The 204758-nt window shown below is 43.0% G+C and overlaps 6 protein-coding genes and 1 long non-coding RNA gene across 13 annotated transcripts; 2 read left to right on the top strand and 5 right to left on the bottom strand.

Moving 5' to 3' along the window:
- Positions 1–17477: 17477 nt before the first annotated feature.
- SNX4 (sorting nexin 4) lies at positions 17478–51903 on the bottom strand. The gene is given in 15 exon segments (XM_065070457.1): positions 17478–19393; positions 19706–19820; positions 21168–21313; positions 22102–22201; positions 23443–23532; positions 27615–27680; positions 29160–29221; positions 30747–30819; positions 35360–35415; positions 39244–39291; positions 40399–40548; positions 40626–40764; positions 50505–50620; positions 51623–51748; positions 51750–51903. Coding segments are annotated over 15 exon segments (1383 nt in total). The 5' UTR covers positions 51798–51903; the 3' UTR covers positions 17478–19345.
- A 1562-nt stretch (positions 51904–53465) lies between these two features.
- LOC110360649 (uncharacterized) lies at positions 53466–59365 on the bottom strand. Its single transcript, XR_010473989.1, has 3 exons — positions 59239–59365; positions 57405–58352; positions 53466–54324 (listed from the first exon to the last, which is right to left on the bottom strand). It is a non-coding gene; the product is annotated as an uncharacterized LOC110360649 (long non-coding RNA).
- On the top strand, positions 59260–94278 carry LOC102091992 (TGF-beta receptor type-2). The gene is made up of 7 exons (XM_021291202.2): positions 59260–59737; positions 79614–79764; positions 82488–82690; positions 85501–86309; positions 86411–86552; positions 87768–87895; positions 92728–94278. Exons 1-7 carry the CDS (start codon positions 59686–59688, stop codon positions 92938–92940), a joined length of 1698 nt encoding a protein of 565 aa, XP_021146877.2. The 5' UTR covers positions 59260–59685; the 3' UTR covers positions 92941–94278.
- A 1847-nt stretch (positions 94279–96125) lies between these two features.
- Positions 96126–134451, bottom strand: OSBPL11 (oxysterol binding protein like 11). 3 transcript variants are annotated; one of them, XM_065070451.1, is made up of 13 exons: positions 134085–134451; positions 118492–118560; positions 117183–117358; positions 116322–116401; positions 115736–115918; positions 112483–112684; positions 108466–108611; positions 106369–106509; positions 105355–105853; positions 103822–104008; positions 100229–100411; positions 99441–99594; positions 96126–98070 (listed from the first exon to the last, which is right to left on the bottom strand). In XM_065070451.1, the coding sequence occupies exons 1-13, from the start codon at positions 134219–134221 to the stop codon at positions 97993–97995; spliced, it is 2235 nt and encodes a 744-aa protein (XP_064926523.1). In that variant the 5' UTR covers positions 134222–134451; the 3' UTR covers positions 96126–97992. The 3 variants fall into 3 exon arrangements, with proteins under 3 accessions (XP_064926523.1, XP_064926522.1, XP_064926521.1); XM_065070450.1 differs by lacking the exon at positions 134085–134451 and adding an exon at positions 129315–129339; XM_065070449.1 differs by lacking the exon at positions 134085–134451 and adding an exon at positions 122662–122684.
- An 11101-nt stretch (positions 134452–145552) lies between these two features.
- On the top strand, positions 145553–161821 carry LOC102092172 (glycerol-3-phosphate dehydrogenase [NAD(+)], cytoplasmic). Of its 3 annotated transcripts, none has more exons than XM_065070459.1 (8): positions 145553–145711; positions 150802–150979; positions 153281–153421; positions 154641–154779; positions 156279–156391; positions 157917–158150; positions 158308–158414; positions 159738–161821. In XM_065070459.1, the coding sequence occupies exons 1-8, from the start codon at positions 145671–145673 to the stop codon at positions 159832–159834; spliced, it is 1050 nt and encodes a 349-aa protein (XP_064926531.1). In that variant the 5' UTR covers positions 145553–145670; the 3' UTR covers positions 159835–161821. The 3 variants fall into 3 exon arrangements, with proteins under 3 accessions (XP_064926531.1, XP_064926533.1, XP_064926532.1); XM_065070461.1 differs by lacking the exon at positions 159738–161821 and adding an exon at positions 159369–159708 and having other exon boundaries at positions 145562–145711; XM_065070460.1 differs by lacking the exon at positions 145553–145711 and adding an exon at positions 147721–147740.
- A 56-nt stretch (positions 161822–161877) lies between these two features.
- On the bottom strand, positions 161878–179601 carry LMLN (leishmanolysin like peptidase). The gene is made up of 17 exons (XM_021291220.2): positions 179412–179601; positions 179046–179143; positions 178921–178951; positions 178339–178421; positions 177760–177877; positions 176723–176901; positions 175975–176080; positions 175627–175721; positions 174682–174799; positions 173280–173387; positions 171537–171613; positions 170811–170921; positions 169968–170100; positions 169244–169403; positions 168155–168285; positions 167228–167438; positions 161878–166033 (listed from the first exon to the last, which is right to left on the bottom strand). The coding sequence occupies exons 1-17, from the start codon at positions 179580–179582 to the stop codon at positions 165939–165941; spliced, it is 2025 nt and encodes a 674-aa protein (XP_021146895.2). The 5' UTR covers positions 179583–179601; the 3' UTR covers positions 161878–165938.
- A 1931-nt stretch (positions 179602–181532) lies between these two features.
- Positions 181533–204150, bottom strand: PARP14 (poly(ADP-ribose) polymerase family member 14). 3 transcript variants are annotated; one of them, XM_065070401.1, is made up of 17 exons: positions 203697–204150; positions 202405–202544; positions 202280–202313; positions 199841–200101; positions 199012–199248; positions 195677–197970; positions 193889–194125; positions 193425–193646; positions 192920–192983; positions 191724–191873; positions 190957–191019; positions 189430–189597; positions 187959–188165; positions 187266–187874; positions 186642–186775; positions 184329–184503; positions 181533–182727 (listed from the first exon to the last, which is right to left on the bottom strand). In XM_065070401.1, exons 1-17 carry the CDS (start codon positions 204133–204135, stop codon positions 182438–182440), a joined length of 5724 nt encoding a protein of 1907 aa, XP_064926473.1. In that variant the 5' UTR covers positions 204136–204150; the 3' UTR covers positions 181533–182437. The 3 variants fall into 3 exon arrangements, with proteins under 3 accessions (XP_064926473.1, XP_064926475.1, XP_064926474.1); XM_065070402.1 differs by lacking the exons at positions 181533–182727; positions 184329–184503 and adding an exon at positions 186172–186561; XM_065070403.1 differs by lacking the exons at positions 187959–188165; positions 189430–189597; positions 190957–191019; positions 191724–191873.
- Positions 204151–204758: the final 608 nt, after the last annotated feature.

Here is a 204758-nt window from a genome sequence, read left to right as displayed (position 1 = left end):
AGATTAGTTTCTAATGCTACAAATATACCTGACTTGACTCGTTCACTTATTTTACAATAACACAGCAGCTTGAAGTGCTTTAAAACTTGAGCTGAAGTCATTGCAAAAACCCCAGAGAAAATGAAAAGTAATGGTTTGATGAGAGATATACCTGTCTGAAAAAAGAAAGACAGTAAGTCAGTGTCAGTCAGGATGGTTTTGTGTAGATGCGAGATATTCAGATCTCTGTAATGTGTTTGACTTGGTCCCACATGGCATTCCTGTAATACTGGCATTATAAATCTCCAGATTAAAATGAAAGAGTATGTTTAATGTCCCATGCTGAGATGCCTAATAGGCAGAAAAAGCAACAACAATTATTATACTCTGCCTAACATAAATTGTCAAATGACACAATGAGGCAGAATTTAGAGAACCATTTCTCTGCCTTAAAACACAAGTTATAAGCAGAGCAGAAAACCATCCACTCTTAGATCCACTGTCTACCTAAGACATTTAAGTTGAATTAACTGCAGATGGGAAATTAAGAGGGCCTTAAACCCCAGCACGAGCGTTTTAGAATTCAGCCTTTCAGAATTAAATGTAAAGTAAAACAGGGATATTTCCTCTGTAAAAGAGAGAGCACCCATCCAGGGATTTGGTGGGCTTCAACTAGTGCAATTTACTGTCACACCTTTACTTAATTCATCTTAATCTTTCCCAAGTGTCCCACTGTAGCCGAGTTCTTTAGTTTGGAGCATTACAGTGGATCTAATTTGAAAGATGGCATTAGCTGAACCATGAGCGAAAGGCTTGTCCGCATGGGGAGGTTACTCAGTGCAGAGTCACCAGCTACTTCATATCTACTCTGTGTCGATACTCTTGGTTTACATTAAAATGTTGTAGGCTGCATCACATCACCTGACATGCGCTGAGCATTTGTGCAAAGCAACTACTGCATTTAAAATTCAGATTCGTATCTCTTCATGAGTTTAACATTTACTTGATTAAAAGCGAGACTGAAAGCTTTGAAGAGCAGGTAGGATACCAGGCTGCGACACCAAGGAATCGTTTCTGTTCAGTCTACATAGCGATGTTACGATTTCAGCTAGAAGTATTGAGCCGTGTTTGGGAATACACGGTTCAGTCAAAGAGGACAGTGGGAATTACGAGATCTACAAAACGTGACCAAAAAGGCCGAACTGAACAGCACTTGTTCCTGAGGTGAATGCTAACGGGGAAACATGATGAGAGGCTTCAAATATGCAAGAGGCCATTGCACAGATGAGTGGAAAAAGCTGTTTTCCCTGCCCATGTGATGTATAAGATGTAAATTGCAGCAAGGAAGCTTTAGGCTTGGTATTTTTCAGCTTTTCTAATAGCAACAATAGGATGAAGAACAATAAAAAGAATGCGTGGACATAGGTCTGTGGTAAAACTTCAAGCAGACTGCTGTGGTCCAGCCATCTCCAAGACACCGAGAACTTCAGAGGATTCAAAGAAGAGCAACAAGTAGGATGAAGGTCATGGCACTTCATGAAAGATTGAGAAGATTGGGATTATTATGTTCAGAGAAAAACACGGGAGACCGAGTAAAAGTACATGAAGTAATGTCTGGTACAGACTGATCAGGAACTTCTGTTCTTCCTGTCTCATTCTGTAGAATTAAGGAACCTTATCTGAACTATCAAACTAATATTAAAAATCTTTTTAAAAAGAACAACAACAACAAAAAAAAAAAAAAAAAAAAAAAAAGAAAAAGAAAACCAAACAACAACAACAGCAAACACTACAGGAAAAACAAACAAAACCACCAAACAAATGAACTTTTTTAAAAAAATAAAATAAAATAAAATAAAAAGTAATTGGACAACACAAGATTAAAATGGAGAACTCTGCTGTGGTATATCCAAAGTATTGACACTAAAACCAAAACGGTTGAGAAAGAAAATGGCTTACCAACATAGCTATATGAGACACCTTAAAAATCTGTGAAGAAATGTTGTCTTCTGTTTGCCTGCCATCAGCCCTTTGCACCACTCTGTGCTGTCCCTCCTGGGCCCTTCATGCCTGTGCTCCGTCCCTTCAGAGTTCTCCCTTATCAAGCAAGAGGAGTCGCTGAAGGAAGGACACACAGACTTCTGCTACCAGCCCTGGTGCTCCCACCAGCCCGAGGACCGAGGCAAGAGCCACCAAACCCACCCCAGCCAGCAGCCCCCTGAACCACAGAATAAAATGGGGGAAAGCAGCCAAAAAGCTTAAGTTTCAGACACTGCTCTTTTAAAAGACCAAAAAGGAGGACTATCTGTTTTTAGAGGACACTTCATCCCAGTAGGCTGAGGACTGGCTGGTTATACTTGTACATCACTGTAAGAACAGAGAACAGGTCTGATCCAAGCGCTTTCTGCCTGAGATACGTGATGTGTCCTGGACCAGAAAGACTGTTTTGCCCCAAAGCAGTAACTTTGCAAAGTTGTGGCCTTGTTATCATGCTAAGAAAACTGAGTGTATGTATCAAGGAGGCGTATCTAGCTGTTTCTGTGTGTCTGGTTTATCCAATAACAAATAAACATTGACAAATGATCTCCAACCTGGATGACAGCATCAGCAGCACTTATAAAAAGGAAGAGCAAAGGCCTTAATTGCAAAGTCTTACCCAAAGTTAACTTAACAAACCTATTTATTACTGAATAACTCCAACCATTAAATTTTCAATTATTTGTACATCTTGGCTGGTGCCTGTGAAGAACTGAGCTTGAAATGGGTAAGTTTAAGGCCACATTTCAGAGATGTAATAGAAATTTTGCCAGAAATTTGTTTAGAATAGAAAACAGACATCGAGACAGCAATTTCTAGGAAGGAACATGGTGCTGTGTGTGGGCATTAAGAAAAATGGGACCTATTTAATGCTGATACATCACAGTATTTTACATAGGAAAAGAGGTCCCTCCTCAGCTTCTCTCCTTGGGTCCACTTTGGTTAAAGCAGCGATGCTGCACATAAACCAGTCTCTCCATAGGTGGTCTCATTAGTGGCAGCAGTTGTTTTTTAACATTAGAGCTGGTGATGTTGCAACACCAAATTACTTCAAGTTAACAGCACCGATGTGGTTTTCAAAACATACACAGTAGCTTGATGGAAAAGCACCATCTCTCCTGGTTTCCTAGAGCTCACAAGCTCCAGAGCATCACAGCTGGCATGGTGTTTTTAAGCCCTAGCTCAAGCCTCTAGAAGGCTTTGGCAAAGAACAAGGAGAACAACCTGTGTCCTGGAGGTGAGACCCTGGAGAAGGACAGCACACCATCAAATTTGATGCCCTGAAAGCCTCAGAGGTCTGTCAGGAAGCTGAGACATATAATGCCAGCTCAAAAAGCCTCCAGAATACCAATTACCGCCCACCTGGGAAATCCAGGGAGCCTGGTTGAGCCTTAGGAATGACATAAAATGAAAGTGGCCAGAAGAACATCAAAACAGTTTGGACGTGGGCTGGGGATATACCAGACAATAAAAGCTGTTTGCTAAGTGCTGCCTTCCATCTGCAAAGCAGATGAGGGTTCAATGCTGAGGATAATTTAGAAGTCAAATAAATGTTTTAAAATGGCTTTTAATAAATAAAACCATGTTTGTTTGTAAACTGCACTGGCCTCGTTTGCTGGCTGGATGTGTGTGGGTGAAGAAAAACCGGTCCCTGGGTGGAAGGAGGGACCACTGCCCGGCCTGAGAGGAGCAGCGGTATATGGTGGAAGAAAATGTCCCATCACTGCTTCAAAGGGCAGGTGGAAAAGGAGCTGGTGAGGGAATGAAAGCACGTAACTGGAGAGAACAAATATTGCCAGTAAATTGTGATGGACTGGATTTTTTTTCTAACCTGGGTTCAAGCTGTGTGGAGAACCCTTGTCCCAAGAGCAAAGGCAGCCTTGCCTTGCCTTGCCTTGCCTTGCCTTTCCCCTTTCCTTTCCTCCACAGCCCCATCTGACAAATGTTGCAAAGCTGCTGGCAGTTGTGCAGTTGGTCCAAACTGCCAGACAAAGTTAACTCCCAATTTTTGGAATCCAGAGGCACAGAGAAAAATACACCCTGATGAAATATCTAGCTGATAACCTTGCAAAATTGAAAAAAATAAGGGGGGAGCAGGAGCTTCTGAGCCACTCATTGAATACCAAAGGGCAAAAACAACAAGGTGACCCCAAAACCCATACAACTTGAGAGGGGGAAAATAGCTTTATCTTTAAAAATCAGCATATTATCTAAGACTCTTAATCAACACCAGTAGATGCAAGCTGACAGGCTGAAATCAGTGACACCTATTGGAATATGAAAGCATGATAGAAAGCTATGTTTTAATTTGGAAAAAAAAAAAGTATATTTAGATATAGATCAAGGATACTTTCATTTTGTTAGCTTGGCCATTTGTGATCCACTCACTTAGCATATTTAATATATGGTAGTCAATCTCGTTCCTTATTCCATGCAGAGTGGAAATATTTTGTAGATCGGTTTCTGCTTGGGAAATGTGTCTGTTTGTAGTACAGCCCACTTATGTACTAAAATGGCTGCTTTTTCTCCACAGTTTACAGAGAAGTTTACAAAGCTGGAGCTGTCAAAAAATAAAACATCCTGTGCTGTAACTGTGCATACTAATGAGTAGTCCTAATGCTGGTGAATTTTTCATGTAGAAATTAGTAAGTCAGTGTCCTTAAAAAGGAAGAAAACCAGGTTTTACTTAGTGCCAAAGCAGAGAAATAAAATCATTTGGGGGGGAAGATAGTGAAAAAACACAATGCAAGCTCAAAACATCGCTTTTCTTTTAAATAGAATCTGTTATCGAAATAATTATGTTAGTAATACATAAGTGATCTGAATCACAAATAAAAGAACTAGCAGAGTAAGGTGTAGCATAGGGTGAGAGATAAAATACTGAATGCAAAAATAGCAAATGGGGTGGGTTAAAACAGAAAGTGGATGTCGTGTCTTCAGCACAAAAATGCTGATCACAGGCATATAAAATGGTTAATGTTGCAGCTTCAAAGTTTAGTCTAGGGAAAGATGGTTTTCATAATACTTTAGAGCTCTAAGAAAGTATTCTTTGAAACTAAAATAGAAAAAGACAAAGGTATAATAATCTCACTTGGCTTTGCAGGAGCAGTAACCTGAAGCCAATGACAAACACCAGCTGCTCCCAGTTACACCAGATCCAAATTCTTACAGGTAGAGGCTCAGGGTGGTACAAACAACAAAGAGCAAAAAAAACCACAGGTGCTGTTTACTTTTGGAAATGGTTGATAGTCTCAACCTGTCAAATCTTTTAATACATCAAATCATTCCTGACTAATTGGTGTTGTGGTACTACCTGAGAGGTCCTGCTAGAACTGAAGACCTGCCCGCACTGGACACTACCATCAAACTAAAGAGGTCTGTCCATCCTCAAGTTATAGCACATAAAGGCATGACCACCAACAGGAATATAATGTACGCGATCTCTTGTTGCTGAATTTGCACATCCTCTTACCATTCCCTCTAAGATGTCTATATTTATAGCTACAACTAAATTAACAAGTAAAGGAACCTTAGATCACCCACTGCAGCTGGGGAATCTGAGGAGGAGAGAGGCAGAGCGGGGAGTTGCCATGGTCCTCCCCACGATGTGCCTGACCCCGGCCAGCAGCTGCTGGTAAAAGCACCACCTTGCACGGTCAGGCCGCCCCTTTGTGCTTGCAGAGTTTCTCGTGAGGGTCATGGCTCCTGTGTCCAGGAAAATAAACTTCTTTGCACGGTGGAAGTTTTTTCAGATCTAGAGAAAAGTCTGTAGTAGCAAAACAGCAGCAACACAGAGCACACAACCTAAATAAAGTAGCAAGTTTTTGTGGTTTGTCTTAGAGGAATCGTTCCCTTTTCCTAGGGTAGATCTTAAGTTTAAAGAAACTTGCATCAGAGTGTGAAAAAGAAATCTCAATCACCCTCTAGAAAATGAGATACCGGTCATTAAACATTGCACTTCATTTAATTGTCATCACATTGTAAGAGCAATCACGCTGGCACAAATTGCAGTTTAATTGTTCACAAAACACTCAGACTACACAACATGCCCCGTTTGATCCTAGAGCCACTGATGCAGCAGCCAAGCCTCAAAACGTGCTCACAAGCCCTGTTTGAGGAGTGAAACCCCTGGAGCCAGCTTTGAAACGCCCTGTACACTGCTGACTGCGCTGTGCCCAGGTCCTGCATAGCCCACGTCGTGTCCCCGCTCCCACAGCTCCCCAGCAGATGGGAACTGGTCTCCTACGATGCTTCACTCCTCTGCAGCTCCTCACAGACGGACACACTGCAGTGCAGATGGCTGCAGGTCCATCCTGTCCCCAGCCTTCCCCCCAACGCCCTCAAATCACTCTTTAAACTGCTTCCTCCCACAGGGACATTTCAGGCCACATCACAGCCCACCAGCAGCTACCAGCAACCCAGATTTATTCCCCTAGGGACCTTTTCCAACCAGGGAAAGGTGGGATAAGACACTGTCCGCTGTCACACCACTACGCGCACTAACTTGTAGCTGGATTTTATTCCAGACCCTTGATTTTGCACTTACCAAAGAATACGCATAGCCAGGGTACAGCAAACATGGCACTATAGAATCACAGAACATCCTGAGTTGGAAGGGAGTCACAAGGGTCATCAAGTCCAACTATTACCCCTGCATGTGACAACCCCACAGCTCACACCACGTGTCTGAGGGTGTTGTCCCGTCTCTTCTTGAACACTGTCGGGCTTGGCTGCAGCACCCGCTTTGTGGATGAAATAAAGGGTTGCTGAAGGTGGGCATGAAGAGGAGGCTGCAGCCAGGAGCTGTTTGTGGAGGAGCATGTCACAAGGAACAAGTGGATGAATAATCAAATAATTGGATGGGAAAAATAATAAAAAAAGAGGGCTTGACTGCAGCTGATGTTATGCAAGAAGAGGAGGGGAAGAAGCATCTCCCACTGGGCTGGAAGAAGGCAGCACAGAAGAAAGCTGCAGAAGAGAGGGGCATCTTAACTACGTGCTCTCCACCCTGGGATGTTTCGTTTGGTTTGCTGGGGTTTTTTTCTAAACAGAAGGTACAAGTCCAGACTCTGCTCTTGAAGTTCCTGTCAAGAGATGGTCCCCAGCCAAGCAGGAGATCCAAAAGGCGTCTCAGAGCAGCTGGAATGAAGTTTTGCATCTGGAGCCACATACAACAGAAAAGCTGAAATCTGTCTGCTCCGAAAGTTGAGGAAGTTTGGATGGGGCTGGAAGCATCATGGCCAAGATCTGCGTCTCCTCTGACAGGTTAGCCACAAGCAAAGGAGTTATTCCTGTAATTTTAACTCTCCAGGCCCAGAAATGGAAATGGTTTCTCTCACAGACACTGTCCAGTAGGAAAAATTTGAGTTGAAAGATTTTGTTCTCATGGTTATAGCAAAGACAATATATCAGCTTGCAAGGCAAAGCCAACAGTAAGTGTGCATTAGATGGCTTTTCTCGGGGTTTAGACGACTTTTTCTTTTTTTAGAGGACTTGGAGTGGGGAGCGTGTGTTGTTGCTGTTTTACCTCTCTTTCACAAACCAGTCTGCCTGGCGGGCACCTCTTCCCCGTGAGTGCCGGTGAGGGGCAGAGGCGGCTGTTCCTGCCCTGCGTTCCCCACCACACCGATGGCAATGGAACAGCTGCCGTTTGAAAATGCTCACCCAGCAAGAGCGGCTGCTGCGCACTGGGGCAAGGTCCTTCGGTGTATTTAAATTCCCCAAATTCATGACAAGTAGTCTGATTTTCAGAGAAAAGCTAAGGGCTAGCTAAGAAAGACAAAGAAGAAACCCAGAAACAACCATTCACCTTGTGGAAAACACGCCTTAAACCTCTCTCCTTTTTTTTTTTTTTTTTGCTTTGTTTAGTCTAGTTTTGGATTTCTCTTCTGAAGCGTGTTGGATGAAAAGGCACTTGTTTGAACACGGTGTGCAGCGTGGGTTTGCTCCACATGCTCCCTGGCTGCCCACGTGCGTTGTCACCAGAGCCGTCCTGGGGGCTCATCCACCCTGGGAGCGGCACAGGGGTGTGACAGCAGCATCAATCAGCGTTTGTGCTAAAATGCTGAGATCTGAGAGGATTCACAAATACGCTTGTGAACACCTGGGAGACAAAGAAACGGTGACGCGGCTCTGAATTACACGTTTGCAAAGACAGCTGGAAAGCAGCGATGAGCAAACCGTGCTGCGGACGCGATGGGGCAGGTAAGCGAGCGCTGTCGGACGCGTGAGCAGAGAGACATCACACTGCAAAACCCCAAATGTGTCGCTTTATCCTGGTGCCTTCACATGCTGGCACTGACCCCCCGGCTGCACCCACTTGCACAAGAGCCTCCGACACAAGGCATGACGTTGACTTGGGACCAGGCAAGAAACGTGGCTAATGCTGCAACTTGGCTCTGGAGCAAACGAGCACAGGTATGGACAAGAATTTATTTTTCTTGTTGGAACACATTTGTCTGCGGATTAACAGCTGCTCTGCACACACTGACTCCAGATACCGACAGATAACTCTTCTTGCCAGCCTGCAGCCATCCCACTGGGCAAAACACCTACACAGCAGCAGCAGCAGCCAGCTCTCCTGCCAGCATCTGCTGCCTCGGGGATTAGTGCCCTACACATCAGGCACATAAATCCAGGCACCAGAGGCATACTGACCTCCAATTATTTATTTATCTATTTATTTATTTATTATTTTGGAGGGAGAGAGAAAGAAACATCTCTAAGAGATTCCCTTTCCTACCAAACAGCAAAGCTGGTGTTTCTGGCCCAAACCCAAGAAGGATCCGTAAAATTCCCAGTTTCTAATTTTTACAGAGAAAAAGGCCAAAAATCTTCAAAAGCAAATACACAGCAATCCACTACAGCTTCTATTCCTTATTTAGGGTAGACCACATCTGAAATCTAATTATCTTTCTGCAACTCCCTGTGCAGTCGAGGCAGACAGAAAAGGATCTCCAGGGACCAATTCCTTAACCTACCTTAAACACCTACCTTGGGACGTGACTGATTCCTCACGCCCAGCATCCAGGGATGCTACACAGAAGTAACTCCAGATCCTATCTTCTGCAACACATGGGTCAGACCGCCCCTTTACACATTGCAGAACAGCTTATCCTTCCAAATATTAGCCACTGCAGACACTTGGAGCTGAAGAAATATCTTTGGCGTATGTTGACCCAAGGGACCAGCAGCAACGGTGAGATCAGTCAGTGAGAGGAGGCAATTTCATGGTTTGTGCTTCGTTTTCCTCCTCCTTCCCCCAGATTATGGCAATCTAATAACTGGATTTAGTGTTCCCATACAGCCATGCAACAGTCTGCTTTTCCATTCACTGGATCCAGAAATGTCCCCTGTTGAGGGACAGGTGCCAGGACACAAAGAGAACAGGACACACTCCTGACAGCCAGCCGGGGAAGCGCAGCTCTCATCTGCTGCAGTGTCCACATCTTCCACCTGCAGCTGAGGTGGTTTCCTCTCTGATAAATGGACACTGGTCACTGTACTTCAAGAAAATCGGTGGCTTGGAAGGCAAATGTTGACTCAGCAACTGGAGAATTCTTGGACAATCCAGCTGGAGAGGCCTTGACACCCGCGCTGTAAGAATGACAGGGAAAAAGTGTCTGCAAGGGTCATGGCTCATGTCAAAGCTAAGCAGGAGTCAGTTTTAACCACTAGACAAAAGGACAAAGCACTGTGGGCTGAAGACAGAAGAGGAAAGGGCAGAAAGACAAACTGTGAGTGGAAACGCACTACTGAACACGGCTGTTCAACCCAACCTGAGAGGCAATGCATTCTGCCAACAGAGAAAGCTCTTTAGCCACTGCAAAAACATTTCTTTCTGGATAACAGAAGAACAGCCTCCAAGGGGTACGGTTCCTGCCTCTCTAGAGCCAATACTTATGTAATTAAGATTAAACTTCCCAGGACACTTGGTTATGGAGCCACCTGTAGAGCAGCAGTGCTGACAATGCCAATGTACATCCCAGGAGACTGGGTGTGCTGGTGAGGACTTTACAGGACTCTGCACCACATGAAGAAGCAGGTATCTCAGACGGGTTTCTTGAGACCCTCTTTATCCTTAATCAACGAAGCTGCATTGTAAAGTGAGAGATGAGAAGGTTTTGGCACACTGCTCCAATGGGATGGGAGGCTGTATATCCTGCATGAGCACCACATCAGGAGAAGCCACCCCAATTTTCTGAGCAGCAGCCTCAGGCAGACTAAACAACTTGAAAGGTGTTGAACTGGTGTAAAGGGAGGTTGGAAGGGAGCAGCCATTGAGCCAGGCTGTTCAGAACAAAAACAATGAAGGAAACAGGCCAGTTGCTGACACAGCAGTGCCACAGCACAGGCAACACACAAAAATCAGTTGTTGTGACACATTTGCAGGCACAGACTTGGCATAGCGGCATTACCAACGCCTAGCGGAAAGAGTCACATGCCAGAGCATTGACACCAATGGAAGGCACAAAGGGGGGCTCCATCCCTCTGATCATTAGGGCCACAAAAATGGTCAGAGGGTGGGAACAGTTCTGCTGTGGGGACAGGCTGAGAGAGTTGGGGTTGTTCAGCCTGGAAAAAGAAGGGCTCTTGGGAGACCTTATTGTGGCCTTTCAGTACTTAAAATGGGCCTGTAAGAGAGATGGGGAGAGACTTTTTAGCAGGGCATGTTGTGATGGGGCAAGGGGTAGTGGTTTTAAACTAAAGGAGTGGAGATTGAGGCTAGACATTAAGAAGAAACTTTTTACAGTGCGGGTGGTGAAACACTGGCCCAGGTTGCCCAGAGAGGTGGTCGATGCTCCATCCCTGGAGACATCCCATGCCAGGCTGGACGGGGCCTTGAGCAACCTGATCTGGGTGAAGATGTCCCTGCATGTTGCAAGGGGTTGGACTAGATGAGCTTTGAAGGTCCCTTCCAACCCAAACTGTCCTATGATGCTGAGAGAGGAAGAGAAGCTACACCCTCTGGTAAAAAGGATAGGAACCACTTTTGAACCAAAAATTGTGTCTACCCAGGCAGCTCAGTCTGCCCAGGACACCAAAACATGCCCTCTCACCCCACACAGGCCGCTCTCACCTGAGGTGCCAGACCCCGCTCTGTCTCTCAGAACCAGGGCACCTGCATCCCGTGTGTCGCTCCTTGAATGAAAAAAATAACCCCAACTCAGCTCTTGAGCCATCTAACTATGGCATGTTCGTGTGCAAGTCAGTCCTGGAAGCCAAATCTATAAATAAACTCTTCCACCTGCTCAGCCTGTGTTTGCCAAACCCAGCCTTACCCAAACCTCCAGCTGGGCTTGCAGAGCTCTGTGGTTTCTTTCCCCATGCTTACCTCCAGACCTACTCCCTTTAAACAGCTCAATTCCCCTCTACATCCTTATCTGACTGCCCACAGTGGGATCTTGCAAGACAGAGGTTCTCAGCTCCTGAAGCCACCTCCCCTCAGCTGGGTGCCACCACCCTCCACTTGCATGAGACCGGACAAATATCTCACCAACACCCCCAAACAGCAACCTGGTGCCCTGTGACCCTCCAGGCGCATCTTCCTTAGACCCAGCTCCCTGATTCTTGTGTTTGCTGGGAATATCCAGTAGCACAGCACAAAAAACACCCCGCTCTGGTAGTGGGGCATAGGGAGGAAGGAGAAGCTCCACCTGAATCAAGTCAAAAGCTCTCCAGGACAATCTGCTGAGGACCTTCACGGCGGTGTCTGTCCTGCACACACAGGTTTGCTGGCAATAGGGCCCTGAATCCCTACTTACCATCTTTTTATTTAACTCCAGCACAGGAAGCTCTATAGTGGACATTAACATGAGAAAGAGGAAATGTTTTCAAATTTAAAAGTAACATGAAACCAAGCAACCACTAAATTGCCTCATAATCGCAATCATTGTATTTGTTGGAAGGAAACAGAAAAAGACCCAGCTAAGCACTATGTATTTAGGTTTTTAAAGCTATAAATAGCAGTGACTACATCAGCAGGGAGGAGTTTGAACAGAAAGCAAATGATCGCCAACAATTATTTCAGAATATTTTAAGTAAGTGCCCTGGAACTGAAAAAGGCAACACATGTTAAAACCCTTAACCTGGCAAAACAGAAACAGGTAAAGTGTTAGGGAGGAAGGGTAAAGCTAATCATAAAGAGAAGTTAGAGCTTAGGAAAAAATTATCTATAAGGAAGCAAGATGTACTTAGAGGAGATTTAACGCTGAGAAGGATTTTAGATTTTGAAGGTAGGATTCCTCATCTCCTCTAATAGTTCAGCCTCCCAGAGCAAATGGTATCTTCTGGTCCACAAATGAAACCCTTCTGCCAGCAAATATTCCTAACACTTTACATGGCTCAAAGGTTAATTCAGCACTTGGGTTTTGAGGTGTCTGAAAGCTTGGTCAAACTTCAGCAGCAGCATAGAGTTATAATGCAATAACATGTTAAACTACATAAGGATATTATTTTCACTTCATTGAGGAGCATGCTAAAACCAAATCATACTCTGTGTGTGCTCGTCGCCAACCACAGCTGTGCGTTAGCTCCATCATGAGGAGGTGATTTCTCCTGAGTCCCACCCAGGGTGCAGCACTAAAAATCAGCTTCCTAAATTCCCCGTATCTGTGGATCCATACAGCTTCTTCTCAAGCTTACGGAAGTCCCAACATACAAGACCTCTGAACCACAGACACTGATTTTTCAACAAGTCCTGAATTTCAGGAGAAATTCCACAAGGGTAGAAGAAGGCTAACATTTTGCCTATTTATAATAATGTGTAATTAGCAACATTGGGTTATTATAGGCCTGTCTCAGATGGAAAGATATCCCTGGGAAAACAATAGTTGATAAAGAATTAAAATAAATTAATGCCAATGAACATGTTCGTGGAAAACAGATCTTGTCAAATTGATTCTCATTTTAATACACTACTGTTTTCTTGATAGAGCAATATTATTCATGCAGCAATCCAACTTACTGCAGCTTTCCTCACTCAGGTTAGGCCAGTTCTGCTCTGAATAAGAAAGCAGAGAGCCAGGCTAGTAAACCAAAATCTGGCCAAAGGCTTCAGGATGTAACTGGAAATGGGAGCTCTTTGGGGCAGTGGGTCCCGCTAGAGTCTCACCTTGGTTCTGTGCTGCTTGCTGCATCTTTACTAACAGTTGCAGTCAGAGTGTCACACAGGTGATGGAGATGAAGAGATGAAAGAGTCACTAGTGGAGAGAGGGGAACATGTGGCCCCGGAGGGATCGTGCCAACAAGAGGCAAGAGATGCCCCCCGAGCACCTCAGGAGCCTAAGGCACCCTTAGCTTGGAAGATAAAGCAGACAATCAAGACTGGAATTAAAGTCTATGCTTTTAGCCTCTGGAACAACCATCACGAAATTCAGCCTCTCTGTCACCAGAGAGTTTCAAAGCTGGGATCAGAGAGGACATGCTTCAGAAGAACTGAATTCAAAGCAGCTCTGGGCAAAGGTGAATTTCCCATCTCTGATACCAGAGTGCAGCTTACATGGTCACAGAGCGCTCCTTCTGACCACACAGCCAGTACTGCTTCCACACCGTTATTTAAGGAAAAAATAATACTACTAGCTCAGAAACCTTCTAAGTCCAACTCGCAGCAGCTGTGAAAGCTGCCCAAGGAACCTGCACACAAACTGCAAATCACAGCGTAACATCAGCATTAGCAACCTACAGCAAGACACGAATTCATCACCAAATCCTGCATGGATTTCTGTTCCAGGATAACCATCCCTTTGTATTTAAGCATCCATCACACCACAGCTGTTGCCATGGCCCTTACACCTCTGAGCAGCAGGAGGGGAGTAGGTGGCATTTGCCTCCCTCCTGCTGCAGACTTTTATCCTGGCCCCTGCGAGCCCGGGCTGGAGACCCACAAGAGGGCGGTCGGGGTTGCATTTTCCATTCAACTACATGATTTTCCACGTTAGCATCCCGGGGAGGCTCACCACAGAGTCGCTTTTCATCTTCAGAGAGTAGCTGTAAGTGGCCACAGAAGAGAACGCAATTAGTGTTATCATATGCCACAATATATACAGATAAAAGAAAACGTATACTGCAGATGAAGAAGCTAGTTATTAATCGTAGTCCCTGGGATGTTTGTGGTATGTGGGGCAACCTGTTTTTAGGGCTGCATCAGCCCACAGGCCTCCAGATTGCATGGCTGATCATGCTGGTGTTCATAGGATCAGGGTGTCTGCAACAATTATGCTGTGTTTTGATGACTGAACTTTCTTCTCCTACTTCATTTATCCAAAAAATTCAAATTCATCATATTAAAAATAAATACAAAATATTAGACAAATTAAATCTCTTCTTCTGAGCTCAAGAGAAACATTACAACATCAGTGTTGAACTTGGCTTTAGGACCACAGTCATCGTCACATGCTTCATTCAGACCTAGATACTATCATTAGTATCATATACTCATGTCTTTGATAGCTCTTGAATTTTCACTATCTCTTGTTTCCACCTCCCTCCCTTCTCTGAAATGAGGGCCATGCAGTGCTGCTTTTCCCTTCTCCTGCACAGCACAGCCTGCAGGTCCAGCACCTTTCCGTCTCTCACATAGATATATAGAACGGTTGGGGTTGGAAGGGACCTCTGGAGATGACCTGGTCCAACCCACCTGCTACAGCAGGTTCACCCAGAGTAGACCTTCTCCAGAGGAGGAGACTCCACAGCCTCTCTGGGCAGCCTGTTCCAGGGCTCTGGCACCCTCAAAGTGAAGAAGTTTTTCCTTGCATTCAGATGGGCCCTCCCATGTTTCAGGCTGTGCCCGTTGCCCCTCACCCTATCACTGGGCACCACTGAAAGGAGTCTGGTCCACCCCCTTGACATCCACCCTTGAGACATTTATAAACGCTGATGAGATGCCCTCTCTCTCCAGGCTGTTTTCCACTCCAGCTCCTCCACCCACCCATCTCTCCCTCCTGCCTCTTCACTCCTCCTTACCTCCTCACCCTCTTGTGCATCTCCCCTCAAAACCCCATCCTCCCTCACATGTATACAGCTTCCCCCCGTGCCTCTCCCAGCATGGTGCCATCTCCCCTTACCTCCAAATACTCTGCGCTTTCACCGTCTGGAGTTGTTTTCCTCCAAATCCACCCAAGATTCTTTCCAATTTGGCTTTGTTCTGTGTTTTAGATACCTTCCACAACCAGTCAAAGCAAAAATATTTTTTTGGAAAGGAAATAAAGCAATGGGAAGGCCAGTTTATGGAACCCATTCAAAAGCGACTAAAAGGCAGCAAAAAATAAAATGGTTTCTCCTCTGCATTTGACCCTGCAGAAGCCACAAATGCAAAATCCTTTTGATAACTCTGTATCATACCAAGAAGCATCAGAAAACAGCAGCTAAAGAGTCACAGCCCTTTGCTTATGCAGGAACTCATAGAATCATAGAATAGTTTGGGTTGGAAGGGACCTTCAAAGGTCATCTAGTCCAACTCCCAACTCAAGGCTCTGTGTTCTGCCCGAGGCAGAAGGATGCTCTCACCACAGCGGGTATGGACATAAAAACCTCCTTATTTCAGCTGGGGGACACTGAAACCTCTGCCCTTTAAAGAAAGACATTTCTCTGGCCACCACAGCTGCAGAGAACATCCTGCCCACGCTGGTCACCACCCACTAGAGGGAAGCAGCTCACACAAGTTGTTCTGCAGTGCCAAGGTGTGGACAGGAGCTGTTTCAGCAGTGAGCATCCTCTGCAAGACACCCCTGCCCGGAGAAACCCCAGCTCTGCTGGGAAGCAGGAGTGAACCCGCCGGCCAGGAGCGCTCAGGGCTCAGAGCAGACACCAGCTCTGCAGCACGGGGCCAGCTGACAACAGCAGCTGCCTTTGCGGGTGATACACAGGTGTGTGTACTCAGATCTGGCTCTGAAGCCTGTGCCCCCATTTCACAAGCTCTCACCCTGCTTTGCCCAGCCAAGCATGAGGATTTTCCTTACAGAGGCCACATCTCCCCACAGAGCTCTAGGAGCAAATGCAAGTCACAGGCAGCAGGGATGAACTGAACAGACAGACATACAGAAACAGAATCACAGAGTGTCCTGCGTTGAAAGGGACCCACAACTATAATCGAGTCCAACTCCTGTCCCTCCACAGGACAACCCCAGAATTCATGAATGATACCCCTAGCCTTCCCATTGCATGGCAGGTATAGGCATGCACAGGAATGGAGACAACCTCCTTCCCTGTAACCCTCAAAAGGACATCAAAGTATTTCTCATTTCAACATAATTTTGGTGGTAAGGAGAGTTATACAGAACAATAAAGTCTCTCACACACAGCCCTGCCAGGACCTCAGCCCCACTCCACTGGCGCTGCTGCGAGTTTGGCTTCAGCCGCCGTGTCCCTCTGGCGCACCTGCTCGACCAGAGCTCCTCAGCCTGGGCCCAAGCCCCAGGATCTGCTCTGCGCTTGCCAAGGTGGTCCCTGCTCACAGCCCTGAGATTAACTCTGCTGTGGCTGACAGGCCAGTTACTGAAATAATACAACATTCTTTAAAAATGGGGTTAATAAAAATACTTCATCTTTCCATTTCAGCTGGCTCCCTTACCCTAGCTACATTTCAGGAGCAGACAACAGCAGCAACTAAAATGTACTGACAAGTCAAGGTCCTGCTGGAAATGGGTAAGGTCAGCATAAACAGTGATGATCCACCCAGGAAAGCTGCCTGGGGCAGATGTGACAGCTCCATCAACAGATCTCATCATCCATGTAGGTAAACTCTTGCACATATGTGCATTTTATCAAGTCAAAACAGTCTGCCCACTTGCTATTATTCTCAAGGCCTTCCACCAATTTTTGACGTTCACTAGGTAACTGAAGGCAGCACATTGAGGCAAAGCAGGCTGAGTTATAGAAGTTAAATCTGCACCATAGCTGGAGAAATACACGCTTCACAAGTGTGCTTTTGTCATCTGGACTCCATTAACCACAAGGAAACAGCCATTAACTAGATGATTTCCCCTTAAAAAGATAAAAAGCTAAAACAGGGGGAGAAACCTTCTCTGTTTCTTAAAATCCACAAGGACACAGATGAGATGCAATGCTTTTCTGCAAACAGCAGAAGAAATAAACTTATTGCAAATTATCCTGAACCCACCTTTCACCTCTTTTCTGTCAAGCAACACAAAACCTTTTCAAATGCATCTTCTCTCACCTAGATGAAGACACATGTGAAATTCAGCCAGCCAGTTCTGTTTGGGCAAAAACAAAGCAGGGATCAAAGCTGGTTTGTAACAAGCATCTGAGTTTGGCCTTAACACACTGTTCTTCACCTAAGAGGCAAATAAGCTGGTTGTGGGCAATTCACTTGAATTTTAAACCCCAGGTTGGAGGCCATTTGAGAGCCAAGATGGACAAGAACCAATTTCAAGAAACTGAACAGCTGTTGTCATAATTGAGAAGGGAACACTTTTACAAAAAATACCCCAACATAACAAAGATATCAAAGAGCAATTTTATTTAGCTTATTTGGCACAAAACTTACAAGAACTGTTCTGTTCCCTTCTTAAATTTAGTACAACTAGCAAGGAAAAAGGCATACTAATACATTTAATAAGCTGTACAGCAAGTGAAATGTGGAAAGAGGCACCAGAAAGATCTACCAAAAATCAAAGTGCATGAAAAATACCTACTCTGAGCGCCTCACGGTATTGTATTAAGGCACCACTCCTTTAGAAGGTTTGCTGAATACATCGAGTGTGCAACTTCTTGGTTTGGAATGTAAGAGTCCTTCAGCCTGTGTCAGAACTGGATACCGCAACCTCTGAACAGAACGGCACTTCTTGTAAATCTCATATGGAGAAACCTCTGTCTGCCCAACATCATCTCAGCCAGGAGAGTCACTGTCACATAGTTTGAACAAGGTAACATACATTATCAGAGCAACCAGCATTTAACTTCAGAGTTTTAAGCTGTAGTGTACACCAGGCCTATGAATTCTTTACAATGGTTTTATAGAAAAGAAATGCTGCAGAGACAAAAGTAACATGGGGCATACCAGTAACAAAATTGTTGATTATTTATCAAAAGAACTTTCAAGGACTTCCTGGAGTATCTCTTAAAAATCAAAATCTGAGTAGCGTTACAATCCAGAATAATTAAATACACTTTAAGAGAATATTACAAAGCTTCCTCTAGGACTAGCAATCAAGTCTGACAAATTCCACAAGACTTTCAGAAACTTTTAAGTACGTAGAAAAAGCCCATTATTAGCCAGTGGTGTTTTTCATAACTGGAAATATTTAATGCAAGTACCTGTAACTGCAAATCATGTTATATTGGTGTGTGTGTACATATACACACATACACACAGAAACATCATTACAAGAGCCAGACACCTTGGTTCATTGTGGATTCTGCACATCACTGCTTTTAAGTATGACAGAAGTTGCACCAGGTGTTTGGGCTTTTTTTTCAGCATCTTCATTGATAACTTCTCTTTTAAGAACCAAACCACTTCAATTACAAGAGGAGGTACCACAGGCCAGATTCACATCTAGTGTAAACAGGTTCCAAACAACCAAACAGAAGTTGCATCCGCTTCTTACCAGCTTTGACTTTGGTTTTGCTGCTCAGCTGGATCACCAGTCTCCTTTACTTGCAGGAAGAAGTTTGATAAGAAATCAATGCCCATATCAAAACTGAAGTGAGAACCAGTAAATGCAGAATATCGTATCAAACCATCATACAACACCTCTACTGTAGAGAGTTTCAAACATCTCAGGAGCTTGAGACTGCTTAACCTGAACTCTGTAGAAGCACATTTCTCTATGGACATGCAAAGGCATTTAAATATGAACCCTAGGTGTTACAATATTTCATTTTTTGCCCTCTTACAGTGTAGACCTCAAGAACACAACCCTGTGTCCCATTAAAAAAAACAAAGCACCCTTTAGCATTACAAATTCTAAACAGCAAGGGCTGAAAAGAAGGGCATCTGGAAGTGATCTACACATTACAGAGCACAGCATTTCACAAGTCTCAGAACAGTTTGGTTCATACTTTCTGGGATAACTTTCCCTCTACCTTTGCCCCAATACAGAGTTGCAGTTTTCAGTAACTCTTTTACCCCTGAATTATTTGCTACCACATATAAAACATGCCACAGAAGTGGCAGTCAGGGCTTAACATTTAATGACATGTCCTTTTTGTCCTTTATTAACAATTACAATCAGCAGAAAGAAAAACTATTCACTCAACTCATTTATTTCATGATTTATATGTAAGTCATGTAGCAACTTAACGTTGGTGTTAATACATTTGTGCTTCCGTTCTCTGGCACTTGGAGGAGGAATTCGTTTCCAGATAATCACATCTTGCTGAAGCATTCCTTTGCGTTTGTCCAAACTTGAATTCCCTTTAAAAAAAGTTAAAAATCAATAGGAGGAAATATACTTTGCAAACCTCATCAACAGACCTTCTTTCACAGAATACTCTGCAAAAAAAGTCACACAGAATATGTCCCACAAGAATAAGTCAGAGGCCACAGTGGAATTGGACCACGCTGCCTATAATACATCAACATTAACACAGGACTGAGTTAGAGTGGGACAGAATACGTGAGAGGTTTCACGCTAGTGACTTCCAACCTTCTGTGACCGCAGTGTTCCTAGTTATTGATCCCCTGCCGATACGATATATACACTAGCCTGGCCGTTCACAAACATACCTTTTTGCACATGCTAATCTGCATAACAGCATAGTTTATAAGCGCCTCCTTCAAATCATGATTCTTTTGTTCTTTAAACCGTTCAATGTCAGCCCAGGCACTTTTCACAAAGTCTCTGCAATTAAAAGCAATATTTCTGTTAGTAACTCGTTTACATTTTCCATCCTTCCTCTGAACCCTCAGCGGAGAAGCCATGTGTGACAAAGCACTCCATCTTTCAGTCAGTAAACCAAGTTCTGTAGTTATTATGCATCCCACAGTGTCCTCATTTTATAACTAACATCTTCTTTAGGTTTGTTATCTAGAGAGTAAATCTCACATGTTTGGTTTTTAGTTCTGGGGATTTTTTTCCAGTAAGCATCACTGCCCTAGAACCAGCATAATTTATAATACACTTTTCTCCTTAGATGCTGTTTGGGTAACTAAGATCTTTATGCTGACATTCAGCACACAACACCGCACATTTCTTTGTCAATTGTCAAGTCAGAATCTTGGTCTTTTCAACCTGAAAACTCACTTGTCATCAGCATTTGAGACATTCAAGTACAAACATTTACAATGCAAATTTGACTTGAACAATTCACATGCAGAATTAATTGTGTTGGTTTGCTTGATGTGCCTTCAGGTCTCCTTAACTAAAACAGAGGTGGACTTCTGTAACCCATAGTTTTCATTTGTGCTGGACTATACATACAAGGCAAGTATTCACTTGAAAATTGCTTCCAGAGCTACAAAAGCAGATCTCCACCAGTACTTCTGTCAAAATGATTAAGAAACTGCATTTACTGAGCGTTTTGTTGTTTTGAACTATTCATGAACTAGTCTTATCTTTCCAGCTCTAATCCCAACATATTAGGAGATACCACGTTTAACCCTTGTGTTATATGATGAACATGTTCTGACACCATCACGTGGCTTTAGGAATGTTAGCTCCTATTTTTCACATTTGGCTTCCTGAAGAAAATTAGGGCACCGAGAAGCAGTTACTCAAACACAACTCATCAGAACTTCTAACATCTTTCAAACAGGAGTTAGTTGTCCCCCATATGAGAAGTTGCAGAATATGAGCTCAGGACCCATACACATAAACCAAACTAAATACTGTATTTGAATCGAATCAGCATTTGAGTCTTACGCTATTCAGCTGCAGACCTACAAGGCCACCTGCTAAACATATTACTAGCTGAACATAAAAGCAAGCAAGTCAGCCATTAGAGTGGGCTCAGTCACTGGGAAAGTCATCAGGTTTTACATAAGCCATGCACTCAGACCAGAAGCTAACTGCATGTACTGCACTTTATTTCACAGCTTGCAGCTGACAGGAGCTTTTATAGACAGCTCATAAACACCAAGAATATATTAAAAACACTTATAAAACGCAAACACCTTCAAGAGCATCCAGTCAAAGACTTCTGCTAAGACAAGCCCTGTGTTTTCTTTGAAAAAAGTCAAGCCCATTTACCTGCCCTCCAGATTTTTAGACTTAAGTTGTTCCTCTCCTTCCTGTATCTGCTCTTCCAGAACCTTTATCTTGGCTTCCCTCTGCTCTGGGGTTTCCTGCCCGAAGAGCTTGCTGGTCATCCCTTTCAGCGAGAAAGTTCTCACAGTCTACAAAAAGCAAAGACACTTCAGGTTTGGGATTCTTGAGCACAGCCACAAGTCATTATTTTTGCCAATGTTTGGGCTTATTCTTATAATTCAGCTGATTTTTGGCTTTAACTTCCATTTCATGAATGTCCCATTGATAAGCAACTATAGAGGTACAGTGGCTCACATTAGACTGAGCAAAGTAGGGAGGAAGTAATTTCACATTCAAACTCTTAAGACTGGTCTGTGGATTAGACCATAAGTGAGTCATTCCACTGACACAGGTAACCTTTCAGAGCAATGTTCTTGCTCAAGTAGGAAAGAACCCAAGTCTTGTGTTCTGTGTTAGAAAGAAAGTAGTTGCATATAGAGCATCAACAGATCCAACAGCAATATTAAGACTTCTAAACTCTTTTGAAGTTACCACTTTAAGATAAATTTTTAAGTAACATTATCATCCCTATAAAAGGGACTACGCACATATCAATAATATCCACCTTTGAAAAGGGAGTGGAAGCCTATCAGAATTTTCATTTTTAGGATAGAGTTGTTTGTATTATACTGCTCAGGTCATATTTCCTGCAACCCTTTACTTGCTCAGTATTCAATAAAATAAATTTAGTACAAACAGCTTGTGTCACAAAGAACCAAGTTACTTTAAACCTCAGATGCCTACAGCTCATATGATACTGCTTCTCATAAGCAGCAGCCAGCATGTCAGTGCCACTTAAATGTCATTCTAAGTAAGCTGGCTTAAATAAAAAATAATTTTGAAAAGGCATCTTGGAAAAGAAAGTGGAAAGACTCACTCCTGTTGCCAGCTCCTCACACTGCTGTTTCTTAGATGTCAGGTCCTGTGCAGCCATTTCCAAGTCATATTGCATTAGTTCATGTTTCCTGCAAACTGCCCTGAAAAGTAAGCAATGAAAGACCTGTCACGTAATACTTTGTTTTGCTACGCTTCCCTCCATTTAAGCTTTACAAATGACACCATGCTTTTTCTTTGGCAGGCAGCACATTCAGTTATTTATCTAGCTTGAATTCAACAGCCTTATCACAAAACACATAACTTCAAATGCTGTAGTTAAGCAAGCTTGGATCAAAGTATCAAGAAAGTTCTTAGCACAGCAGCACTCTGCTCTTCTGCTGCTCTTTTTAAACTCATTCCCAGACACTCTCAGCAATCCCAGTCCTACCATCTACTGAACACCACCACCATAAAATAGTTCTATTAATAATATATTACAGAAAAATGATAACTATGACAAAAGGTACCTAAAGATGGTATTCATCACAGCAGCAATGTATCAGTCAAAGTTATTAACATTTTTTTTAAACAATGAAACAAGAAACTGTGCTCCTAGATTCATATAGTGCCTTTCATCTGGAAAGAGAGGAACATTTCCTCTGACCACCTGCAGTAAGTCCCAGTCCTGTGTGGGCTGAGGATGCTACATCCGTACTCTGCTGCCGGATGCACATTCACCTCCCAGGAGAGGCTACTCGTGCTCCGGGTTCCCACACAGCAGCCGTCACACTCGCCAACCCAATTCTCTGCTGCACTACTGAACCTCTCCAAGAGGTTCAGAGCCAGCCCATGGAGAGTACAACAGCTTCAGGTACAATCTTACAGCATTAAGCAAGTTGCTTTTGCATCCACACTTATAAGGACTGCCCTATGAAGGCTAATGTTATAAAAAAATTAAAAACCCTCAGTATTTAGATGCACAACACTGTACAGCAGATGAAAGTTGTACAAGGCACTTTGAAACTTGCTGGAATTTGTAAGCGGTGTGACAGCTCTGTTTGGCCTATCTCATATGAAACTGAAGCTTTCAGTACATTGGGGCACTATTTTGCAGAAGCCAAAGAAATAGTGTAATCAGGGGAATAAACAGCATTACCTTTCATAGTATACACACTTAACATTTGTTGCTTCACTGCTGATCAGCTCAGTTCTAATTTTTATTGCCACCCACATGGCAATCAAACACAAGCAAGCGGTGAGAACATGCAGATTCTGATTCTACAACACTGACATTCCTCCTTCTCAGAGAACAGAAGAGGATACCAAATGAAATTCTGTATCAACCCAATGTACAGAGAAAAGGAGTACAGCTTCCATTTGAGCTATACACTTCTATACATACCGTAGTGCCTCTGCATAGAAGAGATATTCCTTCAGCTGATCTGCATAATGTTCCTCTTCTTCCAGTATGTCATCAATAGAAGCTGCATATCTGGTGAAAACCAGCAACGGTTAAATACAAAGCCCCTTAAGTTAACCTATAAAGGACTAAGCATACAGCAGGAAAGGAAGACACCTGAAACACCGGTCACAAAGTAAAGCAGTGAAAGGCACTTCCAAAAGCAGTTTTTCCTTTGTTTTTAATTTAACTCTGAATCAGCTATATAAACACTTCTGTTTCTTTGGTTGTTACTATATCAAATCTTCTGACTACAACAAGATCTACCATAAGTTTCCTGCTGAAGACAAGACAGTTTTTATTAAAGGAAAGGAAAACAATTTATTCCATTTCTTCAGTGAACTGTCAATAGGCAGCACCAAGACAGAAGAGACATAGTGCAGAAGAAACCCTGCAAGGCCTAAAGCATTAAGGCACAGGAACACAAGCACTGTACCCTCTGAAAAGCAAAGAGGTAGTATTTAAAAGGTTGCTTCCACTGCTCATTATTCAGCCTGAGTAAAACAGAACTCACAGTGGTGCTCTGAACACCATGACATTAAGTCCTTCAGCTCCTTGATAGTGCATTGCTTTGTCTGCTATGTAAGTCAGGCATATCAATTCAGAGCAACAAGAAGTTTAAACCTGCCTTTTAGGGAGAAATCTGAAGTACAAGGGCTTGGACCAACTCTGCAGCTCTTGCATTCAGTAAGAGTTTCGTCACTTAAGTTGACATCTCCTAAAAATGGAAAAAAGCACTTCCTTTTTCTAGTTAATATTGCTTATAGGACAGTATTTAATAAGGTCTCACTAACTGAGATGACTGTGCTTGGACACAATTGCAGACACAGGCCTACAGCTAAGAGGGAACAGCACATCTCACTTGGCACAGTGACAGAAACAGAACAGGCCACTTTAGCTGGCAATACAGGGCACGTGCCACTGGCGATAAAAGAGAATCAATGAGATCCCATGACAAACTCCATCTATTCTGCCAGCTCAGTCTGGATTCTCAAGTATGTGGCAATCCCCTGCAGAGCTGCAGGCGCTCTGAAGAGAGCACATGCCCATGCTTGTCTGGTGACCAGCACACTGTAACTCAAATGTTCATTACAACATCTCTTGGCTTGAAAGATTTTGCAAGGTCTGAATTTCCCCCTTTCCTCCTGTGCCTCTCCAGTAACTGGCTCTACAGAAGAAGAAGGCAGAGTCTCAAGCTGAAAGGGAACTGGTAATATGACCTGGGCTGGAACAAGAAATCCCTCTCGCTAGCTCTAAAAGGAACAACAATATCACTTAGACTCCTGGGCAACTAAGGGAGATGCTCCTGAAAGTTGTTATTACCACTCTCAGGGCTGCTCAGGATGGTGTGCAGACTATGGCTCTTCAAAGAGCCAGTGGCTGCTTCCAGAGTAACTGGAAGAACGTGAAGCCTGAGGAAGAGTTGTAGACATGCCCATCTCTTCAGGTATGAATTAAGTTTGGAAGCAAGATGAGTTGTTTTGAATCTCTGCAAAATCAAAGACATGGCACACCCAGGAAAAGCCCTACTAGGGCTACTGGTGACAAATAAGCATAACAGATGAAGTGACCAGCAACAGCAGACCAGTTTAGGTAGAGATAAAACAGGCAGAATGCAAATTCACATTAATAAAGTAAAGAAGAAGTACAAACTATTGAAAAATATACTCGGTCTGAAAAAATCCTGCAGCCACACAGGTCATAAGTGGCTTACCCTCTCTATTTTTAAGTTCTTAAGTGCATTAATTTTAGTATAGTGGTTAGATTTCTCAAAGCAGCAGATGGGACATTTCAGTTTCAACTAATTTCTAAGTTTAGAGCAGTGCTAGAGCTCATCTGTGGCAGAACAACTCTCCAAAAAACAAACAAAAAACCCACCAAACAAAACCCCACCTTATCTAGACAGGGTTTTCATAATGACACTAAAGTTTGATTTGAGGAAAAAAATAGTAAGACAAGCTATATTTTGGGCTGCCTAAGCTGAAGTTTAAATACTGGTTTGTCCTAAGCAGGGAGGCAAACCAAGGAAAATCTTAAGGAGAAACACTACAGTGAAGGTACCCAATATGTTTCCACTCTTCATGGGAATAATCAACTAAACCCCTGTTTTAGTTTAGACTGCTTCCACCTGTCACGACAGCCTAATTGATACAGAGATAAAGGACAACTCATTAATAGCACGAAGAACAAAAGTCAAGGGTCTGGTATATTTTTCTTTCATCTTTTAAATGACAGAGTTATAGCCATTCACTCAAGCTTTCTCAGCATAATCATTTTCTATTACTTTAGCAAGCCTCATCCTGTCATACAACACACACCCAGAGGTACTTGGGATGCCTTCTCCAAATACTAAGCAGTTTTAGATCATACTAAACAACAACAACTCAAAAGTTTAAATAAACATCTAGTAATAACCACAGCATATGGAATAGATAGAGAATAATTAAATTAGCCTTGAAGTTTCACATCTATATTAGGCAACCTTTGTGAAATAGCTTTCTGTTGCAATAAACTCCTGTCTAATGTTATGGGAATGGTAACTGGGCTGGTAAGTTGTACCTTCAAGAGAGCCCAGATATGATTCCTACTGGTGGGAGACAGCACGGGTCACTGACCGAGTTTCTGAATCTCACGGCTGCTGCTTCTTGCTTGATCGTCACTAAGAGATTGTTGTACAGAGTGCCAGAGCAGAAGAGACAACAGACAAGGAAAGCTACCTCAGACCCCATGCAGCAATTACAGTTACCCAGAAACTCACTGTCATTGCTCTGGATCTTTAACCCTGACTGTGTCACTGACAGAAACATTAGATATCTCAGGTGTCTGGAGGGGGTTCAGCCCCCTGACTGAGAAGTAAGACCTACTTCTTTCAGCTGGTTACATGTTTGACATCTCAGTGTGGTGTATCTGAACTACTGAAAACCTACTTGTGCTGCCTTAACTCCTCTATATTATACCATGTTTTTGTAATTTAATGTCTGCATACTGTAGTAGTTGCTTATCATTGTATTCCACTTCCACTTCAATTTTCTTCTGAAAGCAGAACACATTCTCCATTTCTTTGTTCTCACCAGAGCCCTCTGTCTGAAAACTATTACAGCATTTTTTGGGTGCAAACCACCATGTCAGCCAAAACACACAAGTGTGAATAAATTATTCAGAGGGGTTTGAATTCTTACAGATGTCATTAAAACATAATTATTCTGAAAAAGATGAGGGCAGAGTTCGGCATGTCTCTTCATACCCTTCCAGTTGACAAGGCATAACACCAAGTACAAGCAGGCAGTAGTACATACATAAATCTGCACTGTAAACTACAGTGGTAACTTCAACAGAAATTACACTATCAGTAAGAAGGCTCCATGAAGACGTGAACAGCTTCCATCTCTTGACAGAGTTGTTACTTATGTGTACTGTGCAATTACAGAAGAGGAATCAGAGCAATGGGAAGTTACACTGTTTCACTTACTATGTATGACTATCTGAAAAGCAGAAAGCACAAGCCCAGAGTACCACTTCTGCGAGCCCTCTGAAGTGCTAGACTCTTATTTTGAAGGCTCTGTTTTGTATACTCTGCCAACTGACTCTAAAGATGCAAGGAGGGAGGATTTTCTACTTTATTACATCCAGTCAGTATTTATTTCAAGACTCTAACATTAGCGTTTCGGTGCTGATTAATTACATTTCTTAACTTTCTGTAATTAAGTCCAAATCTATCTACCATCTACTGCATGGTACAAAACGCTGCTATCAAAACCAAATGGATCTCATCAGGTCTGCAGTACATTAAAGTTGTATTCCACCAGTTTCTGGCATAGTAGCTTAGAAGAAAAACTGGAAGAATTCCAAACACTTCTACAATTTCAAAATAATAATAAAAAAAGAAATCCCTCTGGTTCTCCAGAGACCTTTTGAGCTACTTAATACAGTACATAGATGCTAAAATTGTGCCTGTATCTAAGTCACAGAAACACCCTAAACCTAAAAACAACGCGCCCCCAACTTTCATGGTACTCTACTCATTATGTACTTTGGGATTGAGGGAAAAGAGAGGAAAGAAGCAGAGTTCTACATCTGGCTTACATCAAACTATCAGATATTCAGTCAGTACTCACACATCCATGTGGTGGCCAGCACTCTGCAAACCATCCCCCATCTCCTTTTCTATTGCGCTCCACTCACTGTAGGAAAAACAAACGAGAAACAACATCACACATGAAGGGTAAGGAAGTTAATAAGCTGCATCCTGTATATAGTTTCTTTCCAGGTGACACCTGAATAGAAATTGCCTCAAAGCCTGGCTTAGCCAACCTCTTTTCTTCCTCTTAAGCAGCAACAGTGACAATGCGGCAAGGAGATTTTCAACACAATTGTCCCTGCCACCTAAACTCATCCTCACAAATATACTGATTTTTTGGGATTGGTTTGGACCAGAAGAGTCATTTAAATAGATACAATTCAATTTAAAAACAAAAACACACACATAAAACCAACACAACACTAACATTAAACAGGGAAAGAAAAAGAGGGAACTTTCTAAACCAGAATTTGGTCTAACATGCTCAACAAGAAGAAACTAAGCTTTCCAGACTCACAACACATCAGATAGAAGCCTTTCATTCCGAAAACCAGAAGGTGAGATTTGACATTTGCAAGCATTTTACTGCTCCTGAAACTCTTTCCTGTATGTCATTTTCTATTTTCATAGTAAATTGCTGTTGAGTTCTTATTCATTAAAAAATAACTTGCAATCCTCTCATTACTGCAACTACCTATTCACATTAGGGAGATCATTTAGATAGAGACGGAAACAGAACTGCAATAAAGATCGCAAGAGCCTTGTTCTGGCCATCAAGTATGTACACGGCAATTTTAATGGTGTTCTCAGCTTTGTGAAACCTTATGAGATGTCTTAGTTACCAGAATTACGCCCACCACTCTTTTTACAAGAAAAAAGGGACAAGTCCCCTTATATTTCACATAATTTATGTCTAATGCATCTATTCCGTCGTTCACTTTTTCATAAACATTCCACTCCGCTGATGTTGACATTTGTTTGTCTTTGTGTTATTACAGAACTACACCTAATTTCACTTTAAAACCCCCAACAAGAAAGACATCTGCAATCCATTAACCCTGAGAATTAAATTTAGCACTTGAACAGTGTGTAGAAGCAGGAGGTTTCCCTTAACCAGAAGTTTAGATTCTTTAATTCTCCAGTGAGATGGAAAACTGGAGCACGCAATTCACTCATAAATCAAAAAAACATTGGCAAATTCACTTTAAAAATAACAGATATAGTTGTTGATTTTTAATCCTTAAAAGTACCTAGAAGCTTTTCAGAGACAACTGCATGAAAATAGGCAGCAAGTTACTCTCTGAAGATACAGAATGCCAATGTAAGACCAAAAGCCCCAAGGGTCTGAAACACAAAACAAAAAGCTAAAATCTTCCACTTGAAACTAAGCTCGGCAGATCTGGAGATCGCTGTATCCGACACAGAAAACTCATTTGAACTGCAACGTGAAGTTTTTCAAGGCAGGCATTTAAATGTTTCGGATATACTTTTCAAAAGCATAACAACATAACCAACAAATCCCCTACTCTATATACACACATCTCTCCTATGTACATATTTAAAAAAATGGATTAACTCTTACCTGAATACTCTTCCATAGTTGCCATGGACTTTATAGACACCATAGAGCCGGTCTGCTACCCTCTAAAAACAGAGTCAATTTTTGGTCATCAATTTTAAGTGCAATTCCTTTGTGAAAACCATATACAAACTTCAAGATAAAGCCTTAATGTTTTTATACAGATAAACAAGGTTAAGCCTAAATCTAATCTAAGCCACTACTGAAGGAAAAAATCAACAGCATTAAGTCTTTGAAGACTGAAGACACAGTCAATGCTATATTGAAAAGTAACATTTCACATATTTCTTTGGAGGTGCCCATGTATAAGATACATCTATGAAGATCACAAATCATCAAGTTACCTTCAGTTTTTGAAAACCAGATGTAAGGCACACTCTCCTTCACCCAAATAATGCCAAATTTATATACACACTTGCTTATTTAACATAAAGATAGCAAAACAAAAGTCCATCCTGACACCAAGAATGTAGGGAAAGCTTCAGCAAAACTGTAACAAGTGACTTGATTTTTCCATCCAGCTCAGTAAAACAAAGGAAATAAGCTATATCCATTGCAGAACTTACTGCTCAAGCTAGATATGTCATTTCAGCTGTTTGGAGAGTCAGTGCCCGCTGCAGCCAGTGCTACAACACTGGCAACATCCTCAGAAGAAGGGACCACATGTACACTCTGAAGAGTGACTTGTAATCCAGATAATGCCCTTGTAACTGTGACGTACCAATGAATGAGACTGAAGCTCGGTAAGCGTTACCATTATTGGTCTGTCAAAGCAGTAAAAAGGAAACAAATTGCCCAACAGATCTCATGCACATATTGCCCTGAGTAAAAGTCACTGTCAGGACAACACCAGTGATTAATCCTCTCAAGAACCTCAGCTCAACAGAGCAATCAGTTACTGTCCTCTACGCCGCACAGTTTCCATCAAAAATTAAATCCCTGTTGAACATACTAAAAAGCAGGATCATGCTCCTCATTATTGGAATTGTAATTTCCCATTTCCTTTTTGTGGCTTTAAAAAAACCAACAACTTCCATTCTCAACCCATAGAATATCTTGACGCATGACATAATTGTTCTCGTAGTTAGAAAGAACATTATTCACTACAGAGCAAAGAACAAGCCAAAGAAAGAAAAAGCATGCTGGGAAGCACACACGATTCATACTACAAGCTGTGGAAAACTAAGTATTATATGTCTGACCAGAAAACAGTGTTTTGGGGCCCTTCCCAGCCCAGACATGCAGCAAAAGCAACTTGTCTGCTGAGCAGAGAAAAGCAGCTATCTTGATTCACTTTAAAACACCTTCCTCCAATATGTGACCATCAGGGGAGCGGGCAGATTAGCAACATGTATATGTTTGCTCCTCTGATGACTGTCAAACTTGACCATAACATTGGGAATTCTTCCCCTCCCCAAATCTGTACTAAATCAACACCTCCTCCTCGCCACCTCCTGCTCCAGAGCCAGACTCCTCAGGCAAAACTGCCCTTACTCTAGAGCAGATACACCAGTTCTCTTGACTGAACAAGAAATACTGCCTCGGAAATGAATTATACTGTTTGTCACGACACACATGGGAAATACTTACAGCTCTCACTCGCAGAAGGTGTGATATGACAGACTGCAGTTCATCGCTATAGTGTTTTAGTTCAGTAAATCTCCTGGGAGCAGGAAACAGATAGTACATCATTAGGCATCATGAAAGCAAGTGTGACAGAACGTCAGATAGAGCCACAATGCCACAGCCAGCGAGACACAGCATGAATTATGCTGAGGTGGAATTATCTGAAGACTCCTAAAAGAGTGACTGCAGAGTTTAATTTCCCTAAAGTGAACAACCCAACACTTGCATAACATTTTTTATGTAAATGGAAGTTTAGAACTGTCATTTAAGGAATTTAAGAGATACATTTGTATGAACTACAAGTAGTTAACTGAAATTATTACATAATTGTATCAGCTTTTTTAAAAAATAGGATTTACAAAAGCAAGCGTGAGTCAACAGGAAAGAATAGGAAAGCTTCAAATAAGTACAAAGCTAAAGTCTGCTGAAGCATACATATTTCTTAACAAAAATGTATTAATATTTCTGTCCTGACAAAGCTACTTCACTTTCAAGCTGCCAGCCAGCCAGTTTTTAATACAGCCTTTCAGAAGTTCACAGAATCACTCACAATTACCACAGTTCCCCTAAGGCTAAGCCTTACGGTAACTGGAACTAGTTACACACAAAACCCCACACAGACCTGTACCTGCACAAGAGCCACACAAGGCTAAAAGCGACCAAGTTACTCCAGCTTAGTGAAGCACCAGTCACCTCTGCAAGGGACACACAGGCTGCTGGCCTGCCACTGCTGAAGGAAAGAGGCCTTTTATCCACCACCCTAGTTAAGCCTTGGTGGTAGTTTAAGTCAATATATTTAGCTCGTGCTCATGACAAGGCTGGATCGGTTGCCACAGCTTTGCTAGTGACAGGTAACCAACTAAGCCACTGCAACAGCCTCTTCCATACACACAAACCCTCCCTGCTACACACAAGTCTGACTGGTGACCTACTTCAGTGCACAGCAATGTTGTATTTCATCCAGAGGGGAAGCCACAAACAGCTTTACCTAAATTACTGAACAATGATCTGAAAATAAACAGACACAGAAGAACACACCTCAAATTAAGGAACGGGAGAATGAGATTAGCCTTCCAGGTTGATGTCCAAGCATTAAAACCTTCAGCCCTCCCTTCCACAGCAGGCACACAGTCAGGCTTTGTGTTTCAGAACAGTTTTACCTGAAAGGTCTTACTGAAACAAGTCAGGTCACTTGTTCTGTGTGACCAAGTACAAAATTCCAGGGTTTTTCATTTAACACCTCTTCTTCCCCTGCCAGGAAGTCTTCCCCTAAAATATCCTCCTCCTCACATTCAGGAAGAAGGAGCTTTATTACCATTTCTAATATTTTTGATCTCCAAGGAGCATCTTTTATAAGATTATGACACACACCGGGTTAAAGTACATGAAAAGATTTAAAAGCCAGTAGAGAAAGTGTATGGGATAAAACCAGTCATTGAGCTGCACAGTGGGGTTTAGCGAGCAATCATTTCAGTTTACACTTTATAAAATATGCACTCGGGCTGCATGTTGGACAGCTGCAGACATGCACAGTGAAGATATTTGAAATAATTGAACTAAAAACAAAAGATTAAAGAGCATGCCTTCAGCTCGGGAAGACTCCTCTTTCCACTCCAGAAATTCATAATGAAAAGTTTTATTTATCCTGTTTTGAGGCAAGAAAACATCCAGGAATGCCGTACTCCCCAAAGGCAAGAGTCAGGAACCTAAGAGAACTTCCAGTATCCTGGACCCCGGCAGCAATACATCTTCTCCTGTGCCAGTTCCTCCTCCATATAATAATAATTAATAATTTTGTTAATTATAATAATTAACAAAGTCACCACTTCAGAACCAAGCTGTCTTTATTGTCTCAGAAAAACAAACCAAAGTGATGCTATTTTTTGCCTGATCTTTCATGAAGATTCAAAATTTTACAAATATAATCTTTCAGAAAAAAGGGGTTTTAAGAAACTAGTGGTGTTGCAGATCAAAGGTTTATTTCTCAAGTATTTGCTTAAGTCCTACTCATTGCTCACATACAGAAATTACATAATTAAAGTAATTTCAAAGTGAGTTTGGTGAGGCACACCAAGGGTTGTTTATTTCCTAGTGGATCATAACAACTAAAGTGTGAAACGAGACAGTTTTTATACCCAGTAACTGAAGCAAGCCCAGTGCTTTTCCATTGGTTTTACTGATTCTGCAACATTGCCAGTCTAAAGATTTAATTGAGCTGTTTAACTGTCTTCAGACAAATGAAGAACTGATCAGGTCACATTTCTGTAGGAACATCACTACGTTTCTTCTCAAAAATCTCTTTTATGGTAACAGCAAAGAAAAGGTTATTTCTAGGAGACAGTATTTCAGTATCAGTTATCTACTTTGTGCGTTTTGCTCAGCAGAACTCCTTCCTACACCAGGAAGGGCAGCACCATTGTCCTGTTTTGTGAAGGAAGGTATCAACACTACAAGAAAGGAAGAGTTTACTAAAGAACAAGCCACTTGACAACCAACCAGACAAATAAACAAAAACAAAAAACACAAGCCAAAGTTACTCTTGTTTAAATTCTGGCTTAGGAAAGGATTTAGTGTCTTCTAGAGAAACTTTTCACCAAGAAGAAAGCTACTGGTCTGATTACAGCACAGAAGGAGCACAACAGGATGGGCATCATGAGGCTGAATTAGAGAGGGCTGCAGTAGATACAAATTTACCTCTGAGTATCAGAATATCACATTTTTATCACTATATAAAATACCATCATTAATTGCTTCCCATAAGAGAAGGTTTAGTTTCCAGTCTATATTGAAATATTAGCAGCATTGTTTCAGCTGTTTAAAGCCCCTCAGGCTGCTCTAAGCTGACAGGTGCAGCTCCACAGCACTGCAAGGCAATCTGGACAGGGAGCTGCAGCTCTTCTTCACCTGAACCCTTCCTGGTCCAGCAACTTGAAAGCCTACACTCCCCACAGCGGTCACATCTCTGGTTTCAGCAAGGTGAGCTTGCTCAACACACTTTACCAGCCAGTCACACAAGCACCAAAGGTAACTGACAGGTAAAGTGTCAGATTCCAGGCAGCTTGAGCATTAAGCATGCTGGGCAGAGCAGGGCACTATCCTGCCTGTTAGAGCTGCACACACCATACTAAATGCTCTCCAGGAATTAAAAAAAGTTATGCTCATCAGTTATTTATTAAACAACTTGTATGCAAAAGTTCAATTTGGAAGCTATGTAGCTGGCAGAATACAATAGAAAGCATGTGCCAGATCTCTTCAGTGCTGTGAAATCTCTATTGAGAGACAGATACTCAGGGACTGGTTTGGTTACAAGCCCTTCCTCATGTTTTCCTTGTATTAACTCTTTTCCTGCTTTTTACCAAGCCACTTCTCACAACAGGTTTGCTTTCCAAAACATTAAGTTAACTCAAAAGATAACAGTATATTCCTCACCTCAGCCTTAACCAGTCTTGCCCACCTATGCCTACAGGCAGAGGCCTAGCTAAGTCTCCCTGCTGTGAAAGCAGAAAAGGCTTAAGTCCAAGCTACAGATGAAGACTGAGGATGAAGCATTCAAATAAGGGACCAATTTCACCTGTAGCTACTGAGAGAATTGCTGTCTTTTGATATCACTGGTGACTGTTATCTCATATTAAACCCCAGCTAAAAGCTTCCTTGCTGCCACAGAAGGCTGCAAAAGCAAACAATAAAAAAAGAGGGAGTGCACCAATTTACAGATAAGAGGTACAGAAAGGTATGTACCCTCTCACATCCTTAATACAATACCCATAAAGGCTAGAGAAGTACAAAGGGAGCAGGCAAGAGAAAGCACTCAGGTCATTCCCTAAACAGCATCTCCTATTGCCACTGTGGGACAGCAGATGAACCCCAAAGGGCATTTCATACAGGTCTCTATGGCTTATAGTTGGCAAACCGCAACATCTCTTCACCCTCTTCCTGCACACTGATGTTTCTAACTATCACAGAAGTAGAAACTCTAATTTTACCCTTCTCACATCACCTAGGGTGTGATGAATGTTCCACTACGTACCCTGACAACTCTGATCATCTTTTTGATCTAGCCAGTTGCTCTAGTGCCTGTCCCAGAGCTTCTTAAACTGCAATAGGGCTGAACTGACCTCCGGGATTCCAAAAGCACCTGTGAAGAATGGCACCTTGAAGAGAACTCTGAACCGAAACATCAGGGTGCATCATCCAGAATTGCACACTAGTCGATTTTGGGAAGACCTACTATATATCTGTACTCTGTTCACACTTGCAAAGATTTCTTTACAAACAAATATTAAGAGGTTCTTCTTCAGAGTCAGTTTTCATGTAACCCTTCCTTTTAATCCAGCTAAAATGGAAGACCCATTTTGCATAAAGCTATGGCATTTTTCTGAATGTTTCCTACTCCTAGGCACAGGATTTATCAGATCTTTTCACACTACCTCCTTATTGGGATTCTTTTAACATCTGAAGTGCAGGGAGATAATTTTTCTTTTCTGAACTTACTCTAAAGATATAGAATATTCTGTCATCTGAAGTTACGGTTTTAAGTGAAAAAGGGAAAACACAGGAAGAAGGATGTAGAATCTTACTTGTCTGGGTTTTTCACTCTGAACGTCGCATTAAGAGCTTTTAATCTGGAATCTGCCTGAAAAAAGGGGAAAAAACACATTTCGTTAATTTAATGCAATTAAATTTCAGTGACAAAAATCTCAGCCTTCTGGCAACACCATTAGAAAAAAGTTCTGCCTACCTGGCATATTTAATCCTTCAAGCATCGAACAAGTAGCTGCCCTGCATGTCTGAATTTTTTTCATTAAAAAGTAAAAAAAAAAGCCCACTAAGCTATTTTTGTGAACTAGGGTGTAAACAGTATCAACTAAATTAAGCTGGTATAATCCAAATCCCACAAAAATAGTCCCTTCCTAAAACGTTACACAAATCACAGAGTTAAGATACACAACCCTACATTCCTTTTAGATGAAGCAATTGGGTAACATAAGACCACATGGACAAACTATTTTATATTTTTCAAACCAAAATAAAACTAGTGGCAGAGTGACCTCTATATGCTCTTTATTACCAGGAACATTTCCCCAGTGAAATCAAAATCTTATATGTGGTGTTCTCTTTATTTTATGACTTGCTTTACAGAAAATATGTAATTTGTATATCAGAATAGAGGCATTCTTAATGCAATGTTATTTTCTATAACAGAGCATATATAAGTCTCTAAAGTTCAATACCTAATTAAAAAGGTAGTTGGCTACTTTGAGATGCTGGTTTACCAATGACTGCAACAGCAGTATGGAACCTCTCTAAGGAGGTGGGTTTGGTTTAATTGAACATTAAACTGCCCAATGGGTATTGACTCCAACACAGATTAGATATCCCAGCCTCACGCACAGAGGACCTGTATCACCACAACTTCTAATTTCTGTATGGCATTTTCCACACAGCTCACTTCGGGCTCATGTATACTGCATGAAAACTCCAACCCCAGGGAAATGGCTGGAGCTTACTTATGATGAAAACATCCCTCTTTTCAGGGAAAGAAAAATAAACACATCTTGTGGGGTGTATAGATTTCCTACAGTGTTCTCTTTGAGCCAGACTGTGCCACAACTGCTGGCAGCCAGTTACTTCACCATATTTGTTAGTGCTGGTGTATGACACAGGAATATTTTGTGCATTGTTACAACCAACTCTGAGCCTGAAGAGCTATTTTGAATTTGACACTAAGGGAAACACAGTGTTTTCCCAAACTAAGACCAGAGTCCTTCCTTTAGGACCCTTGCAATAGCTTCTGCAGATGCGACAGGCACAGTTTGAGACTGTTTCACCTCCCATGGCATTGGGGCTGAGCAGAAGATCCCATATTTGAGTATCACTGCAAGTTCCTTTCACCTCCATATCTGGAGGACACTTAGGAAAGCATTTAAATTGACAGAAAAGCAGCTTTTGTCTTGCAACTAGGATGAGAGGTACTGATGGAAATCTTGCTAACTTTAGCTGTCCTCTAATCACTAAACCACCAACACAAAACAATCTATAAACCCAATGTAAGTGAATGAAACCTGCAAGACTGACTGATATTGGAAAAAAACAGGTGCATTGTCACTGCCCCACACAGCGCTCCTTCAGGAATATTTTGCAAAGGGAAGACATGGGGAAGCGTGTCTAGGACAGCACAAGGAACACAAAACACTGCAGTAACCACAAGTCCCAGCCTTTAGGATAATTCAGAGTGCTCCATGGGTTTATATGGCCTTAGACCTCCACTGCTACAGTCCAACAAGTCATTACACAAGCCAGGTTGATTCCAAGCCGTGCAGACACACCTACATGTACTCCTCACACATTTCTCACAGTACAAACAGCACCTGGGTATACTGACTTTAAATCAGAGTCCTTCCCTTTAAGTAGCTATTTCACAAAATACTGTACTTATATTCAAACAGCAGGCAGCAAAGCCATTTGAGTTTGTTGGGACAGCACACACATTCAAGAGGTTACACTTGAAAAGGATCACTTCCTACATTACATTTCCAGGGCAAGTTTCTGCCTTTTGTTACAGACACACATAGTGCTCTGAAGGAAGAGTTCAGCAGTACACAAGCACTCTCAGGCAGGAACCAAGATTCTGCCAATGCTCAGCTATCTAAGTAGAGTTATTTCCTTCTTGCCATTAACAGCACAGTAACTCCCACACATCACTTTCGAGCATTTGCACCAGAGTTACACTGCTAGGAAAACAGTTGTCCAGTCTTAAACTTGATTTAAGGGTAATACACACAAGCATTTTAGAGATGAACTCCCCATCAAATGATGTACAGCCGAGGAGTTTTCAGACAACTAACTCCTACTATGATCCTACAATCATTTAAGTAGACTAAAGATGGGAATTTTCTCCTTCCTAAACAAAGGGCTAAAATCCCAAGCAAAAAAATCCCTTAAAAAACAAAATTAAGTGCTGGAGGCAGAAGGGAGGAGAGGCATGATTTAATCATACAGTTGGCAGAGTAAACAAAGTCTCCAACATCAACATTCAACTATAACATGCTACACTGCATTAATGCCTAATTTAAAGTTTAGTTAGCCGGGTTCAAGCCCTTTGGGACAAAAGACACATCCTGCTTTAATGCATTAGCAGCAGCATGTAAACCAGTGGTCTGGTTCTAGTCTAAAACATGTAGTGAACAGGGGTTTGTTCTCCTATGTAGTGCTAAGTAACCTTCAATCTTGAGGGGTTTATACTTCAGATGTTGAATAAAGAGAAGATGTCCTTTCCTTTTACAAAAAGTTATTTTTCTCTACTAAGAAAACAGGAACTGTTGAAACGAAACTACACATGTGATCAAATCTAGAAGGAAAACAGGACTTGCTCATCTCTCATTTAATCTACTATATGGTTTCAGGTAGGCAAATATTCTCAGCATTCTGCTATGAGTTTTATTTTATGCACACGTCACTGTGTGCACTCCTGAACATACCCTGCCAGTAAAAACCTTCTGAACTCTTACAGAGTAAGTTGAAATAAAGATGTGTTGACTAGGAAAATACAGCTTGAGAGCTTTACATTTTTTATATTATGAATACTAGCAATATACAAGCCCTAGCACGATGAAAGAGAATTACTGTCAACTTAAGTTACCAACATCAAGTGTCAGTATCAAAGCCCCTTGGACACTGAGGATCAGAACACCAGTGATTTTCTTTAGCTCTTACTATTCAAAATAATTCTTCATAATCGACCTAGTTTTCAGTTGTGATTTCATGAGAGTTGACCACATTACAATGAAACAAAAGCTCAGTGTTTGTCCCCAGTGTTCTCCAGACACAGCCCAGCAATCTATCAGCTTCTCACAGATTCCTGTCCTGTACAGACACACAACCTTTGATGATTTATTCCTGCAAGTGTTCCATCAGTTTACCCAGCCACAGCCTCACTGATGTCAATGGGGATAGTACAAGACACATTCTGTTACAAAGCTAAGGGGCACCAAATCCAACTGCCTTGGTCCCTTTCAGTAACTTATCCTTGGAGATAAGTCCTACAATTCAGACCCCTTTGCTTGCCTTTTTTTCTTTTGACATCTTGTACCTTTTACCAGGCTAAATTTGGCATCCATCTTTAAAACAATGCTAATATAAATTGACAACATACAAAAGCACTACTATGGGCTCAAGTTCATTAAAGCTTAAAGCATCACAATTCTACATTACTGCCAGAATTACAAGGTTGAGCATCAAACATAGGTACATATTAACAAGCCTCCTAGAGAACTTCACAACTGAAGCCTTCCCTATTACATGCTACGGACACCACTGTTTTTTTGTAGTTACAAGTATACATAAAGCAATGCCTCTAACTCATTCTAACAGCAAACAGCCCTTCAAAATAATAGCCTAAAACACATTTGCTGGAGTATTTCTGTGTCACAGCAGTCTTGAGACAAACAATTACAGTAATTACCTTTAACTGAAATCCAGTCTCATTCACCATTTCTTTCCATCCACCTTCCTAAAAACACAGGAAAAGAACGTTGAGTAAGAGTTACTTAAGAGTGCCACAGCTTTTGCAAGCCCCTGTATCAGTCCCTACATCACAAGACCTTCTCCAGTAAGCCTGGTTTCTGCCTCGGCTACCTTCTCCACAACTTTCCAAAAATCTGGGTTAAAAATAGCATGTCATTATGTTGTGTTTGCATACTAACCTCCCCCCAAAAAACTGTCTCTGCACTACTCAATTACCTCATTCTATCAACTGGGGGCAGGAGCCACACAGCTTTGTCTGAAGAAGGAGCTCAGCTCTTTAGGAATAAGAGTAGTAACCATCTATTGCCTATTAGATCAGCAGCAGCTCCAAGGACCTTTGCAGGCTGAGGCAGAAAGCACACAGAAAACACACAGGTCGCAGCTGTTTACAGTGCACATGCAGTCACCTCGCTCACGTGTAGTTGGTTGTCCCCTGTTGCCAGTTCCCATACACTGGTTCATCTACATGCTATACTGTGTGGCAGTAAACATACCTGCAGAGGCCACTACTTGGGAATCTCTCAAAGCACAGAAAAAAAGACATCCAACATCTCCTGAAGTTCAAAACCACAGAATGCAATACTTTAGCTGACAATTGGATCACAACTTTCGTGACAACATACTGTAGTGGTTTTGGACCACGACACATACAAATGGATCACGAGTCAAACCGCAAAGCTAAAGAAACCATGGATATTCAAAAAGTGAATTGGAAGCCAGTACTGTCTCTACAGCCAGCGGTACAGCATACTAACTATTATATTTCAGCTTTAGTCCTAGGGAAGCTTTCCCAACCAATACACATTAAGTTCCCAATATGCTGTTCCAAAGAGGTGGAAATTCTCTCTTCGGAACCTTAGAACTAGACTGGAAAAATGCCATAAGGTACTTCAGAAGCCCTGTTGTACAACCGCAGTGGGCTGTTAAAGTCTTCAGATGGACTTGTCCACCTGAAGTTCACTCACATTGTCTATCCTTCTTCTAGACACAGAACAAGCTGTGGGTCAATGGCAGGGAAGAGGAGTAAAAAGACATCATCTTAAATAAATAATTGCTAATGAATGTATTTAGAAAGCACAACATTTTACTATACCTGTGTCAAAAATGAATAAAAGATTTTGTCTTGGCAAAGAACAGGATGCGAAGCCACACGTAACAAGAAGTTTTCCAAACCAATTCTTCTTCTTTCCACAAAGTCTGGATCCATATTATCTGCTGATAGCTTATGCCAAACAAAGTCAGCCTATTTAAACAGAAGAGTGTTAATAGCAAATAAATAGCAAACAAGACAAAGCAAGCTGCAGCCTCAGCTTTCCTTACCCTTTTTTCTGGCAAAGGGGGGACAACAATATGTGGATAGGTGACCGACAAATAATTCCTCAGTAACTCAAATTCACTGTAACGTCGCCACAGGGAGTCCACTGGGGCACACTGTCCCTCACTCTGGGGCTCAACAGCTCTGAAACATGAAACAGCAAATTCAAGCATTAGTAAGCTATCAACTCCTTCCTCATACCATCAGTACAATTATAGCAGAGGTCCTGAAAATAGTTACCCAGTAATGATTACCGCATAACTTGCCTATAATCTAAAGTAACCTTAATTAATTTCACATCCATATATTCATTTAAAAAATATTTCTGATTTCTGCCTGATAGCATGCTTTATTTTTTTCAGAAACACAAGCAAAGTCAACACATTTTCATCACACCACAAACAAGCAGGTAGATCACAGTCAAGTAAAGAGCCACACAAGTGACTTAGCTCATGACACTACAGAATTAGACATATTTGTCTTGGAACAATATCAGGTTTCAAGCTAGCAGAATTTCCTAAGGCAGCTGAAGGATACAGAGTATTACAAGAAAGAATTTACTATTCAATGGGAAAGTCTTCACTTCAGAGGATAAAATTTGTCTTGTCTGCAACAGCTAGAATAGTTTAAAATCTACACTTTAATATTTAGAAATTCTAAAGGATGTTTTCACAAATTTCAAAGCATCTCCAGTTTTCTGGGTTCAAAGTGATATCTTTGAATAGTTAAGGACTACAGACATAGTTTAACAAACTAGCTAAAGATAGAGTAAGCAGGTACAAAACTGATGCATCTGAAAAAGTTATTGAAAACTTAAAGCAAACATCACCAAGCAACGTGATCTCTCTCAGCGCCTCCCTGAACACCAGATACTCCAAGCTCATCATCACCTTCATGGCCCTTCACTAGACTTGCTTTTCTATGTCTACTTGTACTGCGGAACCCAGAACTACAAGTACTTAACTCATATGGTACTCAGAATAGAGTACTAAATTATTTCTTCCAGCAGAAACCAGGCTACGCAGTTTTTGAGTTCATAAGAACTTCCTGGAGTAAAGTTTTTAAAACATGTAAATAGCACATTTTTTTAAGCTATTCTTAACCTTCAAGGTTGGATTTCTAATGACCTTACCGAAAAAACAAACAGTCCCACTCCAGGGCAACCTCAATTATTCCATACAGTTAAATAAAACACAAGAAGCCTTTGTCATCCATTTCTGAACTCTCATTAGAAAAAAACAGCCTTGCTATACCCTCTTGTTTAAAAGCATCATTACATCTTGATGTTAAAGTAATTTAATACAGAATTATGCAAAAGGAATCTTTTTTAAATGAGTAAGGCCGAGCATTTTCTGTTTATCTATCCCTGCCTTGTGGAAAGGACATTTATTCCAGGTGACTGAATCTGGAGGAAAAAGAAAGGATGTATTCATAAGCATTCAACACAAACTGCTGCAGAATAAAACTGTTTGAGACTGACTTAGAAAAAGAGGTGAGCACACTGCTGACAGCCACTAAATTGTCCTGCCAATATCCCATAGAATTCCCCCCTATTAAGAGTATTTCAACTCAAAGCTGCAACTTGCAAACAGAGTTTTGAAAAGGGTAAGCTGAGCTTAGTGCTGCAATGACAAGCTGTGCAGCATTCCTCCCTACACAAACACTACACAATTTAAACATTTCAAGAACACCTCAGCTAAAAGCAGGTATCTAGTGTTTGTACTATTGCTGAGCTGGAGGTAAGTTTAGATAGATAAAGAATTAAGCTACTATGCCCTGGAAGTTCAGTTGTTGTGTTGAAAACTGAAGGCACAAACCTCACTTTCCTAGAAGACAAACTCCCAGAGTTTGGTAAACAATCTGGCCCCTGAAGATGCTCACATGAAAATACTTCAGAATTACAGACCCTTCTACTCTCCAGCCTCAGCAGCTATCAACCAGCTGCACTGACTTACACCACAGGTTTCAAGAGCACTACTTCTGCACAGGCTATTATCAAGACTGCTACCATCAATGCATCAGATTATGTGGGTGCTGTCTGAGAAGATACTGCACATGCAAACATTAACAGGGATACAAGAAACAGAGGGGCCAGGATTGCCCTGAGAACCCAGCCACATGCCATCTGTGCTGCAGATACAGATGTTGCTGCACCAGCAGGAAGACACTGCAGACTCACACGGAGGTACAGAGCAAGGCAGACTGCCGCCACCCTTGCTCTAAAGGCAGCAAGATTACAGATCCACATCTCAGACCTAGAACATGGAGTTCTCCATAATATAATGCATGTTCTATCAGACAAAGAGAAGAAGAAAAAAAAAAAAGCCTGGAGGATGTACTTGGCCCACTGCTAGTAAGTGTCTGTCACTCCAACACTGAACCATCTCCTGGATACAGCAAATGCAACCCTGGGACTGGCTCAGGAGTCGTGTTTAACTAATTCTTCCTTCCAGTTTTCATTTTTCTGTAATAGAAGAGTTCCATTACTCATCTTCTTTTAAATTTAACTGAAGTTTAAGACTGACTGCATCACCTCGTAACTAGAGGCAGGCTGGGTGTGTGCATACCACTGACAGGTTATGGCAGCCTACCACATTTCAGGCAGACAGTAAAGTTAGAGAGGCTTAAGAACTTCCACTAAAGGGAAACTGCAAGAAGAACATTTACCTTTATTTTTTAAATATCATTCTTATTTTTCTTGTCAATATGAGCCCCTAAGGAAAAGTACTGCTAGCCACAATTATTTTTCTTCTCCACTTATTCTATGGGCTTACACTGACACAGGCAACTTCAAACCTAAAGTTTTCCACCTCCTGAACACGAAGTAATTAGAAAAGTTCCTTTAGCTATTCCATTTCACCACAGTGTGTACTTAATTGCTGTCTTCTGCCTCTAACCCAATCCAGCTCAAGTCTAATCTTATATTTACCACTTTCTGAATAACCCATAATGTCAACAAGGTAAGTACAGGGAAGAATGAAAAGTTTATCTTTCAAGGAAGTTTCTGGTCAAGACATTCCTACTCTGTTTTCAAGTGCAATTCGGTAGAAATACAACTTCACAAGATGTTAGAAAATTATCCCAAATGTTGGTAAGTGGCATTTGTAAGTGGCCTCAATATGGCACCAACGTATCAAACACAATTGCAGTAATACACATTAGTGGTATAAAGTCAGGTAGCTTGTCTTCCTTCTATAGTTGATCTGCCTTAACTCATCCTACTCTGGCTTGTCATTCCTCCACACACCCATTTTTGCCAAGTCAGTTTTACCATGAAAAAGTTAATCTGTGTTTTTCTTAGAACTCCCAATTCCTACATTTAGGAGAGTCACATTGTTTTAGATGTTTCAAGAGTTTTAACACCACAAGTGTGAGAAAACTAAAGAATAGTGCTCTGCTATAAACTAACAGGAAAAAATAAATGAAATCAAGAATGTCTTTAGAAATGTAAAAGTGGCTTCACAGATTCAAGTCTGTTTGGACTATATATACTCTCCTTCCATAGTACGGATTACAGGTTAGAAGAGGATGCACTTACATGTCACATTCCTATCCTATAAACAGCAAAGGGAGGGAAATGCACCAATAGAATCATCACATATTTTAATAGTGCAGTGGTTTATTTACCATTTGTAAGGGTTCAGGTCAACACATCATCAGCAAGCTGTCATTGTAAGAGATCACAGCCTTCTGACAAGAGAATGTTCCATTGTAAATTATGCTCTTAAAGCTTCATGACTGTTTTGCAGAGTTAATTATAAAGTAGAAGCAGCAACGACCACGTGGAGCCTTAACTGTGCAAAAAATATCTCAACATGTCTGCTATATCAGCTTTGTATTTGTCAGAATTAACAAGAACACATGGGTTATTTAAAATATTTTTTAAAACCCCACAATAATTGGAATACTAACATCTCAGTCCACACACACAACTATCAAGCTGAAAATTAAACAGGAACCAAAAACTTGTAAAATAGCTAGGAGGGTGCACTTCAGCAGGGAAGGACCACAGCTTTATAGAGAAGTCAAGTCCTATATCAGGACAAACCACTGCCACCCCACAACAGAGATGCAGGTACCCTGTTACTTCAAGTTCTGTGTCCACGAGGGTCCTCAAGAACTCAAGGAGGAAGGCAGCAACTGCCAGAGCAGATCATGCCGTTCACCACATCTTCCCTCCTCACACTCAAACTAAGGAAGTTTACTACATTGTCAATTTATTCTGACAAAACAGACTTCCCTAAGTCTAAGTTAATGAAGCTTTACAACCCTTATGAGGGACACACGAGCCTCACATTAGACCTTAAAGAAAAAGGTTAAATTACTACCAGAGAACCTTGAAGGTCAAACCTGCCTGCACAGTTTATTCTTTAACTAGGCAGAACCTGACGCAGCTTCCTCAACATAGTCTGTGTTAAGCAGCCTGGTGTTATTTCTCTTCTCAGATCATAGCTACTTCCTTTATTCTTACATGTATTTATTCTCACTGTCTTAGCAGTGAGAATGCTGCCTTTTCTGGTTGTAGTTGTTGTTTCTATCTTTACATAACATAGTTCTTGCTTGGAGTGAAAAGCAGTTCAGAGACAACAGGTAAAGCAAGCAAATGTGACAGCAAAACAGGTAGACAGACACTTGCCCAGAGAAATGTCTGGATGTTTTTCTTTGCCCAACATCCTCTTGCAAAAAGCTGCACCCTAACCGCTGGGCCTCAGCAGGAACCTGCCACCACACTTTCCCATCTCTGCAGGACAGACGGACATCCCTGCTGCCTCTGCCACCAGCATCACCCACTCCAGCAGTCTTGGCTGGGGTGTTGTGTGGTTTGTTTGTTTCGGTTTTGTTTTGTCTGTGTTTGGGGACTTTGCTTGTTTGTGTTTTTCTCTCCAACACGCTGTAAAATGTCAGTTTAGCGACTTTTAGTGACTGGAGGGGGAACACAACATTTCAGGAGGGCAGCCAAGTAGCTCCCAGCAAAGAATCAATGACTTCTAGTTAACCCATTTTAATAAATTTTAAACATATTTTGAAGTTACTAACAGTAATTTAAGATCCCCTTTCCACCCAGGCTTTGATATAGTAAAAGCAGCTGGATTCCTCTCTCTAGAGAGAACAAAGCTGCAGTGGGAAAGTGCTGTACAGCCCTCAGTTACAAGCCTGCATCCACACCACTGCCTTTCAAACCAGGTAATAAGTGTTTGAAGCTGCATGGATGGATTTGGGACAGGCAAGTAAGATGAGAGAAATTTTTTTTTAATCACACCAAAAATGTCTCCACCTGGTTACATATGAGACCATAAAATATCACCAATTACAAGAGCATTTCTCCCCAAGAACCCCGTTCCAGAAAGGAAGTAGAAATCCACAAAGGTACTCATTACACTTAATACCTTCATTACCATCTAATTTTTTAGACCACATTATGAACTCCACCATTAAATGCAAGTACTGCAGACCAGTTTCAATTAAGATTATAATCACTTGTTGACATTCAGTCAAACTTCTCAATTTGTTTTGATTTTAAAAACACAATATAATACTTGTACAGTCTTCAGGCAGGAAAACCATATGTTTCCCCTCCAAGAACAGTTTTAACAATGCACGTTATTCACTGAATGAACCAATCTGCCTGAAAAAAAATTAAAAGACAAAATTGAAACCTTCAGCTTTTGCATTCATGACTGATGTTATCATATGTGATTGGAAGATTACATTACTCCAAAAGTCACATTCATTTGCTTTAATTCAAAGTGCCAATGTGAGAACTTGAGTCCATCTAATTAACTTCTTCCCATTTCCCATTTAAAACTAATTATCTTAAACAAGCCATTAAACAATTCTGAATGAAATAAAAATGAGGAATGGCTGCAAAATATTAAATCAGACAAGGAGGAAATACATCAGTTATTTCCTTGTAAAAGCAATCACCTCTTCAATCGTAGAAGCGGTAACTTTGCTTTCAGCCTCTGACCTTCCAGCGTACAAGAAGTGACACTTCAGTCCCCTACAGCAGACAAGGCTCACTCTCTGTAGAGGAATAACACTGCAGAGGGCTCAGCAGCTTTTTCCATTAGCTATTTAGAAACTGTCTCTATTCAGGCCTCTAAACAGACAGAAGAGCGATCATTACAGATCAGCTACAGATTTTGTAAACCACCAAAAGTTATCTAGCAAGTTGTCTTGTCAGAAGATTTTCACAGCCAGGTGGGTTTTGTTTGGTTGCTTAGTTGGTTTTGGTGGTGTTTTGGTTGGTTGGTTTTTTATACCGTCACCTAAACAGTTTTCTCTATTTAACTAAATTATACATCCACTAGTCAGGTTTATGATTCATAGTATCAATTAAGTATAAAGCAGCAGTAAACTTCTGTTCCTCCACCTTCTTTCATCTCTTGATGCTGCCGTTTAAAGCCCATGCTGAATTCAGACTTTCTTCCTTTTTACCTAATACCTCCTTTGGAGGGAACAGACCAGTCTTCCTGACCCTCAGTGACCAAAATCTGCATTTTGTTGTTTTATGAGAAGACAGGAGACCTCTACAAGCATTCACCGTGTGCCTGTCCTCCTGAAATACATGCCTGGGCTCTTTGCTGAGACCAATGTGGAGCAGAAGACTTTGGGAAAGTAACTTAAAACATAACAAAGCAAAAACTCCTGAAGACCCATGGTGGAGCATTGCTAACACTGAACTGGCTACTCATTTACAATAGAAGTTCATTTCTCTCACAGAAACTGTCATTAGAAGCCCTTACACTACAGATGCACAATCCAACATCTTATGGGATAAGGAGGTATCACTCATGTCACAATTTAACTGATGGAAAACTTTCAAAATACTGAAAGCAGAAATATGAATAACTCCCCCAGCCATACTGTGGGAGTAACAAGCAAATATAGTGAGCCACCCTTTCAAATTATATCAAAAGGAACGTAAGTGTAGTAGGGCTGGAAACCAGGGATCCCGCTATTAAGTAGTCAGCTACCATGCTGCACAAAGTTTGTTACTTTTTCCTAAAGCCACATTGACAAAAAACAAAACAAAAAAGAAACAAGCAAAAAACCAACAGACAAAACCTAAACCACACAAACACAAAAACCTCTAGTCATCAAGTTTCATGACCAGGAGGACCAGGCCAGAGACCTGAAAGTCAGCAGGGAGGGAAACAAAGTTATCTAAATAGCTAAATGGAAGCGTCTTACAACTACAAAATAAATTGTTTACTTTGAAGGAGAACAGGAAAAAAAGGCATCCCTGTAGGTACTGTGATTAAAAGCCCATCACCACAGAGCACTTAGAGGTTCTCTGCATTCTAGTCAACTTTCAGCTCTGTCATGGAAAACAAAGAGCACAAGACCACGAGTGAAATTCTGGGTTTTATACTGTCTCCATTCTTGAAGTTTCACACCGACTCTGGTATAAGACAAAACTTCTAAAAAGCAAGAAAATCTGAATTTAAGTGAGGTCCTGGATATTTTGGTTTCCTTTATAAAAAACACATTATATGCTGAGCACCTACATCTCATGAAGGAATATTTAGTTACACACTTTAAGAATTTGTATTTGCCTTACTGCCATTTCCCACAAAGAGGTGGAAGTGTTCATCTGTTTGCACAGGAAGAATACAAAAACTAAGCTATTTTTAAATAACTGTTTCACAGCTTCCATTAAACTATACAAACTGACTTCAAGACTAATTGAACGGAAATGGCTCACCACAAAAATCTACTTAGCTAATGCAGAAAGGTGTAAACCAAGAATAAAGGAGATGCTTTCAGGAAGCACGACCCTCGGAATTTGCTGAGGCTCTGCAGTCTAGAGCAGCAGAGTTTGTTTTGTCTCAAAGAAAGAGATCTATGTGGAGGTGTAATATCACTTAAACACCCAAAACACACAAAAGTCACATGAAAACGTGAGAGTAGTTATTTTCATTTTGAAAAGAAAAAGGAAGCAACACCATCACTTGCATTTTGAAAACAGTTTCATCAGCACCAGTGAAACTAACGTGTTAAAAAGTTTAGGTGCTCAGCTCCTGTTCTGTAACAAATGTACAGTGGTTGTAATTGCATCCATCTTGTGTCCCTTATTCACCCAGATGCACGCAATTCGTATTGAAATTAAATCCTAGATAGCAGTAACAGTGGAACCCCAGTTCACATAAACATAATACAACTATTATTAAGTGGTCTTCCTTTTATAGTACTATAAACTGAGTTTTATTCTTCTGCTACAAAATATCCTATTACCCACAGACAAATTGCTGTGAAGCCCACCTACAGCTCCAGGCTCAGCAGGAAGCACATTTAATAGCCAGCAATTATATTTATGCAAGAAATTTTGCCTTCTCAGCAAAAGGAATAGAGAACCTATTTTATTAGAGATGTGACAAACCCACATTTTCAATAGTTCTGTGACAAACATATAATTGGTCTTGGTATTTGCTGACCACAGAATAAATCTTAATGAAAGCATGCAATCTGGGCAGCAAAATACAGGTTTGCTACTGAAAGAACCACTGGGAAAGACCAGCAGGAGTGAGTCTAAAGTAACATAAGGATGACTGGGAAAGGAGATGCTGCAGTCAGTGTGTTCCAGAGCTGTGTAAAGATGCCCCCAGAGTACACTTCACAACACAGACACCAATTATTCTGATTTTCTTCTCTTTTCCTTCAGAAATACAATGAAAAGAAAAACAACATTACCTATGCGAGAATATGCGATCTTTAATACCAATAAACTGTAGAAGTATTTTTTTAAACATCTGAGCAACTGCCAAAGAGGTACGATATTTGAAAAATACAATGTATGCCATGCATGTCTATTTTGGATTTTATTCTGAAAGCTTAGTAATGTATAGTAAATGTACCCCAGTAGGTCTGCAGTTAGCATAACTGGTGTGTCCCTTCATCTGTTAAGCAAGTTAAGAAGCCTTTTAACTAGTAACTACAAGACTTACATGATAATATTACAATGTGAACTCTTTGCCTTTGCAAAATGCAACTGCTTTGTTTCAGAAGGTTTTATCTGTACAGCAGATCACTCCTGAGGCAAGGCCCAAAGGTTAAAACTGTTAATATAAAGAAGAGAGAGACAAAACTCCTAATAAAATCTGATTTTGAAATTCTTGCTTCAGCTGAGTAACATGATCCTGCATAATAGGAGTCATCTGTGGCTGTTTGGCAAGTAACTATAAGTTAGAAGAGATTTTAAAGCTTTGTTCACTACACAGTGCTTAAAATCCCAAGCTGTCTTTGTGGTAAAAGGAGTGTTTATTTGTATTTTTGATCTTACTAACACAAGAAGATCGAAAGCAGTAAGCTCTCCAGTGAAAGTTTAAGCTAATATGAAGGAAGGAAGCAGTTAATTAATCCTAACCCTTAGAGCATCTACAAGGAGTATGTGGTGATCAGATCAAGCAAATCATTTCAAATATTAGTGGAGCACTAAATTTTGACCACATGACATAAGTCATGAGCCTTCCTTTATTTTCTTGTGATCCCAAACAAGCCTAACCATTACTTTAGACCATGATGCACAACCTCTCTCACATACAACCTCATACATATGTATAAAAATTTATGCAAACCATGTCTAAGAAATAACCAAGCAGTTGCTGACACCATATTAAAGCAGCATCTTTCAAGCACACATTTTTTCCACCTAGCTAAATGAAAAATTACAGTATAGAGTTACACAACACCAGCATTAATACTGGAGATCAGATGCCAAGTTTTCATGGGGAAAGTTCCTCTGGAGTAGGTTGATAATCACATAACAAATCATAAACAAACTAAACCCTCTCATCAACTGTGCCTTAATATTTTTGGGGAAAGGGACATGGCCGGTTTAGAATGGCACATCCGTGCACTCAGAGTGAGTTCTCATCACCTACCTCGTCTCAATGAGGTAAGCAGTGTATGTTTCTTGCATGTTCATGGCATTCCTCCCAGTCCGTTTTTCAGCTTCTGAAACAGTGATTTCCATTTTTTTTGCCAAACAGTCTTCCATCTTTTTAGAGGAGGAAAATAAAGATTCATGTAACGTTAGCCACACAAGGCAAAGGCTACTAACCCTGCCTCCCCTTCTCTCACAGCACATTCGTTCAAATAAGACAGGTCTCTACAGGATAAAGGCTTTGGCAGGTCTTTGTTTTATACCTTTGTTCTGTATCACATTTGCAAATGAAAACAGAAAGCCTACTTTTGGAGAAAAAAAAAAATCAAAGCCGACAAATAGATAGCTTTGGATACCAAAAGTCATCACGATCCAGTAAGATAGAGAAGAACTAATATTCTTCTGTACAGGTAACAAAGTAACCTTTTTTAAAAACAAACAAACCCCTGCACTTTCTACCCAAACACTTCCCAACTACCGGTGAATTCCTCCTCAAGACACCTGGGACACACGTAACCAGCTCTCCCGTTTCACAGGAAACACAACACATCCGGACTGAGATGTTTTTCTTTTAATCTCCCGGAGGAGGATCGTTATCTTTCACACACTGGCAGGCAGAGCCGGCCAGGACCGCACGCCCACCCTGGAAAGGCAGAGAGAGCTCCAGGAACCTCCAGCTGAATTCAGCAGGGAGGTGGATCTACTTGTGAAACTGGGGGGTGGGGGCAAAAATGTTGAGAAATAAAAATAACAATAGGGCACGAGGGATGAGGGCAGACGGCACAAAAATACCTCTAACAACAGCCAGAGAGAGACTGGAAGGAGAAGAACCCCACTGCTCGGAGGGACGGGGTGCACAGCTCAGCCCCAGCCAGGGGCTCGGCCCCGGGCACGCAGCGTGAGAGCTCATCCCACCTGCAGCCCCTTCCCGCTACCGCCCGGCCCCGGCCTCTCCGCGCCGGCCGAGCCCCGCACCCCTCCCCAGGCTAGCGGCGCGGCGGCCGGGCAGCGCGCTCAGGAAAGCCCGGTGCTCGGCCCGGGCGGAGTAGGCCGCGCAGAGGCCGGCGGCCCGCGGGAAGGACGCCGCCCCGCCGCCGCCTCCCCCCGCACCCTCACCGTGGCCGCCGCGGCTACGGGCTGCTCTGGAGGCGGGAGGCCGCTGCAGGGCGCGGCGCCGTCCTCCTCCGGGCGGCTATCGCTGGGTTCGGCTTCGGTGCTCTCCATGGCTATAAGGCGCTCGGCCACCTTCCTCCGCGCAGGCGCTGAGGCCGGCTCCGGCGGGCAAACTCATCGCAGGTCCTAGAGAGAGCGGCCGGCGGGGGTAGTGCCCGCCCGGGGGGTGTGTGTGCCCGCCCGGGGGGTGTGTGTGCCGCCCGGGGTTTGTGTGTGCCGCCCGGGGGTTGTGTGTGCCCGCCCGAGGGTTGTGCCCGCCCGGGGGGGTGTGTGCCGCCCGGGGGTTGTGTGTGCCGCCCGGAGGGTGTGTGTGCCCGCCCGGGGGGTGTGTGTGCCCGCCCGGGGCCGGCGCTAAGGCGAGGCGAACCCCGCCGGCCCGCGGCCTTCCGCGGCCGATGCTCATCGATTGCCTTGATCGAAGCCCTCTCGGGGCTGTTGGCGTCCTACCCACCTTTCTGCCAGAAAAAGTGCCTCGTTATGTCCCCGGGGGGTGGGCACCTCTTCGTGAACACGGGGGTGAAGGCACCTCTCGTTATTAAGAGGAGCCAGGCAGCGTGAGCTCCTGTCCAGGCGAGGAACAGACCTTCTGCCATCCCTCGGGTGCTCATCCTCACTTAAACACTTACAAATGTTTATTTCTAAGATTTATTTTTGCTCATGCTCCTCTCTTAGCTCTCAGGTCACCGAAGAGTTTCTGATGCACCCATGCTGTGTCTTATTTTCCCTTCTTAGGAGGACAATGTGTCATTTTGCTTTACAGAGCCTCTCCCAGCAGCTATTAACTTTCCCGCTGGATGTTGTTAACATTATGCAGCTCGGGTTATTTTTATTTTTAAAGCCCACCAGTCCGTTATTTCTCTGCTCTCACCCCTTTGCAGGCAGCAAAGGACTCGGTCGCGCTGTGTTCCCTTTACTCGCCCTCAAGCCCACGCTGCCTCCTCCACCGGCCCCGTCCGGGCAGCCATGGGACACCCAGAGCTGTGTTCTGCCCGCCAGCTCTCCGGCTCACACCGAAGCGTGTCCCACCCCGCCACGCTGCCCCAGGGGGTACCCGAGGAGTTAAAATTCCCCAGGTTCAGCTCGGGGGAAGCCTCTGTTGTTTATTTTTCCTTGTATGCCAAACGTCACTTTGGACAATCGGGAGCACACCCATCGTTCTCTGGTTTACATATCACTCCCTTGAGAGTTCCCATTTTTGCACCAGATTCATGTCTTTTGATTCAGGGACTACATATTTTATATTCTCATGTAGCTTTTTTTGCTTTTCCTGTCCTTTTGAAACCCAGGTTACAGGCCACCTTGGGGGATTAAAGGGTTGATATTGTAGGTTTCTTTGCTTTGCTTTTTTTCTGTGTTGAGTAGGAAATGGTTTTTCTAGTGTTGACCAGAGCTTTATTTGCATACATTTTTCATCCAAAAATTAATCTTTTTCTTTCAACAACAATTAAAATAAATCTCAAAATCCCTTTTGAAGACCCCATGAATTAATATTTGGCGTCTGGTTTCTATTCTGTTGTCTTCAATGTTTATTCAACTTTTTCCTCAGATTGTTTGAACTGATACCTCAATCCCTCCTTTCCCACCCCTCCACCACTGTAGCTGGATGGAGTTTCCCAAGGTTTTTCATAAAAGACTTTCCTAGAACAAAAGTTTTTTTACAAATATGTGAACTGTGATTTGTCCTTTGAATAGGACTGATTTAAGATTTGTTTTCTAAACCCAAAGCCCAGTTTAGATGTAAAGGCATGATTGCACATCGTAAGACAAAGTCTGTTTTCCATTAGGGTATGGTTTTCTTATGTTTACTCAAGATGTACATTACGATACATACCTTGTATCAATTACACTTGCATTTGCAGGATGTGCGTACTGAAATTTTTCTGATCCGTATCAGTGATATAATGGAAGTATTTATGTGAAGCTCATACAGGATATCATACTTTGTACCAAATGTTTTTATCATAGAAAAAACACTATCAATAAAGTACAGTCATATTTTGCAGGTCTAACATTCAGTCATTTCAAAAACTATTTTCAGCTTTGAATTTTCTTAACACTTCTAAGAGATATGGAGAAGAGTTAAAACACTGTATGTACACGGATAATGATAGAAGTGGTAATGATAGATAGATAGACAGATAGATAGATAGATAGATAGATTTGTGGAGCAACGCAGCTGGAGCTGAGGAGCCACCATCCACACCACATGTATTTTAGGCATTTTTTTAGGGTGCTTCTGGCCCGCTGCTGGGGACAGACCACCCTTCATACCTTTCAGTTTAGCTGCTGCTCTTAGGACTGCCTTGCAGCACAAGTCAAAGCAAGATGGCTAGGAGTTTCCCTTTGAAAGCACCTTCCTCATCCGTGGTTCAGGTTCCTGGATCCTATAATAACTTCACTACTAGTAATAATAATAGAACACAAAGATCATGAGTCGGGCTGTCAAACTGTTCATGCTTCCCTCTACAGGCTGATTCCTCCAGACCAGAAGGTTCTTGCTAACCGGGGGTGACTGGCGGCCCAAGTGATGCCAGCTTGTGCTTTTGGTCTTCTAAGGCTGATCCTCACTGAAGACCCTGGCATCTCTTGCATCTGATGTCATTGGTAGGATGGATGGAGCAGAAAACAGCACTTGCTGAGGTTCCCTAAGAAAACACAATGGATGAAACAATGTCAAGGAACTGTCAGTAGAATGCATGAGTAGCTGCTTCAGCATGGAATAGACCAAGGGGCAAAATAGGTTCAAAAAGAAGCAATGGGAAATCCTCTCCTCATGTAAGTCTGGGCTCCTGATAGACATATTTCCATCATCTAAATGGCTGTGTGAAATGGCCAATAAGCAGTGGAAAAATCAACATTTTGTTAATTACTCAGGGAAAAAAAACCTCAGGGAAAGGTAAGTGGAGACTGAAAAAGTGACCTGGGTGTCTTTCATGGGGAAAAGAAAGCATCCGATCCTATTCCAACTGAAATTGGTAGTGATGGTTTCCATCCCTTTCAGCAACAGCAGAACTGGATCCATGCATATGAACTAGAAAACCAAAACTAATCCACATTTTTGAAAGAATCTGTACAAGCACATCAATAGTATGAATGAAAGTTTACTGAAAGTGGCCTCAAAAGCAGCAAAAAGAGAGCAGTGAGAAAAGCTCAGAACTCCATGGGTAGAATGCAAGAAGATTCAGGACAGTACTGAACAGGGGGGAAAATACCCCTCAATAAACACTGCAAAAGGTAGAGATGAGCAAACTATAATAGACTTTTACTTAATCTTGATGCAGTTTTGGTCAAGGAACCTGTTGTATGCAGTCTGAGGGTAGTTAGAATTTAAGCCAGTGTTTCTGGACTACAGAAAGACTCCAGTAAAAGTCTGGCATCAATTAGAAAATGCCTTTATCCTGTGTGGCTACCAAAATAAGCATTAGCTGAGATGCAGAAACACAGATAAGTTGGCAGGGCTAAAGAGAAGTCGTTGTGGCAATGCAGACAAGGCCACCTGCGCCCAGGGGAGCTGTAGCTGTGGCCTTCAGGATGCATTGCTGGCTTTGATTGCACTTGTCATGCTATCTGGTCATCAAAGGTCACCACGCCATGCCTAAGACAAGCTGCAGGGAGAGAACAGAAAATGCCAAAGGTCGAGTCACGATATTTTCCCTCAGGTGATAGCAGGGAAGACGAACCATACCACCACGTATGTGAGCTCAAACACCAAAACACTGTCAAACTGTGGCAGCAAGAAGGTAACGAGAGCTTTTACCAGAGAGTGATGGGCACCTACAGTGTCCACTAGGCAATGGCATTTGAGTTTATTCAGCCCTAGCAGGACTGGAGCCCGTGTCCTTGTGAACGCAGGATGGAGATGCCGGCTGGATCAGATCCACAGCACAGGATGCACATCCTTCTCAGAAAACCAATGCTGAAGGTGCAGTGAAACCAAGGCCATGCTTATAAGATGCAGAAGTGATGACACTGAAATTTTTGGGCTTTAATTAACTGCCAGGGCAACTTGGGAGTAGTTTGATACAAGCACACAATATGTGCACATAAATTAAGAGTATGGATTTCTGCTCACTAATATGCACTAAGTCTGTGATCCTGTCAGGTAGGCATTTTCCTCAGACCTGCCTTTTAAAACTGTGAAGTATAAGGCAAATTCTCTTCACAACAGAAACACTCATGAGCCTTATCCAAAGCCCAACATCACTACTGATATCAACAGATTAAAAGGAACAAAGCAGATGCAACAGATAATAATCCAGTTGTGTAATGTGCAAGCAATCCAGATGGCCAAGGGAACATGTTCTGATGTAGAAGTGAACCCCACACCTCACACATCATTTGAAACCCAATGCCCCCGCTACGTTCTCTGGGGCATGGAGGAGGCCCACGGAAGCTCAGGAGCTTTGGTCCTTCTGTTAGCACTGTCTGGGACATGGCTACATGGTTCCCTTATTCCCCTTCTCTCCTTTCATGTCCCCTGTCACATGAAGGTCATCTTTGCCTCTGGAAAGAGTAAGAGGTTTGACTTGCCTGAGTCTGGCAGATGTCCATCACGATGTTACCCTGCACAAGGGTGTTTGGTGCTTATGTTGGGAGCTTCAAATCTATTGATTGATTGCAGAGCCTTGCCTATCAGAGTGGAAACCCAGGCTGTTTGAAACCTTCTCTTAAATATATGCTATATTGTTTCAGGTGGCCAATGTTTTATTTTATTTCTCTAGCAAATATCTTCCAGCTCCTAAACGAGAACTTGGGGAAAACTGCTCCTACAATGCAACTTAAAAATCACCCTGCGGAGACTTTCCATTCCTCAGCCTAAATCCAGCTTTCAGTGTGTCTTGAATTATGAGGTTGTCCAGATCACTAATAGAGGAGCAGGAGAATTTACACCAAAAGGCATAAACAAGCCAACAATAAAAATAACCATTTATCTCTTCTTCCTCCCCAGTGCCTTAGTCCAAAGGTCACTCTGTTCTCTTGTGGAAGAAAAGCTCTATAATGTGAGTTTAGACACTCCAGGCTAAATCCCAGAGTTCTTACTTTTCCTCAAGTAACTTTGGTGGATTTTTAGTTTCCATTTTTCCTTGGATAAGGTCTGAGAAATAAGCAGGGTCTCCAGAACAGAGCTGTTGGTTAGAGAAAAGCCCAGGTCAGTGAGGCACATGCTGCCTGGCTCTCTGCTCAACCCAGGGTCATTCACACTATAACGTTAGGAGAGGAACAAGCTCTAAGTCTCACACTCTTTCTATTTTGCAAACGAGGCTTGCAGTAGCCTCAGCTCAGTGGACCAAAAATGCAGATTATGGGAGGATACATCTAGCTCTGTGCAATCTTACATGCAGCAAGGGCTGAGCAGTTTCCCTCACCGCAGAAAGCAGCCTGCAGAGCCCAGAGGCTGTGAAAGCAAACCCTCACCCATGTCACCACGACACCACGTTTTACCAAGTAGCAGGTCTAACACCATCTAGAAATAAGTACAGCTGTTTAGGAAGAGCGGGATGAACATTGCTCCCCAAAAGCTTCCCCTTGCAGAGCTTCCTGTAGAAACTCAACTGCCTTGTAAAGATGCCATTGCATGGAACAACTACTGCCATTCCTCTCATTTCAGTGAGCTCTGGCCCAAAATCTCTCCCTAAGATTATTCTACAGACAGGATGAAGCATTCTACATGGCTTGGTTTGGCCCAAAAGTTGTTTGGGATTGCCTAGGCTTTTGGAAAACATACCTCCTGTGGCTCGGGGTGCCTGGCTGCAGGGACGTTGTGCAGGCTTCCTGCTGCTTTCCCAGGTCCTGCCACTAAAAAAACAATATCCCTTGCCTCCCTTGCACTTCCAAATCATACAGCGTGTTTTGTCAATGTCCACTGTTGTTTAAAGCCCCTCCGGGCTCCTGCTGGGGACATTATTTCTCTCCGAGTTTTGCTAGGCAGCGGGGGATTCTTCCTGCTTTTAAAGAGAGCTCCCATAGATCATGAATAATCTGTGGCGTTCCTAGCGTGAGCCTTATCCAGCTGCCTTGTAACATGCAGAAGAGCTCACGTCTGCAAATCCAACCAGCAGTCTGAGGGATCTGCGGGCATCTTGAAATGCTCTGGATCAGAAAGAGGAGAGTTGGCAGGTCACCCGAAGATAGCACTGTGCACTCAGCAGTTTCAACACGCTAATTGGAAAATAACGTCTTTCTGAAAGCTTGCTAAACGTTTGCTTGTCCTTAGTCTGCAAAGGCCATACTTCAGCTGTTGTAACTCAGACCAACCCATCTCTTCTAGATTAGTACGACACAGCACATAGAAAGATGCCCGTTTTGATGTGAAGACAGCCAAGGGAGGGAGAGCAATGTTGTATCTCTCCTTAGACTCAAGCTGATGTTCTCCAGGGATCCCTGGGTCAGGCAAGTTTCTGGGCTCGTTCTTCCAGATGGATATTCTCTGTGCACCCTAAGTGCTGTCTTCCCTCAGTGCATCCACATAGCTTTCTGCTCTGTTGTCCCAGGGACATGTGGCCATTTCTCTATGGAGGACAGGCCAAGCTGGCTGGCATCTGGGTGCCCTGAAACAAGTGGGAGCAGACCAAGCAGCTCTCTGCAGACGCATGCTGGTGTAGCCACGGCGTTAAGAGAGACGCTTTGTATGTATCAGCTGTGTCTGTACCTCATCTAACACCTCGCCTTGTTCCTTTTTAAATACAGAAGGGAAAAGACATGTCATCATCTAACTCCATAACAGAATGATTTATGTAGTTTACAAAATAAGCAGGTGTGGTTTGTTGGAAAGATTCATACAAATAAAGGATCTTCCTGTCCAGCGGGGCAAAACGCTCACGAGTAATGATCACACATACACATAAGCATATGCAGGTACACCATGTATCCACCACATACTGATGAATGAAGTAAAAGATTAATTGTAAAATAGGTGAATAAAAAGCTGGAGACTCATTGAATTAGAATGCTGGGTATGCATTAAAAAAGTGATAGGTGTATTTATCAATAGCTATAAAAAATTAGCCTTACCTTAGGGCAGGCATTTTGGCTGCAAAAACTCAATAACAACATCTCTTTCTCTCTGCCGCACTTGACTACATTGATCATTATTTTAATACATTCTGAAGGGTTGGGGTAGATCACAGGACAAGAGTCTGAGGATTTTGCTCGTCCTTTTGCAACTGATTGATTAACAACCAAGGTAAGTCAGATTTCTGCTATGTTTCACAGTTTCCCTTTTGTAAGTGGGGATAATATTTCTTACAAGTTTTTGTAAAGCAGTTTGAGATCTTGGGGAGAAAGCAGCTATTTAAATGCTCTATGTTATTATTTTAGGCCCTGATTCAGGAAAACATATAAGTATATGTTTAAAACCTGCTGCTTTAATGGGTCAAAAGCGCGTACTTTAGGCTAAGTTCGTATTGATGTGGTTATTTTGAAAAAGCTGCCCTAAACTTTCCAATTACCCCTATTAAATATATAACCCACTGAAGCTTACTTTAAAAGATAGAGTTAATTTCTAAAAGCGGGGGGGAAAAGTAGCAAATTAGTGGCAGCTCAACATATTGAAGTGTTACCTTCCATGTTTTATTCAGATGAAAGAGGCACGCAGGAGCACCCATGCCTTTCTGATTAGATGCATGCAGTAGGCATTAGGTCCCCTTCAAAGATCCTTGGGCCGTGCGGAGCAGCTCCGTGTTGTCATAGGGGGAAAAATGAAGAATCAAACTCTTTTTCTTGGAGCCAGGCTTCTTCCCCCTGGCTCCCCCCTCCCATATTTGTATATATTATTTCGAGAGGAGGGTCAGGCTTGGTTTGTTCATAAACTGCAGTTCCTGGGCGGACCCCACACACAGCTGGGCTTTAGCAGCTGGATCCGCCTTCCCGGCAAGCCGAGTTGGGAGCCTCGCAAAGCCGGGGCTCCGGGCTTGACAGCAGAGTCGCAGGAGGCTGGCTGCACCGAGGGAAGATGAACTGGCCAACGCCGTGAAGCCGGGCTTCTGGTCACTGGTGGGATCCAGAAAATGGGTTACTGGAGGAGACCGGGTCTGCTTTCCTTACTGCTGCTCTCCTTCTGTGAGTAGAAAAATGTTTCTGGTTAGACAACGTTAAGCAACATGCTCCGAGAGGTCGTTTATTTTTCCATCCTCCAGCAAAATAGCTGATCTTTGATTTCTCCCCTGACAGCAATTAGCCAGAGGATTGGAAATAGCGGAGAGTTTAGCAGAATATGCTGCTATGACTGCATCAGCTGTGTCTTTCTCTTACAGCAAAGGGCGAGCGTTTGCCTTGGTGGAAAGTGCTGTGTGCTCGCTTGGAGCAGCTCGCAGATGTCAGTGTTTACAGTGCAAAACTATATATAGGTCAGCATTACTTGTTGGAAGTTTTTATTTTATTGAGGGAGCTTAAAAGCAACTGAAGTGCACCGCTGAATGATCTGGCCTCGACAGTGTCCAGATGTGGGGAAGTTTGCAGCTTAGAACTTTTATCTGCCCTGGTTTATGTGCAGAATTAATCGAACTATGAAAGAAGGAAAGAAATGGGGAGAGGGGGAGGAGAAGTGTCTTTGCAACAACATCTGGTTATTCGGCAAACCTTTCCAGCACTTACGTAAAGATTTCTTTGTAATAAGTGCCCTGTTTAGGTTTTGATAGCACTTCTTCAATACTGTAGATAAAACCCTCCAGCAGCACTTGAAAATGCGCCCATCCATGATTTAACTTCTCTTGTTTATATCTTGATGATTGTTTCATAACAGGGAATAGATTTGTATATAAGTGAGTGTTATATACACATCCCCTAAGTATGTGTGTGTGTCTTTCTGTATATACAGTGCCTGTGTATATGTATACACATATATATCCCTATATAGTATATATTTAACTGCACAGACAATGGCAGCTTTTGCAGTGAGCTCTTTTACAAACACAGACCCAGTCACCACCCTACAGAAAACTTGATGCAATAAAAATTGCCTCTTGCTCAAAGCGGTTAAGTAGGAGGATTATAACTCCAGTACTTTTGCATCCAAATGAAATAACTGGGGGTAGGGATCTGTATCTGCATTCACTTTACATGGGTCCCCCTATCTACAAGAATGGAGAATGAAATAATATGATCAGTTGGTAATTTGTATGTAGGCAACTTGGTGCAACTGTTGAAGTAGAGAGACCCAGATGGGGGGATTTAGGACATAAGATCTGGTTGATTTTTCAAAATGCTGTGGAGATATATAGTATTCATTATTGTAGATAATACACTAAAATATGGTTTAAAATGTAAAATGTTATACTGATAACATTCTGCTAAATTAGTCGCATTTGGAACAGAACTGAAGGAATAACTACAAGGTATTATTTAAAGCACAGTCTTGGGTTGTTTTTGGTAAGAAAGAAGACCACTAATTATCCTTCAGAAATACCTAATTTTGGAGTTATTTAACTTATGGTTTCCTTTTTCTGAAAGGCAAGGTTTTAATCTGAAAGAAGCCAAACCAAAACATATCATGATTACTAAGTTCATCTGAAAGGTTACGTGAGTGATATGATGACAAAATTTGCCTCTGTATAGGAGAAAAAATAATAAACCAAGGCTCGCTCGCTCTGATTCAGCTCAACAATGGTATATGTTTTTTGGGGCTACATCCACTTCCCTTACCTATTAAGATCAACCATACAGCCATTCTGAGACAGTAAAAATTCCCTGGGAGCCCACTTCACACCGACATTAAGAGAGAAGGGAACAGCAAATGCCCCAAAATGACAGAAAATACACGTTCAGTTATTCTTCAAGCAACAAATCCCACGGCTCATCCAACCTCTTTAAAGAGTGACAGCGCTGGCTTGCTGACAGCAGCAAAGTCTCTCCTCTTAGCACAGAGGTTTAAAACTTGCCATAGAGGACACGGTCTAACTTGCATCTTGGGTATCGCAGAGTAACTCCCTCCAGGCAAGCTGAGCATCTTCAGGGACTTTGCTGCTCTTCCTAGGAGTTTACACCGGGGCAGCAGAGACTATAGTCTGACACACAGCTGAAATTTCAGCTACTGGATTTTCTAGTTCTCCCTGGTCAGCCCTAGCAAAGGCTTCAGAATATCTACCCTTAAACTTCTCCCCAGTGGCAGTAGCTGCTGGAGGGCAGCACTCTTACACGGCTTTCTCAGCAGAAGGCGCAGACAGAAGCTGTAGCTGCACCACTGCTAATGCAAAAGCTCACACAGGGGAGCAGGGCAGAGAGTTGGCACAGTTCTGGATTTACCTAGCCCGGGACAAAAAAAAATACAAGGATCATTCAGGACTGGAAAACCTGTCTTAGAGTTGGGGGGGGGTGCAGGCTTTCAGTGTCTTTTGTTTGGCCAGGAGAGAGCTGGGAGGTGAGCTCGTCGTAATCTCTAACCTGGTTCCAGAGAGATGCTTTCTGGCAGAGGGCTTCCTCTTCTAGGGCACAGAGGAAAAACAAGATTTACATGCTGGAAGCTGAAACCAGCTGCTTTTGTGTTAGTGCGCAACACAGTGAAGTTGTTCCAGCAGGTAATTACTCAGGCTCAGGATGTGGTGGATTTTTGTTGCTCAAAAGCCTTCAATGACTGCGAGAGTATCTGCTCAGTAGACTATAACCTAGAAGTTACAGACATGATATAGAGATTACTGTATTGTGCACATGGAAACATTCTGGCCTCAAAGTTAATAATCAGGAGTTTTCCTGCCCTGTTTTGCATCAGAATCAGGAAGGTCTCCCTTGTGCTGTCTGTCAGGAATAGGGCTCAGGTCAGGCCGTGCAGGCACAGGGCTGAGCAAAGTCTCTTCTCACAGAGAGGAGAGAAAAGCACCACATCTCTGAGCCGTTGAGACAACCTCAAGAATGTGAGCTAAGTATCACTGCTGTGACAACAGCTCTCAGAGGATGGAGAGCCCCTGGAGCCTGGCAAGGAGCTTTTGGGCACCCAGCCTTCAAGAGAGGACATGAAACTCAAAATCTGCCAGGGCATGTAGCACTTAGCAAGGGAGAGCTGTACCTCATGGGATCTGCTGAAGCTCCAAAGATAGAGAAAAATTATTTGTGAAACGAGGGAACGTTGCAGGTGTGCTTGCCCATAACTTGGTCTCCCATTAAAATGCTGGCCCACTAAAATACCCTGATATTTTTTGCTGTGATTCTCCTGGGCTCCCCTTTGCCACAGTCCCTCAAAGCACTTTGATGGTCTGCAGAGAACGTTCAAGGGGGTGTCTCTTGGTAGATGGTGGCCCTCTGAAGCCATGTGCTCTTTCCTGCTTGCACAAACCAGCCCTGTTCCCCCAGTAAGCCTCTTCAGCTAAACATATAGAGCCTATATAATTCATAAATCATTACAGGGAGCTCCAGGGCTGTCAGAAAAACATCTCTGGCTTTTGATCTGCTCTTGAAATCTCTGACCTATCCCAGGCTCCTCCAGCAGCTCATTGAAGAAGTCAGACTCTTATTTCCAAGGTCACCAGATCTAAAATCAGGGGTTGTTGTACTGCCACCAAACCACCAGCCCGCTCCTTGGGCAGGGCAGCTATGGGGATTGCACCCTGGCACCAATGCACAATTTAGGAACATAGAGGAAAACCTCAGATGGTGAAAGGACAGGGGAAGGAAGAAGACAAAGGAAGAGTCACCCTTCACAGACAAATATATCTGTCTGCAGAAAGGTGCTTTGCAAGGTCCAAGGCTGAGCTGGGGCAACAGGACAGACCTCCTCTACCACCCTGGAATACATGGCTGCAGGGTTGGTTACAACAATCTTTCTCAAGTAGCACCATATTTTGCTTTGGTGGTGTTTTAAGACAGCCAAAGCACCAAGGAATAAGTTATCACCCTCAAAACAAAGAGGCTGCAAGGGCCCCACATTGGTTGGGTGCATGTAGGTGGGTTGGGAGCAGGCACAGCATCCCACTGCCTCAAGGAGAAACGTGTGCATCCTACCATTAGGCTAAATAAGAACAAAGTTGCAACAAATTCTCCAGTTGAGAAATGGAAGAAGAAAGTACAAGAAAAAACCCTGACAATGCAAAACTGGAGTCCTCTGCAGTGTTGTGAGCGGCATGAGACTCAGCAAGGCAAGTGATGGATTATTTCAAATTCACCTTTACACTTCTCCAAACCTGATACTACAGTTTCAGCCCTTGGTGTAAGTTGGACTAACTGAAGGCTAGGAAAGCTGGCAGTGTACAGCTATGTCAGATTTATAAAAGCAGGCATTTCCTCTCCCCTTGCACCTCCAGCTTTGCTCAGACTTGAGACAGACTGGTCATCATTAAAGCTGCTCTAATCTGTATTGTATCGGGGGGCTTTGTGGAGGAAAGTCCTTTTTGAAATATAATTCCATGAAGCTTGAAATGAAAATACACTGCTTTCCTTTTCTTTTTTTCTTTAGTTTTCCTTTTTTTTTTTAAAAAAAAAAAAAAAAGCTGATTTTTACTGGTGCTATCACTATTTAATGCTAGTCACAAAGACATTTTTGTGTACTAGTAGTAAAAGAGTTCAGCCAGCTGCAATCATGATACTTGTTACTCCCATTAGAGATGGAGTCCTGAACAGATGTATCCCACATATTCACTGAATTTGCAGAAAGAAAACATTGGTATTAAAAACAGGTGACTGGGGGCTTTTATTCTGAGAAAGTATTTAACTCTACAGCCTGTCCTCCACAGCTTTATATTGTTCCATGTTTTGCTCTGCCGAGTTTATTTCCTCAGGACATTATTTTCCTCTCCCCTTAGCGATAACTCTTTGCAATAACATTTGCTTTCAGCCAGGCTCCACAGCGTTGCAACTTGCCGTAAACTAATGAACTCTCCCATAGACTGTCATGTTTTCAAGGAAGAGCAACATCTGATCTTTTTATTAAAAATAAATAAATTTAAAAAAAAACAGTCCCACCAAGGAGACACAATCAGCAGCTCCCACACACTTTGCTCTTTTCACATCAGCGCTGTGTGCCAAGTGAAAGCCTTGCGCGGGAAGGGGCCTCCTCGTAGAGGGGAGATAACACCACTGATGGCTGCCTGCCTTATCAAAACTGGGGATTACAGCTACATTATCTCCGTGCCGGACCCCAACTGTGGGATAACATTTCCTTAGGGACCCACAGCGGGAAGTGAAGGGGTGGCTGAAAGCTGTCCTGCTCGCATGCACATCCCTGAATTCACAGGCGACCGCCGTGATCCTGCCTCTGGAAAGGATCTGTAAGGTCCATCAGAGTCATATTTCTTCTTTGCCGGTTGGTTCATCTTTTTGTTACAGCCCATGAAGGGGTTCTGGCAGCTGTCAAGTTTTTAGGAGAAGTGGGAGAGCCTGGTTACCGTGCAGTCCCCTCTGCAGCCTATGCTCCCACCAGTTATACCACTCCAGGACTTACCCTTCATGGAGCGGCTCCATTGCAGTGTTTTGCTTCCCACTGATAAGCCAGGAACAAGCCTGACAAGTGACAGCTGATTTACACTACAGCAAATGCATTTCAGCATTGGGGCAATTAGCACGTCCAGCTGTACACCCCAGCCTGCCAGCCTGCGCTGGACAAAGGGCTATCAGCCACATGGATTCTAGCAGCTCTGAGGATATTCCTCAGCCTAAGTGTTGCCCTTAACTAGACAGGATTATTTACAGCTGGTCTCAAGATTAAAATAATATTTTTTTTAAATACATTTTCAACATTTCTGCTGTGCAGCTTGTAGCTATCAGCAGGCGCAATGGGGAGCTGATGTGAGAATCGAGTGATGGCAGCTGCTAGGCATCACTTTGCAAAGTCCCACACTCCAGGTCAACCCACACCTTGGCCGCGGCTCTGGAAGGGGTTGAAGCAGCTTTGTGCTGGACACTATCTGCCTTGGCCTGTGGCAACACTTCTCACCTTGCCATGCTCGGGATGGAGATGTTCCCTATAGCTCCATGTCATTTAGTCTCCATCAGGTCAAAAACTCCAGCTCTTCTGGGTAAGCAGAGCTCCAAAGAAAGCCATGGCCAGCAGCTTCCACCCCAGCTCCAGAGTCTGTGGTGATGAGGACTGAAGGTGTTTGAAGGAAATACCTTCCCGTCTTCACTTGGCCTGCAAAGAGCTATTGTCCTCCCCTTGCAACAAATGATGGCAAGTCCTCTGAGCATGCCTAGGAGCTGAAGAGTCCCTGCCTCCAGGACCATCACACCCCAACACATGCCCTGCATGCACAGCGCTGCTCATGAGCTTGTGCCACCACACATGGCAGGCAGCAGGCAGGGCTGGCTTATTGCCCTGGTCCAGGGTCCAGATGGGGCTAAGCCATGACACAGGCACCTGAAGTGACACCAACTGATGTGATCTGATCATTGATGAGGCATCTCCTTGCCCCAATATCTGAGCACCTCCTAATTTTTTCAGTTCCGCCAACACGCCTGTGGAGATGTTCCCTTTGGAAACAACATACTTGTCTTGTATCTTTGCTTCTGAGAGGCTCAGAGGCACCTGCTGAAGTTCCTGCCTTGCTGGTTCTTACACCACTAAGAGGGGCCTTTTTCTTTTTTGACGATGCAAACCCCTGATATTTTGATAGGGCTCCTTTCTCACCTCAGCCATTCCAAACCACAGAGCTAGACTGTGTCCTGCATTGCTTTGGCACACTGTGCATCCCATCAGAAAAATGATACTGCCAACGTGAGTTCATAATGCACCTGGCACTGGAAATCCAGATAAGGATTTCTTCTCTTTTCCTGCAAAGTCAGGAAATCAGACCCCTTCCTGGGAACACTTCTTTGAAGTGCCGTGACTGCAAGTCCTTCTGGGGTCTTTACAACTATTACAGGTATACATATTTCTTTAAAAAGATCCATTGCTGTTTTCAGGTGGATCATTTAATAAAATGCCACTTGTGCAGAATGAATTTCTGTGTCATCTGACAAGTGTTTGACAGAGCAAGTCACCAGCCAATACAACTGGGACACGATGAGGAACATCTGTCTGATGTTGCTTGATAAAACTTCCTGCCTGGGAGACTCTGAGCACCAGAATCCAGCATGGAAGAAACTGAATCAGCCACTGTCTTGCTGCGTAAAGCATTTTTTCCATGCTAGATCTATCCCAAAATTAGCCCAAACCAGTCCACGACAGCAAACAGGACCCTTCGTACAATGGGAAGTGACACACAGAGCCATAAGCAACGAGCAGTTAAATGAATCATCCATCTTCAAATAGACCCAGGGTACAAGTGTCCACAGAAATAAGACCAATGGGTCCCCCGAGAGCTCAGTTCCTGCCATGTCTTTAATATGGCAAAGGCACTCGGTGGTGGTAGAACATGGTCGCAGATGTTCCCACCAGAGGGACAGAATGTGTGCTTGAGGGTGAGATCTCCCCAGCACATGTTCACTCTCATTTTGTATATTTGCCCTGTGCTCACCTGTTTGCAAAAGAGCTGCACAAGCAGCGTAAGCTTTTTTTTTTCGCCCTCACTAGGGCTCTTACCTCTGCAACAGGCTGTGGCTTGGAAGGCAGCTCTTGGGCAGAGGGATTGCTCAGCAATACTCAGACCGTGACACGTTTCAGGAGGTACCTTGGGGCAGGACACCGAGTTGAAAAGGCAAAGTGGTACTGCTGAATGATGAGACGTCAGAGTGGGAGGTGGTGAATGGAGAACCTTCCTCCTCTTTGCCCGTTCCTCTGTGCTGGAGGAGCAGCTTTGTCCCCTGCACTGTGTCCCCTCTGGCTGCCGGGGCTCCCTGGAGCTGTAGTGAGCGCTGCCCAGGGGCTGGGACCTGCGGAACCTTCTTCTCCTGCAAGGAGGGTCTCTGGAGAGGCACCATGCAAACACGCAAGATCCTGTTGCTTTCCTGTGGGCAGAAAAAGCCCTTTCGGGCCTTGTCAACAGGACTCTTGGTCTCATTCCTGCAACAATTCCTTTCTAGAAGCCTGTTCCCTCTGCCCTTCTGCCATAGCTCACTTCTGCTTCAGCAAAATGGAAAATATTCAGGTTGAATTCAACCCTATTGGGCAGTGCTTTTTGATAGGTTGACAACAATAGATCCTTGAACGATATATTTTAAGAGATCAAGAAAGAAATTAAATAGAAGAACACACCATCTATTTACACACTAAACGTGGGACACTTTAGGAAAAGCAAGAAAGTTTTGAGAGCCTGTAATACAGGCTAGCCTCAAGTTCAGGCTCCCTCTGACATCACAAATTATTTAATTACTGTTAGATGAGGGCAAAACTTGACTCCACATAATAATTTTAACAGATGTAAGCAATAGGCAGTGCTGGAACAACTTGATGACAGCACATTGACGGAGAATTAACAGAGTATCTCTGCCCCAGCAGCTCATCACGCAGTCCCTTGCAAGCCTTGTTTCTCCTCAGGAATCAAAAGAATACAAATGCGAAAAAAGACAGACTCGTCAATCACAAAAGTCCACATGAGATATGAAGAGCAGCTCCAGTCTTTGTGGGCTCATCAAAGTCCTTCCAGCAGATGGTAAACCGAACATGTGCCAGGAATTTCAAACACTCCTCAGGAAGTTCATCTAAATCATCAGTAAACCATTTGCACTTAAAACAGAGCAAACCCTGTTGCCCAAATGTGACCCAGATAATGTTTCTAACATGTTTACCTATTTGGATGATGTCTTTAAACTTCACTTCCATCACTTCACAGAGATTCAGGATTCCTGCAGAGCCTGAAAAAGATATGTGAAGTTGACTTCCAGAGTATAATATGATAACAGTAAAAAACAAAAACAAAAACAAAACAAAAAAAAAAAAAAACCAAACAACATAAAAACCAACACAACTGCTGTGTAGCAGTTTTACTTGGATTGCAGTAGTTAAGAGAGAGCAACGTCTGTGATCAGCTTGCAGCTCGGTTGCTTTTGCTGTTAGGTTGGTTGCTGTGGCTTTTTCTGCATAGAGAGAGGGACTCATCTCTGTTGTATCTGCCTGAGAATGAGATACAGAAGCTGCAGTTAAATAAACCAGATACAGGAGATACTGTTGGTGGCTCTGGAGAAACAAGACCAACAAAAATGATGGCAACGACATTATGGGGTTGGTTGACTCTTACATCCTTCTGTTCAGCTCCCAGACCTGCAAGTGCTGTTAAATTCTCAGCAATTTCTGCTACGACTTGAGACAAGATAAGCTCAAACCACCTGTGCATGGCCAAGCTGTGACTCCTTCTCCCAAGCAGCAGGGGAGATGTGAAGAAGGGACTCATTTTTGAGACCAGCATTTAGTCAAAACTGGATCACTGCAAAGCGCTCTTCAAAGGGCTGAAACGTCAGAGCCCTCTGAAAACACAGTGTGCCAACCCCCATTCATTAGAAGACACTTCCCACGGAGGACATGCGGAGGTAAACCCTACCACCAGCCTATACACACTATGCCATGGCATACGCTAATGCAATGCCCCAAATAAGCAGGGGTGCCAGCAGAGCTGCTCAGATCATTTATGAACATGGCTGTCAGCAGTTTTCCTGCTCCTCAGAGCAGTAAGTTGCTGTGCTTTCCATCTGCATGTTCTCCTCACACACCCTCTGGGCTGGCGGGATTTGCTGTGGCAATGGGGCCGTGGTGTGTTTTTCCCTTGGGCTGACCTGCAGCTGGCGGGGGGTTTCCCTCCCAGCCCCCAGATGTGTTGTCCGTCTGCACTGTTGACTTAGCCTGTTCTCTCAGAGCTTCTCCAGTGCCACGTGTGGGTGGGAAGGACGGCAAAAGATACAAAAGAGAAAGGAACAGGGGCAATAGGTGCAATGAAAGGGACTTGTTGCCAGCTGAGATCTTGTGTTGCCTCTTCAGACACAGGAGAGCCACGAGCCTTTTGTTTCCATTGTAGCTCCTCATGTCCAACTTTCATAGCCCAGTACTTACCCAGTGGCTGCTGAATGCCTAATGGGACAAGCACAGTTATTGCCGGGCAAAATCATAACTGCTGTTGTCTACCAGGGCAGTTTTTACCTGGCATGGTAGCAACCCTGGAGGTACCGGCCATAATAACACAGCAACCCACATTAGCCAGCACAAACTTAGGGAGGAAAAAAACCCCATGTTAAGCTGCTGTCCTGTGTGACCTGAGGGACTCCTGTGCTAACCTTCAACACTCCTTCAGGCCACCTTTTCAATAAGGGTTGTAGGGCACCAAGCACTCCTGCAGACCATGTCCCTACTCATCTCCCAAGGGGACAAGCGAGCTTCTGGATGGTGGACAAACCCCAAACTTGTGGGTTCCCTCCTGGTTTTAGGACAACTTGTGCCAACTCGCTAGATGAGCAAAGGCAAGGTGCGGTGTTGACAACCACGTGGAGCTGTGAACTTGCCCACCAGCATTGCCTACAGGGCTGTCCTGTCCTGTCCATCCACAGCCCATTGCCTGCTCCTGAGATCATGGCTTGGTGCCACCTTTATGTTCAAATTGCAGCCCAGCAAGTGGCAAACACTGTTACATGATCCAGCAGCCCATCGAGGCTGAATTCAGCAGTTCAGGTTAACTTGAAATTAGCTATTTATCTGGGTGAAGCAGGGGCTTGGGTGCCTTAGGGTCTCACTGAAAAATAATGCAAACAACATGCAAACAGGCATCCCCCAGCCACCAGCTTCACTGATGTTGCAATGAAGGTTAAGTGCATCAGTGAAATGGATTCAGAAATACAACATTTTCAGACATTGCTGGGTGTTTCAAAGACACTGAGGAAAACAAAACAAAACAAAACAAAAGGTACAGGACCTCTAGGTCTGTGTTTTTCTCATTCCATGTTCCTCTATCCTCAGCTCAATGCTCAGGGCACAGACTGGTGTTAGTGGGAAGGACACTGTCCATAATACCAGCAAGAAGAGCACTACTGAAAGAGCCTGAGTTCAGAGTCTACTGGGGGTATAGTTTTTGCCTCACCTGGTACTTAGAGTCCTTCAAAGCTGAGAAAGGGCAGAGGATCCTCCCTATCGCACTGGGTTGCATTCTGTTGGGCTTCAGGACCTTGGCACTGCAGGGCTGGCTCAGTTTGTCTTTCAAACTTTAATGCCAAACTTTCTTTGGTGATTAATTTTCACGTTTGAAGGAGTCCTCCAGCTAAAAGGCAAAAAGTATGCAAACGCCACGTTTCAAGAAGCAGCAGAAATCCACAAGGATGCTTAAAAATAATTAAGTAAAATAAACTTTATCAGAATAGTTTAATGCAGGAAGTAAATAGAGGATTTTCTTGTTATATCCTGTTGTATACAACACGCAATTTTTCCATAACTCTTTTCTGATGGGTTGCATGAGAGCTTGGATGCAAAGCAGCCATGTGGAGATGAGGAAGATCCTCCAGGAATTGCTTTGCATGTGGAAATGAATTTCACTTCAACCACTTCAGAACATTTTTTTTGTTTTCTTTCCACTGACATGAAATCAGCCGCGATCGCATCGCATGCGGGATTGGTTAGCCGGTTACATAATGCTTAATAAATCCAAGAGAAATAATATAAAACACATCACCCAGTCTGGGAAGAGTAACAATATCTCAGCCAGTGTCACTAACGCACCCGGGCCAGGCACCAGCGAAGCATCTGAACCGATGCAGGGGGGGATACAGGGCTGTGCCGCTGCATGATAGATGCGATTAGGAAAAATGCTTGTGGTGTGTTTGTAAGCCTTGAAGACAGACAAATTGCCCGGACAGACTGTGTGCAATGGTAAGGGTATATAAAAAAGCAGAGCTCACACTCCGGCAGGGAGGGCAGCTCATCCCATCCCACAGGCACGTGCTGGGCACCCAGCTCCAGCTGCTTCTGCTGCTCGTGACAGGTATTATGAATACTTCACCGTATTAATTTTCCTCTGCATACTTCATAAAACCATAACGGGCCTGTAAACAGAAAGAGCAAGACTTGGTGATGAATTTATTTACTACAGATTATTTCCGCAGTGGCGGTGGGGAGCTAAGAGGACATTGGTCTGAGATGTCAGTGCTGTTGGCCCCAGGGGAGCAAGAAGGAAAGGAGACTAAGCACAGAAACTGAATTGCTCATGAAAAAGTGGGGTGTGCAAGAAGAGTTCGGGTACCTCTGGTTTTGCAGTGCCAGTGCCCTGGTTCTCCCTGCAGAGCTGTGCAACCCACAGGTGCATAACCCCAAGCACCCTCCTCTGCTTTGCACGGACCAGCCCTTCTCCATTCACACGTGTCCCTGCCTGCTCTGTCCCCCGCTTCACTGCCAGTCTCAGGAAAGACCTGCTGCCGCCTTCACCCACACTGTGGTTAAATACCAACAGAGGAAAAGCTGGTGATGAAGGGGTTAATTATTACAGGCTCAACACAAGCCAAGTCTGTAAGTGACTCCCTATTGCTATTTCGAAAAGAGGCTGCTTGGAAAGGGAAAGGGGAAAAAAAAAAGGTTTACTTTACAACCATCATTATTTCATCTGCAGAGTTTATACAATGGAAAATAAAAGCCAGGGTACGCAAAGTCAAATCATTTCTGTTTCATTAATGGTATGGAAATTGCTTTGTTTTTATAGGGGAAAAACAAATGTGAACTTGATGTGTGTGTGTGCGCGCACACACACATGTAACTCCCTTCATTGCAAAGGGCAGAGCAGTGAAATCCAGAAATAAAAAATGACTCAGAGGCCGTAGGATCTATGAGTCAGTTGAGCTGTTTTTGTTTTTAAACACAAGCGAGAGCACAATATGGCAGATAATTGCCCCTGCAGCCCTCCCATTGCAGGCGTCCCCTCCGGCCCAGCCATCCTGAGCAGCACCCCTGTACCCTGCCAGCCCGACACAAGGGCACCCAGAGCTCTGGGACACAAACAAGGGCCCAGAGGGATGGAGCATGGGTTGTCCAGGCAGGAGCAGCTTTAGGGGACAGAAAGTGAAATCTGGGGCAGGAAACTTGAGATCTGAAGGAGAAGCATTTTGCTGTGGGTGAAGGAGGACGGTCTCTGGTGTTGCCTGATTTTGGTGCCTTGGGCATGAGCAAGATGGGCTGTTGCGGTGGATGGAGGAGATGAGCGGCTCCAGGGGCAGACAGAGGATCATTGGGTGGGGTGTGCTCCCCATCCTCACCCACAGGCACGGACATCAACTGACCAAACCCAAAGAGAATCCACTCCAGCCAAATCCTCCCCATGGAGCACTGGGCATCACCCCACTGGCCCCCGTGCTCCAGCTCACCTGGGTGGAGCCAGCTTTGGTGGGCACGACCCTGGGAAACCTCTGCATGAGCTATCCCAATGCAAAGCAGAGTCATTGCACTGATGCACAGACAACCTGAAAAAGGAACCCAAAAAATACTGGAGATTACCAAAGCAGAAGGATGGACAACATTCTTCAGAGCTCATCTCTCCCCAGGGTGAAGTTAGATCATGATGTAATTCAAGCATCTGAAAGAGATTGGAGAAGTCTGCTAGTATGATCCATACCCAATTTGCTTTGTAATGGGACTAAGCAGTATTTGCTAAACACTTAATTTAAAGGGATATTTTCACAAAGGAAAAATAAGTGGTGGAATAAGTCAGTTACCAGCCTGTTTGAAGAGGGTCCAGCAAACCAGAAATGTATACTGCATGTCTTTCTGGCACCAGGAAGCACTGGTGTCTAATACAATCAAAATCAGTCTTTTTTTATTCACCAGGAAACACTACTGGCTCGTTCCTTGCTCCATACTCTGCCAAGCACAGTATTTATTATGCAGCACAACGTGGGACCACATACCTGAGGACAGAGCCTGGTCCCCTGAAGCAAATGCAGCATGAGTGCTGCTGGGTGTCCTGTGGGAGCTGGGAGCTTGTGCCTTGCAGGGACAAAAAGTGGGATAATGAGCTTTTTCAGCTCCATTTGATCAGCTCAACCTCTCCTACAGAGATGAAGATACAGTGTTTGTAGAACACATCGATGGAGAACAGTGGCGTGATACTAAAAAGCTCTTTGGTTCAACAGTGGAAAGTAGCACCAGATCCCACCACTGGAGAACAGAACTGAGCCAAATGAAGCCAAGCTCCATCCAAAATAAAAGTACAACAGCTGACATCTCATTCTGTGGTGATCCTGCAGAAATGTGGGATGCCACAGTGAAACTGGGCACTTTCCGACAAATCAGATCTAGCTCAAGCCAGAGCTGACTGCGGGAAATCTGGGACCTCTGTTACACAGGTCACGCTGGACAGATGCAACAGGGACTTCTGACCCTGCAGAGGATCTCCTGGAAATTAGGGACACAGGAGATACCTTGACATAGCCCATCCATGGCACTGACAGTTGTTTCGTGGAGGAGGCAGCTCAGGAGTAACCTGCCAATGGGGAACACCAACCAATGGTGTTCTCACATGGGTCAGCAAGAGAGCAGAGCCCACCATCCCTGCTGTTGGTTTAATCTTAAAAACAAGTACTATATATAATAGGGAAAGAATTTGTTTGTTCTCATAATAATTTTATGAGAGGCTCTGTTACTGTGTAGTCATGTCATTAGCCATGGATGAAAGCCCAAGGCAAAGCCTAATCCTGAACTTGGCAGTGGACAAAGGACTTGCCGCTAAGCCCAGGCTCACCCAGGTGGGAAAGAGAGTCTCAGCACAGAATCACAGAATGTCAGGGATTGGAAAGGACCTTGGAAGATCATCCAGTCCAGTCCCCCCACCAGAGCAGGGACACCCAGATGAGGTTACACAGGAATGTGTCCAGCGGGGTTTTGAATGTCTGCAGATAAGGAGACTGCACAACCCCCCTGGGCAGCCTGTTCCAGGCTCTGTCACCCTCACTGTGAAGAAGTTTATTCTCATATTTAAGTGGAACTTCCTGTGTTCCACTTTGTACGCATTGCCCCTTGTTTTACCATTGGTTGTCACTGAGAAGAGCCTGGTCCTGTCCTCATGACATTCACCCTTTACATATTTATAAACATTAATGAGGTCACCCCTCAATCTCCTCCAAGCTAAAGACACCCAGCTCCCTCAGCCTTTCCTCCTAAGGGAGATGCTCCACTCAGTCATCTTCTTGGCTCTAAATGGGTTGGAATTCCATCAGGGCACCTACCTGGGGGGTATCCAGGAGCAACAAGTCTGCAGGGTTAAGATACAGGTGCTCCCCCATCCTGCATTTAAGCATGCTGCTGGTTACAGAAAAACTCCAGGCATGGCAGCTGATCTCCCAGGCCTTGATCTCTCAAAGTGCAAAGCCTGGGGATTACAGGTTGACTGACGTGCATGGAAGACCTGATGCAGAGAGGTCTTGGAGCTGCTGTAGTGATGGCAAGCTGGGAAGCCCCCTGCAACTGCTGAGCATCAGCCCCACCCCGGGCTGCTTAGGGATACACAGATGAGAGAGGGTAGACCTCACTGTAAAGCATTTATGACCTAAAAATGATCAGGTTTTCTTTTTTCTTGGAGAATAAAAGCTGAGTTGCAGGGCAAATTGCACTTAAATTATGGAAGGTCTCCTTCCACCTTGGGAGGAAGAGAGATGGAGGGGTGCAAGTGCCTTAGTGTCTCACACCGAGCACTTTTCCTTAAGCCCATCTGATGTTTAGTTGTCACAAATGAGCATGCCAGGGACAATATGTGAGAACTCAAACTGCTCGTTCTGCTCCGCAGCAAAAATGAATTGCCCGCAGATGCCATCGCTTTGGCTACGAAGCGCTTTCTCCTTCCCTCTAATGAGGGCACCATGTCCCCCCCTCCCCCACCCCAGGCTTGCTCCTTACTGGTTCATCCTCCCTGGGACGGCAGCATGCAGAAAACCAGAGCCAAAGTGTGGTGGTAGGTGACCTACCTGCTACCTGGGCTGCATTGATAGAGGCAAGAAAATTAGAGCCCTATTTATCCCACTGGGTTCTTACAGCTGCAGTCATCATTGGCAGCTGAGCACCTGGCAAGCGAGTAAAACTCATCTGTTGGGAGCTGACTGCTTCCGTGGCCGTGGTGATGGGACTGGCGTGAAATTCTCTTGGAGAGCTGTTTTAGATTATTCTTCTATGGGGGAAAAGGGCGGGTTTCTGACTGCGGCAGTGGTGCTTCGATGGGCCTTGCATGCGGCCTCGCAGAGAACGTGGATGCTTTGTGGGCGATGAGAGGCTGAAGAGCTGCCCCAACATGTATGAAAAATTATTCCGATGTCCTTGTGCGGTGGTATCACCCCTGCTGCTCTTGCGGGAGAGACTCAGGCACTTTTGGTGTATTTTTTTCCTTTATTCCTCTGCTTGAAAATCATCTTATATTCTCTCAGTAACCTCCCTGAGGTCCTGGTTATAGATACCAGAAGACTTGATCTTGTTCTCTTGCACAAGAGAACAAGCCTTCCTATTGATAGGAAGCCAAGCTCACTGTGAGCCTACCTATCGGTGACTTCAAACCATCTTTACAACAGTCATTCCACAATAACTTTGACTAACTGTACTATTTATTGGCTCACATCACATCCTTATGGCTTCAATTTATTTTTGGAAAACTCAACCCACGTTTAATTAGTTTATAGTTTGTTCCAAGTTTTGCTTATCCAGCTTTTATTCCCCGCCCCCCTTTTTTTTTTTTTGAAGTTTGTATTTTGATGTTTAGCATTTGCCTTGGCAACATCTGGAACCCCTTTATGGAAGTGTATTGTTACTTTTACTGCTCGTGCAGCTTTATTAAATCATCCAAGCATTAATATTGAAAGTGTTCATCTGGGTCTAATCAAGGCCAAGATGAGTGATGTGGCAGTTAAATTGTACCTACAAGCTAATGGTTCAAGGACACGAAGTCCTGAAGAAACTTGCAGTGGGCTTTGTGATCTACTTTTCGACTTCCTAGGAGAAGGAGGAGGGGGGAGAACAAGAAAAAAAGCCAACAGAGATATTCTTTCTCTGACCTTTCTTGCAGAGCAGATAACAGAATCGCAGCCTGAGCTAGTTTAGAACAATTTGTCTCCAAAGAATTTTGTCCAGTTACTGCTATATTTCTGGATCTTGTTTCCATATTTAACTCTTTCATCTGCCCTGGCTTCTCCGCTCCACAGCGCAAACAACTGCCAAGTCAAGATCCCCACCACATGTGCCAGTACAAAACTGCTGGGGCTGACATTTTACTCTGAGACCCTTGATATAAGTAAACAACACACTTGGTTGGTATAAATACATAAATAGCAAACCCCATCGCTCTTCTGCATCAGCAACATCTACAACCCGAATCTGTCCATTTGCTTCTCCTCTACAGGGGCCCCCAAATATCCCTGGGATGATGGTGCTGAGCCCACGGTCCCGTACAGGCATGCTGTGAGCACTGCACGAGCCAGGCCATAGATGGGTTGAGCTGAAAGGGTAAAAGAAGAAACAGTGGTAGTGACACCACCAGAGCACAGCCCCAGGGTCTGGTAGGAGTGGGTTTTGGGGAAAACAAACAAAGCAAACAAACAAACAAAACCTAAAACCAAACCACAAGAAAACCCCAAACCTTACCATTCTCTGTTCCTGCATAATAACACCAATGGACTTTGTAGAGCGTGGTGGCTGATGCTGTAGACTGAGAGCCTCACACAGAGGCTGGGCTTAATTTTTGATCCACCTCCAAAACTCTTGTCTTTGAGAGGAGTTTTGCCCAGGGTCCTGCAGGTCCTGCACTGGCAGAGCAAGGCAGGGTGGCGAGGGTGGCTCGTGGTGGCTGCGGTTGCTTCAAATCCCAGTTGAAGTCATGATATTCATAGCTAACCCGTGGATGGATGCAGGGTTTGGGGTCTGTTGTGGTCACCCACAAGAGCCCCAGGTGCTTCTAAGGGCCAGAGCAGACTCACGGATGGAGATGATGTATGGAGATGATGAAAAGGTTGTGGGCAGCATCCTCTGCCCCCAGCTCCCCCACTGCCTTGCACCACACCGTCCCTGCTGAGACACGTTTTAAGCCTCTCATGGGTCATTTAAACCAAAATTTCCTCCTTCCGACATCCAGATGCAACAGGCCAGGTTTCCCCTCTGCCATTAACATTAGCCCTACATACAAGGCCACAGGAGCTGGTAAAGGGTTTATTTCTGTGTGGGAGCTTCCCAGCAGCTCTTTTACAGCTGTCTCATGACGGGAGGTCTGGGCTGGTCTGGCACGCAAGAAGATGCCATCAGAGCTGGCTGCACGCCCCAGATTTGGGAAGCAGAGGAGTTAAGATCCCTTTTTGTTGTTGGGTCAGTACATGCATTAAAAAGGAGACGGACCACAGGCTTGGCCATGGCAGGTCGCAGACACAAGCATCAAGGATGCAGGAGGTCTTGCAGAGTACCCACAGACCCAGGGCACTCCTGTATCTGCAGGACCTTGCTTGCAGGGGCTGAGGCTTCCCAAGCCATGGTCAGGGATTTTGCAATTTGTTTCTTGTTGTACGTAACAGCTGGTGATGGAAAACCCCTGTGGCGGCTGTGGCAGAGCAGGGAGCCACCACTGCCCTTTCCGCTGGGTGCTAGGAGTATCCAGCACTGCTGGGCAGCCCTTGGAAATGGCAGCTGGAGAAGCACAGATGACCCAAAGCTTTGAAAAATTAGCTGCTGTGATTCAGGTTCCTACCTGAACACACTTGAGTGTATTTATTTAAGTAAAAAAATATAAATATATATTTCTACACAAGTCATTTAGTGGCTTATTAAAGAAAAAAAAGAAAAAGAAAAAAAAAAGAAAAAAAGAGATACATTTAGCAGCCTTAAAACAGGAAGTTTAAATTTAGCTGGGATTTATCCCTTAACTGAGCATAGTTCATTCACCCGCTATATAAAAATAGAGATAATTTTATGCCCGTGAGATACACACAGAGCAGCTTCACATGGGCAGCAATTATTCCTGCTGCTGTGGCTGGATCCAGCGCTCCAGGGGCAGGAGAGCTTGGGGCAGCAGAGCCAGGGCAGGAGCAGCCCCTGTCGCTTCAGAGCTCGGAAAGCCTCAGCCCACCATTTTTTGCCACACACACAGATTACCAGGAAGAGGGTGGCAAACACATTCCCCAGTTCAGGCTCATTGCACTGGCAGAGGGAGGATGAGGAGGCAGCAGGAGAGGAGAAAGTTGCCCCAGCTTGGTCATGCATCCCCCTCCAGAACCTTTTATTACCCCCAGGGAGAGGGGCAGAGACCCAGAGATGTCCCTTTTCAGACACTGCATGCACTCAGGATGAAGGGCGATGATGCTTTGAGCTGAGACTGTAGAAGAAGAAATAAACTTCCCCTTGATGATAAATGGTACGGGAAACACGGAGGGAAAATGTGGTTCCTTGTGGCTCCCAGGCTCTGCAAAGCTCTTATCTAGCAGGACCTGCCACTGCACACCAGCATCCCTTCATCTCCTCTAGGCTTGGGCTTTCTGGAGTACTGTGTGCAGTTCTGGGCTCCCTAGTTTAAGGAGGACAAGGAATTACTGGAGGGAGTCCAGCAGGGAGCTACAAAGACGATTAGGGGACTGGAGCATCTTTCTCATGAGGAGAGATTGAGAGAGCTGGGTTTGTTCAGCCTGAAGAAGAGAAGCTGAGAGGGGACCTCATAAACATTTATAAATATCTCAAGGGTGAGTGTCAAGGGGATGGGACCAGGCTCTTCTCGGTGGTGCCCAGCGATAGGATGAGGGGCAATGCGCACAAACTGAAGCACAGGAGGTTCCATCTGAATATGAATATGAGGAGAAACTTCTTTGAGGGTTCCAGAGGCCTGGAACAGGCTGCCCAGAGAGGTTGTGGAGTCTCCTTCTCTGGAGACATTCAAACCCACCTGGACACCTTCCTGTGTGATCTGCTCTGGTGAACCTGCTTTAGCAGGTGGGTTGGACTGGATGATCTCCAGAGGTCCCTTCCAACTCCAACTGTTCTGTGATAATCTAAAGCACATTTGTACAAGCGATGGAGCAAAATGAAATCTATAAATAAATGCATACAGAAATAGGGACAATTCATGCTCCTTCTCCACTGTTTGTGCAAACTGCTGAAAACGGTGGTTATTTTTCCCTACTCGGGGCACGCACGGCCACGCTCACCCTCCGCCACCCCTCTGCCCCACAGCCTGCAGTGCCGGCGCCCGCCGCAGCCTCAAGACCAACCTGTGCAAGTGGTGCGACTCCACACCGCCCGCCTGCGAGGAGAAGGTGTGCTACAGCAACTGCAACCTCAATTCTTACTGCGAGGACCCCTACGAGATCTGCGTGGCCATATGGTAAGTGGCAATCCCCTTGTCAAGGGGGCACATGGGGAGAAAAAAGGAGTTTGCAGGGTGACAGCTCATGGGAACACACAGGTATGCACCTCTGCACTTGAATTATTACCCATTAAAATAATTCAAGGCTTTCTCTTCCTTCCCATTTGACTCAATTAAAATCAAAGTTACAATTCACAGTAAAAAAACTGTTTGGTCTGCCCTATAATTAGCAGCAGTTTATTTTCTAAATAAGTTGTGCATGTAAATACCCAACACAAAGTGTGGCAAGTTTGCTGCAGGATACCTAAACCCAATAAACTCCTGAATTTAACTTTATAGGCTGAACCCACCGGGCAACACCAGCAGCCCTGACCCCAAACCCATGATGTCCTCCTGCATCAGGCTGCTGATGGTGGTGATGCAGGGGTGCAGCTGAGGTCCATCCCCACCTGGTGCGTGAATGTCTGAGCTGGTACCAAACTGGGGTTCAGCCCACTGGGTTTAACCCAACTCTTCCCCATCCTCTCGGAAAAGCCCTTTCCTGCTTCTGCACGAGATGACTGGAAGGAAAACACACTCTTGCATTTCAGGCCAAGCGTATGTCTCATCATTTGCCCGGAAGAGTGCCTCCCCCAGCTTTTTGGTCCCCATGAGCAAAACTAAAAAAAACAATCCATCCATTTTGGGTCTGCCCAGAGTGATTTTCCTCCTCTTTCCCTTTTAATTTGGCTGCCAATGTGAAAGCCAGCCAAGCACTTATCGCTAGGCTTTATCTCAACCTGCTAATTAGCATGAATGCTGCACACCCCACTTTCAGTAGGAGTTTGCCTCAACATAATTGTTGCATTATGGACATAAAAGAAAAAAAAAAAAAACAACACACAAAGAAACAAACAAAATCCAATCCACCCCCTGACCCAAGTTCTCCTGTGTGCCTATGGAAAATTCACCTTAAATCATGGGTAGGCAATCCAGCATCTTGCTGGGTTTTCCCATTGACATGCTACATGTCCAGAAAAAAGCAAGACCCCTGCAGCATAAATCCGCAGGCCAGGAAAGCAAAATCACAGGATGGGATGGGGCTGCAACCTCACCCCTTGTATCGGATGGGTTTGGGTCAAGGCAGCTGTAGTGTCACAGATAACCTGCCACCATCCTCCCAGCACCTCCCAACCCATCCTAAAACCCATCCTGAGATTAAGATCCTTGCAAACATGGCTTACCTCCAAGTGAGCCTCGCTGCCCGTCACTCATTTGCAGAGGCATATTTGGATCATTTGAACTTGTCCTGCGTGGATGCTGCAGTCACAGCAGCAGCTTTGGCCCCACGTTCATGAGCAACATGGTCACGTCCTCCAGTGTGCCGAGCCTGGGATTGCACCCTCCTGGGACTCTTCAGCTGGAAGCTCCTCTGACAAATTACCTGGGAACCCAAGGAAAACGTGGAGTCCACTGAAACAGGGGGACTTCCCACCACTTTTATGTCTGATTTCCCAGCTAACCTTGAAGGCATTGTGAAACCCCTCCATACCTTCGCCCTCACACTTCACACCGCTAGGTCAAGAAGCAGAGGCTGCCCCTGGAAAAGTAATTAATAGTTGTAATCTCCTTCAAACGTCCCCTGGAGTATCTGCAATGCTCACCAGCTGCCTGTAGCCCATGTGGGGCTGATCAACCCCTGTCACTTGTCGTCTCCCCAGGGCTGCCCTGCAAACCCAACTGGTGCTGGGTTATCCTACCTCCTCTGGGGAAGTCTCCAGAAACAAGGGTCAAACCCTGCCTCTTAATTATCCACTGGCTTTACAAGACAGGTGTTGATCCTCCCTGTAGGAGAAGGGACCATCTCTGACATGGGGGGTGTTACATGTCTCCAGGTGACCCAGCAGGTTTCATCCATAGTTGCTCAGTGTCTGTAGCCATGGTATAAACACAAACGCAGCCCCATGGTCTGGGAGTCACATCACCTTCATGTTATAATTTGGCAACTCCAAAGGTCAAGCCATTTCTAGAAATAGCCCTGAGCAGCAACGGAAGGGCTCTACTGCTGCAGGTCACCCGAGTCGGGAGCAAATGGTCCTGCAAGGACAGGATGTGACAGCCAGCCCTCAGCCCAGAGGGGGCAAGACAGCGCTTGTGGGCTCCATCTGTAAAGGAGCAGGAGGGAAGGACAAGCCAAGCAGTTGCTGGAAAGTGGTCACCATGTCTCGCGCTTCTCAGCTTTTCACCCTGCACAGGTGAAATTTGGGCAGCAGAGACTCCAGCCCCTGCCGAGACAGACACGATATGACTTGTGTTGCAGCGAAGGTGACAGTGAGGTGAGAAGTTCATTTTGGAGAGTTTCCTTAGGACCGTACAGCCCCCAAACCTGCTGGCCTAGCAGCTGGTGTTGGTAAAAGAGGGATTTTGCTCCAAACCCTGCGCAGGGCACTCAGCCTTGGGGTTGGCACTACCTGATCATTAACCGGTCACTTATCTAATGGAAACAACCAGAGTCTCTGTTTCACATCGTACTGTTGGCATGTGCTGAACATTTATCTTTTCACCATTTGGAAGAGATAAAGGACTTCACCAGAGACTCTCCAAAGCATGTATAATTAAAATTATATCAGAGCCAGTGAAAACAAGCCATTCCCTACACAGCTCAAAACTAATGATCATAAAACCAGGTTTAAGATGACATGCAGGTGACATGAAGGCTGAGTTGCTAGACCAACGCTTTATCATTTTTGTGGCACGCACAGGAGACAGGACAACGAGAGCATCAGGATCAGCACACTCTGCCACAACCCCCATCGCCCCATTGAAAACCTCATGGTCCCCAACTACAACACCTCGCGCTGCATCATGACCCACCAGCCCAGCGAGGACGGGATCATCTACATCTGTGGCTGCGTGGATGAGCAGGAGTGCAACGATAAACTCATCTTTGAAAACCACACGAACGGTGAGTGCTTTTGTTAATGTGATTTATGGGGGGAGAAGCATCCAATGGTAATGACAAATAACTTGTATTTCCAGTAGACATCCAATGCCAGGAGTTCTTTCTGCATATTCTTTGACCTTCCTATGTAAAAGCTGGGTAAAATTTGTACCCCATTACTGAGCTCAGTACTTTACCTGTGGCTAAACCATCCCTCCCAAAAATGCCTCCAGCCTCAGTCTGGAGACATCAGGAGATGGAAAATCCACCGTATCTCTTGGTGGGCTGTGCCCTTCAGCGCAGGGCAAATCAACCAGGGAACCCAGAAGCTGATGGAACCCAGCACGAGTCAGTACTCTGGAAGCAAATCCTGCCCCGACACACCCAGGGGAACTGCTGGTGTCCACTACGGCTGCATCCCAGAAAGGTGCTGGTGCTGGGGCTCGACACCACAGTGCCTCCCCTACCACTCTTCTGGGACTTCTGCATTAGCATCTCCCCTGGGCAGGGGTGGCCAGGGTCGCCTCGGTGCCGTATGTGAGCGTGAGCTCAGCTGGGCACACCTGCGGATGCTTCTGCAGATGGCTGGAGATCCAACAGGAGATGAAAATTCACAGGAGGGAAAGAGACAGCTAATTCTGTACTTCGGGAGGGTCATATGATTTGGAAATGCTTCCAGCTAGATCCTGAACCTTTGGGGGCTTGTCCAAGCCTCCCTAACTCTAAATGGGCCAGGTTTATCCAAACGCCTAATACGAATATGACCCGTAACAAAAATCAAAGCAAAACCCCTCTGATTTTCCATAATTATAAAGCAACGAAATGCTGCAAATAAGCCTAAGCATAACCTGCAAGTCAGTGGAACAACTTCTGCAATGAAAATAAAAATATTAAAAAAATAGAATGCAAATTCTCGGAACAAACAAGCCGCTTTTAACGAAGGCAAATTATGCTGAATTTGGCAGTTCTTTGCTGCTTCCCAAGCCAAACATAACAGGTACACACACTTCTAGGGAGAGATAGTCAAATCCCAAAGCTGATGCTGAGATATGTAATTTCACACAAAAATGACAACTGGCTCATTGGAAATGCCACCCCCACCAAAGGCTTCCACAAACAGCCTCCTCCTGCCAGCCGGCATGGAAAGTGCTGGAATGCTGTGTGAGAGCAGTGACGGCCTTCAACAATTATCCCCTCCTTGACTGGGTTTGTGGAACCAGCTTGGGAAGCCCGACTCAGAGACCCCATTGTTATACTCCTTTTCTTCTGCTTTAAGGGGTTGTTAGCATTTTAAATGTTGACTTCTGGTCATCTTTGACAGTATAGATAAACATTGAGAAGAAAAATACCTGGTATAGATGAGCACTTCTCCAATGGTTGAAGCAGGCAGGTTTTTTTCCCCATTTCTTGATTTCTTAAGCCCTGGCAGGGATGGAAAGACCCCCACAGTGATGCTCAGCCAGGCCTGGGTTTACAGACCCATGGTTATCACCAGAGCAGCTGCGTTTGCTCTTTGGGCAAGGGGTCTAAGCCACACTGCAATCCCTCTGTGTCCAAGGGTTTGCATCAGAATGGGGCATCCTCACAAAGGAATTTGCTGAAGCTGTGTTACCTCCCCCTTTGCAGGACTCACACATGCAACTCCCTTAAAAATATCTTCTCTTCCTTCAGTGCTTCAAGGATGGGACCTTAAACACCAGGTAAATCCATTAAAGCAGTAGGTGATATCCAGGCCTAACGCTTTCCAAAATAAACGTATTCCTGAGTTAGTTATTGATTTATATCAGTTTAGGTTGATCTTGTGGTTTGAACCTGATGCCTATTTTAGAAACGCTTTCACGGCCTTGCAGAAATTAGCTGCAGCACATTTTTTTGAAATTTGCCAAAGAAAATAGCGAAACGCTCTGTTTTCCAGAACCTGAATTATGATTTGCACACACTGAGGTCAAGCAGTGAGAGTTTTGCTTATGGAATGATTCTTATCCCTCTTCCCCTGGGTTATTATACTTGGCAGAAAAACCTCTGAGTAAGATTTTACTTGAATATCTCTACTGAAGTCAGCATGTTTATTCCAGGAATCGCGAACATCAAAGGATAAGACAATTATATGTTGTGCGAGGGTTAGGGCTTTTTGTGTGCTCCCCCCGCCCCGATGATCTGAAAGCTGACGGAGGATTTAAAAGAAATAACACAAAAGCAGCCATGCCTGGGCGGTTGCTGAGGGCCAGTGTTGTAGCGGGACAAAGGAGGAGATGCCAACGCTGGCAGACAGCACTGAAATTATGCTCATTTACACTAATTATTGTGCAAAGCATCTCGGTGCTCCCCCAGGATGCACAGTCCTGCACGCTGCTTACCACCCCCCCAGCATCTCTTCTGGCTCTTCAGCAAAGCCCCAGCCACAAACCCCCTCAGAGATTTGCTCCGTTTGGGCCTTGCCTCAGCTTTATCAATGTTATTTCTGTCCCAGTTCCCCTTACCGTGAGCACAAGCAGCGCTTGGGGGCCACCAAAGGGCAGCCGAGCCTTTCTGGTGGCAGCAACAGGGTCTTACATGCTGCATTGGCCCAATTAACACAGGCTGGCATCCTGATAAATCATTAAACAATGAAAAAAAAATAATAATGATAAATACATTGATAAATGGAGCTAAATTTGAGCAGCCCCCTTAACAACTGCCCACATCTGGATTCTTTGCTGGGCCGGGGTTTGCGCTCAGCGTGCATTGCAGCTCCGCAAAGGGCTGCGCTTCATTAGCAGCTTTGCATATTTTCCTCCTCTGTGTGATAGAAACAAGCTGTTGCAGCACCCTCACCTCTGCTTTTCTCCCCACAGGCTACTCCATGCTGCAGAGCAAAGAGGTCATCCCGGTGGCCGCCATCAGCCTCCTGCCCCCGCTGCTGGTGGCCGTGATGATCACTGTGATCTTCTACCTCTGCCGCACGCAGAAGCGACGCAAGAGAGCCAAGGCGTGGGGAGGGAAACCGAGGCAGCCCCCGGCACTGCCGGAGCCGGGGAGGTCCGCTGAGAAGGAGGAAAAGTTGTCCGTGCTGATGGACGAGAGCCCGGCCGCCACCAGCCCCGTCTGTGCCAGCAACCGCCCCGCCGAGCTGCTCCCCATCGAGCTGGACGAGATGGTGGGCAAAGGGCAGTTTGCGGAGGTGTGGAGGGCCAAGCTGAGCCACAGCCGCTCGGGGCAGTACGAGACGGTGGCTGTGAAGATCTTCCCCTGCGAGGAGTACTCCTCCTGGAAGAACGAGAGCCAGATCTTCACCGACGCCAGCCTGAAGCACGACAGCGTCCTGCGGTTCCTCACCGCCGAGGACCGGGGCACGGGGCCCCGCCGGGAGTACTGGCTCATCACCGCCTACCACAGCCGGGGCAACCTCAAGGACTACCTCTCCCGCCATGTCCTGAGCTGGATGGACCTGCAGAAGATGGCAGGCTCCCTGGTGAGCGGGGTGGCCCACCTCCACAGTGACTACACTGCCTGCGGCAGGCCAAAAATCCCCATCGCCCACCGGGACATCAAAAGCACCAACGTCCTGGTGAAGAACGAGCAGGAGTGCGTGCTCTGTGACTTCGGCATTGCCATACGCCTCGACCCTTCCCTGACAGTGGACGACTTTGCCAACAGCGGTCAGGCAAGTATAACCCAGCAGACCCTTTCTGAACCACCCCTGGTCACCCCACAGCCAAAGTCCTCACCCACCCCTGCTAACGCCTCTCTCCTCTTTGTGGGCAGGTGGGCACTGCCAGGTACATGGCCCCAGAGGTCCTGGAGTCTAGGGTGAACCTGGAAGACCTGGAGTCTTTCAAGCAGATGGATGTCTACTCCATGGCCCTCGTTTTGTGGGAAATGGCCTCCAGATGTGAAGTGGTAGGAGGTAGGAGAATCACACTGGGGTTGCCATGCTCCATTTTGCTGCCTTCATCCCCATACACGGACGTGGCTCACTCTCATGTGCCCAGCACTCCCATGGGACCTGATTTGGGGAGGCCTGGGCCTCTGCAGGGGTGCTAAGACCTGGCAGCAGATCCTGCCCCACGGCTGCCTGCCCTGGGTGCTGCAGCTCGAGGGGACCAGCTCAGTGGCAGAGGAGCACGACAGGACCTCAGGTTGTCACTTGGTCCAGCCCTCGCCCCAAGCTGGCCCCAGCCGCCAAGTCACATCCCGGCCACTGCTGGCGATGCAAAGCAAGCCAAGCAGCAAGAGCCAAAGCTGTGTCCCCCTCCCTGGCCACAAGCACTTTTTTATTTTTTCAGACAATGCCAGAGAGTTTATGTTTAAAGGGGACTCTCAAACTCCAGCCTCCAACAGAGCCACATCCTGGCATTTGAAATTGCATGTAGCAAACATTTAATTAACTGCCCTGCTGTTCGCCCCTGCCTGCCCTGCTGCCCTCTCTTCCCTTTTTAGCTCCCTCTGGTTCCTTTCCTATCCCACGTACTTGCACTATAAGCCCATGGATCTGCAAGAAGCTCCAACCCTCATCAGGAAAGCTGCCCCAAGTGCCCTGTGTGTCCCACACCCAGCGCTGGGAGGCCCTTGCCTGGTTCAGGTGCCCCATCCAGCCTTTGCTCCTGAACCAGCATCCCAGGCCATCCTTCCCCACTCATACTTTACCTGTGTTTGTGTCCAGGCAGGAGCTGGCAGAAACAAGGGTGGCCTCTCACCCCTGCAACAGGCTTTTTCTCCACGAGATGGGGTTGTTCCTCTGGAATGGCCATTTCTCCTCTGACCCGATCCCTGCCCGCAGCAGGAATCTGGATGCTGGTCCACAATCACCTCTCCCACCTATCACCAGCATAACACATTTTACATGCTAAAAATACGTCTCACCCAAACACACACCAAGTCCTTTGTAGCACATCTCTTGGGTTCAGGAAGGTGGCCAGATGGTTCCTTGGTCATGTCTCTGAAAATAACCTCTACATGAAAACTCACTACTACATTTCTACGTTCAAATTCTAAATTGTTTCCAGATTCAATTATTTTTGCAGTCTGATAAATAAATTTATCCTCATCCGGTGAACCATACCAAAGCAAAACACCAAATGCATGAAAAACACCCTGTAATGCTGCTGTTGCTTCCTCACAGAGGTAAAGAATTACGAGCTGCCCTTTGGGTCAAAAGTCCAGGAGCAGCCCTGCGTGGACACCATGAGGGACATCGTGCTGCACGGCAGAGGACGCCCCGAGATCCCGAGCAGCTGGCTGGTGCATCAGGTAAGCTGGGAGTAACTGCTCCAGTAAAGAGCAACCCACGTTGTGCCACTTCATTCACCCAGCATAAAAAAAATCATCACAGCTGTAATCAAAGCAACAGCAGGCAGAACTCCTGGGCCCTGCTTACAGCTCCTTCCTGGCTGGCTGAGCCCACGTAAGCCCCACAATACCCAGCTCCCCAATGTTTAGAAGCCACCAGCCAGGGGCACGGCAAAATATAATGATGAATAAATTGCTCTGATCAGGAAGCATTATAAATGCCAAGCGATTGTACTCTGTTACCTTGTGGATAACAGCAAAACGGAGCATTTCGGTGCAAGCTATTCTTGTGAGACAAGTACATGGTTTGGGTCCACCCCATTTCTCCCACAACCACCATACGCAGAAAGCTTTAGTTAGGGAACACACAGCCCCTCACACAGCAGGGACAGAGGGGAGGAAGATGCACCCAGCCTCCTGTCTGTCTGGTCGTGGAGATTTCAAGCTCAAAATTACCTCTAACATGAGAAATCATGACTTGGCACATAAGAAGGACTTCTGCAAGGAAAACCAAAATGAGAAGCGTCTCCTGCAAGTGAAACAAGTGGGAAATGCATGTGAAGCTGAGAGCAGGGAACCTGCCAAGGAGAAGTCTTTGAGCAGCCTTCAGCTTGGAGGGTCTGAAAGCACCATGTTTCAGCACACAAAGCACAATGCAGCTCTCCAGAATAGAAATACTTCAGCAATGATGAGATTTGCTCTGTAAACACCATCCTCCAGCACATGCAGACCAACCAGCACCAGAAACAGTTACCTCCTGGCCATGAGATGTCCCTTTCCCCCAGGTCCAGTACTTCCATGTATTGAAGACAGAAGGGGTAATGGGCACATTGACTGTGATTTTCAAACCTTGTCTGACTTTGGCACTACTTAAATTTCACGTGTCTTGTAGAAAAACACCATCCACTGATCGATAATTCAGTTAATCCAAAAAACAAACAGAACCATTGAGCCCACAGGCTCAGAGCCTTGTGGTGTTCAGTGCATCATTTTGCAGTATCCACCCATAAAACACACTGCTACTGCTTCCACTCTGCCTGGATGGCATATAAAGCCAGGCTTTTCAAGAGGAAAGATTTAATTTCATGATACAAGAAGACCATGTTTTCCCTACAACACCTCTAAAAACCATGTTTGTCCAAAGACTCAGAACTGACCTGACTGACCAAAGCCCATCAAATTAATGTGTAGTTTCTGCTGGATCATCGGTGAGTTTATCAGTCGGCAAGCCCATTTCTGAAGTTCCTTTTTCCTCGATGAAGGCAAATACAGGAACTTCAATCAGCACTGTTACACATTGAAAGCCTTTGAACATTCATCTTGGACATTCACCTCCCAGGGTCTCTGATAAACTTTGAAACCACAGGAGAAGTGTACACAGGCTTGGGCTGTGAAAAATCACACTATGATAGAGTCTGACCATAACTGCACTGTTTGCTGAGCTGAAGAAGGGCCGACTGCGATCACCTCCAATTAATAATGTTGCTGCAGTTGGGTTGGTCCAGCATGTAAACAGAGCAAGGCTTACAAGGCAATAACTTTTATTAGACCCCTTGATATTCACCAGGGAAGAGGAACAGAAAAGCCACGTTGTGTTGCTGAAAGTTTGCCTCCGACTAATCTTAGCCGATCTAACAAGCATCTCCTCACAAGCCTGGCTTTAGATGATTTTTCCGGGTATTTTACAAGCGGTCTCCCCGGGATGCAGCACAGGGCAGCACCATCTGCTGGGAAGCAGCAGAAAACCACCGGCTTGGGCCACTCCTGGGCTCAGGGGCTTCCTGAGGGAGGAAGTGACCCCAAGAATCACAGAGTGGTTGGGGTTGGAAGGGCCCTCTGGAGATCATCAGTCCAACCCACCTGCTAAAGCAGGTTCACCAGAGCAGATCACACAGGATTGTGTCCAGGTGGGTTTGAATGTCTCCAGAGAAGGAGACTCCACAGCCTCTCTGGGCAGCCTGTTCCAGGGCTCTGGCACCTCAAAGTAAAGAAGCTGCTCCTTACATTCAGATGGAACCTCCTGTGCTTCAGCCTGTGCTCATTGCCCCTCATCCTATTGTTGGGCACCACTGAAAGGAGTCTGGTCCCATCCCCTTGACACCCACCCTGGAGATATTTATAAATGTTTATGAGATCTCCTCTCAGCTTCTCTTCTCCAGGGCTCAACAGACCCAGCTCCCTCAGTCTCTCCTCAAAAGAAAGATGCTCCAGAAGAAGAAAAGAAAGGGTGGCAAAAAAAGTAGAAGGAAGGGTGACAAATTACTCACCTGAATGGGAAGCACCCGTAGATGTTCCCACCAACAAAAATCAGCTTGATGCAAAGCTCCAAACTCTACTTCCACGTTTCAGCCATCAGGATCCCTATCAGTCAAGTGAAGACCTACCTTGTTCCACGGTTTCAGGTTTTCAGCACACATAGGCAATACTTGTCCTGACAGAGCTGGCTCACCCAGCCTGCTGCCCACCAGCAGCTCCAGGACAACCGTTTGCAAGGCTGCACAATAAAGCCCACTGAAGAAATTTATCCCCAAAGTCTCCAAGATAACTTACAAACACCTTAAGCCCATGCTTCCTCCTCACTTCACACCACACCACATTTAAATGAAGAAAAATAATAAAGTGGTTATTTAAGCCAGGTAAATTCCTGGACCTGGTTCATGAAGCAGCTGAACAGACTGTTGCACTGACACAACCAATGGGCTGGTGCAGGACAGGACCAGTGGGAGCTTAAGTCAATATTGCCACTAAAATACACTTGTAAAACTCAGCATCTTCTGGAAATCTGGTATCAAACGTAAAACCCAAATTAAGTCCATGTTGTGAGTGTAACGAGGTGTTCTGACTGTACCATTCAAAAGAGGATCGTTGTTATTTACAAGGCAAACTGCTTATAAATATCATTATTTCAGGGCTAAGTAAGCACAGAAAATCTAATTACTAAACCACATGACAGTGCCATGTTCTGTTTGAGAAAAGGCTTTTTTTAAAAGCTTCAGCTAAGCCACTTTGGTTTTGCATGTTAATCAATTATCCTCAAATCGTTTCCACTAAGCTAATAAATGAGTGATATAAGAGGTACCGAAACACACCATCTGTCACTTCTACTGCACAATCCTGTTCTAATCTGTGTCCATTATGGAAGATTTAGTACAAGCGAGTTCAGAGAAAGGTGCAGAAGGGCGGATGACACAGAGTACATCTCTGTAGGACTTGCATTTTCCTGTTTTGTTGGTCCATGTGAGAATTTTGGTTTCTCTTAACTGCAAATTAAGAAATACAGATAAACTACTGAAAAACACGAAGCTTTACTTAGAATACGGATTTTTCCACTGTGCTGCAACCTTGGTTGACAATAACACATGATAGGAATTATATCGGCAAAGAAAAGTTCCACGTAGCTTCTGGTGCTGGCTGTGTTACTAGCTTCAGAGTGGGAAAAATACCATCTGAATGCTGCCATCTTGGTTTTAAGCCCAAAAATATTTGGACTCTTTTCAGAGCACCACACAATTGGCAAAAAATGATATATAGATATATAGGTATCTCACTTTGAGAAATAACCATTGCAACTGAAAGAAACTGAATGTATTCTGGAGCACACTGAGAAGTACCCAGTCCCACCTAAAGCAAGACACTATTTTGTGGTGAAAAAATAAGAGCTCAGCTGCACACCGCAATGACTATTTGGCACCATGGATCCTTTCAGAAAGCTGCTAACACAAGAAGTCAGATTTAAGATGTTGAAGCCCAAACTTGCCTTTGAGTCTCCTCTCCACCCAGGTGGCACAGCCCTGAAATGCAGAGACCCCACACACAGCCAACCTGAAGGTCACCATCAAATCATTTTGGTTGGAAGAGACCCTTAAGAACATTGAGTCCAACCATAATCTCAGTGTAGCACTAAACCATGTCCCTGAGAACCTAATCTACACGTCTTTTAAACACCTCCAGGGATGGTGACTCCACCACCTCCCTGGGCAGCCTGTTCCAGTGCCTGACAGCCCTTTTCATGAATAAATGTTTCCTAATATCCAATCTAAACCTCCCCTGGCACAACTTGAGGTCATTTCTTCTTGTCCTATCACTTGTTACTTGGGAGAAGAGACCAACACCCTCCATGCTACAACCTCCTTTCAGGTAGTTGTAGAAGGAGACAAGGTCTCCCCTCAGCCTCCTTTTCTCCAGGCTAAACAGCCCCAGTTCCCTCAGCCGCTCCTCATCAGACTTGTGCTCCAGACCCTTCACCAGCTCCATTTTCTTCTCTGAACATTCCCCAGCACCTCAATGTCTTTCCTGTAGTGAGGGGCCCAAAACTGAACACAAGATTCGAGGTGCAGCCTCACCAGTGCCAAGGAGAGGGGGGACAATCACCGCCCTGGTCCTGCTGGACACACAGTTCTGGACCTCTCCTCTCCCTCCCAATTTTAGGATGCTCTGAACAGGCAAGGCTGATAGGAGATAATGGAGGGCCTCTTCCCTTCCAGCCCCTATTTAAGTCCCACAGTCAACACAACCCGACTTCCAGGGAGCGCGGAAAATCCTTGGGACCAGATCCCAGGTGAGCTGCTCCGACACAAGCGCTGCCGGTGGTGGTGCAAACGCTGGCACTTGCCACAGCTTCCCAAGGCTGTTTTCCTTCTGTGCTTAGGTTTAGCCAACAAATAAATTAAAACAAAAAAGGCATTTCTGCAGGAAGCTGTCAAGAATATGGTAAAACTGTGATTGCTTTAGATCAGCTTCCAGCTGCTCTTCGTTTTGCTTTCTGATCCTAATTTCGGCCCTTCTGCCCGCAGGGGATGCGCTTTCTGTGCGACACCATCACGGAGTGCTGGGACCACGACCCCGAGGCCCGGCTCACCGCCCACTGCGTGGCCGAGCGCTTCAACCTGATGGCGCAGATGGATTGTGACGACATCCTCAACAACAACATGGACAACGAGGCCAGCAAAACAGCTTCTCCCGGCGGGGAGCACCAGGACAGTGACGGGAGCAGAAATACGCAGTGACACAGCAGGCAAAAAGCCTCATCGTGAGAAACGAGAGGATAAGCGAGAAGCATTTAGCTCATGGGGAAAATAAAACCCTCGCTCCATTTTTTAGAATGAAACTAAGATCTAGCACATAACTTATATAAATAAGGTCTGTTTTCTCCCACAGATACAGTGAACTGTGGAATCAATACTTTGGTTAAAGTGCAACATTATATATGAACTGATTTTGTACTTACTTTAAATGTATAATGATGCAAAGCATCCCTTTTATTATTTTTTAAAATAATAATGTTTAATCTTTTATTAATAAGTATCTGAATTCCATGTCTATCTTTCGAAGTCCTTCCATATTACTATCACAAGTTTCTCTTCTAACTGCTTATTTCGCAGAGATCAGGACAACTTTTTGTTTTCCTTTTTTAATGGCCTCCACACAGACAAAAATCCATTGTAGCAGCAGAAAAAAATAACCTTGAGATGTAACACACTGTTAGTGGAAGAAATGTTAGCACCCGAGAAAACTATTCATTGATCAGACAGTCCCCAATACATTGTAAAGATACCCGATAATCCAGTTTGGAAAAGTCTGATTTGCTGCAACTCCAACACACCTTTTTTCACTGGGAAATTCCTGGGTGCACTTGACAGTTCAGGTGGGTGCATGACGTTTCTTCATTAGAAAAGGAAGTTGCCCATGCAGATGCTGCTGTTTCACCCTAAGAAGTCTCCACATGGGGTACACAGACAACTCTGTCCCCACGTCAGCCCAGGTTCCTGTCACCTCTAGGTGATGCATTTGTGCCACAGTAATACCGTCAACACAAACGTGTTGGCTCATTCTTCTTGCAACTCTTTCCCACTTGTCTGCTGCTACTCGACCTGAGGAAACGTGATCAGGCAGAACCAGGGACCTTTGCTCCCATCACCACCAGACCAAGCCAGGCTGCCTGGGCAGCAGAAAGGCAAGTTACACCTCACCCTGAACCCTCGACACTGTGCAGACCTTAACCCCTCCACCCGTGGGAGCAAAAGGTAACAAAAACCCTTTGCTGTCTAAGGTTTTCCTGACGCTCCCCCACGCAGAGGTGTGTTTTCAGGACAGCTGGGAGGAACACGTTGCTCGCCAGCACACGGCTGCAAGGGTCAGCCCCTACAAGAGGGAAGGGAGAAAACCACACAACAGCCTCGAGCTTTCCGCAGCCGAGGCTCTATTGCTCCCACCTTTTGGACTGTTTCTACAGCTAAATTAAAAGCCTAGAATAAAATTGTCTCTAATCCCTTTGGAGAAGGACAGAAGGGGAATGAATTAGGTTGCATCCAATCTAAATAATAAAAACTAACTTCAGCTACCAAGTGTAAGTCTCCACCTGCAACTGTGATCTTACCATTTCTCCAAGCTAACCCCCTTTCTCCTGCAGCATATTCTCCCCAGTTCACCAAAAACCCTTTCCATCCACGTCAGTTCAGTCTCATTCCTCTAATGCATTGACCACTGTTCTACTGTATTTATGCCCAAGAGGAACAGAGAGCATGTGGCAGCTTTCCTGACATGGAGATAAGAAATTACAGAAACACACCAGGCTATTCAATCCTTACTTCCCATAATACTCAGCGCAAAATTTCCCCTACCAAGTTCTGCACCGAGTTGTTTGGATATGTCACTGATGAATATGTTTACTTGTTCTTCCAAGTTCGGCTCAAGAGGCTTTAAAAGCCACTTCTGCCCTGTTCCCCTCACGGGTGACTGGGACACGGGGGCATCGGCCCATGGCAACGAGACACTGAAGACATTGCTGACTCTGATGGCTGGAATGCAAATTAACCTGGGGGGTCAGAGACTTAATCCTGGGCTTGACAGTTTACAGTGTAAATACACTGAAAAACTACTCAGTCTATTCCCCTCCCCATGCCTAAAAACTTGAACTCTCTGATTTACACAATGCATTTTTTTTCCCATTAAAGGCAAGCCAGAATCAAGCTTTCATGATTATACGCTTGAATGCCCATGTTAAATAAAAGTGACTTGTCACATTCTGAGTTTTCCACAAGCAGCAGGGTACACAGCACCTCTGAAGAGAAACACTGATTTAAGCTCCAAGATCCGTTTATAACTCAGGGATCCCACAAATAAAATATCACCGAGATCAACAGGAATTTTGCTCTTAACTTCAGCGAAGCTCAATCAAGCCAAAAATGACAGAAGGGAATACAAACCCAAATCCTACATTCTGCCATGCTCCCTGTTGAACGTGCTGTGGTTTTAGCAAACATCTGCACAGGCCGCAGTGGTGAGCCCTTCCCTGTTCCAGAAGGTACAAGATGGAAACAACAGCAGTTACGCAAGATAATCAGATCTGGTCAGAGTTAAAAATACACACGTTAGTCCATAGGGTGCTTGCAACTCCCAGAAGAATCACATAAACGTCTTCCAATTTAAGCTGGATATTCAGTGGCTAGAATTCTTTTAAACTGTTTTCAACTCTGTCCTTTGTTTCTAGAAGAAATTTGCATCGTAACTAAATCTATATCAGGAAGCCATTCCCGTTCTTGTGATCACCTGAGCAAAGGAAGGCTTTACCACCTTTTTTTTCTAACTCACCCCCATGTTAAAAGAAACGGTTTCATGTATTTTAGAAGACTGTTTCTTCAGTGTTGGTCTATTTTTACGCAACAAAATTAGTAACAGCTTTCTCAGTGTGAAACCACAAGCATACCAGATGAGAGTGGAAAAGACTTTACTGATAATATTATATAAGGAACACAAAAGGGTTTATGGTCAACATGGGAGCTTTCCAGTCTGCTTTACAGCCATCACCTTGACAAATGCACAAATCAAAACTTCAAGCAGAGCTCAGTGACTGAGTCACAGGTCTATATTTTAATAAGCACAAGTTTGATCCTCAGAGTACACTCAGCTGATAAAGGTTTTCCGCTCTGACCACTGCAATATTAAAAGCTGGACCTTGCACCACGGCCCTTGATGTTTGTTAAAAGCGAATCCGCTATATGACATGGATAAAACAACTATGAAGCATATACATATGTTTGTTTTCTGTCCCCCTACCGCCCCTAGTTTGGTGCAGGTACTGATGAACAATGGCAGTTCAGGCGTTGCCACCACAACCCCAAACCCTGGAACTGGCCAAGGAGCACACCCCAAATGTGCCGCGGACCCAGAAACAAGGAGGAACTAATCCCACTGTTTTCATTTTTATTTTTATTCCTGGTTAAACATGAAAATGCCCAATGGATATCCAGAACTAACACAACAGGATGGTTCTATAGAATATCACAAATGAGATGGCAGGGCCTACAACATTCTTCTGCCGGAGAATATCGTTACTACTCAAGTGCACAGTGCCAAAACATCCCACTTCCAGGGCCAAGGAAAGCCCAGACAGACAGACTGCCAGCATAAAAATTAACAACCACCTAACTCTTCCTTGTCACCTGATCCCTAGGAAAGGAGACAGAACAAATGAATCATTTTGTAGTTTTATTATTCCCACCCCCACTTCTCGCAAACAGACTATGACTCGCATTGAGATCTCAGTGCATTTCACAGCAAAAAAAAAAAAAAGTACAAGAGGATCAAAACAGTTGTGCATAAACCTAACTCTCTTTTTTTCCCTCCACAATTTGCAGTTTGTATTGAAAGTTAATATGGTTATTTAAACCTTCTGATGCATTCTTACACTTGGATCTTCTCCACAGAAAACATCTTACCAGGTCACACAATTGTGAGTTCTCATGATGCTGGATCAGGTGCCGCCACTGCCATGGCTGGGAAGCGGCAGATAATGTTATATACACTGTCTGGAAGACTACATCAGAAGAAAAAGCAGATTAAGGCACCACTGTCGGAAAAATTAAGGTAGCTTGTAGTTACACCAATAACGAAAGCCATAATAAGTACTATTCTTAATTGCCAGCAATTCTTAGACTTCAATAAAACAGTTATAAAAAAAAACAAAACAAAAAGTATGTTTGTACCTGAATACAGTTTCCTGATTTCTGATTGTGTTTCAAATCAATACCCAGTCCTCAGCATAATCAGCTTGTTTTTTATGGTAAGATGAAAAACCAGGACCCACAGTCCATGTATTCACAGGTCACATTTCACTGCTTTGTTCTGAGTAACACCACAGGAGAAAAACCAAAACAATCCAAAGGAGAGTTTGTAACACTGATACTTCACCTCTGAGATGATTAGATGGGCAGAGAAATTTAAATACAAAATTGTTTGTTTTCTGATCATTTTGAAAGCTTTAGTCCTTGGGAAAGGAGAGTGGAAGAGGAAAAAAAAAGGCCAAACCTCATCACACTATAACATGAGAAAAATGAAAGTCACTCAAAGAGATTTAATAAAATTAGGAGCTGAAAAGTTTTCAAATTACTTTTCCAATTCAAGTCAATTATTTCAAGTATATTAAAACGCTTCAGAGGAAAAAATTCTCCATGGTTACAATTCTAATTGCTTTTATAAATCCATAAAAAAGAAACGTAGTCTCTACATGTATCCCATATTCCTCCGATGCATGCACGCGTTCTCTCCGACGGAAAAAGTCAACACGATCCAATTGTTTCTTAACACTGATTTCAGGCACCACTTCCAAACATCCCTCCAGTTGTTGCCAAAAGGGTTAATCACTGGGCATAAAAGCAGCAGGTTTTGTTGCTGTTGTCTACATGGGTACTGAGCAGGTTTCAGTTCTTAAAGAGCTTGATGCAGATTCTCAAAGTTCCCATGTCACTCCAAAATCCAACGATTCCTTCTTCTCTTAGGCAGCTTTTGCAATCAGATCTACTTAGAAGAATCTTACACAATTCAGATAAAATCTCTTGGATCATACAAAAAAAACAAGTTGGTTGAACGTACCTGGCAAGTTTGTCTCTACAACTTTTGATTTTTTTAATAGCTTTAAAGTGCCCTAGTTTACTTATTTCTTTATGCTTATTTAATCTTTCACAATTACATAAAAAGGGGACACTTGGTGTGATTACCGTGTTTTGAGAGACAGAGGTAAAGGAGAGGAAAAGCAGAAAACTCATCTTAAAGCATCTTTTCTAGTTAGTGTCCATTTGCTGAGTTTGCACAGCAGAGACTGTTTTCCAGAGGGGTTTATGATAAACCCAGCCATCTCCCTGCAATTTAAAGAGAAAATATGATTATAGTAAAGACACTGCCCCAAGAGAACTCCCTTCATACAACTATTAGACTAATAGCTGCAAAAATCAGAGGGGCATCACTTATGCCTTTAAATCCCACGGATTAAGACACAGAGATCACTGCCACAGGCTGCTGAGACTGCTCAGGATACACACGGACTCTGGGAATCCCAGAGCACTCCCTGGCAATCAGCTGCGTTCGTAATTAACCCAGATGGAAAGCCACTCTCCTTCACTCCGCCATCCACATTCCTTTAAAAAGCCAAGCAAGAAGCGAGAGGCTGCTACTCAGGATCTCCAGCTCTAACGCAGCCCAAGTGCTTACCCAGAAATGAAGCAGCTCAGGATTACGTTTAAACATTTTCTGAGTAGACCTGCACTGTGGATTAGCAAGAGAATTTTACCTCTTCTAAATCAAGATACTAATTATACAAATATCTAAATCTGAGCTAATCATACTAACATGGCTTTAGAAAACAAAAAGCTCTATTAGAGCTAACAGATAGTCCCAAACTTAAAAAAAGATAAATATGTATGTCTCCTTCTTAGTCTAAGTTTTAAAACCTTACTAGATCACAGATATGGGAAGAAAAAGAAGGGGAAGTTACAAAACTGCAGTTTAACAGATAAAGCTTTCACTACAAGGAGAATCTAACCTACTAGAGCACAAATTTTAGCTGAGTCCTCCCATCTTGCACAGGGCTCTGCAAAGCTCTGCACACAAGCAGGGTCTCGTCATCTGGATCACACGGAAAGCCTCTTTCACAGTTATACCAGCAGCCTCCAGTCGTCTTTGGTAGGCTGCAGTTCACCACGTTAAAAACCTTACTCTATTATTATTACTAAAATACAGGTTAAACCACTGAACAAATAAGATAAATCCAAAACGTAACGTACAAGAACACAAAGAGTTCTAGGCTGAGAATGAACTGATGTTCCTTCTTGCTACCAGTAATAGCTTGAGTTCATTTGCAAACAACATAAGCAAAATTAATACTACTGATTATTTTCTTTGTATATTTACTGTTACAGTCTACTTACACGTGCACATGTAAAGCTGTTTTTCCTACACCACTAGGAAGTGCTTGGTAAAATAAAGTGAATCACGAAACAGCCAAACATTTTGTTGCAATGGAATCAACAAACTGAAGTGTTTGTGAAGGGTGAAGTCACAGCTTCTTATGTTTGGGAGTGCTCAGGTCACCCTGCTCCTATGGATTTCATGGATCTAGCCTATAAAACCTAAGGCTACATACTTTATTCTGACAGGACATAGATCCATGTGTGCACGGGCTCTCCTTAGAATCTGCCTCTGCCTTAAAAGGCTACACTGCTTGGGAACTTACTTCTTTAAGGAAGTATTTAGTACACCAAGGTGTTTCTGTTTCCGCACGAAGCCTCTCTTCGTTCCTCTGCCGTTCTTCAAGGGCTCGCTTGTGCTCCGTAGCCTTATCAATGTCTCCATCCCGCAGAGACTCTGTTACGTGCTGCCACAGCCTCCTACAAAACAAATGGTTAACATCAGTTTTCACAAGTCATCTCAGCCTGCCACCTGGAACTAGAGGACGGCCACACGCAGTTCTCACAGAACAGGAGCACTCCTCCCTCCGCTTCCATGTGATGAACCACCTCAGGCTGCTTTCAGTCCCACCAGCACAGGTGGAAGAGCTCATGGCCAAGTCTCTACTTGAGCAATCAGGAGCAGATAGAAATGGCTCTGAGATTTTGGCTGTGCCAATCTAACACCTCTTTGCAGACTTTGTAGAGCTGCCATTTGAGTGTTAGTCAACAAGCAGCTTCTTGTGAGGACCTTCCTTGTCAGGAGCTGCCCTGCTGTGTAGCTGATGGTTAAAAACAAAACAAATAAGGAGTATCTATTCTAGCAGGCACTTTGCAAACCCATAAGACAACTCTGTCCACAAATAAGAGAGACAAGATAAAAAACCGTGTGCTTGCACTTGTTTTTTGCACTTCTCATCAGGCACTTAGGTTTTGTTTTTAAAAAACTAAAAAATTCATATCAGTGCTGCTAAGCACTATCCACAAATAATATCTACATTTGCAGGTTTTCCCAGAGCATTCTCCGGACTGCTCAGGACACAAAGGGTCAGAGAACAGCAAACACATACTCTACCTCGATTCAAACGGTCCTTGTTTCTCAAGGGGCCGGACTCGTTTTCTGGTCACAGACAGCTTTGTCAAGTCCACGTATTTTGTCTCCCCGTTGCTGTAGGTGAACTCAAGCACGCTGTTCCACTCCCCTTGCACTCTGCACACCACCGTGTTTGTCGTGTTCTGCTTCACTTCACCTGTGACTCTAGGAAAGTAATTTTTATTTTAAAAGGCCATGGCTGAAAACGGCTGAGGACTATTCCTTGCATAATCACTCAACTTCACCCTCAATGAGTTTGCAAACTTGTCACACTGTCTTTAAAAGTGTTGGTTACTGGAATTGCATTTGCACAGAGAAGCTCAAAGAGCAAAGTGACTTCCACTCGTTGCTCTAGTTCTCTTCATGTTACCCAGGAAACCCTATTTTTGGCTTCAGCTTAAACTTATTTCAAAGCTTTTAACGGAATTGAAAATGAAAAAGAAACTAACACAAGAGGGTTCACATGTAACAAGCACTGATCATTTCCACTTGAAACATCACATCAGATGTGCAGTTCAGGCTTAAAAAATAAAAATTAAGCTTTCTACCAAGAATGTAACTCACTACCCACCGGCACTTTACCTCACATCTTTACATCTCAGTGTTTCCATATGCAGGTGGTTTCATTTGTATGTTGCTCACATAAGCAGCAGACACACAAGGGCAGAAAGCAAGGTAGGGAACTAGGAACGAGGAGAACCGCTCTTCTTCCCCGTCTCTTCCACAGAAACCTCTGGCAACAGTAAGGTTCTAAAAATGTCTAATATACAATATTTCAATCCAAGTGTTGCACAGATGCTCAAGTATCACCATAACTACCCACACTGATGCATATTTTTCTTCTCAACATCAATATCTGTCCAAAGACCTCCAGACATTCACTTAATCCTGAATGAAGGAGCAGAAGCTCACTGAGCAGAGCCAGGCAAATTTCCACCCTCAAACTTTGCTCCCAGAAAGAAGAAACACAAGAGTTTGCAAGCTACGCAAACAAGACTTGAGACATTCTCACTTGTTAAGGTGCTGCAGTATTCACAAAGGACACTATTTCCAGCATCAGTTAAACTGTAATTACCCATACACGAGCTCTCTACAACATACCACTGTCCAGCTCCCCTCCTCACGATGCATCAGTGCTCACACGTTACATCTCCTTTCACACTTACATCACGTGCGGCTCATAACAGCGCACCAGTTTTTCGGTTTGCTCTCGATCCCTTTGAACAGCTACGTGCAGAGGAGCAGAAAGCAGCTCTTCCGTGCTCCCCACTTGCCCACGCCCAGAGCAGGATGAAGCACGGGACGCATAGGTGCCTCTGATGCTCTTCCACATGCACCAGCCCCTCCAGCTGTGTCTGCATCTGCCTGACCCTCCAAGCAATATAAGCAATAAGACCAAATTTACATTAAACTATACAGCGCTTTTTTTTTTTGGTGGATGTTGACAAGTGCTAACAGTTCCTGAAAACAACTGACAATGCAGGTGACAAGCAAGCAGCCTTCACTTTGTATGGCTTTTTCATCCTGTGACTACCACACTGCACCAAAGCCATTGCAAGTGGTGGAGTCCCTGTCCTGCTCCCAAGAGATTTCTGAACAGACCAAATCCAGAGGACGCCAGAGACCAGCCCATTCAGATTTTGCAGTTACATCCTCACAAGTTTAAGCAAGCATTTAATTTTTCCAAGCACCGTGTGGTTACAACACAACACTGACATCCAGTATTTTAGCGTCAAGCACAAAATTACTGTCTCTGCTCAAAGTAAACAAAAGTTACATCACTACTAACGCACGGTATCAAGCTGCTGCATTAAACTCTCACTGCAACCTACATTTCTTCAAGTTGCATTGCTCTGTGACACACAACCATTCCCAGCATTGCAATTCATAATATCTGCCTGAACTAATATTAATGATAAAAACCTGCTAGCGTTTACGTGCAAGCTTGGTTTGACTGAGACACGCCTAGCTGTTTGTCATCATCATCCTCTGTTTCACCTAAGAGGTGCAGGACCAAACAGCCATTATCCAGCTGAGGTCTAACAACAAGGGTCACTCTACTAAACAAAATAAATCTATAACGTCGTCATAGCAACTGACTTGTGCTCCGCGTAACCATGACAACAGGGCTGCTTCCCCATCAAGAGACTCTTTTGACAATGTCCAATCATCACCATGTCACATTTTCAATAGCTACAGTACCTTGAGCAGATATGTTTTTAAAAAGCCTCTACACCTGTGACTGCTTTCAGAGACACAACAAAACAGTTCCCAAAACTAAATCATTGACGTGAAATTGCATTCTGCTGCTTATTTTTCATGGCATGATGGGAGCTATTGCAAGGTGGAAGACACACTGTAAGCAATGGAAACAAAAAAATCACAAACTACGCATAATTTAAAATTGCCACAAGTGAAACAGAGCTACACGTAATATTTCATTTTCCAGATGCCATTGGGATAGGAGAGCTATGGCTGCAATTTAAATTCAAAGCATGTACAGGAATTTATGGAGAAAAGTGCTTTAAGATGGGGGGGTTTGATGTTTGTGTTTTGCTCATTTGATTGTTTTGTTTTGTTCTCCTTGAAGCCACCTTACCCTATTGTTTCAGGAAAAGGGTTTTAGAGAAAACCCCTGATTTTTTGCAACTTGTGAGAGGCAACCCACATTTAAGAAGTTCTTATATTCTAGGCTGTTATGTATTTTATTATTATCTCTAACACATTTAATCTAAGGAAGGTTTAAACAAGCACTGTCCAGGAAACGGCTGTGAGCTGGAATAAGATATTCTTTGTGTGATTACTACTTAAATTTCTCCTTCCTCAGTTAAATGTCTATTAGCACAAGGTTAATCTGCAGAGGTCTTTCTATAAAATGTCTAAAACCATCAATATTAGTGATTTTGCACTAAGTGTGCAGATACTTCCTAGAATCTGCTTGAAGTATCTTTCCCTGGATCATCTTTCTCTTACCTGTGAATTTTTGAACATTCATACACATGAATTACCACTGCAAGAATATCATTTTTGCCTTTAAAACAAGGTATTTTTACCTAGGGATTTTCTGCAAGTTGCTTAACTTGATAGTCTTACGCTTCTTATACAGAAATCCCAAGACCAATAAGTAACAGAAGACTATTTACTAATGATCCCTGCAATGCAACGACAGCACGTGTTACAAACATGCAAACCTTTAAAACAGCAAAATTAACTCCATTTCAAACAAGGAGCCAAGAGAAAAAACAGGAAAAATGAACCGGCTTCTGTCAGTAACAAGAAAATCTGTGGCAGCCACAAATAAAAGCCGGGAGCTCTGTCTTCAACACATAGACAAAGATGGAGCTTCCTTACTCTCTTTAAAGGTGACCTGATTTTTTTCTTTGAGGATTACAAGAGATTCAATTGTTTAGCTATGGTATTGTTTAAGACCATAATAATACCTTCAAGTATTTTTAAACAGGAAAAGCCTACACTTTTTCAGACTATTCAATGAGAACTATTCAGCACGCAGAGCAGTATTCACACAGCTACTGCGGTTCTACAGTGTTACAGGGGAAAAAGAAAAGTGTTCTCACCGATGCAATTTGCCACCATAGAAGGGCTTGGTGTGAAAATTAATACTTGCAGAATATCCAGTCTTTGCACAGTTAATGTTGACTTTTCCTCCCAGTTCTACCCAGGGAACAGTTAAAATTGACCGAGCATATGCACAGGGCAGAGAGAACGTGTATTCTTCCCCATGTTCCAACAGACTTAGGAGACCTGTGTGAAGAAATACAAGAATCCCTAAATCAGCAACACTTCAGAAAAGATCAAACAAGTTACTGAGACAGACAGCAAATACTACGTTTGACTATTCTTCCTCATAGCTCCTCACATACACACACAAAAAACAAACATCATACACACACACGAAATTGAAATTCATTGCAGATTCAAGACAAACATTTTCCTGAAGTTACCAACCTAAGTAACACACATTTATGTTTCTTTTGGGAAAATACATTAATCCTAATAACATTGCTCTATGAAGTACAACATTGTGCTGTGCAATATACTTTTCAGTAGTAGGTAAAAGGGCTGGTCCCTCTCTTATTGATGGTTCTGGAACACAGCAGCATAAGACTTATGTCACCAAAAGGAAATACTGAATGAACACACTCACCTGCAGACCCTGAGGAAGGCCAATACTCCTTTTCTCCCTCCCTGTAACACATCTCACCCTACCTCAAGGCAGGTGGTAGATATAACTCTCCTCACCACACCTCTCTGCCAAGATAAACCCAACTCTTTTTCCTAACAGTAGCTTTTGCAATAAATGTCAAGAATCTTATAAAAAACTAGAACTTTCTTTGGGTTTTCCAAGGTGTTTCCACATCCCATCACATACGCAGTAGTCACGCAAGTGCCCAGAATCCCCAGTTACTGAGACATGTACGCAGGGGACACAGAACGGGAGATGCTGCCTCATCTCTCACAGGAAACACTGGCACTAAATGGACATTATGGTGTAAGGGCAGTTACCTTTCTCACTAAATGAACCAATTTCTGTAGTTCAAATCCAAACTTGCATAGTAAGATACATAAGTGCAATATATGCAAATTGAATCCCACTTCTATTCCATAAACATCTGGTGCAAATTAGTTTGCTTGATGCTTGTAAATTGATATTTACATATGTTTCAATTATAGTAACTGCCCTTTAGTTTAAAAGTTGAATATTTCCAAACATAATCCTGATTTTTGGTAAAGCATAAACCTATCTAAGTTTTTTTTTCCCCCGATATGAAAATTTTCTATTTATGAGGACTTGCAGTATCTTCTGTACTTTGCAAACAGTAAAGTAAGAAGTCACTGAATAACTGCACATTGAGGTTTACAGATCACAGAGACTAGAGGAAAAACAAAAGTACATTTAAAAAAAAAATGAAAACCCACAACAGTATGTGACATCTCTACAAGCCAATTTTTTTTGAGAAGTCTTTGAAAGAAAACTAATGAGCAGTACTCACCTATATTTCAGCCAGAGGCACACAACATCAAATTTCCCCTCAAAGTAATATTTTAACAGCTTTCTAAAACGAATAAAGGACAGAAGTTCCACTTACCCTCACCAACCATTGTCACTCCTATTGACATTCCTAAGAATTTACTTTTTGTCCAGACATGGGCATTGACACACATCTTTCTCTCTACACACTCGGCGTAAAACCCTGAGACAGGAGGATGGTGGGACACTTGCTCGGCTACAAATTTTACTGTATAATAGTCCAGCTCTGTTTGGCCTTCCAGATCTTTAGAGAGAGTTCCTTGCTCTGAAGGGGAGTGAGCAGACAAGTTGCTGGCAGCATCAGTGGCTACGTCGCCCTTCGGCAGCCTCCAGGAGCAGAGAAACGTCTCCCCGATGATGGGATTGTACGGTTTCTTTGCAATTGCTCCTTTGCGACCTTCGTGAAATGACGTGAGATAATATTCCACAAAGCGGATCATCCTCTCCTCGGGGCTAGCGCCATTGGTGACTGCAATGAAGAGGTCTGGATGGGACATGAAGTCCGCGTACATCTCTAACAACGATCGCTTCTCTAAAATAAACGTGGGAAGAACCACCTGAAATAAGATAAAAAGCCAGAAAGCTCTAGTTAAGTAAAACAAAGAAAAATACATTTTTGTAAGGGAAATTCTCAGGTGGAGGATTCTGTCCTGTTTTGGACACGCTTTCAGACCGAACCTTATTCTCCCTCTTCTAAAATGTGAGCAAAGCACAGTGATCAGAGGTCCCAGTGAAGCAATTTACAAAGAGAAAAAAGCCAAATAAGAAAGATTAAACCATAAAAAGGCTGTAGAAAACAACACAGAAAGAGTAAGGTGCAAAGGTGGGAAATAAAACAGGCTATTATAGGAAAGCCAACAAAGGGAACATAATAGAAAATATATGGCCAGCTGCATTAAGGGAAATCCACCCCCTCAGCACATTTCTCTTAAAAACCTGTGTCAAACTGGATCTTGAGACCTGAAGTTGTTACAGGCCACTATTTCATATTAAACTCAATATTGCTCAATATGGCAGCTGAATTTAAAACGGCACTTTTACTGCAGCCGGTCGTCACACATCAGTTACTTACTCTTGTTAAGTCCATGCCAAGTTTCAGCTGAGACAAGAGATGCAAGATAACACTGCGCTGCTCTTCCACTGCTCCTAGGTCATCTTCTTTATCGTCACAGATATCCTCCAGCTCCTCCTCCGGATTTATTTCTTCAGGTTCCTGCGATAAGAGTCACAAACATCAGCTCAAAGATGTGACAATATCCAGAAAGGACTTCATATTGTATTTAGCTGTCCATGTATGAAGAAAAGACTAGAAGTCCTGCAGAGAGCTACACAATGGAATTCATGCCCAAGATAAACAACAGTTGAACTGAAAAGGATATTAAGTTAACTCGGTGCAAATTTCATTTTGGAAGATTCAGTTTAAGTTTTCTCACCATTTTTCACATGGGTCAGGGGAGCAAAAAAAAAAAAAAAAGCTAAGCTTAAAAGCAAGTATGACCTGTTTTCCTGTAAATTTTGTGATCTAACATTATGGCAACCATCTAATACATAGACAAAAATAGTTGGAATTCCAACTAGCTTTTGCTTCACTATCTCAGAAACACCACCCCACCTCCGCCTGACTTCAGGCCTCCTAGTGTTGCCATCATTATTCCAAGGGCTACAGCAAACAGTAGATCCCACTGATGTGCCTGGTGACAAGCAACAAACGTATCTACAGGCTGGTCTTCAGAAGCGTTAGTGTTGCTGCTAGTGCCAACATGTAACAGTAAAGGAAATGTAACCTGGGAGTAGTTTTATAAAAACAACATCCACACGTGGGTTGTCTGTTATTATAAGCAAGGCATCCAGACACACTAGCAGAAATTATATTAGTGCTGTTTCATCAACCACCACCCCGCAAGCAGAAGGTGGGACACTTCAGGCAGCAGGGATGGGGTGTCCCCGGGGCTCCGCGCAGCATCCTCCTGGGGCAAACAGCTGGAGGGAGGCAGATGTGGAGGGGAGAGGCACCGAATGCCGCAGGATGGCAGCGATACGCGACTGCCTGAGCAAAGCCCCTCGGCCAGAGGCACCTGCTCCAGCTCAAGGTATGAACATTCAAACCACCAGAAACAGAGGGCCAGGCCTCCACACAGAGCTCAAACCACGATGACAACTGCAGTATCACACAGGTGACTCCTTTCCGAGGAGGCTACACTGTTCTGCTGTCATAAATAAGAGAGCTGAAAATATCTAAGGGGAGCCATAAGACTAGTCATATTCCAAACACAGACAATGATATACATTAAGCACTCGGACTATAACTCAATTATTATAAGGAATTAAGTTATTTCTTTGAAAGCTCCTGATTTGATTCATTTTTTCTAACTTAGTAGCAACTACTCAGATTCATTTAAAAATCCATAAACTATAACAACTGAAAAAAAATCTTTGTTTCGATTTCACCATAAGATAGCACAGTGCTGCTACAGAGACATAAAACAGCACGTTTTCTTTTCACAGTGATACAGTCTCATCCAAACAACTGTGTGAAACCAACTAGTATAAAAAGAACGCAATTACGATTTTCTAGCCCAGTTAGGAAAACATGTTCTTTATCATAATCCCTGCGGGTTTTTTACTTTCATATTTTGTACTTGAAATCAATTCTGACAGTTATAATGATACAGACTGCAGCTGTATTTCAAATAAACTAAGCCATCCTGAAGTGATGAGGGTTGCTCAGATGAAGAAAAACAGACACAGCAAGAGCTAGGAAAGAAAGACAGGGAGATTTAATAGCTGGAGACCAGCAATTTTGTCTTTCATCTGCTTAGGCAGTTCTTGGGCCTATTTTGAGTGTCATGCATTCCAGACAGGATTTTGCACTTCAGTTCCCAGTTGTTTTTGGTCAAAATGCAAGGGAACACTGCTTGTTTCAACACCTCACATTATCAGCCCAATTGGCTCCCACCACTTAACAGCCCATTACAGAAAGCAGCAAAAATTACTGAAAAAGCAATTAGAAAGTTTCATTTATTGCAACCGTACTCACTCTTCCAACACAGCTAATCGAGAAGTGTGAAAAGATTTGTCATTAAATCATTTTCACAGAATATGATTGAAGCATTTACAGGTATTCCTCAAAGTAATTCCCCGCAGAAATGGGATGTTCACATTACCTTACCCTTGTTAGCTGGCAGGGCTCTGCAACAGGCTGCTCTTCTCTGACCGATGCTGCCTTGTTTATCTCTGCCGGGAAATTCTGCGCTGCTCCATTTTTGAAGTGGTTTGCCAGAGATATCTTCGGATCCAACCAACTGATTGTTGTTCCTGAAGCAAAAGAAAGTTTGCGCTGAAACTTGCTCATTCTCTGGAAGGTCAGCGAGTAGCAGTTTTCACAAAAGAGCTATATATATTTCTTTTTTTAAGGAATCAGCTGAAAGCAGCCAATTCCTGCTGCAGCCAATCCCTTCAGCAGCCACTAAACAAAGGTGGTGCAATGAGACACCACCTTCAGCGATCATTAGCACAAACCCTGCGATTGGTGAGCTGTAATACATGCAACTTGGACTGGAGAAACTAGTTGGTGTCATGAAAGGTGTAATCAGACACCGCAGGAAGAACCCAGCACCGCAGGAATGTTAAGTAACCCACACAATTATCTTTAACCGGTACCAAAATGAAAAGGGAGTCAGTCACTTATCAGGTTCTCAAACTTCTAGACGAAAACGAGCTAAAGCAAAAGTTTTGTTGCCATTTTTTTTCCTCTGGAGAGGGTAACTTGTCTTTTTTCATGTAAGCACACAGTGTTGAATAAATAATAGTTGCTCAAAAAAAAAAGCTGCAGGGCTTGGAAAGCTATTACCCAACTCAATGACTCCAGCATCTCTAGTTACTTCCAGCTAATTTTTCAGAATGGATCAGGTTCCTCATTAATAATACAAATGTTCCACTCTTTTTCAAAGGCTAATAAACGTACAGGTGACTCCAATCAGTTTTTACTGAAGAATACACAAGCTGGCAAACCATCTTGGCCAGGTTGCAAACACTGAAGTTATTGAGAAGTCTGAATTTCCACCACCACATGGCAGTTTCCCGTGCTCAGGGACCTACACTGAGGTGTCTGTTGTCTCTTCCTATATGTTCCACAACCCTTTTTTCAAGACATCCGTGACCTGGAACTAGGTTACACCCTCAACCACACAGGCACAATGAGCTTAATCCAGATAAACAGCAGCATTTCTACCAGGAACATACTGGGGTGGGAAAACAGCCCAGTTTTACTAATGGGACAAGACAACTTTTTCCATAGCAACACAGTTATTTCATGAAGTCTATTACTCCTAAATCCATTACACAAAAAGAAACAAGAATCCCCCAGCGGTTTAAGCTATTTAAACAGAAGTTTCAAAGAAGTCAAAAAACAAGATGCTCAGAACATCACTGTCACACTTCCCTTTTTGAGAAGGTTTTTACTCATCTTTAAAACCTCTTCACAATACCTGTTTTCTGAGCTGTAACTTTCAACAAAATAATCTCTAATCGCATGTTCTAGGCTGCATTTAATCCACATTCACTGCCTCAGTATTAGCTTCAATTTCACAAGTAGCCTCCCTTTTATACTCTCTATCAGCTACTTCTAAAATAACCCTATTTATTATTAAGCTCTGTTTAATTTTTGCTGTTAAGTTCCAGAAGGTTTGGGTTTTTTTAAGTGATCTGAGCTACAAGTTGTGTTTTAATCTTTATGAGAGGACAGGATAGCACACTATTACTCCTCTTCTATGGGAAGATCATGTTCAAATCTGCTTTTGACTGTTGCAGGTAGCACAAGTTATTCTCTTGAAATCACTTCCTCCCCCAAAAGTCTTCACCCATGTTTTTTAAAACAGTTTTCAGCATCTCCCCTCTGCTACAACACAGAGTCCATAGTCTTCACTTTCAACATTTTTCTTCAAGAGTTGCAAATGGTTGTTACAATTCACCTTTATGATAACAAAGTACTTTTTTTTAAAAATCCGGCACATTTCACCACTTTTGACTTGAATTTAGGTAAAGTTAAAAGATTAACAGGGAAGTTGCAGCTATTAAGTCTGATTTATGGTCCACCTTCAAGCAGCTGGAGCACTATTTTCATTCTTCTGCCATTTTTTTCTCTTTGAACAATTTACAGCAACCCGGCACTAATACATAATTTCTAATCCTTGTTTTTCAAGCCTGACATGCACTTGCTCAACGCGTTCTTAGCAGTCAAGTACCACTCCAACAGACCTTGAAATACTTTGTTCCGCTTCATGTTTAAATTCACATTCTGTTAGACAAGCCTCCTCTTCTTCATCACTTCTTGCAGCATTTCACTTGGACCCAGCTGAAGTGTGCTGACCTGCTTTTTTGATCCTCGGAAAACTAAATAGTGCTTTTAGATGTTTTATTAGACAGAACAGTCTGTATTCAAGATTTTTTCTCTACATCATTTGATGTTTTCCTACACTTACATACAAAAACGCCTCCTGCAGCACCTGCATTAGGCCACAAGCCTTTTCCATTCTGTATGACCCTCTGAAGCCCATCAAAAAGACTCCACCAGTTGAACCAGAAGAATAAGTATTGCTCCCAAGAGTGGGGGGGAAATCTAAGCTAAATAGACTTAAAAAAATCAACTCTGGCCTCAGTAATCCAACCTGCTGCTCCTCCCTGCTCTGTCCACCTCCCTACGACACCACCAGAAATCTTCAAGACTTGCACTTCTTAAAGCAATGTTTGTAGATTTGGCCATTAACAAGCAGATACCAACTGAACTGCAGGCAGATGAATTGAGCTTTCCCCTGAATGATTTAAAAAAATTAAGACCCAAAAACACTCATCAAGGATTAAAAAAACCCCTATCTTCTTCACAAATTATTACAGTGGTGCTCATGGGCTCTACTTATTTCTCCTGGTACTAGTGGGTCACCTTAGTAAGACATGCAAAAATGTCAAAGAGACTCCTAAGGTGTACGTCCCGCAGTTATGCATCTACAGTTTAAAAAAAGGGAATCGGAAGAGTTTTTTCAGTGTGAGTAACTCTGAAGTTCAGCCAAATATTTGGGGTGGTGCCATCCAGTTTTCCATCTTTTAAAATGGTATTTTAAACTCAAATACAGCAAAAAAAGTTAATTCATCCTATTCACACATTTTCTTTTAATGCCTGTGGTGATTTAAGAATCACAAAAAAATATAGTTTTAATACTTTTATACAATGTCTTTTTTCCTCTTACAGGCTAAATTAATTACAGCTCTGAAATAACATGCATTGGCAAAGAAAGTACCACAAATATGATAGGAATATGGGAAAGATAAGGTAAGAGACAACTTATGATTCTACTTTGTTACATACTAAGCACATCTACCCTATCTGTTGTGCAAGAGAAGCATTTGAGAATCCTCAAAAGCTTCTTCCTCACAAAAAGCCACAAAGTAAACCCGTGAAAAAACAAAATCACAGTACAATGCAAAAGAATTTACAAACAGGAAAGAACATATTCAGTTCAGTACACTGCACAAAAATTAGGTGGAACAATTTGCTTACAAGTCTGTTCTGGCCTCAGAATGGAATCTGACACCTTAGCCTATGTTTTAGACTAGGATGTTAAATCAAAATAAAAATACTAATAAATAAACACTTTCAGCAATAACCTGTGCAAACACAGAGCTTTGTATTTTAATGCTTAACTAGAAATGAAACTTACACACGTGTAAATGCTTATAATATGTATTTAGTGTGTGAAAAAAAGAGAAGCATGACACTTGACGGAGCTGTACTGGACATCACACATCATAGAGCCTGCAATCCCATAAAGTTGCCGCTCTACTATTACTGTTCCTGAGCAATGAGTTACATCCCAATGGCAGCCTTCTGGTTGTGGTGCCTTATGTACTTCATTCTGTTGTGAGATGCTCCACAAGAATTAGATGCAACATTTATGCAGCTGCTGCCACAGACTTCTTGATAGAATAAGCGATAAAGAAAATACACCATGTGCATGGAGTTCTACCCAACACCAGCAAGTCAGATTCTGGAAAAATTCACAAGAAACGAGACAGCTGGCACTTTTCTCAGCCCATGTGAAACTGGATTTAGTGGAACAATTATTCTTGCAAGAAGGAAAGGATTCAAAGTGTTTGTTGTAGAGTTCTGCTCTTTGTGAGCACCTGTACCCACCTGCTGATAAAGATCCCTTTTGCTGAGAAGCATGTTGTAACTGGAGAATATGGAAACAGTCATTTAAGCAGTTCATGGTTGCCATGGAAGTTGCTTTGAGCATTAACAGGTCTTGATCCAAGGATGTAAGGTGACCGGAGACAGGAAGGCATTCTATGCTCCTGATCAAGTCTCTCTGCTGGCCCTCAGCCTGAGACATCATCTGTCAAACAAAACAGTCATTTATCAGGTGATGGAAGTGCGTTCGGTGTGCACACAGCGGATCCCAAATGATTTTACGGCAATAATGAAACTACAAGATAATAGATGTATATAATGTTAACTGTACTTTTTTTTGATACAGCTATTAAAGAGTCATTAAATGTATTATGAAATTCCCACAGCAATACACAGAACTTTACTGACAAAAAAAGAATATCAAAGTGCCTTCAAAAAGAAGAAAAAGAAGAACTTGACCATGGTAATTGCTGCAGTAAATATCAAACGCTTTCATGCTTGGTTGATAGTGACATGAGGGGTGAAAACCCCACACAGTCTGTGTGAGGAGTAATTAAGCTCCGAGCTCTACACAGCCTGGAAGAGGATCTATGAGGTTTTATCTGTAGGCATTGAGATCTTTCCACTCCCTGCAAGAAGAGATCCAGCACTTCCAAGGAAAAGACCTGTATCGCTCAGTCTGGCTCAAACCACACAGGACTCCCATTTATTGCCTGCACTGCCACCACATTTAGGATCACTGTCTCATTGGCTACTTCGCAGAGGGGGGCGAAAAATCAGCATATTGCCTGATTTTGAATCACAGAGATGAAAGCAAACTTCTAGACATGCTGGTCCCTCTTCTAGGAGTACAAACAGCATTAACATAACTGGACAGTGAACTCTGCAATTATTACGTTTTGTGGCAGTTAAATGAATTGTAAAAATAGACTGAATTAGCAGAGCAGAAAAATTAAATTATTACTTCATGTGTTTAACTGCTATGGCACTACTTAGTTTTTTAATTCACTGTTCCTAGCAGTATCTTGATTACTTTTTTCAGTACCTTTGCCTGCCTTCCTTCCAGGAAGGTTTTATGCAATAAATACTTAAGCAATATCTATTTATCAAAGTTCACAGTAGGTATTTGGAACATTTTAGGGCTTGGCTACGTGTTGTGCTCTGGTGTGAATTTACAGAGCATCAGCTCTTTGGAGCTGTCAGTCAATTGGACCAACTGTGACGCACAGTCAGCGTCCACATGTCCCAGGAGTGACAGGGCAGAAAGTTAATGAAACAATAATGCAGCCTTGCCCACGCAAACACACCAGCTGCTATCAGAACATGTATCTTATTTTCTTTCTAGTCATGAACACAATATAAGTTTTTGTGTGCAACTCTTATTCCAATACTTTGAAAAACACTTCTGGAAAAAAAAAAGAAAGACAAAAGAAAAACCACAGATAATAGTTAACAAATCACCACAAACCTTCCAGTGATTCTTCATTCTTAGTAATTTCCTATGTGGCAGCACCTAAGCACTTTGTTCCAGGATCAGGCCAGTGAGAATCCCAATGAGAGGACACAAGCCCCTGCTTCAGTGCTCCAGATCACACACTCTCCTCTTTCCTCCCTTGAATTTTGAATGCCATATCACCATTTGAAAAGTCAAAACCTTATAAAGCCATTTCTGGAACATTACCTCACCTTCTCAAACACCAAAACACAACAGATAAAAGAAAGAAAAACTGCTAAGAGAGCTATTAGCACAAATTCTGTAAATATTCATGCCATATTCTGTGTTGTTGCTGTTTTCATGCAATGGGTAGGAAAGTGCAAATATTTAAGTTTACCATATGTTGTAACTGTTGTACCACACTAGTAAGAAGTTTATCACAAGTAAGAGGTAACTTGATGAATGAAACTGAAAAGCAATTACCTGTAAAGCTTCAGTTTTAAAATGAATTTGGAAGAAAAACTTCTCTTTCAGAAGAGAAAGCAGATGAACCAGCTCATAGAAAGCAGCAGCCACAGAAATGCCCGCTGAAGTTTTCCTGGGTACCTGACAGGACTTTGCATGTCTTTGCATTAGCACTATAGGAGACTTTACTGCTACTTGGGGGTACAAACAGGATGGCAGCAGTTACCCTTTGGCAAGACATGTCCAAGAACAGAGAGATTCACAGACTCTAAGATCTGAACAGGCAGTCACTTTGTCTATCTTCCTGAATAGCTATGCCACAGTACTTGAGGTAAATCAAGGAACAATGATGATAACAGCAAACCACACCAGGGGAAGTGCTTTCAGTATCGATTTACAGCCTCCTACTGATGAACTTAACACAATGCTCAGCCACATATTTTAAGGTTAATGACACTTACAATACAGAGCACTCTTCTGCCCCAGTTGGTCCAAGTTCAACATCTAACTATTGACACGTCCTAAATCCTTATTTGCTAAAACAAAGAGCTCTCCATTAGAAACTTATTTGTGCCAAGAAACATACCACACTACACTAATTACACTAACATTAAAATATTCATTGATATCAATACTGCTACTAAGTAACACAGGTTTGCAATTCAGCAACGTATTTTGGTTTAGTATTATTATCTTTAGATCTGCATGATCTGCCCTGTAAAAACTCTCAAGCAGTAGTCAGTCCATTCTATCAGTGAAGATGGAAAGGTAATTATTTGTTTTTTTTTCCAAAATACACTACACCTGAAAGTGTAATGAAAAAGTATGCTTCAGAGCTGCTCATTTTATTTTGCACTCTTTTCAGTCACATCCATCCCTAGACAATTTGTCCATGTGAATTAGCAAACCAGAACATGGTATTAGTCGTATTCTTAAACATCAACCATGACTGATGTCTCTTTATTCATAGGAGATACAAGTATAGCTTTAGACAATTCTTCTATAGCTTGACATGGGAAAAAACACAGTTTGTGATAGAATGGTCTCATAGTATGTGACATTATACTTCCTTAAGGATATTCCTTGTCGCCTGTAGTGCTGGACCCGCAAGGATGAGGACATGCAAAATTCTACCTTGAGCATCAGGATGTTACTGTGGAGTAGAAAAGTCATAGAATATACACCACATAACTCTACAATTAGCCAAGGCCAGTAAGTTATCCTCACACAGCTACAAAATAATAGCTTAGGACATGCTACGGACAATATATCCAACTAAGAACAGCAGGTTTCTCTGCAACCTACAAATAAGACAACTCTTTCAAAAGATTATAAGGTAATTTAAGGCATACAAACCTCTCTAACATCTACGAGGTGATCTGGCTGCATAATAGGAACTCTTTTTCCAGTTGGCAATCTGTGATGTCCAACATTGAAAAAGGAAACTGCGTTTTGACTGGGTCTTCTTTGCACACCAGGAGAGTTGGCACTTCCTTGGGATGCAAGAGAGAAGCTGCGAGATTTCAGAGGAGGGTTGTTCTAGTGAAGAAACATATTGAGAAACATTCATAATTACTTCCTAACAACCAGCAAATATTCCAATTTCAAAGATACAGCAGAGCAGTTTAATTCTTATCTTGTATACAGCAAGGACAGATGACAAAGCCCTAATAATGTACTAGTAGCAACTGCTAAATAAATATTTTCCACTATCTGCTGACAGTTGCCCTGTTGTGTAGTTTAATTTTGAACAATCTGTGAAATGAGATTTTTCTATTACAAGTCAGCTATTACTCAGGAAAATGTTTCTTTATGTAAATTTCAAGCACAACCACAGGCCCTTTTGTAGTACTCATCTCAGACAGCAGGACAGTTGTATTCACAACTGCTTCTACCACAAGCCTAAACCATTTTGCCCACAAAAATATCAGTCACACAATACCTTTCCAATAGCTTCCGTGTGATGCTGTGTGCATATCTGTAGCCTGCTAACCCAGTGTTGCCGTTCTTTAGCATCAGTAGCTAATAAAATCAAAACAAAAGAATTACGTAAATGATGACATTTCAAAGTATGGCCAAAAAAGACTGCTTAATTCTTTAAAAGAGTGAGAAGACTAAAAGCAAAGGATTTTTTAAAATCTAAAACTTGCTCAGCTCACCTGTAATTGTATCATTAATTCAAGTTCAATATAAAAGGCATGTGTTTTTTATTTAATTTTGTAACACAGAAATAACTTCTACAGACAGCAACTCCCCTCACACATATTTTAATTCAACAACATGACACATTCTCCTGGAATAAGAGTGAGGTACCCTGAATTAGAAAATGACAGCAAGGCTTCAATGGAAGAAATACTAGAAGATATTAGCCCAGATTTCCATAGCCTACAAAATCAGTTAATGGGCTTCTATGACCATCACAAGAAAGCTAATAAACTGAACATTAGGAATAACAGAGTTCTCTGCAAGCATTAACACAGTACTGTTACCTACAATGATTTAGAAAAGTTTGAATCAGTACAATTTAGGGATGCTGTGCAGGAACATTAAATCCCATCTTAGACATCTGAAGTTCATGGTCATCTGAAAGTCAAACCCAAAGAGTGTGGAACCACCCATAAAGGAGGACGGTTCCTAACTGAAGAGCAGGACAGAGCAATGTTTCACATATAACTCTCATTGCAACAGTTCGCCAAACAAGTTCTGCTTTGGACCTGCTGCCAAGCCCAGCAGGGCAGCCACAGGTGAGAGCCAGGAGTGTCCTCTAGTGGAAGAAACCCCTGGCCAAGAACCCAGGCCCTACCTCTCAGTTTATACTGCTCCCCGCTGGCAGCATTGACCGTAAAGGTGTGAGAATCTTCATCACTGGGTGAAATCACAGCTCCCGCCAGCTGCAGGGTACCTCTGGGCTTCAGATGTCTGGACTGCTCATTCACAAAGTACTCCAGCAGGCCAGCATCATTGTTTAAAACAAAAAATCTGCAATGATAACAAAGCAAATACAATAAATAAAACCAGCTCGTTCTTCTCCTTTATTTGGGGGCAGACAGGTGTTACTGGGAAAAGGGAAGACTTTGGTTACAAGCTGGCACAGATGGGGTTGGGACTTAAAGACTTGAGGTGATAAAAATACCAAACATATGAATTATATCCCCAAAAAGACTGCATAAAAATTAAGTTCTTACCAATTTTTTTCTCAGAGACCATGGACTGCGTAACAGAACAGCTGCGCCCACAGAAAAGTGCTATTGCAAGATTTTGGGAATCAAAAGAATATCCTGAATGTCTAAGGCTTAATACATCCTTAAACTTCATAAATTAAGGATAAAACAGCCCCTCATACAAAACAGTTGAGATACGAAACTGTGAATCTGAAGCAATTCCAGCTTTAATGATGATGATGATGATAATAATAATAATAATAATAATAATAATAATAATAATAATAATAATGAAGTGGACATTATGCTTCCACTATTCAAATGAGTATTGAAACAAGTCACTGCATGCTGGTGGTAGCATGGTAGGAATGTGGGCAGTGTGGTGTGCTAAGCACTCGTTTCACCAACAGTAATTTGGCTGCTCTGTGCTGCCCTAGGAACAGCATCGAGCAGGAGACTCACATTTCTTTGGCCAAAGTAATGCGAGTTATTCCAGGAGAGGCACATCCTGGAGAACTAAAGGGAAAAGCTTGCTTGAGTTTCAGTCTCCAGTAAATACAATTTATATATATATATATATTTTTTTTTAAACACTGGTGTGATTTTGTATAAAGCTGAAGACTCAGTAGAAAAGGAAAAAGGAAAAAGAATGCTGGGTTTTTTTTTGTTAGTTTGGGTTTTGTTTGTTTTACACAAACAAGCACAGTTATAAGCTGCCAAATGCGTTAACTGCTTCATATTTTCTATGCATTTTTTCTTATCCCTGCCTTAATACAAATAATATTTATCAACAAATTAGCTTAATCTATACCGAGAAAAGCATAAGGCTCTTCCATAAAGTTTGCGTAATAGAAGAAGGGAAAATCCAAGTATTATTAAAAAAATCTGAAACATGTTCATCTAGATGCTTCAAAAGACCAACATTACTAAAAATCACCATAAAAGACTTACCGATATTGCCAACCAGTGACAAGATTGGTATATTTCATTAAGTAGCCACAAATATTTTCCATGTGATCACTATTAAGGAAAAAAAAAAAAAAAGATAAAAGCAATCAGACAATACCAGTTAAATTTTAGATCTTCCTTCCCAGCTTTTGATCATCATTATCTACTTTCAGAAAATGAATTTTCACCTTCATTTTTAGTCTGGTACTACTATTTTAATCAAACTACCAACAGTTAACAGATTTTTTTTTTTCAGCCTCACTTCTAAAATTATTTCATAAGACAGTTTAACGAGACTTACTGAACCTCAAATAATTTTGAGTCATAATTAGTTTCACCAATACTTGGGTTTTATTCAGCAGGCTCTCCTGGACATATCTGCACTAGTTTGGGGTAATTAAAGACTCAGTGTCCATGCTGCTCCTGCTTTCTGCTTCCTCCAAGCTTTGTATTTTTAGACTCCTGAACAACACTAACTTTCACGAGCTTACTAACAGAATCTTGATGATGGTGACTAACTAAAAGCAGTCCCTAGGGACTCCTACACCAGTGTGGTTTTATTTATCCTTCATGCCCCAAATCCTTCCTGACCACACGAACAATCACGCTCTTGAACAGATATTCTACAGGACACAACGTGCAGGTGCAAGTCACATCAAGATATTCCGAAATGTAAAACAGAAGCCGAAACATCTCCTCCTCTGGCCTGGCAGGAAAATCAGGTAGTTTCTCTTTCAAAGCCTCAACTTGCAACATCCACCAAAAATGAGAAGCCATCAAGAGCGTTGGGCACGGAGGCTTCATCTCACTATAGGCAAAATACGTGACCAATCATTCTAAATAAGGCTTGCAGGTCTTATGGCTATGAACTAATCATCTTAAAACCACAGCTTAAAGGCCTGCTTTATACTGTACATTCCCATAATTTTAGAAATGCCACCTCAATGCCGTCGCCTCTTACAGTAGGGCATAATCCTACACTGAACAACACGCTCTTGATAGACAATTCAGGTCCAGCATGAGAAAAGAAGTTCCTATTATTCCGATGAAGAATTGAAACAATGACCCAGATATCAGGCACTATTTGCTTTTTAAAAGAAAGTTGTATTTGAACCATTTTACTTAGATTTTTAATTAAAAGTTCTATAACTCATAGTATGCTGAAGATTAAATTAAAATCATCCCCAGTCCATTGGAGAAGCCGTCTGTCTCAGTTGTTAAGAGATCAAAGTAGCCCCACATCTGCAAAAGGGAAAAAGGTGTGGAAAAAAATGGGACTACTAGAGCTAAAGGATCATCCCCATTCGTGGAGAATAAGCTGGACTAAGTATTGGGGTAAAATCAAACAAGCTGAAGCTTCTGCCTACACCTCATTTATAGACAGTGTCAGTATCACCAGATTAATTAGATACCTGATGATTTGATAAATATAACATGTTAGTCTAAGGTTCATCCTAAAGTAAGCTATTTAGGATGCCACTAATGAAGATAACCTCAGAGTACATCACTGCCATTCAGTAGTACTAGTCATATAAGAGATGCGAGAAATTAAGTTTTCAAAGAAAAAAAACAACCAAACAAACAAAATACAAGTTGCTGATTTTTAATTTACATTTAAAAGCAAAAATATGTGTTCTAGCTACTACTCTTGCAATTAGTATTGCAGTAATATCCTGCAATGGAGAGCAGCCAACAGGTCTATCTAGGAATTTAATTTCTAACAGCTCATTAAGTGCTACTACAGATAAAAATAAAAGCAAGGAGAGCAGAGGGTATTCAAGCTATTGTATATTTTAAGTGTACAGAAACACTAAAGGAGACATAATCAAACTCATCCTGTGCAGACGCCTCTCTTTTGTTATTACTGGCATACAAGGGAAGTACAGTTTAGACTTGCTTGCTGTCTTAATTTAGCTGAAAATTATGAGACTGCATACTCATAAAAATGCATGAGCTTGGTTTTTAATAGTTTGAAAATTGTCCCTAGTCACAACTAATTGCTTCTGAGTTTCAGTGAATGTAAACTCCACCCTAGCTTTTCAGTTAGACATCGTCCAGAGCCCTGCACATTCAGCCACTAACTCCCTGCTTAAACCAAGGTGTGTTTAACAGAACCCAAGTAAAATCAGAAAAGTAACATCAGACTGCAATGAACACAGCAGTGATACATGTATGGCCTTGGAAAGTCCATTCATTAAACAGTCTTCAATTAAAGTTATTCAACATGTTTAGAATCATAGAACAGTTTGGGTTGGAAGGGACCTTCAAAGGTCATCTAGTCCAACCCCCCTGCAATGAGCTGGGACATCACTTATTTGATTGTGACTGATGAGACAACTGATCTTGTCACTCTTCAGAAGTAAAAATGCCAGTCATGGAAGGGAACACAGCCCTCTTGGTGACGTACTTCCACACCAAATGAGCACTTGACTGCATTTCTCCTTCACCTCCACTCCTTCATCTTCACTTTGACTAGACCCAAACTTCTCCAAATGCCTCTTCTTCAATAAGTCCTATCTCTAGCCTTGGTAGTCCCAAAAGGTGATGGTTTAACGGAAAAAACTTTTAAAAACAGCCTCCTAGAGAAGTCTAAGAAAGTGACCAAGGACAAGCAAGCCAGTCACCTCCAGCCCTGTGGACACTGCTGGTCTGGCAGGAGAACGTTGCAGAAATGAGCACGAGTGCACGATGCCGAGCACACCAACCAGCTGCTTTGGAATCCGTAACTCTGCACACAGGTGTCCCCAAACCCAGCATCTCCCACAGAAGAGCCACATCTCAGTGTCCCAGGTAAAGCTCGGGAGTACATTTAGCAGGTATCTCCCGTTCACAAGCAAGACCACATTTTTTACTCCACAAAAATGATGGAAATGTACTAAGCACTGATTGCCAGAGCTAAGCGAGAAAAGCCCAACATGCAGCAGCAATGGGTGGTGCGAGTCCCAAGGTCCAGGTTGCTCAGCTGAGGGAGGTTCCTGCACAGACCAACCTCTGCAGCAGGCGGGGAACATATAACATGTTGGACATTAGGAAAAGACTGGACATAACAGGTTGGATATTAGGTAAAGGTTCTTCACCCAGAGGGTGCTGGAGCACTGTAACAGTCCCAAGCCTGACAGTGTTCAAGAAGAGACTGGACAATGCCCTCGGACACGTGGTGTGAACTATGGGTTGTCACACGCAGGGACAGGAGTTGGACTCAATGATCCTTGTGGGTCCCTTCCAACTCAGGACATTCTATGACTTCTCTATAACACACCGACTGCCAGGGATGAGCCCGAGCCATGGTTTGCCTTTAGGGAGACGACAGGATGTGAGAGGAGCCAAAGCCCAAAGAGATGGGAGCATGAACAGACCTTACAAGCAGTAATCACGCTCTCGCAGCACAAATTCCAACACCGCATGGGCCAGGGCATTTTCAACACAGGAACTAAGGCTTATTTTTAAATAATTAACAATTTTACACACTAAAAAAAGATTTTAATCCAGTCTGCAGATTCCAGTTCACAAAAGGTAGATTCTATAACTGTAGAAACCCATTACAGAACTACAGTTAACGTAATCTTCGGGGTAAGCATTAGTACTTTCCTATGAATGCAGAAAACCTTTCCCAGTATTATTTATGAACAACAAAGCTGTGGAATTATAACTAGAGCATTTTTTCAATGATTTTCAGATTAGCGTCTCCACAGCAAGGGTTAAAAAATAATTGTTGCTAAATCAGTGCTGTAAGGCAGTTAAGAGTGTAAAAAAAAAATGCACAAAACTCCAGCAATATTTCAGTGGTATGGAATTAACAGCAAAGCTCTCCAGAGCACTACAGAAAGCTTTTAAGAGGGTAGATTTTGAGAACAAGTGGTTCAGGCCCTGGCTCTGCTCACAGAAAACTGCAGTAAGTAAATATGAGCAAGATCTTCCAACATTGTTTCTAATAAAACAGGTTTTACCGTAGTTTCAAAGCCACTTCTGCACTTGAGAAGCCCCCACAATTCTCCACATTGGGGTTTTTGACTTCTAGAAAACAGATTTCACAAGTGAGTTTGACTTAAACCACTGAATAACTTATCTCAACGTTGACAGCACAGCTTGGCTGCACAGGGATCCTTCCCAACTGCAGAAAAACCTTCGCATTCACGCCTACGTGCATGTACATGTACCTATGGGTACGGGTACCTTTTCATAGCCAAGATGCTGCTGTTGTTGCCATTCAAAACGCTCACAGCAGTCTCAGATTGTCAAAGGAACAGCAACAGCTCAGCAACGATGAGTCAACAACCCCTGAAGTCCATATTTATGCAGAAATTCACGTGTCCTTTCAAAGAAGGACAGAAAAAAAAAGTTTAAGTGTTGCAACAGACTTGTCACATCCTTAAAGATGTAAAAATATTTCAACTTTAAGTGAGGATACTGGGCAAGTCACAATCCAGGAAAAAATGTGTGCACAAACTCATGGCTCAGTATTTGAACTCCAGCCCAGCCCATTTACCAGCCCCCAAATTCTGGGTTGTTTGGGTTTGGTTTTTTTTGGGGGGGTTCCTGGGGGGTTTTTTTGGTTGTGGTGTTTTGTTTGGTTGGTTTTTTTTGGTTTTGCTTTATTTTCCTTTTTCAAAGGCTGAACACCACTGAATAGGCTGCCCATTTATCACACTTTTTTAGTTTGTAAATGTTGTGAGATGGACTGTAAGCAAATGCCTGAAGTCGATAAATTACAAACCAGTTCACATTCTTTTCAGAAAACTACCACTCCCTGTCTTCAAAAACATTTACCACAAGCCAGATTTCTACATATCCAAGTGCTACTAAAATACAATAGGTATAAAGCTTTTACAAAGGATTATTCTTAGTTTATTTATCCTTCTTTAGTCTTATTTGTCCTTTTCTATTACACCTCTTACATTGCATCAGCTGTCAGTGCCTTGTGGGCTTGTCTCCAGTCCTGGGGGAGGAACATGAGAGTGATATTTAAGCTAAACTCCCCCTGTATCCTGTTGATGTGCAGCACCCAAGCCTTGGACGCAGATGCAGAGGACCAGCAGTCCCAGAACGACGTCCCTCAGGAGCTCCAGCCAAGACACGCAGGCTCACACCTGCCGAGCACCAGGCCAACACTTTCTCCAAGAACAAAACCCGACGCAGAAGTCCTTCCCACACCCCTCATGGTGCAGCTCTCCCCAAAAGCCCCACATAAAGAAATCACCGCCAACAGTGGCACAAAATGACACCCATCTGGAAAGCGACTGCAGAAAACTTCCAAGACCGCCCTTCTGATGATTTTAATTTCACTGGGACCCAGTGGGATGCTTTGAGCAGCCAGGTCTCTCAAGACCAAACAGCTGTTTCAAGAGCAAATGTGGTGGCCAAAGGCTTCCCCACGGCCTTGCGCAAGGCCTGGCATCAAGAGCAGCTGAGTATGGGTGGATTTGCTTCCAGTAGAAAAGACGACCAGGAGCCTGGAGCTCATACAGATGCCAGAGAAGGCTCCTAAAGAGGGATCCCACTGCCACAGCTGCTGCTGTGATGGTGTCTTCAGGCCCTGGCCAAGGGAAGAAGCTCCCTTCTACTGAGCTCACAGCACGCTGCAAAAACCTGGTGAAAGAGATTGTCTTCAGATTAAAAGCTAGCAGAGCATAAAGAAAAGAAGAAATCACGTTTGTAACAGAGCAAGCCAGTGAGTAGTTCTGACTACACAGTTTGAAAAAAGAAGCGACCATTTTCACTGAACTTGTTAATCTCTATCTGTCCATGGGCTTGCCATCTGTAATAGCTTGTTTTTTCCCTTGCAGACCACTTCAAAGTGCACTGATTCCTCTTTTTGTTATGTGGAAGGAAAGGGCAAAGGAGAAGAAAAATAAAACCTATGCCAGCAACAGCAACTTTGGGTACATCTGCAACTGCAAAGATCACTTGCTCCCAGAAAACCACCACGACACACTCCAGTGGCTTGTTGGTGTGTGGGTTCCCCAGTACACCCAGTAAGGTAAGGAGGAAAGCCCCTGTGTTGTTTACAGAGTATCTACATCAATAAATCAGTTCTGCTTTTGCAAACAGCTTTTGGAAGAAAAAACTACCCTTGCTGTACAATTCACCAGCAGCGCCCTTTCAGTCAACTGTAAAGCAGCAGCAAAGCCTCTGCTCTTCAGCTCATGTGTTTGACTATTCAGTTTTAAGTTTAGAAACCAACAAGGAAAACAGGTCCAACAACCTGACAAGAACATTGACAGTAGACTCTGGGATGCTTCAGAACACCTACCACTTGGCCACAAGCGTGCAAGCAACACACACATCCTCATGAGAGACAAAAACTTATCTGTGCTCTTACAGGTTTACAGGAGTACATGATAAGATAAGTTCTGGCAGAGATGCAAAGGCTTCTGACGAAGGAAGGGTGCAGCAGAGCCAAAATAGGCTGTCACCCATCCGTGAGCACAGAACAACACAGCCCAGGCTCCCATGTGGGGTGAGGGGCTCTCCCACCCCTAAACCCCCCCAGACCCTGCTACCAACACAACACTTGTGTTTGCACCTCAAGTTTCTATCAACACAAGTTCTCAAAGGGAATGACAAATCAAGCTTACAAGCTTTTTTTAAAACCATTTTAATTAAACCTGCATTTGATTCTCCTCTTCTGTGCATTAATGCCACAGGCCACTTATACACGAATGAAACTGCATTGTAACGTTTTTGCAGGGTAGCAACAGAAAACAAGGAAATATACAATATTTAACCAATAAGTAGCAAAACACTGTTCTCATTGGACCAGTGTAAAGCTGATTATTTAACTATTTTATCATTTAGAGCTCTCTTTAGCTCTCAAAATACATCTGCCTGAAAAAAAACTGCAGCAAGTTTCAACTAAGCAATTTCTCTTGCACATACATGAACACCTCAAGTCAGCAAGAACTCCACTCACATCCAATTTATTTGTGGATTTGCGTCAGCACAACGCAACTGAAGCTGGACCCAAGAGTCAGTAGCAAACCTTGCAGATTTTTCCACAATGCTAACTACTACTCAAGCTACCCCTGGAAAAATACAACTGCAGATTTAGACAACAACATTTTAGAGCTGGAATATACATAAAAAGGTACCTCAAAAGGTCTGAACTCTCCACTACAAACCTCTGGAGCACAACTGCTGCCTGCAGCTTTGCCACCATTTATTTATGTTACCAGTTTACAGTAGCACCCCATAACACCCCATTTCACATATTATTGTTACTTAAACCCCAAACTCTCCCTTGCAGTACTTTCAGATAAGCTCAAGCAGTCAAATGAACACTACTCTGCTCCACAAACAGTACTAGCATAACATAGGTGAGATGAACACACTGATGGATGAGCATCTTTGCAGTTTTGGATGACCTTTGACCTACCCCACCGCAGAAAGCAGCAGCCCCCTGTCAGCACTACTCACAGACAGCAGCCGAGCAAACCTTCACATCACTTAGTTACTCCAAGCACAGCCCAGTGTGGTTTAGCTTACTACACATTCCATCCCAAGGTATTTTGGTCTGCTTCTAATCTAGCAGCTTTTATCCTATCAGAAATATACAGATATGCCCTCCCAGTTCTAAGACTTGTTTGTGATTACGACTTTAAAAAGATTGTATTGACAATTACATGTTGCTATCCTGGACTTTGCAGTAATAAAACACTGGCTACTAAATGAAAGGTAAATACACTGATCAGCTACTCCAGATAAGCCTCTTGCCTTTTTAAAATTATTTTTGAACCATTTTTGAGATATTTCATATAAACAGAGGATAACAATTACCACTATCTTCCAAGCAAGAACACACTTAGCTGACTACACTATCTAAATATTCAGAAAAACCATAAGCCTGGAGTGCAACAGCACATGCAAAAACCTGTGTGGACTACCAGGCTGCAAAAGCAGTAGCCAATGGTTTGAAATCCAACTGGCAGTCACAAGTGATGCAATACAGGGGTCAATACCATGAAATACCTCTAAGCTGGCTGCTGGACCAGCACACACTCCCTGCAGCCTCCTAGGTGAGAGCAAACCTCAGGGAGCAGGTGGGACGTGGGAGGGTGGGTTGGATTTTTGGGGACCCTGACTGTCCAGAGGAACAGGCTGACCAACACCACCAGAACTTGCACAACCGCAACGCAAAGCCTTGCACCTGGGATGGACTAACCCATGGGCCAGTGCAAGATGCGTATGTCATGCCAGAGAAGAAGAGGTTGATGGACCCGGGCCTGTTCAGTCTCCTTCAGGGGAAGGGAAGGCTCCATGAGGATCTCACCACTGTCTCCTCTACCTGTGGAGAAGATGGAGTCAGACTCTTCTCAGAGATACAGAGCAGAAGGGTAAGCGGTGACCGTCTCACCTTGTGGCAAGAAAAATTTAGTGTTGGACACAAGGAAAAATTCTTCACAGTGAGAGAGGATAAGCACTGCAAGAGGAGCCAAGAAAGGATGGCCGGGGGCAGGAGGGGTGGGGTCTCTGTCCTTGGAGGCACCCAAAACTCAACCAAAGGCGGCCTCAAATGACCTGTTCTAATTTTGAAGCTAGCCCTGCTTCAAGCAGAAGGCTGGAGTAGAGATTTCCCAGAGGTCACTCCCAACCCAAATTATTCTTTGATACACATAAATTAAATGAAAATATTCCTACATTAAAATTAAGGCGTAAGGTACTCAGGTTTAAAAACTAATTAAGAAAGCACTTGTGTTAACCACCTATCGTTATGACAATACATAAAAAGAGCAGGACTACTTTACTGTTCAGCATTTTGGGTGGACAGCAATTCCCAGACAAGGAATTATTAAAAACGTCTCCTTTTCATCATGCAACAAACATCAGGTACTATTCATTTGGTATTCACACTATTTCAATAAAAAGTTTCCTTATTGTTTTCTTGTGATCATCATCAAGATTAATGAGGTGTCATGTACCAAACAACACAAGGACACAGACAATTATCATCCCATCTTACAGACAGGGAACTGAGGCACAACGAATTTTCAGCCTCAGTTGTGGCCCAATTTTTATTTTATCTTCTTCATACATTCCAGTCACAGCTTCTGCTGATTTCAGCTGCAGCTGTGACCCTGTAAAAGTTATACAAAATCAGAGCAAACTGTTCCAAACTAGGCCTCCGAGATAAAAAAGAGGAACACACAGTGATTACAGTGGAAACCAGTTTAAAGAATATGGCTGCTACCAGAGAGGAAGTCAGAGACAGAAATCAGCTCCTTATTATAGCATCCTGCAGCTCCGCCCTGCAGAACTCTGACTTCCTTTTTAATCTCCACTGCAACAAACTAAACCAACTTCCCAAAGCAAACTGGGCTCTTCAGGAACCTGATCTGCCAACCTCTAAGCACTAATCAAGATTTTAAAGATTTCCAGCCTCATCAAAAGCTCAGGAATTTACACCTGGAAGGAAAAAAGGCAAAAAATGCACACCCATAGCAAAAAGCCTTCCCCCAACATGGATATTCCCGCTCCAAAGCAGAGGCATTACTGGTTGTCAAATACATAATAGCTTAACACATATGAAGTAACAGCACCTCAGTCTGCACTCCCCTCCCATATCACAGAAACACAATACAGAAATTCTGAAATGGTATCAGCTTTGCAAGCACCCTAAAAAGAAAAGTTCTCCAGCAGCATTACCAGCAGGCAGGGATCCCCTACAAGATGAATTCATTGGCACTGCCAGGTGATCAGAGTGCATGTCCAGGCAACATTCTTCAGTAAACACATTCTTTGCACACGTGCCTTAATTTTCATGGTACCATGAGCACAACACAAGAACCTATCTAGTACAACCTAGCAGCAGCAGCTGGCACCTTCTGCATTAAGCAATGTGATTAGGTCAGCCACATGCAGTTTGTTTTTCATCTTCCCTCTGGGGAGAGAAGGTGTGTGGCAGAGCAGGCTGTTAATGTTGTAGTCAAGTTTAATTAACTTGCTGCTATGCAAGTACATTAGAAAAGGTGAAGTTGAAAAACATCCTTTGCACTTAGTGACAGACATTTGTAATGGCCATTAACTCCTACAGAAATCTATTCCATGGAAAGCACATATCATTTGTTATTTAGAAGCTATTCAAAAGTTTGTGCATCTTTGGTTTAGCTTAATTTGAACGCTAAAGGAATATCCCAGTATTAACACAGGTATCCTGCAATGCCAGAACCAACCCCCACCCACATTGTGACCCCTGCCCCAGCGAGTTTCCACAACCTGCCTGTTCAACACGAGGATGCTTTGAGAAGCAAGAGAGGGACAGTGCTCCCAACAACCACTCGCTGAGGAGCCACAGGACTGGAGAAGGGAACCCAGACCTTGCTGACCTGGTTCAGAAATGAGGTTCAGGTTCCTTACTAAAACATCAGCCATCATGAAGCCCCTGTTTAAATTAGCCAAGCCTATTTCCCCAACTCTATCTGCTTATTACCCCTTGTCTTAACTTACAATGCATTTGAGCTTCCTTCTATTCCAACCCCATTCTTCCAGGTCATAAATACCTGTGTGAACATGAATGCCTCACCTGCCTTGCGAAAAATGCTTGGGGCTTCAGCAAGTGTTTTAAAATCAGCTTGATAAACAGTGACCTTAACATTTTAATAACACAGAATGGATCCTGAGGTGGATATAACCAGCTGACCACTTTAAACACTGGCTTCTTATCTATTTTAATGAGCAAATTAGGTAAAGTGCAGCATTTCTAAATGGGTGTTATGAATTAAGCAAAGACTCCAATGAGGATAAAGAAATTCAGTCATTTCCCTCCAGCACGTGAAACAAATGTGACAGCCATCTTAATCTGATTTTTAGCAATAAAATGGAATACAACTTACAAAATTGCAAAAATAAATCCTGAGTTTCCCCAGCAACCACCTCAGAAACTCTTCTTTTCAGCACCCAGTTCCTCACATCTCAGAAGGCCAGCGAAAGCGAGCAGCGAGGGCTTTCTGAAGGCCACACAGTGGTGAGGCATCTCCACGAGTCACCAGCAACAGAAGCGAGGAAGATCAGGGCTCACTTTGATGCAAGCTCAACATCAGAGCCACCAGCCAACCCAAAAGCGGCGAGGGTGGCAGAAACTCCATCCCTGTTGGTGGCTGGCGCCTCGATGTCACAATGCCGGCAGGTTCCAATGACAGCAGGACACCGGGGACGTGGGGTGAGCTGCAACAGACAGGGAGCAGCCCTCGCCAGACCACCCAGGTAACACCCCAAAATTACAGCCTCCCTCTGCAGTTGTGCACAAGGAAGCAGTTCACAGTCATTGATTACAGTAAATATACAACAATTCCACGTGGGATCCCTAAACATTTTGTGTTAAGCAGTGAAGGTAGAAAACAATGGAGATGGGTAATAAAAAGAAGTACCAGGAGTAGCAGTATTAGAGAGAACTGCCCTAGGGCGACACTAATATTTACACGAAGCTTTGGGAGGTTTCTTCTACTTATCAAGTGATAGGGACTTTAACTTAAATTCTGTCCTGCTCTCAGGGGTGCAGAGTTAATTAGGTCAGCTAACACACTCTGTTGCAGCCTAAGCAAGAATTCAATGCTCATATTAATACTATGATGAGAAATGTTAAGTTCAGAAACAAGAACAAGGGAGGACCAGCAAGGGAAAGGTTTGCAACACGAGCGCTGTTGAACCTTCTGCTGCCTTTACCTCCTGCATCTGTTTCTATCACGCCAGTTTCAGCTTTAAAGGCCAAACTGACAAAGTTTATCCTCCTGAGATCAAACATTCTTGGAATGTGACTAAAATGCACAAAAACTATAAAAACTCTACACATTTTTCTAGAAATTAAGACTGACATCAACGCCACCCTCAAAAAGGATTCTTATCAACACCCACTCAACAAGATTGTACCAATTTCAAGACACTTCCTTTTATTATTACTAATTAGATCCTTTTTGCAAGATAGCATGAATTAAAAAAAAAAAAGACCTAAACATATATGCCTAATCCATAGTGAGCAGATGCTAAAACCATTTCCAAAATAAGGAAAAAAGGCAGTTATCTACAAAAACACCCACACAACCAAAAAGGAAGTACATTTTGAAATATAACTTGTAAGCTTAAAAATAAGCAATCATTTGGGAAATTCAGGAACATCTTACGTGTATTTCTACCAGTAAGGGAAGAAATGCTGGGAATCCTTTTAATAGCAGCTGATTTATGTATTCGAGAGCAGAACCACTAAGAAAAATGTAAGAGGACAGCACATTAGCATGTCTCCAACTGGATAAGACAATCTTGTTTCTCTAGTCAACCACAGTGCTTTGAACTCTCAATTTTGTAGCTACATGAAAACCAGTTATTGCAAGTCATTTCTCTCAAAATTATCCAAAAGCCAGACTGAAGGGACTTGTTATACTTCTCTGGCACATATTCTGACCAACTCTCTATTTAGTTCATAGACACAGATTCTGCTTTCTGGTTGTGAAAGTTTTGTTATTTGAATGACTATGATTCACAGGTTACAGAAGCACTTGCCAAGGTTGTCTCCTTTCACTGATTTGAAACTACTCTATTTCAGTTAGACCAAGGCAAAACAAAACGAAGACGGTCAAAAATCGAACTGTTGAATGCAAATAATTCTTTATAGGGGCAACATTACACTTCCTTCCTAGTTTCGGTTACTGCTGAAAACAAAGAAGCTGTTTAGAAAACGTTATAATCTTAAATTACTTTACCAAGTCATCTTTTAATAATTTGAAGTTATTCAGAAGTCTCACCTCATAGTTAATGTTTCTCTAAATGAAACAGAGGCAAAGAGTTTAGGGTGCAGCACAGCCTCTCCGGCTCTTTTTATTTACTGAACTGCACGTTAATGTTCATGTTATTCCTCACCCTGGCCAAGAAAATGCAGCTGAGGTTTGGCTGCTCTCAGACACATTTTAACGCTGATCATATATGCATACGTGAACAAGATCATTTCCTGTCAGATGTCTAGAAGAGCAGTTTCTCAAGAATTATTAAGTCCAAAAAGTATCTTCCTGTCCTCTGAAGAAACGGAGCCCCTACAAATAGTGAAGGAGGCGCTACTGTCCCGGCTGAGCTCGCTGTGCATGGGCTACAGGCAAAGTCTACAAAGAGGTTCAGCTCTATCTCTGCATCATCTGACGTGTCCAGCAGCCTCTGGTTGCCTCTTGTCCACTGCAATAAACATCTGGTCTATCACAGCTATTTAAAAACCTCCCTAATATTGCCCTACAAAAAACATCTGGTTAGACTTTCTGCTCCATTTTTTATTTTCTAGACATGCACTTTACCACAAGTATGTGGGACTTTCTAACTCTTTGACAGATTCAGTTTTCATTATTACAGGTTCTGGCAGTGCTGGAGTTTTTTTTTTTCCATAGTCATAATTCCCCATTTGGAGCATTAAAGTATCAAGTACCCGTTGTCCCATTTGTCTGACAACTATGCTACAGCTCTTTTGACAAATACAGAGTTATACACTGCATTGGTACAGTCTACACTGAGTGAGGACTTCAGGACCCTGCCAAGCTGCATCACCCCACATTGCTCACACTCTGCTATAAAAGTTAAAAATCAAACTTCCACCAAAGCTCCCAGGAAATTCGTTTCTAAACCCCATATTTTACACATTGATTTATCGTTAGAGGGGTCTTTCTTTTGTCAAACACATTTTAGATTTGAAGTAATCCACAAATTGAAAACTAAGCTACACCATACCATCCAGGAATACTTCCTAAGGAGGCAGGGGTGAAAGGTGATATTTTGCGCGTATTTAGATATAGAGACAAATGTAGGAGTAAATAATTGTTTTCCAACAGAGTGGAGATTAACAGTGAGGTACTTCAAGTGTCCATAATAATATAATCAGTATGTTAAACTTGTCCAAATGATCTAGGAAAAAAACATAATTTGCACTAGAGTATTAGAGCATATTAAACTAGATATTCTCAGCTGCAAGTAATAATGTGGACAGTTCCTCTTACAGACATCAAGCCACCAAACTGGCTGTCACTAAGTGAGTCTGTTCAGCTTTTGCTCTATAAGTCACAGCACTGAAAGAAGAAACAAAACACTTGGATGGATAATTTTTAAAAGTGAATTCCACTGCATAGCACTGACCTGTGACCACCATCTCAAACATTATAGCAAAGAGGTGCAGGCAAACCAGGTGTCTCATCCCTTCCACTATCTCCAACTCCACATAAAATAGTTCCATTTTGATAGCATAAACTTACTCCTGTGTTTCACGTGTGAAATACATGGACAGTAAGTGCTTGGCCACAGCAGTAGCAATTTTCATTAGAAAATTCATAGTTTAAAAAATGTTTAGGAGTGACTAGAAACAGCAGATAAAGCAACCAATAACTGAATCAGACAAGAAACTTCCCCTATGTAAAAGCTTGAAATATTTGCCCTGAAATCATCACTTCTCTTTCAAGCACTAGTCATCAGAAAAGCAAATTACTCATGACCCAGATTCTCAGCAATGACCAATCTCCCTATTAAAACCACAGGGCACTTGGTGCTTGCAGGGCCTGGGCGCAGGTTTCCCTAAGCCATCTGATGGGCCCCCATCCCGTGCAGCACACACAGATGTACCACACGCCGGTTCTGCTGTCTCCACATGAAGGAAACAGCAAGCCCGTCCATCTGGGCTGGCAGATGACGGCTTTGGAGAGTCTCCATTTGTAGGAGAAGTGTGCAAACTTCACATAACAGCAGTATTTCCAACAGCAACATGGCAGAACTCCAGTCAAGGATGAGAGACCTAAAAGCAGAGATTCTGAAGTCTCTCATGCGATGCCTGAGAGAGCTCACTATCAAGTGTGAGTGCAAACTCTTCCAACCAAAAAGCACATCAGAAAAAAGTACATGAAATCCCTCAAATCCCTCAAACGCACAGGCAGGTCATTCAAAGGAAGGATTTTAGTTTGAATCCATCTCAAAACAACGCTGTGTGCTCAGCTTCTCCCACTTGCTCTGCTCTCTTCTGCTGTATTTGCTGTACCTGAGTAACCACCCTGATTTCTGCTAAGTACAGCCATTCCTAAAATAAGTCAGATGTTACATGAACTCTGTGCATACTCTAAGTTTCACTATCAGCAACTAAGAGCATCAATTAAAAAGAAAAAAAAAAAAAAAAGACTGCTATTAAGCTCTTTTAAGAAGACACACGGTGCTAAAATTTAGCACAAAGTTTAGCTTTTTGGAAAGGCTGGAAAGCGACGAGTTCCCTCTGCTAACTTTACACGGGTCCCCACGTTCCATGAGGCAAAAATACGACCCGAAAGGACGGAGCAAAGGCGATCCCCGGCAGCATCTGCCGGGCTTTCTGCTCGTACCCAAACACACCAAAACCGGAGCCGACTGACAGCCCCCCCGTGCCCTCCCGGGTCGGGGAAGGGGAGAGCGGGCGGCCGGGCTCAGCTGCCCGCCCGGCCCCCGGCACCGCGGCGGGTCCGCCTGCCGCGGGCGCCTAAAGGCGGGGCGGCTGCTCCACCGACCCGCGCTCCGGGCAGCCGGGCCGTCCCGGGCGGGTGTCCCGAGCGCTCCCATTCCCGCACCCCGCAGCCCCGGCGGCTCCCGGGCCCGCGGCCCCTCACCGCCCCCGCCGCGCCCACCTGTACTGCCAGCCCTTGGCGCCGCGGCCGCCGCTGCTCTTGCCGCCGCTCTGTCCCGCCGGCGGCGGCGGCTGCTGCTCCGGCTTGCCCTCGCCCTCCGGCCCCTTCATGGCCGCTGCGGGGTCCGCGCACTGCATGGCGCCGCGGCTCCCCGCCCCCTCAGGGGCGCCCCCGGCCCAGGGCGAGCCGCCTGCCCGGGGAGGGAGCCCGCCCCAGCGGCCCGCCGGCCACCGCTCAGGCCGCGCCGGGGCCCGGGCGCGCCCGCCCCATGCGGGCTGCGATGGCGGCGGCTGCCGGCACCCCCGCGCCCCGCTGGGCTCGGCTCCCCGCACAGGACGGCGGCGGGCTGGGGAAACCCGCCCTCCCGCTCCCTCACCCCGCGGCCCGGGCCGGCCGCCTCTTCCGGGTCGGCGCCGCCACCGCCGCCATCTTTAGTGCGGGCAGCTGTGCCCACGCTAGGCCGCTGTCAGCTACTACCGCACTTAAAGCAACAGCAAACCTTTAAAATAGTTCTTCCCTCCAGAAAACAGAGAAACAAAGAGTGTGGGGATCCCAGCTCTGTTGTATGCAGATGTTTGCGAGCAGAGATGTGAAAGCTCTTGGCTAGGATCTCACTCAGTGTTGTCACAGAGGCACACAAACCAGGTCAAATTCAGCAGTTAATTCACCAAGCAAAGCCATGGCACACCCTGGGCATGAGAGGAAATACATATCTCCTCCTATTTTTCCACTAGTTACTGCATAGGGGCAACAGCTAAGCAGGGTTTTTTCTATCACAGAATGGCAGCTGATTGGTTCTGCTGCACGGAATCTTTTAGGCCAGGCATGGCTTTAGGACAACCAAAACTGAACTGGCTGCAGCTGTGTTATGCCTTAAAACCAGGGGCAGAGGATCCTTGTTTTGTCCGTAATCAATCAGAACCTGAAGAAGAGGAGCATGGAATTGGACATGCCTGTGGTTAGTGAGGTTGTGGTTCTGCTCCCCATCTTGTCCTACCTGAACTTCCCCTCTCTCCGGCTCTTTTGTTACACACCTATAATATTGTGAGCAACCATTACACAAAAGATGCTAAAAATGCCTTATGTGAGAATCTACATAGAAGCAAAAATGTAAAGGAGAACATTTTTTCAGACAAACTGTTTATTTACCCAGAGCATCCCCCTGCTAGCTGCTTCATAGCCCATGAAGGCTGCCCTGGCTTTCCCATCCCCTACAAGCTCCTGCTTTGCCGGTGGCGTACAAAACATCTTTGCCTTTGGCCATCAAATAAGGATAGGATGTTATGAGCATCATGTCTTTAAAATATACTTCTAAGCTTTAATTTGTTTCTAAATCAGCCCATATCCATCCCTCCTTGCCAAGCACGCACACATAATCTCAGCTAACAGATCCCAGGCGAGGACTGCCTGTTGCACCTACACCAACAATCTCTCTTACAGAGTCGTAATATATTACCACTGCACAGGCATAAAATCCACACTTCTGGGTTTTTAGCAGCACGCTTGTCACTGCAAGAAAATTTAAAAGAAGAAAAAAAAAAGGAGGGGGGGCCTTTTCAGTTGCATTTTTCTCCTGTGCAACCACAAGAGAAGAGATTGGCAGAGTCAAGGTTGTCCATTGAAGAAAATTTTGGCCAGAACGGCACTACTCTTGTCCTGAAAACTTGTTAGTTCCTCCTCTGCCGATCACTTGACTCTGTAACTGAAGATATAATATAATTGCAGTGTCCTGTAATGCATGCCCCTCAGCATCTGCTCCCTGAGAAACTCAGATTCGCTGCCCCATGCATTTGATATTTTTTTTTTGTCTTAAAAAGTGTTGCACTCGCAGTACCAGAGGCCGTCGTAAGGTGGCAATGACAAAATGCTCAACAGCACAGAAAGGTTAGCAGAGCATAACCACACTTGCTAGGACTTACAGTTCAAGCTGCCTTTTATGTCTTTAGTTTACTGTTTCTACTAGCTTGTGTTCGGGTTGACTGCTCTCAGTCCCCTTCCCCAGTTATAATTTAGTGATTCAAAGTGGCCAAAATGCCACCCTGGCCCTTGCAAGCGCGGCCGAGGGCGAGCGCTGAGGTCCCACAGCAGTGCCCTGCCTGCACCTGGCATCCTGCTGATTTCTAGGTCTGGAGGAGGAACCCAGGAAGAGCTGGAGGAGGAAAGTGTGAAAAGGACAACATGCATTTATCAACATTTGTCAAATCAAATCCTTGTAGGCCCTATTATGGCTATGAACTGAAGTAGATCGTATTTTATTACAGCTCACGTTAAAGAAAATCTGCCCAATTTGCCATAATTTATCATCCTGTTAATTTCAGAAAATTTTCAAAGATCCTATAAAAAACATGTAATACTTGCTGATTTCTTCCAAAGCTTATAGTCTGGCATGCTTAGCATTTCTTCAGGTCAGTATCATTCCTTCAGAGCACCAACATCAATCCATGTTCAAAAACCAGATTTCTAAAATCCAGCATATTTTTCATCACCTGTGTGTCTGCTTATTTTTTTTTTAAAAAAAAGGTCATTTTTTTATTTAAAAGGAATTATTATACAAGTTTTCTACCACTCCTTTGTCAGTTGGACAGTTGTTTTCCTTCCTGACCTAAAAAGTATCTTTGGCTGAGATCAAGTTTAATGTAGTTTTAAACCTGTGTCCTCCTCTGGTAGCTGGTCCACAGAAGTTGATTAGCAGTTACTGCTCGTCTCTGCTAAGGGAACTACATCCTCTATAGGCACATACAGGAACAACATCAATCCTGGGAAAGGAAAAAAGTGCAGCCTGCCTTTATCGCAGGAGGAGTGCGACTTTTCATAAGTATTGCTGAACTGGGGGAGCTGCTGGCTGACAAGAATATGACCAGAAAAATAACGTTGCTTATTAGCACTTCACAACTGCATTTGTTAATTGTGCAATCAATGGTTCTTAGGGCTAGATTCTTTCTCAAGACAACTGATACTTGAGTCTATTAATAGTCTGGGAAACATTTTATGTTTTCTGGGCTCTTCTAGATAATTAGCATGAAAGAACTTCCTATTCTTACTAAGAATAAAATATGCCTGCCTACTAAAGCTGTAGATGTTGTGACACAAGAACAAGAAAGGAAACTTGGTTAAAAAAACAGCCTTTCTCCTTCAACATACTGAGCACATGGCTGTATTCTCCTGACCATAGGTAAAAATGGCCAGTGAGGTCAGGTAAATGCACTGCAAATTATTTCAGGTAAATGTACTACAAAGTATTTCAAGTTTATATCATTTGAAAGAATGTCTTCATTTTGGAGGTTTACATGTATCACTGAGCTACTGGCTGTGTGGCTTTGCTGTAATGTAACACACGTATGAAGCACTGCTCTGTTTGACGTGCAGGACATCTGATGCTTGCTTTTAATGGTTATTCATCATTCCTTTTGTAGCCTTAATGAGTCAAACCCTTTTTTCATTTGGGCTTTACAGTCACAGTCATCTCCTAATTTCCTTGTTCTTCTCTATCAATCCCTGTGCATCATATTCTGCTGTAATGAAGGCCCAGCTGAAAGCATCAGACTCACAGACGGCAGCAGATCATGTTGCCTACAAAGTTTCCCTCCCCATTGACAACCCATTCATCTCCTTCACACTCACATTTGGCACCATTTCCAGTTGCACTCAATGTGACTTTGTGTTGAGTCATGCCCCAGGCTCCAGCATTACAACACCCCAACATGATCCAGATGTGGAAAGAATTGTGCCCTGGGAGCTGTACTCAGCACTAGTGAGGCCCTACCTTGAATCCTGTGTTCAGTTTTGGGCCCCTCACTACAGGAAAGACATTGAGGTGCTGGAGAGAGTTCAGAGAAGGGAATGGGGCTGGTGAAGGGTCTGGAGCACAAGTCTGATGTGCAGAGGCTGAGGGATCTGGGGCTATTTAGCCTGGAGAAAAGGAGGCTGAGGGGAGACCTTATCACTGTCTGCAAATACCTGAAAGGAGGTTGTAGCATGGAGGGGGTTGGTCCCTTCTCCCAAGTAGCAAGTGACAGGACGAAAGGAAATGGCCTCAAGTTGTGCCAGGAGAGGTTTAAATTGGATATTAGGAAAAATTCTTCGTGGAAAGGGTTGCCAGGCATTGAAACAGGCTGCCCAGGGAATTGGTGGAGTCACCCTCCCTGAAGGTGTTTAAAAGGTGTTTAGAAAAGGTTCTTAGGGACATGGTTTGGTGCTAGGGTTAGGTTAGATTATGATTGGACTCAATGATCATGAGAGTCTCTTCTAACTGAAATGATTCTATGATTCAGTAAGGACCTTATGTCTGCCTCCAGAGCAGTTTCTTTGGAGTTGCTGCCTGTGTACAGCCATTTTTCTTTAATGCTTCTGTGTGGAGAGGGGCTTGCCACAGCCTGGAGCTGTCATCCTCACCATGCAGCCACAGGGCTGCAAAAGCAGCAGAAGCAACACTGCTCTGCAGTCGTTGCACAAGAGTGGAGACCAGAGCAGCCCCATCCCTCTCCACACCAGCATTTTGGGATCCCCACGCTCATCTTGCCTTTTATCTTTTAGACCTTGGCAACCTGCGGTTCTGCCCACCACCCAGGCACAGTTAAAGCACTTATACCCCATCTTGGCAGGGAGTTCCAAGTCTCCTCACAGACTAAAACTTGTCCTAGAGAGGGAGCTCACCAGCAGCAGTAGGAGACAACCATGTTATGGCCAGAACTGGAGACACTTTGACAGCCGCAGCACTGTTGAGCACTTTTGCTTCCGCTGCAACAGCTGGATGTGTGTCATGGGCCTTCCCCGAGCACCAGCCCTCTGCTTGCTCAAGTCACCCATGGACACATTTCTTTGCTCTCCAACCCATGAGCAGGCAGAGGTCTCGGGGTATTGCCTCACTGCCTGCTGCAGCAGTGCAGGCTGCTCTAGAGCAAAGGGTGATGGCTGGAGCCCATCACCTCTGTCTGGTCCTTCTGCACCATGGGAGGGCTCACCTTCTACCTTGCCTCAGCCGTCCCTGGGGGACTTTGCTTCCTGAGCTCAAGGGGATCTTGCTCCAGTAAAGAGTGCAACAGAAACTTCTTCAAGATATCCCCCTAGTCAAGCCCTTTGTCTGGGTAACTCAAAAACATGCATTCATCTGCTTAGGGCCTGGCTTTCCCTTCCATAAATGTAGCCACATGTGAGCCCATCACTGAGGAGTCAGTCCTGCAGCACTGTGGGACCACTAAACATGTTCTCCACATGGGGAAAGTTTGCAGATAACAAATGAGCAGGGCTGGGTCACCTCCTGAGCATGTACGGACTTGATGCAGGGGGAGAGGAGAAGGACGAGGAGAGTACATCCCCTACCACCAGCCTGGGTCTGGTGCACGCTCAACAGATGCAAGAGCAAAACACACCATGGTTGTGGTCAAGGGCCTTCCCAGCTTTTTCATGTCTTGTGGCCACCTCCAGCCTTTGCCTGAAGACTTTTTCTGTCTTACCCTATAGCACAACACGGCATTGTAGCCTACAACTATTCTGCAACTCATCATTAGGACCCTTTCCTCCATGTTTCTCAATTCCTTGAAAAACTGATGTGTTTTTATTAATGTCTCAACTAATCTTAACAGCTGCTGAGTGAATTCAGTCCTTCACTTACTCGCCACTTCTCCTAGAAGCTTTTTTGTGCCATGCTTTACTCCTACACGCTTTTCCTGCATGGTATCTATGGCAACATAAATATCTTTCCATCTGCTGTAGATCCCCATTATCATCTTTAGCTGCTTGTTATCTCAGTCAAATGCCATTTCCAGGGGTATCATGATAACAAAAACAGTTTGGAAATCAGTGTGAAAATTTTGTAGGCAAACCTGTCCTTCATAACTTGACTGCTCTGTTCCTATGTAAGTTCTGCTGGTGGGATACTGATACTGGCCCCTTATTACCATATCTCCCACTTGTAGCTGCACTCTCTAACCAGTTCAGCATCTGCTTCATAATTTCCAAATGACATCTTTCCATCCCGTTGCAGCTTGTGCTGCCTATAGAGTAGATAGATCCAGATTCTGGAAAGCCTTTGTAGGTCTGTTGCCTGGGGTTTGACATCTATTTTATAGAAAATTAAGTTACCAGCACTGTTTTTCTTCCAGCAAATAAGTTTTTTCAGTTCTGCTGTAAGCCCGTAATATGTCACTTCTCCTGAAAACCTTCTCCACTGGATTGCAGAAAGCCCTGAAGAGTACAGATGGTTTACAACTGGCCTCTCACTCTGTTCTGCTTGAATTCCTAAAATTACTTGGAATTACATATCATTTCTATAGGGCTAAAATCCAGTCTCATTTTCTGGTAAGTACCTTTTTGAAGAACTAATTTAAGTGTGAAAAAAGTTCTTCCTATATGATCCAATCAGAACATGCAGCAGAGAATGGAACTAAATAGAATAAGAGGTGTAAAAACTTCACTCTTGATTTGTTTTCTAGATCCCATGAGTCAGTAAAGGCAGACTGCAAGATGTCCACATAGAAGCTGTTAAACTGTAAGTAATTTGGACTGTCAGCTTGTAGGGATGTAAACTGACATTATTTATTTGTATCTAACATTGTGCAGGAGCCGCTTTGAGATATTACATGCTACCTCAGTATAAATGCTTACTATTTAATTAAAGGTAATTAAGGTAATTAAAGGTAATTAAGCAAACAGTAATTTAGTATTTATATATGTGCCTTTAAAACCTGCAAATTTTCAATTTAAAATACAATTCAGGGAAAGCTTATGAGCAAAAATTATCCAGTGGAAAACAAAGAGGCCTGTGACATACAACTAACGTTGATGCTAACGCTGTCCCCCAGGCTGCCTGGCAGAAGGTGAGGGTGCACTTTGGGTAGATGTGAAGTGTTGATGGTCTGCACACCTTGGCCTGGGGAGGTTTCTGTGGACACTCACTGCCGGTGGGCTCCTCTCAGACAACCAGGCTGAACCTGGAAGTCCTTGTCCTAATCTCCAGACTCACCCCAGACTACCCCACGGCTCCACAAGTGAGAAAACTCAGCATTCACTGTTGAGTCCTGCTGACATCAGCCCACCAGATTCAGTAAAAAACAAGACAAAACAAAACTTGTTTTTCGGCTCTTCTTTCCCTAAACTCTGAAGCCTGCATTCCTAGACTTGCCAAGGAGTGATGCTGTCAGGTCACTACCCTAAGGACTGCAAAATTAATATTCTGCTTTGCTTCCAAGTAGTCACAAGGCAGAAAAGGCTCTCTGAATCTTACTTCTCTCCAAAGAGATCACACAAAATAAAGGCAGAATATCACCCATAGCTCCATATGCCTGCGCAACTGTGATGCAGACAGTGCAGGACATGTTAGGAATATGCAGAAAGTCTAGCAGAAAAGGAAGGCAGTGATATGCAGAGAAAACTACCCTTCAAACATCCATAATTAAAGGTACAGCTCAAAATCAAAACAAATCATACAGGCACTGGGAAGGAAAACAAGAACAATAGGTTTTTAGCTGCATGATTACAAGGAAAACAAATTAAAGGATCACTAACAATAACAACAGGGTAGATAACTAAAAGCTAAAGGAAAATGTTGCTTTAATTTCCATAAGGAAGAAAATGCAAACCCATAGAGCAGAGGCAGCACATTTAATGCACAAAAGGGCATGGATATGGAAATTAGCACATGCAACACAGCCACTGAACTCGAGAGCTCTTTACCCTTCACTTCTGAAGACTAAATAATCTACATCATTGAAATCTACAGGCTTTTTAGCACAAAATCTATAGGCTCTTTAGAGCAAATGTTAGCCATGAGTAACAGAGGACAAGGAGGGAAGAAGAAAATGGGTTAAAGTTCAAGATAGGCGTGATATGTAGACTAACCCTGGTATCTTTCTTTGATAAGATAATTGCATTTGTGGACAAAGAAAAAATTATAAGACTTATCAGCCTGGACTTTGGTAAAGCATTTGATTTGGTAGTATCTAGATAATTATTCATTAAACTCAAGAAGATGGGGATCACAAATGCTATAAGATGCCAAAGAAATCTAGTATTGGGGGTGAAAACTGCTGATGGGGCTGATGGCAAAATGATAGGACTGGAGGAACTCGTCTTATTGAATAGTTTCTTTAGTTATCTTGTCACAAAAAATGACAAGTGGGGTAATGAAACTTGCTAACGCAAAGTGGGGAGACATTTTCAATAGCGAGAACATCCTACAAGAGGAATTACATGATTGTTATGCCATAGAAACAGACATGGGATGAAATGTAATGGTGTGAAATGCAAGGACATGCACTGGGAGACTGATAAAATTTTTGCTGTAAATTCAAGTTCATCCTCTATGAACAACAAAGATGAAGTGCCACATGCCTGATGTTCTTAAAAAGGTAAATGCAGTCTTACATGTAGCAAGCCACGTATTTCCAGGAACAATGAGTAAATATATACAAGGCACTGGGTAAAATTCTGCTGAGATTTTAGGGCATCATTCAGGTTATTGGTATTCAGCAAGCCTGAATTCATGCTGAAACAGGTGCAGAGAAGTGCCATCTGGACAATCAGAGGAAGAGAACAGAAAAGAGGCCACAGAAAAGACAAGAGACCATGTCTTGCTGAGCTTGGCAAGATGAAGGGATCCTATTTCTCTCTGTAATACGCTTGGGGCTTAATGGGGGCAGAGGGGAAAAATTAGCACCAGAAGAGAAGAATCATTCACATTTATAGACAGTGGTTGTGCTGGAGCACACAGTTAGAACTTGGATATGGGCATAAATTGGATAGAAAATGAGGAGAAAGGCTCTCACTGTGAGAGGAGTAACAGTCTCAGACAGCTTCTCAGTAAGAGAAGAGGGGGAAAAAAACCTACCCAGTTTTAGGATGGAGCATCTGAGAGCTGGCAGCAAGAACTGGGCAGAGTCTCCTTCCAGGCCCAGCTCCTGCTCTCCTGGGGAAGGAGAACACAGGAATGGCCCTACCCTGTGCTCACCCCGTTTACCCTTTGCACCAATAGTACAGGGTGCCCAAGCATCGCCAGCCAGTGGCCAAGGAAGCACAGCAGGTGATGACTGTATCTATACCTTGGGCCAGGGTGTGCTGCCCTTTACCTTGCCCTCAGGTCCCTCTCTACAGAGCACCCAGCCCCACTGCTCCTCCCTGCCCATCGTCTGCCTGCCCACTTCAGCATTTCTCAGTCCCATTTTTCAGTATGTTCATTGCCACCGTGGAAAAAGCCACACCTGGCTCAAAAAACTGCCCGTCAGCTGCCCTGGCTTTGCAGCACTGACAATGAGGTTTTTCTGTTTGCAGCAGCTGCTGTGCAGAGAACCATTCGGCTGCATAACCTCAGCTGCTGACACGTGCACCCACTAGGTGCAGAAGATCAGGTGAGCTTGGGTGGGGATGGCCTTGGGAAGGCTGTCTTAGTCCTCTCTATGAAGCAGACTGAGCTTTTATGTCTGTTATGTGCTAATGACTCACACTTGGGGAGTAGTGCTCATGGGCTTATGTGAAAAACAAACATTGTGCCTTGTTGGGAAAGAGCAGATCCTTTTCCTTGCCTGATAAAACAACAGTCATCAGCATCCATCAGTGTGTGCTATATAGCTCTGGGGCTCTGGAATCTGCCAAAGGATCCTTTTCCTGGGGCCATGCTGTGTCCCCACACAACACTGACACTGAGAGAGCCTTGAGGTCTGAACTTGCCTGCAGGTCACCTGAAACAGTCCTTAGTGCATGAGCGCTCTCCTATCCATCTCCACAGAGCAGTCACTGTACAAATTCAGAGGACATTTCAGCAGGAGCACATTGTCACAGGTGTATAAGCTAATGTGTACACTCACAGTCACGGGCTGTGTTCTCTCCTCTTCACAAATGCTGCCATATCCATCTGCTTGCTCAGCCCCTGCCAGTCTCATCCCTGCCAGCTTCTGTGCACTGACCAAATGGTCAGTGACACCTGAATGTGGAAGACACATAAATCCATCAGTCCTGAGGCCACCAAACTGATGCCCTTTGTAATTAAATGAAATCATTACAATTTGCAATACTTACATACTATATAGACTGCATGCTTTAGTTGCAGAAGCCGGTGCTTCCGTTACTGTGTCCTCCCCTTGGGACCTGGGGACTCAGCAGAACAGAAGAGCTTGCAACAGGCAGAGAAGTCTCAGGGGCTGAACAGGGCAAGAAGGAGGACACTCCTTCTCACCTCCACAGTGGATTTTTTTCACAGGGGGTGGAATAAGTTAAAGCTATAAGAGAGCTAAGAAGCACAGAGCAGCTATGCAGCCAGGGAAAGAGCAAATCAAGGTGAACAAGCAGGAGACTGGAAGAAATGCACATGGAACCTGAGAAAGGCTTGTGTGCCTTGGCTGTGCTCAAACTGTACATGTGAGTGATGCCTCTGCCCTCAGAGCTCCCCATCAGGCTTCACACATGCCCAGAGCCCCAGCTACACCTTCCTTTTCAACAACCTGTCTCAGTCATTTTCTCAATATACTATTTTACAAGATTTTGCCCTAGTTTGTTTATGTCCTCAAACACCCTCACCTCCATCAGGATGTACCAAACAGCTGAACCAATGAAGCTGACAGCAGGCAAGCTGAACATATGTGTACCTCCAGAAACACCCACGGGCTTCTGAAACACTGGCAGCCAGCCTCCCTCTATGAATCATAGGGTCAGGCATCCTCGTCACACAGCGCCAGAAACCCACTGAGCCAAGTTCTGGTGAAAGGGCAGCAGATGTGGTCACCACTCAGCCTACAGCCCCTCAGCACGAAGGAAGCCTGAGCATGGCAGAACAAGGCAAAGCAGGAGTGCAAGTGCAGGGAAGGTGGCAAATGCAGCTCTTTGGCCTAAAAACAACAGAGAAGGCTGCTTGAAAAGGAGACAGGGTGTAATGGAAGGCTGGGAGGTAAAGCATGGTAACTTGTAGGCTGTTATGCATGATCAGGTCATATAGCGGTAAAGGAACACCACTGCGTTGCATCTTTCTGTGCAGATAACTTTTGTTTGATGTCCCATACTAAGAACTGTGCTACAGTCCATGATTTATCAGCTGAATTTGGCTCTGGAAATGCACTCATAGCCTTTCCCTGGTGTGGTCCTCATCTATCAGAAGAATTCAAGCCAATTATGCATCTGTCTGGCAGGACAGGTGGGACCTCGAGATGTCTTTCACTGCTGCTAAGGGCCCAGCTTGTATCTCTCCCAAACTGCCACTTCACCCACCCTGCGGAAACCCCCTGGGCTTGTGGATGGGGAGGAAGGTTCCACACCACGAGAAGTGCCGGGGTCTTCCCCACGCAGGTCCTCATCCCCGTGGATTTCAGTGACGGCACCGTTTTCCCCGTTCCTCCTCCGGGGCACTGAATCTCCCCGGTCCCAGCCGAAACCCGCAAGGCAGCCCCTCGGGGGAAGGACCGACCCGGGCAGAGAAGCCGCCGGGGCTGCGGGCGGAGCCGGGGGGTAGCTCTGCCTCCGGGGCCGCCGCCCGCTCACGCCGGTTCCTCCCGCAGGCGCTGGGGGCCGGGCCGGCAGGGGCGGTGCTGGCAGCGGGCCGGGCCGAGCGGAGCCGCCGGCAGCAGCGGGAGGGCCGCCGGCAGCAGCGGGAGGGCCGCCCGCAGCATGTCCCCGCTCCGCGTCTGCATCGTGGGCTCGGGGAACTGGTGAGTGCCGCAGCGCGGGGGGGGCACCCTCCGTCCTCCCGCCTCTCTCCTGCTGTCCTTCTTTTTTTCCTGTTTCTTTTTTTTTCTCTCTTTTTCCTGTTCCTTCCTTGTTTCCTTCCCACCTCCGCAGCACAACCGCGCCCCACGCCGGCTCCCCCCGCCGCTGCCGGGGGCTTCGCAACAGGTCGGAGGCGGGAGCGGCGGGGGCGGCGGGCGGGTGCCGTGGGGTCTCCATGGTCCTGAAACCGCAGCCCCGCTCCCGATCGTGTCCGGCATCAGCCTTGGGGGAGGGACCGTCGTCCCCGAGAGAGGCACCAGGCAGTGAGAGCTGGAAGAGACGCGAGGCTCCTGCATCACTGAGCGGTATAAACTGTTTAAAGGCAGGTGACAGGACAGTGAGATGCCAGAGAGGAAAAAAGCTGTGCCTCTAGCTGTGTGTGGCAGGGCCCAGGCAGGTCCAATGCAAGCATTGAGTAGGGAGGAAAGCAGTGATGCTGTTTGTATCCCTGTGAAGGAAGCAGGGCACAGGTTTCGTTTAAAGCCATGACTTACTGACAGCTTTCACTTCCAGCCTCCTCAGCATGTTGTTTTGCATTTCGGGGCAGATGGAGCCTTGTACAAGAGTTGTGTTCAGATCCCCAGTGTATCTTTAGCCCCATTCACAAGAGTGTCTGCTGCTGCTCAGTCCTTTCTAGTACAGACAAAAGCACGGCTCTCCAGAGCTCCTTGGGTCTGACAGACCCCACTGAAGTGAACAACCCTTTTCTCACTGGAGTCCACATTTTACTTTTCTTAGAATTTATGTAAGCTGAGCACAAACAAAAACATGTATGTGCTTGTGCTTGGGATTAGCAAACCCAGCCTCCAGGTAGTTCTGTGGATTGCTTTGTACAAGAAGGGCAAGGTCCTCTAGATTTTAAAAATATCTGACAGCTAAGTGGAAACAAATGCCAAAAAAAAATCAATAGGTGAGGGAGTGGTTGCTCTTGAGGTGCTGAACACGGCATAAAGCACAGCTCTTTGACTTCCTGCCTTGCAAAAGCAGTCTGCTGCTTTCTGAGGCCCCACATGCATGCTCTCTTTCCAGATCACAGGCTCTCTGTGCACAACATCTCCCAGATACAGCCTTTCACGTGTAACTGCACAGCTAAGTCTGCTTTGGGAACTCAACATCGCACATCTGGCTTTCTCTGGCACTGACGGACTCAGTCCTGCCCCATCATTTCTGCACCAGCATTTCCCCAACTGCCACCTCCACCATGTCATTCCAGCGCTTGCACTCCTCCCCTGCTCCCCTTTTCTCCCTCACCTCAACCACAGGCATCCAAGCCTGTGCAGACATCTTTCTGTCACTTCCAATACTGTGCAAGCAGCTTGTTATCACTTCCAAGCCCCTCAGCAGTCTTGGCTGCACATCTGGGAGTCAGCTTTTTCCTCTGGTCAGCCCGCAGTGACAGTCTTCATCATTCTCTTGCTGCATCCTCAAGCGAGCACCTCCTGCCTTTCCCAGGCTGTCCCCTTGCCATAAGATGTTCTCCAAAGCCACTTAGTTGTCTTCCTTTGGATCTGTACTCAAGAAAGTTATCTTTTTTTTTTTTTCCACATGTGCCTAACAAAACTTAGAAAGAGTTATGCCACAGAGACCCCAGCCATTCAATACTATCTACTTGTACTGCCTGTCTGCCTGGGCCCATCTCTTGCTTCCTGCCACATGCATAGTCAGTAAAATCTTTGGGGAGAAGATAAACATTGTGCTCTGATGTGTACATCACATCTATTCATAGCCTCTGTGGCAGAACAGGTTGTCTTAGCACAGCACAAAAATATGTTTATCCTTGGCAAACATTTTTTTTCATATGTTCCTCCTGAATATTTGGGTGACAGTTCATATCACTGCTCTTGAGTCTTCCTTGCAGCTCAGAAACATGGTTGACATGTGACACAGCGTGTTGCAATAGCTCGTGTCAGCTGCAGAAGACTTTCTAAGTCAACACTGCCAGGAGACTCATGAGTGATGTGGTTAAATGAAGTAAGTGCTGCGTCGCATTTTGTGGTTGCCAGCCAGGTGCAGGAGGGTTTGTGTTCACATTAATCACAGTTCAGTTACCTGTTCTTACAAACAGAGGCTTAATTCACTGTCTGTCCCTTCAAAATCCAAAAACTCTCCTAACCTTCTTAGGTGTATTTGGACTACAGAGCCCTCAGCAAAGATCCAGCTTAAGCTAGGTTCTTGTCTTTAACACAGACAGATGGCCAGGCTTTTTATGGAGGCGCATAGAAGAAAAACAAGAGCCAGTGTTCATAACTTGAACCAGAGAAGGTTCTAGCTCAGTATATAAAGAGAGGAGGAAAAAAAAACTAAACCCCTATAAGAATAAGAAAACATTGAGGCAGGTTGCCCAGAGAGGAGGTCGTCCTTGAAGAGTTTTCAAGACTCGACTCAACAAAGCCCTGAGCAACCTGATCTGAACCCAGTGCTGGTCCCACTTTGGAGACCTCTCATGGTCCCTGCCAGCCTTGGTGATACTTGAATTTTTAAAAATTGGGGTGGCTGGCTAAGAAAGAGACTAGAGGAAACATGATCATCTTCAAGGGTCTAAAGGAGAAAAAAAATATTCCACACTTCTGAAATAGAAATAAGCTTAAACTGCAGTAAGAAACACGTTAAACATGAGGATGGTCTTTCTGATGCTAAAGGTAGCAAAGTCCTGAGATCCGCTGGTTGGGAAAGGGAAGAGACCTGCAACTTCTGAGGCTTTAAGACCTCCTCAGAAAAGCTATTAGGAATGGCATAAGTATATCTGACTGCCCTCTGCAGAGGGAAGGGACTCAGTGCTTTGTGGGGTCTGTTAAGCTCGATTTTTCACTGGATCTGATGTACACCATGAACACTTTCATGTTCACATATATAAATAATGAGTCTTATTTGAGTTATTCTGCATCAAAGCTCTTCCATGATGATAGGAAATCTCCAGATGAAAGCTTTATTTTTCTCAGCATGAATTAACATAATTGGGAAAAAAAAAAAAACCCTGATTGGCAGTTTTCACTTACTTTTAAAAAGTATCTAAGTGGAGTTCTCAGCCTTCTATTAATTTTCACTAAATTCAGTTTTGGAGGAAAAAACCCCTCCTATGTCAAAGTCTTTCTACATGAGCATCCTTGATTTTGTTTGCATTAGCAGCCCTTTTCTGCCAAGCCTCTGTAGTCTGTCAAACACAACCTCCAGAGACAGTCCAATTCTTTTTCCCCAGGCTGATCAGTGGTGACTGAATTTTAAATGGACTGAGTAAAACAGGGCATCAGGTTTTGAACTGTTTGATGGTTTTGTGGTGAGATATTTTCCCTGATGTCTTTTAAACATTAAACCCTTTCTCCTTCAAATCCTCTTTCGTCTAAAGAGACACAAACAAAAAAATACTGACATTTATGGAGTTACTTTTTTGCCATGATACCTTCACTGCCATCTTGTCAATAGGAAAATACTTGGATGGCAACATCCAAGCACAGTGGTAATGACAGCTCTGCAGGAAGGTCAGATGTATCTATGGAGAGTTGAGTCCCATTCAGGATGTCAGAGGTTTGAGCTAGAGTCTGCATCTTTCAAGAGAAAAAATCGTGTTAACTTGGTACATAGCTAGAAGGGTTATTTTTATGGGTAGGCTCGAGGCCTAAGTTCACTGTCCAGGTTGTGCGGGAAATGCCGAGCAGAGGTTCCTGGACAAGCTGGATGATGAATTTAGATCCTCAGCTCAAGCCTTGATTGTGCTCTCTGTTGATAGCAGGGCAAGAGAACCAGAATTTAAGTAATTTTAAAGATAATACTTCTCTTACAGTAAAGGTTCACACCTAAAACATTTCCCTACACATTTTAAAGGACCAAACCAAATCATCTCTTTTTAGAAAGCAAGCATTACGGCAGCTCAGGATACATGATATGGTTAACACTGAGCAACGTGAAACCCGATCTCAGTCAGATTTCCTTATCACTAAAGGCCTTATTCTTTTATTACTTATTGAGCAATTCAGCCTTGTGCAAACCTATTACATCAAAAATATGGTTGACCCAAGCAGAGCTGTTACAACGTGGTTCACCTTGAGCCATTGACAGCACAGACATACCTGGACTTCGTCTTGTATATACTCGAGACCTTTATCAGTTTGAGAAAACATACAACAGCTCAATCCTGTCCATGCAGGGGCAGAGCACAAGAGTGTTGCAGCTGGAGCTCCTCTTTCAGTTGCATTAGTAAAATGACCAGTAGTTGAGAGATTAAAGTAGTATTAAAATGAAAAGAGGGAACAGAGGAATAAAAATAATCACCCCATAAAATGTAAAGAGCATTAAGCAATATCTTCCAATATTTTCTGCGGGGTTTTTAGTTCTCTCTTGCCAAGAAAATAAGTGAATGTTTGCAAGGCTGCAGTGGTGATGAGAGAATAAAATTATTGTCTGAACTGAGTACGACCGAAGAAGAGTGAACTGGATGGTTAAAACATCCTCAGACTGCAACTCTTCCAGATCCTGTTACAGTGATAATTAGAACAATAAATAAAAAGAAACTGTCAGGTTGAAGTTTTGTTTGTTTGGATTGTTTCTTTTTAAGAAAAGAACAATTTCTGAGGATTTATCTCTGACGTAAAATCCTTATTGCAACTGTTTGGTTATTAGTAGGAAAGTGGGACCCATTTATCTGTCACATTAAGGTTGTTCAGTGCTGCCTTGCCAAATTTGTTGGTCTCCAGAAAAAGAGAATTGTCTGAGGAGCAAAAAAGATTTCAAACCCAGACACTGTATTTTTTAGAGCTGTTGATGGTACATCACACTTTCACTGGATAATCTTTGATATGGCTTCAGATCCCCTATTACAGTGATGTTTTCCCTGGTTCTACTTCCTGCAGTTTTAAACTGAGGGGTTTTGATGGAGGATTGTGGATAAAGCTTTCTGATAAGTGTAGCAAGCACACAAACAGCTTTGTAGCACAGGCTTCTTATGAGTTATTATATTTAAAGTAATTTGTGTTTCCAATTCACAATAAAACTATTTGTTTCCTATTAGTTATTTTGATTTTTGTTTTTTTTTTTCAAGGGGATCAGCCATAGCCAGAATCATTGGCAAAAATGTCCAGAAATCCAACAGATTTGATCCTACTGTCAAGATGTGGGTATTTGAAGAGATCATCAATGGAAGAAAACTCTCAGAAATAATCAACCAGGAACACGAAAATGTTAAATATCTGCCTGGATACAAGATACCCCCAAATGTGGTAAGTTGTGGGGAAGGGGAGAGAAATCACTGAAATATATATATATTTATAGGGAGGCAACATCTGGCAAAATTAAAATTAGGAAGTAATTCTTCATTCTGGTTTGCCACCTAACTCACTCCGATATTTCAAGTTTGCTGAAATACAACTCACTTCTGTGCATTCTGCTTGTCTCACATGTCACACGCAACTTCAAACACCCATCTGGGTCAGGTGCTGATAACACCCCCTCCTCCTCTCCAGTGGAAATCAGCATCTCTCTGCCTGCCAGTGCCAGAGTTATGTCTGCACAGACCTGAGATACTTCAAACCCACAGCATCTCCTGGGACAAATATATATATATATATATATGTATATGTATATATATATATATAGGAAAGATAGTGCTCTCCCCTTTTCTAAAAAAGAAAACAGCGCAGCGAACAGCTGAGATGACTAATGGGCAATTTCAGGATAGCAATGCACTGCTATAATTAATAATGCTGTAAATTCCACCAAAAATATACAGTATTTCATTTTCATGGACATTTAAAATACCAAATTATGCATCTTAAATTAATTAGCTTAAATAATTTATTGCTACCAAAGCAAGCAAGGTGAGGCTTTGGCTGTTCAAGATTTTGCCAAGTGCCAGTATTCTGTGAATTAAAGAAAGTAGCAATGTGTTTCTGGAACAGCTGCACTTGTAAAAGGAAGTTAGGATGCTGCATGTGGTGGATCTCCTTGCTTGTAAAGTGCTTATATTTAGCACTCCATTTAGTGCTGTGATTGCATATATGCACTCCCGTGGTTTGAACTTGGCACACAGTTCTCCTGGGTTACAACTGACTTGCCACTGTTATTTTTACAACCCTCTAGCAGAGCAACAGGCTTGTCAGCATCACTTGAGATCAGTCTCAGCCTGTCTGTAGCAAAGTCTCAGGCTTCACCAGCAGAGATCAGCTGGAGGGACCCTCACATCTTCATCTCCAACTGGGAAAAAACAACAAAATAACAAAGCCACACAACCCCAATTTCCCCTTCGCATTGCTCTGTGACGTTTTGGAGAGTGAGGAGCACTGTCTGTGCCGCGCTGCTGCTCTGCTCCTGCTTTGCTGTTTCCTCAGAGAACATGCCTTGCTGGCAGTAGCTCTGTTTCTCCTGCTTGCTCCAAGGCTGCATCTGAGCATGATGTTTTCTCTGATTGTGAACTGCTTGTGATGATCAGAGGAATGGAACACCTCTGGTATGAGGACAGACAGAGAGTTTGGGTTGTTCAGCCTGGAGAAGAGAAAGCTCCAGGAAGACCTTATTGCAGCGTTTCTGTACTTAAAAGAGGCCCATTAGAAAGATGGGGACAGACTTTTTAGCAGGGCATGTTACAACAGGACAAGGGGTAATGGTTTTAAACTAAAGGAGAGGAGATTCAGGCTGGACACAAGGAAGAAATGTTTTACACTGAGGGTGGTGGGAGCCTGGCCCAGGTTGTCCAGAGAGGTGGTTGATGCCCCATCCCTGGAGACATCCCAGGCCAGGCTGGACGGGGCTCTGAGCAACCTGATGTGGGTGAAGATGTCCCTGGCTCATGGCAGGGGTTGGACTAGATGAGCTTTGAAGGTCCATTCCAACCCAAACTGTTCTATGATTCTACAGCAGGCTCCAATTCACCTGCCCTTGCCTCTGTAGCCTGGCTTGAAATATTGTTCTGAGTGACATCAGCATTTGGAAGAGGATACAGCTTGCTACTTATTAAGCATATTGTATAGCTCTTTGTAATTATTGGTTAAGTTACTAAGACACATACATCCCTCAGTTGATGACAATCTCTGCCTTTTGATACAGTTTATTCCTGAGTAACTCTCAGTAACCTGTGGAAACTACAGACTGCCAGAAGAGGCTCTGTCTCACCACCCCAGTTTGCTCCCATGCTCCCCAGTGCTACCACTCATTCCAGAAAAATCATATGGGGTTGCTCAGTATCTTCAGGAACCATCTGAAGAAGTTGAACCAGCAAAGGGGCTTTGCAGAATGCTGCAAATTCAGAAAATATATCGTCTTCCCCAGATTATCCACACAGGGCTGGGATGGAAGGCAAATTAAAAGCAAAATTAAAAAAAATCCAAACCGAAAATACTTACACTGCTTTGGATATTTCAGAAGAGGTCTGTAGCTGTTCACATGAAGAGCTAGCAGCTACACCACAGTACCAGTTAAAATTAAAGACATTAGCAATGCATCTGCAGTGGCTTCAGCATGTTGCTGTCTTGCAAGGTGTGAAGATTCCTACCTGGGGCTCATTTTGGTTGTCACTCTTGTCCCAGGTGGCTGTGCCAGATGTGGCTGAAGCAGCAAAGGGAGCAGACATCCTAGTGTTTGTTCTGCCACATCAATTCATTGGACGAATCTGCGAGCAGATTGCAGGCCACATAAAACCCGAGACCTTTGGGATTTCCCTGATCAAGGTAAGTTGTCATCTCCAAAAGGCTCAGTCTGTACAGAGTAAATAAATAACTTCAAGTTAAGGGTAGGAGCTCCAGCCCTCAGCTGCATGCTCTGCATAAACACAAGCAGTTTTTCCTGCAAGAATTAAAACATACCCAGCTTCTGCCAGCCCTTCTGCTGCTCACGTGGCCACAGAAAGGATGGGGCAACCCAGGCGGGCTAAGAGTATCCGCCTTTGCCAGCCGTCTTTAGCCTGGATCCGTTCCCACTCGGACCAGCACAGAGGTGCAAATGGACAGAGGGTGGGCTGCAAGGGCTGGTGCCGCTGCCAGAAAAAATACTCATCAGACAACAGCCTTAGTTAACTCTGAACTGGGAAGAGCGCTGGGTCGAAGTGCTTATTCCAAGTATATGTTAAAGCTGTTCTTGGCAGCATTAAAACAGCACAGTAACACTAATAGTTTTGCAGAACTGGAGCAATTTCAATCTGGCATGAACTGAGGAATAGGGTTAAAGGTACCAGATTATCCTAATCTTAAAAGGAATAAATATTTTAAGATAATCTCAAACTAAAAGCCAGAGGAAAAGCATAGGAATATAGTCTACTGCTTCTTCGTTTGATCGCATTACAGGAAATATCCAATTAAATGTCATAATGAAAGAAATGTATTGCAAGTTTTCAGACTGCAATATCACCTCTTCCTCCCATGCCTTTTTCATTTTTCCCTTATAGAAATTATCCCACAAGCAGCAGTATGCAGAGGAACGGAGGGTGGAAGAGGAAGGAAATTCCTGCAAATTTACTTCTTTCTTTAGCTCAGAAAAAACCCCAAGACATTTCAGTATACTCCTTAATGCCAATGAAGCAGATTAACACTTAGATCTTACAAAGAAAAGCCACCGCTTGTAGGCTTAATTTAAAAGTCTGGTTCTGTACTACAGGAATTTAGCACAAAGGAAAAATACAGCATCAAAGAAAGCCTCAGGACAGCAGCACTGGATGTGAGGCCTCTTGCAGATTTACCTCGACTATCGCTACCTTCTTGCTGAACTTGCACTGAATTTGCAGTTATCAAAGTACAAACCCAGAGCATTTGTAGTAATGGCTAATGCTAGTGAATATAAGACCCAAATCCTTCCAGTTAACACCAGAGAGCTGCAGGCAATAAGACACCTTTTGCTTTACTGGTGTTCTTTCCTTTTCTAATAACTTGGTTTTGACTGTCATCTTTTACTCAGGGGATTGATGATGGTCCTGATGGCCTGAAGCTCATCTCTGACCTCATTCGAGAGAAACTGAAAATAGAAATCAGTGTGCTTATGGGGGCCAACATAGCCAAAGAAGTGGCTGATGAGAAGTTCTGTGAAACCACCATTGGTAATTACTGCAAAGAGCTAGAGTGGCTGTGTTTTAGCAAGAAGAAAACCTCTGGAGGCAGCAGGGGGATGTGATGGTCCCAGGTGGTTCCCGAGCAGTGGGGTGGGTGCTGTACCCCCGAGCTCATTCAGGAGGCAGCGTGATTTCCAGGGAGGCTGGCGCTGGCGGGATCGGATTCAAACCAACAGCTGGGTTTCGGTGCTGAGAGCCAATTTCATCCATTGAAACATTACAGCTTAATCCTGTTCCTGTAGGGGCTGGCAAGAGCTACCTTTTATGTCTGTACAGCTCAATGCTGGGTACATCAGCAGCTGATACACTCTACAGTCTAGACAGAGAACTGTAAGCAGAAGCTTGTCTGTGCTCATGCTCCCCGAGGTGTATTTCTCCATCTTCAAATTTCTTTGTTTGAAAACAAAACAAAACCCAGTAACATTCTGTTCCTCCCTCTCACTCAACTGCTTGCCAAGGCGTCGCCTCAGATGCCCCCAGAACTGGGTCTGACCTGACTAGAAAGTTCATCCAGTAGTTTTTATAACTCACTGATTTTTGAAGTCAGCAAAAATTTGTATTATAGTAAATCCTTTCATAGCTAAGGAAAACAGAAAAATAAATCATTGCTGCACTATTGTTCCTTTGCCCCGCAAATGTTACAGTAACAGTGAAAATCGTACCCGCTGGGCATTTGTTGCTGGCAGAGCAACTAGGCACGAGTAGGACTAGACACGATTAGAAGAGTTGAGCAATATTCATTTTCTTGGGGAGAGTTTAACTTCTGCTGGCCCAGTTTTAAGCCACACTGTGATGATGACTGTGCAGAGAGCTTTGCTCCTTGCTTTTGTCCTCGTGGAAAGCCACACAGCCCAGAAGCAGCCACCTCCAAGAGACTGAGTGTTCCCCAACATCAGCTATTGCCAAGGACGAGAAGCAAACCCAAAGTTTCTTGTGAGATGAGGCAGAAGCCCCACAGCTACCAGGGTGCTATCACCCAGACTCTTTCATAGCACCAAAATGACATGATAATGACCTTGGTAGGACTGGTACCACAAATGTTCCAACAGTGCCAAGGTTCAACCTCATCATCTGTGGATTTCCCTGTATGTGGAAACCAATTGAGCATTAATCATTTGCACCCCAAAATAATACTTAGCAATTACAGTAGTTTACATTTTCAAAGCAGCAAGTTGTGCTGTACAAAGTGATTTGTAAATATATTTTGGGGGGTTTGTGGTTATATGAGCTTTCTTGGGCAGAAAGCTGCATTGGGGCTACCTCCTTCTGAGCTCTTTAAAGTGTTATTAAGCCATGCTCGGTCAATGTCCTGGCACTTGAATACATTTAACACTGGTTTCCAGCAGCAGGAACTGCTGTCACACAAATCCCTTGTTTAGCATCACTCAGGTTTTGTGGTCCCTGGGTCCCTATTTTAGGTTTTAGTTAACTGTGTGTACTGTGAAACATTACAAAAACATTCTAACTTCCATCCTTCCTTCCCACAGGGTGCAAAAATGAAAAACAAGGGGAGATCTTTAAAGAATTAATGCAGACCCCCAACTTCAGGATTACTGTGGTGCCTGACTCTGATACAGTGGAGATTTGTGGAGCCTTAAAAGTGAGTAGTTTCAAACCAAAATGTTTTTTAGAGGGCCAAATTCTACCTTCACCCAAGTCTTCTGTAAGCCATTGGGTCTAATATGAGTTCTGCCACCCTATAATGAGTGAACACAGACAAGATGTTCATGTGTCAATTTTCCAATCTGTTAAAAAGGGAAAATTTACTTAAAAATATATCTGCTGGCAAACCATTTTAAAATAGCTTACTTTCATCTTTCTTTGAGCAGGGGCACCTCTCTGCTTCTGAGGGCAGAATTTAGTCTGCTGTATTTTCTTGTCTAAGTATTGCAAGCACATGGAACAAAGACTTACATATAGTAGCTCCCACTAATAACCTATTTCCATGGTTCCAGTAGTAACCTACTAGAAAGTTTGCATCAGAAGCAACGTTCTCTGTTGGCAGCACATCTGTGCCTTTTTCAGCGATGCCCACAGAGATCTCAGACCAGATCAGAGCAATAACCAAATCACCAAGTTTCCAATGAGAGGCCGCTTGAGTGAGATTTGGAGATTGCTTTTAAATCTGCCAAAAGTGACTTCAGCTTGTGATCCTTTGCACTTTCTTTTTATACATTCAATCATTTGCGCTTCAATAATTCACCTTTCCTTGGGGGAAGGAAGATTACTGGCTAGGAAAGAATTTTAACTTTACATACCAAAAGTTTCTTTACATACACAACCAAGTATCTCTGGATTTTGCTTTTGGCCACAGACTTGGCAGGCACAGAGGGGAGAGAAGTTGTTTCTGCTTTGTGGAAAATCTTTGCTCTTTTTGAAATCATTTGCTTTACTTAAATATATATTTATATATAAATTTGCACTGAGGTGTGTGCATGTCTGGAGTAAACACTTCAACAGCAGTACTGGGTGACATATTACTCAAATATAGTGAACTGCACTTATTTAGAGACTTATTTAGGTATTGGGAAGTGGGAAAGGAGGTGTGCAGGACAATGGTGAGGATATGTGAGGATGTTTAGGATCCTGAGAGATTTGTTTAGAGCTGTAGAAAAGGGCAATTTTATTGACCTTTTTTTGAAGGGAAACCCCAAATTTAATCTACTGCAGTACCAGTATGTAGAACCCATGTCTGTTTAAATTAGAGGCCCACAGAGAGAACCTGGAAAGGCATGACTCCGTCTGGGATATTTTAAGTAGTTAGAAAGGTCAAAGAGCCCCAACTTGGAACTAGCAGAAGAAAAAAAACCCAAATATTAATTGCATACATGCTATGCATTTGCACCGTTACTGTATTAAACAAGCTGATTTGATTTTTGCCCGTGGGAATAACAGAGGATACTTTATAATAATCTTCTAGAAGCCCAGGTACTTTTGTTCAACAGTAATTATCTGTCTACCTTCTTCATAACATAAACTCATAGCCAATGGGAATGGAACCTTTTTCTGGTGAAGGGGTGAAGACAGATTTATAAATTCTTATAGCTCAGTGCACGCTAATGAACCACACATCTTGCCTGACCATTTCCTGTCCTCCTCTGTGTTTTGCACCGCACCGTTTTCAGAACATCGTAGCAGTGGGAGCTGGGTTCTGTGATGGACTGAACTTCGGCGATAACACAAAGGCAGCAATTATACGCTTGGGCCTTATGGAAATGGTGGCCTTTGCCAAGATGTTCTGCACGGGGCCGGTATCAATAGCCACTTTTCTGGAAAGCTGCGGAGTCGCTGATCTCATCACTACGTGCTACGGGGGACGCAACAGGAAAGTAGCGGAAGCTTTTGCTCGCACAGGAAAAGTAAGGAGGATTTTGTAATATTTTATAGTAACACATGAAGAAAACCTTCTGTGTTTTACAAAAGCATCATTAGCTGTTCCATCATTACCTTCTTGATAACTGCTGGTACCACAGCAGTATCCGCTCTGATCCAAGTAATGAGTCTCCTCTCTTCTAGTCCATTGAGGAACTGGAAAATGAGATGCTGAATGGACAAAAGCTGCAAGGTCCTCAGACCTCAGCTGAAGTCTACAAGATACTGAAACAGAAAAATATACTTGATAAGTAAGTGCTTTTATTTTTTTTTAAATGGAATCAACAACAAATGATGAGTGATTCATAACCTCCTTAATGGTACCTGTGTTTAATCATCTCATTAGTTTGTGCAACAACTGCGTTCTACATCTTGGGCCACTGTTAGAGCTCAGCTTAGCCTGACTCCTCATTGCCATGGTCAGTAAAATAGGATGAAGCCTAAACAGCATTGGAAGAAACAAGAGAAATACAAGAAACAAAAGAAATAATAATCCAGGGGAGCTACCCAGATATCCCCATTCCCTTAAACAAGGCTGAAGGCCACATGCAGGGTCAGCTTGCAAACATGATCTACAAGTCAAAGGGTTTCTCATTCTCAGTGTCTCACCATTACAGCTTGCAGCAAACGTTAAGTGGGTTATCTCAGTATAAAATTTGGGAGTGTAATCCTAATTAAAAATTTTTGCATGCATGGAATAGGTAATATGTGCTGATATCAATGCTTTAAGTGCCACAAATAATGCTGAGATAAAAGCACTTCTAATTGTTTGGGATGATGTAAGATTATTTATAATTTGAAACCTTTATCTCAGTTTACAGAGTAGAAAAGCTAAACTTCCCTCCATCCCATTCCCTCTTGTACATTAGCAGTCCTGACAGCTCAAACACCACTAAATTTTTCCTAAGGGAAAAAACCATAAAAAACCAAAACGTTGTTAGAATTCTAACAGATACAGAAGATTCAAGTAGCATTATCTTTCAAAAATGAGAGAGATTAGAAAAGCTCATTTTGACACAATGTGAACTTTAAATCAAAACTTGATCTAACCAGTATCCTACGGTTGCACTTAGTTACACACTCAGCTTCAAGTCATTCAGTGGACTCATTTTTAGCACATAATGACTAAGCTCGCAAAAGGGAAAGAACTCTAAGCTAGGAAAAGAAAATAATAACTCATTTTCATCCTTTTTTTTGTCTTTTAGATAACAGTAATGAATGAAAATAACATATGCATTTGGCACGCAGAAGGAAAAAGAGGATATGCAATTCGAGATACTTTTGTAAATAAAAAATGATAGGAACTTTGTCTCCAAAATAGCTCTTCTCTGCTGACACCCCCAAGAATTGCCTCTGGCTCCTCTTAATTGCCCTCTATAGTCTTCCAGTAAAGGCACCTCCAAGTTAAAAGCATATTGGAAAGAGAGAAAAGTTTTCCACTTCCCTTTTACCATAACAAAACAAAAAATACACAAAAAACCCTACAACGACAACAAAAACTTCATTATAAATGGAGTAAAAACGTTCATATATAAGCTTTAAAAACTATTTTCATTGCTACGTGCTTCTTCCAGGTTTCCGTTATTTACAACCATCTACAAGATCTGCTACGAGGGTCAGTCGATCCAGGATTTCATCGTGTGCCTGCAGAACCACCCGGAGCACATGTGAGACCCCCTCTCCTCACCCGGCTGCACCCGCATCTTCCCAGGACTCCTGTCCGCTCCACGGCAAATAGAGAAACAGGTTGTGTGACACTTGCTGTAAAAGCAAGAAAGAATGTATTTCAGTATCCTCATTTCTGGGGGTCAAAAAAATCTGCCTTTAATTTCAACCTTATACCCAATGAACAGGAAACCAATGTAAAATTTAACAGTATTTGATTTGAGTTGGTAATGCAGGCATTGCCCTAGAATTACTTTCTTGTTGATTGAAAACAGTTCCCTTCGTAATTTCCATAACTAGAGCTCGGTCTAACTCACGCGAATCTCAACATTTTGCCTGCTAATGTTACTTACAGAACAGCACAAGATGCAGAAGAACTCGTCCAAACAGAAAAAATATAATGATAATTAAAAAAAGGCCTGACAGCAATAAGATGCCGTCACATGGGCAAATGTTGGGTTTCCATAATTCCCCTCAAACAAAAATAACATTTTGCATTTTGTGACATTTAGTCCTTCCTTAATTTTGTTTCCCACTATAAGCCTCTTTTAAAAAATAAGTGTTGTTACTGTGCTCAGACACACCTGAATGTTCAGAACAATTTAAGGGCAGAGAGGTGTTTGTTTCCAATTCAGGAAACTACGAAATCCTCAGGAGCAGTCTGACCTTCGCTAGACTTATTCTGTTGAAACACAGGAAGAAAATCGGAATAGCCAAATACATGTATTCATTAATTGGTACTAGCTGAGAGGGGAGAACCGAGGCTGACAAGGAGGATGTACCCACGACCCAGCTCACAGCTTGGGCAATCCTGTTATTTTGAGGACTTCACGAGCAACAGTGAGAAACCCTCTGTGGTACTTGACTTTCTATACACGCATGGAAATAACCGCTCTAGACGCACAAAAATCCTGTAAAATTGCATTTGAAGCCGGGCTGTATCTTAACTCCGGTGGGAAACTCCACTGGCCCGGCCCCAGTGCTGCTCCCACAGTTTTCCAGGCTGCAGTCTAAGGCTCCAACCTTGCTGTGGCTTAAGCAACACACATTACACTCCAGAGGAGAGATCTCTCCATCTACTTCTGAATTTTAAACACAAACTGGTCCATATACCAGTTTTTTTTACTTTGTTACCAATGGCATTAACTTTAGAAACATAAGTTTTTAAACCTTATAGCTGTACTTGGGTAGCTTTACATACCTGACGTTTCTCAGCATTAAAGCCATCTACGAAATGAACAGTGGCACGTTTTATAAGCTTTCATATCCTTTTGAAAGACTCCTATTTTAAGACAAGGCAAACAAAAAGGAAGAGTAACCTACTCTTGCTTTGCTTTATCCGATTTTCCAAAATAGAAGAGATGAAGGCAAATGTTTGGGGTTTTTTTAATCTATTTGCTGACATATTGCTTAGAAAAAAAACAAAAACATGCTAGATTATAAAATTGTCTTCACTGTGTATTTGATAGGAATGCTGCTCTGTCTCTCATTTATCAGAGTAATATACATATATATGTATAAATGTATTGTCATTATAAATATATGGTAAAAACCCCAGTCTCACAGCTGGCAAAGCTGGCTCAGTACCAGAAACAGTGGCTGCAGCATCACGGATCCCACCGACCAGCACTGGGGGGCACTGAGCAATTCCACACCAACATTCCTCCAGCTGAAATGGGAATCGGGTGGCCAAATCCTTCACACAAAACAGGGAATTATCATCTTCAAATGGGAAAAAAGAAAAAGACTTAAATATTGCATAATTTTTAAGTATCACATACCTGAGGATGGAATAGAGAATTCAGGAACCTCCTCACTTCACCGGCAGATTGAACTTCCGAAAATCACCTATGAGCTAATGGTAATATAGAACATTTTACCTTCAAAGTGTGTCAAATAAGAGTTTAATAAAGCGATCGATATGCAGACAGTGTAATTTCATTTTTCAAAATTCTCACAAAATAAATGACTGTTGTAATGGTCCTTTATTGCACTTTGTCTTGCAGTTAATAATTGTCAGCGCTCAATGAAAAGGACAAGACGACTCAGTTTTCTACAGACATTTTATTGACATAATTTTTGCTTTTGTATGACATACTCTTTTTTACACAGTAAAATAAGGAATTTTTTACTCCATAAATAACAAAAATTAGCCCTTATATCTCAACCCAGTCAAAAATCTATGTAAAATAGTTTGTTCTGTATTTACATTCTGTACTAAAATAAGAAATGCATGTTCAAGGTCAGCCAGTTCTCTCAAAACAGCTGTTTTATCTCCAAGGTAAGCTTCACATTTAAAAGGCAACATTTGCACTTTGGAAGCCTGGTAGTGTAAAATCACATGATTTTTGGAAGCCTGATAATGTAAGATCACATTATTTTATACAGCAACAGACCCAAACCCTGAAGAGTGACACATTCAGCCAGGCAAAAGCTGCTTGTTCAATCTTGCAGGGAAAGCTCTTGCTCTGCTCAGCTGGCTGGAAATCACTCAGAGGAAACACGGGGAAGGACGGGCACACATCTCCCTCTCTACAAAGAGATATCCAGGCTGAAAGGTTTGCAGGACAGGAAGATTTCAAACACAACCAGCCCTCATCAGGGAATGTGGATATGGCTGCTCCGTCTTCCTTAATTACAAGTGCTGGGCAGAAAGACTGAGCTGCACTGGACTGACTGCCAATTAATGGGGCTCAAAATTCTCTTTCGGTAATTAACCTCAACTGATTTCAAGAGGAATGAATCGTTTGCTTTTCAGTGTCATTTTACTTGCTCCATCCTCCAACCAAAAGCAATCCTTCCTCCTTGGAATTGTCCAAAACCCTAGAAAAATGTGTATCTGCAGTATGACTTGCCTTGACTTCTAACTGAAATGCTACAGATCTAACTACTGGGGTAAGAGAAGACTAGAAGACTAATTTGCTTCCACAAGCAAATATGGAATGTTTTTAAGAAATTAAAACTGTGGACATTATATACCGAAAACATTTCTGCTGCAGACAAGCCAACTCATTTATCTCTTAGCCCTATTTCTAGGGCTGCTGCTGCCCCATCTATGCTGGTGAAAACACAAAGACTTATTTGGGCTGTATTTCAAAGTTTTCACATGTAAGAGATGCAACAAGATGGACTTGCCACAATATGTTCAGGACACCTGAAGTAGCTGCCTGCAAACCCTGTATTTATTTAAAACCAATACCAATTTTTACTGGGGAAACTACACTTAAGGCTACATAACTGATTGGTTTAAGCTACAACTTCAGCTGTGTTCTACACTCCAAAGTGGCTTATGCTTCCTACTCTATTTTGCTCTTAAAAACCTGAGACACGTTTTTACATCTTAAAATTTGGAAGTTCACAGTAAGCTAGAAGCTTAACTCAAAGACAAACAGAACTGAGGTAGTCAGGTTTACTCAAATATTCCTTTTGACAGACACCAATTCATTCTCACTTTAAATTGAACTCGACACATTTCTTGGCAGTTCCAACATGGCTACGGCTGCGAACACACCGATGGGATAGAACACGTTGGATTTTGCTGGCTGAAGCATCTTACCCCCGACTCCCCAAAGTCACGTCCAGTTCTGCAGTTCCCAGCCCGTGGAAGGGGCTGCACATCAAAGAAATTACAACTGAAATCTCAGATTATTAAGGCAGTAATAGTTTTACTTCAGTGGATTTGCTGATGCAGCTACTCAGCAGGTACTGGTGGATCTGACCACAAGCGCTCTGACAGGCAGGCAGATTTTTCCCTGTACGTACAACCCGCTACAGCCTCTGTCTTTAATTAACGCATACAGTTCAGAAGTAGGTAAGTATCAACTTCTTAAGCCATCTTTCAATTATTTCCCAGGAAGAGAGAATAAAAGAATAAAAGCCCTCAAGGTAACGGTGTAGAAGATAAAAATATTCAATTAAATATGACAAATTTCACACTTACACAGACTAGAGACCAGCATATCAAATACCAAGCACAATAAATTAACACCAGTAAAAAAGTTTAACAGTTATAAAGTTAACCAGAAAGTTCAGACAGTGCAAATATTTCACAGTAAGAAAAAATAACCAATAATTTCTTTTCAAGTATCAAAAGCGTTGTTGAGTGATGCCATTTAAACTGTATTATTGCACAACAGACAAAAAATTACAATATCAGCCTCTGGGACCTTAGATGTATTCTCAAACCTTTATGTTTTCAAGGAATCAATTTTGCACCGACTGTTGATTGTGCATATATTAAAATAATCAGTGTTCACTTATTAATCTGAGTTTTTCTTAATTCAAACTTGTACTCATTTAAAGCATATGATTCCTAACCTGTATTGCTTCTCAGAAACCCCTATTTGAGGCTAGCCTAGGCCTTGTAGAATTCAAAGCAAACTTAACCTGCAGGTCAGAAGGGGAGCGAGCCCAGTGCAAGGTGCTCCGGCGATACCTCCAGACTGTTCTAGGTCACTGCTCACCCACCTCAGCAGCACCCCGAGAGCTCCTTTAAATAAAACAAGTCCAGTAGGCAGGAATATTTTCTTACAATTACAATGGAAGTTCCATTACTAAACAAGTTTAATTGTAGTGAAATCAGTTTTACTCTGCACCCCTTCCATCCCCTACCTCTCATTTTAGAAAGGAATCTAGACACAATTCTAACATCACAGCACATTTAAGAAGCAGAGTAACATCATCTTTCTCCCTATGTTTGCATTTTTTTAGTGTACTGGGCACATCTGCTCCCTCAAGTTCAACATTTACTCCAAGAATAGAAGCTATCCTAGCAGGACGGACGACAGACTGGACCATGTAAGAGTTTCTTTTACTCCAAACAGGAATATCTGTAGGACATTAGAGAGTCAGAAACAAAAACATCCCCACAAGTGTCCTATAGCTACCCTTAGCTACACAGACTTTGCTCATTTTCTTCCTTTTATATATTTTGTCTATCAAGTGATTAATTTTGTGCCAAGGTGTCCCCTCATATGGTTCAAAATGTCCAATTCTCAACTTATTACAAATGATCAAATAATCCATAGTATTTATATGTCCAAAAAATAGTGGAGGGGAAAAAAAATTAAAAAGACAGATTAGACTTTTCTTCACACATTCAATATAGTTTTTGGTCTAGAGAATTCAATACTGTCCTGTAAGCTTATAGCAGCCATCACTACTGGCTTGCCCTTCAACAAAATGTGAGAATAGCTGCATTTATGTTCATAATATTTAAAAAAATTCTAATGCCATTATTTAAGAAATGAATGAAATGAAAAATAATCAGAAATCCTGTTCCAGTTTTACAGACTGTGTGTCAGTACTGCAATGCATTTGCCTAGCACATTACTCTGAGAAAGTTCAAACATGTTACGTATTAAATTTCACAGTAGAACTGGCACATGCTAAAGGAAAACAGGATTTCTATACAGTTGTCTTGGTTACCAGTCTGAAATTCCACTTTGTACATGTAGGAAGGTTTAAGTGAAACCCAAGAATTAGACGCTTTACCACAAACTAGTATGAATTCTGAGAAGCCTCAAAGCTGCAGAATCCAGTTATGGAGACAACGGCCAGCCACTGGTCTATCCCATTATATTATATCTTCCCCTCATAACCATAAGAATTGACAAAATAAATACAGAATCCCCACACCTGTTTAGGCCTGGGTTATTAGCAGTGATGACAACTGATTTTCACATGGCTTTTGACTAAACCACTGAGGTATATTTCTGGTTTGAGGATGCTTTGCTACCAAGTCACACAGAGGACATAACAAAAAAACCACCCTCATTTTCATTACAGAAGACGTCTCCTTTCAAATCTTGACCGAGTTGCCAGGCAGTCTAACACAGTTGCCATAGTGGATCTTGTTGCTGTGTCAAAAAAAATATCAAAGACTGCAATTCAGGAAAATACTGGCACTTATTGAGATGACAAGGTAAATTTTCCTCCTCTCAAACTCGAGTTGCTTTCATCAGTACCTCCCTGTCTGCACCGATACTTGCCAGGAGAGATGAGGTTCAGCAGAAGGCTGCTCCTGCAGAGACAGAACTCAGTGCTCCACAACAGGGAGTGCAACACGATGGTACATCATCTCGGAACATCATCTTGCCCTGTGCTCAACTTTATGCGCAGAGAAATAATCCTGTTAGCAGGGGAACTAAGTTAGCCAGCAATAGCCAAAGGGTTACAACCAGGCTGGACGAGCAGGAGCATAGATCTAAAATAAAAAACAAAACAGCACAAAGCTTTTAAATTTTATATTTAAAGAGAATATGAAATAACAAGTAGAACAGTAAAAAGAGCTAAACCACATTCACATTAATCTGCACTAATCTATTCTAGCTTTCAAGGCTAGGAATTCAGCTAAACAACATGAGGATTCCCTTTATAATTAAATACATTTCTGCATTCCTTCATTAATAGCAATTACGAAAACAAATGAGAAAAATGTATCTGTATTGCAAGAAAAGAGCAGGAAGTTTCTTATGGTATGACCTGGGAAAAGGAGCATTTCAAACCCACAGATTCTCAAAAAAAAACCTGCAAAAACTGCACACACACACGAGCAACATCAAGCATGAATTCAAATAGATACTAGAAGATGCAAATCTCCCAGGTTACAGCTTTCTCATGCTAAAATCTAATCTACAGGAGTCATTCCACCAACCACTGAAACACCGCTATCTCCGAGACAAAACAAAACCCTGTGAAACAGAACATACAAACCCCAGCACACCACTTGGAAAAAAGAATCAAGTGTGTAGGTAAACTAAAGAGGTTTATATTTCCCTTGAAAACTGCACATCCAACCATTAAAGAATTAGTTAAAGGCCTAAAAATGAGGCACTAGTACAAAATACTATAAAGATGGTTCTCTTCATCAACTGTTTTTTAGAAAGCTGTTTGTTCTTGACAAAGCATTAACTGGTAGGTAGTAAATTAAGTTTTTTCCTCTCTCCAAAAGCAAACTGACACTTATCTTTCATGTTATGGATTACAACATTAACATTGTCAATGGGAAGTTATACAAACAAGAACTCACTTCCCACCAAGGTGATCAATTTTGCAGGTTGTTAAAGTGATGCAGCCTTCAAAACACAGATCAGATTTTCTGGTAAGTTGCCAGGCTAAAGCTAGATTTTTGGGATAACTACAAGAAGGAGACATGATACTTATGTTTCAGACATATTTCTCTTATGTTCATCACTATTCTGGTCCTGGAAACAAAAGCATAACTGCAAAGCAAAAACCAGGGCACCTCTGCCATCTTCCTTTAACTCCTACACCTGGGATCTTGGAACAGCCAGGCCGTGGCTCTTTTCCTGCTCCCCAGCAGTCAGAGTTGACACAAACCTTTGGTGTTTTCAGATGCTTAATATTAAGTTTCACTTCAGCAAATAAGGCAACCTACCAAGTGGTGCAGCTCTTGTTAGGTTAGAAGCTGGCGGATCCTGCTCTGGTGGACAGGAGTCGCAGAAGTCCGAACATGCTGGGCAAATCAGATTCCCAACATGTATCCAGCCGTTCATCTGAATCCTCACAGTTAACACCTGACCAGAGCGGCTGCACAAGTACATGGTGTCCTTGACCCAAACGTGCAGCCCTTGTGGAGAACAAGAAACCTTAAAATAAGAGAATAAAGTCAAGTCTGTATTATGAATTATCAGAAATATGTTTGGAGGTTTGAAGGGTCTTTCAATAAATACGTAAGCAGTTGGTATTACAGCAGAGATTAACTGTGAGTATTCTACTGCACTCAGAGCAATGATTCGGTTCAAGAATACTTTACAGCACTGACTGTACTCTTTAAGTGTAATCACGCAGATCATCAACTGAGATCAAGTAAAATTCAGCTTCTGCTATTGACTACTGTTTTAGAGTTGTGCTGTTGTTGAAAGTGACACTTTTAGTGGGATTGGTGTGAGGAGAAGGAGGACAATGGAAAATAAGTGATGTGTACAGTGCTTCCCACCTTTGAAAAAAAAACAGACTGAATAATTAACATTAAGCTTCAACAAGAGAAGATTCCAATATAAGTATTCCTACCGAGCTGTGAAGAAAGTGTCGTGGGGTAAAACAGATGAAGATTCTGGCAAGCCTGGAAGTAACACACAAGCCATCCCAGTGTTCACACACTTAACTGCATGTGTGATCTACACAACAGGCTTATGGTTGGAAGGTATTTATTTTCAAAGCATGTCACATAATCTAGTAATTTAAGGCAGAGAAGATCATGTACAGTGTCCAGGTGCAAAGTTCTAGCCTACATTTTATGACTGACTTTCCCCTTTAGTGATATTTTTAAAAAGAATACAATAAAACCCCGGCACATACTTACTTGGTAACATCCACTACCCCAGTCAGGGTAACTGAGTTTCCTCCTGCACTGTTCCATGACAAAAGCAGATTTCTGAATAAGACATACAGAGTTTGGTCCATATTTTTCTGCACCATAGTTTTTGGTAGGATCTAACACAGAAAGAATATAAGAATATACTGAACTACAGCTTACTAAGGGAACAGAAAGTCCACATAAACTTAATATGCTATAATTAGTCAATATCTCCATATACAATTCAAGCTTTAGTTTTTGAATCTTTCAGACCATTAATCATTATCGATTTGGGAACTATACTGCCTTGAATGTGAAGCGGGAAGGAAGTCAATGTTAAACAAAAACAAAACCAAACCAACCAAACACAAAAAGCGCTTTCCATCAGAAGCATGTGGCTTTGTTTTCCCCCAGGGAATACCAGCTGTGATGGCTGGCTTGAGGGCAGACAGTGTTTATTTGGTTGTTTTCGAGACAATGAACAGGCAGGTAAGAAGCAGGGGTGTCAGACTCATTTTCACCGGTGGCCACATCAGCCTCACGGTTGCCTTCAAAGGGCTGAATGTAATTTTAGGACTATCCTACAGCATTCTGGAGCTCTGCAATATTAAGAGTTGATGCACTACCCTAGGAGATAGGCCCATGTTCTGGTAACTCACAAAGCTCCTTGTCTTGAACAGGAAAACAAAAACAAACAAAAAACAAACCACCACAAACACCAAAACAACCCAAACAACCAACCCACACCACACCAAAATCACCCCCAAACCCCCAAACAAACACCAACATCTACAAAGGTGGAAAGTGAAATTATTCTTCAGAAACTCGGAAAACAACCAACCAAACCCCACCCTTTGTCAAATACTTGGATAATTCTGGGTTAATTTCTGTTCAGCTCTTATACAATTCTTGTGTTACGTCTTTGCTTCCTAGGTGTATGCGGTACTTGTGCTGTGCTTCTCACCCCAGCACAGCTTTTACACCGCTAGTAACATAAAACTAATTTCATATCCAATTAGTTTGGACAAATAGCAAGTCCACTCCAGATTAAAAATGCCATCTCTTAAATACTCTGTTGAAGTCTTGAAAACTGACCTGGTTGGTTTTCAACGATTCTACAGTCCGAGCTGCGTTGAAATTCACCACTTAAATGCCAACTGAATTCTTGACTAAAGGGACAATAGTCAGCAATTTCTACTGAGCCACCATAATACGGCAATTCCTCTGCTGGTACTCCATTAAGATTGTCAAAATACTGCAAAACAAAATAGGCAGTGGGGCAGTCTGCACAGAGACAAGTGTACAACTGCTTTTTTAAACAGAACCAATCACTATAGCTGTAAGGACATCAGCTATGACTACTCAGGAATGCTATTAACAGCAACTTAACAATATCCAAGAACCAGATGAGCCAGAAGTATTTAGGAATACTTAAAGCAGAGAGATTTGTATTTGCATGTATCACTCCCCACCCCTGCCCCCCGGCCCCTTTGCAATCATAGCACTCTCTGGAATTAAACAGAACAGACTTCCTAGCGTGCAGTGACACAAGCAAACAGATTGTGTGAAGAAATACCTCAAAACATGGAGGGATTTCTGTTCTGCAACAACGTTTCCATCTGATACTTGGTTAGATGGCCAAGCGGCATCCTTATTGTTAAGATTGCTAGGCTTTTTTCTGGATTCCTTATAATAAACTGAGCAGACATTTTTCACAAGATCACAAAATTTTCACAAGATACAACCAAATATGATCACCTGGCTGCAAAGCACAAGAACAAAACCAACTGTTTATTTGGTAAAGTAAGATCCATGATACCTGATATTCCTGAGGTAACTGCTTTGGAAACTTCTGTAAGTTGCACACTGCTACTGCTCTTTGGTCCTGTCTGCAGGTCAAATGCAAAGGATTACTCCTCAAAGTATCGCAGTATGGGCTGATTAATTGCCTCCTCAAAAAGGAAAAAAAACCCAAAAAAAATAATAAAAATCACATGAGAGCACTTCCATTGCTTTTCATAATTTAACTAAGCAATCTGTCAAGACTCCCCACTCTCCCCCACACTTGATCAATCACACAAAGAAGCACCAATGGCTTCTCTGGAGGGTAATTATTTTTATTTTTCTGGTTATGACGTTTCTAATTTAAAGAATACCAAGCCAGCAAACAAAGTTACAATGCACTCACCTATTTAGTTTTAAAGATATTGCTTTGTAAACTTTAAACAATAAAACCACACAAGCAAAACAAGTCCGCTGTGCAGCTGTGCCCTAGGAAGGTTTTGTTTTGAACACGGCTATCATCTCCTGTTGCTTTAAGTACAATCCACTAACGCAAAATGATACGGGCTGTATTTTAAATTAAAAGGGACAAAATACAGCAAACACTTTTTGATTTAGTCCCTTCCCTCCACTTGAAGCATAGCTCTCTTACAGTGTAAATGCATTCTATCCCCAAAATGTTTGGCTCTATATTTCTTGGGTGGGATGCTCCTGCTCTTAATACATTTGGTGGGCTCCTTCCTGGGTGCAGGTCCATAGGACACCATTCCTTGTTAATCTGTATCTACCTGTATTACCTTTTACAGAGTTGCATTCGAAGGACAAATGTAAACAAGCACCAAGGTTTCCTCTTTACTTTTCACAAAGATTGTATTCTTACTTTTGCCTCTTTTGGTCAATCCAGAATTTGCAGCTCTTCATTACAAAGTCACAGCCTTTATTGCGTCCCCAATCTAATTTCTCTGCCATGCTGTAATTTGCTTTATACCAGCTGTAAAGGAATTTTGGAATAAGAATTTAGTCACTTCAAAAATTAGTGTTCTGATTAATAAAGCAGCAGTTCAAAGAACTTCATATTATGCCTTAAGGTCTTCAAATGAAGAAAAAGGGAACTGTATCCATTTCTGACTATGACAAAATGTATTACAATTTCAGTGTTTTTAAAGTCACAATAAACTAAAAGAAAATTTCATTGCTTATTTGTTCAACAGCAATGTATCTGCAAAGGAACAACACATAAAGATGAAGTTTTACACAATTTCGCTTTTCCTCCACATATGCCTTCCATATGCAAGAGCTGAAAAAATAATCACAATGTACTGCACGCAGCTGAGAGAAGACTTACATTAAGTACACAGACACTACAAATAGTACTATGTATTGCAGTGTATGGGTTTTTTAAGGCTAGATTAAGAACAGATGGATTTTGAAATACATGAAGAAAAATTAAGATGCTAGGTATAACACCTTGGCTAATGTAATGCTAATTACATCAATTATCTACTGTGTTGCAGATAAGCACAAGTGCATCAAATCCAAATAAAATCAAGTACAATGAAAACTGCACGTAAATGAACAAAACCCTTCCATTCTTATTAATTCTTACCCTGTGTCTTCCATTAACGCTAAGGTGATCCTGGAAAAGACGCGATTCTGGGTATGGGATCCAGTCATCGCTTCATTCTGAAAGTTACCAGTTACTATTAGCAAGCCACTGAAAATCATTATTGTAAGAAAATGCTTTCAATGAAAAAGCACTTTATTTCCAGTCCTTTCTTACTATTTACAATCAAATCCCAACCTCCTTCTTAGAAGAGATCAAAACTGCAACTCACTTCCCCACTCCACCTTATAAAGCTTCAGAATTCCAGAAGTCAGAAACCTCATTCCAAATTCCAGCTAAACCTTATTCATGACCAACGTGTACTCATTTTTCTTCAGTTAAAATGAAATTCTTCCTTCTCCTAGCATATTTATCAGTAGCCATCACACCCTCTTTTCTGTCTCCTTTCGATAAGATAAAAAGGCAAGCTCACTTAATTTTGTGCCACACAGGTTTTTTAATTTCCCTGGAATTTCTAGCAGTTCTTTTCAGGAGCAAGGTGCACAGGACACAGGACTAAACGAACACAGCACTGCAAAGGAACCTTTATTAGTGTGGCAGGGGAATTTTTAATCTCATTTAAAAATATGCAAGTTCACACCATTCTCAAAGAGCAACTCCAGCCACCTCGGAGTCTCCTAATCATCTTATAACTGGTAATTGTAGTACTCATGTTTCTTCCCTGCTGTCATTTCCATCTGATAAACTCCAGGCTTACAGCAAAAGTCACTCACCCTTAATTACACAACTCTGGGATTTCTGTTACTGAAGTTCATCTAATTTCTATTATTTCTTCAAAACATGTAGTTTTCCAGCCTTCCCCCTCCCCTAGTGTGGTTAGGAGCAGTTAATAGCACCAGATCTCCTGTCACTACAGCATTTAATGAGAGCTGGATCAAGACCGAAACCAAACTATACAGGTTATTTTCCAGATAAAAACTTTCTCTGAAAAGGTGTAAAGCAGACTAGTAATGATCTCCTTTTTGCTAATCCTATTCAATCCTTATATTACCCTCATTCTAATGGCAGTCTCTCCAGTTGGCTTTAAACTACTGTTCCATACCAAAGGTTACTAAAAGGCAGGAAAAGCTAATAACTTTGGTTTTGCAAAATACGCATTATTCAAGATTACTTCCACAAAAAGATCTGTCCTGAAGCATTCCCCTTCTTGCTTACATCACCGCATACAACAATAACTAGAAAGTGTATCTCTGCCAAAAATATCACACAATGCAAACTCATAAATAAAAATAAGATTAAATCTCAGGAGGGAAACAAGTGTTTCCTCAATCAGATGAGGTTCTGGAGCAGAGACAGCATAAAGCAAACCCCAGGGCACGTGAATAAATACGAAGATAATTAATAGACAGAACGATCAAATATTTGACGTATAAGAGGCAGGGGGTAACAAAGTTGAATTGACTCGAAGGAACACCCCCTTTCCCCTATAAAGGAAACACACCTTCTCAAAAGGGTCAACAGCAGACAAAAGTAAGAGACATTTCATTTTTTAGTAAAAGCTTATCTCAAACTCATATTCTGAGACTTGGCAATAAGGTAAAAAGATGGATTTATCTAGAAATTGGACATTAAGGTATTTGTAGTTTAGTATTCTTTGTGATGTATTTCAGTGAGGTTTCACACACCTGCATTTTCAAGGTTCCAGTAGGTACCACCATAAATCTAAAAATAAAGGTGGGGAAGCAGACATTCCCACATCCCCCTGATCCCTGTATCAGCACTAACCTCCAACAATCTCTTCTCCCAGTGATTGAGCTCAGTACCCATTCCACCCTGATTTTCAAGCTCCATTCCCTCTAGAATAGGACAATTAAAATGTTTTCGAGCTTCTTCCTAGAAAGAAAACATTTCAACACAACTCTTCAAATATTGAGACAGATACTGGTATGCACTCCTAATCATCTAGAATGATCTTTTAAAAAAAGTCTTCCAGCATTTAGTTTTCTACCGTCTTGTTTTCCTCCAAATGTAAAACACTTCTCCCACTCTGCCACTGAGTAAACCAGCAAGTACCATAACACCAAGCATGACAATCTGTCTACTTATGCTCTGGAAATAAACTATGGAAGTTTACAAAAATAAAACAGCAACAGAATTAGCTGAGAATAGCATGCATACATTAAATACCATACAAAAAAAAAGCAAACAAAAAACCAAACCACAACAATATAGGAACACTGCAATCCTGCTTCTGTCAAACACTTAGAGAAAAATAAAAGCACTTTTCTATTAGGAAGTTCTATGTGTCAACTAGTTTTGTATGGGAAAGTGTTTTCTATGAAATAACTGAAAATCTTAAAGAGGCATCACAACACCGCTGTGGTCTTATGGCCAGGAGCCCAGACTTTGCCAGTGTGGTACAACCCAGGAACACCTTTAATGCTCTGAACAGATGGACCAGCATGGCCAGTTTTCGAAACAGGGGTAATTAAACCAAGTCTGCTCTACATACAGTGTCAGATTTAAAATAATAAAGAGATTATTTGTGGCCAAATAGGATTAACTCTGTAACTTCTTTTCAATACCAATTTATTAGACTTAGGCATATGCTCTGTTGGGGACAGGGGGAAGTTGGAGGCCTGGGAAGCAAGAAAGTTTTCCAAGAATACTTGAGAAATTTATTTTTAAACATGAGAAAGTACTAACTGCATTATTTTGTATTCTATAAAATCTAGAAAAAGATTAAACCAACCCTTTTAAAGAGAAAAGTAGAAAATAGGATGAATTTATAAATTATAAAAGCAGTGTTGACACAATCTGCTAAGGCAACAGGAGTACTAGGTGTCTAAGTCTGTAGGAAAACTTCTAAAGAGTAGGATTAAGGAATCTATTCAATATCCACTCTGCTTAACCTTTTACAATTTACTTCCCAGTCCCTTCATTGCCTCTTACAATGTCAATTTGTTTATTTCATACTGTCCCTGTCAAATGCTTTCCACTTTACTTTGGATATACCCTCTCAACTAACGATACCATTTTAAACACATAGTCTTTGAGCCATACTTTAATGAAAAGGGTATTCAATATTAGGTTATTACTTCTTAAAGAATAAGAAATATTTATGACTCGAGAATGTGATGCTAACCTTGGCATAAAAAGCATAAAAGTTTAAGTTAGCCACACTTACAACTACACGAGGTGTTATCAGAAGATGCACAGCATGACGCAGCATTTTGCCACCACGCACATCCCATAACCTCACTGCTTTACGAACGACTTTATTGCTCCACTGATACAAACCGAGACTGTAAGAAGAATATTTTGGTTACAAATCTTTCCCAAGAATACACGCTACTGTGCGAATATTTCTCTCTGTAAGAAACAGAATCATGAACAATCTCCATACTTCCTCATGCTTTCTGAGGACGTATAATTTTTAAAATAGATTTAACATGCAACATTTCTCCTCCATAAGATTTGCATTCTTTACATGCACAATTGATTTAATAAGCCAAAGTAAGATTATTAAAAAGATGTATTTTTTACAGTTACCAAAAGCGTAAGAAATGAAACAAAAATCCTCAGAATTCCTACTATAAGATGGAAGGTGAACAAAACCAAAAGCTCCCTGCCCTTCTACCTCCATAAAAACCCTAGAACATTTCTACAATATCAAATAAATGAAATTTAAAAAAATAATTCAAACTGTTCATTCACTAAGTCAGAAAAACCACACAGCAAACTGCACACAGTCAGTTCTGCGTAACTGTAAAACTCGTGTGTCTTAAAAAAAAAAAATGAACTGCACTGACATTAGACAGAATACAGAAAATACAAGTCTTGATTTAGTAAGGCATTCAGAAAGCATCAGAATTTAATCAATTTCATGCTTAACTTGAAGCCTCCTGATAAATGAAATCCTGCCTTAGTTTGTAATATATGTGGATAAGTGCTTAATGCCAATGTAAAGAAAGACTACAAAAAACTACACACCAATGTTTGAACATAAAAAAAGTAACGCAATTTAATAATGGAATCAAGTTGGATTTTCAACGGGCAAAAATACATCCTAAAAAGGGAACGTGAAAACATCCTTCGATGGGAGTACCAAGAGGTATAAAAAATAAAATACCTTTCATTAAAAGGAGGGAATCCATCTGCATATCTCGTTGTCAAAGGTTTTCCATCATCATCACGATAAAAAGCAAAGAGTCCAGCAGAGAAACCCTTCAGGTTAAAAACCAAGCACATGGAAACCTTCGGTGAGGTATTCACATACAAAGTCAAATGCCATGCAAGCTGTCGCTCCCGCAGCAGATGCACTGGAAATACCGCACTTCAAGGTGATCAACACACAAGTTGAAGAAGGCAAAGCAAGAGCTTTCCTCCACCAAACACCATTCTCTTGCAACAAACTGGAGATGTGTGAGGAAGCAGGCACAAATTTCAGGGAAACACATATTATAACATCAACCCTTACCAGTGCATGGATAATCTCATGTTTCACTGTAGATAACATGCCGACAAATTCCTGAGCTTGTGTTGAAATCATATTTGGACACAAGTTAGCATATCCTGCTATTGGCCTAGAAGACAGTTTTAAAATAAAATTGTTTCCAGTAAAATACTAGGAAATTCAAATCATATTCACTTGAAGAGGCAGACTATTTAAAAGAAAATGGAGACTAATATAAAAATAAGCCCTTCCAAACTACTTTCTCAGTCATTAACTGTCTATTAGCAATACAGTGACTAGTTTACTGTTGAACTGGGGAGGGATGGGATCAGCGTCTACATTCAGCGTGCTGCCCAGGTGTCACTGACAACAGCACAGGAGATCTGAGTTTCAGGTAAGACTACAGAGGTACAAAGAGTCTGTTGCAACGACTACAACCAAACTAGAAACAAAAGCCACATTAAGTAGAGCTCATTGCAACCTCCTTTAAATTTGTGAAAGTACAACATTCCCTTCAACAGAAGTAGGATCTCAAGACAAAGTTTAGGCAACACCAGCGGAAGATCAGCTTTGACTTAAGTGCCTCAGCTTTGCAAGTTAAGCACTATTTGATTGGTTTGTGGTTTTACTTAAGTAGAGTGCTTGCCAATTCCAACAATGACTTCCACTTTGCTATACTATACAAGACAGGCAAACAAACTCCATATCTAAGCAATTAAAAACCTCAAAAGTTTAGTTTAAAAAAAGAGTTTGTAACAGAACGAATACTTGCCTGTCCATTTCAGCTTCCAGTTGACAGTAGGCTGCATAGGCAATTATATTTTCATGGCCACACCGTTCAGTAGTGAGAGCACTAACGTAAAGTACAAAGTCAGCATCTCGAACCCCTTCTTGCTCAGGTAAGCCAGTGGGTCCCCAGTGCCATTCGTTCTTATCGTACACTCTGCATTGCTTTGACATATTCAAATGGAACAATTAAAATGCAACAGCTACAATGGAAATTTCACGTAACAAAACTCAGTTGGCTTGAAGGCAAGAATAAATCCCATTATAAGACAGTGGAAGATGAGAAAAATCCCTATGAAGACAGTAAACAAAACAAGATCCAAGGAATAATTTTCAAATTACTAGCTCCTTTGATGTAACAGACACCAGAAAGGTGGCAGCTTTGGAAAAAAAAATAAAGTAAGGGCCTGCCAAGCTAGATATCCCAAAATTATCACCCTTTATTTCCTACAAATTAAAAAAAAATTGCCTCACACAAACAGGATACATAAGCAGCAATTGCATTTCACATGTAATCTGATACATTTTTAATAGGGTAGTTGAAACTTCAAGCTAAGAGAAAGAAATCTACTGATCGCATACTGTAGTTGAATCAAAAATTCATGCAAGAAAACAAGTTAGAAGCATTTTCTGTACCGTGCTGCTGCTTCAGTGGATAACCTCCAGTAAGGTGTCCAAAAAAAACCCCAAAAACTTATTATTAATGCTGTGAAAATCTGACTCATTGACCAAGGTGAATAATGAAGTGACTAGCAATATAACAAGCTTTCAATCTCATCTCCCCTGTTCAATTCCTTATAACACAGGCTTAGAGAACAGTAAACAGTACAGTTTTAATGGACTTTTGGTTTCTCAGCATAAACTAAAGAAGCTCCCACCAACTCAAGTCGTTCTATTCTGTCACTCGGACTCAGTGATCACCCACAAACAAGTCACGCACAGTTAGTGATATCAACCTTTTTATTCATTTCCACAAACGCTAATATTTCATAGGTTAAAAAGCACTTGGATGGCTTAGCTCACCTGGAGATGCTCCTCAGGAACTATAACAGGCCCACATCTTGTATGGTCTGCACAGGCTCCTCGGCAGTATCTGTGAGGGTCAGCTTTCCTCCTCAAATATTGATTTGTTGCACACTGCCTTCAATCCAACATGAAAGACAGTCAGCACTGTTTTATCATTAAGAAGAAACTGTAGAACACTCTTACAGTAATACAGATATTTAATGTAACTTTCATTGTGAGAAATCTTATTTACCCTGCTCTGGAAGACACAAGGTTTCCACTTGTTAATGGAATATCCATGGGTTCAAAGAGAGATTAAGAACAGGTTCATAAACGGGGGTACATGTAAAATGAAACAGGCAGCATGTGCACTCTTTAAAATCTCTGACATAACGAGTGTAATGTTGATTGTGGAAGGTTGGCAGTTTTCTATATTCTCCCTAAATAGCATCTGCTACCACCACTGGGTCAGATGGATCACTAGTCTGACCCAGGAGAGCATTTCTTACACCCTTACTCTATTCTGATTTAAAAGGCTTTACAATGCAATGTAAAATATCAAACAGAGCACATGATTTTCAACAGATTTTCACATACCTGCTTAGTAATATAGCACCCGTGGATTTGCGCACTTGAAATGTCTTCTCCAGATATGATATAGCTTGTGGGAAGAGTTTGTTCTGAAGAGAGCAAAAATAAAAGTCACCCAGTAGCAGTGCAGACAAAGCTCACCTGAAAAGCATTAACTGTGAAATTACATGAAACTTGATAGATGTTGGGGTATAGCAGAATAGCAGAAATCCAGACTTCATAGAAGTCCAACTGTTATCAATAAATTAGGAAATATTTTGTTTCAGTATGCTCACATTTTGTTATTGGAATAACAAAATGAGAAGGCTGAGAGTATTAATTTGAATGTACAGCTTCCAGGAGGCTACATACATATTGCTCACCAAAACCTTTGCACCTGGAGATACAGCAAACACCTGTCAAACAACATTCAACAGACCACTGCAAGTACTTGCAATGGAGCCATAACCTGCAGACAAAGCCTTGGTTTCCCCAACTAGAGGATATGAAATTGCTTGTATTCAGAGCCTTTCATTAAATTGGCCTTAAATTTAACTTCACTCGTAATAAAATATGAACAAGCAAAAAGGAGGAGCAAACATGACATACCTTTATGAGGTGTCTTTTCTCAGGTAGCAAACTATATTCAAAAACGAAACAAAAAAGCTTTCGTTAATAGCATTTCCAAGCCCAGTCATGGAGAACAAAAAAAGTTGCCACAACATTATACTCACCCCTCGACGCTTCCATCGTATACAATCTTAATCCTCAGCTGCTGATCCACATTCCTCTTCAAGACGTGGTTTTCCTTCAGAGGAACCTGATAGACAACCTGGCGGGGAGGGGAAGGGGCCGCTGGCTGAGGCAGCTCCGGACACACACACCGACCGGCGCCCCCGGGCCCTCCGTTTCTCACCCCCCGGAGCCTCCTTCTGTCCGCCTTCCAGCGAATCCCCTTCCCGCCACTCCCCTCACACACCGCCCAGCCACACACCGCCCCGCACCCGGTACCAGCGCCACGGGCCAGACCCCCACAGCTCGGCCCGGGCAGCCCTGAGGGACCGGACCCAACCATGGAGGAGTCCCCGCCGCTCCCCCACCTCCTCGCCGCTGGGCACACGGTGACGACAGGACGAGAGAGTGGAGGGAGAGGAGGGAGACAGGGCGGCGTAGCGGCCGCAGCCCAAGAGCAGCACGGTGGCGAGAGCGGCGAGCGGCGGCCGATTCCAGCGGCCAGCCCAAAGGCGCCCGCCGCCCGGCTCGGCAGCCATCTTGCCCTGCGCCCCGTCGCCATGGAGGCAGCGCCGATTGTGGTGGCCCTCGCCAATAGGCGAGCGGGGAGCGCAAGAGTGGGTGGGGCGGAGGCGACGGGCGCTCCTGATTGGTTGCGGTTCACGGAGGTGCGAGAGGGGGTGAGGAGGTGAGGTGAAGGTGACGGGGTGGCAATGGTGCGCGGTGCAGAGTGGTGCGGCGCGGTGCGATGCCACGCAATGCCATGCAACGTAATGCAGCATTCTGCAGGGCAGCAACGCAGCATAACGCAGCGTTTGCAGGGGCAACGCAGTGCTGCAGTTGAGCCTTCTGCACAGTGGTGCGGGGCAGCAGCGTGGTGGGTGCGTCTGCGGCCATGCAGTGCATGCAGTGCTGGGCAGTGGAGTGCGGTGGGGGACAGCGCGGGGTGCTGGGTCTCTTTAGCTTGGAGAAGAGCAGACTGAGGGACAACCTATCTGTAACGGGTGAGTGTCAGGAGGATGGAGCCAGGCTCTTCTCGGTGACAACCAATGATAGGACAAGGGGCAGTGGGAACAAATTGGAACACAGGAGGTTCCATTTAAATTTGAGAGGAAACTTCTTCTCAGTGAGGGTGACAGAGCCTGGAACAGGCTGCCCAGGGGGGTTGTGGAGTCTCCTTCTCTGCAGACATTCAAACCCACCTGCACACCTTCCTGTGTAACCTCATCTGTGTGTTCCTGCTCCGGCGCGGCGATTGGACTGGATGAGCTTTCAAGGTCCCTTCCAATCTCTGACATTCTGTGATTCCGTGATGCAGCACGTGCAGTGCTGTGTGATGCAACCCAGTTTAGGCGCAGCACGGCGTGATGCAGTGCTGTGCAGTGCAATCCAGTTACACCCATGCAGTGCAGTGGGGAGCTGTGCATCACACAGCCACATGCGATTCAGTGCCTGCACCAGCACTTGGGTTGCCTTGCCACTATGAAAGCCGGTTTTGGGCTGGGGTGCCAGGTCCCCAGCTCAGCCAGATCCCTCATTCTCCTGCCAGGACCCACTTCTCTCTCCCCAGACAGTCCTGCACCTTGAGGAGTTCGCTGCCAGCCGTGAGTGTGAAATCCTACAGCCTAAAAGCAGAAGTTCTCCTTCAGCCAGCCCAGCCCAGAGCTTGAGTCCAGGGCCAAGATTTCGTTTTTCATACGCAATACAGCTTTTTTTCCCCAGCCTCTCAGACCACAAACACTATACCACAGTGCGTCCCCGAGTTTCTAGTACAGAAACTAGTAAAGAAACTTCTACTACCACCACCACTGGGGATAAAAATTGTGTGTTTATAGTGCTTCATCTTGCAGCTCCTGCTGATTTCCAGGGTATTCACTGATAATGAGATGAGGGCCACACACATGGGAAGTGATGTGAGCCAGCTCCCCCAGCAACGTGGGGACCACAGCGGGAGAAGCCGGTGGGTGCCTGGTGCTGCCAGTTAAACCCAGTGGCTCTGGCTGATGCAGCGTTTCCACAATACAGAAAAGCAGCTGAAAAAGCAGAGAAGGTAGAAAAGCTTCCTCACCTTTCCACAGAGAGCAAAAATCTGTTAAAACAGGAGAAGGTTAAACTCAGTTTTGCTTTAAATAGGAATTCACGCAGGACATTCATTGGAAGTGTTGCACAGGCATCTGTTGTGAAGAGCAGAATCTATGTTCCCACCTGCCACCTACAGATACTGTAAGCACTATTCCCCTTTGCAGGCAACGAGAACATTCTAGCGGGTTTTAAGACACTCCTTTGGACTAAGGCAGAATAATTTCAGCTGGAGTCTGTATGCACAAATCTGTCACTCAGACAATACAAGAAAACAATTTTGTCTTCTAAGCCTTCTCAGCTTCTCACTAGCTGTAGCATCACTGTAACATAAAGATATTCAAAGGTAAAGCAACACTTCTACTGAAGTGCACTCCTTTGTGAAAAGAACGACTCAGTAATACAACAGCTGTTTGAAAATACTTTTATTAAAGTGATGTATATGGCTTTTGATTGGCAGTTGTAAGATTATCACTGTATTTAAGTGTATAGCTTGCAAAGATGTACAAATGCCATTATTTATTGCTTTACAGAACTCTAAAAATTCTAAAATGGTTGAAGCGTGATAACTGAGTTATGCTCTTGTAAGTTTCACTCTGCAAATTGCTAATTCTACAGAAGGGTTAATGTTTTGGTACTGAACAGAAGAAATTAAAAGTCCCTCTTTACTGTCTTGAAAACTGCCGAAGCAAAGACTTTGTACGTGGAAGTTGCATGTATGTAATGCGAGGGACCATGGAGAATTCCCCTAAGAAATGGGTATGAATATAGGAATATATACCTAGGGAATAACAAAGCATGGCACAACAGAATAAGGAGGAGTTTAACAATGAATGCAAAGTGTAGGTTCAATACTGGACTTTTTTTCTTCAGGACTCTTAACACCAACAAGGGTGAGTGGATGTCTGAGAATGACTGAAAACTCTGTTGGTGAGTGAAGTTATTCTCCCAACATGGAGTATTTTAAATAAATCCTCACAGGCAGCCAGCCACTTGGGGCTTTATGGTGAATACTGGAAACAGGAACATCCATAGATGCCCTGACCTTGTGTAGGAAGAGATCGGGGCTGTTCTCACAGTTCTTGCCTACATCTCTCAATAACTAAATTTAAAATGTGACTATTGAGATAGAATCATAGAATCCTAATATTTTCTTATCCTGGCCTCATTGTGTTGATAATTTCAAGACATATTTAAAAACATAGATAAATAACCACTTTGTTTAAGATGGCTAGATGCAAACAAGGATCAGAAAGTGCCCTGTTAGTTCCCACATGTAAAAGGCACTGAAATTTCCCCGACTAGTAAGAATATTCTATTTTTTGAAAGTAATAAGGTACTCGGGATATGCCTCATGGTCATTAAATATGACAAACATTGTTGGGTTATTCACATCATCAACCACGCTGTCATAGCGGTCTGTAGGATCTGCTGGGTTTTTTGGTGGGGGCATGATTAGTCCTTTGCTCCCAGCACAGTATTGCCCAGTGAGGACCCGGGCCAAGTACATGTATCTTCTGTCATTCGTGTCCGGTTTGGAATAAATATCCTGAGCAGAATAACATGCATCAACAGCAAAGTAGGTTCCATTTCCAAAGTTCGCAGCTGTTTGGAAAGACAACATTTTCAAATATAGTTAGTGTTCTTTTTCCCATAAGAATCTCTAAAACTCCCCTTTATTTTTTACTCTGCAGAAATTATAGATTTGGTTAAACAGCAAATTCAAGTAATAGTCCTTTCTATCAGAATCAAATACGAATCCACTTAGATGTTGGTTAAGTATCGACACCCAGGTTTTGACTGCTCTTTCCTACAGGGAAAAGGGTTCCTCTCTCCATTGTTTAGCCTGCAATCCGTCAAATTGCAAATCTGCAGAACCTCTTCAACTTAAAATGACTAAATCATTGTCATTACAGTTTTCTATTTACACTTCACAGCAAGTTAGAGCAAATCACATTTCTTTGTCTGAGACAGAGGTTTTTTTTCTGACATTGGTAGAAAGCTGTTCAAGGCAGGCAGGTCCTTCCTATCTGTCTGCTCTGATCTTTGGATGTTTTGGGTGTCTGACCGAAGGGAAGCCGTTCCTGTCATAAATCGTGGTTGAGATGAGAGGTGGATGTCAATGCTCACAGGCAAAGAGAGGACATGGGGATCTAGGGCTCTTGCTTCCCAGGTAAATCCAACCTCCTGGTACTACCAAAGAGCAAGAAAGCAAAACTACATCTCCTCTAGTCACTTTTTAAAAAGAAGTGGTGGCTGCCATTTCTATTTGTGCACAGCCTGATGTATTTTGTGTACATTGGGCTTCATTTCCTCAAGAAAATATCAGCGTAAGTACTTTCAGAGGATCCAGACAGAGAAATGTCTACTTTCGGATCCAGACCACACTGAAGTATCAACTAAATCTGAGTTGACTGTCTCTCTCAAGAATAGGTCAGCCCTAGGCATGTACAAGTGTGTCTTAAGGAAGAAAACATTAAGAAGAGAAAGTAAGGACTTTTGAAGTAAAGTTGCAGGACTTCTAAGAGCAACTGGTGCCTCAGTTCAGCCCCAGTTCCACTTCTTTGGATCCTGTGTTTAATCTTTGAATGCTACCAAATGATAAACATAACATGACTGTACTAGAGGAACTGGACAAAACAATCTTTGAACTAATGCAGAAAGTCTTTCTGTTAAATATTTAATAGTTGTGCTTAACAACTATTAAAAGGGAAGGATTAATTCATTAATTTAAACTGATTTTATGTGCATAAAAATGGTAGGGGAGTGGGATCTTCTGGTTGCTTGTGCTGTCTTTATCTTTGGAGGCAACAGGAGAAGTACCTGCATCTTGACTTTGCTACCTGCCTTTGTCTAAGAAGAGAGGAGATACCAGCAGCTAGAGGCTGGTATCTCAGTTGAGGATGTTGAACAGCAGTCCTTGTTCCTTTCTGTAGGCAGATAGATCATACAAAACATTACTCAGAAGCTGCCCGGGCTTGTTTTCAGAGCAGGTGAGCTGCTTCTGGTACCCTCTAGATGCTGGAATTCATCAACAAGGGATTAACTTAACAGGTTAATTCCTCTGACCATATACATTATGCTCTGGACTCGTTTATTATTTTGTTCTCCAACTTGATTCAGTCTTCATGTTGTGCTGACAGTATTGACATTCCCTAGCACCTCACATACATCTAGGAAATTAACTGCTTTGGATAATGACTCACCGTTCTTTCCAGCAAACCCACGATTAAATCCAGAGTAGTTGATCGTCTTCAGTGAGGATGCAGCTGTCCCATGAAATAGCAACCTCTCATTAACTTTGTATTTGTTCTTAGCATAGACAGCTATTTTCTTTGTTTGGTATGTCTGCCAGAGGATGGGATTTTGTATTCTTTCAATCTGCAAAGTTACAAAATAGAACTATATTTATACTGGTAGGGACCAATATTTATCATGGCAGAAAAAACATTAAAACTAAACCAAACTGAAAGAATGACCACAATTTTCACTGTGCCCTGGGGGAACTGAACACATGAGCCTCCTGAAACTAAAGTAGCTTAAAAGCAGTTGTCAAGCTTGGTAATTTTCGGTATACTTTTTTCTTGTCTTGTATACCAGGTACAGAGGAATCACGATAGCTGTGCAGTGTCAGTTTTAGAAACATGTTGTACCACTGCTATAGGCAATGGTGTGAGATGTCTTCTGTGCATCCTAAGCATCTTTACTGATGATTTTCTCACTAAAGGACAGACTGTAGCAATAGCATCACATCGAATTTCTCTTTCAGATATCAGCTTGGAAGTCAAAATTACTTCCTCCTGTATAAAAATGAATTGGTGGGAGGACAGATGTTCCTGGCTCCCTCTGCCAACAATGTGAACAGAGCTGAGGGGCTGTGGTGGTACAGACTCCCGCAGGGCCACCTGGCAATCTCAAGACAATCCGACATCGTGTTCTAACCTTGGTTACAAGCGTTCCTGCTTTGATCACCAGTGGAGTGAGTAGAAATGAACTGGGACTCCTTGCTTGTTGATCCCAAGGCAAGTCAACATGGCTCTTGAGAGTGAGATGGGAAAACCAGGTGCCCCGTGATTGCACCTGAAACTCCTGCTAATGAAATGTTACCCAACTTGGGAAGTACCAGGTGAGCCTGAGTTGTGGCTGAAATGGAAAAATACTGACCAAAGTCAATCACCTCGCAACCCTATAAATAGCGATCCTAAAGCCAGACCCTTTGAGCTCTCCTGGATGGTGTCAGGCTGTGACCCAGTGTCTCCTCCTGACTGGGACACCTCCAGGGTGGATTTTGAAGATTCAGTGATGTCTACTGATGATTTTGCAAGGTTCCAAAGGCCTAATTCTGCATGGTCTGCTGATGAATGTCAAAACATAAAGGAGAGTAATTTATAAAAACTCATGAAAGGGAAATTTTAATCAGGGGTTCATCTTTTTGTGTGTGATTTAATTTTAAAACTGCTTTGTCTGTTTGTTTGCCTGTCTGTGTGTGTTTTAATTTACTGTCAGGGGTGTGTCTGTGTTTTTTAGCTAAGAAAACCCTGCTGTAAGTTTAGCACGAACCTTGCCATTTATGAATCTTTAATCAAGTCACTATTTTGATTGATTATAATAAGTGTTATTGAATGACTCTGTTAAATTGGCTTATGATTAAGTGCTATTAGTAATTATAAAACCTAACCTTGTAATATACCACAAAGTATTAATAAATCCTAAATTGCTGCTCAGTGGAAGCCATGTAAAAAAAAAAATATCCATTTGCAACAAGGGGAAACAGTGTATCTGCAAAGTATAATGTTAAAGGCATCGATGTAATAGGTTTCCGTTTTCAATGGAAAAAGACTTCTTGCCATTACCTGATCTTTTTCTATTGTACACAAATATTTTGCTCTATTTGTGTCTTAGTGACCATGCTCATGGAATCTCATGATCTAAGAACATTTTTCAAACATATATTTTCACTCTTAATCTCATAATATTTTCTGCTATTTCTCACTCTTCCTGACACTGAATAATTCCATCTTCTCCCTGGCAATTAAATCTCTGTGCCCTGTGTTGCAACCTTTTCAATATGCGAGATCAGACCTTGATGCTTTGGTTAACTCCAACAATCTAGCATGGAAGGCTCTGGGACTGACCAGGAAGAAGTGGTAAAACAGTAAAAAGCTTTATGGCCAGTCTGCAAGGTCTTTGTATTTTCCTCTGTATTCTGAATGCATTTGCTCATGCTCCCGTTTCAATATAGAATATCCTAATTGGAAATACCACATTAACTAATGAGTACCACATCAGCTGAACACAGAGTCAGCCTGAAGCCTGGCGGTCGCTGGTTTTGCATTATCAGAAGGCAGAAATGGCAGGGCAACTCTTAGGAAATGTGACGTGATTCATATCCACCCAGCACAGCTCTGACACACCGAAGGTGTATTAGGTTGCAGACACCTTCCAAACAAATATGTAGAAAATATATTAATGTTTTCAGCCCAACAATTCATTCCCCCACCCCCCCAAAAGGATTTCACCTTCTCTATGACAAAGTTGGGACAAGTTTTCTTGAATTTGTCCTGAACATTCCGGTATTCCTGACATGATGGCTTGAGATCCACCAGTTTGACCTGTTGCGCTTGCATGTCTTCCCACTGCACAGGCAGTTTATCTGCAAAACAGAGACTGCATTATTAGCCTGGATTCCTAGCTCAGCTTTGCAGGCACGTTGTATACACTGACTGCACATAGAGGGCTGAGAGGACAGTACCTTATGCAATAATTTATTCCAAAAACATTCTCTTCAATCACTGGCTCTGTAATGCACCATTAAGACCTTACATTTTCTCCAGTCTAATTTTCCCCATACCTATATCTAACTAAAATAAGTTTGAAAACCACAGAACTTTACACATTCTTCATAAGCTACTTTGTCAGACTTGAGCATAGTCACATATGTATGGTTAATATTTGTATTTAAAACAGATGTTCTGATTTCAGTCATCCCTGACACTGATTATGAAACTAAACCCGCTGGCTATGCCATGGCCAGGGGAAAAAAACTGAAAAAACCCAAAACCAAACAAAAGGGGGGAGGGTGGGGGGAAAAGGGGGGTTCAATAATCTCTATTAGAGGGGGGGTTTATTAAGCTGTAATTTACTTTCATTCTTTGGCACACGTTGAATGCTTATAGTTTCTCCTTGGCCATCATTAGCCTGTAGAGTATTCAGATCCACCTTGTAGTTCTTCTTTTTAATTTTGACAGTCAGATGTGTTTTGTTAGCCATTTTGGCATCCTCCAGCTGCATATTTGTCAGTTTATCAAAAGCGACAAAGTTATCATTGCTTCCTGGATACCTCCATTCTACCAGGTTATAAACAAGTTCTGCCCTGGATCGTTCTTCTTCAGTATCCTTCATTTCTTGTATCATTTTTTGAACTTCCACGGAAACAAAACCAACATCCCTGCTAATACCAGAAATTTTAATGCAAGGGGGTGAAAGTTCACTTTCAAGGTGAATGGTAACATGATTTCTTCTCTGGATTTCTGCCAAAGCTGCAATTTGTCTCTCATCAAAATTTCCAATTAGCTCATCTGAGATAACGTTTTCAAACTGTTCCTTTAAAATTAAATCCTTTATCCACGACTCAGTTGCATCCACATTTTTCTGGCTTTCTCCACAAATTTGAAACGTGGCTAAATCAACTTTCTTCTCCAAAACCACAGGCTTTTTCTTCTCAGTGGATTTTTGGGGGGGCCAAAAAAATGCTGTGAAGAAATATATGGTAATTATTAGTTTTAAATAAAAGATCTTTACCTTTATGTGCCCATGCACACGGAAAACACACTTACATTTCAACAGAGACATCCATGAATCTTTTGTGTGTGAATCTGAATCTTCTCTTGCCTTCATGCTTTCGTAAAAGTCACTGAGCATATTTGTCTGGAAGATGACAATTTTAATTTTTTGCAAATGCTGCACTGATCTTTTGCTTGCAAATTCCACTATAGCATCCAGCATGTCATCAGCGACCTTTGCTGGCTTCTGTCCTGCCCGACCTAGACAAAAATAAGAAGTACTTATCAGTGAACAGTACTTGAAGGCAGCATCCAGAAAACAGAGACCATGTCCCCAGCTCATACAGACTGGTGTCCCTCCCTCTTCCCCCATTATGCTTTCTGGCCAAAGCCCCAGGTTTAACCTCAGCTTTACACCTAAGCCTGTGACTAAGAAGTTGACACCCTACACAGACTTGGGAAGTCCTTTGGAGATTCTCCCGCTGTTTACTTTGAGGTTCCAACAAGCACTTCAGCCTCAGCATCCCCCCGGTATTTTTAAACGCACACATCCCTAACACTATCCCCATCTTTAAAATGGGTACCAAAGTCAAACCAAATAAAAATCAGTGGAGGATTTTGGCACAAGCCTGTTTGTATTTCAGCATACAAACGGGAACATCAAGCTCAAAAGAACTGCTTCATTCCCCTACAACAAGCCTGAAGTGCAACCTAAAGCTTAATCTGAAACGTTGGTGGGACCCCCGCCCATTTCAGCCACAGCATCCCTTGGACAGCTGTCGTGACACCAGCATACAGATGACAGTGGCCATCCTGGAAACCTGCCCTAACTATTGCTGTGGAGTCCAAACACTGACCCACGCACCAGCTCCCACCCTAACCTGGCATGCTGAGCAAGGACCAGCTCGTCATTTCTTTTTCCGGTCAAGAGGAGCCTTGGTGAGAGAAGAACACCCCGCTTTCTTCAAGCTGTGCTCTCCAAGCTAACCAAAAGCTTAAGCCAAACAAGCTTGAGTCCCTCTAGCCTTCCCCTGGAGCAGGTAGGCTGAAACAAGACCTATCAAAGGTGTAAACTGCAAGTATTCTGTGCCCAGCTCATAATTTCTGTAGTCAGCCAGGTAAGGTCAGGATTTCAGGACAACTCCAGCTTTCTCCACCTATAAAGCCCAACTCCACCCTCCCGTGTGGCTGAAATCCCAAAGCAAGGTCTATGGGATTGCCGAGTGGCCAGCTGAGATACACTGTCTGTTCAGGGGCAGAATATCTCTTATGGAGCAATACCTTTTCTTTAGGTGTTCTTGCTCAGTCGATATTGACTGTAACATTTATACTTAAAAAACCCCAGCATTTTTGAAGTGTGCAGGGGGTGTTTGAACTGACTACAATGAACTTTAAGAACTCACAGTTTACGGAGTTTCTTGTACAAGTCTGCTCTTACCCATATCAAAGGTATCACAATAACTTTGCCCCAGTTTCTGAACTATCCCCAACACAGCCCTCATCACTTTCCCAAGAAAATGCAAACCTGTTCCAATTGCTGGGAAGGCGACAGATTTGTACATCCTTAGCTGACACTCGTTAAGCACTTTGGTGACCTGACTCTTCACGTTGTTGTTGTGAATCAAGTGGATGATTTTACTGCACAACAGGTTTCCACCTTCTGTAGTAATAAAGCCACTTTGCAGCTGCCCAGCTGGAAGACAGAAGATAAAGAAGGAGACATAACATTTTCAAAGTGGCTATCTCTTCTGATAAGACAGATGGTTATATTCATGCTAGCAGAGAAGTGGAAAAAGTGGAACGAAATCCACTGCGAGCTGTATTATCCTGGTTTTAGTTGATTCCAGTTTTCTCTGTAAATATTCTGATTGCAGAATTTCTTTGAGAAAGTAATTCAAGCAATCGTGTGTTCTCCAATTTCCTGACATCTCTGCAACAAAGTAGTTTCTTATTAAGTACAATGTAAAAATTTATGTTGAATTTAAATATAGCTCACTTCTATTTAAAAGCATGCAAGTCGAACATGCACAATTCATTTATATGACAAAACCTTTCTTATTCCACTTATTCCTTGAAATCTCAAAGTCTTATTCTGCGGAAGAGCTGAATATGTAAAATAAAATCAAGGTAACGATCAACTGATCTAACTGTGGTATGGAATCTTTAAAACAACATTCCTGTTTTTTCAGAGCACTCATGTTTGAATACAAACACCTCAAAATGGAGTGATATTGTGAGGATGAATGGACTGATGGACACAGAGTTACACAGCACTTCACTGGTCACAAAGGTAACGATGGATTGTAAGATGCTCTCTATACGCTGAGATTCGGCTGATAAACAGGGAGAGCCTGCAGAGCCAAGGGCTGGGAAAACTATCCAGGAAACTCCATCTTAAAAGTTAACTTCTGGACTCAGAGCAGGAACAGAATGCAGACTACAGAAGAACTCGTGATCAGGGCGATAAGCAGCGTTACTTTACTGCAATAAAAAATAATTATGTATTTGTGAATATAAACCCAGATTTGCTATTAGCTTTTAAAAGCCAGTCCTGCATGTGCTTACACCAAAAGGCAGTCTTCTATCACTTTGTTAAGTTTCAAAACTTCAGCTCTCCTGTAGCTGACAGCAGATGAGCTTAAAAATAATGCTCAAGACAATGGGACTGTTTCTGGTTTTTAAGTCAGGAACACACTTGAGTAGTTTCAGGGGTAAAATCTTAAATTACATTAATTTCCCAGCACTTATTAGCATCAGAAAACTGTGTCTATCTTCTGTTCAGTCGTGAAAAGAAAAATTGTCAAAGTAGGTGTCAAAACAACAACATGACTTTTCAAAATTCCTAGAAGTGAAAGCTATTTTTTCAGATAAAATAATTACACCAGAGTAGAGAATTATAGAACAAATTTAAGTTTTCAGAGAGAACAAAACCAACCAACCAAAACATAACAAAACCAAAAAAACCTACACACACACAAAACAAAAACAAAAAGCAAACAAAGAAACCACAACCACACACAGAAAAAACCCAAAATAGTATCCCTTAACATACCATATTGACGACATTCTTCTTTTACCTGGGAACCAGCAGCATCCATAATTGCTTTGAAGACTCCTTAAATCATACAAGAAAAGCATACACATTCATTAAGCCAAATTAGCTATTTCTAGTCAAAACTCTGCCCAACTTCTGTGCTCTACAAATACCACAATTCTCGTATGGGCAGACAAAGTGCAGAACCTTGCCGGTTCCCCGGGTACCCTCCACGCATCCTCTCTTTGCACTGGCTGCAAAGAGAACACTGACTTCATTAGTGATTAGAACACATTAAGAATAACTCCCATGTCATCATTTCACCAGCCAGTAGTATAGCCCTCAGCAAGCGCTCCAATTGCTTTGAATTACATCATTTGATGTCTTACATGGTTGCAATTCACAATGTCACCGAAGAATCCTCTGCTTCTTACAGGTCCATTTACTTAACCAGGGCTTTGGTTTACAGTGAAATATACCAGGACCAGAGCAGTCTTGACAAATTATATTTGATCCAAAAATTCCTTCTATTTAAGCATTTTTTTGATTTTAAACAAGAAAAATCTGGTCTGATGCCTTCTGTTTGAGTAGTTTGGAAAGTACATGGAATATTCAGGACCCATAAAAAAACCCGTTTAAGACCTGTTTCCAGACTAATCACAACTCTCTCTCTCATCTGAAAAATCCTTCATAGAAGTTTCACAAAAGGACATCTTTTTTCCCCCACCCTCTTCTAAAAACTAGCCCAAATTTATCACTAAAGAACTACATTTTCAATACAATACCTCCTTGGGCATCAAATGTTGGATTTGATATGTTTACAATAACCTCTGTATCTTCCTTGGTAATATCTCCAGTAATTACTTGGACGGTAATGGAACCAATCTGCATTTCATGAACTCCCAGTACTTCAGTTGAAACAGGCTTAATGAATCCTGCAAAGGAAACAAAAACACAAACAAACAATCAACCAACCAAACAAAAACCAACCAACCAAAGCAAACACAAACAAACAAAACCCCAAAACCAAACAAATAAAAAACCCCAACCACACAAAAAAAACCAAACCAACCCAGAACCTTAAAACACTTCTCTAGTTTGGGGTATTGTTCTCTTCTACTACTGGAAACTTCAACTTATCCTTTTAAGGAATATACTTTAGATCAATGTGGTGGACATAGAGAGTCTCTGCCTTTCTCTTGACTCCATTTCCAAAAGCAGGAAATGCAGTTTTCTTCCTGTTCAAATACTGTGAAAGTGAAACAATTTCTATTCCTGTAAATGCAATCGAAATTAATTCAGAAAGGGCTCTTGGGGTTATCTCATCTGACCAGCTCTGTAACAGAGTTCCCGGAATTAACTTTTACAAGCAATGGAGTATCCAGCTTAAGTATTGCCAGTGTTGGCGATCCCAGCAAACCACTCTTGTAAGTTATTTCATTGTTACTCTCACAGACATAAAACTGTTCCTTATTTCTACTGTAAACTTATCCAATCCATATTTTATCTGCGCACTCTTAACTTCACCTCACTGATACATCAACAGAGAAGAAAGTGCTATATATTCCTATGAATAAGCCTCTGCTGTTGATGCTGTTCACTCACAGGTTTTTGCTACTGTGTCACACTACCATCAGTTAATAATTAGCAAGAAAATTATCCTTTCTGCATATCTCTGTATAGAAGATTAAAGGTACAGAAATACATGTTACTTATGGCTCGTTGGGCAAAGTGATACCAAGTTCTTGTACCCTTTGAGTAGGTGGTAAGACTGGCTTCGCTAAGAGATGAGCATGGCCTCAACAAAAAGAAATTCCTCTTAAAGATTTTTATAAATGGAGTCTAAGAATACCAGTCCATTAGGAGGAAAAAAATGCTCTGCGTCTTGATGGCATTTCATCTGTTTCCTGATAAATGTAAAACCACTTTACAGCAGTTACATTCTCCCTCCTATCCCACCCCCTGCCCCTGCACAACTTACTGGACTGCGGCGCTGCAGCATTGCAACTTTCAGCCACCCTAAGTTCCAGTTCAGTGGTAAAAGCCTAAGAAGAGGAAAAAGGTACCAAGTTGATATACTGAATATTTCTCTAATGAACATTAACAGTCACGTAACTCTTGCTACTAATGCATTTTACAGTTGTGTTTAGGCATCATTAATAGTCGTGGAAGCCTCAGTGTGGACAGTGTGACAACAGATCCTGTCTTTGCGTTGCCAGAACTCCTCTGTCAAAAGATGGGTGAACACCTACAGGTGTCCAGAGTGCCAGCAGTGAGGCAAATTTTGTCTGCAGCTTGTGCTGGCTGAGAGTTTGTATATCAGAGACACCGCATAAGCCACTGGAGAGATATAACACTGTCACCAGCCCACGGCAGTAAGAAAATCCTAAATTATTCCCTTAAGAAAGCAGTATAACTAAAATGTGTTGTTAAGCCGTAACTAGAACAGCATAAGACATAACCAGCTTTGTCCCAAGAAGATCTACCTGAATGTTATCCGCATCTGGTGGATTCAAGAAAAAATGAACTTCCTGGAGAGTCTTGCGAGCGTGACTACTACTGAACTTCAATACCACGTCAAACATTAACTTAGAAACAAGGAGATTAGGAAATTGAAATCCTCCAGTTCCAATAGCTGGGAAAGCAATCGATTTCAGTCCAAGTTCTTCAGTTTTCTTCAAACAGGAATTGATTATATCTTCTAGGGTCTGTAAAACACAGCAAAGATCCATTTCTTTTTTTTTAAAAAAGGCATCATTTATTTTAGTTCCATAGAGACTATACTGGTATGAGAAAAAGCTCTCAGTGCATCAAGACATCTTCAAGGTCACTCCAGTAGAAATAAATGCAGTTGAGTCATCTAAACTAGTTACTCTAAATCCTGAAACTTCAGGATAGCATGCCATGTTTTTTCAAAATAAATTTTAAAAAAATAATAATCAAAAGGTACCTTCAGGGCCTGTCCTTTTCCTCCATCCCACATGGGAAGTATGGCATGAAGCACGGACTGGCAGGCCAGAGCACATCCACTGGTGCAGAGCACATGCCCTTGACCAGCAGCCTGTCTTTGTTTTTCTTCATCAAACTCTACTTGGAGCGCTGGTCCAGCCTTTTCCAGCAAGGCTCTGCAAAGAGCCCCCACGCCAAACTTCAGGTCTGTGCCAACACTGTTGACAATAACGTCCGTCTGCAACAAAATTCCAATGAAAATATCTATAGCCAGACTTCAAGTAAAAATATGCATCGAGACTAACCACACTACCGAAGCAATGTATAGCATGAAAATCGAGATGCCAATGGAGAAAAAAAATATATTTTCAGTGCAGCTTCTGCATCCTGAGTATTCCTGGACTTGTAGGAAACCTACGATAGGCAGCATCTGATCCACTGCAAGCACCAGCACCACAGGTACCTACATGTGAGCAGGTCATCCATCCATCCATCCATCCATCCATCCATCCATCCATCCATCCATCACTGTCACACCCTCAGTGGAGGTAAGGCTGTGACTCACCTTGTCCCATGCAGGTGCCAACATCTGGGCAGGTGAAATCAACCCAGCCTCTGGAGTCTGCCTCATCCCCTCTCCTCAGACCCAGCTTTTCCTACATTTCCTTGTGAAGAAGTGCTGTTCCTTCTTCTCTAGCATCATTGCAGGATGCAAAATGTATGTTTCATATAAGGAATACGTAATGTAGAAAGGTTAAACCTTCCTTTCACTAAAGTGGGATTGTCTACATCTTATCAGAAAAGTAGCACCTCATGCACCAAAGCGACGTGAAGTGAGATGGTTGTACTTCCATGAAGTAAAACAGGCAAAACCCCAAAGCCTGGTGTTTGCTTTGCAGCTCCACTGGAGGTCTTTTAACTATGAAGTGTTTTAAATACGTGTCATATTGAGATTTTTTTACATCTTCTATTGCTCTTTTATTGGAATAGGTTTTTACAGGCAACAAAATGACAACAGAACTAATTAATATTGAAAGAACAGGATGATAATAATAATGATTTAGGGAGATTTTAAACTCTCAGAAAAGAGAAATCAGGGGCAGTAGAGAGAGAAATTTATTGAGATACACTTTTGATCACTGAAGGAAAAAACATAAAGGAAAGAAGCTATATCAGAAGTGTAAATTTGGTCTTGATGGTCTAGATGAGTAGTAATTCAACTCTTTGATAGGAAAAAAAAAAAAGGAAAAAATAAAATAGAGGGCAAAAATAAGTAGAATGAGGTCTAGACTTTGGCAAAGCAATCTAAGCACGCACTCTTCTATGAGGCTGCTTTTCTGCATCTTTAACCCACCCAAAGAGAAAGGAACTAAAACCAATAAGCTACATCCTTCCTGTTAGCAAGACTCACAGCAGCAGCCCAGAAAGCTGCTGATTCCCCGTAATATCCAACCTGGGTAGCTACAGATCATATAAATACTTTCAGAAAAAAAAGCAAAGCGTTTAACATGTTGCCCTCAGACCTGGAGAACAAATAAAGCCTAGCTGGGAACAAAACATCCTGAAATTCAAAGCTGCCCACAAGAAACAGCTGCAAAGTGACAGATCCCAACCTGAAATCCATCAGTTTTGCAAGCTTGCATCCTTGTGTAGGTAGCATGCAGCTGTTGTTTCCTTATGTAGCAATTGCCTTGTAAAACAATTTAATTTACCTACATTCCTTTTCTATTTAAATTTAAAGAAGATCTTTATATCGAGCTAGAAAGGAACCGGAAAATTAAAGACCTACCGTGGCCTCCTGAATGTTTTTCTCTTCTACTTGGATGCGCAGTCCTTCATTTGTGGTAACCATCTTCAGATCATCCCTGGCTATCTGCAGATCCTCTTTTATCTTCTCCTGGCTTTCTCTCGGTTTATGGTTCCCCAAGCTCCTCACCAAGGAGGAGGATTTAGCTGTAAAGACTTTTTTTACCGTCTTACTCAGAACCTGAGCTGTTTCTTCCACATCATCCACAAGATGAATCTCCTTCAAGCTGCTGTCCCCCATGGATTCTTCCAGGGTCTCCTTGATGGAGGATACAATGGAATTTGCACATGTTTGCAGTGGGAAGCCAAAAGTCCCTCCACTTATGGCAGGCAGAGCTACGGAACGATGATTGTATGTTTCGGCTAGCTGTAGACTATTCTTCACTGTCTTTCTTAACAGGAACATGCACTTTTCTGCTTCCTCCTTCCTCCACCTGGGCCCAACGGCGTGAATGACGTTCTTGCAGGGCAGTTTCCCAGCGCCCGTGATCACGGCGCACCCGGGCTGCAAACTCCCGTTCCTCCTCACCAGCTCGTCACACTCCTGCTGCAGCTCCGGGCCGGCCGCTTTCAGCAGAGACTCAGCAAGGCCACCGATGTGTTTGAGGTCTTCATTAGATGCGTTCACCACAACATCAACTGGGTAATTACACAAGTCACCTTTATATACTGCTACTACAGCTCCATGTGGCAGCCTTGTCTTGTAGTAGAGCTTTCTTTTCTCTGGATCATCAACTTTTTCACCCTTCTGTTGTTGCTGTTGTTGTTTTTCTTCTTCCAGCCTAATCAAACAGCTAAATTTCTGCTTTGCCTCTAGAACATATGAATCTTTCCTTTCAGTGAAGAATGCTTTGGCTCCCGGTTTATCAATTGGCACATTTTTCGAGTAAAGGGATGAGAAAATATTTTCAAATGTGGTGACTGCTTTTGCCATTTCTGCTCTTGGGCCGCTCAGGACAATACAAGGTCTCTTGGTGTCAAAACATACTGTCACGTCTTTCTTCCTCAATCCACGATAAACATCGGATTTTTCCTCCTCTACAAACTGCACTACCACTGCTGACTTAGCCATGATTACTTTTTCCACATGTGTGTTTCTTTCTATAAAATCATTAAGTTTCTGATAAACTTCTGTCACAGCCTTAGAAAACCCAGCAATAATCACTTTATTTTCTTTTCCAACAGGCTCATTGATAAGTAGAGTTTCCAGGGAAGAATTGTACTTCTTATGCAAGGAGGCAAGAAGACTCCTCCACTGCTCCTTTTTAGTGACCTCACCATCCTCCACATTAATGCACCTATATTCTAAGCTTGCCTTTATTTGATTTTCTGCTTCTAAAAGATCTTTTGGAGCATGTCCAAATAGCAACACAGTATCACCCTCAAGCTCATAAAAAGCATTGATTTTTTCCCTACTGAATAAAGTCTCTGAGATTGTTTTATTATCTACCCACTGTAGATAGCAGAAAACATGGGGATCAATGGCAACTGCTGTACATGGCATGTTCAATATCTTTTCCAGTAAGTCAGCTTTGATTTTATATACTTCTACAGGTAATCCACACAACCAAAGAGCTTTTTTTGTGTCATCATAAAAGACCTTTAAGCACGGATATTCTTTGTGAATATTCTCTTCCAGCCCAGCATTGCGCAGAATGGCATACTTGCTTGGCATCACTTCCACAGAAATTTCTATGCTTTGATTTTCCCTTTTACTTTCCTTCATGGCTTTTTCCATGCATTCCCTCACTTCTTTCTCTGCACTGTCCACTGCTGCTCTCTTGCCTGCAATCACCACCATCTCCTTAGAAATATCAGTTATGATCAAAGCAACATTTTTCACCAATCTGTTTTTCACATCTCCCCAATCCTCTGAATTCACTTGACACTTCACAGCTACGTAACGTGACATGATGCATGAGAACTCAGTAGAAGCATGTTGCTTCCATGTCTTGATCAACTTAATCATTGCCTTTTTCTGCTCGGTGAGAGATGACGATGGGCACAACATAATTTCTGGGTGTGCGCAGTCTGTGGCCTGTGGCCATTTCAGCTCACAATCGCAAATTGCCATTTCCTGGTTGATCTCTTGGATCAGTTCAGGCTGCCTCTGCAAGAACTGCCAGACGTACGGATCTAGTGGCACCCCAATGGGGTCTGGCATCTTGATACTTGGTCTGTCTCCATAGAGAGCTGTTCCCAGGGAGTGGTAATATGGATGCACAGAAATCGGTGTTTGCTCCAGAAAATGCTGCTTTTCCAAGACAGTGTTTACATCTAGAAGTTAGCGCACGTACATACAAATACATGTCATTAACTTAAAATCAAGAAAATGACTCTGTTCTTAGAACTATTACATTGAATAATTCTTTTTTTTTTTCTTTTTTAATTTGAAAGAGCTATTTTTATGTCTTTCTGATTTCCAAACCACTCTGTAAGGGGCAAGGTAAGAGGCTTAGCTCCAACTAGTTTGGTAAATACGCTTGTGCCTGCATTTACCTGTACAGCTACACCTTGCTCTCATTTCCTAAGCAGACCTCTCCATAGAGCTGGGCGATATCAATGTACTACTGAGAAATGCTCCTTACTCTCAACTTAAAATAAAACTCTTTGTGCCAGTGCATTTTTACTTTTTTTTGGTTTCTTTTTTTTCCTTCCATTTCAGTTGGCAATGGGCAGAATGGACAAAGGAAAGGAATGATAATGCTGTCAGGGGCTTAAAACCATGGTACAATGATCCAAATTATACAGTAACTTAATGTACAAAATGTACTTAAGCAAAATCTGAGAGTCAGAAGAAAAACCATCTCTTGGGATATATCCTTAATTAAAGTAAAAGAATTTACTAAGTCTGGAGTCTCCTAACACAGAGAGATATCTACTAGAGGTTGCACTGGTACGAAACCAGGACAGTGATTCCTCACCAGCAATAGTAACAAGATTGTTCTTTAGCTGTGTTCTTCCCTGATAAGGAAAATATTTGACCTTAATTAGTTTCTGAAAGCTAACTGTGAAAGCTGAAGTCACTGGCAGATCCTGCTTGCTGTACCTGTAACTACAATTCATGTTGATAAAAACCTCTGTAAACGGGGGAAAAAAAACACCAGTAGAAACAACCCATGCATAAAGCAGGTATTAAAAAGAACCTTTGGTAGCATAAAAAAGAGACATGTAGCAGAGTTTCTAAACGCAGAACAGAACAGTGTACTCTGGCTTTAGCGACAGCAAGCCAGGCTTCCCCTAATGCCCACATTTGCAGTAATTTTCTTTCAGGTCCTCCACCTGGGAGCAGTTTGGTCAGGTGAAGGACAGCGTTACCTTTGTGATCACAGAAAGTAATGATGGCCGAGTTCTCCTCGGGGAAGAGCCGAATGTCTGACACAGGCCCCCCTCCGTTCCGCACATTCTCGAAATAAATGGTGATGAAGTCTGCAGAAACGCCGGCTGGCAGGTTTTCAACCTTGATGCTCTGGGTCAATTCAAGAAGCCTGGCAGTCATTTTGAATGCTTTAATTCTTTCGTTTTGTGAACAGTTTTTGACAAATTCTTCAGTATCTGTAAACAGAAAAGCAGTGTGAACTGACTGTGTTTTCCTGCGTTGTTATCAGACCCAGCTTTCGCTTCTGGCAAAGAAATGAGCTGAGTCTACTTCTCCCTGTAGTGGAAGCAAAACCATCTTTGATGCCAAATAACTCTGTGTTGGAACAAAAAAGGGTAAATGCACACAGCCATGTTACTCTCTGCTATTCATCACTGTGTCTCTGTTCCCCCCTTATTCACCTCTTGTATAGGCTAAGCACTTCTCACTGTTTCACTGCCTTCTCAAATGGAGACTTTATATACTTCAATAATTTGCAGAACTCATCTCCACACTCAGTCTGTTTCTAAATCTTCTCCATCTTAACCCAAAATAAGATAGAGACAATTTCAATTAATGAATATGGCACAATTTTCTTTTTTCAGCGTCACATTTGGATCGCAGGCATTTTCATGGAGCTCTGGGTAAGACTTACGTCCTTCTTGAGAGACTACAGTCCAGGTACATTTTCAAAACTGTCTGAATCTCTAACAGGAGAGGAATCAAGCTCTGAAAGCTATTACTGGTAAATAAACATGGAAATAAATGAGGGTGTTCATCCTGTCTTACCAATACTTTTTATAAATCTGGCTACAGCAACATTTATTTCAGGTATCACTTCCACAGTGAAGTCATCATCTACTGACAGGTTGCTGATGTTCTCCAACAGCATACGTAGGCACTTTAGACTGCAACCTTGTATGTTTTCAAACACCACTGAAGATGAGGCCTTTGCAGGCTTTTCTGCGATGTCCCCTGCACAGCCAGCTTCCTCCTGGAGTTCACTGTTTGGAACAAGACTCCCCACCTTCTGCAAGGCTTCTGTGTCACCTTCAGCAGAAAGAGAAATAAGCCATATGTCATATTGGTACACATTTCCTGGAATAAAGAGACTTTTGCTTACCCTGTCTCTCCTTTCCCTTCCCAAGAAAAGAGATCGTCTAACCAATCAAATACTGCAGGCTACCCTGGCACATTTTGGGATCCAAAACAGCCCAGATGTGATATTTTGTGGGACTGTAGGCAGCTTGTTTTGTGGCACAAAATGAGCCATGTATAAACAGGTCCAAGGTCACTGGTATGTCTCGGAGTCAAAGACACAAATAAAATCAAAACCCCAAAACTGGCCACAGCTGCTCAGCCTCTGTATCAGTTTCTTGGCCCATGTGCAAGCACAACAAGCCTGAACACAGCTCGGGACATCCGCAGGGACCACAGGCCACCAGCAGCCCTGCACGACTCGATGCAAAGCCCCCTGATGACCACAGTCTCCCACCACCAGTGTGGCACCACAGCGCTGAAGGACACACGTGCACAGAAGGCTGGCAGGGATGCAACAAATTCTTGCAGATAGAAAATATAACAAGGGTGCCCACTGAGTACCCCAGATGCCCAGTGGCTGCTGGAGGGAGGAATGTCTCCAGCTTTGCAGACAGACGAGGGTGGAGGCAGGAAAGAACACCCTGAACACAAACGACTTGTTCCTCTGTGTGCCTCGAGTAACCTAGGCGCGTCACCCAGGTATGCAGGGACACAACCGTCCAACAAGTCAGAGAAGACGGCGGTCACAGAGCCCTGCAGGGTGGCAGGGCACTGGCACAGGCCAAAAGGCACCCCAGGGTACTCAAGATGCCCACACTCACCCAAAGGCAGCTCTCCACTCTTTGCCCTGACAAATACGAGCAGGAGCACAAGCCCCTCTCAGTTTGGTAAACTGGTACATCCCTGTGCCATGGTGGGGAGAGGAGCATCGAATGAAACCCTGGTGCTCACCACCCTCAGTGTAAACCTCCAGGGCCACCATCTCTGGCCATGGCAGAGGACAGGTATGACCAAGGGGAAAGGAGTTCAGTGGAGCAGTCACACACACCTGATGAGGAGTGTGAGGGTAAGGTCTCTGCTTGCTTTTGCTCAAGAACACCCAAAAATCCCTCAGTGCTGGGGCAGCACCCAACAGGCTGGCCGGGAGGAGCAGCCCCAAGTTGAGAGACAGAGGCATGGGGTGGGGAGGCTGGAGCAGGCGGCAGCACAAACAGGCTGCTCTGCCCACTCGCAGCTCTCCCGAGGTACAACAACAACTGATACCAAACCCACAACACCTACAGAAGACAGCTGCCTTTGAAGGTCTACCAGCACAAGCTGGTCAAGAAGAAACCAAAAGAAATAACCATGAAAGCAATAGCTCTACAGATGCTAGTTATTGTTTCCAGATCACTGACAGGAATCCTCTGTTTCACTGTGTCCAATGAAGAAAGTACCAAAAAACCAAAACGGAAAGCTAGGCTGATCCAACAAAGAGATTAAGAGCAGCATCTGGAGATTTTCAGGGCCTTCTCTAGTGTAACTAAAAATCAGTAGATGACAACTTTGAGTACCTAATTTTTGAAAGGAGGAAAACCACACAAAATAGCACCAAATAAGACTTCATATAGGAAGGAAAAGACATGGCGGTAATCACTGAAGAATTTCTTAACTGGTCTGTCTTGGGGCTGAGTACTTACTCTTCACAGATCTGGGTACATTTGGGTGTGCAGTACTGTTTTCTTGATTGCTTTCTGAATCACAAAGCTTAGCAAAATATTGCTGAACGAGGGTCCAACCAAAGTCACTGGGGTGCTGGGGAGATGCACCACTTGCCTTTACAGACTCTCCTGGCTGCAGCGAGCACAGAGACACCAGGCCTGGGATTAAGACCTTTGATCTAGGTGCCTCTATGCAGATCTTATCTTAGAGCAGTTATGTAGGATAAGGGAACTAAACCCCCCTCTGCAGATGCTCTTCTGACTAAAACGGCTATTTTAGGAGTTAAAACCAGGCACATGGTCTAAGTCTGGCAAGGTGAACTCCATCCTTGGTGACCAAGTGTACAGTGTCCCTGGCCAGACACCTTTCCTTCCCTCTATCACCGGAGTCAGGCTGCGAAACTCAGAAACTCTGAGCACAACTCCCCACAGAACTGGAGCTGAGTGTGGAGAAAAGCACCAACATGTTTGTTTAATGAAGAATCACCTTTTGTTTGAAGGCTGCTCATGGCACCCAGAGCCTAAAATAAAATGAAAGCAAAATATCAGTAATTGATTTGAAACTCTCACCACTATTTCAAAGCACTTGTTACGTTTACAATTTTTATTCACCTTTGTGGGAACTAATTTTTCTTCCAATGCCTCCTCTTGAGCAGTTAGTGCTGTTTCAGGCTCTGTGACAATCAACTTCAATTTTCTTTTTTCTCCCAAATAAAGCTCATGAGACTGTCTCCCAAGAACTCGTTGCCTCACTGAATAAAACAAACAAACCCCAGTGACAACCTGAATAGAAATAAAACTTTACATTACGTAGCGCTTTTCCACCATTACATTAAGACACACATAATGCCCCACAAAATGAAAGTGCTTTAAACTCATGATGCTACAACAGCAAGCATAAGGCATTCCTCTTGAAAAGGAAGAGTAGCAGAGGATATTATTTCTGTCCAAAAACCCCACCAGAGATGTGAAGGTCAGCTCTACCCAACATTTCCCAGCCGGTGCCGGGCAGACAGCCCCACACTGGGGCTGCAGCACTGGGGTGCTGGCACAGCCTGGTCCAGCCAGTGCCAAAACTGCATGTCCTCGACTTACCAGATGGGTGAGCCCGCAACTGGGAAGCATAAGAAAGAAAAAGAAAGTGTGTATATATATATATATATATGTGTGTGTGTGTGTGAGTGTTTATGCACATATATGTACATACATGCATATGTATACATTTAACACAACTGCAGGTAAATGCTTTCCACCTTGCTGCAAGTTTATATAGATACACGCACATTACGGTCATATAGAATCATTGAATCATTAGGGCTGGAAGAGACTCTCAGGCTTATCAAGTCCAACCATAATGTAACTCTAGCACTAAAATATGTTATATATGTTAAATATATCTCTATAGTTAAAATACATATTAAGTTATATTAACACAAGCATTACTATTCCAAGTGCAATCTAGACAATACTACTGTGCAGCAAAAATAATATGGATATATACCTGGTAGCACAGATTTATTAACTTATAGCCTAGTGTTATTCAAAATGCAATCTACAGGCTAGTACTAAGCACCAAATTTAAGCATATAGAAGCAAATACATATTACATATTCTATACTGCATATTGCAGAATGCATACGACATTGCATACTATAGATGTGTATGTTACATACTAGATAGCATACATCACATTGACTATAATAATTATGTCAGTATGTGTATGTTAACTTGCAGAAAGTCAAAGGTGTAACTCACAACACATTCACTTCTACAGGAACCGACACACAAACCCCTTTCCCGGCCACTCCGCCCGGGGTTAGACGGGCAGCCCGCGGCCGCAGCGCCCACCCGGACCCGCCGGCCCCCTCACCCGCCCGGGCCTCCTCCCCGCCCCGGCCGCTCACCCTCGGGGCAGGCGAAGCAGACCAGAAGGTCGCCGGTCGCGGTCCCAGCCCGCAGGTCGCACTCGCCGCCGCCCGAGCGCTTCTGGCTCTGGAAGTAGCAGAGCAGCTTCTTCCTCAGGGCGAGGGGCGGCTCGGCGGCGCCCCAGTCTCCGCGCACCAGCAGCGGGAAGGTGCCCCGTCCGTGCCCCGCCATGGCCGCCCGGCTCGTCTCCCCGTTGGCTTTCACTTTTGTTTCCCGGCGGGGCGGGCTGGAGGCGGTCAGCCGGTGGGGCCCTGCCCGCCGGGGGGGAGCGAGGGCCGAGATGGGCGCTGCTGCGGGACCAGGTCCGTGCCCCTCCCGGCTGTCAGCACACACCTGCCCCGGGCGGCCGGGCACGGCTTCACACCCGCACGCTTGCGCTCCTGTCCCCGGCAGGATTTCCGAGAACACCCTCTGCATAATGTCTCTGTGCCGGGAGCTGGAAACCGTCAAGCTGCTGGAGGAACAAGGTCCCCCCGTACTCTTCGGCTTCCCCCCCTTTAGATTATTGCAGCCTTTCAGTATTTAAAAGGGGCCCACAAGAAGGATGGGGACAGACATTTTAGCAGGCCCTGTTGTGACAGGGCAAGGGGTAATGGTTTTAAACTAAAGGAGTGGAGATTCAGGCCAGACACGAAGAAGAAATTTTTTACACTGAGGGTGGTGAAACACCAGCCCAGGTTGCCCAGAGAGGTGGTTGATGCCCCATCCCTCGAGACATTCAAGACCAGGCTGGATGGGTCTCTGAGCAACCTGATCTGGGTGAAGATGTCCCTGGTCATTGCAGGGGGTTGGACTAGGTGAGCTTTGAAGGTCCCTTCCAACGCAAACTGTTCTATGATTCTAATAAACTCACTTGGAGAAGCAGCATTACCCGCACAGACCTCAGTGGTACAGGTTTCTGCTCTGCGCCTGATACCCAAAGCACCTATAAGGCAAGCACTGGTGAAAAAACACCATGGTGTTCTCCACAGCTTCTTGTAGCAATGGAGAAGCTGAGAACAGATGTGCTATTGTCCTCCTGGGGAGAAAGTTCAGACCAG

The sequence above is a fragment of the Columba livia genome, chromosome 7, assembly GCF_036013475.1.
Source record: "Columba livia isolate bColLiv1 breed racing homer chromosome 7, bColLiv1.pat.W.v2, whole genome shotgun sequence".
Classification (NCBI taxonomy): domain Eukaryota; kingdom Metazoa; phylum Chordata; class Aves; order Columbiformes; family Columbidae; genus Columba; species Columba livia.
Note: the sequence above shows the minus strand (reverse complement) of the source record. Positions and strands in the feature narration are given on the sequence as shown.

What these genes read in the sequence shown, in the direction of transcription:
- LOC102091992 (XM_021291202.2), top strand. Translation starts at nt 59,686, where the DNA reads ATGGGTTACTGGAGGAGACCGGGTCTGCTTTCCTTACTGCTGCTCTCC. An exon ending in ACTTTGCCAACAGCGGTCAG is followed by an intron (nt 86,310 to 86,410) that starts GCAAGTATAACC and finishes CTTTGTGGGCAG; the next exon opens with GTGGGCACTGCCAGGTACAT. An exon ending in GCAGCTGGCTGGTGCATCAG is followed by an intron (nt 87,896 to 92,727) that starts GTAAGCTGGGAG and finishes TTCTGCCCGCAG; the next exon opens with GGGATGCGCTTTCTGTGCGA.
- OSBPL11 (XM_065070451.1), bottom strand. Translation starts at nt 134,221, where the DNA reads ATGCAGTGCGCGGACCCCGCAGCGGCCATGAAGGGGCCGGAGGGCGAG. An exon ending in GCCAAGGGCTGGCAGTACAG is followed by an intron (nt 118,561 to 134,084) that starts GTGGGCGCGGCG and finishes TTTCCTTAATAG; the next exon opens with TGATCACATGGAAAATATTT. An exon ending in CAAGGACCGTTTGAATCGAG is followed by an intron (nt 99,595 to 100,228) that starts GTAGAGTATGTG and finishes TTTGTTTTGTAG; the next exon opens with GAGGCTGTGGCAGCACGTAA.
- LOC102092172 (XM_065070459.1), top strand. Translation starts at nt 145,671, where the DNA reads ATGTCCCCGCTCCGCGTCTGCATCGTGGGCTCGGGGAACTG. An exon ending in GTTCTGTGAAACCACCATTG is followed by an intron (nt 154,780 to 156,278) that starts GTAATTACTGCA and finishes TCCTTCCCACAG; the next exon opens with GGTGCAAAAATGAAAAACAA. An exon ending in CTTTTGCTCGCACAGGAAAA is followed by an intron (nt 158,151 to 158,307) that starts GTAAGGAGGATT and finishes CCTCTCTTCTAG; the next exon opens with TCCATTGAGGAACTGGAAAA.
- LMLN (XM_021291220.2), bottom strand. Translation starts at nt 179,582, where the DNA reads ATGGCTGCCGAGCCGGGCGGCGGGCGCCTTTGGGCTGGCCGCTGGAAT. An exon ending in GGTGCTATATTACTAAGCAG is followed by an intron (nt 177,878 to 178,338) that starts GTATGTGAAAAT and finishes GTTGGATTGAAG; the next exon opens with GCAGTGTGCAACAAATCAAT. An exon ending in AACAAGAGCTGCACCACTTG is followed by an intron (nt 166,034 to 167,227) that starts GTAGGTTGCCTT and finishes TTTTTATTTTAG; the next exon opens with ATCTATGCTCCTGCTCGTCC.
- PARP14 (XM_065070401.1), bottom strand. Translation starts at nt 204,135, where the DNA reads ATGCAGAGGGTGTTCTCGGAAATCCTGCCGGGGACAGGAGCGCAAGCG. An exon ending in CAGATTTATAAAAAGTATTG is followed by an intron (nt 199,249 to 199,840) that starts GTAAGACAGGAT and finishes TTCTGTTTACAG; the next exon opens with ATACTGAAGAATTTGTCAAA. An exon ending in TGGGTTTGCTGGAAAGAACG is followed by an intron (nt 182,728 to 184,328) that starts GTGAGTCATTAT and finishes CTTTCCAAACAG; the next exon opens with CTGCGAACTTTGGAAATGGA.